General features: G+C 39.2%; 2 protein-coding genes and 3 non-coding genes across 6 annotated transcripts; 4 read left to right on the forward strand and 1 right to left on the reverse strand.

Moving 5' to 3' along the window:
- Positions 1-5,991: 5,991 nt before the first annotated feature.
- Positions 5,992-6,097, forward strand: LOC138431587 (U6 spliceosomal RNA). The gene has a single exon (XR_011253745.1). It is a non-coding gene; the product is annotated as a U6 spliceosomal RNA (small nuclear RNA).
- Positions 6,098-25,379: 19,282 nt separating this feature from the next.
- RPL5 (ribosomal protein L5) lies at positions 25,380-33,583 on the forward strand. Its single transcript, XM_069598107.1, has 8 exons — positions 25,380-25,516; positions 26,693-26,762; positions 26,848-26,963; positions 27,767-27,901; positions 29,083-29,285; positions 30,312-30,489; positions 32,838-32,926; positions 33,421-33,583. Exons 1-8 carry the CDS (start codon positions 25,514-25,516, stop codon positions 33,518-33,520), a joined length of 894 nt encoding a protein of 297 aa, XP_069454208.1. The 5' UTR covers positions 25,380-25,513; the 3' UTR covers positions 33,521-33,583.
- LOC138431598 (small nucleolar RNA SNORD21) lies at positions 30,144-30,239 on the forward strand. The gene has a single exon (XR_011253754.1). It is a non-coding gene; the product is annotated as a small nucleolar RNA SNORD21 (small nucleolar RNA).
- On the forward strand, positions 33,005-33,137 carry LOC138431607 (small nucleolar RNA SNORA66). Its single transcript, XR_011253763.1, has one exon. It is a non-coding gene; the product is annotated as a small nucleolar RNA SNORA66 (small nucleolar RNA).
- DIPK1A (divergent protein kinase domain 1A) lies at positions 33,459-165,483 on the reverse strand. Of its 2 annotated transcripts, none has more exons than XM_069598078.1 (5): positions 165,240-165,483; positions 76,723-76,857; positions 42,272-42,379; positions 37,004-37,180; positions 33,459-35,791 (listed from the first exon to the last, which is right to left on the reverse strand). In XM_069598078.1, exons 2-5 carry the CDS (start codon positions 76,834-76,836, stop codon positions 34,979-34,981), a joined length of 1,212 nt encoding a protein of 403 aa, XP_069454179.1. In that variant the 5' UTR covers positions 76,837-76,857; positions 165,240-165,483; the 3' UTR covers positions 33,459-34,978. The 2 variants fall into 2 exon arrangements, with proteins under 2 accessions (XP_069454179.1, XP_069454170.1); XM_069598069.1 differs by lacking the exon at positions 165,240-165,483 and adding an exon at positions 164,291-164,613.
- Positions 165,484-259,359: the final 93,876 nt, after the last annotated feature.

The following is a 259,359-nucleotide window of genomic DNA, read 5'->3' on the forward strand; positions in this document are numbered from 1 at the left end:
TTCTAGATTTTATCTTCAGTTCAGTTCAGTTCAGTCGCTCAGTCATGTCAGACTCTTCGAGACCCCATGAATCGTAGCACGCCAAGCCTCCCTGTCCATCACCAACTCTTGGAGTTCACTCAGACTCACGTCCATCGAGTCAGTGATGCCATCCAGCCATCTCATCCTCTGCCGTCCCCTTTTCCTCCTGCCCCCAATCCCTCCCAGCATCAGAGTCTTTTCCAATGAGTCAACTCTTCTCATGAGATGGCCAAAGTACTGGAGTTTCAGCTTTAGCATCATTCCTTCCAAAGAAATCCCAGGACTGATCTCCTTCAGAATGGACTGGTTGGATCTCCTTGCAGTCCAAGGGACTCTCAAGAGTCTTCTCCAACACCACAGTTCAAAAGCATCAATTCTTCGGCGCTCAGCCCAAATATATACCACAAGGAAAACTCCTATCTAAAGCTGAAAAAACTGTAATAAAACAGAATAGTGTCAAAAGAAAATATCTCAGTGGCAGTAAGAGAGAAATAGCAACTAGGTAAACAAAAAATTTAAGAGCGAATAATTTAGAAGATAGAGAAATGATGTCATTAAAAATGTTAAGAGAAAATAGCTGCTAATGAAGAATTGGGCACCCCTTCAAGCAGAATGGTAAAATTAAGATCTTTTTGGATAAATAGGAACTGAGAATGTTTGCCACTAGAAATTTGCACAGGCCAGAATTCTGAAAGGGAATACTTTGGGGCAATGCTTCTTAGACTTCAATATGTATACCTTTAAAGTGTATACATATCACCCAGGGATTATATTAAATACAGATACTGTTTCAGTAGAGCTTGAGGAAGAGCCCATGAGTCTGCATTTCTCATAATTGCCCATGTGATGCCAATGTTGTTGATCTCAGACCAGAAGCAGGAAAAGAAAGAAGAAAAATAATTCTAGCTAAAAGGTGGGAAATGAACTACTAAGCAAAGATGCAAGTAAGCAGGTAGTCAAATCTAAACAAATATATATATATAACAATAAATATTGCTCATTTGGAAGTTTTTTTTTAAGATAAAACAAAAGAATTGGAAACTTATTTATTTATTTATTTGCAAATTCTGTGTTTTATTTATCATTGAAAAAAAAACACAGCAGCAAGTTTTGTGTTGGCTTCAATAAGACCAAATAGTTCATCTTTAACATAGCTACTACATTCTAAAATTGAAGTCAACACGGTCATTACTACAAATTACTTATTGAAAGAATCTATTCTGAAGAGAAAGGAAATTAGGAAAAAGAATTTAAACAATTCCTCCAAACCACACATTTATAAATATTGTCATATTTAAAATGCTTGAAAGCCATGAATTCTCCATAAATGGGAAAGCAGTTTGCTATTGGCAACAGAAAAAACTCAGCCACAGTTTACCAAATGCTTTAAAATTTAAAAGCTATATCTGAAAAAACTGGAAATTTAGGTTGGGAAGGTGGCAAGTGGAATCTTCCCAGGAATCGTACCAGTATTTGAACGCATGCGCCACAAATACTGAGCCCACTTTCTAGAGCCCATGCTCCAAAACAAGACAAGCTGCTGCAATGAGAAGCCTGCACCCTGCCCCCTGCCTGTCCCCCGCCCCCCCCAATCCCCCCCGCCCCCCCCACCAAACACACACACTCACTGCAACGAGATAAAGCCCTCGCTCAGCAACAAAGATCTAGTGCAGGCTAAAAATTAAAAAAAAAAAAAAAAGTTGATTGGATGAAAAAATAAATAAAACCCAACTATTTACAAGAGACATACCTAAAATATAAGAATATGGAAAGGTTTAAAGAAGTAGAAAAAAGGCCAGTCATCAGTGTCAGTAGACGTGGTGATATGCCATAATTTTGCAAAATCTTAGCCTTGGGAGAAACTGGGCAAAGTATATGAAAGATTTCCCTGTAGTATTTCTTACAACTGTGTATAAATGTACTATTACCTTAATAGAATTTCAGTTAGAAAAAGATAAGCCAGGCAAACACCAACAAAAATATAGCTGTGATAAAATGTCAGACTTTAGTGTACATAAGAATCACCTGGAGAGTATGTAAAAACAGATCGCTGGGTCCATCCCAGTTTCTAAATCAGTAGGTCAAGGTTGGGACTCATTTCTAGTAGGTCCCCAGGTAGTGTTGCTGCTGCTAGTTGGAAAACCTCACTTCAAGGGTCCCTGGTTTGATGTAATGAACCTCTAAGTACTGACGCGTTTTGGCAATCTTTTTTTTATTTTGGCTGCCCTATGTGGCTTGCCAGAGCCACAGCAGTGAAAGTGCTGGGTCTTAATCACTAGGTTGCCAGGGAATTCCCCATTTTGGCAACCTTATTTAAGGCTGGGTTCTCCAACCTCCAGGGTCTAATGCCTGATGATCTGAGGTGGAGCTGATATAATAATAATAGATATAAAAGTGAGTGAAAGTGAAGTCGCTCAGTCGTGTCCGACTCTTTGTGACCCCATGGACTGTAGCCTACCAGGCTCCTCTGTCCATGGGATTTTCCAGGCAATAGTACTGGAGTGGATTGCCATTCCCTTCTCCAGGGGATCTTCCCGACCCGGGGATCGAACCCAGGTTTCCCACATTGTAGACAGGCGCTTTACCGGCTGAGCCACCATCATCCCCAAACTATCCCCTACCCCCACCCACCCACCACAAGCCCCGGCCAACCCCACCCCCACCCCACTCCCCTGGCCCCGTCTGTGGAAAAATCGTCTTCTGTGAAACTGGTCATTAGTGTCAAAAATTTGACTGCTGGTTTAAAATATTTCTGCAATTTTTTTTTTTTTTTCTGAGTGATTTAGAAGAACTGGAGTAGTAGTAGTGCTCTATTGCTCAGTCATTGCTCAGTCATTGCTCAGTCCACCTCATGGACTGTAGCCTGCCAGGCTCCTCTGGGATTTCCCAGGCAAGAATACTGGAGTGGGTTTCCATTTACTCCTCCAGGGGATCTTCCAGATCCAGGGATTAGAACCCACATCTCCTGCATTGCAGGCAGAGTATTCCCGCTGAGCCTTGGGGAAAGCCCAAGAGGAACTGGAGTATTTTAAAGCAAATTCTTATATCGTAAACATTGTTTTAAAAGTTTTTTAAAAAATAATTAACAACCTTGAATTTTTTATGGAAAAATAGGAACCAGTTTCCAACAATTTGAGAATACTTATTTGTCTAAAGCATACACTGGACATTTCTAAACATTAACCACTTTTCAGACAATAAAGCAAGTCTCAACAAATTTTAAATAACTGGCGTTATATGGAATACTTTCTCTGACCAAAACGCAATGAAATAAGAAGTCAACAGAAAAATTTTATCTATTTACATTTCTCTCTTTAAGGTAAAAAGATAGATAAATCAATTTTAATCCCCAGAGGTCTCAATATTTGAAAATATGCTCTTTTTTTTTTTTCTTCTTTTTTGGTGTTCTGGGTCTTTGTTCTTGTGTGCAGGCTTTTCTCTAGCTGTGCTGTGCGGTCTTCTCATTGCAGTGACCTCTCTTGTTGGGGAGGCACGGGCTCTAGGGCACTTGAATTTCAGTGGCACAAGGGCTTAGTTGCACCTTGGCATGTGGAATCTTCCTGGACCAGGAATTGAATCCATGTCCTCTGCATCGGCAGGCAGATTCTTAACCACTGGACCACCAAGGGGGTCCCGAAAATATACTTCTAAATAACTTCTGCTTTCCAGCAATAACTCTATGCTATGAAAGTGAATGAACAGCACACCATTCGTGCTATATAGGTGTACTGAATTGTAGAGTAAAATTTACTTATTACTTGCGTTGCAGTGGGAAACAAGCATGGAAACTATTGGCCTAGAAAAACTCTTACACACGTTTATTTCAAGAAAGTTCATAACAGCATTATTAGTAGTAGAAAAAAAAAACAAAACCAAATATCCATTGACAGGTGAATGTACATGGAATATTAACACAATGGATATTATATAACAGGGCAAACGAATGAACTACAGCTCTACACAAAATGTAGATGAAACCTAGAAACATAGTGATGGTAGTGGTTTAGTAGCTAAGTCATGTCCGACTGTGACCTCATGGACTGTAGCCCATCAGGCTCCTCTGTACATGGGATTTCCCAAGCAAGAATACTGGAGTGGGTTGCCATTTCCCCCTCCAGGGGATCTTTCCAACCCAGGGATCAATCCTGTATCTCCTGCACTGCAAGGAGATTCTTTACCACTGAGCCACCAGGGAAGCCGTAGAAACATAATATTGAGTTGCAAAAGAAATTTGCAGAAAGCCTCATAAGATAGGACACTATTTTTAAGAAGTTCTAAAAGGAACTAAATAATACATTGTTTAAGAAAGTATACATAATGTACTCAACAAAACTGTTAAAATAGATATGAAAATGCTAACATTAGTGTTTTTTTTCCTCTGGGGAGACAGGCAAGCCCATAGGATAGGAAAGGAGTGGTCCAGGTACATGCAAATGTATTGGTGAGGTATTGGGACCAGGCAAAGTTTGGGGTTAAGGCCATCTATTTTATTATTGAATTTCATTACATACAGATACTCTCTCTCTCTTTTTTTTTTTTTGAGCAAATATTACATGCCAAAAAATTTTTTAAGAGGAAAATTCTGATTTAGGAAACAAGAAGTACTACTACTAAAATTCAATTATTAGGGAATGAAAATATTCAGTGAATTTTTATTCTACATCAAAGAAAATTGTGGAGCCTAAGGACTCATGGGCTGGGATCCTCAAGCCTTCAGACTTTCCCATTGTTCTTCCTCAGGAGAATGACCCTCAATCTCAGTCATTCAGAGCCTGGGAAATATAAACAGGTCCCATCCTGGACAATGCAAGCAAATTGGCATAGTTTTTGTTGACCAAGTCTTCTTTTTTCCCACCAGTGAAGTATTGCTTCAAATCTGCATGTCTCTCATTATTTCCAAAGCTTCTGATTCTTAGAGTGGGAAAAGAAAGTTTTAGAGTTTATTAGGTAAATTTCTCTGCATCCCTCCAGCCATGTATACTTCTTTTAAAAAAAAAATCAGATTATAGAAACATTACCTGTTAATTGTATGTAATCACAAGGATTAAAATCGTTTATAATCTCATCACCGAATGATAATCACCATTGACATTTTTGGTCTCTTCTTTCTTTTTCATTTCTGAGTAAATGAATACCTATAGTTTGTTTATTTATAAAAATGGGATCATACTTACTGACGCACATAAAGCCATGAAACTGAGCTGAGTGAGTATAGATGAAGAAAAGAACAGGCTTAAAGACTGAGTCTTAGCTAGAGCACAACTAGAGAGGCTGGAGAGAGGAGGAACTAACAAAAGAGACTGAGAAAGAGCAATCAAGTGAAATGAATGGGAACCAGGAGACTGTGTAGAGTCTGGGCAGCCAAGAGAAGAAAAAAAGTATTTCAAGAATACTGAGTTAATTGCTATTGATGAGTAAAGAATGACCACTGGATTTAGCAAAATGGACATTATTGCTGCTGTTTCCACTGAACAGTGTAGGCAAAAGACTGACTGGAGTGGGTCCAAGGAAAAATAAGAGGAAAGAACGTGGAATCATAGACAGATGTTTGCGATAGTTCCGCTGTAACGGAAAGGTGAAAAGTGGAGGATGGTTGTGAAAAGGTGTTTTTTGTTCGTTTGTTTTTTAAAGTGAGATAAATAACATCTTGTTTGGATGCTAATTGAGAAGATCTGTTAGAAGAAGGAAACTGAGGATGCAGGAGAGAAGGAAGCGAATCACTGGAGAGACATCACAGAACAAGGTGCTGGTGTGGAAGAGTTAGCCTCAGATGGAATCATGGGCAATTCATCCACTGTTACAAGAGGAAAGGCAAGGTGTCTATACACGAAAGTGTTTAGCGGGATAGAGATGGTGGGAATTTGTAGACATTCTTTTCTGATTGTGCTTATAATTTCTCAGTGAAACAAGAAGAAACGCCATCGGAGAGTGAGGATGTAGACAGTACTGACGATTTCAGAAGCTAAAAGAATGCTTGTTTTGGCAGCACATATACTAAAATGGGAACAATAGAGAGAGAATTAGCATAACCCCTGAACAAGGGAATATGAAAATTTGTGAAGTGTTCATGAAGATGAAGAAAAAGCCAAGAGGAATATACGGCATAATTGTCTGGGACAGTGAAACAAATTCAATAGAGAAATACAATATGATGGATTGCCAGGCATCATCAACGGCCCACTTAAAGTTCATAGTCAAAAATTTAAAGAGAGAGCAGTCAGCATGGTTGTGCTTTTACCCCAAACACACTGGATGTAGACCCAGAGTCAGCAGAGATACAAATGAGATCAAAACTCAGATTCTGGTAAAACGAACAACTTTTCTTCTATGATTTTACAGCTTCATTCTTCCTCAGATTATTTCTTTCATGGAAAATAGGACGAAACATATTTCTACCAATTCAAAGTTTTTTCAGTATCTACTCAATACTTGCCTTCTCATTCTGGTCTTTCAGTTTCATGGTCGTCAGTATCACTATCTGCCCAGTCATCTTGACCCTTGATTCCTCAGTTACTCGCCCAAATTTTATCAATATTTTTCACACGTTGCTGCATTTCTCCTTCCCTAATACCTCCTTTTTGGCTATTTTGGCTTGATGAATTCTTGGATATCCTAGGATCCCTACTGAATCTTGTCCACAAACCCATTTTCCCTACCCTTGGGTAGAATCGAGGAAACATATGAACACTTGATGGGACATAATTAGTTCCTTATTCAGCTCAAATTTTTTCAGGGGTAATTTGTCCAAACAATGATATAAATTCCAGTAAGTATCCGCTGATATTATAATGATCTTGATTTATCTTTGGAAACACTTTTTACTTGGGTAGAAAGATTTATAGGGTTTTAATTTAAAAATATAAATAGATACTACTGTTTTAGGTACTCAGATTTAATCAGAGGAAGCTCATTATTAATTTGATCTGATAAAACTGGAATTTCAGAAAGGTGAAACTTAACAGAAGTATGGAGAATAGACAGAGGTAGAAAATGCTGATTGGAAAGTCACCCATGGTGCAAGAAACTTAAGTGAGACAAAAAGGTGTGTTTGATTAGCAATGTTTAATCATCTAGGCATTTAATATTTGTAATACAAAACAAAGTTTTTCACTAAGACTATCCATACAGGTATTACTCCTGTTAGGTTTTCCTTTTATTGATATAATCTTCAAAGCATAGTAATACCTTGATTTTTAAGTAATTTTAAGTAGTGTGTGAAGTGAGTGGTTTTTAAGTCATTTGACAAGTTTAATTTTAAAATCTGAATCTGAATATTATCTAAACAAATTTTGCTTAATTAACTGCTTTATTGTCTAGATGCAGTGTTTAGTTTCTCTGAGCTTTAATTAAGAGCTGGGTGCCCTCTGGGACTCTAAAAGAGCAACTTCCAACCCTGATTCCAATCACCATGTTGTATCTATAGTATTTTGGGGAATGTGTACCAGTCAGTAAGTGACACAAAGCAGGAAATAGCCCATCCTTGAAATCCTCAGGGGTTGGAGGAGATTTTTGTTCCCATTTGACTTTTCTCCAGACCCTCTAAGGAGTAGGAGGCTGAGAGGGCCAGTTTGTACACTGATGGGGGTACAGCATCTTTCAGTCCTCAGTCTGAGTCAGGAGGAAAGAAGCGCCTCTAACCCATGGTCCCATGAATCCCAGAGGACCACAGAGAAGTGGTGTGGTCAAGCAGGCAACTCACAGGAGAAGATCCTCAGTGATAGGGAGCAAAAATTCCTCTGAGGGAACCAGGCCCACTTTTGTGTAGCCATTTTGGGTAGCCCACCAGTTGAGGGACTCCCACTTCCTATAGAAATTCTAACTGGGTCTCAGTTCAGTTCAGTTCAGTCGCTCAGTCGTGTCTGACTCTTTGTGATTCCATGAATCGCAGCACGCCAGGCCTCCCTGTCCATCACCAACTCCCGGAGTTCACTCAAACTCACGTCCATTGAGTTGGTGATGCCATCCAGCCATCTCATCCTCTGTCGTCCCCTTCTCCTTCTGCTCCCAATCCCTCGCAGCATCAGGGTCTTTTCCAATGAGTCAACTCTTCTCATCAGGTGGCCAGAGTACTCGAGTTTCAGCTTCAGCATCATTCCTTCCAAAGTACACCCAGGACCGATCTCCTTTAGAATGGACTGGTTGGATCTCCTTGCAGTCCAAGGGACTCTCAAGGGTCTTCTCCAACACCACAGTTCAAAAGCATCAACTCTTCGGCACTCAGCTTTCTTCACAATCCAACTCTCACATCCATGCATGACCACTGGAAAAACCATAGCCTTGACTAGATGGGCCTTTGTTGGCAAAGTAATGTCTCTGCTTTTCAATATGCTGTCTAGGTTGGTCACAACTTTCCTTCCAAGGAGTAAGCGTCTCTTAATTTCATGGCTGCAGTCACCATCTGCAGTGATTTTGGAGTCCCAAAAAATAAAGTCTGACACTGTTTCCCCATAATATTTCCCACGAAGTGATGGGACCAGATGCCATGATCTTCATTTTCTGAATGTTGAGCTTTAAGCCAACGTTTTCACTCTCCTCTTTCACTTTCATCAAGAGGCTTTTTAGTTCCTCTTCACTTTCTGCCATAAGGGTGGTGTCATCTGCATATCTGAGGTGATTGATATTTCTCCCGGCAATCTTGAGATTCCAGCTTGTGCTTCTTCCAGCCCAGCATTTCTCATGATGTACTCTGCATAGAAGTTAAATAAGCAGGGTGACAATATACAGCCTTGACGTACTCCTTTCCCTATTTGGAACCAGTCTGTTGTTCCATGTCCAGTTCTAACTGTTGCTTCCTGACCTGCATACAGATTTCTCAAGAGGCAGGTCAGGTGGTCTGGTATTCCCATCTCTTGAAGAATTTTCCACAGTTTATTGTGATCCAATTGGGTCTAGTGAGCTGTTTAAAGGATCCTATTTTTTTTCCTAAAACCTCTCTTGCCCCTTCTCCCTCTTTCCACAGTCTCAATTGGATTTTCTGAACCTGTTGTACCAATGTATACCCAAAGTGTAATCCATATATCAGTCAGTGTTCTCCAGAGAAACAGAAACCATAGAATACGCACACGCATACACAGACACACACACACAGTTCCTTTATTTTAAGGCATTGGCTCATGGTGATGGTGGGGATTGGTTAATCTGAAATCTTGCAGGGCAAACTGGCAGGCTGGAAACTCAGGCAGGAGCTGACGGTCCAGTCCTGAGTCCAAAATTTGTCAGGCAGGCCAGCAGACTAAAAACTCAAGCATGATTTTATGCTGCATACTTGAGAAAGAATTTCTTCTCCAACAAATCTGTTTTTGTTCTTAATTTCTTCAACTGATTAGATGAGGCCTACTCACATTATCAAGGTCATCTCTTTCACTTAAAGCCAACTGGTTATAGATGTTAACCACATCTATAAAATACCACTGCAGCAATACCTACATTCATTTTTAAATATATATATTAAATTAATTTATTTACTGAACACATGAGCTCAGTAGTTATAGCACATGGACTTAGTTTCTCCATGGCCTGTGGGATCTTAGTTCCTTGACCAAGGATCAAACACACGTCCCCTGAATTGCAAGACGGATTCTTAACCACTGAACCACCAGGGCCGTCCCTACATTAATGTCTGATTGAATAAGTAGGTACCATAGCCTAGCCAAGTTGACACATAAGACAAACCATCAAACCTCCATATAAAAAAAAACACACACACTGTACTTTGTTGGGCAGTTACTATGTACTAGATATAATGCTAGGTACTTCACATGAACTGTATTATTTACTACAACCTCATGAGGTATAATTAATTTTGTTTTACAGATGATGAAACTAACGTTTAGAGTAGTTAGGTAATTTGCTTCAAGTGAAACAATGAGGAAGCCATTGAGTCAGGGTGCAGACCTAAGCTTGTCTGACTCCTGACGAGTCCATGTTCTAGAGAATCTTTCTGGTCTTGAAGAGATCTCCTGTGCATGCTTTGTCCACGAGTCTCTGGTGACATCACAGGAACTGTCTCAGTCATGCATTGGAGAGGGAAATGGCAACCTACTCCAGTATCCTTGCCTAGAGAATCCCAGGGATGGGGGAGCCTGGTGGGCTGCCGTCTATGGGGTCGCACAGTCAGACACGACTGGAGCGACTTAGCAGCAGCCTCAGTCCAAGTCTGAGTGTGGCCAGTGCACTCACTGTGATCCTCAGTTCTAGCTCTCAGTTTCCAGGACCACATGAATTTCCAGAGAAATCAGCCCACATAAATTTCAGCAGTGTGGTTAAGCAAGTTAAGAGTGAGAGACAGGAAGGCAAACCTAACTTCTCACTCTGGTTTGAAAGACAATACCCTTAGACTGAAATCTCCACTCTCTGAGTTGCCTTGTCTAACATCGTCCACATTGATAATCTGCTACAGTATCAGGATATTGCAAACAGATTCTCTTAACTACCAACATTTTTATCACTAAATCCTTCCTTTGTCTTTGAGACACATCTCTTCTCAATTTTCTAATTTTTTCTCTCTTTTTAGGATTATCAGAAGTCTGTTCATTGCCCCCTTATTTTCTCCTTCATTAGCTCATTTGAAACCTCTTCTTAGGAAAGGAATGTTTAAAATTATTCACTCCATAATTATCTTTACCAACATTATGTGTATTTACATTTGAATAAAATGTTTACTTAAATGGCTAGATTTCTGATTCATGGAATGTTAGTCAACAGCTGAGAAGTCATGTGATAGCTATAGAGGCTTCAGGTTGTGGTTCTGGATAATCCCTTGTTATCATTTGCTTGCCTTGTTTATGTCTAGCCCTACTCAGGAGAAATTCCTTTTGTGTTCAGGTTCATTGACACTTTCCTGTATCCATTTCAAGAGATAAACCTGAAAACTAAGAAGATTAAAAAACACCAGCATAGAAATTGGGTTTATATGCATTTCCATTAATATTTTCATCAGTATTACTAGTAAGAATAAACATTGAGTATTTAATTCTCAAAGTAACCTGAAAGGGAGGTACTATTATTATTGCCATTTCTCAGGTAAAGAATTTAGGGCTCAGAGAGATGATAAGTGGCAGAGCCATGTGGAAACCTAGAAGACACTCACCCTAACCCCAGGCTTTTTTCACAGGTAGAATTTAACATTCATCCCAGAGAGACAGGTGCAGAGGAATAGAGCATGAAAGCAACGTAAGTCAGTTCTGGGGACATTTATCAAAGTTGATACTAGGGTTATCAGAACTCCAGTCTGAAATCCCAGTTCACTACTGAAAACTGAGACATGTTTCTGAAAATTTCAGAGTTTGAAGAAGGAGTTTTAAAAAACATAATCAGTAGACTCTTCACTGCAGTACAAAAAGGCCAATCCTTATGATATGGGTTTAAATTTCCAAATGATGAAGTTAGGCAGTAATTACCCTCCCTTTTTAACACAAACTGTCAGGCTTGACAATTGGTGTTAGGCAGTCCTCTCTCTTCTGCAGAAAATTCTCTCTGAAGATTATTTCAGGTTCAGCTGGCAGAGAACTCAACCTCTCAGTTTCTGAGATCTATAAAATCCAGTGTCCTAATCCAGGTTTCTACTCATTCACAGCAGCTTCTGATTTCATGACCATCTCTGCCTGTGGCTCATATTCAGGGCTCGTTGTTTTTGTTCCTCTTTCATTAATGCCTTCCCAGAACTCAGCCCTTCATGAGTTTTCACAAGAAATTCACTTCCACCACCATTCTGTGAATTTTAGTAGACTTTGCTGAAGATATGTGGGATCATGGAGAAAGGTCAATTCATAGATTCACTCTTCTCTCTTTGCTTTCCCTTCTCTCTCATCCACCTTAATCCTTTCCAGAAGCAACGTAAATTCTTCACTTGGCTTTCTGCGTAGCAATTTAGCAAGCGTGGTGCTTGAGCATGTCGGGGTCTCATCCTTCGTACTAGCACCTTATCTAAGTATTTTCTCCAACAAATATTGCGCTCTCCTTGAGAAGAAATCTGGTAGAAAAAAACAGTCATCTACCCTATTATAGAGTGAGTGAAGCAGCTCAGTCGTGTCCATCTCTTTGTGACCCCCATGGACTGTAGCCTACCAGGCTTCTCCGTCCATGAGATTTTCCAGGCAAGAGTACTGGAGTGGGTTGCCATTTCCTTTTCCAGGGGATCTTCCCGAACCAGGGATCAAACCTGGGTCGCCTGCATTGTAGGCAGACACTTTACCCTCTGAGCCACCAGGGAAGCCCTCTCCCTATTACAGAGATAAAACTTACTTGGTTCTGGGAAAAAGGACTGGTGAGTCATTAATAAATGTGTTAAGTAATGATAACAAAATTTTCAAATTCTCCTATCTAGAAGGTCATGTTAATTTTATACTTTTGTCAAATGAAAATTATTCTTTTATGTGTGGTTTTAAGGCAAAGAGTCATCTTATACATCTGAAACTAACACAATATTATTAATCAACTACACTCTAATATAAAAATTAAAAAAATCAAAGCAAGCCTTTTTTTTTTTGACAGGGCCTTTTACTTAACCGGTGATTAGATGACACCATGTTTAAATGATTACTTCCAGGATTAAGTGGCCAAAGTTCACACAGTGAACTAAAAGCAAAGAAGTTAAAACTACACCTAAAGTACCCAAACTAATGCCAATCAAAACTGTTATTCCAATGTAAATATTATAACTACATTGGTTATATGAGACAAAGTTGGGCAAAGTTCAAAGACTCAAAAACTGAAGATAAGACTGTAATCATCAAGCCAAGTCAGGAAACCAAATGTTGTGGGTGACAGCAGATAAGGAACTAGTGATGGTTTCAGGCTACCTTAATAGCAGGGGTCTGGGACAGGCAGCTTTCTAGATGGGAAGGTAGGGTAAGGGATCAGGTCTTGAAGCTGCAGTTATATAGCACTTCACAGAAACTGAGAAAACGTTGTCTGTATCAATGACTATGGTGCTAATGAGATTGTGCAGATACTAAAGCCCATTCTCTGTCTTTGACACCACCCTGGCCCTGGAGTCCACAATGGTCTGAAGTCTTTCTGGTTTGTTGGTTTCAAATTTGAAGTCATCCCGGAATTGATTCAGTCACTTAAGGTCTTTAGAATATATGAAGTCACTGCTACTGAACTTCAGGTGCTCTTGAAAAGGCGTCCCGCCCTGAGCTGGTCTTTGTCTCAACTGAAGACTGGCAGCAGATATTAGGGAGTTAAGGAAAGGGGGCAAAAATTAGAAGACAATGAGCCCAGGCGATGCATTCAATCCCACGATGAAGGCACAATGTCCGTCAGCGTATTTTAGTAGATTGAGATACAAAGGGCAGTTGTGGTGCACATACAGGCCGTCTCATATTTTAGGACCAAACACAGAAGTGTGCATGAATATGAGCTGCATAATGTCCGCGAGGCCCTGCGCTTACTTCCTGCGCTTACTTCCGGTTTCTCGTTTGTTTTGTGAAGTCATGTACTGACGCCTATTGACTCTGCCATTGCCAGTCTTCTCTTTCTGAGGATTCCTCCCTACCCCCTCTCTGCGCCTGAAACACAAGCACACTTACACTGACCTGCTGCTGCCCCTCCGTTAGTGGGAGAAGAAGAAGCTTTAAAAGCTCCCCCCAGCTTTTCACTTGCATCCTCCTTCCCTGCTTCCCACATGTCAGGACAGCAGCCAAGAGCCGTGCCCTTCCTCAGGGACGCTTGGATGGAGAAGAGCAGGTCATTTGTTCATTTCCCTATTTGCCTTTTGTCTCTTGAAACACAGCTCTATCTGGCAGCCTTCTGAGTGCAGTCCTTCTGGTGCACCGAGGCACTGCAAGCAGTGTCAAACTACCCATTGGGGGTGTGTGTGCACGTGTGTGCGTGTGCACACTCAATCAGTTGTGTCCAACTCTTTGAGACCGCATGGACTATAGCCCACCAGGCTCCTCTGTCTATGGGATTCTACAGGCAAGAAAACTGGAGCAGGTTGCCAAAACTACCCATAATTAACTGTAAATTTATACACTTCGAAAAATACCTCACGGGACACGTCTGACCTGAGGCCTGAGGGACGTGACCCGGGGCCACAGTGACCTCTGGGCAAAGAGCAAGAGCAGTGGCCCAGAGGCGGGAATATGCTCAGTGTGTCAGAGGCAGGGGGAGGCCCCCGATGTGAGGGGAGAGACAGCCTGGGGGGTGTTCAGAGGCTGCTGTTCCACGGGGCCACAGCCTCAGTTTCCTCGCCTGCAAGGACCACTGCCCTGGTTGCTCTCAGAAGCCTCTTCCGGCTCTAACCCCCAATTACTGAGAAGGTTCTGGGGTATACTCCACTTGAAACTCTCTTTCTAGAAGAAAATGAGGTTCGAACAAGGCCTGACACCTCCAGCATTTATGTTGAGTCTGTCCTGACAGGGGAAAGTGCTATCAGAATTGTCTGTGACTCAGTTAACAAGCCCTTGTGCAGCGTTCTCTGCGTGCCAGGTCCTGCTCTAAGGTGCGGCCCTGTACTGGCTCAGTCCATCCTCCTGATACGCCTCTAGCTGACAGATGCTCTGACTGCCCGCATGTTACTCCTGGGAGGCACAGAGACATTGACTAACTCACCCATGCCAGCAGAGCCAGTCTGCTCTTCACCACATCACTGGAGAAGAAAAACATGGCTTCCTCTCACAATAAAGAGGGTGTGTATTGGTAATATAATAATCATGAATTTTGACACTCTTTAAGAAACAAAAATTCGGAGTTAACTCTAGCACTGCAACTCGTTTCATTTAACAAAATAATATGAAGAACTTGTGAGGAGCAGTCCTGTGATCGTGAGAATGTAACACCAGGTTTCAGAAACTTTCCTGCTAAAAAACCTTCCGAAGCTCATGGTTAGACACCAGAGGGAAGCCAGACGCAGTAGTCTGAGCTTTCTCCCTGTCCAGATCCTGCCCAGCTTCCCACATTTCTTCCCACTACTCCTGGGAAGTGTGGAAGACCTGTGCCCCACCGGGTCCTTCACTCCACCTGTGCCCAAGTCTACCCCAACCGCCACCTTCACATTGATCCCTGCATTCCACCTTTAAAACAACTGTTTATTTATTTCTGGCTGTGCTGGGTTTTCATCCCTGAGTGGGCTTTTCCTGTAGCTGCAGTGAGCAGCAGGGTGTCCTCTAGTGGTGGTGCCCGGGGTTCTCAGTGTGGTGGCTTCCCTTGCTGCAGAGCGTGGCTTCTAGGGTGCGTGGCTTCCGTAGTTGCAGCATGTGGACCATTAGTTGCGGCTCCCAGGCTCTGGAGCACAGCCTTAATAGCTGTGGTGCGTGGGCTTAGTTGCTCCGTGGCATGTTGGATATTCCCAGACCACGGATCAAACCCATGTCTCCTGCATTAGTAGGCAGATTCTTTATACCACTGAGCTACCAGGGAAGCCCCAGCATTCCACCTTTGTTCATCAGCAGCCTGCACCCAGCACCCTCCCCCACCTATCCAATTCCCTCTTTTTGCACAAAGTATTCCAGGGCTCTAGAGTTGCTCTCTGCTAGGTGCTCTAGGGTGCCACACTTCCTAACTTGTGTGTTCTGTGACACTTAATAACACACTGTCCCCCTTGCATTGTTACTCACTTTCTGTACTGTTACTTTTAGTGAGTTTGTGGCGTGTGTCTTGTCTCACTGACTCTTATTACTGCAGACCTTGAGTTGTAGCCTGTCTCACTCACCCTCAGTGCACAGCCACCTCAGAAAATCAGGCTGCTTCATCCATCTGACTGGACTGCCAGGCACTACTTTCAACTCTGTCCTTGGCTGTGGATACTCTGTCCATTTTGACAAGACCAAACAGTACTTCAAATTGCATGGGAAAAAATGTACTCTACAGAGAGACTTCCCCGGTGGCTCAGCAGGTAGAGAATCTGCCTGCAATGCGGGAGATGCAGGTTCAGTCCCTGGGTTGGGAAGATCCCCTGGAGGAGGAAATGGCAATGCACTCCAGTATACTTGCCTGGGAAATCCCATGGACAGAGGAGCCTGGTGGGCTACAGTCCATGGAGCTCCAAAGAGTCGAACATGACTGAGCATGCACCAGCACAGAGAAGAAACAAATATTCTTATTTTGGCCAAGCTTTCAGAGGAAATATAAGATATGTTCATTAAAATATGGCCCTGCTAGTAATCAGTACAGGAAATTCAAAAGGCATTACCTTGAATAAATGATATTTTTCATGTTTCTTGTTCTCTTCTTTATAGAAAATATAAATACTGTGGAGTAACTAAGTCATATTATGATAACTTTTTGCTACTCAGTATTCTGAGATGAATGAAATGTTCTATTTGATCAAATATCCTCGGCTCTGAGGCAGGAATATAACTGTTCCTAATTCCTACTTCAACATCACAGTACCAGGCAAGTAGTAGGTATTTCATATGCTTTTCAAGCCATGGAGCTGAACTGAGGTCCACTTGATAAAGAAATCCAAATTTATCATATGATGATATAACTTATATGTAGAATCTAAAATATGACACAAATAACTTATCTACAAAACAGAAATAGTCACAGACATAGAGAACAGACTTGGATAGAGAGGATGTGAAGGGAAGGATTGGGAGTTTGGGGTTAGCAGATGCAAACTATTATATATATAAAATGGATAAACAACAAGGTCCCAAGAGCATGGGGAACTATATTCAATATCCTGTGATAAACCATAATGAAAAAGAATAAGAAAAAGAAGGTATATATGTATACTTGAATTGCTTTGCTAAATAGCAGAAATTAACATAATATTGTAAATCAACTATACTTCCATAAAATTAGTTTTAAAAAACCGAACATAAAATTCAAAGATGAATAATCATGCATATCCAACTCCATGAAAGAAAGAATATTTGAAAATGAAGATAGCTAAGAGAACATTTGAGATGTGTGGTTAGAATATGTGTATTGACTTTTTAATTGATATTTAATTTTTTTCTATAATTTTTTAATAGTAGAAGAAAAGAAAAGATCAAGAATTCAGTTCTCGTTGAAACCCCTTTTAAAGGGGTGGTTATAGGACTTCCTTGGTGGAACGGTGGATAAGGACCCCCCTGCCAATGCAGGGTACATGAGTTTGATTCCCGGTCCAGGAAGATTCTGCAAAGCTCATGTGCTGTAGCTACTGAGCCTGACCACCTAGAGCCTGTGCTCCATGACTAGCGAAGCCACCACAGTGAGAAGCCCATGCACCACAATGAAGGGTAGCCCCCACCTGCTGCAACTAGAGAAAACCCTCACTCAGCAATGAAGATCCCGGGCAACCAAAAATAAAACAAATAAATAAAAGAAGAGGTAGTTACAGAAGCCAGAAACAAGCCACTGGAAGTAGGACTGGAGACAATGTCCAGAAAGAATTGAATATATTTTCTTCTGAGATACTTTAAGCATAACTTTTTAACATGAGCTCAAAAAAAGTACAGTTATTACATAGCACATTTCCATACGAATCAATATATTTGTTGTTATAATGATTTTACACAATCAAAAATTGGTTTAATTAGCATAAGAGATTTTTTTTGAGGGGGTCACATGGCTTCCCCAACCAAGGACTGAATCCATGCAGTACAAGCATGGAGTTCTAACCACCAGATCACCAGGCAATTCCCTAGAAGACTTCATATATATATATATATATATATATATATATATATATATATGTATTTTTTGGGGGCCTGCTCAATGCTAGCATGCAGAATGCTAACTCCCCAGCCAGGGATCAAACCCATGTTCTCTACAGTGGATAGTCAGAGTCTTAACCTCTGGACTACCAAGGAATCCCTAGAATACTGTGTTTGTTTTCTTTTTTTTTTTTTTAAGCTGTCTGTAACAATCTCTCCTATTCTACATGTGTTTCTAGAACCATGCCACTCCCCCTGTAAGAGGTGAAGTCCATGCCTCTCCTCCAGGTGGGCCTTTGTGACTGCCTTGTCCCATGGAGTACTATAGAAGTCACACTCTGCCATGCACTTCTCCCCTGTTCTCTTGGAACTCTCGGTCTGGGAGTCTGGTCATCATTCAGAGAGGCCCACATGGAGAGGAACCAAGCTAGCCAACAGCAACCCCAAACTATCAGCCTTGTGAATGGGCCATTTAGAATATGGGTCCTTCTGGCTCCAGCTGAGCCGCTTTAGTTGATGCCAAATGGAGCAGAGCTAAGCCATCTAAACTGAGTCCTACCCAAACTACTGATTCACAGCAAAACGAATGAATGACAGTATCATTTTAAGCTTCTGTGTTTTGAGGTAGATTGTTACATAACAGTTGATAAATGGGATGATCAGAATACATGATTAGAGATTACAGTGTGCCTATCATGATATTATTTTCATTTCATTTATCATTCAGTTAACTTCATACCAAGCTCTGTTTCATGCTGGTGCTGCAGCAGTGATTGCAACAGATAATGTTCCTCCCTTTCTTAAGGGAGTGTTTGTAGCATGGAGGGCAGACGATTTAAAAATTAACAAATAAATTGACAATTGCTGGGTGGTAATAAATGCTTTGGAGGAAAAGCAGACTATGAGGAATAGAGTGATGGAGAATTCTATATCAGATGGAGTGGCTAAGGAAGGCCTTTCTGAAAGGAAGATGACCGAATAGAGATTTGAAAGAAGTAAGGCAGCACATCCCATGGATACCTGGGGGATGGGTGATAAAGACAGACGGAATATTTAGTGCAAATGCTAAAACTCAAGAGGAGTGGCTTCAGGGCCAGCTGGGACAGAATGAGGAAGGGATGGGAAGAGAGGAGATGAAGTTAGAAGAACATAGGGGCAGGAACAGACCGTGCAGGGCTTCATAGGCCCTGGAAGGAACTCTGGGCACTGGAGGGTTTTGAGGACAGAAGTGACATATATTTTTGAAAGATCGGTCTGACTGTGTGGAGAATAGATTGTAGAAGTGCAAGGTTTGAAACAGAGAGACCTGTAAGTTAATGCAATGATCTGGGTAGCAGATGATGGTAGCTTAGATCAGGGCATGAGAGATAAGAGTGGTCAGGTATTACATATACATATTAAAAGTGCAGCTACCACGGGAGTTCCTTGGGGGCCTAGTGGTTAGGGTTCAGGTCTTTCACTGCCATGGCCTGGGTTCAATCCCTGGTCTCGTAACCGAGATTCCACAAGCTGTATGGCACGGCCAAAGAAAAAAAACAAGTACATACAGCCACCAGGATATGCACGTGGAACTTGATTAGAAGACAGGTATCAGGTATGACTAGAAGGCTTTTGGTGTTATTGCTGTATCGCAAGTATATTTCACGTACTTGTCCTGCCCTCCATTGCTATTATACTAGAGTCGTTCTGTGTATTGACTCATCTAATAGCCATGATGCCTGAGTTAAATGCCATTCAAGACACTGTGCCTTTAAGCACAGACTCTCCAAGATGCTGACCCCACATAGAAATGCAGGGATGACTCAGAACATCATGACCATAACTTTGAAGTTGTCTGTAACAGATCTAATTACACCTTTTTTGTTTGCTTGCAACATTTCCTTGAAGAAGTTGACTCAGGAAACAGGGAGACTCTAGAAGCCGGTTTTATCGTCGTGGGCTAAGTGGCGAATCAACCACAGTAATTTATGTTGTTTCTCCCAAAGAACTTGGTGGGCTTTCTTGTGTGTATCTTGGGTCCTCCCTACATTCCCAAAGTAACTGAAGAGGGAGACAGATATTATTGGTGTCATTTAACAAGTACAATCTCAAAAAGATTTATGGAGTTTGTTATGAGTCATATATTTTAAGCCTTGAAGAACTGGTAAGATAAGACTATCTTATCTTGGATGATTCCAGGAAAAATGAAGACATACTTTTAACTCCCAGGTGAGTTCCTTACCACCTAACACAGGCCTAGCCAGCTGCTTCTTTCCTCTCATTTCAATTTTTTTGTTTTGCTTTTTTTGGCCACACAGTAAGGTTTGCAGGACTTTAGCTCCCCAACCAGGGATCATACCTGTGCTTCCCACCTCAATAGTGGAAGCACATAGTCCTAACCACTGGACAGATAGGGATTTCCCCTTATTTCATATCCCCATGGATTTTGTGGCAATAATAGATTTTTAACTTGAGCATAATAGATGATAATTGCCCTGAAGACAGCACTGACCTTTAAAGTTTAGCAATCTCTAGACTTTCAAACTTTTTCTTAAGGACTTGCTATAAATTTAGTCTCCAGGAAAACTCCTAAATATTACTGAATCATTTAAGCTTTCTGACTTTCATATATTAACTGACCATCTAATAAAATGGATGGACTTCCCAGATTTGTCCTGGGACTGCCTTCTTTAGCTTCAAGGGCTTCTCTCCTGCTTCTAATACTATGGGTTTCATCTAGTCAACAAGCTATGTCTCTTAGTTCGGACTGATCGGAGTTTTGTTAAGTCTTCACTCTCTGGAAGTTTGTAAAACTTTAGTTTCATTTTGATGACTTAGAAGATGACAAGCAGTTCACTAGCTACAGTCTCACCTTAATTTATTTGTTGACCACATGGCTTGCAGGATCTTAGTTTCCTAACCAGGGACCAAACCCATGCTCCCTGCAGAAGCAGCACAGAGTCCTGGCCACTGGACAGCCAGGGAATTCCTTCTTTATTTTCAAACAAAGTTAGAATTAGTTACACTTTCAAACTAATTGTAGTTAGTCTAAGCCAACCAATGTTTCAGCTGCTGGTGGCTCAGACAGTAAAGAATCTTTAATTTATTTCTTTATTGAAAGATAATTGCTTTACAGAGTTTTGTTGTTTTCTGTCAAACCTCAACATGAATCAGCCATAGGTATACATATATCCCACTCTAGTATTCTTGCCTGGAGAATTCCATAGACAGAGGAGCCTGGCAGGCTACAGTCTATGGGACTGCAAAAAGTCGGGCACAATTGAGAGACCAACACTTTCACACAAACAATGTTAACATCTTAGTCAAACAAAAATACATCATGGAATATACTCCAAAGTCAAATACACACATTAATGAACTTTTTATAGTACAAGGTCCTTCCTTTAGTACAGTTTTAAGACAGGCTCAGATTTGAAAAGTCCTTCTGTGTTCCACAGTGATTGGCTGTGGCATGCTTTTCTTCATCTGTAAAGTGAGGATAATGAACTATTGCTGGATCAGTTTTGAGATTAAAATGAGATAATGTAATAAATACTCAGCATAGACTTTGGCACACAGTAAGTTCTCAGTAGATGTCTGTTATTTCTGATCCACGTGTAGAAATCCTGCCACCCCCTCTCTGTTCCCCACTCACTATCCCCCCTAACCAAGTCTGAGTCATTGAGATTAGTCTGGAAGAACAGCCCAGCAGGGAGGAGTACAAACATTTCAAGTCAGATGATCTTCAGGGGTTGTGATGCTTCTAGAAAATACCTTCCCAAGACCCAGGCAAGAGGGGCCCTTGCCAGGTCCCTTACCCTAGGTCTGTACTTTATAAAGCCTCACATCTCTCAAACGCACAGAAAAGTAGATTTATTATGGAATGCACAGCCATGGCTGCCTCTGTCACTTGGGACTCGGCATTCAGCTCTTACCAGAAACTCTAAGCCTCTGCCCTGGCAATGAACACCTTCAGGCCCCAGAGAAATGCTGTTTCACATTTCTTGTGCTGTGTCCTCAACACAAAAGGCATCTGTGCCTGAATGTCATGAGGTTTTAGGTTGTGCTGCTGTTTGAAACAGATAACTGCTTTGGAGTGCAAAAGAATTTGAGTAATGGAAATTTTTTATTAGGAAAGTAAAAAAGAACTAACTCATCAAATCCTTTCTTTGTGATAAAAGGAACACAAAAGATTCTAGAATAATGAAGTTTTATGACTGAGTAAAGCCAAGCCTCCAATTTCCTGCTTATCTTTATGTTCCAGTTTTAGGTTTAGAGGTATTCATCCTGCTAAAAGTTAGATTTGATTTAAACAAGATATGAGATGCTGTGGAAGAGTCAAGTGAAACAGGGAAAGGTGCTCAAACAGAGAGCAAATCAGTCTTTGGCAAAACAAATAAAAATTTTTTTTGAATTTGTGCTATTTTTAAAATATTACTTGCTTTTAATAATATACAAGTGTTCAAACATCTAATTTTTTAAAACATAAAAATTGTAGATACATTTTTTCTATGTTGAATGAAATTGCATGAGAGATATTCAACAAATTGACATTAGAATGAAATATAAGGAAATTGGAACAAGGAAATGGAAAAGTTTGCATGGCTGTGAAGAAGTAAACTCAAGCACAAATAAACCTAAAACTAATTTCTATAGAGATTATTTTCTGACCCTGAAAGGTCAGTGTGGATAGTCTGATGGAAAAGACATTTGAACAAATCAAGCAACATGCTACTATTTTGTTTTCCTTTATCATACCCCATCATTGAAATACTGTAAGAAGAATAATAAAACCTGGGTAATTGTGGATACTATTCCGAGACAAAGAAATCTGGGGAAAAAAATGCAGTGGTTTATATGATGATATAAAAATATCTGGTAATAGTTTCTGTGGTATTCTATTGAAAGTAATAATTGATCATATATTACACCATTTGTTTGACTGTGATATGGGAAATATCAAGGTTCATATCCAAGTCTAAGTATTGCTTTATGAACTTTATTTAAAATTCATTTCTCTTGCTTCAGCACAACAAAATTTCTCCTAACTGAAATTAATAAAAATTATTTAAGAACCACAATGACTCAAGAAAATTTGTTCAATTTGGCCTTACTATCTGTAGATCACAAATGATGTGCTATCTTGGTGATAGCAACACAGAAATTTTGTTGAAATGAAGAGATAAAAAAGGAAGTTTTATGGAATAAATTTATCATAATTTATGAATTTTTTATGTCTTTATCTTATTAGTCTTTCAATGTATAAGTAACCTACCAGCAGAACACCCAGACATACTCAATCATAACTAAGTTTCATTGTCCTTGATGTTTTCCAGACTTTCAGTCCCACAAAATCATGGCTTTACACATTTTCCTTTTAAGAAATAAAGTGTATTCTTTCATTGAAGACTAATTATTTTTTCCTACATAAAAGGACAGTTTTAAAAGGTTTCTAATATGTTGATATAAAAAAAAAAGGATCCAACCTTTTTTTGTTTTTTTGTTTCTTCAGTGTACAACCATAAAATCACATAAGGTAAAAACCAATTACAAACGGGAAAAAACATTGTGAGATAATTAGATGTTTTTTGATCATCAGTTCAGTTCAGTTCAGTTCAGTCGCTCAGTCGTGTCCGACTCTTTGCAATCCCATGAATCGCAGCACGCCAGGCCTCCCTGTCCATCACCAACTCCCCGAGTTCACTCAGACTCAAGTCCATCGAGTCAGTGATGCCATCCAGCCATCTCATCCTCTGTCATCCCCTTCTCCTCCTGCCCCCAATCCCTCCCAGCATCAGAGTCTTTTCCAATGAGTCAACTCTTCGCATGAGGTGGCCAAAGTACTGGAGTTTCAGCTTTAGCATCATTCTTTCCAAAGAAATCCCAGGGCTGATCTCCTTGCAGTCCAAGGGACTCTCAAGAGTCTTCTCCAACACCACAGTTTAAAAGCATCAATTCTTCGGCATTACCAGAACTAAAAATTGCTGATTTATTTTCTATTTGTTTTAAATATTTGACATATTTGATAAAACTGAGTTTGTTTTCACTTCAAATAATAAGAGAAATATCTCCTATTTTAAGAGGAATCAATGTTTTATTTTTAATTATTTTTCCTTTGACCACATTGAGCTGCTTATGGGGTCTCAATTCCTCAACCAGGGATTTCCTAACCACTGATCTGGCAGGGAATTCCTAATGTCTCTCTCTCTCTTTTTTTTATTTTTTGGCTCCTCCAGGTCTTAGTTGCAGCAAGCAGGATTTTCAATCCCCGTTGTTGCATTTGAGATTTTTTATTAATAGTTTCAGCATGGAGAAGGCAATGGCATCCCACTCCAGTACTCTTGCCTGGAAAATCCCAAGGATGGAGGAGCCTGGTGGGCTATAGTCCATGGGGTCGCTAAAAGTCGGACATGACTGAGTGACTTCACTTTCACTTTTCACTTTCATGCACTGGAGAAGGAAATGGCAGCCCACTCCAGTGTTCTTGCCTGGAGATTCCCAGAGATGGGGGAGCCTGGTGGGCTGCCGTCTATGGGGTCGCACAGAGTCGGACACGACTGAAGCGACTTAGCAGCAGCAGCAGCAGCATGAGGAATTTTTAGTTGAGGCATGTAGGATCTAATTCTTTGACCAGGGGTTGAATCCCGGCCCGCTGCATTGGGGACAGTCTTAGCCACTGGACCACCAGGAAAGTCCTCACCATGTTTTATTTTTCATTCTGAAATAATTTCAAAATCACGAATTGGTTGTAAGAACAGTAGTACAAAAAATTTCCATATATCCTTCTTCCAGGTTCCCTATTGTTAACATTTTAATACATTTGCTTTTTCATTTTCCTTCTCTTTACATGTATATGTGTACACACGCAAATGTAATTATTTTTTGTAATTTTTTGAGAGTAAAATTGTGTAATAATGCCTATTTTGAACTCCAAAATAGTTCAAAGTATATTTCCTGAAAAACAAGAACATTCTCATACACAACCATAGTGTGGTTATCAGAATGAAATTGACATTGATCTATTACCACCATCTAATCCACAGATTTCATTCAAATTTCACTGAGTATTCTGAGAATATTCTTCGTAGAAAGGCAAAAAAATAAAAGCCCTTCCTTTTTCTTTTTTTTTGCTTTATTGTCCAGGATGAAGCCTAGAATCGCACACTGCATGTAGTTGTCTGTTTCAATCCGGAATAGCTCTTTAGTTTTTCCTTAACGGTCATGATTTTGTCATTTTTGAAGAATACATGCCAGTTACTTTGTAGAATGTCTCTCAATTTGGGTTTGTTTGCAGTTTCATCAAGTATCAGACAGATTAGACTAAGTGCTAGAGAAGCAAAGTAATTTAACAGCAGGGCCTACTACCCTCAGGGAGTTTACAATCTAGGGTAGGCTAGGCAGATACAAAGGTGCTGTGGGAGGCCCCTAACCCAGGCCTGGAGCACTGAGGCAAAGCTTCGTGAGGGGCATACGCTCTGGACTCGGAAGCGTAGTCAAGGAGCAGGCAAAAGTGCTCTACAGCAAATTCATTCTACTTAATTAAATTTGTTTTTCTTGCTTACAAAAGTAATACAGGTTTGTTATGAAGCAACTTGCTAGCATTGGAAAGTGAATGCCGTTAATAATCTTCCATGCTAGTGCTCACAGTCGCTCCCTGTCGGATTACCAGTGTGGAGCTGTGGGACTCTGCGGCTCTGAGGATTTGTCGGGGGAAGGTGAAGGTCAGCTCCGGTCTTCCCACCAGCAGGGGGAGGCACACTGCACTCCGGCCGACCGGCTGGTCTCTCTTCCACACGTCGCTGGCGTGATCGTCGGCGCTACATACTGCGCCTGCGCGCGCGCCGCGGCCTTTTTCCCCCCCGGAGCCGTGCTGGTTCTGCAGCTCTGTGGCAAGCCGCGGAGTTGGGGTTCTGTTCCTCAGCATGGTGAGTGGGCATCCCGCTGCTGGGGCTACAGATGCATGGGGCCTCCCTCTCCTTGTCCTAAAGCCCGCCTAGAGTCTGTTTAGCGCGGCGCAGGAGTCGGATGGCGTTAGATTGCCGGCTCCGCTGTGGTCGGGCTGCAGCTCCCAGCGTGGCCTTAATGGCTGCCACGGCGCTCAAGCTTAGTTGGGGGAGGGGTTGAAGAAGATGGGAGCTGGGACGGGATTGAGGAGGAGGTGAGTGTAGTAGACAAACGGTGTGGATAGTTCTGGCTTGGCAGAGGGGAGCTCCGGCAGGCGGCCCGGAAGGGAAGATTGCATGGAGTCGGTCTCAGACTACTGGACTGAGTGGAGACGGGCTGTGGCTTCTTGGACATGAGCTCCGCTCATGACTGGTGGCTTTTCCGAGGGAGCGTCGGGGTCGGCAAGTTGTTTCGAAAACCTGTGTTACTGGGCCGAAGAAGTGGCTTTTAACCCAAAACCGTCAGTAGAGCCTGGAGGCTGTGGTGTCTTTGGGCCCCGAAAGCAAGCCCATTTACTTTGATGTGCCTCTCCTGCCTTTTTCTCCAAATTGTCGCTGGTACCAGATTTTAGTGGGTTTTCTGGTGGTGTGGTGCTGTAGTTTGTGGGGGACTGTTGTTTTAATCGGAAGTAATTGCTGAATGTGTGCTTGGCCGGTTGTGTTTCGTGACAAGAAATTTAGGCTTTTGAAAAAAGTTCGTGGAAAGGGAAAATATCAGGTTCACGAAATGGGACAGCATTAAGAACAGACTGACGTTTGCAAAATAGTTGTCTTAAGCAAAAGTTGGACACAAGGATTGTTGGTCCAAGAGGGAATGAAAGTGGAGAGTGTTTGAAACTTTAATAGTGTTCGTTTTATATCTGGTTACTATAATAAATTGGCCTGCATTTCGTATGTTTGCTTTTTCATTCCTGTTTTGGCGCTGATTCATTTTTATTTTGTTTTATAGAACTGTCAGTCTTGATAGATGGGAAATAGAAGAAAAATGATTTGATTTCTCAGATTTGAGAAAGTGATGGTTTTCTGGATTCACTTTTGAAGTTTAGGTTGTTACTTTGTTACAAAGTTAAGTTGTTACTTTGTTACAAAGTTAAATGTCAAAGGTATCAAGCTAAAACGTTTATCAAAGTTTTAATAACTTATTCTTTTATCTTAAAGGGGTTTGTTAAAGTTGTCAAGAACAAGGCCTACTTCAAGAGATACCAAGTGAAATTCAGAAGAAGGCGAGGTATGGTCAGGTTTTCACATTCTCAGTAGGAAAAGGTTCTGCTTTGTAGCAGAGTGGACTTTTTAAATTTACTTTTTTCTTTCAGAGGGCAAAACTGACTACTATGCTCGGAAACGATTGGTAATCCAAGATAAAAATAAGTACAACACTCCTAAATACAGAATGATAGTTCGTGTAACGAACAGAGATATCATTTGTCAGGTAAGTTGTATTTTAGACTTAAATAATAGTTGGTAACCTCCACCCCACTTCTTCCCTCACTGTGCTAGAGACATACCTGGGAAGCAGAACAAATGTATGGATTAGGTCTGTCTAGTTTGGTGCCTCGCACTCCAAAAAACGTTCATTGAGTAGTTTTAGTAGGTCTGAAGGTGGAGCCTGGAAAATTGGTAGTGTTAGAAAAAAAATACTCAGAAGATTTTAATCCATTCACTTTAGGGGGGTGGATTAGAGAAATTTATGGTTCTATGCTGTTTTGTGGGGGATGGGAGGATAAATTTAAGACCTAGTAGAAGGTTCTTGCCCATTATAATTCCAGTAGGATAATAGAATTTGTTGTGGACTAAGTCAATCCACTGCTTTGAAGAGGTAGGTGGGTGTGAATATTAAAACTCTTAAGAGTGTTCTTATTCCTGTATATTGTTTGAAGTAGTTTTAGTAAATATGTATGAAGGTGTCTCCCGTGCAAAAGATTTTCAGAAAGCAGCAGTTTGCTCAGCCATGTCCAACTCTTTGCGACCCAGTGGACTGCAGCACACTGGGCTTCCCTGTCCATTACCAGCTGTGTAATTTGAGACATGTATTGTGGCATTTGACTCAAACCTACCTGCTGTAGATGAGGAAGCCAGATCTGTAGTTGAAACAGTGAGTGGGTTTAATTAACAAAGACAAGTCTTAAGTGATGCAGGTGTGTATCTAGCTTTTCGTTACGTCCTTTGACAAAGATACTTGGGACAAGTAATCAGTGAAAACAGAGTACTAACCTCATTTTTCTTTTATTGTAGATTGCTTATGCCCGTATAGAAGGAGATATGATAGTTTGTGCAGCTTATGCTCACGAACTCCCAAAATATGGTGTGAAGGTTGGCCTGACAAATTATGCTGCGGCATATTGTACTGGCCTGCTGCTGGCCCGCAGGGTATGTACAAGATTATTTCAATTGGCATATTTTGGAATTAGCTCACTGGAGTTGTCTGTAACATAGATGGTTCATACATGGATCAGATACCTTCAACCATGGGGACAGAGGAGTGCCCTTGTTGCCCTGTGGTTTACAAGGGCACCACTGCAGAAGATAATTTTATAAATGCATTGTTTCTAACAGATACACTTTCTAATCTGGGGAAGCCTTTTTTTCCTCTCCAGTTTTCCTTCCTGTTTGTTGGGTGTATCTAGGCCAGTAGAATTTTCTGCAGTGATGGATATCTGTAATCTATGCTGTCTGATGTGGTAACCACTAGCCACATATATTGAGTGCTTGAGATGTTTTTAGTGCTACTCGTAACTGAGTTTTTAACTTAAATATGAATAACTGGCTGTGGCTGGTTGGTGGCTACTTGTTGGACAGATCTACTCAGAAGTGTAGATCTTGTGAGTATCAGCGTACGTTAAAAACGCAGATTGTTCTCCACACCTTCAGAAATTATGTTTTGATAGATGTCCACGTGATTTATATACATGCTAAGTTTTGAGAAGCAGTGCCTTAAGCTTTTGGGGTGGGGGTAGGCATTGGTGGGGGTATTCAGTTTTGTTTTAATAATCTTTGCCTCTGGGTGGCAGCATTTCGTATAATACAGAAAGGAAATGAAAGTGTACTTTTTGCCTTGTTTTTGTTTTCTTGGTTACTGACCTTGTTTTGCGTTGGAGTTGTTAAGCATGTGTTATTGTTGGGGACCCACATCTTCACCGGTTATAAACATATTTGGTTGCGGAACACCGTCTTTTATATGAGAGCATTTTAGTGCAAAGGCACTACTTGTGAAACCATAGCCACCTGACGTGTACTAGCAGAGTAGTGGCTTAATTAACATAATGTAGTGCCTTGGTAGAGATAGAAAGATGTTCTTTTAAGTACTGTGTCCTAATTGATTGCTACAAAAATCAAGTATGGACAGTATAGCCGATTCAGAAACTATTAAACAGTTATACTTGTGATTAAAATTGGATGTCTGAAATGTCTTCAAAAGTAGGTTGGGATAAAGAGAAAAGTGAATTGGAAAGAATTTGTTTGTTTGGCTATTAAAGTTGTGAATTTTGAGATATTTTAGAGTTGTTTGAATATATTCTGATAAGCATTTAGACTGGCTTCTTTGTTAATAGCTTCTTAATAGGTTTGGTATGGACAAAATTTATGAAGGCCAAGTCGAGGTGACTGGTGATGAATACAATGTGGAAAGCATTGATGGTCAACCTGGTGCCTTCACCTGTTACTTGGATGCAGGACTTGCCAGAACTACTACCGGGAATAAAGTTTTTGGGGCCCTAAAGGGAGCTGTCGATGGAGGCTTGTCTATCCCTCACAGGTAATAGTATTCAAGACCACGTTTCTTGGACTCCAAAACTGCACTATTTCTAAGCAGTTGGGCTTTGGAGAAAACTGAACCAGTGAAAGTAATAGTAGTATCATTGTGTACTTGCCATGTGCTGGGTACTGTGTAAAAGGAACTTGGTGGGGTAGGAAGGGATTGTAACATGGATTATAAGTGAAGAGACTGGGCTTCAGAGGTAAAATGAATTGTCCAAGGTTTTAGAGCCGGTAAGTAGAGAAGCCAGTGTTGAAACAACTACCTTTTGTGTGTGGCTAAGTTTTGGTTGAAGTAAAGTGAAAGTCGCTCAGGCATGTCTGACTCTTTGCCACACCATGGACTATACAGTCCATGGAATTCTCCAGGCCAGAATACTGGAGTGGGTAGCCCTTCCTTTCTCCCAGGGAATCTTCCCAACCCAGGGATCGAACCCAGGTCTCCTGCATTGCAGGGGGATTCTTTACGAGCTGGGCCACAAGGTAAATTTTGGTTAGAAATGAGCAACTCTATTCCACCAATACTTCCCCTCCCCCTCACTTGCCTGTTTTGGCAGGGGAGTGGTAAACAGTAAAATATAACCTAACTGGCACTTATTTCTATAATGTAGGGGGTTTGCAGGGAGGGGGTTGTGTCTTGCCAGTTCTCTTGCAAGGCACCTGTTAAATGTAATCTGGAACAAATCCCTTTTAGCATGTACCCTGAGGCACCACTAAGTAATTGTAGGTTTTCAGGAAAGTAGTTTTGAGATGTGTCTATGAAATATGGAGAACTAACTTTATAGTGGCCTTGGTTCATTTAATAGTTTTTAAACGTGCTTGTGGCATGATTTTCTGTCCAGGAATTCAGAAATTAGCTGCTGAATGATGATATCCCACTAACTGAGCAGTCCGTAGTTGGTCCTGTGGTTGCATATGATGCAATTAATTGTTTCAAGACGGGACTGATGGCAGCTACTGAAATGAATTCCTGGTAGTAAACTGATTTCAACCAGTATATCCTAAAATATGGAAAACTTTATTTCAGTACCAAACGGTTCCCTGGTTATGATTCAGAAAGCAAAGAATTCAGTGCTGAGGTCCACCGAAAGCACATCATGGGGCAAAACGTGGCAGATTACATGCGTTACCTGATTGAAGAAGATGAAGATGCTTACAAGAAACAGTTCTCTCAGTACATAAAGAACAACGTAACTCCAGACATGGTAAAAAATTTTTAAATGCCTGTATTGGTAAATTTATAGAACCGAGTTTTCTATCTGTTTTGGGTAGGTACATTAATACAGTTTTATCTCAGGTTAACAGTTAAAATTAAATAAGGGCATGTTTGTAGGTATAGACCTTAAAAAGTAGTTTTTGGCTTAAAATGAAATTGGAATATTGGGCCCAGGACAAGTTAAAAAGTCAGAAAAGATATTAGGAGCTAGGCTTGTCAGCATGCTTCTAGGAATCTTTTAGTTGCTTAAAGATGGCAAGCTTCAAGCATCCAAATCTAAAGCATTTGGTGGCTCTTATGCATTTGGCTGTTCTATAGTTAAAAAATTCATTCATGTGGTTCTACTCTGATATGAGGTGCTATTTACTAAATTTCCCTTTTTTTGAGATAATAGGGGAAAGGTTCATTCTTCATTATAGCCAGTAAGTGCCATGTTGGTTTTCTGTCTCAGGCATGCACATAAAAGGAGAGGGACAGGTCTATCACTAGTTGTGTGTGATGTTGCAAAAGTGAAAGGGCCCGTGTTTTCTCAAGTTTAATGTTGTGAAGTTTATCACACCTAAAGTTCAGTCTCAGGGTTATCTCTTAACACATTGAAGTAATTGAATATGATAGTGCTAGTTTTGATAATGAGGGCATAGAACACCAAAATCACAGATTATAAAATCTACAAATATAGAATTTTATGTAAATTGATGGTTTATATGTCAAGTAATTATTATTAGGTTCTTTCTGTTGGTGCATAGTTTGTATTTTGGTATACCTATGTCTAAAAGTTATATTTAAAATAGAATTATAATTGGGTGGTAGATTACTTAATGTCACTTGTGTGCTTAGTAAACAGTCTTTTAAGACTGAATAAACACTGTAGTTCTGAGTTTCTGAGCTAGGAAATGGGTAGTTTTATATTAGTAATGTAGAGGCATGTTAACTTTCACATGAGTATATTTCTTTGTTACTGTTGACATCACCCTAGTATTAAAAATACCTTTTAGTTTTGACTGATTCTGCTTCCTAAGCTACAACATGTGTTTTCAGATGTCTGCTTCCTGTTACTTTCTTAATGCATGGTATACTTCAGCCAGACCATTCTTTGGCTAATCCTTTTACAGTAAGCTCATTCATTTTATCTGTAGAGGCCTCTGCTTATGTGTGCCTCCTGAAATCTTCTGCACACATCTGGTATGTCTCCAACAGAAAGTGGTCCTTTTATAAACTAAACTCATGGTATTATCTACATACATGGTTGTATTTCCTATGGAATTGACCTTGTGGAAGAAGTGAACTGGGTTGGTTAGATTTGTTAAATGGCTGCATTTGAAGTCATTAAATTTGTTAAATACAGTAGAGAGCTGTAATAGCTAAGAGAAGTAGAGAAACTTTAAAAGGGATTTAGGTATTTGAGGTCTCAAGTGCTGTTTTAAGTTTTTGCATTATTTTCCTTGGCTAATGAGCTTTATACAAATGCATGTAGTAATTGCATTTTATCCACGTTGAACCTGTAGAGATCTGGATTAACTTGACTCATTCTTACGAAGGTAACTGTTCCTGCGTTTCAGGCATTTTCCTTTCTTCATGACTTGGTCTTCCATGTGTTTGGTAGTCATTTGCTTGGGTTAGGGAGTATTGAAACAATTCAGAGAGTTGCAACATGGTTTTTTGTTAAATTTTAGAACAAAATTCTCAGTAATGTTTCTTAATAGCCTTTCAGGATTTTCTACAGAAATTCAGACCTCTTTCTGATTCCACTAAGGCCTGATACTGCCAGATATGGTGATTTGTGCTAATAGATCAGGAGGTTCCTGGTATGGGATCCTGGGAATAACTTTTGTAAAGACCTATCAGAAATCAGTGGAAAATAGAAATAATGGGGAATGTGGGAGGACAGAGATGTATTTGGCATTTGTTTGTTGGCCCACGTATTCCTCGTTGTAACCTCTTAAATGCTGGCCTGTATCTGTACTTGAATGAAAGAATTTAGGTCAGATGGTTTTAAGTGAGCATAGTATGTGTTTCTATAGAAACAATTTACTCTGAACTTGACTCAAGAAGTATAGCTGAACAGTTCAGAAATTTTTGTGAATTTTTTTTCTTTTTTTTTTTGAGGAAGATTAAGTTACGTTTTGTGAATAGTGTCAGTTCACATTGCCTGTGGTAAAAACTGGGACTTCGGAACATGTGGTTTTCATACAGATACCAACATGGACTTAGTGTAACTCCTTTTGAGAATCTGTCTTAGAAGGACAAAATAGAGCAAGCAGTAGAATACAGTGTGTCACATTATCGTTTAGGGCACATGAAATGAAACCAAGTACTGTTTGCTTTGCTTTGTTTCAGATGGAGGAGATGTATAAGAAAGCTCATGCTGCAATACGAGAGAATCCAGTGTATGAGAAGAAGCCTAAGAAAGAAGTTAAAAAGAAGAGGTGTGTATCTTTCTTCTTTTGGAAAGAAAGGTTGGGAGGGGTTCTTGCCTTGTTGCATCTCACTCAGACTCTGAAATTGTGCAAACTCGATCACTAGCTCTGCATGATGTTGCAGAGGTGAGGGGAACCAGGTTTGCTAAAGTGATTGTGGTGATAGAAATGTATTAGCCTCGGATGCTACCGAGGTGGCTCATTCTATCCCAGTACATTGTAACTACTGCTGCTTTTTTGGCTGTGCTGCATGGCACATGGGATTTTAATAATGAGTCTAAGCATTATACTTAAATCTTTACTTGATTTTTGGTCCTGTGATATAATAGGGCAATATCACAGAAATTGGAATTTGGGAAAGTTAGACTAAGATCATAAATGGGTACATGTGTTGAGAATTAGATTATTTGACTTTTAAAGTCTGTCTTTTTCAAAGCTAAATATTCTCTATGCTCTTTAGTTATGGTTTTTAAAAGTTACATCCCTTTCTTTTCGTTTACTAGGTGGAACCGTCCCAAAATGTCACTTGCCCAGAAGAAAGATCGGGTAGCTCAGAAGAAGGCAAGCTTCCTTAGAGCTCAGGAACGAGCTGCTGAGAGTTAAACCAAACCACAATTTTCTATCAAGATTTTTCAGATAATACAATAATAAACTTATTGAACAGCAGCTGTTTGTGTTAAGCTCTTGTTAATGGAATTTTGGAAAGCACCTGCCATAGCCAGTATTTTCCTTCCAGAAACAAGTATAGCTTTTCCCAGAGCTTACATATTGCCTAAAGGTTCATATCTGCTTCTTGGGCATCAGTTCCTCCTGACAGGAGTTAATTCAAGTCTGGTAAGCAACAGACAAACCTTCCACTAGAAGTATTTCTTCAGTTCATTTATTGTAACCACATGATAAGTGGGAAGAAAAAGTACCTTCGAAGTTTACAATTTTAAAGTAAGAAAAACTGATACTAATTCCCGGCTTTAATTTTTCAGAGGAAACTGTCCCATGAAGGTCATATAATTTTAACATGTTCATTTTAACCAGGTGAAGCTTTGAGCAGAAAATACTGGGTCTTTCTCACATGAGCTGTTTCATTTTATAGAGTTGAAAGGCACATGCCAGATCTGAATAAACAAGAGAGGAGCAAATATCAACCCCTGTATGTCAAATTTACATGACAAAGCATTAGGTGGGTAAATTTACATGCCTCTTAAGAAACAGCCCTTTGGCCAATAGGGAATAATGTTTGAAATCAGTTATTAATAGGAAGTTGTATGATTTCAGAGTTCCACTCTGAATAGCTCAAATTCAAGATATGTGGAACTGTTGGGTCTGTGGCCTAAAGATGTGCCTTTTGAAGGACCAGCGGCTGGTTACTAAGATACAGATGCTTTAAATCTAGGATGATGAAAGCTCATCCATATTCAGCCTCTGAAATTGGCAGTTCCATACTGCCAGAAAGAATCTTCCTGATGGGTTTCAAGTGGGGAAGGGCCACTCAACATTCTGAAGCCATGTAAAATTTCATACATAAATGGATTTTAGTGTATAATATAAGAAACCATGCTATTAACCCAACACCTGTTTATAAAGGAGTAATTTTAATTTACCTGCTTTGCAGTCTTAATTCCTGTTAATGTGCAAACTTTACCATGCTAAGACATTAGTAAATTTATAAATTTTCTTTTTTAAATAGCAGCTTCAATGCAGACACAATTTCCAGCACTGATATTTGGCTAACAAATCTACAAAATACTCTTCACCGTTGATGTTTATGGAATGAGGCTTTTCACAGCATTATTTTTTAAGTCATTAGTCAAAATAGTTACATGGTAGATGTACTAGGAAGTTTACCAAGAGTTTCTAAAAGGACAGGAATAAATTTTTGGACCTTTTGATCCTGTAACTCCTGCCTTCAGCAGTCAACATGTATTTTAAGATGATGGCTTCCTTAGGACCAGGGGAAAGGAGTTTGTTAACGCAAGGGTTTGAATCAAGCCATGTAGAAAAAATGATGAATAGTTTTCTTTTGAAGTGCTAAGTTTCTTAAAATGGTCACAATGTCCAAATGAACTAAGAGTCATTTGTGTAGGAAATTTTCTTCCACAGTAATGTTTTTAGGTTATTTAGTATCAAAGAATGTTCCATTTCCATTTGATTTGCTGTGACTTTGAGAGCAATACAAGAATACAGCTGCTTTTCTAATTCCTCGCGAATTTCACTTGGAGCACCACGCAGTAGGTAGTCTTTGAGTAACTGACAGGCTTTTGCCAAGTTTGGTTGTATCACTTCTGAAGTACATTTCATTGTACTCTGGTCACAGCTAGTTCGACAATCCGTGCCATAGACACAGTCCAAATCAGACTCACAGTGACGATCCTTTATAAGTTCTTTCAGGTTTGTCTCTGGCACAATTTTTCTCATGTCCACCATTTTCAAGTCATATTTATCATTATATCCTAGGTTTTTGGCACTAGTATCACACATGAGGAAGTTTCCATATGGGCCATGGAAAACATCTTCCACAAATTCTAGAAGTCCTATGGCTATTTTAGCCTTTCTAGGCCATGATGGTGTGAACAACTGATCCATGCTTCTTCTGAACCCAGATGGTATAAAAAGTTCAATGACCCAGGGAAGGCTTATTCCATAAAGAGAGGTATATTCGACGCTTTCCATCACATAGAGATCACCACAGAATCCCATTAATTTTGGGGTATGTTCTTTATCTTGAAGTATCACCATGAGAAGAAATTCATTTAATTGAAGAAGTGCCCATGCTGACTTCGCTTCCCCCAAGGAAACCTGGCCATCTTTGTCTCCATCAGCTACTGTCAAGATGAGGTTAACCAGCTCAGAGAGGTTCCCTTGGTCACCCAACTTTGCCTGTAGAGATAAGAACTTGGCTTACACAGAAGGTATGAAAAATGAGTATCCCATGTGTAACATACATACTAACTTCCTTTGTGGGAATGATTACCCTGCTAAGTAATAACCTTCCTACTGGAATACCCATAGGAGATTTAATACATTCCCAGATATTTATTAAAGAAGGCAATGGCACCCCACTCCAGTACTCTTGCCTGGAAAATCCCATGGACGGAGGATCCTGGTAGGCTGTAGTCCATGGGGTCGCTAAGAGTCGGGCATGACTGAGTGACTTCACTTTTGCTCTTCACTTTAATGCTTTGGAGAAGGAAATGGCAACCCACTCCAATGTTCTTGCCTAGAGAATCCCAGGGATGGGGGAGCCTGGTGGGCTGCCGTCTATGGGGTCGCACAGAGTCAGACATGACTGAAGCGACTTAGCAGCAGTAGCAGCAGCAGCAGATATTTATATTTGTCAAGTCAAAACTATGCTTTAGGTACTTGCAGTAAAACCCACTTTGCTAAGTATACTTATCTGTTAAGAAATGACCACCCTAACTCCCATAATCTCCTTAAACCCTGTAGATAGTTAACCAAACCATTAATTAATTCTTTGCCTTATCCATACACTTGCAAAACTGCAGTATAATTTGCCCATATCCAAAGCTGTAAAGGTCAACTACAAATTACTATCTCTTATTTTGTAATTGTTTTTACATTTCATTCAAGTATATTGTTCCAATAGTAAAGGCTAAAAAGTGATTTCCCTATGAATGTTCCCTGGCACAAAACAGTCTAAAAGTATCAACTGTCCAAAGAAAAGAAAGATTTTGAGTGAAAATATGAGTGCGATGAAAATGAGAAAAATATTCTTTCCAGAAGTGTTATTTTCATCTTTTAATATTTCTATTTAATTCTTTAAAAAAAACGGGTCTACTAATTTTATTTCACCTTTTTAAAAATGGTGTACTGGTTATAATGTGAAGCTACAGAGCAGCCCATCTACTTAATGAACTCTCCTTTCACATTGGGACGTTTTTAGCTATAATAAGTAATGTTAAAGTAAACACCCCCCTTTTTTTTTTTTCCTTTTCTTTGAATTATTTCCTCAAGATAGAGTCCTTGATATAGGTCAAAGAATAGCAACATTTTTATGGCTTACAATGAAATCCTGCCAGCTTCTAGAAGAGAACCACGTCATACCAGCAACATGTGAATGCATATACTTACCTTAAAGAGACTGTAGACCATCTCTTTGAATTTCTGGACAGTAGTTCCCCTAGTTGGCTTATCAAATAGCACTATTTCTTTTCTTGGTTCCAATTCTGTACCAAAATCAAGATGAAGTGCTTGTTCCATTTGACACTTCACAACACCCGGTAGATTATCCCAAATCCCTAAATACATCTGGGAAAAGAATGACAAATTATGCTATAGGCAGAGTAGAAGACCCTCATCTAATCTACATGATATTTTTAGTGTCCTCTTCCTCTGAAAAAGGGTTTTCCTGGTGGCTTAGCAGTAAAGGATTCACTTGCAATGCAAGACACTGCCTCCAATGCAGGAGACACGGGTTTGATCCCTGAGACAGGAAGATCCCCTGAAGAAAGAAATGCAATCCACTCCAGTATTCTTGCCAGGATAATCCCATGGACAGAGGAGCCTGGTGGGCCACAGTCCATGGGGCCACAAGATTCAGACACGACTTAGGGACTAAACCAATACCTCTTAAAAAAACAAATGAGCAACAAAACATTGACACTGAGCTGACTTTCTTTCTGAATTGCAAATCTGAAATCATACTTTGAAGCTTTTTTCTCTCAATTTTCCTAATTAAAAAATATTATATACCTAAATATATATATATGTGTATTTTTACCATGATCAGTTTTACTGTTTTCCAGTTTTTAAATCATGCTAAAATATGAAAAATAGAACATTTGATCATCTTAACCATGTTTAACATCCAGTTCCGTGGTATTAGATTTCATGAACTTGTGCTATAATCACCATCATCTGTCTCCAGAACTCTTCATTTTCTAAAATTGAAACTATCTGTTAAACAATAACTCCGTTTGCCCCCTTCCTCAGCCCTGCCATCCACCAGTCTACTGTCTCTGATTTCAACTACTCACTTTGAGTATCTTATGTAAGTGTCCTTTTCTAACAAGCTTATAATGTCCTCAAGGTTTACCAAATTGTAGCAAGTGTCAGAATTTCCATCTTTTTTAAGGCTGAATAATACTATATTGTAGGAATATCCCACATTTTGCATTTCCATTCATACATCAATGGACACTTGAGTTGCTTCCGTTTTAGCTAGTGTGAATAATTATGAATATGGATCTACAAATATATCTTTGAGATCCTGATTTCAATTCTTTTACATATATACCCAGAAGTGGAATTGCTGAATCATAAGGTCACATTACTTCTAATGTTTTCAGGAACTGCCAACCTGTTTTCTTCAGTGGCTATACTATTTTAAATTCCCACCAATAGTGGGTTCTAGTTTTTTTTAAATTATTGCCAACACCTGTTTTGTTTTTTTTAAACAGTAGCCATTCTGATGGGTGTGACGTGGTATCTTTTTCTTTTTGGCCATTCCACGTGGCATGTGGGATCTTAGTTCCCCAATCAGGGATTGACCCAGGCCCCGGCAGTGACAGCATGGAGTCCTAACCACTAGACGGCTAGGGAATTTCCCTCAGTGTGGGTTTGATTTGCATTTCCCTATAATCAGTGATGTTGAGCATCTTTTCATGTACTCATTGGATATATGTATACCATTTTTTGAGAAATGTCTATTCAAATTCTTTGACCTTTTTTTTTTTTTTTTAATTTTGGCTGCTCTGGGTCTTCCTAGCAGCACGTGGGTGGGCTTTCTCCAGTTCTGGCACATGGCTCTCTAGCTGTGGTGCATGGGCTTATTTGCTCCGAGACCTGTGGGATCTTAGTTCCTTGAACGGGGATCAAAGCCACGTCCCCTGCATGAAGGAGGATTCTTAACCAATGGACCAGGGAAGTCCCTGCCGATTTTTATTTTTATTTTTTTTTTTCCCTGCTGATTTTTAAATACAGCTGGGTTTCTAATTGTTGTGGAGTTTCAGGAGCCCTCTATATATTCTGGATATTAATCCCCTATCAGATATGTGATTTGCAAATACTTTCTCCCATTCTGTTTCTTTTTCACTCTACTGATATAGACCTTTGATGCACAAAGTTTAAAAATTCTTATGAAGTACAATTTGTTTATTTTTTTCTTTTGTTGCCTGTGGAAGAAATCACTGCCAAACCCAATGTCACAAAGCTTTTACCTAATGTTTTCATGTAAGAGTTTCATAGTTTTAATTCATATCTTTCGATCTTTGATCTATTTTGACTTGAATTTTGTGTATGGTGTTAGGTAAGGGTCCAACTTCATTCTTTTGCATGTATATATCCAGATTTCCCAGTACTATTTGTTAAAAAAAGAGTTCTTTCCCTATTGAATGGTCTTAGCACGCTTGTCAAAAATTATATGACTGTATATGTGAGGGTTTATTCCTGGGCTATTATATTCCTTTAGTCTATATATCTATCCTCATTGTTACTGTATAGAAATGCAACAGATTTTTGTGGGTTGACTTTGAATTCATTTATTAGCTCTAATAATCTTGTGAAATTTTTAGGGTTTTCTACAAATAAGATCATATCATCTATTAAGAGATAATTTTACTTTTTACTTTTGAATTTATATGCCTTTTATCTCTTTAATTGATCTTGCCAAAATTTCCAGTACTATATTAAATAGAACTGGTGAAACTAGGCATCCTTGCCTTCTTCTTGATCTTAGGTGAAAAGTTTTCAGTCTTTCACCACCGAGCATGATGTTAGCTGTAGGTTTTTTCACACAAGGGTTTTTACTGTGTTGAAGTAGTTGCCTTTTATTCCTAGTTTGTTGAGTGTTTTTATCGTGAGTTTTGTCAAATGCTTTTTCTGCATTAATTGTGGTGTTCCTTTTTCCCCTTTGTTATGTTAATGTTATGTATTACCATTGATCAATTTCCACTGTTGAGCCATCAAAAGGTAAGAAGGATTGGTGTTAGTTTTTTAAATGTTTATTAGAATTCATGAGAGAAACCCATACGTCCAGGGCCTTTCTTGATGGGGGACTTGATTACTGATTTGATCTCCCTGTTAGTCTATGCAGATTTTCTATTTCTTAGCAGGTTTTGTATTTCTAGGAAGAATCTGCCCATTTCATCTAGATTATCCAACTTGTTGCTGTACAACTGTTCATTGTATTCTCACATAATCCTTTTTATCTATGTAGAACTGATTAGTAATGTCTCTGCTTCATTTCTGATTTTCATAATTTGAGTCTTCTCTCATTGTTTCTTAGTCCATCTAACTAAAAGTTTGTCAAATTTGTTGACCTTTTCAAATGATCAACTTTTGTTTTCATTGATTTTATTGTTTTTCTATTTTCTATTTCCTTGATCTCTCCTGTAATCTGTATTATTTCCTTCCTTCAGCAAGGTTTAGATCTAGTGTATTCTATAATTCCTTACAATGTAAAGTTCAATTGTTTATTTGAGATCTTATCTCTTAATATAAGTGTTTATAGCTACAGATATAATCTTTTTTAAAGTCAGATTACACAGAAAGATGAAAAGTTCAACATCCATTTCCCCAATTCCCAGAATTAGTCATTATTAACTATCTAGCTGTTTAACAATCTATGGTGCTTCACGTTATGCTATGATCTGTTAGTTTATTTGATTATCTTACTCCCTATAACAACGCTATGCAGTAGACACTATCATTACCCTGACCTCACTGACAGATGAACTGACGCAGAGGGCAGTGAAGCAGTATGCTGAAGGGAATACAGTGGTGGCAAAGCTACAGCATGTGAACCCAGGCAGCCTACTGTTGCTTACACTGTTGTTGTTTATTTGTAAGAAACAAATATGACTGTATTAATTAGTAATACGATTACTCACTCCTCTGCTTCAAACCCTCTAATTCAATAAATTCCAAACCCGTTTTCATTGTCTGCTAGGCTTTTATGAGCTGGCCTGCTTCTCCAACCTGATCTTTACCACCTACTGCCTCAGTCTCTATCTCCCCTCTATGCTGGTCTTCTCTCTGTTCTTTGAACCTATCACCATCATTCCTGTTTCATGACCTCCTTCACTTGCTACTGGTTTTGCCTGGAATGTACTCTCAGTGATCTTCATACAGTTCATTCCTTCACATCATTCAAGACTCAGCCAAGAAGTCCCCTTAGGCTGACCTTCCCTAATTTCCTACCTACAGTAGATCCCTCTTCCCTCACAGGTTACCCTCTAAGCCATGACCTCATTTCATTTTCTTCATAGCCCTTTCACCGTCTGAAATGATCTTATTTTTTTAATGTTCTATTGCATTTATCTATTGGTTGTGCTGGGTCCTCGCTGACGTGCATGGGCCTTCTCTAGTTGCACTGAGTGGGGCTTCTCTTTATTGTGGTGCACGGGCTGTTCCGGCGGCCTCTTGTGTTGCACAGCACGTGCTCTAGGTGCACAAGCTGCAGCAGTTACTGCATAAGCTGCAGCAGTTGCAGCATGCGGGCTCAGCAGTTTAGGCTCAAGGGCTCAGCTGCTGTGCCGCGTGGGCTTCGTTGCTCCATGGCACGTGGAATCTGCCTGGACCAGAGACTGAACCCGTGTCCTGCACTGGCGGGCGGATTCTTATCTACTGTACCACCAGGGAATCCATGAAATGACCTGATTTCTTTATTGACTCTATCACCTGTCTTCTTTCACATGAAGCATGAGGCATATGAGGCCAGAGGTTTCGTCTGTCTTGTTCCCCATGGTCTTTTCCAATGCCTTAAGCAGTACTTAGTACTTAGCAAACAGCAGATACTCAAATATTGGACTTTATTTTAGAAAACTTCTTAAGCATGGCTAGTATTATAGACTTGAAATCTACTTTAAATTTCTATAAATATTTAGAAATTAAATATATACACAGGGTGAGTCTATTTCATCAACTCACCCTGTGTATATCCTATATAAAACACACCACATTCTGTAATTACTTTACTTATTTACTTATCTGTCAACTGTTTATGTTCCTTATCCCTCTGGGATAATGTGAGACCCATAGGGAAATAATCTTATCTGTCTACTCACCCCTGTCTTCCTAACGTCTAAAATAGTGTATGGAATATGCTGGGACTAGGGGATTAATAAATACCTGTTGGATGGATGAGTCTATACAATTGAATTATTTTAATAATTTAATTAATAAGACAATTGAATTATTTTCTTCATAGCCCTTATCACTGTCTGAAATGATCTTATTTTTTAATGTTCTATTTTATTTATACAATTGAGTTATTTAAAATATACAATTGAATTATTTAAAATTTCCTAAAGTTCCAGTTCAACAGTTCTTTTAATAAGTAGTTTAAGGTAAAATCAGATAGCACCATAAATCTGGAATGTTAATTCATAATGTCCATACCTGATTGTTGGGCTTGGTGGATAAGCATTTTCCAAAGTAAAGAGTTTCTGTAACACAAAGGCTATTACATGCAGGCCCATCAATAACTCCAGTCTTGTATTTGTCACACTAAAAACCAGGAAATAAAAAAGTAGTTAATGGAAAAATGTTCACAGGAGAAACAAATTAAAATATTTTCAAATGAAGCAATCAACAAAGGATTAATCTCCAAAATATACAAACAGCTCATGCAGCTTTATGTCAAAAACAACCCAATGAAAAAATGGGCAGAAGATCACAATAGATGTTTCTTCAAAGAACACATACAGATGGCCGAAAGCACATGAAAAGATGCTCAACATCACTAATTATCAGAGAAATGCAAATCAAAACTGCAAAGAGGTATCACCTCACACCACTGAGAATGGCCATCATCCGAGAGTAACAAACAATAAATACTGGAAAGAGTGTGGAGAAAAGAAAACCCTCCCACACTGTTGGTGGGAATGTAAACTGGTATAATCACAACAGAGAACAGTATGGAGGTTCTTTAAAAAACTGACATAGAGCTACCGTATGATCCAGCAATCCCACTCCTGGGCACATATAAAGAGAAAACCGTAATCCAAGAAGATAGGTACACCCCAGTGTTCACTGCAGCACTATTCACAGCAGCCGAGACATGAAAGCAACCTAAATGTCTATTGATAAGGAAAGGATAAAGCAGGCATGGCACACATACAGTGGAGTATTACTCAGCCATAAAAACAATGAACTAATGCCATTTGCAGCAACATGGATGGACCCAGAGACTATCATACTAAGTGCATTAAGTCAGAGAAAGACAAGTACTATACGGTATAATTTACATGTGGAATCAAAAAGAAGTGATACAAGTGAACTTGCTTACAAAGCAGAAACAGTCTTACAGATATCAAAAACAAACTTATGGTTACCAAAGGGGAAATGAGAGGGAGAGATAAATCAGAACGAAGAAGTGAACATGCCCACACTACTATATATGATAGATAACCAACAAGGAACACTATAGCACAGTGAACTCTATTCAGTATTCTGTGATACCCTCTAAGAGAAAAGAATCTAAAAGAATGAATATATGTATATGTAGAACTGAATCAACACAATATTGTAAACCAACTATGTGCCAATAAATTTAAAATTAAAAAAGAAGAAACATTAAAGACACCATAAAGAAATATTAACATTCTTTAAGAGAAAGTTCTATGATAAAAATAATTCAGGCTTTGGATATGGACAGACTTGGATTTGAATCCAAGCTCTGCTCCTTACTAGTTATATAACTATGAGAGATCTTATTGTGATTAGGGTGTGCACAGAACTTTGAAGTCATTTTTTCCCACTTAGCATGGCCTGAGGTGGTATGGTACCTACTGCCTATGAGAAGATGGGCAGTCTATTTTTTTTAAATGGCTCTATTTTAAAATGAATTAAAAGCTTAAAATACCAAAATATTTTTAAAATAACAAGGCACTTCTGTCATCGTGTCTCCTTGATATTGCCCCAAGACAAGGGAAAAAAAAAGGATGGGAATGCCCTGGTCATCCAGTGGTTAGGACTCTGCTCTCACTGTCAAAGGCCTGGGTTCAATCCCTGGTCAAAGAACTAAGATTCTACAAGCTGTGTGTTGTGACAAAAGAAAGAAAGAAAGAAAGAAACCAAATCCTTTGACAAGATAAGGTACCAATGTAACCCTGCTGCTGCTGCTGCTAAGTCGCTTCAGTCGTGTCCGACTCTGTGTGACCCCATGGACGGAAGCCCACCAGGCTCCCCTGTCCCTGGGATTCTCCAGGCAAGAACACTGGAGTGGGTTGCCATTTCCTTCTCCAATGCATGAAAGTGAAAAGTCAAAGTGAAGTCGCTCAGTTGTGTCCGACTCCTAGCGACCCCATGGACTGCAGCCCACCAGGCTCCTCCGTCCATGGGACTTTCCAGGCAAGAGTACTGGAGTGGGGTGCCATTGCCTTCTCCGAATGTAACCTTAAGGCACAATAAATGAGGATGGCCTGCCAAATACAGTAAAAATTACACCAGAGTACAGAAGGATGCTGAGATTAAATACCTGCTGTGACCTCACTTCTCAAAGCTGGGAGAGCACTGACTACATGGTATACGTGAGGGACAGACCCATCTCTCTGGTTTGCAATGAAAGTTTAGGGGGCACAAGCTGTGAGAACTTCCCAGGACTCTATTTGGCATCATGAAGTAGCAGGGGAAGGCAGTGTGTGTGTGTGCTCAGTCATGCCCTACTCTTTGCAACCCTGCAGCCTTCCAGGCTCCTCTGTCCATGGAATTTCCCAGGCAAGAATACTGGAGTGGGTTGCCATTTACTTCTCCAGGGGATCTTCCTGATCCAGAGATCAAACCTATGTCTCCTGCATTGGCAGGCAAATTCTTTACCACTGAGCCACCAGGGCAAGGCAGCACTGATTAATAAAATCCTTAAAAATCTTATCTATGTTGGAGGCAGTCTGTAAATAAAATAAGGGTTGGGAGAGACTATATTATGAGCATCTCTGTAGTTGCTGAGGAGAGAGATAGGCTAAAGCAATCTGTGTATCTCCGTCTCTCTGTCTCATCTTTTCTTTATCTCTTAACACACACACACAAATTCTGGGCCACAGGAGTTTCACCACTCGCTCATTTCACTGCCCCAGTTGCTTCCTACAAATAGCTGGTTAAAGAACTTTCATTCAGTAATGAGTAATACTCAAAACAAGCTGGAGATCTATACAGCAAATCTATAAGGAAAAGGAAGAAAGGAATAGGAAGAGGACATCTCAAACAAAAATTTTTTTCCAGAAGAATATTGCCATGAAGCACAGCAAACATACTGCTATGAATTCAAAAGACTTAATGAAACAGTTTAAGACTTCAAAGCAGGAGACATAATGATGAGACAAAAGAACTGAATTTAAATGAAGCAAACAGAACTCAGAAAGGAAGAAAAAGAAAAAAAATCACAGAAATTAAAGACATAGTATGAATGGGTAAAAGCATGGGAAGACAAAAATAACAACATAGAAAGACTTATGAGGGCTAGGTTGAGAAAAGTGAGCAAAGTAAGATGGAAATTTAAAAAGAACTAAAAAGAATTTGAGCTAAAATTATAGATATAGAAGACAAAGGATACCCAGCATATCCATATATGGAAGAACAGAATACATGGAAAAGAAAAAAATAATCAAGGTAGAATTCAACAGAACTTCATATAAGTGAAAGAAGTCTTTAATGTACAGATTGAGAGGACTCACAGTGTCCCAAGGAAACTGACACAGAATGATCCCTGTGACAGATCCCATTGAATTTTACTGGACTTGAAAAAGTAATCCTTTGAGCAAACAGGCAAAAGATCAAGAAATATTTAAGGGAAAATAAATCAGATTGGACTTGGATTTCTCAACAGCCATCTTCAAAGGTACTGCAGTGCCAGCAAAGTTCGAGAAAGAAGTGTGACTTGCTTGTGTCCTAATTTCCTTTTCTGTAAAAGGAGATGTAAATACTGCTTGACTTATAGCACTATTATAAGCTATAATCATTTAATGAGGAGGGATCACCTGTGATTTTAATAAGTGCTCAATAATAGCTCTTCTTATTTTCCATAGCCAAACTCTTTCAAGTAAAAGGCATCAAATGTTTTTGAATATGTTAAGGATCAGGAGATATAATTCCCATTCGCATCTCTTGAAGAACGATTAGAGAATGAATTTGAGGCAACCAAGAGATGAACACAGAAACTGCGCGTGGAAGCCAGCTGAAATGTAGGACTGGGATGAAAACAACCCTGAGAATCTATTTCATAATAACTGGTAAAACAGTATGACGTAGTTCCTAGATGCTTACCATGTATCAGGCACTGTTCCAGTGCCACACTTTTATTATGACAACAGCCCTGTGAGGTAGAACCTATTGGTATCACCACTGTAAAAATAAGGAAACAGAAACAGCACTTGCTCAAGCTACAAAATGATAAAGCCAAGATTTCAACCTAAGCAGTCTGGTTCCAGAGCTCCTTCTCTTAATCACTACTCTATATCATTCAGAATGTTAATATAAACTATACCAGTAAAAGTAATACGATTAACAAAACCAAGAAGGGGAGATGTAAGAAGATGAGAGGTGGCAAAAAGGATGTTGATTTCCTTATCTTTAATATCCAAGGTCAAAAGACATTATTTATTTCTTATAAATCAAATAATAGAGACAGAGTATATTCAAAAGTATAGAGATGATGTTTTGAAGAACTAGTAATAATGTATTCATTAAAATGAGGTAGAATAAAGGAGATGGGATGGATAGAAGTATAATAGTTTTGTCACTGCTTGTAATGGGGAATAAATAGATGTGGCCTAAAGCAATAGAGAATAAAATATATTTTTAAAAGTTATAGTATAAGGCTAACCAATAAAGAGCTAAAACCAGAATACAAACCGTCCTAAATTATCAAAAGGAACAAAAGCATAAAACAAATATATAACCTCTAGAGAAAGATACAAACCAACCCTTAAAAACAAAAAGTAGGTCATAAAATGTGATATAGAACTAAGACATTACTATAAATGTCAATGGGATAAGCTTACCTATTGCAAGAAAAATATCTTTAGAAAATAGACAGTATCAAAAAAGTCAAAAAATAAAATATGGTACAGGTACACCAGCCAAACACAAAGAAAAAAGTTAAGCTACAATCTTATACCAGATGAGGTTGAATCCCCCTCTTTAGGTGAGGGAGCATTAAATAGGGCAAAAAAGAAAATGTTAGAGTTTTTCGAATGTTAAAACATATAATCCACAATGATGATATTACAATACTAACACTTTAATTGGAGTATAAAACTGATTTACAATGTTGTTAGTCTCTGCTGTAGTGAAGTGAATCAGCTCTATGTATGCGACATACACCCTCTCCCTCACAGTCCTCCCCCTTCCTGAATTGCTATAAAGTAAATCAAGTAACGTTAAAATTATTTACATGAAATCTATAAGAAATAGAAAAAGAAATAAAGAGAAAACCATTATAAGTAGGAGACCCTATTTCACTTTTCTTAGTCCGTGACAGATGAAAAAAGTTTACAAAAAAAGACACAGAAGAACTCAATAATCTGGCTAATAAGGTACATCTAATTGCCCTGAGAACAGACTTTTTCAAATGCCCATGGAACATCTACAAGATTAGATCAAAAGCTCTACACATTCCACTAAATAGACATAGCAGAAAGCAGTATTCTCCAGTCACAATATGATAAGAAATTTGAAATTAACAAAAAAATCTACCTGGAAAATTTGAAATATTCTTTTAATTCTTGACTCAAAGAGAAAGCCTAAATTGAAATTTTAAGCATCTGGGAAATAATAATAATACATTTTTTAAAATATCAGAAACTATAGCCAAAACCAATGATAAAATTGAAAAAATGATTCAGAGAAGAATACAGTCTTCAGTTCAGTCAGTTCAGTCACTCAGTTGTGTCTGACTCTTTGCGACCCTATGGACTACAGCACGCCAGGCCTCCCTGTCCATTACCAACTCCCGGCGTTTACAAAAACTCACGTCCATTGAGTCGGTGATGCCATCCAACCATTTCATCCTCTGTCATCCCCTTCTCCTCCCACTTTCAATCTTTCCGAGCATCAGGGCATTTTCAAATGAGTCAGTTCTTTGCATCAGGTGGCCAAAGTATTGGAGTTTCAGCTTCAACATCAGTCCTTCCAATGAATATTCAGCACTGATTTCCTTTAAGGTGGACTGGTTGGATCTCCTTGCAGTCCAAGGACTCTCAAGAGTCTTCTCCAGCACCACAGTTCAAAAGCATCAATTCTTCGGCGCTCAGCTTTCTTTATAGTCCAGCTGTCACATCCATACATGACACTGGAAAAACCATAGCCATGACTAGACAGACCTTTGTTGGCAAAGTAATGTCTCTGCTTTTGAATATGCTGTCTAGGTTAGTCATAGATTTTCTTCCAAGGAGCAAGTGTCTTTTAATTTCATGACTGCAGTCACCATCTGCAGTGATTTTGGAGCCCAGAAAAATAAAGTCTGCCACTGTTTCCATTGTTTCCCCATCTATTTGCCATGAAGTGATGGGACCAGATGCCATGATCTTAGTTTTCCAAATGTTGAGCTTTAAGCCAACTTTTTCACTCTCCTCTTTCACTTTCATCAAGAGGCTCTTTAGTTCTTCTTTGTTTTCTGCCTTAAGTCTGGTCATTCGCATATCTGAGGTTATTGATATTTTTCCTGGCAATCTTGATTCCAGCTTGTGCTTCTTCCAGCCCAGCATTTCCCATGATGTACCCTGCATATAACTTAAATAAGCAGGGTGACAATATACAGCCTTGACATACTCTTTTCCCGATTTCAAACCAGTTTGTTGTTCCATGTCCAGTTCTAACTGTTGCTTCTTGACCTGCACACAGATTTCTCAGGAGGCACATCAGGTGGTCTGGTATTGAAGAATTTTCCACAGTTTGTTGTGATCCACACAGTCAAAGGCTTTGGCATAGTCAATAAAGCAGAAGTAGATGTTTTTCTGGAACTCTCTTGCTTTTTCAATGATCCAACAGATGTTGACAATTTGATCTCTGGTTCCTCTGCGTTTTCTAAATCCAGCTTGAACATTTGGAAGTTCATGGTTCACGTACTGTTGAAGCCTGACGTGGAGAATTTTGAGCATTACTTTGCTAGCGTGTGAGATGAGTGCAATTGTGCGGTAGTTTGAGCATTCTTTGGCATTGCCTTTCTTAGGGATTGGAATGAAAACTGACCTTTTCTAGTCCTGTGGCCACTGCTGAGTTTTCCAAATTTGCTGGTATACTGAGTGCAGCACTTTCACAGTATCATCTTTTAGGATTTGAAATAGCTCAACTGGAATTCCATCACCTCCCCTAGCTTTGTTTGTAGTGATATTCCACCATCGTGGATACAATCACACCACTGTGATTATCTGGGTCATGTAGATCTTTTTTGTACAGTTCCTCTGTGTATTCTTGCCACCTCTTCTTAATATCTTCGGCTTCTGTTAGGTCCATTACCATTTCTGTCCTTTATTGTGCCCATCTTTGCGTGAAGAGTTCCCTTGGTATCTAATTTTCTTGTAGAGATCTCTAGTCTTTCTCATTCTATTGTTTTCCTCTATGTCTTTGCACTGATCACTGAGGAAGGCTTTCTTATCTCTCCTTGCAATTCTTTGGAACTCTGCATTCAAATGGGTATATCTTTCCTTTTCTTCTTTGCCTTTCGCTTCTCTTTTTTTCATAGCTATTTGTATGGCCTCCTCAGACAACCATTTTGCCTTTTCGCTTTTCTTTCTCTTGGGAATGGTCTTGATCACTGCCTCCTGTACAATGTCATGAACCTCCGTCCATAGTTCTTCAGGCACTGTCTATCAGATCTAATCCTTTGAATCTATTTGTCACTTGCATCATATAATCGTAAGTGATTTGATTTAGGTCAAATGGTCTAGTGGTTTCCCTACCTTCTTCAATTTATGTCTGAATTTGGCAATAAGGAGTTCATGGTCTGAGCCACAGTCAGTTCCCGGTCTTGTTTTTGCAGACTGTATAGAGCTTCTCCATCTTTGGCTGCAAAGAATATAATCAATCTGATTTTGGTGTTGAACATCTAGTGATGTCCATGTGTAGAGTCTTCTCTTGTGTTGTTGGAAGAGAGTGTTTGCTATGACCAGTGCATTCTCTTGGCAAAACTCTGCTGCTGCTGCTGCTAAGTTGCTTCAGTCATGTCCGACTCTGTGGGACCCCACAGATGGCAGCCCACCAGGCTCCCCCGTCCCTGGGATTTTCCAGGCAAGAGTACTGGAGTGGGGTGCCATCGCCTTCTCCGTGGCAAACTCTATGCAGTTTTAATTACATTAATAAATAACACAGAACAAATGAATTAAAAAATCTAAAGAATGCATTAACCAATATAAAATAAAGACAAGACTATGGCTGAAAGTGAAAGTGAAGTCGCTCAGTTGTGTCCGACTCTTTGTGACCGCATGGACTGTAGCCTATCAGGCTCCTCCGTCCATGGGATTTTCCAGGTAAGAGTGCTGGAGTGGATTGCCCAGGGGATCTTCCTGACCCAGGAATCAAACCCAGGTCTCCTGCATTGCAGGCAGACACTACTGTCTGAGCCACCAGGGAAGTACATTCCTATAACTGAGATAATTCCTCTGATCTTTATCTCCTAATGCCTACTTTAGATCTTCTTGCTCTTTCCTGGTTTCTGCAATTACCTTTTGTTTGCTCCTTCCCAGAATTTCCCGTCTGTCTGGTTCTCTTAGTCTGATGACATTATGCTGCTCACAGATCAGTCTTGCCCACTTCTAGCTCTTGGGATAAGGCAACCTATTAGAGGTTTGCAGTGACTGGGTTTCCTCTTGTATGGGATTGGGGCTGAGGATGATTTCTTGAACCTTTCATTCTGGAGACATAAATCTTTTTTTACCATGGTGCTCAGCATGTACGGTCTAGTTCCCAACCAGGGATTGAACCGGTGCCCCTGCATTGGAAGCATGAGAACTCTTAACCACTGGACCCCCAGGGAAGTCCCTGGGGACATAAATTTTTCATGATCCCAAAGAAATAGCCAAAGCATAGTGGGTTTTAGTAATTACTCAATACTTGGAAAGGCCAGCACAGGCTCAGCAGACCTATTTGCTTTGAGAGTAAGGATAGCCCTAATAGAGATGAGAGCAGAGTTAAATGCAAACACCTAGAATCTGTTGCTCTTTAGCTATCACTAGCAGAAGCTCTAGGGTGAGCCCTTCACCATGCCTCCTTTCTCCTTTAGACCAGGTTGTAACCAAGAATATTAGGTTTCATCTTCATAGGAGAAGCAGTCTCAATACTTTCTCGTCCAGGTCAGCCTCTGGGGATTTTGAGGAAATGCAGAACCATCTGTTTGGTATCACATGGCCAGGAATTTCGTTGGCATGCTTTTTTCACTGAGGGAAAGGTGGTGGGAGTTACTGGGTGTGACTCAGGAGTGAAACCTGCTGCAGGTATAGTTTACGGTTTCTGAGGATTTTAGATCACAGAGACTATAGAGCTTATCTCTAAATGTGCAACTACTGAACCTCTTGCACTCTAGAGCCTGGGCTCCACAAGAGAAAGTTAGTCACTCAGTCGTGTCCAACTCTTTGCAACCCCATGGACTATAGCCCACCAGGCTCCTCTGTCCATGAGATCCTCCAGGCAAGAATACTGGAGTGGGCTGCCATTCTCTTCTCCAGGGGATCTGCCCAACCCAGGGATTGAACCCAGGTCTCCCGCACTGCGGGCAGATTCTTTACTGTCTGAGCCACAACTGGGCCTGCCATAACAAGATAAGCCAATCTCAATTAGAAGCCTGCACACTGCAACAAAGACACAGCACAACCAAAAATAAATGAATAAATAAAATTTTAAAGATCTCTAAAAAAATAGGGCTTCCCTGATGGCTCAGTGGTAAAGAATCCACCTGCCAATGCAGGAGACATGGGTTCCATCCCTGGTCCCAGGAAGATCCCACATGCTGTGGAACAGCTAAGCCCGTGCACCACAACAGCTGAGCCTGTGCTCTAGAGCCCGGGAGTTGCAACTACGGAGCCTGAGGGCCCTGGAGCCCGTGCTCCGCCACAAGAGAAGCCACCGCAGTGGGCAGCCGTGCACCGCAACTAGAGAGAAGGCCCTGCCACAACCGGAGAAACGCGCACGCAGCAACGAAGACCCAGCGCAGCCACACGTAGTTAGACGCCATTATTTTAAAATCTATACAAATGAAGCGACTATGGCAAAGGGTTAAGGTCTGCTGTCTAGGTAGGAAGTGCACAGGTGTTTGTTGTTTTGTTTTCTATAGGTCAACATTGTTCTAAGAACTTTTCATGTTATATTTCTCTTCGATCCTCACAACCACCCTATGAAAGAGGTATTATCATTATTTCCATTTTACTGGTAAAGAAACTGAAGCAAGAGAGGTCACAAGAAGGTTAAGAAACTTGCAGAAATAAATCTGATGAAGAAAAAGAAGGCGTTAAGAAAATACCAGGCATGAAAGAGGGGATATCACCACATATTCTGCAGACATTAAAAACAGAGACTATTACAAATTTTATACCAAAAAAATGATGATTTTGTTTGAATATATACATTTTTAGAAAATGACAAAAGAAAAAAAAGAAACTTGCAGAGCACATTAGTGGTGGTGCTGGTCCAAACCCAGACAGTCTGCCTCCAGAGCCTGTGCTTTTAACCACCCAAGTAAAAGAACCAGAATTACTTATCCTGGAGGGCAACATTTAGAGCATGTTTAATAGTGATGGAGTTGCATGTCCATCCCCAGTGCTCCTGATAAATGCTCATGCCTTTTACACAGCAACTCAAAGCAAGGACACAACTTTCATATTTGTTTCCTTGGAACTTTGTGTATAATCAAATGCATATAAAAAGTTCTTACTGGAAGATGAATGGATTAAGAGTATTCTGGGTTTTATCTAGAAACAGGGCATTCTGCTATGAACAACTCCTGGAACAGGCCTAGGAGAGCTCCCTGCTTAACTAATCTTTGGCTCCTGCATCCTGAGGCACACTTTATCTGCAACTCCACCCCAGGTCAGGATTCAAAGTGGTTATTTCTACCACACCTGTCTTCCAGGGAACAATCCCAAGGCTGTATTATTTCCTTCCTGAGCTTATATTCCTGTTCTTTCTCTCCCTGTATTCCCAAGCCTAACTTCGTTTACGTGCACATTATCTTCCCTAATACAATGTGAGATGATTTGAAAGCACAGACAAGACAAGGTGGTCCTTGCCATCTCTGAACTTCCTTTTCCCTCTAGCACATAGCACAGAGGTGGGAATTGCTTAAGTGTCTAATAAATGCTTATTAAATAACCAGCATAAAAACATAGAGCTTTTGATTTTAAAACCTCATTGAGGATAAAATGCATGCTTTCTCATAATATTTAAAACACTAAAGAAAAAAAAAAAAGAAACAAACCAGTATCTTATTAGTCAACTGTAAAACAGTGAAGACATTCAGCGGGCATTCAGCTACAAGAATCACATTCTTGTTTTAAGCAAAGGCACCAAGCCAAGCCTGCATCAAAGAGGTAGTCACAAAGAACAGGCTCTTCAACTTGTGGCTTCCATCACAAACTAAAAGCAAATTTCCCACATGCTTTTATGAAAAGGATGGCCAGCCACATATTGTTCTGTTTTTCGTTTTGTCTTGTTTTCAGGCTCAGCCATACACACAAACTAGAATCACTGTCAGTAATCTGATCTTCTAACTAAAAAGACACAGAGACTACAGAGAATGTTCAACTTTATACGATACTTAACAGAAAACATCAAAGGCTTTATTTAACTATGAGGATTTTACTATTCACCCCTTTTGCTTGCACATACCTCATGATACCAGAAGATGGCACTCTTCACCTAAATTTGATGAAACCCATTTGTGCTGACAATAACTTCACTATGGAAACTGTACCACAAGAGGCGGTAACAATGAACAGCTGTATAGTACTAAGTTTCAAATGATTTTCTAAGATCCACATTCTAAAAATGTATTTCAGACAATTATCAATTTCTCCTTACTTAGGAAGAAGCACAATAGTTGGGTTCTTAATTCCTGAAAATTCTCTTGAGTCTCTAGTCAGCGCCCTTGCCCATTGCCTACATCAGCTATTTTAAAGCAACTTCACCATTCTCTGCATTCTCACCGTATCGTCAACCTCTCACTCTTTCTCCTGACTTCTCTCAGACATTAACAGTGCTCATCACTCTTTCTCTCTCCTTTCACACACTCACACACACGCACGCATCCTCTCCACTCTTCCCTTCCCTTCTGCTATCATGTACTTCACCTGCAGCATACAGTGTGCTATGTGCGCCTGTTTATGGTCCAGGCGCCTCTAATACCCCAGTCAGGAACGCACAGGTGCTTGACTGGTGCTCTAATAAGGCAGCAAGGAAGCCCATGCTCCAGAGGCTGTGAGGGCTTCTGTTTTCTGGATCTTGATAAAGATTGGTCCATCTCTGCTGCTGCTGCTGCGATATGGTTAATTAGCAAATTAGGGTTTTACAAGTGAAACTTGTGGCGTGTGAAGGTAGAAATGAGCTATCGCTGGTGAAATTGAGAGATGTGCGTTGGCTAAAATATAAGATATTCCTACTCTTTCATAGAGAGGGAATGTTATAAGAACCAGTAGAAGTCATACCGTTGTCTTTAGGGAGGCACCTAGAGCTAAGTTCTCAACCTGTAGGGACCTTGAGCTCACCTGGAGATCTTGTTAGAACAGACAGCTGGAGTGCACTCTCAGAGTTTCTGAATCATTAGGTTTTAGGTGGGGCTGCAGTTTTACATTTGTAGCAAGTCTCCAGGTGATACTAATGCCGCTGCTAATCAAAGAGACCACGTTTTGAGAATCACTGGTTCAGAATTTCTAGTTTCTTAAGGCTAATTATAAGCATAACAGGAGCCTGCCTCTGAAATCTTTCATGAAAGTTCACTGAGCAATTAAAAGGCCAGAGTTAGAACTTTAATGGGTTTGTTGTTGTTACTGTTTGGTCGGTAAGTTTTGTCCAACTCTTTGGCAACCCCACAGACTGCAGCCCACCAGGCTCTGCTGTCTATGGGATTCTCCAGGCAAGAATACTGGAGTGGGTTGCCCTTTCCTTCTCTTGGGTATCTTCCTAGGCCAGGGATTGAACCTGTGTCTCCAGCTTGGCAGGAAGATTACTTTATCACTGAGCCACCTGATATAGACTGATTATATGAAATGTTTTATGACTGCTTATAAATAAATATGTGCTGAATAAATGCCTGTGTATATAGTAGAAATCATTTTCATGATAACCTAGTAAAAAGGTTGTGTGGCAATAGTTCATACTTACCTATATCAAAATTTTCTGTGGCTACCATTATCTTTCAAAATAGAATCTAAGGAAGTGTGCATGCCCAACCTGGGGTAGGTGAGTTTAAGTCAATTTCCCGGCCAAAAGGTGGAGGCAGCCCAAGAATCCACGGGTGGGTGGATGGATGAATGGATAAACAAAATGTGTTATATACATAGAATGGAATATTATTCAGCCTTAAAAAGGAAGCAGATTATAACATATGCTACAACATGGATGAACCTTCAAGATATTATGCTAAGTGAAAGAAGCCAGTCACAAAAAGACGAACACAGCTGATCCTTGAACAATACGGGGGTTAAGGGCACTGATCCCCTCCCCAGTACAAAATCTGGGTATAACTTTACAGTCAGCTGTCTGTATCCATGGTCCTTAATCCACAGATTCAACCAACTGCAAGTCATATAATACTGTAGTATGTATTTAGTGAAAAGAATCCACCATAAGTCAACCCATGCAGTTCAAATCCATGCGGTTCAAGTGTAACTATACTGTGCTATTCCACTTACATGAGATCTTTAAAGCAGTCAAACTCACAGAAACAGAAGGTAGAATGGTGGTTGCTAAGGGCTTGAAAGTGAAAGCAGTTCAGTTGCATCAGACTTTTGTGACCCCATGGGCTGTAGCCCACCAGGCTCCTCTGTTCATGGAATTCTCCAGGCAAGAATACTGGGCGTGGGTTGCCATTCCCTTCTCCAGGGGACATTCCTGACCCAGAGATCAAACCCAGGTCTCTCTCATTGTACGCGGATTCTTTACTATCTAAGCCAGCAGGGAAGCCCAAGAATATTGGAGTGGGGAGCCTATCCCTTCTCCAGGGGAACTTCCCAACCCAGGGATCGAACCATGGTCTTCTGCACTGCAGGTAGATTCTTTACTAGCTGAGCCACCAAGGCCTTGGGAGGAGGGAAAAATGGAAAGTTGCCGTTTAAGGGGTATGGAGTTTCAGTTTTGCAAGATGAAAAAGTTACGGAGACTGGATGCAAAACAATGTGAATAAACCTAACACTACTGAACTGTACATTTAAAACAGTGAACGTGTGCTAGGGAAAATAGCAGGCTAGCTCCTCAAGAGATTAAAGCCAGAACTAGCAGGTGATCCAGCAATATCAAATCTGGGTATACATCCAAAGGAAACAGAATCATTATTTCAAAGAGACAGCTACACTTCCACATTCACTGCAGTCTTATTCACAGTAGCCAAGGTTATAGGAATGACTTAAGAGTCCATGGACAGAGGAATGGATTAAGAAAATGCGGTATATGGGTACAATGAAATATTATTCAGCCTGTCATTTGCAATAACATGAACGAACCTGCAGGATATTATGCTACAAGAAATAAGCCACAGAGGGAAACACAAATACTGGATGGTATCACTCCTGAGTGAAATATGAAAACAAATAAAATAAAAGATCATAGAAGCAAGAGAGTGGGGAAGTGGTTGCCAAAGGCTGAGAGGGTGGGGAAATAAGAAGAGGACAGTAAAGGGTAAAGACTTGCAGTTATAAAATGAAGACCGTCTAAGGATCTAACATAACATGGTGACTACAGGTCCAACTGTAACACTGTGTTGTATAATTCAGATCTGCTAAGAGAGTAGAACTTAACTGTTCTCACATACACCAAAAGAGTAAATATGTTAGGTAATGAATGTGATAACTAACTCGAGGGGGGATCTTTTCATAGTGTATATGTATGTCAAATCACCAGGTACTTGATTTTCTTTTACCACATACTTTTTAACTATCTTACAATTTTATTTGTCAATTATACCTCAATAAAGTGAAGACAAAAAGTAATAACAAACTAAAAAGCAAACATGGTTAACACAGTAAATGTTATGTGGATTTTATCATAATTTAAAAAAACTAAAACCAAAGCAAACTCAAACCAACAAATTCCCAGCACAGTTTCTAGAAACAGTAGTATTTAAACTTGGTATCGACACTTCTTTCCTCCCATTCAAATTTGATCCAATGTATTTTGGCTTTGAAGCCCTTGGATCCTATTAGACTTTGAAAATACTTATAACACATTTGACTATGAATTCTGAATTATAACCTTCAGTCCTTTCTCATCATCATAAATATTGTTGTTTTTCCAGGGTTTTGTTCTACTTTCTTTGGGTTCTCTGTACGTTATCATGGTAACATTTATTCCCATGCCTCTAACAAATCTCTGTCCTTACACAGGTCTTTCTCCTGAATTAAATATCTAAGTGCTTTTTGGACATCTCCAATCTCCATTTGGGTCACTTACATGTACTTTATATTTAACCTTCACAAAACCGAATTCACCATCTCGTGCCTTCTTCTCCCTGAGGGTCATTCTCCTTTATTCCCTACCTCATTGAAAGGTGCCATCATCCACTCAGGCATCCAAGAGGGGGAACAAAGAGTTGGCCTAACCGCCTCCTTCTTCCTAATCCTCCCATGTTCAGCTCATCACCACGTGCTGGCGGTCAAATTATTTCCTTGATGTACTTTGAAGCAATTTCTTCCCCTCCACTCCCACTGACAAGGCTGCGGGTTAAACTCTCACTGCTCTGGGCCTGCACAACAACCATAAAACTGGTCTCCCTGTGTGTGACAGTCTCCTACCCGACCCAATCTCTGCCACAAACAGTGACACTCATCTGACACATAAATCTAATCACTCACTTCCCTGTCTAAAACCTTCTATTGATTCTCTGCTACCCTTAACACAACACGCATAGTTCTCTGAATTTGACTCTGCTAACTTGACCTCTATAAACTGCTCCCCATGTGCTCTGCTCTAGCCAGGCTGTTTCTGGAATGCAGCATTCATTCATATCTTTGTAGCTTTGCACAAGCCTTTTTCTGCCTGCACTGCTCAATCTTCAAAATTCAGTCCAGATATAACCTCTTCTAGAAAGTCTTCTGGAACCTTCTCAGGACTACTCAATGAAAAAATATATTGCATGGGACATATACTAAAAAATTATTAGTTATTCACTGGTAATATTGGGGACATACACTAAAAACACATTCTTTTGAAGTCAAATTTAACTGGGTATACTGTTTTCTTTTTCCTGTTTTGTTTCATAAATCTAGCAACCCTTCTTCCAGTCTCAATTACGTTGTTGTTGTGTTGTTGTTTAATTGCTAAATTGTGTCTGACTCTTTTGTGACCCCATGAACTGTAGCCTGCCAGGCTCCTCTGTCCATGGGATTTCCCAGGCAAGAATACTGGAGTGGGTTGCCATTTCCTTCTCCAGGGGATCTTCCTGACCCAGGGATCAAACCCATGTCTCTTGTGTCTCCTGCTTGGCAGGCAGATTTTTTACCACTGAACCACATGGGAAGCTCTTCTGGGGCTTATGTCTGTTAAGATTTGAAATAAACTTGTTTAGTAAATATTTTCCTGTAAGTTTGCAAATAGATTGGGAACCTAACTCAAGTGGCATAAAGGAAAGCCACACTTTTAAAAGGAAAAAATTAAGCTTGTACTTTAAAAGCAGTATGTTCCAAGTGAATTGGTTCTAAAAAATATAGGATAAGAGCACAAAGTGAACCTCTAGAACCAAACAATAATTGATCCTGAGCAAATGAAAGCTCAATGAAACCATTAGTTATGTACCGCTATCTTACTGAAAACATGGTTCTAAATATCTTGAATTTAGTATATGTTAAGCAATACTTGAACCATGAACTTCCAGATGTTCAGGCTGGTTTTAGAAAAGGCAGAGGAACTGGAGATCAAATGGCCAACATCCGCTGGATCATCGAAAAAGCAAAAGAGTTCCAGAAAAACATCTATTTCTGCTTTATTGACTATGCCAAAGCCTTTGACTATGTGGATCACAACAAACTGTGCAAAATTCTGAAAAAGATGAGAACACCAGACCACTTGACCTGCCTCTTGAGAAACCTGTATGCAGGTCAGGAAGCAACAGTTAGAACTGGGCATGGAACAACAGACTGGTTCCAAATAGGAAAAGGAGTACGTCAAGGCTGTATATTGTCACCTTGCTTATTTAACTTCTATGCAGAGTACATCATGAGAAACGCTGGGCTGGAGGAAGCACAAGCTGGAATCAAGATTGCCGGGAGAAATATCAATAACCTCAGATATGCAGATGACACCACTCTTATGGCAGAAAGTGAAGAAGAACTAAAGAGCCTCTTGATGAAAGAGGAGAGTGAAAAAGTTGGCTTAAAGCCCAACATTCAGAAAACAAAGATCATGGCATCCAGTCCCATCACTTCATGGCAAATGGAGAAACAGTGGAAACAGTGGTTGACTTTATTTTTCTGGGCTCCAAAATCACCACAGAGGGTGACTGCAGCCATGAAATTAAAGATGCTTACTCCTTGGAAGGAAAGTTATGACCAACCTAGACAGCACATTAAAAAGCAGAGACATTACTTTGTCAACAAAGGTATGTCTAGTCAAGGCTATGGTTCTTCCAGTGGTCATGTATGGCTGTGTGAGTTGGACTATAAAGAAAGCTGAGCGCTGAAGAATTGATGCTTTTGAACTGAGGGTTGGAGAAGACTCTTGCAAGTACCTTGGACTGCAAGGAGATCCAACCAGTCCATCCTAAAGGAGATCAGTCCTGGATGTTCATTGGAAGGATTGATGTTGAAGCTGAAACTCCAGTACTTTAGACACCTGATGTGAAGAGCTGACTCATTTGAAAAGACCCTGATGCTGGGAAAGATTGAAGGCAGGAGGAGAAGGGGACGACAGAGGATGAGATGGTTGGATGCCATCACCGACTCGATGGACATGGATTCGGGTGGACTCCGGGAGTTGGTGATGGACAGGGAGGCCAGGTGTGCTGTGGTTCATGGGGTCACAAAGAGTCGGACACGACTGAGCAACTGAACTGAACTGAACTGAACCTAGTGGTTTTAAGCAACAAACCATTATCTTTAGAAATTAAATCTTAAGAGACTGTAATAAAATCTACAGGCTCTTTCATCTTTTAATGCTTACATTTTAAAGCATTTGCTCATATAATAGTCACAAAGGTTCACCAGAATATGTCACAGGGAATGATTCCTCATTATTTGCTGAGGTAGAGCCTTAGAACAAACACTCTTGATCATGGAGGAACATGCCAGAAATTTCAATATTAAAGTTGTTCTGAAAAACCTATAGAAGGAAAATTTCTCTCTCTCCTCTATCATTCTTTTTTCTTTTCTAGAGAACCCAGCAAACCAGAGTCAAACTGTATAAACATTCTTTATGGTTAGGCACAAAGTAGGATTTTGCTGAAATAAAAAGTGAATTAGTGATAGCTACAATAAGAGAAATCTGTATGCAGGTCAGGAAGCAACAGTTCGAACTGGACATGGAACAACAGATTGGTTCCAAATAGGAAAAGGAGTATGTCAAGGCTGTATATTGTCACCCTGCTTATTTAACTTATATGCAGAGTACATCATGAGAAACACTGGACTGGAAGGAACACAAGCTGGAATCAAGATTGCCGGGAGAAATATCAATAACCTCAGATATGCAGATGACACCACCCTTATGGCAGAAAGCGAAGAGGAACTAAAAAGCCTCTTGATGAAAGTGAAAGAGGAGAGTGAAAAAGTTGGCTTAAAGCTCAACATTCAGAAAACGAAGATCATGGCATCCGGTCCCATCACTTCATGGGAAATAGATGGGGAAACAGTGGAAACAGTGTCAGACTTTATTTTGGGGGGCTCCAAAATCACTGCAGATGGTGACTGCAGCCATGAAATTAAAAGACGCTTACTCCTTGGAAGAAAAGTTATGACCAACCGAGACAGCATATTCAAAAGCAGAGACATTACTTTGCCGACTAAGGTCCGTCTAGTCAAGGCTATGGTTTTTCCAGTAGTCACGTATGGATGTGAGAGTTGGACTGTGAAGAAGGCTGAGTGCCGAAGAACTGATGCTTTTAACTGTGGTGTTGGAGAAGACTCTTGAGAGTCCCTTGGACTGCAAGGAAATCCAACCAGTCCATTCTGAAGGAGATCAGCCCTGGGATTTCTTTGGAAGGAGTGATGCTAAAGCTGAAACTCCAGTACTTTGGCCACCTCACGCGAAGAGTTGACTCATTGGAAAAGACTCTGATGCTGGGAGGGATTGGGGGCAGGAGGAGAAGGGGACGACAGAGGATGAGATGGCTGGATGGCATCACTGACTCGATGGACGTGAGTCTGAGTGAACTCCGGGAGTTGGTGATGGACAGGGAGGCCTGGCGTGCTGCAATTCATGGGGTCGCAAAGAGTCAGACACCACTGAGCGAATGAACTGAACTGAACTGAACTGAACGATCAGAGAAAATGTATAACATATTATAACTAGCTTGGTGGAAAAAAGAAAAAGCATAACTGGGAAAAAAATGGATCCTTCCGAGCACATCTAATTAGGGTTAGTTACTGGTTGCCCTTAGTTTTAGTGAGAGCTGCCTTTAAACAAAGAAGAACAGAACACAGGTCTTATTTCTTTACAATATCTTTTGACAAAAATTATCCATTGGTTAGTGAAGAACATCTCAGGGCAGTAATACTAACATTCTCCAGTGATTTTCAATATTGAATTTATATGAAATGTTTAATGACTAAATTAGACTAATTCACGTATAGTACATAATACATATGAAATACATAGCTGATTTGTTCAAAATTGTTTTTGAAATTTATTATAGAAAGAGGAAAATGTAATAATTTACAGGTAGCCAAAAGGCCCAATGACCAAGGCTGTGATTCACTGGCTACAGTATTATGAACTATACTCACCATCAAGTACATTATGTCCTCATGACTTATTTATTTTATAACTGGAAGTTTGGTACTTTTGATCCACTTCAGCAATTTCGCCCACCTTACACCCCCTCCTCTGTCAAAGACTAATATGTTCTCTGCATCTATGAGCTGGATTTTGTTGTTGTTATATTTTAGATTCCACATAAAAACATGATCATGTGGTATTTGTCTTTCTCATATCACCTAGCATAATGTCCCTGAGGTCCACCCATGTTAATCATAAATAATATTAATAAGTTTATATTAATAAAATTTAAAACAATAATCCCTTAATATGCATTTTTATTGGCTCTGATTCTCTGCTTGCACCTTGATTGATACAACTGATCATATAATGTCATGTACATACACCTGTTCGTGTATGTCTTATCTTCCTACTACTACTACTACTACTACTAAGTCGCGTCAGTCGTGTCCGACTCTGTGCGACCCCATAGATGGCAGCCCACCAGGCTCTGCCGTCCCTGGGATTCTCCAGGCAAGAATACTGGAGTGGGTTGCCATTTCCTTCTCCAATGCATGAAAGTGAAAAGTCAAAGTGAAGTCACTCAGTCATCTCCGACTCTTAGTGACCCCATGGACTGTAGCCCACCAGGCTCCTCCATCCACGGGATTTTCCAGGCAAGAGTACTGGAGTGGGTTGCCATTTCCTTCTCCAATGCATGAAAGTGAAAAGTCAAAGTGAAGTCGCTCAGTCATCTCCGACTCTTAGTGACCCCATGGACTGTAGCCCACCAGGCTCCTCCATCCATGGGATTTTCCAGGCAAGAGTACTGGAGTGGGGTGCCATTGCCTTCTCCATCTTATCTTCCTAGTTATATTCAAAGGTATAAATGAGATACCTTTGTGTGTCAAGTGTTAAGTATTGTATTAAGCCTTTTAATACATGAACTCATTTTATCCTCACAACCACCTGATGAGACATGTAGTATTATTAATCCCCATTTTATAGAGGCCAAATAATTTGCCTAACTTTTACAGCTAAGGAATGGCAAAGCTGGAACTCAAACTTGAATTTCATTTATTCCAAAGCTGATGCACTTTACTAGAATAAATAGGAACCATTACACACAAATGGAAGGAAAGGGGAAAAGACAGAGATAGAGATACACAGAGAAAAAGAAAGCTATGTAAACTGAGACAGATCAGGATTCTTAAACGTAAGTAAACTGCTTATAACACTGTGTCAAGCACCTGTTGTTCCCATCCTAGACAATATGCTCACCTTGGAGGCAATGCTCTAAGGAAGAGAGTCAGAGCAATCTTCTAAGGAAATTCTGAAGTACAAATTGTTACAGGGACAAACACTAGGGTACTTGCCCCAGGCCAAAGGAAATCAAGTTCTCTGTATTCAATAGATATGTCAAGATACTTCAGCTGCCCCAAAAATGTCTTTGTTTTTCATACTGTGGGATAAAATAAACATTTATTTTCAAACAAAACAAAAAATAGATACGTCAGAATATCGTTCAGCTTAATTGGTTAGATTCTACTTTATCCTCACAAAATCTGTGATGCAGGTAGGGCAGAAATATTTTCTGAGGCTTCCCTGGTAGCTCAGTGTTAAAGAATCTGCCTGCCAATGCAGGAAACACAGGTTTGATCCCTGGTCTGGGAAGATCCCACCTGCCGGAGCAACTAATCTCATGTGCCACAACTATTAATATTCAGCCTACGCTCTGAGTTCTCGAGAACTGCAACTACTGAGCCCACGGGCCACAACTACTGACGTCCAAGAGCCGTAGAGCTCATTCTCCACAACAAGAGAAGCCACCCAAGTGGGAAGCCTGCACACGGCAACAGAGAGAAGTTTCCGCTCGCTGTAACTACAAAAAGCCCACACTGTAACAAAAGCCAAAAATAAAATTTGCACCCAGCACAGCCAAAAATAATTTTTTAAAAAGAAATATTTTTCTCACCTATACAATGGAATTAATAGCTAGTCAATAAAATGAAGTCATTTATTCAAAGTCATGCATCACAGGAAAGGGTAAGACTAGTTCTTTGAGTCCAGGCTAGTGTTTTCTCCAATAGACTAACATGTTATGGTTGAGCTACTTATACTTATAGTAAAGAAGCTCCTCATACTTTGTGTATTGTACCATTAGTATCCAAGGTTTGAAGATATACCAATATGACTAAAGTAATGAGACATTTTCACAAGTCACAGATGAAACCAGTCCTATTTTCCAAACTTGCTCTGTTCTTTGGACATTTGTACCCTGGTGGCTCAGACGGTAAAGCGTCTGCCTGCAATGCAGGAGACCTGGGTTTGATTCCTGGGTTGGAAAGATCCCCTGGAGAAGGAAATGGCAATCCACTCCAGCACTCTTGCCTGGAAAATCCCATGGACGGAGGAGCCTGATAGGCTACAGTCCATGGGGTCGCAAAGAGTCGGACATGACTGAGCGACTTCACTTTCTTTGACTTACTTCCTTTCTCATTTTAAATGCTTTTTGCCCCGATACACAGCTATTTCCTTCTCGTCAGGTTTCAATTTAAAATGCCCTCTTCTCAGGAAACCCTGTCCCAACCACTCTGGTCAAGATAGGATCCTTTGCCATTCTCTACTAAATACTGCTATTATATGCTTTCTCACTGCCCTTCTTAATATATGAAGTCAGTTATTTGTTTTTTGTTTTTATTATTCATATTCCACTTTAAGAATATAAGCTTCTTAAGACATGGACTCTGGTTATGACTGTATCAACAATACTCAGAATAATGACTAACATACATATTAAATATGTATGTTTGAAAATACATATTAAATTATGAAAAATAAGAAAAAAACTAGAAAAAAGTTAAAAGCTAAACTGTCAACTTTCAAAGAAAGAAAAGAACCCTCATTATTAAACTTTAGCAAACAGTATTTATAGGGCTGCTTTTGGATCTTCTGTGTCTCTTTTTAATCTTCCTTAGTTCACTAAGACGAAACTGACTGAGGATTTTAAAGGAAATCTGTTCAGAGTTTATACACAAGACACTGCAATCCTTTGCCAAGCATGTTTTCACTAAATGTGGTTTTGAGATAATGCAGTTTTATGTATGTATATCCCAAACTGAAAACCAGCCATCTTATTATATGCTCCGTTTCAGTTCATTCCACTTAAGAGAACAGTCTATGCCATAATACAAAGGGAGAGAGATAATCAGTTTAGACTCCACATTTCAAAACAGGAATTACTAAGACCAGACCAAGTATGTGCGGATAGTGCCATAATTTAGGAGAAGACCAGACAATTACTTAGGCAGCTATTGTAAACCTATAACCCGGGGGAAGCAAATTTAAAAGGAATTTCATTTCAAGCCAGTAAGAGTTAATTCAAACATTAAAAATAAGTATAGTCTGTGCAATATTAAACTTACATGAATATACATAGCCATGGTTTTTCCTCTAAACGTTCCTCCTTTTAGAGTCTGCATATTGCATGAATGTTTTCCTATTCTTTTACTTTCAATCTATCTGCATCTTTATATTTTAGATGTGTATCTTATATAATTGCTTTTAAATTTTAACACAGTCTGACGATCTTTGTCTTTTAACTGAAGCATTTGGTCCCTTTATATTTAATTTAATTACCAACGTTTAGGTTTAGATATACTACAGTCAGTGCCGTGCTAAGCCACTCATATTTGCTTTAGAAATGGAGTATTCATTCCCTCAGCTGCTGAGTACATAGGGAGTCAACAGGTCTCAGCTGAATCCTTCTTTGGGACTTGCCCTCAGCTGGAATACAGCCTTATCCAAGGTCATATCCGCTTTAAGGAAGTTGGGAGAGGATGGAGAATGGTATCCAATGATTAGTCAGGGAGAGGGGTATAAATGCCTGCATCTTTGCAAGGCCATCCCAGTTCCAGGTTCCCTGTAGAATCAACTGAGGCTTTTATTACCACTGCATTGCAGTTTAAATTTCTTCAGGTCTATCTTGCTTCTTCACTCCCTCACAGATGTTAATCTCAAAAGACCATCGCAACAAACTTCCTTTGGGCAAATCTTAGTCTCTGAGTCTGTTTCCCAGGGAATTTAATTTGTGATATCTATCATCTTATTATGTGTTTTCTACTTCTGCCTGTTATGTTTCTTTTTCTTGACCTTCTTGCTGTTTTTGGGACTGAGTATTATTTATCCCAATTTTCCTACATTAGTTTGGAAATGATGTGCTCTTTTTCTATTCTAGAGGGTATCCTAGAAACAGTAAAATACATAATTGAATTAGCAAGTCTAAAGTTAATTAATACTTTTCCCCTACTCTGCAATATGATAAGGATTTTAAACATTTTAACTCTGTTTACCCTTTTCGCTATTTATGTGTAATTGTTTCTTTGTCTTTCTTTTTTATGTTTTAAATTATGAAAGTATGAAAACACATTTATAGGAGACTGGGAACTTACAAAACAAGGTTACATATAGTTCCACTATGTATTACAATTATTTTTTTAAGCAGACAAATTAAGAGTTTTAGTTGGAGTTTCAATATCAAACTCTTAAAAATTAACAGAATGGATATACAGAGAAGTAGAATATAGTAAACCTGAAAAGCACTATGAACCAACTCAACATAATTAAGATTTATACAAATTTCACACAACGGTAGGATACAAAGTCTATTCAAGTTCCCACGTTATAAACCAGGAGACACTGGAACATATCCAGGGACATAAAACAAGGCGCAAAAATTTCATGGTCTAAAGGTACTGAAATCATACAGAGTCTGTTCTCTTATCATTGTGAAATTATGTTAGAAATCAGTGTCAAAAGATATTTGAAAATAATCCATATCTTTTCAAGTGGAATGTGACATTTACCGAGAGAGTTCTTTGACTTAGCCACTGAAAGCCTCAATATTAGAAGACTGAAAAAAACAGAGTTATTGCAGAGAAGAAAGCATTTAAATGAGAAATTAATATAAAAGATATTTTAAAAATCCCATGCTTTTGGAAATTAAATGTCCACTTTTAAATGACAGATGTTTCTAAGAAGCCATAACAAGGAAAACTAGAAAATATTTGCAAAGAATAAAAATGAAAAGAGAATTTACCAGAATTTGTTGCATGCAGCTGAAGCTGTTCAATGCAATTAAACATAATATGGGGTCTTGAATAAGGTATGAAACAAATAATGGACACTAGCATAAAATTTTGTGAAATGTGAACAAAATCTGTACTTTAGTTAATAATACTGGATCACATTAATTTCTTCTCTTTTTTATCTTCTTTTTACAACATAGTATTTCTTTATAGGCTCAGAACTGGATTAAAGGTTTCAGTTCAGTTCAGTCAATCAGTCCTGTCCGACTCTTTGCAACTCCATGGATTGCAGCGTGCCAGACTTCCCTGTCCGTCGCCAAATCCCGGAGCTTGCTCAAACTCATGTCCATCGAATCAGTGATGCCATCTAACCATCTCATCCTCTGTCATCCCCTTCTCCTCCTGCCTTCATGCTTTCCCAGCAGCAGGGTCTTTTCCAATGAGTCAGCTCTTTGCATCAGATGGCCAAAGTATTGGAGCTTCAGCTTCAACATCAATCCTTCCAGTGAATATTCAGGACTGATCTCCTTTAGAATGGACTGGTTGGATCTCCTTGCAGTCCAAGGGACTCTCAAGAGTCTTCTCCAACACCACAGTTCAAAAGCATCAATTCTTCAGCACTCAGCTTTCTTTATAGTCCAACTCTCACATCCATACATGACTACTAGAAAAACCAGGGCTTTGACTAGACGGATATTTGTCAGAAAAGTAATGTCTCTGCTTTTTAATATGCTGTCTTATGTTGGTGACAGCGGAGGCATGGTTGGAGGTTGCCTGCTGCAGGGTTGGGGTCACTGAGTGTAGCAGTACATCCATGGGATCTTTTGAAGGAGGTCACCATTGTCTTCATTACCTCCACCATAGTTGGGCCCCAGGTAAATAGCAGGGAAGGAACACAGCTCCATCCATCAATAGAAAATTGGATTAAAGATTTACTGAGCATGGCCCCGCCCATCAGAACAAGACCCAGTTTTCCCCTCAGTCAGTCCCTCCCATCAGGAAGCTTCCATAAGCCTCTTATCCTTCTACATCAGAGGGCAGACAGACTGGAAACCGCAATCACAGAAAACTAACCAATCTAATCACATGGACCACAGCCTTGTCTAACTCAATTAAACTATGAACCATGCCGGGTAGGGCAACCCAAGACAGATAGGTCATGGTGGAGAGTTCTGACAGAATGTGGTCCACTGGAGAAGGGAATGGCAAACCACTTCAGTATTCTTGCCTTGAGAACTGCATGAACAGTATGAAAAGGAAAAAAGATAGGACACTGGAAGATGAATTCCCCAGGTCGGTAGGTGCCCAATATGCTACTGGAGATCAGTGGAGAAATAACTCCAGAAAGAATGAAGAGATGGAGCCAACGCAAAAACAGCACCCAGTTGCAGATGTGACTGGTGATGGAAGCAAGGTCCGATGCTGTAAAGAGCAATATTGCATAGGAACCTGGAATGTTAGGACCATGAATCAAAGCAAATTGGAAGCGGTCAAACAGGATATGGCAAGAGTGAACATCAACATTTTAGCAATCAGCGAAATAAAATGGACTAGAATGGGTGAATTTAACTCAGTTGACCATTATATCTACTACTGTGGGAAGGAATCCCTTAGAAGAAATGGAGTAGCCATTGTGGTCAACAAGAATTTGAAATGCAGTACTTGGATGCCATCTCAAAAACAACAGAATGATCTCTGTTCATTTCCAAGGTAAACCATTCAATATAACGGTAATCCAAGCCTATGCCCCAACCAGTAATGCTGAAGAAGCTGAAGTTGAATGGTTCTATGAAGACCTACAAGACCTTTTAGAACTAACACCCAAAAAGATGTTCTTTTTAATATAGGGGACTGGAATGCAAAAGTAGGAAGTTAAGAAACACCTGGAGTAATAGGCAAATTTGGTCTTGGAGTACAGAGTAAAGCAGGGAAAAGGCTAATAGAGTTTTGCCAAGAGAATGCACTGGTCATAGCAAAACCCTCTTCCAACAACACAAGAGAAGACTCTACACATGGACATCACCAGATGGTCAATACCAAAATCAGATTGATTATATTCTTTGCAGCCAAAGATGGAGAAGCTCTATACAGTCAGCAAAAACAAGACTGGGAGCTGACTGTGGCTCAGATCATGAACTACTTATGGCCAAATTCAGACTTAAATTGAACTAAGTAGGGAAAACCACTAGACCATTCAGGTATGACCTAAATCAAATCCCTTATAATTATACAGTGGAAGTGAGAAATAGATTTAAGGGACTAGATCTGATAGAGTGAGGCTCATGACATTTTACAGGAGATAGGAATCAAGACCATTCCCGAGAGAAAGAAATGCAAAAAAGTAAATGGCTGTCTGAGGAGGCCTTACAAATAGCTCTGAAAAGAAGAGAAGCCAAAAGCAAAGCAGAAAAGGAAAGATATACTTATTTGAATGCAGAGTTCCAAAGAATAGCAAGGAGAGATAAGAAAGCCTTCCTCAGTGATCAGTGCAAAGAAATAGAGGAAAACAACAGAATGGGAAAGACTAGAGATCTCTTCAAGAAAATTAGAGATACCAAGGGAACATTTCATGCAAAGATGGGCTCGATAAAGGACAGTAATGGTATGGACCTAACAGAAGCAGAAGATATTAAGAAGAGCTGGCAAGAATACACGGAAGAACTGTACAAAAAAGATCTTCACAACCAAGATAATCATGATGGTGTGATCACTCATCTAGAGCCAGACATCCTGGAATGTGAAGTCAAGTGGGCGATGGGAAGCATCACTATAAACAAAGCTACTGGAGGTGATGGAATTCCAGTTGAGCTGTTTCAAATCCTTAAAGATGATGCTGTGAAAGTGCTGCACTCAATATGCCAGCAAATTTGGAAAACTCAGCAGTGGCCACAAGACTGGAAAAGGTCAGTTTTCATTCCAATCCCAAAGAAAGGCAATGCCAAAGAATGCTCAAACTACCACACAATTGCACTCATCTCACACACTAGTAAAGTAATGCTCAAAATTCTCTAAGCCAGGCTTTAGCAATACATGAACAGTGAACTTCCAGATGTTCAAGCTGGTTTCGGAAAGGCAGAGGAACCAGAGATCAAATTGCCAACATCTGCCGGATCATCGAAAAAACAAGAGAGTTCCAGAAAAACATCTATTCCTGCTTTATTGACTATGCCAAAGCCTTTGACTGTGTAGATCATAATAAACTGTGGAAAATTCTGAAAGAGATGGGCATACCAGACCACCTGACCTGCCTCTTGAGAAATCTGTATGCAGGTCAGGAAGCAACAGTTAGAACTGAACATGGAACAACAGACTGGTTCCAAATAGGAAAAGGAATACGTCAAGGCTGTATATTGTCACCCTGCTTATTTAACTTATACATGGAGTACATCATGAGAAATGCTGGACTGGATGAAGCACAAGCTGGAATCAAGGTTGCTGGGAGAAATACCAATAACCTCAGATATGCAAATGACACCACACTTATGGCAGAAAGCAAAGAAGAACTAAAAAGCCTCTTGATGAAAGTGAAAGAGGACAGTGAAATAGTTGGCTTAATGCTCAATGTTCAGAAAACGAAAATCATGGCATCCAGTCCCATCATTTCATGGCAAATAGATGGGAAAACAGTGGAAACAGTGCTGACTTTATTTTGGGGGGCTCCAAAATCACTGCAGATGGTGACTGCAGCCATGAAATTAAAAGACACTTGCTCCTTGGAATAAAATCTATGACCAACCTAGACAGCACATTAAAAAGCAGAGTCAACACTTTGCCAATAAAGGTCTATGTAGTCAAGGCCATGGTTTTTCCAGTAGTCATGTATGGATGTGAGAGTTGGATTATAAAGAAAGCTGAGCACCAAAGAATTGATGCTTTTGAACTGTGGTGCGGGAGAAGACTCTTGAGAGTCCCTTGGACTGCAAGGAGATCCAACCAGACCATCTTAAAGGAGATCAGTCCTGAGAGTTCATTGGAAGGACTGATGTTGAAGCTGAAACTCCAATACTTTGGCCATCTGACGTGAAGAGCTGGCTCATTTGAAAAGACCCTGATGCTGGGAAAGATTGAAGGTGGGAGGAGATGGGGACGACAGAATATGAGACAGTTGGACGGCATCACCAACTCAATGGACATGAGTTTGGGTAAACTCTGGGAATTGGTGATGGACAGGGATGCCTGGCGTGCTGCAGTCCATGGGGTTTCAAAGAGTCAAACACGACTGAGGTACTGAACTGAACTGAGCTAGGTTAGTCATAGCATTTCTTCCAAGTAGCAAGCATCTTTTAATTTCATGGCTACAGGTACCATCTGCAGCAATTTTGGAGCCCCCCCAAAATAAAGTCTGTCACTGTTTCCATTGTTTCCCCATTTATTTGCCATGAAGTGATGGGACCAGATGCCATGAGCTTAATTTTCTGAATGTTAAGTTTTAAGCCAACTTTTTCACTCTCCTCTTTCACTTCATCAAGAGGCTCTTTAGTTCTTTTTTGCTTTCTGCCATAAGTGTGGTTTCATCTGCATATCTGAGGTTATTGATATTTCTCCTGGCAATCTTGATTCCAGCTGTGCTTCTTCCAGCCCAGCGTTTCTCATGATGTACTCTGCATATAAGTTAAATAAGCAGGGTGACAATATACAGCCTTGACGTACTCCTTTCCCTATTTGGAACCAGTCTGTTGTTCCATGTCCAGTTCTAACTGCTGCTTCTTAACCTGTATACAGATTTCTCAGGAAGGAGGTAAGGTGGTCTGGTATTCCCATCTCTTGAAGAATTTTCCACAGTTTGTTGTGATCCATAGAGTCAAAGGCTTCGGCATAGTCAATAAAGCAGAAGTACTTGATTTTGCATCCCAGGATGTCTGGCTCTAGATGAGTGATCACACCATCGTGATTATCTGGGTCATGAAGATCTTTTTTGTATAGTTCTGTGTATTCTTGCCACCTCTTCTTAATGTCTTCTGCTTCTTTTAGGTCCATACCATTTCTGTCCAAAAGTTCAAGCTTCACCCAAGTGTTTTTAAATCACTAAAATAATAAATTTTCTAGACTTTTAGTAGTAATACTAGATGTGAAAATACATGGAACCAAATATTGAAGTCTTGGGTTACTATAAATCAGAAATCAAGCATTCTATTCATACTAAGTCAAACAAGTGGAGTCAAACCAATTTTTGTAACGATTTTGTGTAATCATTATTCTAGGTATCTCATATAGGTGGATCACACATTTGTCCTTTTGCATTTGGCTTATATCACTTAGCATTGTGTCTTCAAAGTTACTCCACATTGCACGTTCGTCAGAATTTCATTCTTTTTAAAGGTTGATTAATATTCCTTTGTATGGCTTTGTCACATTTTGTTTATGCTAATGGACATTAGAGAGTTTCGACCTTTTTGGCTACTGTGAATAATGCTGCTATTAACATTGGTGTGCAAGTATATGAGTCCCTGCTTTCAATTCTTTTGGGTATATACCTAAAAGTAGAATTGGTGGTAATTCATATGGTAATTCTATATTTAACTTTGAGGAATTTCTATATTGTCTTCCTGATTCTCTCAAATACATTTTAATTCTCTGTTGAAATTACCCATTTTTTAAAATTTATATTCTCTACCTTTGCTTTTTTCCTATATATTTGAACATGTACATAGCTATTTAAAAATCTTTTTTGGCTGACAGCAATATCTAGATTATCTATGGATCTGCTTCTATTTCTTGGGTTTCGGTCATGTCATCTTGTCTTTTGGTATGCCCCGTAATTTTGTACATAATGCCTCCAGAGAGGATTTCCCTTTCCTCTAGAAGGCAGATATACTGGTAATTGATCACCTTAAACCAATCAGGAGGCTGTGCTGAGCGCAGGCTTAACGGCATCTCCAGTGAAGGTCAAGCTACTTTGGGTTCATCTCCATTCCAAGAGCATAGCCCTCCAGGATTTTTAACTGAGACCCTGGGAATTCACTGAGATTTCTCCCTCTGGCAGGTTTATAACTCTAGTCTGTATCTTGTGAGACTGCCAAAATGTCTGCTTTTCAAAGGCTTTCCAATGAGATTTTTTTTTAGCCTTCCATTCTGTAAAGCCCAGGATTTGGCAAACATCCCAACAGGATAACTGCCTGTATGCTTGAGGTTCCCTTAGTTTTCTATAAAAGCTTGCTGGTTTCTTGTCCCCAGAGCAAAGGTCTCCTGGTATACAGTCTTGGTTCTCAGACACCTGCTCATGCCTAGTATCAGCAAATTCCTCAAGGGAAAAAGAAGCTACAAAAGTTAGCTCACTTTTCTTGAGATTCTTTTAGCTCACTTTCACTCTTGGGGTTCAGCCCTTTGGGATCTCAGCCCAAAGCATGGTGTACCAAGGTCCCACTCTTGGTAGAAACTGTACTATATTTTTATCTTCCTAGCCTCATAAGGGAGGAGGCAATGGCACCCCACTCCAGCACTCTTGCCTGGAAAATCCCATGGATGGAGGAGCCTGGTGGGCTGCAGTCCATGGGGTCGCTAAGAGTCGGACACGACTGAGCAACTTCACTTTCACTTTTCACTTTCATGCATTGGAAAAGGAAATGGCAACCCACTCCAGTGTTCTTGCCTGGAGAATCCCAGGGATGGGGGAGCCTCATGGGCTGCCGTCTATGGGGTCGCACAGAGCCGGACACAACTGAAGCGGCTTAGCAGCAGCAGTAGCAGCCTCATAAAACTATATTTTAGGTCATATAGCTCCAGGCAAACACAGTTACAAAATCAAGGCTCATGTCTCTTAAGTCTTATCCTTTCTCAGATCTGTTTTTTATTAATATTTACTTATTTAATTTATCTATGCTGAATCTTACTGGCAGCACTAGTTTCTTTGATCTTTGATCTCCAGTTGTGGCATTCGAATTCTGAAGTTGTGGCACATGGGATCTAGTTCCTTGACCAGGGACTGAACCGAGGCCCCCTGCACTAGGATCACAGAATCTTAGCCATTGGACCACCAGGGAAGTCCCCCTTTTCTCAGATCTTAATCAAGTAATTCCTCACTACCTTGTTAGCTCTTTGAAGCTCTAACATATACTTTAAAAATATTTTCTCTGCCTGTTTTCTTTCTCTTTTAAGAAAAATAATTTTATTGTTGGCTGTGCTGGGTCTTTGCTGTTGCTTAGGCTTTTTCTCTAGTTGCAGCGAGCAGGGTCTACTCTCTAGTTGTGGTGCACAGACTTCTCATTGCCATGGCTTCTCTTGTTGCAGAGCACAGGGTCTAGGTATGTGAGCTCAGTAGTTGCAGCTCCCTGGATCTAGAGCACAGGCTCAGTAGCTGTGAGGCACAGGCTTAGTTGCTCCATAGCATGTGGGATCTTTATGGAAGATTGAACCCGTGTCCCCTGCATTGACAGGCAGATGCTTTGTCAGTGAGTCACCAGGGAAGCCCCATTGCTTTCTTTTCTAATCACACAATTCCTATGCCATATCAGTACTATTTAGTATTACTGGTCTTAAAGTATTACCAGTTTGGGTAAGTTTAAGAACATAATTCCCAAATGCAGAGAAACTACAATTTTTTTTTTAAAAGACAGTCTTAGGAAAAAGATATATTTTAGGCTTAGAAAGCTTGTTTATTATTTTCAAGTTTTAGAAAGATAACCATTAAATTATACTAGAATTATGTTTTGCTTTCATTTCTTACCCATTAAAATGAAAAATGAGGTACTTAAACTATAATTTCACTCATAACAGAATATATACCAACATATGCCTTACATTTTAAAGGCTACTACATTAAAAACAAGATAAAACCACATCTATTTCCAATCTCTTAGAACAGTGTTTCTAACATAGCCAGATGATGTTAATAGGTCTTCCTGGGAGGGTTACAGTGGGGATGGATTTTTCTCCTAATCAAATATATTTCCTTTCTTTGGAGATGCAGAACACACACTACTATATTAAAGATCCTAAGAAGTCCTCAGTAAAGTCAACTCTTTATATTTGTTTAACTTTCTGTTTTCAAGTATATCTGACTCATGGACTACCTTTTAAGGTGCCTCAAGAAACCCAGTTTGACAAAGGTGACGTTAAAAAAGGAAAATAAATATTTCAAATAGTTTTGGTTATTTACGTGTTATTATAGTTGATTATATAACTTCTTTCTTCTTCACTGAAGCTGAGCTGGTGAGTTCTGTGGCGGGGGGGGGGGGTTGTTAGCTTTATTAATCTGTAACTTCCTTTATCAGCCTTTTCTGACTCTGCGTAGCAGAAAGAGCGTGAGCTTTCTATAGAGACAGAGCTGGGATCACACTCTGGCTCCACCAGGAAAGGCAAATTCTTCTCTCTTGTTAGTCATATTTCTTTATTAGTAAAGTGGGTTTGGGGGGGCTTTCACAGGATTATTTTCAGTACTAATGATGATATGAAGTACCCAGTACGCTGCCTGGCCCCAAAGTTTCCTTCTATTCTAAAAGTCCTCAAGGATCTGGAATGCACATGGAACGAGCATGAGACTGACATCTTTGACCCTTCCCTGATTTGGAACTCTTCCTTGCTAATTAATTCCCTGGCTTCTTACATTAGTATTTCTCTTCTGACTACTAAGAGGATGTCATTCTCCTGGGGAATAATTTATTTTTATTCTAACTGACAGAATGTCTAGAGTTAACCTAATTTTTATTCTCTTAGAACTTTGGAAAGCTTCAGGTATCCCTGTCTTATGACCCTATATCATTTATTACTGTAATAATTATAATAATTATCTTCCCTTACTGTAATTATTCATTTTCTTCCCTACTAGACTCTAAGTTCATGAGGTCAGGATACCTTCCTCCCTGCTAAATGTACACACCTAGCACCACTGGCCTGTTTAAAAAGTAACCATTCAATAATTAGAATCATTAATAAGTTATAATAATTGGGATCTCAATAATTATTATATAAAAATATAATTCTTAGATGTTTTTAATATTATTTATATAGAAGATATTAGCAGAAAACAAGGAGTTAAATATTATCCTCAAACACTTAAAATATAAGTGCTATGGAACCAATATTTACTACTAGAAATCTTATTCTGTTAGAGTGATTTTCCTAAGATATATCCAGTAGGATAGAAATTAAATAATAAATACACATATATACTTTTTACATATATTTTCAGCATTCGAGAATGACTCCATTTATTCAAAAGATATGTTATAGAAAGGATGGATGCAAATAACACTTTCATACTATAAATATTTAAAAATCCATCTGATTAGAGTAAACTAAACTTCAAGTATATTTGAAAAGCAAGAATCCCTCTTTGTAATAAGTATGCTCTCATACTAGTCTGGCTTACTCAGATTTCTGAATACAGAGTTTTTCAAAGTGGGGAACAGTCCTACTAATTAGGTCATATCAAAATGTTAAGAAATTCGACACAACTCAAAATCAAATTAACTTTTACTTTTTGAAAATAATTTTTAGTCTATGTATAAGTAATAAACATAATGTGTTATTAATATAGTTTTTTAATGTGTTATTACACTTAGAATGGATAAACAACAAGGTCCTACCATATAGGACAGGAAACTATACCCAGCCTCCTGGGATCAACCATAATGGAAAATAATATATATATGTATATATATATAAGAATGTGTATATGTGTATAACTGAGTCACGCTGCACAGCAGAGATTGGTACATTTTAAATCAACTCTACTTCAATTAGAGAATAAGTTTTTTCATAAACTAGAAAATAAAAAATACTTACTATTATTTTCTTACAGTCCTTTCCTCTGCATAGTTCTGTATAGGTAGAGTATTGCACATATATAATCCAGCTTCCAACAAAAACCGCCAACCAGGAAAAGAAAAGATATTTCATTCGCACATATGAGAAGCGAGCCTGTAAGTAAAAGAGCACATAACAGTCAATCATTCAGCACCCAGTCAGCATTCACTGTCCTAGAACATGACTTTTCCCCCTTTCTTGGAAGACTCAATATATATTCTAGGCTTTCATATGGCAATTCTCCTAGAACAATGTGTACTTTCACTGAGTCTAAAAAGCATTGGTCTTAGAAAAGGAAGCTCCTTGGTCTTGCCAAGAAAAAGAGAACAAAATACCCTTTAAAATGTATAGTCTTTCAAATACCACCAGCATCCAAAGTTACTCATTAAGCACAAGCACGTGCACCATGCTACCCTGGACACACAGTAAGGTCAGGTGAAGAGAGACACAATCCCCTCTTATGACAAGCTTACAGAAGACTGGTTCAAATAAGAATCTTAAAGTTCTTTATGAATAAGTATGGCAAAAATAATTGTGTTTTAAAGAAATAAAAACAGAGAATTTGGCTACTAGTCTAATGTCTCACAGTGAGGTACAACCAGAGTAAGAAATGAAACTTCACATTCATTCCTATTTCCCTGCTGTATTCACCAATGCTTTATGTTCCTTTTATTCAATCAATCAAATGCTTCACCTAACAGATATTCTGGAAATTTGAGGAAAAAGTTACAGCTATTAAAGAAGAAGAAAGATTAATATATATAAAGAATAAATGGCTCCCCGCATGTCAGTTTGTAAAGCTGTACAATAGGATCCTCTTCGCCTTGCTTTGCAACTAGTGCTCTGGTATCTAATTGCGACTCCGGTCAGTTGGTGGTTTTTCTCCATCAACTACATATCAAACAGTTTCATCTCCAAAACTGTCAGCTGGCCAAGATAATTTGACATTTATGTTTTGAGTCTGGAACTCCAATGGTCTGATTTTATAAATAACTGAATTTAGGACCAAGGGGAGAATTGAGCAAATATAAAAAGACATGTAAACAAACAATGAAAAGCTAGTTTTGCTTTTACAATCCCAAGTCAGTTTCTCACACTGGACAACAGAGGGATACTGTGAGCGCTGTGGACATGCAAAGAAAGCCGAAAGAGATGAAAGAGACGAAAGTGCATCTGCAGAGACAATGAGTGCAGAGGAAAAAGGGACTCAGAAATACTGAAGCATTTTGGCTTTATTTGTGGTTTAGATATCAGACTTTGTGAAGTGAATCCCAGCACCAAAAAGCTTGAGTACAACAAATTCACAGTTAAATGATAGGTCTCTGAGTTTTATTATTAAAACATTTTTTTAAATGGCTTAAATGCAAGTTATTTTTGTACAGCTCTAAATGAATCCAATAAAGAGAAAGTCCAGATAGATTTCCAAATAAAATCACATAAATGACCATGAACATACACCAAGGGGTTTGTTTGAAAGACATTTAAGATTACTTGGCCCTAATAAGAGGTCTAGTCATCAGACAGAAATTGATATGTACCAGTATTATAAAGCTTAAATATTATTGAGTGACATAATGCCTATAGAACATAAGCACTTTGCTAGGCACACAGAAAATACTCAACAAATGTTAGCAAAATCAATTTGCAAGGCCCTGAACAAAATGCCAGTAATGCTGTCATTATGATAGGCCACTGCCTTCTTTTTGGGCTTGCCAAAAAGAAAACCGAATCTGAATCTGATTAAGCCTTTAGCTCCAGCTACCAGTTTACAGGAAATACAGGAGACAGAGGCATATAAGTAACACTTAAGTAAATGACAGTATTAGGATACAATCAGCAAACTCTAGGCTGTGGGAAATGCGGCAATACAAATAACCTAGTTCTTCAACAAATAAATTATCAGGGAGAAAAGAGAGAAGACGAGAAAACCAAAGATCAAAAAATACTTAAGAAATATTGTATATTAAATAATCACATTTCATGGATCTTTTTTGAGTCCTGATTCAAATGAAAAACTGTAAAAAAAAAAAATGACATTTATGAGACAATTGAAAACTTGAAGGCTGACAGGATACCTGATGCTGTAAAGGCATTATTTTAGTTTTTTAGGCATAATAATGTGATGTTTAAAGAAAAATGACTTAATCTTTTTGAGATAGACACTGAAACATTTATGAATAAAATAGTACCTGGAATTTGCTTCTAAACAATATAGGAAGGGAAAGGTAGGTGGGAAAAACAAGCTGGGTGATGGTTACATGCCTTCTTTTGTACATGTTTCTCTCTACTGCTTTAACATTTTTTTATGTTGTAAGATAAGAAATACTTTCATACCAAGATACCCACTTCCCACACATTCATTCAGCAACTATCTATTGCCTACTACGTGCCTGGCGCCACCTTAGGCACTTTCAGAACGTTTGCATATACAGTGACAAACAAATCCTAAATACCAGATAAGTACCCTTAACACAGTTCAGAGGGTTTCCTGGACAACAGTAGCATGGCATGATTCTACTTTTATAAGTCCAATCTTTTGTGTGTATGTGGCCATTAGAGAAAGATTATTTAATAAAAGATGATAAGACAACTGTTAATCATTTGGAAATAGCATATTTTAAAACCTAAAACACATCTTACATCAAAATAAATTCCGCAGGAAACTGATACACATGTAAAAAATGACATAATATAATACAAATGTAGGGATTTTTCAAAAATATTTTTTGAGATGACAAAAATTCCAACTACCACAGAATCTCTAAAGGAAGACATTGACTATATAAAAACTTTAAAGTTGTGACAAAAATCACTGTAAACAAAGCTGAAAGATAAAATGGGATGTGATAGGAGTCTTCATCATTAGAGTAAGAGAGAGTAGCTAGAGGGCTCAGGACAAGAACTGAAGTCAGTAGGAGATTTGTGCTCACTCCTATGATGGTGGCAGAGTATGCTGTCACGGCATTTCTGAAAGAGCAGTTAGCCATATACATCAAACACTCTAAAAATTTTACCTAGCAAATTCCACATTTAGGGATGTATCACAAGTGAAGAATTAAGTCTATACTATACACATACCCGGAGAAGGCAATGGCACCCCACTCCAGTACTCTTGCCTGGAAAATCCCATGGATGGAGGAGCCTGGTGGGCTGCAGTCCATGGGGTTGCTAAGAGTCGGACACAATTGAGCGACTTCACTTTCACTTTTCACTTTCATGCATTGGAGAAGGAAATGGCAACCTACTCCAGCGTTCTTGCCTGGAGAATCCCAGGGACGGGGGAGCCTGGTGGGCTGCTGTCTATAGGGTCGCACAGAGTAAGACACGACTGAAGTGACTTAGCAGTAGCATACACATACCCACACACACATCCCCCGACCCACCCCCATGTAATACATATGACATCTTTTACACCTATTATTATAACAGTGCATTATCAGAGGCAACCAAGTTTCATCAATCAAGAAGTTACTAAATACAATTATTGAAACCATTTTATTTTAGAAAAGCTACTTACAAGCTATTTATGGGCAACAACTTTATACTCCTAGATATCGTTAAACCATGTACAGTTAGAGACAGCACTGCAGAAGAGCAGACAGCAGAATTAAACAGAGCAGACTTAAGGAAACATCAATCGTCATTATTTTGCCCATTTTTCATTTTGTGTACAAAGAGGCATGAATGCAGTTTGAAATCTTTTAGTGGCCATAAAGTTACAATCAACCACTCTGTGAGAAGTTCAATCTTAAATTGATATTGAGATGGGGTTTAAAAACAAGATTAATCTCAATTTGTTTAGTAAAAAATCAAGGAAGACCTTACACTGTAAAATAATATTTTCTTTTTTCCTTTTTTTGCTTTGCTCTGCAGCAGGTAGAAGTCACAGAGTAAAGGAAACCACGCAGACATGGTGAGTCGGTTCTCTGCTAGTTCAGAACTTGGTTCTGTCTTACCTTCTCCCTGACACCCACCTCAAGGAGTCTCGTAATGTCAACTACCTTTGGAGTCTCCATCAATAATTTCTATTAGCTATCAAATGCATATTGAGCCTAGTAAATGTTGGCAGCAAAGACCTGTATATTTCCCCCTTCTGCACAGCCAATTTAATAAAATTTGAAGTCATTTTGTTTTTCTCTCAAAGAGCTAAATTAATTTTTTTTCCCCTCTGGCATATGTTTAAATGGAAAAAATACCCTGCAAACTGGCTTGCCCACTGTGTGTTCGTCATGATACAGAATGCCAAAATTTTTGGAGAGGAAGTTGGATTGATGATGTTCCCAGCAGGGCAGTGGGCATCACCTGTTATATATAAATGACAAAAGGAGTGAAACACATTTTTATTCTAGTATGTCACTGAAATTACCGTGATTTGAGGGTAACACAAACTAGTATAAGGGCTTTCATGTGTCCTTTAATTTCTGCAGATCCTGTTGCCTCACATTTTAAAATAAAGATTGAAGAAAAACAGCCATAAATGACATCTGTACCTACTGACTAATTTTATTTCCCTGTGTGGCACTCACTAAAATGTTCCCAGTGGTCTGTTCTATACCAATTACCTAGACAATCTAGACTTTGATGAAAAAATATAGTTACTGTTTATGATCTTTTTACTGATGCTGAACTATCCAAAATACTGCCCAGAAGCAAAATTTGTTCTGCTGATTTTGGGCCTAGCTACTTCCCTGGTGGCTTAGCCAGTAAAGAATCCGCCTGCCTCCAATGCGGGAGACCTGGTTTGATCCCTGGGTTGGGGAAGATTCCCTTGAGAAGGGAATGGCTACCCACTCTAGTATTCTGGCCTAGAGAATTCCATGGACTGTATAGTCCACGGGGTCACAAAGAGTTGGACACGACTGAGTGACTTTCCCTTTCACTTTTCACTAGTGGTACACTGCTTTATTCCAAACTATGCTCCTGAAAGTCATGATAAGAATTTTAGAGAATGCACTATGGCATGATTCTCAACTAGAGTCAGGTTTGCCTCCTGGGGATACCTGGTAGGGTCTAGAATCACAAAGTGTGATTGGGCTTTTGTCTATTGAGGCCAGAAATGTTGCTAAACATCCTTCAAAGCACAGGAGGGCTCCCCACATCTAAGAATTATCTACCCAAACGTCCATAGTGCTAAGACTGAGAAAACTTGTATTATGGTTACAAAATAAAATGAAAGCAAAGATTATGGGGTAGAAAGAATCAAATTTGTATGACACTATCATTTTATTTTAAATTAGTCTTTAAAGCATAAACTACTACTTAATTAGAAAAATATAACATCTGTCTGGAAATAACAGAAATAATTCTTAATGACTAAATGATTGGCAATATCTTATTATAAATAAAGAAAAATCACTGGAGATGGAAAATATATAAATGATGAAACAAACTTTCTCTACCAATTCTACTGTAAAGAACAGTGATACTTTTTTTAGATTGTTTTATTTCACTGTGATGATTTTATTTCATGACAAATCTGAAAACCTATGAACTTATTCAAATAGTTTTACATTAAGTTTTTGAATTAGGCATAAAGAGGCAACACATCAAAATTTGGCTACATAAGACTACTTCTATATTACTTACCTATTTTTCACATTCAGCATCATTTATAAGGTTGGTGCAAACATAACTATAGTTTTGACCCGTGAATTTTTGTTTGCTTTTTCTTTTTCATTAATTTTCTTATTGAAGGATAATTGCTTTACAGAATTTTGTTGTTTTTTGTCAAACCTCAACATGAATCAGCCATAGGTATACATATATCCCCTCTTTTTGAACCTCCCTCCCATCTCCCTCCCAATCCTACCCCTCTAGGTTGATACAAAGCCCCTGTTTGGGTTTCCTGAGCCATACAGCAAACTCCCTTTGGCTATCTATATTACATATGGTAACGTAAGTTTCCATATTACTCTTTCCATACATCTCACCCTCTCCTTCCCTCTCCCCATGTCCATAAGTATATTCTCTATGTCTGTTTCTCCACTGCTGCCCTGTAAATGAGTTCTTCAGTACCATTCTTCTAGATGCCGTATATATGTGTTAGAATACAATATTTATCTTTCTCTTTCTGACTTACTTCACTCTGCATAATAGGTTCTAGGTTCATTCACCTCATCAGAACTGACTCAAATGCATTTCTTTTTATGGCTGAGTAATGTTCCATTGTGTATATGTACCACAACTTCTTTATCCATTCATCTGTCCATGGACATCTAGGTTGCTTCCATGTTCTAGCTATTGTAAATAGTGCTGCAGTGAACAATGGGATACATGTGTCTCGTTCAATTTTGGTTTCCTCAGGGTATATGCCTAGGAGCGGGATTGCTGGGTCAGGTCTATATGGTGGTTTTATTCCTAGTTTTTTAAGGACTCTCCATACCTCCTCCATAGTGGCTGCATCAATTTACATTCCCACCAACAGTGCAAGAGCGTTCCCTTTTCTCCACACCCTCTCCAGCATTTATGGTTTGTAGGCTTTTTGATGAGGGCCATTCTGACCTGTATGAGGTGATATCCCACTGTGGTTTTGATTTGCATTTCTTTAACAATGAGCGATGTTGAGCATCTTTTCATGTGTTAGCCATCTGTATGTCTTCTTTGCTCTTTTTCCCACTTTTGGAATGGGTTGATTGTTTTTCTGGCATCAAGCTGTATGAGCTGCTTGTACATTTTGGAAATTAATCCTTTGTCAGTTGTTTCATTTACTATTATTTTCTCCCATTCTGAGGGTTGTCTTTTCATCTTGCTTATAGTTTCTTTTGCTGTGCAAAAGCTTTTAAGTTTAATCAGGTCCCACTTGTTTACTTTTGTTTTTATTTCTGTTACACTAGAAGGTGGGTCATAGAGCATCTTGCTTTGATTTATGTCACTAAGTGTTCTGCTTATGTTTTCCTCTAAGAATATTATAGTTTCTGGTCTTAAATGTAGGTCTTTAATCCATTTTGAGTTTATCTTTGTGTATGGTGTTAGGAAGTGTTCTAATTTCATTCTTTTAAATGTAGCTGTCCAGTTTTCCCAGCACCATTTATTGAAGAGGCTGTCTTTGCCCCATTGTATATTCTTGACTCCTTTATCAAAAATAAGGTATTCATAGGTGCATGGGTTTATTTCTGGGTTTTCTATCTTGTTCCACTGGTCTTTAGGGCTTCCCTGGTGGCTCAGAGGGTAAAGCATCTACCTGCAATGAAGGAAACCTGGGTTCGATTCCTGGGTTGGGAAGATCCCCTGGAGAAGGAAACAGCAACTCATTTCAGTACCCTTGCCAAATCCCATGGACGGAGAAGCATGGTAGGCTACAGTCCATGGAGTCACAAAGAGTCAGACATGACTGAGCGACTTCACTTTCTTTCTTTACCACTGGTCTTTATTTCTGTTTTTGTGCCAGTACCATACTGTCTTGATGACTGGAGCTTTGTAGTATAATCTGAAGTCAGGAAGGTTGATTCCTTCAGCTCCATTCTTCTTTCTCAAGACTGGTTTGGCTATCTGGGGTCTTGTGTTTCCATATGAATTGTGAGATTTTTTGTTCTAGTTCTGTGAAAAATGCCATTGGTAATTTGATAGGGATTGCATTGAATCTGTAATTGTGTTTGTATAGTCATTTTCACAATATTGATTCTTCAACCTGTGAATTTTAAATCATTATAACTAGGCTCAAACACATCTTTATTCATCAACATAGGTGCCATTACAATCAACACATTTTTGCCAATGAGAAATAACTTTGCTTATTCCTGTAGTATAAAAATCTGTGATTGGGATTCAATGAACTCTTGGAAAGCATTTCCTGCATCCTTTCGGTTGTGGAACCATTCTCCCTGCAAAAAGTTATTGAGATGCTTGAAGAAGTGGTAGTCAGTTGGTGAGACATCAGGTGAATATGGTGGATGAGACAAAACTTCCTAGCCTAATTCATTCAACTTTTGAAGCATGGGTTATGTGATGTGTGGTGAGGCATGGTTGTGGAGAAGAATTGGGCCCTTTCTGTTGACCAATGCTGGCTGCAGGCATTGCAGTTTTCAGTGTATCTCACTGATTTGCTGAGCTTACTTCTCAGATGTAATGGTTTCACTAGGATTCAGAAAGCTATAATGGATCAGACTGGCAGCAGACCACCAAACAGTGACCATGCCTTTTTATGGTGCAAGTTTGGGCCTTGGGAAGTGCTTTGGGGCTTCTTTTCAATCCAACCACTGAGCTGGTTGTCACCAGTTGTCATATCAAATCCACTTTCATCACAATCTGATTGAGAAATGGGTTCATTGTTGTCACGTAGAATAAGAAGACACTTCAAAATGACTATTTTTTTGATTTTTGGTTAGCTCATGAGGCACACACTTATAGTTTTTTCACCTTTCCAATTTACTTCAGATGTTGAATGACCATAGAATGGCCAATGGTGACTTCTTGTGTAGTAGTACGAGGGTCAGCTTCAATGACTGCCCTCAGTTGGTTGCTGTCACCTGCCAATGGCCAGCCACTATGCTCATCTTCAAGGCTCATGTCACCTTTGCAAAACGTCTTGAACCATCACTGCACCATACATTTGTTAGCAATTTCTAGGCCCAAGGTGTTGTTGATGTTGTGAGTTGTCTCCAATGCTTTATGACCCATTTTGAACTCAAATAAGAAAATTGCTCAAATTTGCTTTTTGTCTAACATCGTGTCCCTAATCTAAAATAAAACAGCAAGTAGTAAGTCAACAGCAAAAAAAAACATAAAATGAGAAATATGCATTAAAATTATGTATAGCATAACCACATTTGTTTAGGAATGCATTCCAATATCAAAGGCAAATTTATAATGCAAAAAACTGCAATTACTTTTGCACCAACCTAATACAAACATATAAAGCACAAAGCCCATCTGCTTTATCCCCAAGTACTCCCCATACAGATGTTCTTAATTGTGAAAAGTAAGGAAGAAAAATCTCTCTCACACTTTGCTTAATATATGTAGTAGACTTGAACACTCAGAAAATCTAACAAACTGATAAGGTTATCACTTGTAAAAACTCAAATACAATGATTTCATCATTTCATAGGAAAAGCTAGGAAGAGCTTGCTATTTTTTGAGACTTACAACATTTATATAAGTTTCATGTGTACAATGTATTTTTATTCAAGTTTTTCAGTAACCACTTACTCTTAAATAAACTTCAAATATCTTTTTTTCCCCTTATTGTTATATTAACAATACTAACAATACTGTAGCTAGCTAACTTTCACTGCTAATTTAGGAGCAATGTGGCTGGAAAAAACTAAAGTTAAAATTATTGACATATCCTTAAATATAACTGCATCCTTTTTTTTAAAATGAACTCTAGATGTTTATGATAATACTTGAGCATGAAAAACATGCTGACTGTAAAAAATAGAAATACAAAGAAACCATTTAATAAGGTAAATATTGTATACCACAACACCTCCAGATCAACCTTGTTTGGAATGGATCCTATACCTTTATTAAAGGTTGTCTCACTGCTTAGTTAGAGGGTTGTGGGAAAACCATTAAGAAAATTATCTAAATGTATCTTAACTCTCTTAGTGCTAATGTTCATAAACATCAAGAAACAGTTATGATGTTTAACCAAGAAACACACACAAAAAAAATTTCATGTCATTCCACACAAGGAAGATCTTGAGTTTTTAATAAATTAAAAATAGTGAAAAAAAAAGTCCTAAAAATATCTACACTTCCCAGCTTGTTCTGAGCATGAAAATACTTTTTTATGACAAAACTTTAGAGAAGAATTCCTTGTCAAAGGGCATTATTAGCCTAGTGATCAGAGTTTTAACATTCTTTATCTAAGAGCTGAGTTTTCACTTTTACAGGGAGAACTGTCATTATTCTCTGATCTAAATTCTAAAGGCTTTATTTGCATGAGCATATTCTCTTTTCTGATTTTATTAAAACTCTAGAAATAAAATTCTAACAAGTAGCAGATAATTTTCACATTTTCTCTGTATGCTGGTTCATAGTTTTTACAGCTTAGGGGGCTGACAGCATCAAAAATGCAGAACATTTTTCCTTGGGGAACTAATTGCACGGGGTGATCCTGAAGCCTGTGGCTGATTTCAATAGCAAATTAATATCTCAAAGTGTCAAAGTATGAGGAAATGTTCATGATACGGTAAGAGAAAAAAATCAACTTTCAAAACAGCATATATGATATGTTTCCAATTTTGCTCCAAAAAAAAGAAAGAAAAGTCACCAACAGACTGTAGAAACTGCAAGGAATACATCAAAATGTCAAGGGTGGTTATTTCAAAATGTCAGAAGTGGTGGGATTATGAATGATTTTTAGTTTTCTCTGTATTATACAGATTTTCTACAATGACTATATATTACATGTAGATGGAAATACATAGTTTTTTTTTCATATAAGTGCTTTAGCATATCTATTTAAAAACATATCTCTAGGATCTAGAAGTCTCTTGAGTGCTTTTTAAAAATTTCTTTTTTAAAACTTGGAAATAAATCCTTCATATAGAATTGTTTAAAATACATTAGTGCCAGACTTCCCTGGTGGTACTGTGGTTAGGAATCTGCCTGCCAATGTAGGGGACATGGGTACAATCCCTGGTCTGGGAACATTCCATATGTCACGGTACAACTCAGCCTGCGTGCACAACTACTGAGCCCACAGGCCTAGAGCCTGTGTTCCTCAACAAGAGAAGCCACTGAAATGAGAAGCTCGTGTACCGCAACCTAGAGCAGCCCACCTTCTCCGCAACTACAGAAAGCAACAAAGATCCAGTGCAGCCACAGATAAGTTAAAAAATACACAGTTCAGTTCAGTTCAGTTGCTCAGTCGTATCCGACTCTTTGGAACCCCATGAATTGCAGCACGCCAGGTCTCCCTGTCCATCACCAACTCCCGGAGTTCACTCAGACTCATGTCCATAGAGTCAGTGATGCCATCCAGCCATCTCATCCTCTGCCGGCCCCTTCTCCTCCTGCCCCCAGTTCCTCCCAGCATCAGGGTCTTTTCCAATGAGTCAACTCTTTGCATGAGGTGGCCAAAGTATTGGAGTTTTAGCTTTAGCATCAGTCCTTCCAAAAGAACACCCAGAATTCATCTCCTTTAGGATGGACTGGTTGGATCTCCCTGCAGTCCAAGGGACTCTCAAGAGTCTTCTCCAACACAACAGTTCAAAAGCATCAATTCTTCGGTGCTCAGCCTTATTCACAGTCCAACTCTCACATCCATACACGACTACTGGAAAAACCATAGCCTTGACTAGACGGACCTTTGTTGGCAAAGTGATGCCTCTGCTTTTCAATATGCTATCTAGGTTGGTCGTAACTTTTCTTCCAAGGAGTAAGCGTCTTTTAATTTCATGGCTGCAGTCACCATCTGCAGTGATTTTGGAGCCCCCAAAAATAAGGTCTGACACTGTTTCCACTGTTTCCCCATCTATTTCCCATGAAGTGATGGGACCAGATGCCATGATCTTACTTTTCTGAATGTTGAGCTTTAAGCCTACTTTTTCACTCTCCTCTTTCACTTTCATCAAGAGGCTTTTGAGTTCCTCTTCACTTTCTGCCATAAGGGTGGTGTCATCTGCATATCTGAGGTTATTGATATTTCTCCTGGCAATCTTGATTCCAGTTTGTGCTTCTTCCAGCCCAGCAATTCTCATGATGTACTCTGCATAGAAGTTAAATAAGCAGGGTGACAATATACAGCCTTGACGGACTCCTTCTCCTATTTGGAACCAGTCTGTTGTTCCATGTCCAGTTCTAACTGTTGCTTCCTGACCTGCATATAGGTTTCTCAAGAGGCATGTCAGGTGGTCACTGGTGTAACTTAAATTATAATTAGAAAGCAAATACCCATGTAACTACCACTTGGGTTAAGAAACAGTTTCTCTAGTGCCTTCACTGACCTCCATGTGACTTCTTCAATAAAGGGTTAATTAACATGCACCTGACTTCAATGATAATCATATATGTGCTTTCCTATGTAGTTTAACCATTGACCATGTATACCTAAAATGCAGAATTTGATGTTCATTACTCTTGAACTTTATAGATATAGAAGCAAATACCATGTACTGTGACTTGCATTTTTCTCTAATGCATTTTCCCCTTCCCCTCCTGTGTTCGCACATTTGTTCTCTGTCTGTGTCTCTATTTCTGTTTTGGAAATAATATCATCCATACCAGTTTTCTAGATTCCATATATGCACTGATATACAATATTTTTCTCTTTCTGACTTCACTGACAGTTTCTAGGTTTATCCAAATAAACCTAGAAATGACCCATACAATGGAGTAATATTCCATTGCATATATGTACTACACCTTCTTTATAATTAAATTTTATTTATGACTCACTATTTAATTTTGGTTGCACTGGGTCTTCACTGCTGCATTCGGGCTTTCTCTAGTTGAGAACAGGGGCTACCCTCAGGCTGCTCATTGCGGTGCTTCTCTTGTTGCGCAGCACGGACTCTAGGTGCTTGGAATTCAGCAGATGTAGCACACAGGCTTGAGCGATTGCCGCTCGAGGGCGCTAGAGAGCGGGCTCAGTAGCTGTGGCGCACGGGCTTAGCTGCTCCATGGCACAGTGGAATCCTCTCCAACCAGGGACTGAACCATGTCCCCTGCGCTGGCATGGCAGGCAGACTCTCAACCACAGGATCACCAGGGAAGTCCCTACCATATCTTCTTTATCCATTTCTCTGTTGATGGGCATTTAGGTTGCTTTCCATATTCTGGCTATTGTAAATAGTGCTGCAATGAACAATGGGGTACATGTGTCTTTTTTGATTATGGTTTCCTCTGGGTATATTTCCAGTAATGGGACTGCTGGGTCACATGGTAGTTCTATTTTCAGTTTTTTAAAGAACCTCCATACTCTTCTTCTTAGTGGCTGTATCAACTTACATTCCCACCAACAGTGCAGGAGGGTTCCTTTTACTAATCAATATACAGAAATCTCTTGCATTCCTATACACCAAGAACAAATGGTCAGAAAGAGAAATTTAGGAAACAATTCCATTTACCACTGTAACAAAAAGAATAAAATACCTAGGAATAAACCTAAGGAGGCAAAAGACCTGTGTACACAGAAAACTATAAGATACTGATGAAAGAAGTCAAACACAACATAGACATATGGAGAGATATACCATGAATTGGATGAATCAATATTGTGAAAATGATTATACTACCCAAAGTGATCTACAGATTCAATGCAATCCCTATCAAATTACCAACGGTATTTTTCACAGAACTAGAACAGAAAATTTTACAATTTGTATGGAAAAACAAAAGACCCCAAATAGCCAAAGCAATCTTGAGAAAGAAAAATGAAGCTGGGGAAATCAGGCTCTCTGACCTTAAGACTATTTGAGACACAGATGTATAGAACAGTCTTTTGGACTCTGTGGGAGAAGGCGAGGGCGGGATGATCTGAGAGAATAGCATTGAAACATGTATATTACCATATGTGAAACAGATCGCCAGTCCAGGGTCAATGCATGAGACAGGGTGCTCAGGGCTGGTGCACTGGGATGACCCTGAGAGATGGGATAGAGAGGGAAGAGGAAGGGGCGTTCAGGATGGGGAATACATGTACACCCATGGCTGATTCATGCCAATGTATGGCAAAAACCACTATAATATTGTAAGTAATTAGCCTCCAATTAAAATAAATTAATTAATTTTTTAAAAAAAGACTATTTGACAAAGCTACAGTAATCAAGAAAGTGTTGTACTGAATTATGGTAATCCCACAGTCCCAAGATCCTTGTCAGTTACTGCTTTAGGGAATTTTTTTTAAAAAGAAAAAAAAAGCAAGAAAGAGAGAAAGAGTATGGTACTGACACAAAAAGAAACAAAACAGAAATGTAGACCAAAGGAACAGGATAGAACACCCAGAGGTAAACCCACACACCTATCGTCACCTAATCTGTAACAAAGGAGGCTGTGGTTGGTGCTGGGAAAACTGGACAGCTATGTGTAAAACAATAAAATTACAACCTAACACCATACACAGAAATAAACTCAAAATGAATTAGAGACCTGAATGTGAGGCCAGACACTATAAAACTCTTGGAGGAAAACAGGCAGAACATTCTCTGACATAAATCGCAGCAGGATCTTTTTTGACTCACCTCCTAGAGTAATAAAAATAAACTAATGGGGTCTAATTAAACTTAAAACTTTTCCACAGCAAACAAGATGAAAAGACAACCCTCAGAATGGGAGAAAATATTTGCAAACGAAACAACTGACAAAGGATTAATCTCCAAAATACACAAATGGTTCATGTAGCTCAATATTAAAAAAAACAATCAATCCAATCAAAAAATTGGCAGAAGACCTAAACAGACATTTCTTCAAAGAAGACATACAGATGGCCAACAGACACATGAAAAGATGCTCAGCATCACTGATTATTAGGGAAATGAAAATCAAAACTACAGTGAGGGGTCACCTCATGTCGGACAGAATGCTCATCATCAAAAAAATCTACAAACCGTACATTCTGGAGAGGGTGCTGCTGCTTTAGGGACCACAAGCCAGGCACATGTTTAAAAGAGCGTAAGACCAGAAAAACAAAGCGAAGCCATCCCTAAGAAGGCACACAGAAGGCTTTTAAAATAACCCGCATTTTATGCAGCAAATGCAAGGGAGATGCAGTCCCTATAAGCACTCTACATAAAAGGAATATTAGGATTTTGAAGAGCAAAGGAACTCAGTCACGGAGTTCTTCAACATACCAATACAAAAGATAGGGGTCAAGAAAGCTAAGTGTTCCCATTTTCTATTGTTATATAATAAACTATCCCCAAACCCAGAGGCTTACAAAAATAATTCATGTCTCTCGTGGTTCTAGTTGATTGGACTGAGCTGATCAGTCGAGTTTTCCATGAATTCATGATTAGGGCTGAAGACATGTGACAAAGGGCTGACTGGGCTGGATACATTTGTGGCTATTTCACTCCCATGCCCAGTCCCTTGGCTGGAGTAGCTGGAACAGCTACACATGGCAAGCTGGCCTCCTGAGCACGGTGCTCAGGGTAGTTAGGCTTCTTACATGATGACTGGGTTACCCCAGGACAATGGTTCCCAGAGACCAAGGAGGAAGCTGCACGTTTCTGCCCTACGCTCGTGGCTACACAGGGCCAGATTACAGGGACTGTAGGGGGCACTCCTTAAGGGCATGCATACCAGGAGGCAGGGCTACTGCAGGGTCATCTTTGGAGATTAGCTGCCATTCCCAGATAGGATCAGCAAAGCAGGGTCTAAGAGTGCAGAGAAAAACAAGCGGAAGTCCTAGCCAGAACAGACGATTTTCTTGGCCATTCAGGTTAAGGGTTCTTCCTTCGTCCTTAATGGAGCATAACTGGAAATTTCTATTAGAATCTACTCATAGTATCTGTAGTTGTATATATGTTTAAGCTTATTAAATATAGTTTTCATTCCATATCATGAGCTCAGTAACTATTAACAAATCTTTATTTATTTATTTTGGGGGGCCACACCCTACATCATGCAGGATCTTAGTTCTCTGACCAGGGATTCAACTTGTGCCCTCTGCAATGGAAGGATGGAATTTTAACCACTGGACTGTCAGGGAAGTCCCAACAAATCTTTAGCTTATAAACATGAAGTTCCAAGTTAAAGAACTGCTTGAGATAAGTCCTCAAATAGGATTCATGTTGCCTTAGCAACATTTGGGGACTTAGAATGGGCAAATCAGGTGTTCATTTTCCCTTTTTAGTAGGCTTGAGCACTATACTGGGTCTCAGTTCAGTTCAGTCACTCAGTCGTGTCCGACTCTGCGACCCCATGAACCACAGCACACCAGGCCTCCCTGTCCATCACCAACTCCCAGAGTCCACCCAAACCCATGTCCATCGAGTCAGTGATGCCATCCAACCATCTCATCCTCTGTCGTCCCCTTCTCCTCCTGCCCTCAATCTTTCCCAGTGTCAGGGTCTTTTCAAATGAGTCAGCTCTTCACATCAGGTGGCCAAAGTATTGGAGTTTCAGCTTCAACATCAGTCCTTCCAATGAATACTCAGGACTGATCTCCTTTAGGATGGACTGGTTGGATCTCCTTGCAGTCCAAGGGACTCTCAAGAGTCTTCTCCAACAGCACAGTTCAAAAGCATCAGATCTTTGGCTCTCAGCTTTCTTTATAGTCTAGAACTTAGTAAACATACAACATCCACAGGCAAATCTTACATGGGAACCCCAGTGGGCACTAAATCCACTAACAATTCACTCACTAAAAATAAAGTTTAGCTACATTTTACCTAAACTCAAAGGTTAAAAAGCATGGTCCCTTAAACTTCAGACTCTGAAGTAATAAATTTTAGGGGAAAATTTACTTGGGATAATTACCTCTAGGTTGTACAATCTGATTAAGATAATCTGCAACAGAGTTTAGAATCTTGGTGTACCCAGAGGCTGATTAGAATTAGATGAAACCTGACTACTCTAAAGGGTCTTAAAAAGGAAATTAATGTCAGTTAATATTCTGTGAGACTGATGAAGATGACGGCTGGGTCCAGAAACTTCCTTTCCCAGGATTCATCTCTGACTTCCAGACACAGTGGCAATTAAATATTGAAACCCAACCTCTCTCTGATACATGAGAAAAGCAGATGTGTATGTTCAAATACTGGGGTGGTCAGAGCAGGGGTGGGGGAGGTTGTTCACCTCTGAGCAACAACATTCTGCCTCTGTATCACTAAAAGGATTGTGGCTGCTCAGGAACTGTGGTCAGAAAGGAGCTACTGTTTCTTCAGCCTGAAAGGCATGTGGGGATTCTATTCACATTGGTTGGTACCCTACCACATATTTCCAGGAGCCCTGGAGCAGAACAATTTTCCTTTAAAAACACAGTGGTTGGAAAGTGTCTATCTAGTCCATTCTAATCAGACATCTCTGAAGGGAAACTCCCAGTTTGTCAAGCAATTGAAACAGAAGTGACCATATAAATGGTAACTACATCAGTTAGAATAGTCCTCAGTAGACCTGGATTCTAGTTTTTTTTCCTCATCAAAGTACTTTCAACCAGGAAACAGGACACACATAATATAGAAAAAATGGACAACAAAGAATTATGTACTGTCAGCTAAACGATACATCAGTCCTGGGGTGCAGTGTATAGCATAGTGACCAGGGACTGTAGCCTGCCAGGCTCCTCTGTCCATGGGATTCTCCAGGCAAGAATAGTGGAGTGGGTTGCCATTCCCTTCTCCAGGGGATCTTCCCGACCCAGGGATGGAACCAAGGTCTCCTGCATTGCAGGCAGACTCTTTACCATCTGAGCCCATCAGGGAAGCTCATAGTTGACAATACTGTATTGTATATTTGAAAGTTGCTAAGAGAGGAGATCTTAAAAGTTCTCACCACAAGAAAAAACTGTAACTATGTGAGGAGATGGATGTTAACTAATCTATGTGGTGATCACTTTGCAGTATATACACACATCAGATCATTCTGTTGTACACCTAAAATTAATACATGATATGTTAATTATAACTTAATAAAAAATAATACTTATGTTAAAAAAGTATATAAACAATCCAGTTTTGGTGTATTTATTTCATAGCTGTTATATAATGTACTTATATAATCTACATTATCTTGTAAGAAAAATGAAATTGGGGTCAAATGATAAATGTCATTTATCACTTTTTTCACTTAACATGATATTAAAACACATTGTTAGGCCATGACATAGTCTTGAAATTTTAAAAATATGATATTTAAATGGGTATGCCATATATTATGGGTATTTAACCCTATTTCTATCATTGAACATTTTGTTATTTCCAATATTGTGGTCTATTAATAGTAAAAACATTATTAATGAGACCCAATATTTACTAGTGTTGCACTGTACCAGGAACTGTTATCTTCATAAAAAGTCTGATATGGTGTGGTATATTGGCCAGGGGTAAAAAAAACTATGGCCCATGAGCCAGATCCTGTCTGCTACCTGGTTTTGCAAGTCATCTTATTGGAATACAGCCAGCCCCCGTGGTGATTTACTATCTAAAGCTGCTTTAATGCTATAAATGGCAGAGATGAGTGGTTGCAACAGAGACCATATGACCAGCAAAGCCCCAAATCTTTACTATCTGGCTCCTTTACTATCTGGCTCCTTATAGTCTGTCAACTCTTGAATTGTAAATATTCATTCCTTCCCCCTCCCCTACTTTCCCTGCCTCATTGATGTTGGGCTTGGCCATGTGACTTGCTTTGGTCAATGTTTGTTAGTAGATGAGACGCAAAGCAAAAGGTACAATAAGACTTGCCTCTTTATGCTTCAGGCTTTGCCAAAAGAAGAACAGGTCCTGGCAGTCAACACATTCCAGGAGAGTAAGTGACACCATAGCCCACCTGAACCAAACCCATAGCCTGGAGCCAATCTCAGCCTATAAAAGTTGAACTCCAGCTGATCTGTTGGAAGTACAAGTAAGAAATAAATGCTCATTATGTGTCACTGAGTTTTGGGGGCAATTTGTTATGCAGCATTGCTGTGGTAGCTAACAGATACTGGACTCTTCTTTACTCTTAAATCTCCTTGTAAGAACTCTATGAGTGGGGACTATTCTTTGTTTTACAGATGGAGAAACTGAGAAACGTATGGAGAGTAAAGCAAGGCTATATGAGTGGATCACAAAAAAATGTGGAAAATTCTTAAAGAGATGGGAACACCAGACCACTTTTCCTGCCTCCTGAGAAATCTGTATGCAGGTTAAGAAACAACAGTTAGAACTGGACATGGAACAACACATGGTTCCAAATTGGGAAAGGGGTACATCAAGGCTGTATACTGTCACTCTGCTTATTTAACTCCTTTTCAGAGTACATCATGAGAAATGCTGGGCTGGCTAAAGCACAAGCTGGAATCAAGATTGCCGGGAGAAATATCAGTAACCTCAGATATGCAGATGACACCACCCTTAGGACAGAAAACGAAGAGGAACAAAAGAACCTCTTGATGAAAGTGAAAGAGGAGAGTGAAAAAGTTGGCTTAAAACTCAACATTCAAAAAACGAAGATCATGGCATCTGGTCCCATTACTTCATGGCAAATAGATGGGGAAACAATGGAAACAGTGACAGATTTTATTTTCTTGGGCTCTAAAATTACTGCAGATGGTGATTGTAGCCATGAAATTAAAAGATGCTTGCTCTTTGGAAGCTATGACCAACCTAGACAACATATTAAAAAAGCAGAGACATTACTTTGATGACAAAGATCTATCTAGTCAAAGCTATATTTTCTCCAGTAATCATGTATGGATGTGAGAGTTGGGCCATAAAGAAAGCTGAGCACCAAAGAATTGACACTTTTGAACTGTGGTGTTGGAGAAGACTCTTGAGAGTCCCTTGGACTGCAAGGAGATCCAACCAGTCCATCCTAAAGGAAATCAGTCCTGAATATTCATTGGAAGGACTGATGCTGAAGCTGAAACTCCAATACTTTGGCCACCTGATGCAAAGAACTGACTCACTAGAAAAGACCCTGATACTGGGAAAGCTTGAAGGCAGGAGGAGAAGGGGACAACAGAGGATGAGATGGTTGGATGGCATCACTGACTCGATGGACATGAGTTTGAGTAAGCTTCAAGAGTTGGTGATGGACAGGGAGGCTCGGCGTACTGCAGTCCATGGGGTCAGAAAGAGGATATGACTGAGTGACTGAACTGAACTGAAATTAACTAATACGAGTAGTAAATAGGAGAACAAAGATTTGAATTGAGGAAACTTAGCTTCAAAGTCTGTACTTTCTCTATTCTACTGCCTATTATATTAAATACATAAATACTTGCTTAAGTATTTATTTTTTTCAGTAAAGATTTTAGCAAGAAAATTTCTAGGTCAAAGGTTACATGGTTTTAAAAAGTTAATGATATATATTGTTACACCACTTTCCAAAAAGCTTGCAACAATTAACACTCACTGGTTTTTCAAATGCACTTTTTTCACCTACTGCAGCATCAAATTCTATAGGCAATCACAGTTTTAGTTTTGTTTACAGTTAGTTTCAGAACAGTAGCCTTGAGTTTTTTTAATATGCTCTCTGAATCTTTAGCACTAGATCTGACAAAAGCTCAGGTACACATAGATCAGTAGGGCACTGAATAAGAGCTGGTGAATGATAATCTCAGGCTTTATAAAATGCAGAATTTCAGGGAAATATCCAGGAAATTTATTTCAAAGTTATAATAGAAGGCAAGAGAGCTAGTCAAATTTTAAAGTACCCATGAGGTAGGGATGACCTTGGTCAAATTCAGACATGTTAAGAGCTACTGTGGTTGACTACCTAAGGCCTGATTTAAGTACCTTATTCTAAAGAATAATTAGAAGCATGGAAGAATTGAAGATGGGCCTTCAATGTATATGAGCCTGGAATAAGGAGAAATGTGGCCTTCCACTGCCCATAGCTGTCTCACAGAGGACAGCGAGGTCACAGAAGCTTTCTTTTTTGGAGTGAACATCACCAACATCGGATGATCCTCTTTTCAGTTCAACAGTAAAATGTTGATAGCTGTAGCAGTTTTAAAATTAAGTATTATTTTAGAATAATACTTAAAAATCTATTTAGAACAATAAGACCTTTTTTCAAAAATATTACACATTATGCAAACCAGATGGCGATCTCTAATTTTGAAATTTCTCAGACAGGTGTTAATCTAAAACTGCCTTCCCACTTCTCTCCTAAATTCCAAAGAAAGCTAAAAACAAAACAAAACAAAATCTATAGAAAATGCTTCAGAGACAGACGACAGCTATTTTGATCATAGTGATTTTCACACAGAAGAAAAGGAACTGACTTATAAAGAAAATGCACTGGGACAGTTTCCAAATGAAAATGTTTTTGCCTGCACTGTGGATAGCTCTGCACCTACTTGAGGCATGGGTTTGTTTGTATTTTTTTAAGCTAAGAGAACTAGCACGTTTTAATATATTAACAGGAAGTCAGTAGAAAGAGATAACCTGAAGAGATAAGGTGTTGGCAGATTAATAGTACAAAGTTTCTGAGGTGAGAAGAGAGGAGACCCAGAACAGAGATGAAAAGAGCGACTCCACTGTGCCCAAAGGAAAGAAGGAAAGGAGTGTGCACGTGTGTGTGTGTGTGTGTGTGTGTGTGTGTGTGTGTGTGTGTGGCTCTGAGTGGTCAGCTGCGATCATTTCTATCAGATGACTTAAGTTTTCTCTGTCTTCGAGAATAAAGGAAGAGAGCAACTTGAAACAGAGAAATTACTGTAACCTAGATTCATTCTTGCAACTGATTTGAACTTATAAACATTTCAAACATACAGAAAAATTGTCTGTACAGAAAAACAGAAAGGAGGGAGAGATTAACTGGGAAACTGGGACTGACATGTACACATAACTATATATAAAACAGTTATAGTTATATTTTATATAGGACCTACTGTATAGCACAGGAAACTCTACCCAATACTCTGTAATGACCTATATGGGGAAAGAATCTAAAAAAGAGTAGATATATGTATAACTGACTCACTTTGCTGTACAGTAGAAACTAACACAACATTCTAAATCAACTGTACTCAATAAAAAATTTTTAAAGAGGAAAACAGAGAAAAATGACATAAAAGGTAGCTCCGTATCACTAAATGTAAACAGATGTCAATAGTTTGCCATATTAATTTAAAACTCTCTTTTAAGAAGAAATACAATGTTATGACCAAACCTAACTCTCTCCCCTTATATTCATTATCTTAACTTTCATCCTCAGAGGAAATCATTAATCTGTCTTTCCCATGTATATTTTTGCATTTTGCTACATGAAGTACCAAGTTATATATGATACATGGTGCTATATGCTTTATACTGTGAAGCACACAAAAATATAATAAAAGCTGCATATCAAAATGAGGTGTCCAGGAAACCACATGTGTTAAAAGTCAAAAGGGCCAGGGCTGGTTCTCTGACATCAATCCCCAGTAAGATGGGGTTACTAGAGAGGGAGGATTTGCAAGAGGTTTCTTTGAAGAGTTGTATTGCTCTCCTATACTCTTTTTTGTTTGTTTGTTTGTTTGTTTTTCTAATGACTTTTATTTTATTTTATTTTTTTAATTTTAAAATCTTTAATTCTTACATGCGTTCCCAAACATGACCCCCCCTCCCACCTCCCTCCCCACAACAACTCTCTGGGTCATCCCCATGCACCAGCCCCAAGCATGCTGCACCCTATGTCAGACATGGACTGGCGATTCAATTCTTACATGATAGTTTACATGTTAGAATTCCCATTCTCCCAAATCATCCCACCCTCTCCCTCTCCCTCTGAGTCCAAAAGTCCGTTATACACATCTGTGTCTTTTTTGCTGTCTTGCATACAGGGTCGTCATTGCCATCTTCCTAAATTCCATATATATGTGTTAGTATACTGTATTGGTGTTTTTCTTTCTGGCTTACTTCACTCTGTATAATTGGCTCCAGTTTCATCCATCTCATCAGAACTGATTCAAATGAATTCTTTTTAACGGCTGAGTAATACTCCATTGTGTATATGTACCACAGCTTTCTTATCCATTCATCTGCTGATGGACATCTAGGTTGTTTCCATGTCCTGGCTATTATAAACAGTGCTGCGATGAACATTGGGGTACATGTGTCTCTTTCAATTCTGGTTTCCTCGGTGTGTATGCCCAGAAGTGGGATTGCTGGGTCATAAGGTAGTTCTATTTGCAATTTTTTAAGGAATCTCCACACTGTTCTCCATAGTGGCTGTACTAGTTTGCATTCCCACCAACAGTGTAGGAGGGTTCCCTTTTCTCCACACCCTCTCCAGCATTTATTGCTTGCAGATTTTTGGATCGCAGCCATTCTGACTGGTGTGAAGTGGTACCTCATTGTGGTTTTGATTTGCATTTCTCTAATGAGTGATGTTGAGCATCTTTTCATGTGTTTGTTAGCCATCCGTATGTCTTCTTTGGAGAAATGTCTATTTAGTTCTTTGGCCCATTTTTTGATTGGGTCGTTTATTTTTCTGGAATTGAGCTGCATAAGTTGCTTGTATATTTTTGAGATTAGTTGTTTGTCAGTTGCTTCATTTGCTATTATTTTCTCCCATTCAGAAGGCTGTCTTTTCACCTTGCTTATATTTTCCTTTGTTGTGCAGAAGCTTTTAATTTTAATTAGATCCCATTTGTTTATTTTTGCTTTTATTTCCAGAATTCTGGGAGGTGGATCATAGAGGATCCTGCTGTGATTTATTTCTGAGAGTGTTTTGCCTATATTCTCCTCTAGGAGTTTTATAGTTTCTGATCTTACATTTAGATCTTTAATCCATTTTGAGTTTATTTTTGTGTACGGTGTTAGAAAGTGATCTAGTTTCATTCTTTTACAAGTGGTTGACCAGTTTTCCCAGCACCACTTGTTAAAGAGATTGTCTTTACTCTATTGTATATTCTTGCCTCCTTTGTCAAAGATAAGGTGTCCATATGTGTGTGGATTTATCTCTGGGCTTTCTATTTTGTTCCATTGATCTATGTGTCTGTCTTTGTGCCAGTACCATACTGTCTTGATGACTGTGGCTTTGTAGTAGAGCCTGAAGTCAGGCAAGTTGATTCCTCCAGTTCCATTCTTCTTTCTCAAGACTGCTTTGGCTATTCGAGGTTTTTTGTATTTCCATACAAATCTTGAAATTATTTGTTCTAGTTCTGTGAAAAATGTGGCTGGTAGCTTGACAGGGATTGCATTGAATTTGTAAATTGCTTTGGGTAGTATACTCATTTTCACTATATTGATTCTTCCGATCCATGAACATGGTATATTTCTCCATCTATTAGTGTCCTCTTTGATTTCTTTCATCAGTGTTTTATAGTTTTCTATATATAGGTCTTTAGTTTCTTTAGGTAGATATATTCCTAAGTATTTTATTCTTTTCGTTGCAATGGTGAATGGAATTGTTTCCTTAATTTCTTTTTCTACTTTCTCATTATTCGTGTATAGGAATGCAAGGGATTTCTGTGTGTTGATTTTATATCCTGCAACTTTACTATATTCATTGATGAGCTCTAGTAATTTTCTGGTGGAGTCTTTAGGGTTTTCCATGTAGAGGATCATGTCATCTGCAAACAGTGAGAGTTTTACTTCTTCTTTTCCAATTTGGATTCCTTTTATTTCTTTTTCTGTTCTGATTGCTGTGGCCAAAACTTCCAGAACTATGTTGAATAGTAGCGGTGAAAGTGGACACCCTTGTCTTGTTCCTGACTTTAGGGGAAATGCTTTCAATTTTTCACCATTGAGGATAATGTTTGCTGCGGGTTTGTCATATATAGCTTTTATTATGTTGAGGTATGTTCCTTCTATTCCTGCTTTCTGGAGAGTTTTTATCATAAATGGATGTTGAATTTTGTCAAAGGCCTTCTCTGCATCTATTGAGATAATCATATGGTTTTTATTTTTCAATTTGTTAATGTGGTGAATTACATTGATTGATTTGCAGATATTGAAGAATCCTTGCATCCCTGGGATAAAGCCCACTTGGTCATGGTGTATGATCTTTTTAATGTGTTGTTGGATTCTGATTGCTAGAATTTTGTTGAGGATTTTTGCATCTATGTTCATCAGTGATATTGGCCTGTAGTTTTCTTTTTTTGTGACATCTTTGTCAGGTTTGGGTGTTAGGGTGATGGTGGCCTCATAGAATGAGTTTGGAAGTTTACCTTCCTCTGCAATTTTCTGGAAGAGTTTGAGGAGGATAGGTGTTAGCTCTTCTCGAAATTTTTGGTAGAATTCAGCTGTGAAGCCGTCTGGACCTGGGCTTTTGTTTGCTGGAAGATTTCTGATTACCGTTTCAATTTCCGTGCTTGTGATGGGTCTGTTAAGATTTTCTATTTCTTCCTGGTTCAGTTTTGGAAAATTGTACTTTTCTAAGAATTTGTCCATTTCTTCCACGTGTCCATTTTATTGGCATACAACTGCTGATAGTAGTCTCTTATGATCCTTTGTATTTCTGTGTTGTCTGTTGTGATCTCTCCATTTTCATTTCTAATTTTATTGATTTGATTTTTCTCTCTTTGCTTCTTGATGAGTCTGGCTAATGGTTTGTCAATTTTATTTATCCTTTCAAAGAACCAGCTTTTGGCTTTGTTGATTTTTGCTATGGTCTCTTTTGTTTCTTTTGCATTTATTTCTGCCCTAATTTTTAAGATTTCTTTCCTTCTACTAACTTTGGGGTTCTCCAACTCTTCCTTTTCTAGTTGCTTTAGTTGTAGAGTTAGGTTATTTATTTGACTTTTTTCTTGTTTCTTGAGGTATGCCTGTATTGCTATGAACTTTCCTCTTAGCACTGCTTTTATAGTGTCCCACAGGTTTTGGGTTGTTGTGTTTTCATTTTCATTAGTTTCTATGCATATTTTGATTTCTTTTTTGATTTCTTCTGTGATTTGTTGGTCATTCAGAAGTGTGTTGTTCAACCTCCATATGTTGGAATTTTTAATAGTTTTTCTCCTGTAATTGAGATCTAATCTTAATGCATTATGGTCAGAAAAGATGCTTGGAATGATTTCAATTTTTTTGAATTTATCAAGTTTAGATTTATGGCCCAGGATGTGATCTATCCTGGAGAAGGTTCCATGAGCACTTGAAAAAAAGGTGAAATTCATTGTTTTGGGGTGAAATGTCCTGTAGATATCAATTAGGTCTAACTGATCTAATGTATCGTTTAAAGTTTGCGTTTCTTTGTTAATTTTCTGTTTAGTTGATCTGTCCATAGGTGTGAGTGGGGTATTAAAGTCTCCCACTATTATTGTGTTATTGTTGATTTCCCCTTTCATACTTGTTAGCATTTGTCTTACGTATTGCGGTGCTCCTATATTGGGTGCATATATATTTATAATTGTTATATCTTCTTCTTGGATTGTTCCTTTGATCATTATGTAGTGGCCTTCTTTGTCTCTTTTCACAGCCTTTGTTTTAAAGTCTATTTTATCGGATATGAGTATTGCCACTCCTGCTTTCTTTTGGTCTCTATTTGCGTGGTATATCTTTTTCCAGCCCTTCACTTTCAGTCTGTATGTGTCCCTTGTTTTGAGGTGGGTCTCTTGTAAGCAGCATATAGAGGGGTCTTGCTTTTGTATCCATTCGGTCAGTCTTTGTCTTTTGGTTGGGGCGTTCAACCCATTTACGTTTAAGGTAATTATTGATAAGTATGATCCCGTTACCATTTACTTTATTGTTTTGGGTTCGGGTTGATACACCCTTTTCGTGTTTCCTGTCTAGAGAATATCCTTTAGAATTTGTTGGAGAGCTGGTTTGGTGGTGCTGAATTCTCTCAGCTTTTGCTTGTCTGTAAAGCTTTTGATTTCTCCTTCGTATTTGAATGAGATCCTTGCTGGGTACAGTAATCTGGGCTGTAGGTTATTGTCTTTCATCACTTTAAGTATGTCTTGCCATTCTCTCCTGGCCTGAAGAGTTTCTATTGAAAGATCAGCTGTTATCCTTATGGGAATCCCCTTGTGTGTTATTTGTTGTTTTTCCCTTGCTGCTTTTAATATTTGTTCTTTGTGTTTGATCTTTGTTAATCTGATTAATATGTGTCTTGGGGTGTTTCGCCTTGGGTTTATCCTATTTGGAACTCTCTGTGTTTCTTGGACTTGGGTGATTATTTCCTTCCCCATTTTAGGGAAGTTTTCAACTATTATCTCCTCAAGGATTTTCTCATGATCTTTCTTTCTGTCTTCTTCTTCTGGGACTCCTATAATTCGAATGTTGGAGCGTTTCATATTGTCCTGGAGGTCTCTGAGATTGTCCTCATTTCTTTTAATTCGTTTTTCTTGTTTCCTCTCTGATTCATTTATTTCTACCATTCTATCTTCTATTTCACTAATCCTATCTTCTGCCTCCGTTATTCTACTAATTGTTGCCTCCAGAGTGTTTCTGATCTCATTTATTGCGTTATTCATTATATTTTGACTCTTTTTTATTTCTTCTAGGTCCTTGTTAAACCTTTCTTGCATCTTCTCAATCTTTGTCTCTAGCCTATTTATCTGTGATTCCATTTTGATTTCAAGATTTTGGATCATTTTCACTATCAATATTCGGAATTCCTTCTCCGGTAGATTCCCTACTTCTTCCTCTTTTGTTTGGTTTGGTGGGCAACTCTCCTGTTCCTTTACCTGCTGTGTATTCCTCTGTCTCTTCATCTTGGTTATATTGCTGCGTTTGGGGTGGCCTTTTTATATTCTGGTAATTTGTGGAGTTCTCTTTAATATGGAGCTTCCTCACTTTGGGTGGGGTTCTATCAGTGGCTTGTCAAGGTTTCCTGGTTAGGGAGGCTTGTGTTGGAGTTTTGGTGGGTGGAGCTGGGTTTCTTCTCTCTGCAGTGCAGTGGAGTAACCCGTAATGGGTTACAAGACATCAAAGGTTTTGGGATAATTTTGAGCTGCCTGTATATTGAAGCTCAGGGGAGTGTTCCTGTGTTGCTGGAGAATTTGTGTGGTATGTCTTGTTTTGGAACTTGTTGGCCCTTGGGTGGAGCTTGGTTTCGGTGTAGGTATGAAGGCATTAGATGGGCTCCTATTGCTTAATGTTCCCTGAATTCAAGAGTTCTCTAATGTTTTCAGGCTTTGGATTTAAGCCTCCTGCTTCTGGTTTTCAGTTTTATTTTTACAGTAGCCTCTAGACTTCTCCATCTATACAGCACCGATGATAAAACATCTAGGTTAAAGATGAAAAGTTTCTCCACATTGAGGGACACTCAGAGAGGTTCACTGGGTTATAAGGAGAAGAGAAGATGGAGGAGGTAGTTAGAGGTAACTGGAATGAGATGCTGTGAGATCAAAAGAGAAGAGAGCAAGCTAGCCAGTAGTCACTTCCTTATGTGCGCTCTATAGTCTGGACCGCTCAGAGGTATTTACAGAGTTATACGGGGAACAGGAGAGGGAGGAAGTAGACAGAGGTGACCAGGAGGATCAGAGAGAGGAATGAGTAGGAGAGAGACAAATCCTGCCAGTATCCTGTTCCTTAGGTGTTCCCCACCGTCTGGAACACACAGAGATTCACAGAGTTGGATAGAGGAGAGCTGGGGGGGAAAAGAGACAGAGGCCACCTGGTGGAGAAAAAGGAGAGTCCAGAGGAGGAGAGAGTGGTCAAGCCAGTAATCTCGCTCTCAGGTAAACTGGGGTAGTGAAGTTTGGGTTTTTAAATGTACAAAATTGGCAATAAACACCTAAGAGCAAAGATTAAAAATCTGTTTTTGAAGACAATGGTCTGCTTTTCTGGTTGCCTGATGTCCTCTGCCAGCCTACAGAAGTTGTTTTGTGAAGTTTGCTCAGCGTTGAAATGTTCTTTTGAGGAATTTGTGAGGGAGAAAGTAGTCTTCCCGTCCTATTCCTCCACCATCTTTCCCTCCCCTCCTCTCCTATACTCTTGAAAGGAAGGGTAGAGTTGATCCTTCCTTGCCCCAAGCCTAGAGAGAGGGGCTTCCACAGGACAACTCACTAGCTCAAAGCATACACTCAGGAGCTGGACTGGACTCGACTCTAAGCCTGAAGAATTCTCAAGTGAATATGTTTTAATTGTTTGAGGAGGCAAAGCAGAGGGAGACCCATCAGATTTCAACAAGCAAACTGAGCACCCCCCAAAATTAGAATAGGATGATTTCTTTGCATCTGCTTTTCAACTACAGTCACTTAAAGTGACTACAGTCTAGGGGGAAAAGGATAAGGATGAGTCAATTACTTTAGATGGAACTTCATTTACAAAAAATAAGGAATCAATGAGTACATTATTTTCAGAGTTTATAAATCATTCACCCTAGCAGAGCATTCCCTTCATACAGTCTATGAAACTAAAACAGAAGTCTTTGACTTTTCTATAGCAAGTAAATCATGAGTGGTTTCAGGCAAGTCAAGCAGTTTAGAGATTGGCAGGATTCTTTCAACATGAATAAGAACTAAAGGCAAGTTCCTTTTTGCTCAAAGCTCTTGTTGATTCAGAGTAAATACATATTCAATTTAATCAAACATTTTCAACATGTGAGTGTTTGAAAAATTTTATCAGTAGTTTGCTCTTAAAATTCTCACCTAATCACAAATCCTCATGCCACAAAGCAACTGAAAGTGTTCTTATTGATTCATCATAAAAATTATAATTCAATGTTTCTCAAAGCATAATCCACTGTTCTTTTGAATCAAAATCAGCTGATTTTTTTTTTAAATGCAGGTTGCCAGAACTTACCCCCAGATCTGGGGCTTCCCTGGTAGCCCTATGGAAGACTCTGCCTGCAAGGCAGGAGATCCAGGTTCGATCCCTGGGTCTGGAAGATTCCCCTGGAGAAGAAAATGGCTACCTACCCCAGTATTCTTAGCTGGAGAATTCCATGGACAGAGGAGCTTAGCGGGCTACAGTCCATGGTGTCACAAAGAGTTGGGACATGACTGAGCAACTAACACTCACCCACTCCACCACACACTCCCAGATCTACTCAATCAGAATCCTTACAGATGAAGCTTGGGAATATGCATTTTAAAAGTTCCCCAAATTATTCATGTTAAATCTGGGGGGAAAGAGTTGTAGATACAAGCTAAATAAATAGTAACCTCTCAGGAAACCCCTGTCTAGTTTATTAAAATGGACTTACATTGAACAACTATTTAACTGGCAATAGTGCCAGAACTAGAATGCATCATTCAAGCTCCCTTCCATCCCAAGATTTCATTAAACCATAAATGATTATTATAAGTTGTAGTAGTTATTATTAATAAAACAAATATACTACAGCTCTTAAAATTAGAACCAATAATTTATTTAAAATTGGATTTCAATGTTGTATGCTTTTTATTCTGAGATAATTATAGACTCATATGCAGCTGTAAAAATTAATACAGAGATCCCTTTGCCCAGTTTTCCCAATAGTAACATTTTGCAAAATTATAATATCACAATATGATAATGATAGAATCTACTGATTTTTGGATCTATTTTACTTGTATTCATTTCTATGTGTGTCAATGTATTTAGTTCCATTTAGTTTTATTACACGTAGTTTTGTGTATCCACTACTATAGTCAAGCACACACCAATTCCATCACTACAAAGATCTCCATGCTGCACTTTTATAACCACATTTACTTTTATGCCCTCCTCTGATTCCTTGGCAGCCATGAAGTATGTATGTATCACAGTTTCTTTAATCATTTACCTAATGAAGGATATCTGGACTGATTCCAGCTTTAGAGTATTACAAAATGAAGGTGCTGTGAGCATTCATTGACATGTTTTTGTATGCGAAGAAGTTTCCATTTCTCTGGAATAAATGATCCAAAACGTATTGCTGGGCTGTATGGCAGTTACATGTTTAGATTTTTAATGGATCTGCCAGCCTGTTTTCTAGAGTGGCTGCACCATTTTACATTTCCACCGCAATGTATGAGGATCCAGTTCCTCTGCATTCCTATCAACACCTGGTGTCATCACTGACCGATTTCAATTTGTTTTCATGACACCACTGCACACATTTTAATAATGAGGAATGATATGTATCAAGATACTTATTAGAAATAGCAATGGATTTAGGATGAAACTGTTTGGGTTCCTGCCCCATTCCCATCACTTACTAACATGACCAATAGATTTGTGGATGTTAATTTTTTTAATTATGATTTAAAACTTACAAATGATATATATGTATATATTAAAAAATATATCAATATTTACATGTATGTCAAACATTCATGGACTTTTTAAAATAAGACAATACACATCTCATACCTCTAAAGAATTCCCTTTGTTGTAAAGGGAAAAAGGCAGAGAAAAAAGTTTTCTATGAAAATATAGATGTAATTTTCAAAATACTATAGGATATTAGATATCTGTAAAAATGTTTCACCTGCTTGAACCTTCAAGCTCTAAAACCTCTTTCTCCAAGACTTGATGAGTTCAGAGGTCTGGAACTTACAGTTCAATTCCCTCAAATTTTCTCCAAAACCCAAGTGATCATGGAAATCTAAAAATCTGAGACCAGCTTTTATAATCTAAAATATGCACTAATTGTTTTTTGCTGTAGACATACATTATATTACTAGACACAACATCAAATGTACATGTATATAGGAAGCCATAGAGTTAATCAGGCCATTATTTCCAGCCACCTTGCTCATGCTAAAACACTCTACATCTCTCAGTAAAGGGTAAAATTCAACACCAACCCACCATAATCCTGTGGCTTACACAGTTTGTTTCCAAGTTCCTCAACTGGTGTAAGAGATAGAGTTACAGGTAGGTTAAAATACTAATGGCCTCAACCTCAGGTCAGTCACCTCTAGTTGACAGTAGCCCTGTCTGTTTGCCATAGTGCTTTACAAATGTTCATTCTTTTTTATGCCACAATATGACCAAAAAAAAAAAAAAAATAGAGAGAGGAAATACCAGTCCATTCATTTGTCTTCTTAGTTGAAGAACATTTCTGTTTTGAGACTACTACAAAGATAGATTCTGAGTTAGTAAATAAAAAGTAGCAAAAATATCCAATTTATTATCCCATTTCTATCAATTAGGGTGAAAATAGGATACCCTGCATGTTCCATGACTTATTTTTGTAAATGAATTAAATAATCTCTAAAATTTCTTCTGGCACCATGAAAACTAAACTACTTTACTGAAATGACACAAAAGGGCAACATAATGTAATAATATTACATATAAGATACTATGTATTTGGAGGCCTCAACTACTCTGATTCGTAACCCCCATTCTGGCCGAGAATTTGGTTTTGCTCCTTTCTGCCCATCTTCTCTGATTTATATTTTTCTTACTCCTCCTGCCAGGACCTCCTTCCTATTTTGCCAGACTCAGAAAATAAAGAACAAATCAACAACGCCATTCCGGAAAGAGGCAGAAAACTGGTAAGAAGTCTTCAAACCCAAGGTACACACAAATAGGATGTCCTCTCACACACCATTGAGGTGTTTGGGGAAAACATACAATTTGTTTGGAATCAAAGAAAATCAGTGAAATGATTACTAGAATACGAAGAGAATATAATACACATAGATACGACATCCTATAATTTCTCTCTCTCATTTGTCTCTCTGACTTCCAATTTGGGAAATGTAAAGGGAAAGAAAAAGGTAGGAGCAGAAGGCAATGGATGGAGAAGGATAAAAACGGGTACCTGAAACAGTGCCTGGCACATCTGAGGTGAGCAATAAATACGTAGTGAGTGACTTGAATTACGGGAATGAAAGAAGAAAACATTTTTCAAATGTGGCAATGAGGAAAAATCATAAAAGGTGCTAAACCATGACTTGACCTAAATCTTTGTATTGTCAACACCTTTTTTTTCTTGGCCGCACCCCCGTGGCTTGTGGGATCCAACTTCCCCAGCACGGCCCCCTGTCGTGGGACCGGGGAGGCCTAAGCCCTGGACTGCTAGAGGGACGTCCCAGCACTTCAGGAACAGGACACATTAGGGAGCAGCAGGGCAGTGAGGCAGCAGGGACATGGCAAAGGTGGTACGGACAGGAGAGAGGTCTCACTGAAGACTCCCACACACCCTGCAGCGCTGCTAACCGTGGCGATCCCAGTGCTCACAGCCCAGGCCTCTACTGCTCCTCCCCTTCCTTTACTCTCGCAGCCTGCTGCTACGCCACAGCGGCAGATGTGCCTCCACCACCCATACTCAGGGCAGCAGCACTGGGGACCCTGGAGGCATGCCCATGCCCTACATATGAGTACATGCATTTATTTAATACTTACAGACTTCAGAACTATGTCAAAGGAGTTTATCAAACGAAATGGAAAAAGTTCACACACACATTTATAATCTCTCTCTGGAAAATTAAAGGAAGAAAATATCATTACCAATTACTGAGAGTTTAAAAAAAAAAGCCAAAATATAGCCTACTGAGGAAAATATCACAATGACTTCATTTTACTTAGAGACAATGGACACAAGGCAATTTCCAGTTTTCTCTGACATCATCATCAGTAAGAGTAACTAGCATCTATTCAATGTTTACCACACTTCAAGCACTGCATTAAGAGCTGGAAGGGATGTCAAAAGATCATCATGGAACTCATTTATTGCTGGTGAGAGTGTAAAATGGTGTGGCCACTTGGAAAAGAGATCCTCAAAAAGTTAAAACATAGACTTGTGATAAGACCCAGCAATTCCATACCTATGTGTATAACCAAAAAAACCTGAGAACAAATGTCCAGACAAAAATTTTTACACAAATGTTCAAAGCAGCATTACTCACAACAGTTTCACACACACAATGGAAACAATCCAAATGTGTATCAGCTGGTGAATGGATAAACAAAATGTGGTATACTATACAATGGAACATTAATATTCAACTATAATAAGGAACGAAGCACTGATATGGGCTATAACATGGATGAACCTTGAAATCCACTATGCTAAATGAAAGAAGACAGACACGAATCAGACATATTTATATTAAATGTTTAGAATAGGCAAATCTATAAAAACAGAAAATAGACTAATGGTTGCCAGGCGCTGGCAGGAGGGAAGAAGGGGGTGCGGCTGCTTAGTGGGTACTTTTAAAAATGTTTTTAAAATAGGTAATAGTGATTGATGGTTGTGCAAATCTGTAAATATACTAACAACTACTGATTGTGTGCTTAAAAAGGCTGAGTTTTATGTGAATTTTATCTCAGTAAAGAGGTTACTGGATTTGATCCATCTTTAGTAATCAAACCATAACTACTTTCTTGAAGATTTCTAAGAATGGATCTACAGACTTCTGCAGAAGGTCATTCCGGTATCATATGCCCTGAGAATGTTCCTTTTTATAACTTTTCTAAGAAAGTAGATGTTGCCTTCTTTTCCTAGGGGGTAATTCTCTTGGTTAGTGAAATAGAGAGGGAAGAGGCTCAGATCTTGGAGTCTTTGCTGCAAAAGTCCCAGAACAATAATAATCTGAATTAACTGACAATTTGAAACTCTCAAAATTTCCAATCTTATCTCCTGAAAAAACATTCAATAAAAATTTAAAATTCACCCTTAGTTCCACTGAACTACAACAGCTGTTTTCATTTGTCCATTTCCTTCTAGCTACCCACATGTAATTCATCTTATACACAGCTATAATCAGTGTATATATAATTTTGTATTCTTTTTCTCATTATACTATAAACATGCTATGTTGTTAATATCATTTTTTATAATAATCATTTTCAGTGTTGCAATAATATGCCATGATGTATTATCATTTTCCTAACTTTCCCCTAATGTTGATATTAAAGTCTTCTTTCCCCAATTTTTCTGTGTGTAGACAGGCTTTGTGTAGATTTTTATATTTTCCTTCTTTTGAATTGTTTCCTTAGGCTGCTTCTCAACAGTAGAGCTTCTGGGTTGTACAATAGGAACATTTTTATGGCTCTTGCTTTCTAAACTAGTATGAGGCTTTTAATATTATTTTGCACTATGGAGTGTGTGTGTCTGTGTGTGTAGATATAGATAGGATAATAGACCTGAACTGGTACTGAAGGCTCTACTACTGAATTTAGTTTTTCAAATTGGGTCATCTTTACTTTTTATTATGAAAATAGTAAATTTATAAAGTATACAAATTGAAAGTGAAAGGTTCCCCTATCCTTTTGGAGGATTGACTATAATACATCACCTTGTAAATCTGAGTTTGCCTAAGTGTGACAATTAAGGAAACAATTGCTTCTTGGAGGGAAACCTTGAAGGGAAACCTTCTTGGAGACAAACCTAGACAGTGTATTAAAAAGCAGAGATATTACTTTGCCAACAAAGATCCATCTAGTCAAAGCTATGGTTTTTCTAGTAGTCATGTACAGATATGAGAGCTGGACCATAAAGAAGGCAGAGTGCTGAAGAATTGATGCTTTTGAACTGTGGTGTTGGGGAAGACTCTTGAGAGTCCCTTGGACTGCAGGGAGATCCAACCAGTCAATCCTAAAGGAAATCAACACTGAATATTTTATTGGAAGGACTGATGCTGAAGCTCCAATACTTTGACCACCTGATGCAAAGAGCTGACTTGTTGGAAAAGACCCTGATGCCGGGAAAGATTGAGGGCATGAGGAGAAGGGGGTGACAGAGGATGAGACAGTTGAATGGCATCATCAATTCAATGGACATGAACTTGGGCAAACTCTGGGACATGATGAGGGACAGGGAAGCCTGGAATGCTGCAGTCCATGGGGTTGCAAAGAATGGGACATGACTTGGCAACTGAACAACAACAAAAAGTGTGAAATGTGATTTAATGATCAAAGGCTCCACGATGCTTCACATACAGACCCTAGGAGCTGACAAAAGTTCACATGAGCTCTACGAAAGGAAAGAATTTCTGAGTAGAGGGAGAGGGCTATGGGGATATGAGCCCTAGTGAAACAAGGAAAAGAGTGAATGCATTCCACCAGGAAAAAGGCAGAAGCATGGTACATTTCTGAAAGTAGAGAATCTAAGCTAATCCCTGTGTAGTCTGGACAAAGAGTAACTTGTCAGAAACACAGGGACTCATTTCATACAAATAATAAACAATCTCTAAGGCAAACTGAATACCTAAAAGTATAAAAATAAAATTAGTGGAAAACAAAAACTTAACACAGCCTCATGTCACCAGTAGAGAATAAGATAACAAATTTATTAAAAAGAAAAAATAAATTTGTCTCCTGCTTATACTATAAAGCTCAAAGATGATTATTTGTTGGTCTAACTAGAAGATCATTTCTTGACTGTAAGACTATAGAATATTAGAGGTTTTTAACTTACAAATACATTCCTCAATTTTGCATATTCTATGCTCAGCTAGCTTTGATGGAAATTGTTTTTAAACCCCAAATCAGGTTGTCTCTTTATAACTCACACTTTCCTAATCATTTCTATAACTCATCTAGAGTGTGCTTATTCAGACATAGAAAACAAACTTATAGTTACCAAAGGGTAAAGGGGGTGGGGGTGGGATAAGTTAGGAGTTTGGGGTTAGATAAACAATTACTATATATAAAACAGATAAACAAGGTCCCACTGTACAGCACAGGGAACTACATTCAGTATCTTGTAATAAACCATAATGAAAAAGAATATGTATATATATGTATAACTGAATCACTTTGCTGTACACCAGAAACCAACACAACATTGTAAATCAACTACTGTTGATGTTGAATCACTGTCTTTGCAACCCCATGGACTGTAGCTCACCAGACTCCCCTGTCCATGGGATTTCCTAGGCAAGAATACTGGAGTGGGTTGCCATTTCGTTCTCCAAGGGATCTTCCTGACCCAGGGATTGAACCCATATCTCTTGCATTGGCAGGCAGGTTCTTTACCACTGAGTCACCAGGAAAGCCAAACTATAATTTAATTTTAAAAAGCAAAAATATTGTGCTTATATACTATCTTTATAATTTAAGTCTGTACTAGTTTGTAGACTGCTTGGTAAGGACTCTCAACTGTCTGTGTGGGTACATTCTTTATCCTCAATAGGAACATCAAATCTAGGGAGCACATTCTTTTCATTCTTATTCATCCCTACAATGAATACTAAACTACAGCTAGATGATCACAGAACCCCACTTAATTCTGTGATGGAAATGGATGGAAATTTGCCATGTAATGACTTCACACTTGGATTATTAATACCACCAGCCATACTGGAGATGACCATTCTCTTCACTAAAAAGTGTGCCAAACATAAAAGACCTTAGCACTCAAAACATTGCCTATTACCCTAGTTCCATCTCACCCCATCCCCATTCTACTAAACTTTATGTTGCAGAGATAGATACCCAAGTAGTACTGTTTCTGGAACACATGATGCTTCTTCATATCTCAAGGCCTTTGTATATGCTCGCTCTTTGTTTGGCTTCCCAGGTGGCGCTAGTGGTAAAGAACCCATCTGCCAAAGCAGGAGACAAGAGACGTGAGTGTGAGTTCAATCCCTGGATTGAACAGATCCCCTGGAGAAGGAAATGGCAACCCACTCCAATCTTCTTGCCTGGAGAATCCCATGGACCGGGGAGCCTGGCAGGCTACAGCCCATGGGGTCACAAAGAGTCCAACACAACTGAAGTGACTCAGCATGCATGCATCTTTCATCCACCTGAGCATCTGTTGTGTCTTTTTATCCCTTGCTGCTGCTGCTGCTAAGTCGCTTCAGTCGTGTCCGACTCTGTGTGACCCCATAGTTGGCAGCCCACTAGGCTCCCCCGTCCCTGGGATTTGCCAGGCAAGAACACTGGAGTGGGTTTCCATTTCCTTCTCCAATGCATGAAAGTAAAAAGTGAAAGTGACATGACTCAGTCGTGTCCAACTCTTAGCGACCCCATGGAGTGAAGACCACCAGGCTCCTCCATCCCTTAAAACTCACTTAAAAGTCACCTCCTGCAAGATCTGCCAAGTCCACCCTAAGAATTCTATGATGTTTCCTTCTGTGCTATTTCTATATCTGTAATAAAATTTTACTGTTGCATTAAGTAGAATTTACTGAAAAAAAAAATCTCTTTGCATACATTTACTCCATTAGACATAATTTCAGACACAATAAAAATTTATCCAGAAAAGGAATGGGAGGAAAGAATGGAGAAATGGAGGGAGGGAAACCCAAAGAAGCTTCTAGATCTCTGCTGTGCAGGAACCAAGTCTTATTCATCTCCATATCTCCACGGGGCTGGGCATTACTAGGACATACAGGGCTTCATTCAATGTTTGATTAATTAATTCGACATAAATCTTAAAGCAAAAAACAATGAATCACCTTGGCAAGAAAGTCTTATCAAAGGAAGAACTTCCATTAATTCAAACAAGGTATTATTCAAATCAAATCAATTGTGGAACATACAAGCACACTGGGGGCCCAGCCTGACATACTATGGAATCTTAGCGCCAAGAACAAAGCAAGATGCTCAAATGCATGAGACATGATTCTTTCCCTGAAAGGGCCCATAGTTTAGATGGAGAATTAGGTTCATAAAAAGATAATTACCATATAACATAATAAGAACTATATCTAGGACATATTCAGAGTACCATGGTACAGAGAAGAGATGTATACTATCTATATGGAGGTAATGGTGGGAGCAGGCATGACTCAGGAAAGACTTCCTGGAGGAGATAGTCCCAGGCTCAATCCTACACAATCACAACATGTCTTAATATGTTTGGGTGGGTTGGTCCATGAAGGGGTTACTTGTTCCATGGTTCATTCTCCTAAGAATGAACTCCTCGTGAGAGAAAGTGAATCCTAGAACATAAGGCAGGGTAAGATCAAAGGGTTAGTGCTGGTGAGGCAGGCAATACTGTCTCAAATTGAACCAGACAAAGAATGAGAAATAAGAAATAGGGGACTTCCCCAGGTGGCCTAGAGGCTAAGACTCTGAGCTCCCAATGCAAAGGGTCTGTGTTTGATCCCTGGTCAGGAACTAGATCCCACATGCTGCAAATAAGAATTTGCATGCTACAAATAAGTGTTTGTATGCTGCAACTAAGATCCGGCACAGTCAAAGAAATAATATTAAAGAAGAAGATCTAGGCCCCAGAGATGCTGTACATCAGAGCATGGGGTGGCAGAATATTTTACCACAGCAGCCAGAGTGTAAAAGGAAGAAAGTGGGTGTGGGAGGTGGTGGTAGATAGGAAAACATTCACAGAACACAAGCTGGGGGAAATGGCTACACACAAAGCAGCCTAAAGAACTTTACTCCAGAGCAGATTGAACTGTCCCTGGGGACTCTCTGAACTAGTTGGGAAAGAATCTGAAGGAAGCCACAGTTTCCACATTGGGAGGCTAATGCACAGCCAAAGAAATATTTACTTGCTGCTGTTATGGGCACTTTATTGTTTTAAATACCAGGATCCTTTGCCCTATGTTGCATAAGAAACATGAGACACGATTCCAGCCCGCAAGGAGTTTACAATTGTGTTGAGAAAGCAATTATGTGTGTTAGTTTTTAAGTGCTATAGAAACACTCAGGATGGAAAAATTGTGAAAGACTTCCCAGAAAAAGAGGGAATGACACTAGAATGCAAAGGTAACAGTATGGACCAAGTCCTGAAGATAGTTACAGAAAATATATGCGTAAAAAAATGTGAAGTAAAATAAGGTAGCATAAACAGGCTTGAGTTGTTTTTTTTTTTTAATAAGCACTTTTTAATTTTCTGAGTGCCCTTGCAGATGGTAGGAAAGTGGGAACCCAGGGAATATAGACTCAGCTGCCGAGTCTTGGGTAGAAAGTCTCAGGAGTAAAAACACAGTTTAGAGAAAAACCAGATCCTCAGGGTTGGGTGGTAGGTAAGAAGCTGATCTAAAGTGAAGGAGCTACAAGAATCTGATGGACAAGTAGGTGAGGGAAGGTGTATGGAAGCATTTCCTGACTCAGGAGTAGCACTTACAGAGAACTTTCCAAGGAATCCTCAAGCAAGAGGTAAGCTGTTATCTGTTGGTTCCCAGACCCCAACGAGGGCACCTGAACTCAGTCACCTGTGCTGCCTGGTCTTGGCACATGGAACTGTCTAGAGATGGCAAGGCAGTAGGCTTCTGATTCTCTCTTCAGATATCTGAGAAGGGGGGGGGTGAGCTTCTTTTCTTTTCTTTTAATTCAGCTTTTCTTCTTTTTAAAATAATTTTATTCATTTATTTATGGCTGTGCTGGGTCGCCATTGCTGCTTGGACTTTTCTCTAGTTTTGGTGAACAGGGGCTGCTCTCTATTTGTGGTGCGTGGACTTCTCGTTGCAGAAGCCTCTCTTGTTATGGAGCACAGGCTCTAGGGCACAAGGGCTTCAGCAGTTGTGGCCCCTGGGCTCTGGAGCACAGGTTCAATAGTCGTGGCACACAGGTGTAGTTGCATATGGGATATTCCTAGATCAGAGATGGAACCCATGCTTCCTACATTAGCAGGTGGATTCTTTACCATTGAGCTACCAGGGAAGCTCTTGGATGAGATGAGGCCTATTAGATGTGGGCGTAACTAAAAGTTTGATTCTACAGTCAAGGATCAAACTAGGAAAGTCACTAAGAAGTACATGCAAGCCTGGTACAAAAGGTACAATGCAGGAGTCTGTCCTCAGCCCCTCGGCTCTCCAGCTACCATCACGCTGGAAGGTCATCAGAGTGTGGTCTCACTGTTCACCTCAGGTTAGAGGACACTGCACAAGGGTATTAAGACCTCTCATTTGTCTTCTGATCTACCTTTAAAATCTAAGAATTTTAAAGGGGAAACTAAGGAATAAATAACCCATTCCAGAGAAAAAAGAAAAGACAGGCATAGCGAGTCTGTAACATTTTTAGCACCCAATGACCTCCTTGATCCAAAGATAAGGATTTACAACTAAGGTTCCATTTATGATTACACTTGATAGGGTATGAACCATATAGAACTACTGTTCTATTACTGGAAGACTGTAGTTGTACTTAGGATATGCGTATTCTGGCAGCATGTACTATCTTTGGATTATATATTTCCCCTCTCTATCCTCTGGTTTTATTGTTTGTTGTTTGCTTTTGTTTATTTGTTGTGATGTTCATAAACTGATATATCTGAAAAACTGTAAAGCCACTATTAAAATGTCATTACTTAAATAAAATTTAAGAATTTTGAAATCGAAAAAAGGTGAAGGTTTCCAATGTTCCCTTTTACATTGTTTTAGCTAATGATATACTTTGAATAATATATGTATTCTCTGCTTTAACTGTATAATGAAATCTTGTTTTTGGCTCTCTCTTGTTTGACTATTTCGTATTTTTTTTTCTTAGTAACAGCATTCTCATCAATTTTTCTTTCTTTTTTTAATTGAAAAACAATAGGTGCTCATTTCAAAAGCTAAAAAAATATAAAAGTCAAAGATTAAAAATCATAGTTTTGTAGTAATCATTTAGCTTTTTAAAAGTGGAATATACTTGATTTACAATGTTGTGCTAATTTAATTTTGAAGTATTTCCTTTCAGTCTTTTTTTCTGAGAAGTTATGCTTTTCTTCTTTTTGAAAACATTATTGTACTTTACTTCTATTTGAGCTTCTGAATCTTGTAAACAGCGCCTGAGGGAGACAGTTTCCAGATGAATCGTTTGTGCCAATTACACAGTTTTGTCCCGGAGGAATAACAACTCATAAAGAAACTGCTTTTAAGATCAGTCCAGATAGCACACAATACCCATTCCTGCACAGCTTCATCAGTGTGCTCAGTCCTATCACAGCGATTTTGGGAAGATGAGTATTCAACCAAGAACTTGTGATGGCCTTCCGTTTACTGGTAGTCCTTTAGGAAGTATGCCAGGACTTCCATAATATATATTCTGTTCTTAAGTTCTTCATTTTGATTTGTTTTTCAGTCAACTAAATGTTTTGCTTTGTTTTTCAAGAAGGTTATGTAAACTGTTGGCACAGCTTTGAACTCTGGCACACATGAATGTCTGTTACTCTCATGAATGAAACAAAATGCAGCTGGATACAAGACTCCCTAGTCACAGCCTTTCCCCTGAAAACTTTGGCTCACCTTCTGACATTTGATGTCATCCATAGTTACCATCTCTCCCACAATTTTCAAACTCTTTTATTTCTCCCTCTGAGTTCCCAAGACACTGTCAAATGTGTTTTCCACAGTCATTGCTTCACCTCAGTGTGAATCCTACTTTTTTCACCATCTCCAATTTGTATTTTAATTTTGCTACTGTATCGTGTTTACCTACATCTATCCAACTTTTAGCTGAAACTCTAGTACTTTGGCCACCTCATGCAAAGAGTTGACTCATTGGAAAAGACTTTTACACTGGGAGGGATTGGGGGCAGGAGAAGAAGCGGACGACAGAGGATGAGATGGCTGGATGGCATCACGGACTCGATGGACGTGAGTCTGAGTGAACTCTGGGAGTTGGTGATGGATAGGGAGGCCTGGTGTGCTGCGATTCATGGGGTCGCAAAGAGTCGGACACGACTGAGCGACTGAACTGAACTGAACTGATCCAACTTTTGTCCTGTTTTCATCTTAACCTATTGTTCCTTTTGCTTTTATGCTTCAGTTCTACAGGAACCTTATCTTCTTACATCAACAAAGGATACAGAAAAGTTTTTACATTTCTTATAATTCTTGTAAAAAATAATTTTCAGTTGCTCTTCCTTTAAATCTTCATGACGATGTTCCCTTTCCCTTGTTCTAAAACTTTTCTAAGTCCCATATTATTATGTGACTTCTCATTTGAGGATGAGAAAGATACCTAGACCTGGTGTTTGACAACAAACAGAATGCGTGGACTGACACTGGTCCCATTCTGTCAATGTATGCACCAGTGGACGCCCCTGCTCCAGTCTACAGCTGTATGGTTGATGAGCACAGCTTCTTGTCTAATTCCTAGTGTCTAACAGGTTTCCATCGGCTAAACTTAGATAAGATCCAACTACTAGGTTTATTGTCACGCAGAAATGATAGAATTTAAAAAAAAAAAAAAGACTACTACAATCTCCAGTGTATTACTTGAGATGTTTTTGACTATGAGTAACAGAAAATCCACCTCTAGTTGGTTTTGACAGAAATAAAATTTATGGGCTCAAATAGCTGGGAAGTTCTGTACCATGGTGGGCATCTGGTATTTAAAATTTTTTTTTAATTATGGAAAACTTCAAATCTGTACAAAGTACACAAAATGGTAAAATGAACCCCTATGTACTCATCACCCAACTTCAACACTTTAAGATTCTGCTATTCTTATATCATGGATGCTTCCACCTTCTCCCTACCCCTACGTGACTGTTATTTTGGTAATGAAAGTTCTCAGGTAACATTTACATAAACAGAAGTGCACAAATCTTAACTAAAATTTTAACAAATGGCCACATCTGAATAACCCACATCAAATTTAGATGAACTTCTATTTGCTCAGAAAGTTTTATTCTGTATCTTTCTAGTCAACTTATAGCTCCCCACCACTAGCCCTAGGCTACCTCTGTTCCAATAGTTTTCCTCTGGAGATTAGTTTTACCTCTTTCACAATTTTATATAAATGAAATCATTCAACATAAGCTTTTCAATGGCTGGTTTCTCTCACACAGCATTATGTCTATGAGATTCATCCATTTGTTGCATGGATCAATACTACACTCCTTTTTGTGGTGAGCAGTAGGCTACTATATGCATATAACCACGTTGTTTATTCTCCTATTTATGGATATGTGGGCTATTAGTTTTACACATGGAATAAAGATCCGATGAACACTCTTGCACAAGCCTTTTTGTGAAATGTTTCTATTACTCCTGTACGGATATGCAGAAGTGGAATTACTAATTGAAGGGGTAGGTTTTTCTACGTTTTTAAGTTATTTACTTATTTTTGGCTGTGCTAGGTCTTTACTGCTGTGCATGGGTTTTCTCTAGCTGCGGTGAGTGGGGGCTACTCTTCACTGCAGTGAGCAGGCTTCTCATTGTGGTGGCTTCTGTTGCAGAGCACAGGCCCCACGACCATGGGCTTCAGTGGCAGCAGCACACAGGCTCATTAGTCGTGGCTCATGGGCCCTAGAGTAGTGATGATGCATGGGCTTTAGTTGACAGAGGCATGTGGAGTTTTTGCAGACCAGGAATCTAACCAGTGTCCCCTGCAGGCAGATTCTTATCTACTGTACCATCAGGGAAGTCCCATGTTTAACTTTCTAAAGTGAAATCACTCAGTCACGTCTGACTCTTTGAGACCCCATGGACTGTAGCCTACCAGGCTCCTCTGTCCATTGGATTTTCCAGGCAAGAGTACTAGAGTGGGTTGCCATTTCCTTCTCCAATTAACTTTCTAAGAAATCGCCAAAAAAAATTTCCATTCACAGTGTATGAACATTCCAGTAATCCACATTTTTTTGCCAACATTTGGTATTTTCAGACTTAATATTGCAGGTAATCTAGGGAATAGGAAGTATCTCATTGCAGTTTTCTGGGGGCAGCTGCTGCTCTGGGTCTTTGTTCCTGAGCATGGGCTTTCTCTAGCTATGGCAAGCCGGGGCTACTCTTCACTGCGATACGTGGGACTCTCATTGCTGTGGCTTCTCTTGTTGCGGAGCACGGGCTCTCAGCTGTGGGCTTCAGTAGTGGCCATGAGTGGGCTCAGGAGTTGCGGGTCACGGGCTTAACTGCTTCATAGCTTGTAGGATCTTCCCAGACCAGGGATCAAACTATGTCCCCTGCATTGGCAGGCGGGCCCTTAGCCATTGGACCACCAGAGAAGCCCTCTCATTGTCTTTTAATTTGCATTTCCTTGCAGATTAATGGTATTTTGTATTTTTATGTTTATTAGCCATTTACAGAATATCTTCTATTGTGAAATATTTGTTTAGGTCTTTTAAATATTTGGGGGAAGGTGTCATTTACTGAGTTGTGGCAGTAATTTATTTCATATTCTTGATACAAGTTTTCTGTCAGATATATGTTTGGTGACTCCCTGCCAACTCTGTCTGTGGGGTCCAAGTTCATTTCCTTAACTGCATCTTTTTTTTTTAATTTAAATTTATTTATTTTAATTGGAGGCTAATTACTTGACAATATTGTATTGGTTTTGCCATACATCAACATGAATCTGCCACGGGTGTACACGTGTTCCCCATCCTGAACCCCCCTCCCACCTCCCTCCTTGTACCATCCCTCTGGGTCATCCCAGTGCACCAGCCCCAAGCATCCTGTTTTATTTACAAAACAAACAAGCTGGGATTATAATTGGCATTGCATTGCATCTATAGAATTATTTGCAAGAAGTGATATATCAATAATATTATGGCTTCCAATTCATGAAAATTACATATCTTCATGTAGTTATAGCTTTAATTCCTTGAGCCATATTTTGCACTTTTCAGTGTAGAGCTGTGCATGTTAAATTTAAGTATTTTATTGTTAATGCTATTAAAATATCATTGGTTTTAAAATCTCATATATATTTTGTTCATTGTTCAGTTGCTAAATTGTGTCCAACTCTTTGCAACCCCATGGATTGCAGCACGCCAGCTTCCCTGTCCTTCACCGTCTCCTGGAATTTGCTCAAACTCATGTCCATTGAGTCAGTGATGCTATTCAACCATCTTATCCTCCGTTACCCCTTTCTTCTCTGCCTTCAATCTTTCCCAGCATCAGGGTCTTTTCCAATGAGTTTTCTCTTTACTTCAAGTGGCCAAAGTACTGGAGCTTCAGCTTCAGTCTTTCCAATGAATGTTCAGGGTTGATTTCCTTCAGGATTGACTGGTTTGATCGCATTGCTGTCCAAGGGACTTACAAGTCTTCTCCAGCACTGCAATTCAAAAGCATCAGTTCTTTGGTGCTCAGCTTTCCTTATGGTCCAACTCTCACATTCATACATGACTACTGGAAAAACTATAACTCTGACTATACAGACCTTTGTCGGCAAAGTGATGTCTCTGATTTTTAATACACTGTCTAGGTTTGTCATAGCTTTTCTTCTAAGGAGCAGGCATCTTTTAATATATAAAAATACAATTAGTATTTCTATTGGCCTTATATCTTAAGATTATGTTGTTAAATTCACTTATTGATGATAATGATTTTTTGATGATTAATTTTCTACATAAAAATTATCTGTGTAGAGGAACAGTTTTTACTTCTGCCTTTTCAATATTGACTTCTTTGACTTTTCCTTACCTTACTGCATTAGCAAAGACAGGAGAATGAGTAGAAATTGTGAGAGTGGCACCTTTGTCTTCTTCTCAGTCTTAAATGGAAAATGTTCAATGGTTTATCATTTATTTTTAAAATTTGTCAACTTATTTAACTTTTTTTTTTGGTCCATGCAGCACAGCTTGCAGGATCTTAGTTCCCTGACCAGGGATTTCAAGGCAGAGAAAATGCCACGTCCTAACCACTGGATTCCTGAGGAATTTCCAGGAACTTAACCATTTTGAATGATGTTAGCTGAAGATTATTTTGTAGATCTGTATTTATCAGACTGAGGAAATTCCCTTCTAATTCCAGATCCACGTGTCAAGTATGGGTGATGAATTTTGTCAAATGTTTTTTTCCTGCATCTATGGAGATGATCGTATATATATATTTTCCTTATTCTGTTAATATGGTAAGTATGCTTATTTTCAAATACAAAATCAGTTTACATTCCTGGGATTAAACCCACTTGGTCATGATGTATTAATTCTCATACACATTCCTGGGTTCAATATTTTCTTAGGGAGTTTTATGTCTCTGTTATAAGAGATATTTTAATTATATAAATATCTTTACTATGTTTTAGTCTCAGGATTATACTAGCCTCATAAAATTAATTAAAAAAGGTTTCTTCGGGGACTTCCCTGGTGGTCCAGTGACTAATACTCAACATTTCCAATACAGGGGTCTTGAGTTCAATACCTGGTCAGGGAACTGAATCCCACATGCTATAATTAAGCCCAGCACAGCCAAACAAATGAATATTTTTTAAAAAGAAAGGCTTCTTCTTTTATTTTCTGAAAGAGTTTGTCAGGCTGTTATGGTTTCTTTCATAATGTTTGATATAATTTACCAGTGATATTCTCTAGGACTGGAGTTTTCTTTGGGAAGATGTTTTCTTTTAATTACAAATTCAATTTCTTTCCACAAAGTCTGACAGGCCTATTCAGATTTTTAATTTCATCTTGTGTCAATTTGGGCAAGTTGTATTTTTCCAGGAAATTTTTCTGTTTCACTAAATTAAATTTACTGGCAAAAGTTTTCTTTGAATTCCCTCATTATTCTTTAAAGTTTATGGATCTGTGATGATACTCCCTCTTTCTTTTCCAATATTGGTAACTTGTGGGTTTTTTAATTTTGCTGATCATTTGAAAAAATCCATTTGGCTTTGTTAATTTACTTTGTTGTCCATTTTCTATTTAACTGATACCTTCTATTTTCTTAATTTACTTCTTCTTGGGTTTACTTTGTTTATGTTCTTCTAGCTTCTGGAAATATACAAAATAAATTTTAATCATTTCTTCTTTCAAATGCAGGCATATCTTATTTTATTACACTTCACAGATACTTTTTTTTTTTTCCTTTACAGATCGAAGGTTTGTGGTAACCTTGTGTCAAGCAATTCTATCGGCACCATTTTTCCAGTAGCACTCACTGGCTTACTTTGTGTCTTTGTGGTAATTCTCACGATATTTCAAACTTTTTCATTATTATTATATTTGTGATGGTGACCAGTGATTTCTGATATTACTACATACTACTCACTGAAGGTGAGATGGTTAACATTTTTTGGCAATAAAGTCTTTCTAAAATAAGGTATGTATTTATCTTTTATATATAATATTATTGCACAGGTAATAGTCAAAGTATAGTATAAACATAACTTACATGTACTGGTAAATCCAAAAATTCCTGTGATTCAATTTATTGCCAATATTTTCCTTATTGCAATCATTTGGAACTGAACCCATAACATCTCCGAGGTATGCCTGTATGAACCATTAAAGCTGTGCACTTTCCTCTAAGCAACGCTTTCACTACACCTCACAAATGCTCACGTTTGTTTTTCATTATCATTCACATGAAAGTATTTTCCAGTTTCTCTTTGATATTCTTTTGCCCCATGTGTTATTTGGAAGTATTTATTTAATTTAAATCTTTGGGAATTTTCCAGATATCTTTATGTTACCGATTTCTAATGAAATTCAATTGTGATCAGAGAATATACTCTTATAGATTTCAGACTTCAGACTTGTTTCATGGACCTATAAGTGGCCTATTTTGGTAAAAGTTCCAGGCTACCTGAAAAAATTCTGTATTCTGTAATTGTTGGGTGTTGGATTCTATAAATATTAATTAGGTCAAGATGGTTAACAGTGCTATTCAGATCTTCTATATGTATATCCACAGATTTTTGACCTAGTTGTTATATTAATTACTCTAAAGCAGGGGCTCCAACCTCTGGACTCCAGACTAGGACCTCCTGTCAGATCAGTGGTGGCATCAGATTAGAAATAAAGTGCACAATAAATGTAATACATTTGAATCCATCCCCTACTTTCTGGTCCATGGAAAAACTGTCTTCCACAAAACCAGTCCCTGGTGCCAAAAAGGTTTGGGGCTGCTGCCCTAAAGGGGTGTGAAAATCTCCAGCTACAACTGTGGATTTGAATCTTTCCCCTTTAGTTTTGCCAGTTTTGTGTGTCATCTATTTTAAAGCTACATTACTAGGTGCATATACATTTGTAATTATGTCTTCTTGTTATACTGGGGTTTTTACAATTATAAAAAGTCCCTATTTATTTCTGATAATACTCCCTGTTTTGAAGTTTATATTTTTGTCCACTATTGAAATATTAATTCTGAGTTTTGAATGATTCATGTCTGCATGGCAAAATTTTCCATCTTTTCCCATACTTTTATTATCAATCCTGTGTCTTTGTGTTAAAAGTACATGCCACATAGACAACTTATAGTTGGGTCATGCTTTTTATCCAATTTGACAATCTCTGCCTTTTAACTACAGAGTTTAGTCCAACATTTACATTTGATTTGGCTGAGTTTAGATTTGCCATTTTGCTACCTGTTTTCTATTTGTGCCATCTGTTCACTTGTTTGCTTGTTTCTCCTTTGGGGTTATCTGAGAAAAAGGCCTTGGTACTGCATTTTGATTTCTCCCTTGGCTTTTTTAAAAAAGCTCTATTGAAATATAATTCATATAGGATACAATTCACCCATTTAAATTACAATTCAATGTTTTGTTTTGTTTTTTTTTTAAAGTACACTCATAGGGTGTATAAGACCATTACCAAAATCTAATATTAGAATATTTTCATCCCCTAAAAAGAAACCTCATATCTATTATCTGTCTTTCCTCATTTCCCCTCAACTACTAATCAACTTTCCATCTCTATAAATTTGCCTATTCTGGCCCTTTCATATAAATACAGTCAAACAATATATGGTCATCTTTGACTGGATCTGTTCATCTTTTCATAACATTTTCAAGGTTCATCCATGTTGTAGCATGTGTCAGTCATCACTACATTTCTTTTTCTTACTGAACAGTACTCTACTGAATACTCACCAACAGCCAGATATCCTGGAATGGGAAGCCAAATGGGCCTTAAGAAGCATTACCATGAGCAAAGCTAGTCGAGATGATAGAATTACAGCTGAGCTATTTCAAATCCTAAAAGATGATGCTGTTAAAGTGTTGCACTCAATATGCCAGCAAATTTGGAAAACTTGGTAGTAGCCATATGACTGGAAAGGTTCATTTTTATTCCAATCTCAAAGAAAGGCAATGCTACCACACAACTGCATTCATTTCACATGCTAGCAAGGTAATGCTCAAAATTCTTAAGCTAGGCTTCAACAGTATGCAAATTGTGAACTTTCAAATGTACAAGCTGGGTTTAGAAAAGATAGAGGAACCCGAGATCAAATTGCCAACATTTGTTGGACTGTAGAGAAAACAATGGTATTCAGAAAAACCTCTACTTTGGCTTCACTGACCATGCTAAAGCCTTTGACTGTGCAGATCACAACAAACTGAAAAATTCTTAAAGAGATGGAAATTTCTTAAAGAAAATTCTTACCTGTCTCCTGAGAAATCTGTATGCAGGACAAGAAGCAACAGTTAAAATCTTACATGGAACAACAGACTAATTCAAAATTGAGAAAGGAATACATTAAGGCTGTATATTGTCACTCTGTTTATTTAACTTATATGCAGAGTACATCATGCAAAATGCCGGGCTAGATGACTCATATCGGGAATCAAGATTGTTGGGAGAAATATCAACAACCTCAGATATGCAGATGATACCACTCTAACGGCAGAAATGAAGAGGAACTAAAGAGTTTCTTGAAGAGGGTTGAAAGAGAGTGAAAAATTTGCCTTAAAACTCAACATTCAAAAGACAAAGACCATGGCATCCAGTCCCATCTTTTCATGGCAAACAGATGGGAAAAAAAGTGGAAACAGTGGCAGATTTTATTATCTTGAGCTCCAAAATCACTGCAGGTGGTGACTGCAGCCACGAAATTAAAAGACACTTGCTCCTTGGAAGAGAAGCTAGACAGCATAGTAAAAAGCAGAGACATCATTTTGCCAACAAAGGTCCATATAATCAAAGTATGGTTTTTCCAGCAGTCATCTATGGATGTGAGAGTTGGACCATAAAGAAGGCTGAGAGTCAAAGAATTGATGCTTTCAAATTCTGGTGCTGGAGAACTCTTGAGAGTTTCTTGGACAGCAAGAAGATCAAGCCAGCCAATCCTAAAGGAAATCAACCCTGAATACTCATTGGAAGGACTAAATGGTGAAGCTGAAGTTCCAGTACTTTGGCCACCTGATACAAAGAGCTGACTCACTGGAAAAGACCCTTATGCTGGGAAAGACAGAGGGCAGGAGGAGAAGGGGAACAGAGGATGAGATTGTCGGATTATATCACTGATCAGTGGACATGAGTGTGAGGAAACTCCAGGGGACAGTGAAGGATGGAAGCCTGGCATGCTGTAGTTCGTGGGGTCGCAAAGAGTCGGACATGCCTGAGTCACTGAACAATAACAGAAACTTTCTTTCAGTTACTTGTGCATTTATATTGATCACACAAAATGTATTTCTTATTATAGGCTATGGTTGAAAAAGTTAGAAAGTCATGGTCTAGAAAATCTACTAAGAGATGGAAGGACATAGCCCTTCAGTTCAGTTCACTTGCTCAGTCATTAGATGCCTCTAATAGCTACCATGTTCAGTAAATGTTTTCAGAGTCATGTATCTAAAATGCAAATCTGATATCACTGTTCTGCATAAAACCCTTCATCATTCTGAAAGCAATGGAAAGTAAAATGTAGTCATGTAAGAATAAATGCAGCAAGACCACTTAGAAGACTACTGTAACAAAGTCGGCAAACTATAACAAAGATCTAAAATGAGGCAGTGGGCTTTGGGCTTCCCCGGTGGCTCAGAGGCTAAAGCGTCTGCCTCCAATGCGGGAGACCTGGGTTCAATCCCTGGGTTGGGAAGATCCCCTGGAGAAGGAAATGGCAACCCATCCTAGTATTCTTGCCTGAAGAATCCCATGGGTGGAGAAGCCTGGTAGGCTACAGTCCACAGGGTTGCAAAGAGTTGGACACGACTGAGCGACTTCACCTCACCTCACCTTGGGAAAAGAAAGGAGGTGGCTCTACCAGTAGATGATGATATACTGGGAAATGAATGGCAGCGATATTCACCAATCCAGAGAACACAGTTAGTAGACCAGTTTTAGAACAGAAGAAGGTATGTATGGCTTTGGATATGAGGAATCTGGGGAAGCAATAGCATTTCCAAGTGGTGGAGTCCAGGAAGAATATATAGGTTTGGAGTTTAGCAAGTAAATAGTAGTAGAAATTATAAGTATGAATAAAGTCACCAAGGATAAGTACACAGAGTAAGAAAAATAAAAGGCAAATAATGAGATCCTGGGGAACTCTAGCATTTAAATGGAGAACAGAGAGTGACACCCCCAACCACAGACACAGAAAACTAAAAACTCAGAAGGGTATGAAGAGAACCAAGACAGTAACATTACACAAACTAAGGAAGACAAAACAAAGCAACATAAACTCAAACAGATGAGTAACACATGAAATATGAATGAGCAAAATGCTCCTTTAAAAACAAAGCTTATTAGGCTATCAAAAGACAAAGATTCTCAGACTAGATAAAAATGAAACAGAAAAAATTCAAAAGACTCATGTCTAATTTAAGAATACAAAAAGGATGAAAGTGAAAGAGTAGAAAAAGTTATACTGAGCAAATACAAACTGAAAGCTGGTGCAGCTATAACTGGCACCGTAGCTGATGTTATAGCTATATCAGTACCAGCCAAAGAGACTTCAAGGGACACTTCCTAATGAAAAGAATGTGAAATCATCATGGAGATACAGCACTTTTAGGCTGACAGGCTCCTAATCATACAACCTCAAGATGCATAAAGCAAAGATGACAGAACTACAAGGAGAAACAGACAAATTCACAATAATTATGTGAGATTTTAATACTTCTCTCAATAACTGATAGGATAAGTAAACCAAAAAATAATCAGTAAGGTTGGAAAAGATCTGAACACCACAACATGACTAGGAACTTGACCTAATACAGAGTGTTTCATTCAACATCGCTAACTACATATTATTTTCAAGCACATATGAAACTAATTTTTTAGTGCTGAGGTATAAAGAAAGTCTAAACAACATTTGAACAGTTCAAATCATACAAACAGCTAAACGACTAAAGCTCTCACAGGGTAATCCACAGCTATAAAGGCACAGGTAAAGAAAAGAAGTTTGAAAATTATAGAGTCAAAAGATATGATAAATAAACATATGAGAGATACTCTACATCACACGCCATTCAGTTCAGTTCAGTTCAGTCGCTCAGTCGTGTCCGACTCTTTGCGACCCCGTGAATCACAGCACGCCAGGCCTCCCTGTCCATCACCAACTCCCGGAGTTTACTCAGACTCACATCCATCGAGTCCGTGATGCCATCCAGCCATCTCATCCTCAGTCGTCCCCTTCTCCTCCTGCCCCCAATCCCTCCCACCATCAGAGTCTTTTCCAATGAGTCAACTCTTCACATGAGGTGGCCAAAGTACTGGAGCTTCAGCTTTAGCATCATTCCTTCCAAGGAAATCCCAGGGCTGATCTCCTTCAGAATGAACTGGTTGGATCTCTTTGCAGTCCAAGGGACTCTCAAGAAGTCTTCTCCAACACCACAGTTCAAAAGCATCAATTCTTTGGTGCTCAGCTTTCTTCACAGTCCAACTCTCACATCCATACATGACTACTGGAAAAACCATAGTCTTGACTAGACAGACCTTTGTTGGCAAAGTAATGTCTCTGCTTTTGAATATGCTATCTAGGTTGGTCACAACGTTTCTTCCAAGGAGTAAGCGTCTTTTAATTTTATGGCTGCAGTCACCATCTGCAGTGATTTTGGAGCCCCCAAAAAACATGCCATTAGAAAATTGCAAATCAGAACAGCGATAAGATACCACTATGCACTTATCAGAACGGCTAAAATTCAAAACACTGATAATACCAAATACTGGTGAGGATATGAAACAACAAAAATTCTGTTATTGGTGGTGGGAATGTAAAATGATATAGCCACTTTGGGAGACAGTTTGGCAGTTTCTTATAAAATAAAGCATACTCTTACCATACAATCCAGCAATCATGCTCCTTAGTATTTACTCAAGTTAACTGAAAAAAAAAAAGTCCACACAAAAGCCCGCATACAGATGTTTACAGCCGCTTTAATCATAGTTGCCAAAACATGGAAGCAACTAAGATGTCCTTCGGTAGCGGGATGAATAACTACACTGTGGCATCTCCAAAGGAATATTATTCAGTCTTGACATGGCTTGACCAATCAAGCCATGAAAAGTCATGGAGGAACCTCAAATGCCTATCACTGAGTGAAAGAAGACAATCGGGAAAGGTTACATAGTGTATGATTTAAACTGTATGGCACTCTGGAAAATGCAAAAAAATGGAGACAGTAAAAAGAACAGTGGTTGCCAAGGATTAGGGCACAGGGAGAGATGAACAGGTGGAACACACAGGATATGGGGGTGGTGAAACTACTCTGTATGATACTACAATGATGAATACTTCTCATTACATATTTCTCCAAACCCATAGAACATTCAACACCAAGAATGAAGGCTAATGTAAACTATAGACTTTGGGTGGTAATACTGTGTCAGTGTAGGTTAATCAATTTTTTAACAAATGTACTACTCTGGTGGGTGATGTTGATAGTGGGGGAGGCTATATATGTGGGGGACATTGGAACTCTGTATTTTCTGATCAATTATGCTGTGAATCTAAAACTGCTATTAAAAATAGTCTATTTTGGGGAATTCCCTGGTGGTCCAGTATTAGGACTCTTTGCTCTCACCACCAAGGGCCTGGATTTGATACCTGATCAGGGAACTAAAATTCCACAAGCCACACAGTGTGGTCAAATAAATAAACCATATAGTCTATTTTTAGCAAATGGACCTAATTAAACTTAAAAGCTTTTTACATCAAAGGAAACCATAAACAAAATGAAAAGACAACCTATAGCATGGGAAAAAGTATTTGCAAATGATGTGACCAACAAGGGCTTAATTTCCAAAATATACTAACAGCAAATACAACTCAATAACACAAACCAAACAATCTAATAAAAAGTAGACAGAAGACCTTACTTAGGTCTACTTGATTCTTCTCCAAAGAAAACATACAGATGGCTAACAGGCACATGAAAAGATGCTCAACATGGATAATTATTAGAGAAATACAAATCTACAATGAGGTACCACCTCCTGCCAGTCAGAATATCCACTATTAAAAAGTCTACAAATAACAAGTGCTGGAGAGAGTGTGGAGAAAACGGAACCATCCTATACTGTTGGTGGGAATATAAATTGGTGCACCCACTTGGAGAACAGTATGCAGGTTCCTTAAAAAAACAAAAATAGAATTGCCACATGATCCAGCAATCCCACTCTTGGGCATACATTAAGACAAAACTATAATTAGAAAAGATACATGCACCTCAATGTTCTAAGTAGCACTATTTACAATAGCCAAGACATGGAAGCAACCTAAATTTGACAGATGAACAGATAAAGATGTGGGGTGTGTGTGTGTGTGTGTACACACACACACACACACACACATATACACACAATGGAATATTACTCAGTCGTGAAAAAGAATGACATAATGCCATTTGTAGCAATATGGATGGACCCAGAGATTATCGTACTAAGTAAAATAAGTCAGAAAGAGAAAGACAAATACCATATGATATCACACATATGTGGAACCTAAAATATGACACAAATGAACTATCTATGAAACAGAAACACATTCACAGATATAGAGAGAACAGATTTGTGTTTGCCAAGGGGAAGGAGGTGTGGGGGAAGGATGGATTGGGAATTTGGAACCAGATAATGCAAACTATTATACACAGAATGGATAAACAAGGTCCCTTCTACTATATGGAACAGGGAACTATATTCAATATTTGTAATAAATCATAATGTAAAATAATATGAAAAAGAATATATATAAGTATAACTGAATCACTTTGCTGTATACCAGAAACTAATACAACACTGTAAACTGACTATACTTCAATAAAAATTTTAAAGTTAAACATGCATCTCAAGAAGTTGGAAAAGAATAGGAAATCAAACTGAAGAACTCAACCAGAAAAAAACAAACAAACAGGGAAGTAGCAGGAAAGGAGGAATAAATATAGAAATTAATAAAATAGAAAATTACCCAAAATAAAGATCAACAAAATGAAAACTATGTTCCTTAAAAAAAATTCCAAGAAGAAATAGAAAATGTGATTCTATACCTAGACACTGAGGGAGGAAAATGTGTCAACAAAGCAGGCATGGTCAACAGCACCCAGTGCCATGTAAAGCACAATTAGGACTGAAAACTGCCTGATGAATCTGCCAATAAGGAGCTCACTGATAACCTTAGCAAGAACAATCTAAGTATGTTTCTAAACAGAAAAAATCCTGGATGTGTTAACACTAAATGCTGATATTATATAGCTGCAAGAAGCTATATTTATTTTTACCTTTATACAGTGTCTTGCACACAGATGCTCAAAACCGTATTTGCTGAATAAATTCAGTTGGATGGAAAAGAAAGGACCACATACAGATGGATATAAAGGCTTGACAGCACTGAGAACTGAATTACAAGGTTTTAAGATTTTAAACAGATATATAACCTGGTAAAATTGATGTTTAAAGATTAATATGGATTTTAGTCGGACAGTTTGAAAGAGAATGAATACCAAGGTCAGGGAGACTACTCAGAAAGCTGCTGCAGCAACCTAAGTTCAGCCTGGATTAGGATTGGGCCAACACAATAAAGACGAAAGGTGAAATCTGAGAGACAATATGAAAGTTAAATTATTAGGATCTGTTAATAAATGGATATGGAGGTTAGGATTTTAAAAGCATCAGAAAGACTGAAAGAAGAAAATGAAGGATGGAGATCAGTGGTGACAGTTTAGACAAATACAACTTCAACCGAATTTACTCTTAACAACTTACGAAATTTAGCTATTTCATTTTCAGCACTGAACTTTCAATCACAAAATAAATTTCTTCAAACAAATGAATTTTAAATCCAGCTGTTAACTGGAATCTTTACAAATAAAAAGCAGTGGAAAATTTATTCAAATTCACATTATTGTTATTACCAAAAGGCAAAATAATGGGAGAGCTTTGAATTATCTGTTAAAAAATGCAAATTTTTCCAATAATGAAGTGCTTTTAAACAATTTATAGATGGAGACTAGTTCAAAACAAAGCAAAATAGCACAAGAATGTATAAAATTATAAACTTGGCAAACAGTTAATACTATATACATATATCTTACGTTTCCAATATATGTAAACATATATAACTCATATCATTCAAATTCATTTCTAGAGTCAGCAGATACTGTGGACAGCTTCTCACCTTCCTCTTTTTATTTCACTTTGGCTTACCTCCACTCAACACATCTTGAAACACAGATAGTTCAAAAACAAATGAACTAGAGCTGTCTCTGAGAGCATTTAAAATGAAATAGCTCAGCATTCCTTTTCTTTTTCACTAAACTATACACTGTGCCACAAAATTAAACAGTGATCTCTAGGGATACAGATTTGCCAAAAGTGTTTCTGGCAAAAATAAAATCTGGCCCTTCTCCAGACATGGACAACAGTGGCTGTTCTACAGATGGAGATTGATGGCTGGTTGGCTGGTCTGTGGTTACTTAGTGTCAAATAAAGAATGTAACGCACAGACCATTTTCATGACCAAAGACTTCTGACAACAAACCTGCTCTGCCTGATTTCTCAAATTCTGCAATGAAGAGAGTTATTTACTAAAGAGACAGTTATAATTCTAGCCTTACTTCCTTATTCCATAGACAAACTGAAGCCTGAAGAAGGTAGGTCATTTGCCCAAAATCACACAGCTACTGGGTGCCTCTAAAAATTGCAGGTCTCAAGACTCTAGGTACAATAACCTTTTGACTGCTCTGTTGAACATGCTACTTTTCTAAATAATCTTAAAATGACCATGCTGCCTGTATTTTAAACTGTTAATCTGAGTCATTTCAAACACTTGAGAGTCACAGGCTCTTTCTCAATCAGTATTTTGCTAGAAATGGCAATATATTTTTATTTTGGACCCCCATATATAACAGTTTTTAAAAGAATTGTGTATTTTAAGTTCCAGAGTCATGAAAGTAAAATGGGATTAAAAGTGGACTGAAAACTATGAAAATATACTTAAGAAATTCTGTATCTTTAAATTTGGGAAGATTCTTCAAAAATTATACTCCTGGAACTATATTCAATATCCTGTGATAAACCATAATGGAAAAGATTATGAAAAATATATATGTATGTATAACTGAGTCACTTTGCTGTACAGCAGAAATTAACACATTGTAAATAAATTCTACTTCAATAAAACAAATTTTCAAAAAATTATGCCCCAATTTATTTAAAGGTATCAGGGCACTGGAATCAGGATCCTAAGACTAGGAATTAAATCTTAGCTCTGCTACTGACTAGCTGTGTGACTTCTGAGGATGTTTCCTCCTTATCTATAAATAAGCAGGTTGGCTTAGGATCATTAAAATTAATTCTACCATTTAAAATATGATTTCAGATAACTTAAGAATAGGATCTTTACCTTATCCTGATTACCTTATAACTTTACTAAAGCAAATAAATAACCACATCAATTGATCCATATTTGATTAACTAAACAAGTTAAAACACAGGAAATATCATCCCTACTACAAAAAAAAGCTCTGCATTTGATTTGACTCTGCAGAGTCAGACAGAACACTATTATCGGAAAATTGTGGTATACACAGTTGAAATTATGGTGATTCAGATCATATATTTATGCATTCATTTAACTAAGCAGTTTCCAAAACCGAAGACTAGTTTTTCTGAAGGGGAACATGAAGCTCGGGGTCGCTGTTTTAGTCTAGTTCTGCCAGAATCATGTGTCTCTACCAGATATGAAGAAACCTGATCTTTGCTTTAATGAATGCTGTTATATGGCTCTGGATAATTTATGTTTGCGCCTTTAAATGAGTAAGTCATGTAGATCTTTTTTTTTTTAAACTATCACTAGTAGAAGCAACTTTTACCTTCACTTTTCTACTTGAGACAATTGTTAGTTCATATAGACTACGGATGTTCATTACATGTGGTTCACAAGTGGTTACTCTAGGGAAAACCAGAATGCATAACACAGTCCCTGTACCTACGAGCTGCCAGGAGGTTACAATTAAATAGGATTATGCAAAATTGGTAACCTCTGAGTTATACATTTAAAATTACATTCTTATCAGTTTCCAAGTACAGTTTAATTGCAGTTAGGTACTGTGTCTCTTTGCTAATGGACATCAAACATAAAGTTTATAAAGTGTTAGAAAAGGGAAGATTGAAGCATCATAAAGAGCTAATTCAGTTGACAGCTGTAAAAAGAAAATAGGAAAATTTGAAATCATCAAACTCTATGACCTGAACTCCTCCAAGCTCCAGCTCATTCTTCAGACGTAAAACATTATATTTTGTTTTGATTAAGTACTGAAACTTTACATCTCTTTGAGAGAATAAATCATATTTTGGGGCTCTCTGCATCTCTGGTTCAATTTGCCTAGAGCAGTCTTGTAAAAATGGTTGGCTCAAAGGAAGAAGACTAGAGGGTTTTCAATTTTATAAAATTATTTATCAAACTGATTAACTGATCTGAATTTTAGGGGTTTTTTCTGTTAAACAAAGACAATATCTGTCTTGAAAACCTTACAATGCTAGTTACTATAAGGATAAAAATAAAACAGTGTAAACAAAAATACTTTGTAAACTGTTGTACAAATGTAAATCGATGTTATTATAAAACTTTTTACTTTTTAAAAAACTTTCATATAAAATCTAAAACTAGATACCATCAGATATACATTTTTCTCTAATCACTTCAAACTTCCTCATAGCACATTAACTGGTGACATCGTGTTGCTGTTGTTCAGTCACTAACCTATGTCTGGCTATTTGCAACCCTGTGGACTGCAGTCCGAGAGGCTTCCCTGTCCTTCACTACCTATAGGAGTTTGCTCAAACTCATGTCCATTGAGTTGGTGATGCTATCTAAGCATCTCATCCTCTGCTGCTCCCTTCTCTTTTTGTCCTCAATCTTTCCCAGCATCAGGGTCTATTCCAATGAGTCAGAGCTTCGCATCAGTTGGCCAAAGTACTGGAGATTCAGCTTCAGCATTAGTCCTTCCAATGAATATTCAGGGTTGATTTCCTTTAGGATTAGATAGTTTGCAGGTGTTATTTCACAGTTACTGCATGTTACACTTTACCTAACTCTAGCAGACATGACTTTTAGCCCATGGGAATCAACAAAAATCCCTACCTGCTTTATTGTGTTTGAGACCAAACAGGAAATCAAGGAAAGAAAAAAAGGTCTTAAAACACTCCTTCAGCCTCCTTTTGGGCTAGAGTTGGAACTCCTTACAGTGAATGACCCATTATTACCAAAGTATTCATGCTACTTTTCAAAAAAAAATCTCAGCAAAGGTCATCTGAATATCCAGTTGGGGAAAAAAAAAGTACCTTAACCTCTAATTTATACCATATACAAAAGCCAATTCCTGATGGACTACAATGCTAAATATTAAAGATAATAAAATTTCAGAGAAAAACATAAAGTATCTTTTTGGTGAAATTATTTTAGTTATCTGTATCCTCTCTTAAATGGGTTTCCCTGGTCACTCAAAGGCAAAGAATCAGCCTGCCAATGCAGGAGACGTGGGCTCAGTCCTGGAGTCAGGAAGATCCCCTGGAGAAGGAAATGGCAATCCACTCCAGTATTCTTGCTGGGAAATCCCATGGACAGAGAAGCCTGGTGGGCTATAGTCCATAGGTCACAAAGAGTCAGACACGACTTAGCAACTAAACAATAGCAACAACATCCTCTTAAACAGGATGCAAAAACTGACCATGAAAGGAAAAAATGATCAATTTGATTATATTTAGTGTTTCTGTTCATCAAGAGACAACATGAGCAAAATGAAAACCCATAAAAGTGGAAGAAGATGTAACAATAATATACCTAGAAAATGACTATTTTACATAGAGAATTCTTATGAATCAGTGAGAAAAATATAGATAACACAACAGAAATGTGAACAAGACTTGAACTTGTGTGACTTCACACAAAAGGCCATTCAAACAGAAAAGAAACCTAAAAAGATGTCCAACTTCATTAGTCATCAGGAAAATACAAATTAAAACCACAATTAAATACCACAGTGTGATATTCTATACACATCAGAACGTATAAAATGGAGAAGACGTATTGGTGAGGACATGAAGCAACTGGAACTATCATACATTGCTGGTGGTATAAACTGGTATAATCCTTTGCAAAATTGAGTATATTTATTTAAACTGAACATAGGCATACTTATGACCCAGCAATTCCAGTCCAAGAGAAATGCTTACACACATTCACCAAAAGACAGGTACCGAAATCTCCACAGCTTTAATATTTGTAACAGCTAAAAAACTAGAAATAACCCAAATATCCAATAACAGTAGAACAGATAAATAAATTGGGGTGTGCTCACACAACAGGACACTATACAGCAGCAAAGATGAATATATATAACCATGTAATAGAGAGGAATAAAGAGGATTCCATATTGGTTCTATTTCTTGTACTTTAACCTTTGTAGTCTATTGTTTTTGCTACAAATTAATCACTTGTAGCAAATGATGTTTTGCTATAGCCTGAAATGCTGTTGTTTATAGCCTGAAATATGCAGGATAACCCATTCTCAAGGCTCTGACCTTTAAAGGTATAACACTTTCTCCTTCATATAGAGAGAAAAAGTAGAATGGAGAATAGCATTTGTCTTGTTGGAGGTTTATAGGAACACTGTGGCGAGACATTCATGGCACAACAAAAGATTCTAGCACCAAGAGTGCAACAATCAATCATATCTCTTCTCCTCTTAGTATAAAAGATGCCTGAATTCTAATTCAGAGAAAATGGTTCTTTGAGACACTAGCCCACCATCTTCTTGGTCTGCTGGCTTTCTGAATAAAGTTGCTTCTCCTTGCCTCAAAACCTCATCTCTCGATTTATTGGACTGTTATGTGGCAAGCAGTCTGTGCTTGGACTCTGTGACAACTACACGTGATACTATGGATGAATCTCATAAATATAATGCTAAGCAAAAGAAGCCAGACCCAAATGACATGACTCCATTTATATAAAAAACAAAATCAGACAAAATATGACCTATTATCTAGTCCATTAAAAGTCAGGATAGTGGTTACCATCACTGGGGATGATAGAAATAGGAAGAGAACATGAAGACAGCTTCTAGAGTGCTGGTATGGTTTTACTTCTCAATCATATATATACTTTTTCATATGCAAGTTATACTTAAGTTCAGTAGTACTTTTTCTTGCTATTTCACGTTAAGGTTCCGGCCTTTCACATTAAAAAACATCCCCTTTTGGATAAATGTCAAAGTATGCTATAAGGGCTAATAATGAAACTGATTTTAAGCTAACTGCAGAGTAACATTTACCAAACAGCTTCACGGAATTAGAGATCTAGTAACAATCTAGTGGAATGAATTTGCTCTTTCTTGATTTTAAAAAAATGTCAAAGGCATTTGAAAAGAGTGGTTTTCTTCCCCCTCCCCTTATCACCGTTTTTATTATGAACTATACACAGAGCAAAGTGTGCTATATATATCATTTCATCTAATTCTAACTCCATGAAATTAAACTTTTTTATTTTCATAATTTTATGCTAAGGAGATTCAGGCTGAGTATATTGTCTGAAGGGAGACAGAACTTACATGGTACAGCCAGAATCTGAATCCTGGAGTGTCTGACTCCCAAGCTGATGCTCTTAATCACTATTTCGCATTACCTCATTGTCATACTGAGAGCTTTAAAAGGTTAAAGTGATTTTATAAAGAAACATAGAGGGCCTAGACCATTAAGGAGTAAAAACTGAGTATTGAGTAAAGATAGAAAGTCCATGCCACCAATTGGCCTACAATAAATATGTTATACAGATTTTAACAGCTGGCTAAATGGGAAAGTGGGTAGAAGTCTCAGCAGACTGATCTCAAATTAGACCAAGCCAGGATGTTTTTATTTAGGCCACAATGTTAGAAGCAGGGATAGACGAAGACATTTTGTCAAAAATGAAGATCAGTGAGAAGGTTCTTGTTCGTGCATCAGCATCTCCATTTCTTTATGTCTTCCTCTAGAGATTGTTATTTTCCAAACTTGTGCTAATGAGCATTGATTAGTTAATATGAATGCTAGTAAACCTTAATAAAGTTTATGGTGGAAGAAAACTATGATTGTCTGGACTGTGGATCTTTACTTTGTTTCTGATCTTTAATCAGACACATCTCTATTTAGAAAAAAATATCACTTTAGCAGATAGTTTCCTAAGTTCACAATATGGTACCTAAGAGAAAACAAGCACTTTTACTTATTCTACTCTGAAAAATTCTAAACTTAAAAAGTAACTGTCAGTTTGTTTCAAAGGTCCATTTCAAGAAAAATCACATCTCGACCTAAGGTTATTTCTATCACCCTTCATTTATAAGAAATTTCAAAGTTTATTTTGAATTATTCAACTCAAAGGTTATTTAAACCTTAAATGTCATTCTTGATAATAGAGGGAAAACACATTTGCCAGTATATAGAGTTATATACTTAATGAGTATGTTAGAGTTTTCCATACAAAGTCATAATCCTCAATTATGAGTTAGGGATACTCCCCACTCCAACTTTTCCCTCCTGTTGGGTAAAGCAACCTCCTGCTGACATACACACAACTTTACACAACTTATCTATGGAGGTAGCCCAGTGTGTGAATCTAAGCCACACCCACTCACTTAGATGAAGGACACAGCATCCAGACTCCTGAAAGTGTTTATATATAGAGAGGGGGAGAAATCACATGTGGCTCTATTTAGTAAACACAGACAGCACTGACCTATATCTCCATTGTGTTATTCTATCTAGGCCCTTTCCGTAAGTAAAAATGTAAACTGTTTACTTATCTAAAGTTCTAAAAAAATATTAGAAGAATATTTTTCATATTAGGTAATATAAATATGTCCCTATTACTGAAAGTGAAACAAAATTCTGTGGAACTCTGTAGTTTGTTAAAGCATTTACCATCAGACATAATAATGAAATTTTCTATATTCAATATGACTAAATGTAAATATAACTGGTGTATGAGTTTCTAGAAATCTTTATGAAATGGATATATTATTATGTCTCAATAAGAAAAAAATACATTGATTTCTCCAATATAATCATAAATACAAACTAAGATAAACAGACAAACTGAAGGAAGAAAGTGGGCATTTCAGTAATCTGACTTCAAAAAAAAATCCTTGAGGGACTTCCCTGGTGGTCCAGTGGCTAAGACTCTGTTTCCAATGTAGGGGGCCTGGATTTGATCCCTGGTGACGGAACTAGATCCTACATGTCGCAACTAAGACCCAGAACAGCCAAATAAATAAATATTTTTTAAAATCCTTGAAATAGGCAAGAGTACAACATAGAAAGCCATAACGTGTTTTCTGAAAATCATTAAAAAATGTATAATTTTGTGTATCATAGCATTTTGTGAGGAAGCTAAAACATTCCTCTTTCAATGCTTAAAATATTGTTAGAGAGGGAAGGAAAAACTGGCCTATCAACCATCATCATCATCTCACTAGTAAATGAAAAAAATAGGGCTAAGAAAAACAAAGGGGCTGAGAAAAGTGAAGTGAAGTGAAAGTCCCTCAGTTGTGTCCGACTCTTTGTGACCCCATGGACCATACAGTCCATGGGATTCTCCAGGCCAGAATACTGGAGTGGGTAGCCAGTCCCTTCTTCAGGGGATCTTCCCAACCCAGGGATCGAACCCAGGTCTCCCACATTGCAGGCGGATTCTTTACCAGCTGAGCCACAAGGGAAGCCCGAGACAAGTCAAATGACATGCTAAAGCATATTATTCATCTTGAAAGCATATAACACTAGAATTATTTCACTTTTCTTTAAATTCAAAATCACTTCATTAAAAGTACTTGCTACATAAGACATTTATACCCCAAGTATCATTTTATATGATTAATTTCTATCATCTTTGGGGAGGGAAGTCTACATAACATAATGACTTTTACATTTATTTGGCAGCTCGAGCTATGGGCCATTTTATAGTAATCTGATTTAATGGGATCTATTTTAGGTTAATTAATCCTCAGAGATATAAATTCCTTAATAAAGCAGTCAGCAGTATTATAAAATATTAACCAAAACATTCATAAATCATGTTAAACAATGCATTAGCAAGACCAAAATACCCCACTTTCTGCTCCTATTTGTAGTTTTCAAAACTTAACTCTCCAATTCCTCACCTTCCCACGTACTCCCTTTGTTGAATGATAAATAATTCTTCACATTCCACTTCTCTATCAACTAGGAAATGCAAACTTACATATATCAAATGACTGAAGTTCATTTATACTATAACTAATGCTTCCCGGGTGGCACTAGTGGTAAAGAACCCACCGGTCAATGCAGGAGACATGAGACATATGTTCAATCACTGGGTTGAGAAGATCCCCTAGAGGAGGGCACGGCCCCCCATTCCAGTATTTTGCCTGGAGAATCTCATGCACAGAGAAGCCTGGTAGACTACAGTCCATGGGTTCGCAAAGAGTCAGACATGACTAAAGTGACTCAGCACAGAATCACCGAAGTACTTGTATATTAAGTCAGCTAATGGTGAAATGGAAGGTTTAATCCTCTTTATGACTGAGACATCATCAAGCCTATAGAGATTTTCTTTTTGTGGGAACAGAAACAGGAAGTCTGTAGTCATGCACTATCTAAGGCTAACAAGATGTATGTAGCCCTTTCAGGGTGACTGCTGGAGGTAGAGGTGAACATCCCTTGTCACTCTGCCCCCCACTAACATAGACTGCTGAAAAACCCAACCCTCTCCTGACGTTCTTTCCTTTTCTTCTCTTGCCTATTTAGAACACAGCACATAAACATACCTGTATCAATTCAAAAAACAGGCCATTTGAAGCCAGTAACATTATCTAAACACAATACAACACTTCATTTTCTTATGTTTTTTTGAGCCATATTTTGTATTCTTATTTATTTAATGGCTTTTGGATACTACAATCCTACCCTTAACCAACAGTTTTCAAGTTCTTTAATATTTCAACTAGGGAGTTCCCTGGTGGTCCAGTGGTTAAGACACCGAGCTTCCACTATGAGACACTGGTTTGATCCCTGGTTAGGGAACTAAGTAGAAGAGGAAATGGCAATCCATGCCAGTATTCTTGCCTGAGAATCCCACAGACAGAGGAGACTGGCAGGCTACAGTCCAAAGAGTTGCACAGAGTGGGACACAACTGAAGTGAATTAGCGTGCACACACGTGGGGAACTAAGATACTACATGCTGTGACAACAACAACAACAACAACAAAAAAAAAACAAAAAAGTTTCAACTACCTCTGGTAATTAAGATTTTGATTTTGTTAAAGTATACTTTTGGAATTTACCCCTTCATCAATGGGAGTGTTATACTACTGAAATCTAGCTCTTCTGTTTGTAGACCCCCAAGATAATTTTAGAAACTATATATTCCTCCTCACACATTTTTAAATTGGTATCTAAAAATTTTCATTATAAGGGAACGTCCCTGGTGGTCCAGTGGTTTGAGACACCATGTTTCCACTGCAGGGGTGCAAGTTCAATCCCTGGTCGGGGAACTAAGATCCCACATGCCATGTAATGTGACCAAAAATAAAATAAAATTTTTAGTATTTTAAAATTTCACCATAAGTTTATATAGTTCAAAGGAGTGATTTCCAATATATTGTAAGTATTGATATTTTAAAATAAAGCTATTATGTTACCTTAAATGTATCAAGTGAAATTTAAACTCTATTGCAATTTGACAGCTGCTATTATCCATTTCAAAAAATGGATGAACCACTGGTTCAGAATGGTCAGAAATTTTCTATATCTTATTCTCCTTCTTGAACTTATTCTCCTCTCTACGTTCACCACAAATTATTTTAACTTTAATTTGAAATATTTATAGATTCACAGGAAGGTGCTAAGATATACAAGGACGTCCATGTACTCTTCCCCCAGCATCCCCCAACACTAACATCTTGAATAACTGGTGACTAACCCATCATGTTGTTGCTGCTCAGTCACTAAGCTAAGTCATATCGAACTCTCTGCAGCCCCAGGGACTGCAGCCCACCAGGCTCCTCTGTCTATGGGATTTCTCAGGCAGGAATACTGGAGTGGGTAGCCATTCCCTTCTCCAGTGGATCTATGGGGGATATTCCCAACCTAGGGATGGAACCCAAGTCTTCAGCATTGCAGATAGATTCTTTATCATCTACTTCAATATAAAATAAAAATCAAATTTTAAAAAGTATCATTTCTATAGAATAGTATTAACCACTTCAAAAAATATACGTATATACTTAATGATTTACTAGTAAACTAGCAAACAACTCAATTAGGTCTTTTAATTTTGCGAAAGCAAAAAATGGGAAACTATTTGAACTGCAAAAGAAACTGTTATCCAGTCATTCCTTGAGATAGTGTTCCTCAGTCATTCATGATCTCAACACAAACATCAATATTTTCAATTGCCCTTTGTTTGGCACCCTGGTGGCTTTCACATCCAGGGACCTTTGTAAGATCCATGATGGATGAGCAATTTGCCTTTCGTTTGTAATAGTGGGAGAAGGGCAACTGCAAAAGGGAAGGTGGGAATGTAGCCCCTGTACCTCCATCAAAGGCACATTCTCAGGCAGAACAATGCTAGGAAAAAGTACTTGGGTAATTTAAGGATCTACAAATTGATCCCCTTAAACTATCCACTCCCCATACTCCTTGAAAAATGCACCCAATGTTAAGATAAAAGTGAATGTGCATCTGCAGTGCATAGACAAGCACCAGGACTATATAAGAAGTGTTCAGTAAATGCTTTTTGATGAGAAAAAGTGCAATAGCAAAATGATAAGTACCAAAATAGCAACACAATATATCAGAGGAAGACTCCACTTGAAAGCCAGGAATCAGACTGAAACAAATTAAGTTGTTGCTTAAAGCATAATAATTAAGGCCTTTATATTCACCAAACCAATCCACTATCACAGACTAAAAAGGCTTGTTTATCCCTTCTCTGCCCTAGGGGAATAAATTATCTTATGAGTCTTTCTATTCCACCAAAGTGCTATTTAAGAGCTGATGAAATGTTCAGGCAATTTATTACATTAATATAAAAACCTTTTTACGGGACAGAGGATGACCAAAACCAAAAGAGGGGTAGATAGCTCTGACTAAGGAAAGGGTATGTCTCTGAAGGTAATGCAAAATTTCCTATTCTTGCCTGGCTGGCTCCTGCTTGTTAGCTAGATCTCAGGTTTTCTAGCCAGTCAGCCAACACAAATGTCCTAACACTCCTTATCCCTAACTTAGTTTAATTATTTGCATTTGCACATAGTTAACTATTGCCATACCTGGAGGAGGGCATGACAACCCACTCCAGGATTCTTGTTTGGAGAATCCCCATGGACAAAGGAGCCTGGCAGGCTACAGTCCATGGGGTCGCAGAGAGTCCGACACAACTGAGCAACTAAGCACAAAGCACCTGATGTTTTCATTGTGTGGTTGTTTTTTAATTTCACTTATTATTTATCCATCAGTACCCGTCCCCCAAACAACATGCAGATTCTATGACAGCACACAGTTATCACAGTCACTGCTACAAACCCAGTGCTTACCTAACACATAGCAGGTAATCTCCTTATTGACTTTAATCTGTAGAAATGAGGCACAATACTGATGCTAATTTTAAGATTCCAATGTAGTTTTTTCTTTTTTTACTAAAATAAACTATTATACAAGATTTTCCAGAAAAAATTCTCTTGCCTTATTTTATTGAAATAATTTATGGACTATGCAATCCTTAGACACCTCATTCATGAAGATGAACAACGTAGGTAAATATCCAGATGATAGATAAAATTCACATCGGGAATTTCAGTTCAAGATGTCCTGACACTCTTGAGATTGTCAAGATCTCAAGATACTGAGGATTTATGTTTACTACTTATAGCTTGCAAAATCACACTTAAAGAAGGCAGGCAAAAGAAACAATGAAACTCTAATATCAAAAGAAAGGAGATATAGGGGGTTCACCAGTGGATGAAACATATAACTAATTTCTAGAATTAAAAAAGCAGGTTGAATTGTTCTGATGGATGAGAGAGGCAAAGAAAGCCACAGCCCAAAATACCCCACAAGGCAACCTAAAGGAGCTGGAAGGCAAAATGCTTATGGAATGCTAGAAGGAATCAAGAGAGCCAATCTGGCCTGGAACAACTGATGGCTCCGGGCTCTGGGCCAGAGGTCTGAGAGAAGGCAGGAGAGAGAAGTAGGGCTGAAGACAGCGGGAATAATTGAAGGTCTGTATCTAGAACTGCACTAGCTGGCACCGCTATCTGCTTCTCCCACGCCCGCACAGATCACAGGCAGCCTGGCATTAACCCTCAGCTGAAAACCCAGATACCTGAAGGAACAAACAACCCGGGGAAAGCCAAGGCCTCTGGTGGTAGTCCAGTCCACCCCAGGTAGAGGACTCCTCCGAAATGGAGCCCCCAGGGCCTGAGCACAGGCTCACCCCAGAGCAAGCAGGCCAGCCAACGCATCCCACCTACACAGAGGGCACAGCCAGCCATCCAGTCAGGTGAAAGGTCTGGAGGAAAAGAGACCAGCTTCTAAAATAGCAGAGGAAATCCACACCAGTGTCTCAGTCCTGCTTTCTACAATATGAGTAGACAACCAAGGCACATGGGGAAGTCCAGCAGCACAAAAAAGAAGAGTTAAGAAAAACATTTAGAAAAAGGAATCCTGAGGGGAACAATTAAGGAACTTACAAAAATAAAATCTATTAAACAAAACAAAACATCTACTATTGGGTTGGCCAGAAAGTTCATTCAAGTTACTCTGTATGTGTGGAAAACCTGGACAAAATTTTTTTGGCCAAGCCAATATAATCAAAAGGATACTGCATGGAATATAAACTAGGAATAGAAAACCACACACAGAGAAAAGGAACAAAGAGCCTCACAGAAGTCTTTTAAATCAAAAAGACAGAATTTAAGGAGTGATTAGAAGAAAAAAATCAACAGATGAGCTGGAAAATAAAATTGAGAAACTCAGAATAGGAGTACATGGATAAAAAGATGGAAATAATAGAGAAAACTGTGAGAGATACAAAGAGCCAATCCAAGAGGTACAACATTTGACTAACTAAACATCCCCTCAAAAGAGAGAACAGAAAAAAAAGAAGGGAGAAGCTATTAAATAGAATTTAGAATAGAATTCCTCAAAAGAGAAGACACAAGTCTTAAGCCTGAAAGGGCTCAGTGAGTGCTCAATATAACCAACCAGTAAAAGACCCACATTTACACATTTCCTCATGAAATTCCAAAACAAATATAAAAAGGAGACCCTGAACAGGAAAAACAGGTCACCCACAGAAGATTGATAACCAAACCGGCTTCTAGTCAGCAACAGAGGATGTCAGCAGACAATAGAACTATGTCTTCACAGTTTCAAAGAAACTTATTTTCAGCCCAGAATTCTACACCCAACCTAATTACAAACAAAGGTATAACAAAGACAGTTTTAGACATGACTCAAAAAGTTTACTTCCCACACATCCTTTCTAAAGAACTTATCTCAGGATATACCTCAGTAAAATTATGGCATAAATCAGCACAGTGGAAGACTAGGACCCTAAGAACCGTGATTACAACATAGAAGAATGGAGGCAAGCCCTTGGAAGACAGCTGTGCAGCAGCCTAGAGAGTCATTTGGTCATAAACGGGATTCCAAACAATTGAAAAATAACAGAATATGGGAAAAGTGAGGCTATAGCAAAGACATATTGGGCCAAAAAAAAAAGGGCAATTAGAAACTTCTTGAAAACTAAAAAGCAAGAAAGAAAAGACAAATGCCACAAAAAAAGCTACATTTCAAATAAGAAGCATGCTTATATGTACCCTAATTATAAGAAATTGGAATATGAGAAAATATGTAGTCATTATTGATCTTACAGTCTTGAGAGACAAGGGGGTCATGACCCTGGCCCTGGAGAGAAGAAAATGTAATCCTGGCACACAAATTGGCTCTGTACTAAATATAGACTGATATTTTAGGGAGTACTAAAAATAGAGAGGCCCTTCATCTTAGGCAAGAATTCACTTTGATATGGTTGGTCTCAAGACATAAATTTCAGGAGGCTATGAGAAAGACTGGCCAAAAGTGCTTTACTCTCCTCCTATTTTCTATAACTGTGGCATAAAATGATAGCCAGTTCCTCCCTGCTATCAAGGGCTTCCCTTGTGGCTCAGCTGGTAAAGAATCTGCCGGCAATGTACCTAGGTTCGATCCCTGGGTTGGGAAGATCCCCTGGAAAAAGCAAAGGCTACCCACTCTACCATTCTGGCCTGGAGAGTTCCATGGACTACAGTCTGCGGGGTCACAAAGAGTCGGACACTACTGAGTGACTTTCACTTTCAGTTCCTACCTACAGTGCTCTCCCTGAAGATGAAAATTGTTTTCATTATTCAAATGGTCTAGAACTCCAAAACTAGCTCAGTTCACTTGGATTTGAGGGGCAGATAACAGAATTGATGTCTGCTCCCTAGAGCTGAGCATAACCAGGTACCCATTTCAAAAATGACAGTATATTGACTGCTTAGGGCAGACACTGTGACTCACAGTCATCTCCAATCATAACTCTGTTATTTCACTACAGATTCCAAAGGCTAGGCTTTAAGTCATTATTCTTTAGTAAGAATATTAAAAGGTAAGCAAGCATGATTTCTAAGAAGAAGAAACTTTTCACAGGAAAAGTGTAAATATCACACATTCTCTTCCCTACTGGCAGAAATATGGCTTAGCTTGTGGAAAGGGGAAAATCCTTGCAAAACTCTGCTCAATAACAAGAGGCATCTGTCCCAGTCTGTTAATTCTACCCACTTTCCTGATAAGGGGAAGGAACTTCATGTTGTAGTCAAAGGATCTCAGCTTTGTAAGGGAGATTTATAAAAAAATTTTTCAATTTAGTTTTTTTTTAACACTGAAAACATTTTGTATTGGAGTATATCCGATTAACAATGTTGTGATCCTTTCGGGTGAACAGTGAAGAGACTCAGCCATATATATAGGGAGAATTTTTCTTTATGGAAGAATTAACAAATCATAATAATCATTTAGGTTTTCTGAAATATGTCCGGAAAAACCCGAACGAAGCTTTTTGCCAACTGAATATAATACTACTTATAGTTTTCATCTTTTAGATTCAACTTATTTGGAGATTTGGTTACTGTCATAGGACAAAATATAAGTTATCAACTTTTGACAATGTAAAAGTGTTGCTGACAGAAATTGAGAAAAACACATGAAAAATGAAACAGGTTCTAATCCCCATCTTAAAAAGGGGGAGAGTAGACAGACTGTCAAAAGTGGATGAAATGAGGAAGAGCTGTCATTATCTGAAGTTACTAAATTAAGCAACAGAAGAAGCAAAATTAAAAATCAAATGCTGGCAGAGAATGAGAACTGTAGTGTAAGAAAGCTAAATAGCCCTTCTTAAAAGTAGAAAGTCAATAGATATTATCTAAATAAGGCAAGAAACAGAGGTAAAAAGCAGCCCCCAAACTTTTTTTTATTGTAGAATGCTCTCAGGAAAATGTATTAGGGAAAAAAATCCCTAACATTTGTATACTTATTTATATTCTATAAAAATCATGGTCATATTAATCTATGACATGTATATTTTAACTTACAATAAGAGATAAGAAGAGGAGAGATAAGAAAGCCTTCCACAGTGATCAGTGCAAAGTAGAGGAAAACAATAGAATGGGAAAGACTACAGATCTCTTCAAGAACATTAGAGATACCAAGGGAACATTTCATGCAAAGATGGGCTCGATCAAGGACAGAAATGGTATGGACTAACAGAAGCAGAAGATATGAAGAAGAGGTGGCAAGAACACAGAAGAACTATACAAAAAAGATCTTCACCACCAGATAATCACGATGCTATGAGCACTCACCTAGAGCCAGACATCCTGGAATGCGAAGTCAAGTGGGCCTTAGGAAGCATCACTACAAACAAAGCTGGTGGAGGTGATGGAATTCCAGTTGACCTATTTCAACTTCTAAAAGATGATGCTGTGAAAGTGCTGTACTCAATATGCCAGCAAATTTGGAAAACTCAGCAGTGGCCACAGGACTGGAAAAGGTCAATTTTCATTCTAATCCCTAAGAAAGACAATGCCAAAGAATGCTCATCTCACACGCTAGTAAAGTAATGCTCAAAATTCTCCAAGTCAGGTTTCAACAGTATGTGAAGCGTGAACTTACAGATGTTCAAGCTGGATTCAGAAAAGGCAGAGAAACCAGATTCAAATTGCCAACATCCGTTGGATCACTGAAAAAGCAAGAGAGTTCCAGAAAAATAGCTACTCTGCTTTATTGACTACGCCAAAGACTTTGACTGTGTGGATCGCAACAAACTGCAGAAAATTCTTAAACAGGAATACCAGACCACCTGACCTGCCTCTTGAGAAATCAATAGTTAGAACTGGACATGGAACAACAAACTGGTTCCAAATCAGAAAGGAGTACATCAAGGCTGTATATTGTCACCCTGCTTATTTAATTTATATGCAGAGTACATCATGAGAAACACAGGGTTGGATGAAACACAAGCTGGACTCAAGATAGCTGGGAGGAATATCAATAACCTCAGATATGCAGATAACACCACCCTTATGGCAGAAAGTGAAGAAGAACTAAAGAGCCTCTTGATGAAAGTGAAAGAGGAGAGTGAAAAAGTTGGGTTAAAACTCAACATTGAAGAAACTAAGATCATGACATCTGGTCCTATCACTTCACGGCAAATAGAGGGGAAACAGTGGAAACAGTGACAGACCTTTTCTTGGGTTCCAAAATCACTGTAGATGGTTACTGCAGCCATGAAATTAAGAGATGCTTACTCCCTGGAAGACAAGTTATGACCAACCTAGACAGCATACTAAAAAGCAGAGACATTACTTTGCCAACAAAGGTTCATCTAGTCAAAGCTATGGTTTTTCCAGTAGTCAGGTATAGATGTGAGAGCTGGACTATAAGCAAAACTGAGCACTGAAGAATTGATGCTTTTGAACTGTGGTGTTGGAGAAGACTCTTGGAGTCCCTTGGACTGCAAGTAGATCCAACCAGTCCATCCTAAAAGAAATCAGTCCTGAATATTCATTGGAAGGACTGATGCTGAAGCTGAAACTCCAATACTTTGGCCACCTGATGCAAAGAACTAACTCATTTGAAAAGACCCTAATGCTGAGAAAGATTTAAGTGGGGAAGGGAAGGGGACGACAGAGAATGAGATTGTTGAATGGCATTACCGACTCGATGGACATGAGTTTGTATAAACTCCAGGAGCTGGTGACAGACAGGGAGGCCTGGCGTGCTGCAGTCCACAGGGTCACAGAGTCGGACATGACTGAGCGACTGAACTGAACTGAAGAATAATTTTGAATTAGCTTTTACTGGGGGGAAATGCTTATTATAATAATAAACCAAAAACAGGAAATCATCAGCTATTCTGTCAAAAATATTTTAAGATACAAAAAGCATATAAGAATAAACACAATTTCAAGTAATTTCTTCCAGGACACAAATTCAGCATTATAAGTACCTCCCAGGTGTGGGGTGTGTGCAGTTCCCTTTAGACACACTGCTCTAGAAGTTAGAAGTGTAGTCACCAGGAAATCCGAAAAGATAAGTGATTCAAAGAGGCTACCTTCTGAGAGTAGAGCTGGGGGTAAGAAGTGGAAGAGGAAATATGACTTACATCATAAGCTCTCCAATACTTATACATATTTGTGTGGATTCAGTCATTCAACAAACATTTACTGAACATCTGCTTTGGGCTAGGCACAAAAGATAGAAGAGAGGAAACTGACATCTCCATCAGCTGTCAGGGAGATCACAGTCTGGGGTTCAGAAGAAAGAAATAAAAGCCACTGATGACAAGTCAATATCATAACTTCTGTAAGAGAAGTGTGTGCCAGATATCAGGTACTCACATTGTGGGGCACAAAAAAGGTTGCCATGTGAGGTTTAGGGAGAAATTTCTGAAAGGTCACTTCCTCTCTGAGTTGAAACCTAAAGGACAAGTAGAAAACTGAGACTAAACCCGGTAAAGAGGGATGCAGGGAAATGGGGGAAGGGCATTCTAGGGCAAAGAGGAGGAAATGGTGGGGTAGACAGGTGACACGTGGAGGAGAGCAAGGTGTGTTGGGAAACGGGAAGGTTTTCAGGATTGCTAGCGTAAACAGTTCACGAGATGGTTGCGGCCAGAATGAAATGGCAAGCCAGGAAGGGACCAGCAAAAAAGGGCTCAGAGCTCTGCTTAGTTCACTGAAAGTGAAAGTCGCTCGGTAGTGTCTGACTCTTTGCAACCCCATGGACTATACAGTCCATGGAATTCTCTAGTCCAGAATACTGGAGTGGGTAGCCTATCCCTTCTCCAGGGGATCTTCCCGACCCAGGAATTGAACTGGGGTCTCCTGCATTGCAGGTGGATTCTTTACCAACTGAGTTATCAGGGAAGCCACTGAAGGTAATGGTCCACTGAAGTCAATCACAGAAGGACTTCACTGGTAGGAGGAGGATTAGATCAGATTGGCATTTTGGAGAAGACTGATCTGGAAGGAAAGTAGGGGGTGGATCCAATAGGGGTAAAGGTGGCAGGAAGGCCCTTCTGGAGGCTACTATAGTGGGCCTAATGCTGCGATTCATGGGGTTGCAAAGAGTCAGACAAGACTGAGCGACTAAACTGAACTGAACTGAATGAGACAAAAGGAGAGAATCAGGGTACCAACAGGAAACAAATGGCCAACAGATACATGCAAAGGTACCATCACTATCATCAGAGAAATGCAAATCAAAATCACAAAGAACTATCACTTCATACCCGTTGGAATGGCTATCATCAGACAAGAGACAACTATGTTTGTGAGGATGTAGAGAAAAAGGAACCCTTGTGCACTGTTGGTGGGAATGTAAACTGGTTTAATCACTATGGAAAATATGGAGGTTCCGCAAAAAACTAAAAAACAGAACTAGCAGCATTCCTACTTCTGGGTATATAGCCAAAGGAAATGAAAATAGGATCTCAAAGAGATAGCTGCACTCCTGTGTTCAGTGCAGCGTTACTCATAATAGCCATGACATGGAAATAACCTCAGTGTCCAAGTGTTCACTGGAGGATAAACAGATAAGAAAACGTGGCAAACATGCAAACATACACATACACACTGGAAAATTATTCAGCCATGAGAAAGAAATACTGCCATTTTGCAACAAAACAGATGAACCCTGAGGGCATTATTCTAAATGAAGTAAGCCAGACAGAAAGATAAATACTGCATAGTATCATTTATATTTAGAATCTAAAATAAATTTTTTTAAGTCAAATTCATAGAAACAGAGAGTAGAAAAACGGCTACCAGAGGCTGAGAGGTGGGGAAAATAGAAAGAGATCAGTAAAAGGCCAGTAAAAACCTTACAACTGCACAATGAATAAAGTCTGAGGATCTAAGGTAAAACATAGTGACTACAGTTGATAAGACTGTATATTTAAAAAAAGAAAGATGATACAATCAAAAGCTATTTAGGAGATTCACTAGTGGAACTGTTGAGGGATTAAACATGAGGATAAGGAGATGGAGAGTCTAGAAGGACGTGAGTATATTTATCTCTTGAGTAACTGGAGAGTATCACTAACTGAAATGAGTAAAGAAGCAATTTGGGGCCAGGGCTTTAGCTTTGGACATGTTGAACATGAAGTGCTAACTAGAGGTAGATATCAAATAAGCAGTGGGATGCAAATCTGAAGTTTGAGGTGGGGACATTTGGGCTGATGATACACTAATACTAATACTAAATACTAATGGGTTGAGACCCATTAGCATTTGGGTTGTCATGGAAGCCACGTAAAGAGACACAAGGCGGCTACAAAGTGAGAAGCAGAGAAGGTTGGAGTCCTGAGGACAAGAGAGGCTAAAGAAAAGATGAGACTGAAAGGAAAGGGAGAGTATCAGGACAAGAAGAAAGGAAAGTAAGAGAAGCAAAGAGGTAGTGAGTGGGCAAAGAGCAGCGGCTGGCATGACGGAACACCTGATCCTGACTGAACTGGGAAAGGAGGGAAGCCAGAGGAGGTTGGCAGATTGGAAGAAGGGGGGGTGGCAACAGCCTCAGTTATAACGACAATGGTGAAGATGATGCGATGGAGGTGGTAGTCAGAGTGAACAGTAAGAATGTGAAAGAGCAGTGTGTGCTTGGTGTGAGCTATTGCAGTTCAATATCTGAGTGATTACAGAATGTTTTCCAATATGTGTACTGCACTGTATCATTTTGCACATCCTGAGTACTATATGCTCAGGATAAAGGACAAGACTGGAGTAATAAGTAGGCTCTGCCTTCACTGGGTATGAATTTAGTTATACAGGATCAGATGTGACTGAAAATCTTATAAGCTGACATAACAAAACAAGCATTTTTTTCTTTAAGGAGTAAAGAACAACTGTTAGGTAATAAATAGAAAGACATAGGTTACATTTTTTAAATTTTATTTTTAATTGGAGGATAATTGCTTTACAATATTGTACTGGCCTCTGCTATGCAACAACGTGAATCAACCATAAGTATACATATGTCCCCTCCCCCTTGTACCTCTCCCCACCTCACCCACCCCTCTAGGCTGTCACAGAATATTGCATTGAGCTCCCAGTGTTATATAGCCACTTTCTATTAGCTATCTATTCTACATATGGTAATGTATTAGGTTACATTTTAAAGAACCTTTTCTTAGAGTTCATAAAGTGATATTTTTCCACTTTTTAGTTTGTACAAGGCTACAAAAGATTTAAGAATAGTATCTATTGTAAAAATAAGTATTGCCTCATGTGGTTTTTCAGTAGCTATTTTTACTTTCCTTCCTTTAATAAGTATCCAAGATTCCTCTCATAGTAATTGCTGGAATGATAAATACAATGGTAACTCATAAAATTTCTTATGGCAACATCTTAAAACCTAATAGTAATGGAAGGAAAACAAAATACTTTAGGAAATGATTAATTTTTTTTTAACTGTCAGAATTTTCAGTTGAATTTTCTATGTTAGAATTCTAAGTCTCCCACGGTTTCCACCCCCTGATTATTTAATCAGCACTAATTTAGATACTGCTGTAAAGAGACTTAAAAGTAGAGATAGTATCTTGAATTTTCCAGGTGAACCCAATGTAATCATATGAACCCTTAAAGGCAGCAGTCAGAGATATGAGGCAGAGAAAGCCAGAAAAAGGCTGAGGCAGAAGAGGAAGTCAGAGAGATTGAAAACACACAAAGGCCTCCACCCACCGTTGCTGGTTTTCAAGATGGAGAAAAGAAGCCATGAGCTGATTAATGTAGGCAGCCTCTAGAAACCGAGAACAACCCCCAGCCAACAGCCAGCAAGGAAATGGAGGCCTCAGTCCTACCACAGCATGGAACTGAATTCTGAAAACAATCTGTAAGAGCCTAGAAGTCAATTCATTCTCAGAGCTCCAGAAAGAAACTCAACTCTGTGTGTGTGTGTGTTAGTCCTTTAGTCGTGTCTGACCCCATGGACTGTAATGTACCTGGCCAGGCTCCTCTGTCCATGGAATTCTCCAGGCAGGAATACTGGAGTGGATTACCATTCCCTTCTCCAGGGGATCTTCCCCCCACCCCCAACCCCCCAGGGATCAAACCCAGGTCTCCTGTATGGCAAGCAAATTCTTTACCATCTGAGGTACCAGGGAAGCCCTAGTGAGGGCTTGATTTTCAGCCTGGAGCAGAGAACCAGCTGGGTCACACCGTGCTGTGGCATCTAACCTTCAGAAGTGTGAGATGCAAGTACTAATAAATGTGTGTTGTTTTAAGATGCTAAATATGTGGCAATTTGTTACTGGACCACTGGAAAACTAACATGCTTTCTTCAATCAACTGACTTCAAACATGCTCTATCAAATCTCATTTTCTTAACCCTTAATGTAACTTTAGATAGAGTTCATTCATTTCTAGTCAGACACAATTATTATGAAGTCCAGTCTAATTTATTTTCTCCCAAGCTTTTATTTTGTGTGTGTGTGTGTTAGTGCTCAGTCATGTCTGACTCTTTGAGACCCTATGTCCTGTAGCCCACCAGGCTCCTCTGTCCATGGAATTTTCCAGGCAAGAATACTGGAATGGGTTGCAATTACCTACTCCAAGGGATCTTCCTGACCCAGAGATCAAACTCATCTCTCTTTTTATTTTGGAAATGTAACCTTTTATTTTGGAAATGCTTAAATCTTCAGAAAATTTAGGAGAAAAGTGCAAAGAATACCCTTATACCTATGCCTCTACTAATCAATTGCTAACAGTGTCCAATAATTGTTTGCTTTCTCACTCTCTCTAAACATTTAAACACCACTCCCTCTTTCTCCTTCTCCTTCTTAGGAAAGGAAGGGTAGTACTGCTTACATTAACATAACCCTGATGAATAAACATCATTCTGAAACAATAAATCAAAAAGAAACTTTTTCAGGACTTCCCTGGTGGTACAGTGATTAAGAATCCGCCTTGCAATGCAGGAGATGAAGGTTCCACCCCTAGTTGGGGAACTAAGATACCACATGCTATGGGGCAACTAAACCCAAGCACCGTAACTACTGAGCCTGCTTGCCTCAACTAGAGTCTGTGCACTGCAACCAAGATCTTGCATGCCAAAACTATTAAATCTGATGCAGCCAAATAACTTAATTAAATTAAATAAAGCCTTTTAAAAAAAAGAAGAAACCTTTTTAAACAAGACAGGCAAATGGTTAAGAAGTACATGAAAAGATTCTCAACATCATTAATCAGGGAAATGCAAATCCAAACCACAATGAGACATTACTTCAAACCCGTTAGGATGGCTGGCCCAGTAAGCAAACAAACAAAAAACAAAATAACAAATGCTGACAAGGATGTGGAAAAATTGGAGTCCTTGTGCATTGTTGATGGGAATATAAAATGATATAGCCACTACACAAAATAGTACAGACGTTCCTCAAAAATTTAAAATCAGAGGTACCCAGTGACGTGGCAATCCCACTTCTGGATAAATATATAAAATAACCAAAAGAATATCTCAAAGAGATATTATATTAGCACTCCCATGCTCCATGTGAATGTGGCATTATTCACAACAGCCAAGAAGCGGAAGTAACCCAAATGTCCATCAGCTGAGGAGTGGATAAAAAAGGTGGTATACACATACAGTGGAATATTATTCAACCTTTGAAAACCAAGATATCCTATCATACACTACCAGATGAATAAATCTTGAGGATATTCAAGTAAAATAAGCCGGTCACATACACAAAAAAATTACTGCATGATTCTACTTACACAAGTTATCTAAAGAAGTCAAACACATAGAAAAAGAAAGTAGAGTGTGGTTACCAGGATGGTGTGGAGGGGAAAAAAAGGGAGCTCTTATTCAATAGGTACAGAGTTTCAGTTTTACAAGATTGCAAGTTCTACAGATTTGTCGCCGGAAAATGTGCATGTGTTAACAGTACTGTACTATAATCTTAAAAATGGTTGAGATGGTAAACTTCATGCTGTGTGTTTTTGACCACAATAAAAAAACAAAAGAAAAAAAAATCCACAACACCATGATCACTCCTAAAACAGATATTATTTAATTTCATTAAATAATCATCAAAAAAATCCCCTACTATTTCTAAAGAAATATTCATTGACTAATATTTTGGGTCTTTTAAACATGTTCATTTTGCAGTATTCTGGTTTTTCTAAAGCCATATGCATTGTAGATTAAAGGGTTTTAAAGAAAAATTATTCACAAAATATTTAAATGTCTAAACTAAATATGTTAAAAATGTGAGACATTTATCTTTCCAATCAGTGTCAAAAGATGGTATTTAACAGAATAGTACAGTATTATTTTTCAAAGCAAATTTAAGGAATGAAAACATTAAAATGAAAACTGTAAAAAAAGAAAACTATAAAGAATACATAACATTAAGATGAAAAGCTGAGGTACTGGGAAGATAACAATGAAGAAACCCTTTTACTGCATGCTATAGCCTCAAAGTGTGTAAGTATGAAATCTGCCTGAGAATTCACCATTTCTTTAAGTTTATTATAGTGACTAATAATAGTATCAAAAGGCTGCATTATAAATCTGTGCTTGATATTAAGACATCATGGGATGCATATGCTCCCTGTATATTCACTAGTTTCAGAAAGCTAATTAGAGTTATGGAGATTCAGTTTCAGGCGAAGGCAAAAGTTTAACCTCGTACAGCAGGTATAAAAGAGCTGATGAACCACACCACCTACAGCCCTTCTCCCTTTGGAGAATAGGAAACAATACTTGCTTTTATTACCCTTAGATTTAAAATAATCCAGGGAGTTGAAAATGAACAAGAAGCCATATTATTCTTACTACAGTATTTGTCAACATTGTCACTATTATCAACTAAACCATATCAGTAACCCTACAAGACACTAAATCCTGCAAAAATATACACACGAAGTAAAAAAGAACCAAACCATCTATAGCAGTCACGTTTGAAGACTAGTACCAATGTAAATCAAAGAGCCAGGTAGGTGTCAGAACTGTTACAGTGCTGACAACCTCATTAGAACATGCCATTTATCCATCCATTCATAACAGCCCTACTGAACACATGAAACTGTTAGTTATTTTTAAGAGGCTACCTTAAGAAATTTAAAACTTTCGCAATTTAAAAGACTTGAAAAACCCTCAGAAGTACCCAAGTATCTCAGACTTCAAATGCCATTAGCATTCCAGCAGGCTTTTATATGTAACAGGGCACGTAGGCAGAATGACTGGAATGGAAAATGTGTCTAATCTAAGTATAGAGAATTAGCTTAAATTGTCTTAACTTTCATTCTTCCAGGACTTAATGACAGTGAGAAGAAGAAAGGTATTATAAAGTAAAACCAATGAATTATAGGGCTGTTGTGTTATCAGTCCCACTCAGGCTATGAGCAAACTCTAAACAAAGTGGATCCTAATTTGTTGAAAACGCGCTGCTAAAAAGAGACAAACACAGGTGTCAACTTGGGTCACCACACAGGCCCCAAAGAGTACCATCACAATGGTGTGCGGAAGAAAAACACTGCCTAAAAATGGTCCAAACAGGAACACACCTACAGATCCTGTTCTCAGAGGCAGGATTCTACTCTGTTCAATGTGCCACAACATATAGCTAGTCCAGGAAAATACTAATTCCCAGGTAAGATTTCAACAAAATAGCCAGGAAGGATAGAACTTAAAGTTAATGTGCTCTGAGAATGTCGCCTTGCCCTGAGCCGTTGTTTGCTCAGGTAAATGCTGCTGGGCTGTATCTACTTCAAGCAGATCACAAGCCCTCTTGGTTCACAGAGAGGCCACACAGGCAAACAGTGTGCCTGCACCGGTCCTCTGGACAAAGTACTCTCTACACCAAAAAGCTGGCATGGGTGGAATTTATGACAAGAAGCAGTGAGAAGGACTGCGTCAACGGGATAAACTAGATTTCTTTTTTTACAGCTTTATTGAGATGTAATTCACATACCATACAATGTATTCATTTAAAGTATACAATTCAGTGGATCTTAGTATATGCACAGAGTTGTGCACAGCATCAATTTTAGAATATTTCCTTTATCCCAAAAGAAACCTCATACCCATTTCCCCACAACCCTCCCAGTCCTATGCAAGAACTAATCTATCTTCTGTCTTTATAGATTTGCCTTTGCTGGCTACTTCATATAAATGAAACCCCAGAATATGTGATCTTTTATGAATGGCTTCTTTCATATATTAATGGTTTCAAGGTTCATCCATGTTATAGCATTTATCAATTCTTCATTTCTCTTTATTGTTGAACAATATTCTACTACATGTATATATACCATTATCAGTTTTTCTCTTCACAAGCAGAAGAATCTCCTTTGCTACATAAACAAAACTGTAAAAAGTAATTAGGTCCCCACATTAGTCTATAAATGCCTATTTAAGCCATATTATAGCTGAAAACTTTTCATTAATTGCATACTACTACAGTTTCTAGAAAGTGTTAGTTGCTCAGTCATGTCCGACTCTGCAACCCCATGGACTGTAGGCTCCTCTGTCCATGGGATTCTCCAGGCAAGAATACTGGAGTCGGTTGCCATCTCCTACTCCAGAGGATCTTCCCAACCCAGGCGTTGAACCCGCGTCTCCTGCTTTGCAGGTGGACTCTACCATTTGAGCCACCAGTGAAGTCCACTGTTCCTAGAAACATTCTACAGTTTCTAGAAACATTATCAATTATCACAGTGACATTTGGATTAAAGAAAATACTGAGAATGAAGCTCCTTTTTAGGTAATTGCTTTCATTTTTTTCCTGTAAACTGCAGTAGGAAGGGAAACTTGCAAGTCCTAAGGCCTGAACACCTCAGAACAGAACTACTTTTGGACTCCACCCACTTTAAGACAGAACAGCAAAACTGCAAGCATACACAGCTGGTCTCTGAAACCTTCCTCTCTTCTGGCTGGGCCCTTCACCTCTTCCCCCATCTTTGAAATTTCATTCCTTCAGTGCTCTTCACCCCTAACCCTATCTCCAAACAAAACAAAATCTTTTATATATCTGTTGACTAATTACAGCTTTACTTTAAACTAAAATATTACATTTACATGAAAATGTTACTTACACCAGACATTTTCTAAGACTTTCTCCCAAAACCTGAAATGAGAATTAAGTTTTCCTTCAAAGAACTTCTGGCAGGAATCAGCTGGTAAGGGGAGAGTTTTTCGTTTTGTTTTTACCAAGAGACCCTCTCATATCACAGTAAATCCATCCCATAGCAAATCAAATCTAGTCATTCTCTCAGAATAATGCATATGTAGGAGAATGAGAGAAAGTAAGAAACTGCTGTTAATTTCGTTAAGGCATGATAATGGTATTATGATTATGTCAAAAATATCATTATCTGTTAGAAATTCATACTGAGGCATTTAAATGAAATTATGTGATACATGGGATCTGCTTCAAAATATTTTAGTTGGAAAAAGGACACAGGGGAAGGGACATGAAACAAAATACTGATAATTGTAGAGGGCAAGTAATAGGTACCTGAGAGTACATTATTCTTTTCTGCTTTATGTATGTATAAAAATTTCTATAGTAAAATACTTTTATAAAAGAGAGAAACTGTTCTCTTCCTCTCAGGCACTCTTTTGTCCCTTCACTTTTTCTTCATAGCACTTTTATTTCTAAGGTTATTTGATTAATGTTTGTCTCCTTGACTAGACTTTAAGCTCCATGAGGATCACAAGGGTGTTTGTTTAGAATTCTGTAGAATCCCAACCCCCTCACAGAGTTTCTGGCATGTGAAAGGCATAGACAAATATTTACTAAATAAATGATGAAGTCAGTAAAATTAAGTCATATCATGTCCCTAGATCAATAAAGACTCAACAAATAAAAGGGGATGATAGAAAGTCAGGGACCTTTGGTTGAAGGAATTGAACATATTTACCTACATGTAAATTTATCATTTAAGTTCACATGCTTTTCTATTAAAAATGCAGTTAAGATGCCAGAAAATAGATTTAACTTCATCTAGCTGAGTTCCAGAAAAACATCTACTTCTGCTTTATTGACTATGCCAAAGCCTTTGACTGTGCGGATCACAACAAACTGTGGAAAACTAAGAGATGGGAATATCAGACCATCTTACCTGCCTCCTGAGAAATCTGTATGCAGGTCAAGAAGCAACAGTTAGAACTGGACATGGAACAACAGACTGGTTCCAAATAGGAAAAGGAGTCCGTCAAGGCTGTATATTGTCACCCTGCTTATTTAACTTATATGCAGAATACATCACATGAAATGCCAGGCTGGATGAAGCACAAGCTGGAATCAAGATTGCCAGGAGAAATATCATTAACCTCAGATACGCAGATGACACCACCCTTATGGCAGAAAGCAAAGAAAAACTAAAGAGCCTCTTGATGAAAGTGAAACAGGAGAGTGAAAAAGTTGGGTTAAACTCAATATTCAGAAAACTAAGCTCATGGCATCCAGTCCCATCACTTCATGCCAAATAGATGGGGAAACAATGGAAACGGTGACAGACTTTTATTTTGGGGGGTTCTAAAAATCACTGAAGATGGTGATTGCAGCCATGAAATTAAAAGACACTTACTCCTTGGAAGGAAAGTTATGATCAACCTAGACAGCATATTAAAAAGCAGAGACATTACTTTGCCAACAAAGGTCCATCTAGTCAAGGCTATAGTTTTTCCAGTGGTCATGCATGGATGTGAGAGTTGGACTGTGAAGAAAGCTGAGTGCCGAAGAATTGATCCTTTTGAACTGTAGTGTTGGAGAAGACTCTCGAGAGTCCCTTGGACTACAAGGAGATCCAACCAGTCCATTCTAGGGGAGATCAGTCCTGGGTTTATTGGAAGGACTGATACCAAAGCTGAAACTCCAATACTTTGGCCACCTCATGCAAAGAGCTGACTCATTGGAAAAGACCCTGATGCTGGGAGGGATTGGGGGCAGGAGGAGAAGGGGCCAACAGAGGATGAGATGGCTGGATGGCATCACCAACTCGATGGACATGAGTTTGAGTGAACTCCGGGGGTTGGTGATGGACAGGAAGGCCTGGTATGCTGCAATTCACGGAGTCACAAAGAGTCGGACATGACTGAGCGACTGAACTGAAACTGAACTTATCCTTACTACATTCACATGATTACACAGCTAAGAACTACAATTTCTACTTATGATAAGGAAACTATGGAACGAGAAAGTTACGAAATTTTTTCAAGGTCATAATGAACCAGAGGTACAAATGAATAAAACTCAGCTCTGTCCTCATGCGTCACGCTGTTCCCAAAGGAACATGATTTTAAAGAAAATCAGGGGCTTCCCTGGCTGTCCAGTGTTTAAGACTCCATGCTAACAATCCTCAAAGCCCGGTCAGGGAACTAAGATCCTGCAAGCCACATGGCACTGCCAAAAAACAACAAAGATAAATAAAATAAAACTTAAAAGATCATCAAGATAAAAAATGAAAGGAGTATTTTATATGTTAATTCAACTTTCAGTGACTGAGAAACTGAATAGATAGCTCTACAATAGTCTTAGATGAAAATATTTTTCTTTGACTTCATCCAAAACAATTTACAGCTGAAGCACCTAGTGGAAATAAAAAAATGAAAGTGAGACCTAGCCAGGCTCCTCTGCCCATAGAATTCTCTAAGCAAGAATACTGGAGTGGGTAGCCATTCCCTTCTCCAGGGAATCTTCCCAATTCAGGGATCAAACCCAGGTTTCCCACACTGCAGGCATTCTTTACCATCTGAGCCACCAGGGAAGCCCCAAACGGTAGAAGTAGTATTAAAAACAGAAGGTGAAGCATTTAAGCAATAGAGAACAGAAGAAGGCATGACACTGAGTAATGTGAAGGCCTTTTTATTCAGCGGGTTAAACTGAAAAGGTATGGTGAAGACAACTAACAAGAAAATTCCTAAATACTAACAAATAATAAATACTAATACCAAGACAATGTTTAAAACACCAGTACTCCAGGTTCCCAAGTTCTAAAATTTATCACAAATATAATACTATAATCAACAAAGTTTTCTATTTAATCATTATTTTATATAGAAAAAGCCTACTAATATATAACTATGCCCCAAATCCTTTTGAAATGCTGAAGACCTGAGTTTACCTTAGTTTGGTAATGGATAATGATGCACACATTCTGGAAGGCAGAATTACTAAATGTTTGCCATTAACAGAAGCCTAACTATTTGTAAAACTAACCTTAACTCAGTCAATCTGAAAGTTCTTATGCTATGGTGCCAAAAAAAATGTCACAACCACATGTGTGGAGAAGGTTGAGAACCAAATGAATCAAAGTCTAAAAGTGTGCCGCAAAATCTAAAAAAAAAAAAGCTAGACAGTTTTAGTTAAGAAAAAAGATTTTAAACATCTCAAACTAATTTTGAGAATAGAGTCTGGAAAGTGGTTTGTTTTCCTTTTTTCTCTTTTTTTCCTCTTCACATAAAGGGTTACAAAGAGGTATCTGGCCTGGATTGAATTCTACACTGGGTTGCTCTACTGTTACTCGTGGCACAATTACTACTGGTGGAGTTGCTACAAAGGCTCAGAACGATCAGTTTTACTCCTATATTCTTCATTTCATGAGCTGTCAGTCAAGGTTCCAACTTGAAGTACATCACTCATTGCATGGTAGTGATTCACACACGCAATTTCCAAACAAAAATGAAAGATTTACTTGCCCCATGATGGTTTCTTCTCAACTTTTAAAATAATTGATAAAAGCACCACCTAATGAATTCCCATCCCCAAATAATCTATCGATACTCTTAAGCATTTTAATGTAAGGGGTAAAGGAATACTGTTCTCTGAATGCAGACACAACTGCTGACCCACGTGAAGAACTGATTTGTAGTTGTTTTCCCACTTGGGTGATGGATTTGCGCTCAGCTACTCATGGTGTCTACTAGGTCCCCCTGGTGACTAACAGTACATGAAAGCTGTAGTAGGGTTCGAAGACACAGACTGGCAGAGGAATAGAGGGTGGAACGGGAAATTATGAAAAATTAACACGCGAATAGTATACATGACATAACAGAATTACATTTGCATTGTTGGCGTATTCGTGATCCGCACAAGACATTGTCCCTTCCTTTTAAAACGCAAACATCCACCAGCCTCGCTTGAGCCCTTGCTCCCGTTTAAATCACGGGTGTGATGGAGATCGAACCAAGTGGTTCAGCCCGAGGCACATGCCGCTTCACCAGGATTTGAAGAAAACACTGATGTGACAATTTGTCATAATTTTCTAAAATATGGAGGAATGACACACCACCTTTCCTACCACCTACTGAGGACTCCGGACTGAGCCGAGAACAGCCTCCCTGCGGGGCCCACCAGGGAGGGGGGAGCAGAGCAATGGACCAGGGAGAAGACCGCGGCACGTCCCGAGCCCAGACTGTGGAGCCCCAAACGCGAGGGGCGTGGGGCCGCACCCGGGTCACGTCCCGGGGCTCTCGGGATGCGAGGCGCCGAGGACGAGCCCGGACCGGTCGGGACGCTGGGGGGCGGCGGGACAGCGCCGCGGTGGAGGCTGCGGCGCCCGGTCAGCGAGGGAGGGCGCGCCGCCAGGTGCCGGACGGCAGGGGGCAGCGGGGTTCGGGCGGGCGCCGACCCAGGGAGGGAGGAGGAAGGCGGGCAAGTCCCGCGCAGAGAGCGGGCGCGCGGCGGGCTCGCCGCCGGCCTACCTGGAGGTAACAGGGCTTCCTTAGCCAGGCCCCCGGACAGAGACTCCTCGCCATGGTAATCACACATCGCCCCACCGCGCCGCAGTCAGAGGCGGACCCGAGCGCCGGCGACCCGGCTCCCCGCCTTTCCCCGCCTCCCCGCCCCCAGTCCGGCCGGGCCCGCCCACTCCTCCGCCCCCGTCGCGGCGCGCGCCGCGCTCCCCCCGGCCCCTCTGCGGCGACGGCGGCCGGCGGCCCGAGGCCCGGCCTTCTGCTCTGCTCGCCCGTCTACCGCGGCTGTCAGAGCCGCCGCTGCCGGCTCCGCCATAAAGGGGAGTCGCGCCTCGCTCGGCCGACACAAATCCAACTGCGCCTCGCGCTTAAAGGGGAGGCGTGCGGAGGAAGGAGGGGGCGCCGCGGAAGCCGGGGTGTAGCGTGTTCGGCGCCTGGAGGGGAGGGCCGGGGAGCCCAGCTCTCCGAACGAGCCGACCTAAGTGGCTGCTCCCGGCTACCCACTCCCCTGGCCGCGCTTCTCGCCACCCCGCCCGGCATGTCTGACGCTCCGTTTGGACTCTGCTCCTTCAGCCCGGACGTGTCTGGGCGGGTTGCGTGGAAATTCAAGGGAAGCTTGGGGCTCCTTCCCTGAGGACCGGCTTTTTCCTCCCTCGCGTGCCGTGGCCCGTGCGGCAGCGGGAGCAACAGACTGGCGCGTCCACTGAGCCAACGCAGACGGGGCTCTCCTCTACTGAATATAACCTGCCCCCACATCCAGCCTTAAACTCTTACAGCCTTAAACTTGTTTTTCCTGAGTACTTTTTAAAGTCTGACCTTTCTGGTTTGAATTGCTTTAAAACAGCTTTAGAGTTTTCCTGGCCCTACCCACGAACCTTGAGTCAAAAGAGAAAAAGACAAACATTACTAAATTAAATACAGTTCTGAAGTCAGGAGGCCCGGGACGTGGCACACTTACTCAGTTAAGGCTGCATAACACAGGGTGTGGTGTCTTTCTTTTGACGGTGAAGTCCAAATAAGGGAAAAAACAGCCATCCTAGCGGGAGAACAGCTGTTGATCCTAGTGACTTGTAAGAAGATACATTTTTGCTTCTTTTTATCCCATAGGTTGCCACTTAGAACTCGAGCCTCTTCCTCTGACAAGAAGTTTCCGTAGGAGCAAAACTTGACTCTCACTGTGGTTTTTACTTAAGCTTTGTTCCAGTGCTTTCCGTTTCTGAAGAATTGCATTCTTGCCTGCCCCTCGCCCAACCCAAGCACAAACAGGCTTAAAACCTGTGTGGTATTTTATTGCTGCAAATAAACCCGTTTTTCATTGATCTTTCAGCTTGGGTTAAAAGATTTCAGTAATTCCTGAGTATGATAAGTACTAGTTTAATTAGTTCTTTCGTTCATTCAATAAACAAATATTAATTGAGCCCCTGGACATTGTTCTAGTTGATTGGGTTATATACCTGAGCAAAATACAAAACCCTCAGCCCTTGTGGATATTACATTCTGGAAGTAGGGGCAGCAGGCAATAAGTAATACATAAGAAAATCAAATAGGATAATAAAGCAGATAGGGGGTATGTTAAAAAAAAAAAGGAAAACAAACGGGTGAAGATGAGAAAGACTACAGGTAGAGTTGGTTAGGGAAGAAAGATAAGGAATTCAAGTACTGGACTTTTTTACATTCAAGATATCTATTGGAAATTCAAGTGGAGATCTTAAGTAGGCAGCTGTACATGGGAGTGCAGTGTTAAGAAGGGTGGTCCAAGCTACCATATGCAGCATAAAAGATATCAGCTTTTTTTTTTTTTAAGATGAAAGTTATGTCTTATTCTGTGACCTTACTGAGGACTACAGCCCAGGTTATAGGAGTTTTTGCCAGCTCAGTAGTATGATCTAAAAGTCATCAGAAACTTAGATTTGTCAAAAAGTAGAGATATTAAATGATATTTAAAGTCACAAGGAAGTGAATATAAATAGAAGAGAACCAAAGATGAAACCTTGTAACTTCAAGGCAGGAGAGTGGATGAGCCAGCAAAGGAGACTGAAAAGGAAAAGCCAGTGAAGTTGGTGAGCTGAGAGTGAGGTGCCTGGAAGTCAAGTGAATATTATCAAGGAGGTGAGTGAGGAAGTGAGGACTGAGAAATAACCACTGGATTTAGTACCATGGAGGCTATGGGAAACGGGAAAAAGAACTTGAATGGGTTTAAGAGAAAATTGAAGGAGAAAAATTGGAGATACTAATATTATGCTGCTGCTGCTGCTAAGTCGCTTCAGTCTTGTCCGACTCTGTGCGACCCCATAGACGGCAGCTCACCAGGCTCCCCCGTCCCTGGGATTCTCCAGGCAAGAATACTGGAGTGGGTTGCCATTTCCTTCTCCAATGCATGAACGTGAAAAGTGAAAGTGAAGTCGCTCAGTCGTGTCCGACTCTTAGCGACGCCATGGACTGCAGCCTACCAGGCTCCTCCGTCTATGGGATTTTCCAGGCAAGAGTACTGGAGTGAGGTGCCATTGCCCTCTCCAACTAATATTATAGGCAATTCTGTTTAGCAGTACTCCTGCAGAAGGGAGCCCAAAAATGATGGTGGGGAGCCTACCACCACAGTTAACTGGTGGTGGAAGTGGAGTCAAAAGTAGGTTGGCCAAAAAATTGAAATATTTGTTTCGATGAGAATGATCTAGAAGAGGAGGAAATTTTTATGAAGGAGCAAGAAGAGAGAATTGCTAGAGTGGTGCCTTTGAAAGGGGAAAAGTTTATGATCTAGCACAAGAATGAAAGGATTATCTATAGACAGGAGTACAGACTGTTCATCTATGAAAACTGGAGGGAAGGTCATAGGAGCGGTGGTGAGAATCTGTGGAAGTTCTCTTCTGATTGTTTTTTTCATAGACATATGACATAAAGTCATCAGGGAAGAGAAGGTGATGAGGAGAGAAGCGAAGATGTGAAATATTCATCCAGGAGAATGGAAAGATGAAGATACTAGGAAAGCAAATATATCATAGGCTTGCTGAGTGTCATTAAGGGCCCACTTGAGTTAGTTATGTATGGATGTGAGAGTTGGACTGTGAAGAAAGCTGAATGCCAAAGAATTGATGCTTTTGAACTGTGGTGTTGGGGAAGACTCTTGAGAGTCTCCTGGACTGCAAGGAGATCCAACCGGTCCATCCTAGAGGAGATCGGTCCTGGGTGTTCATTGGAAGGACTGATGCTAAAGCTGAAACTCCAATACTTTGGCCACCTCATGTGAAGAGTTGACTCATTGGAAGAGACCCTGATGCTGGGAGGGATTGGGGGCAGGAGGAGAAGGGGCCGACAGGGGATGAGATGGCTGGATGGCATCACCAACTCGATGGACATGAGTTTGGGTGGACTCCAAGAGTTGGTGATGGACAGGGAGGCCTGGCATGCTGCGGTTCATGGGGTCGCAAAGGGTCAGACATGACTGATCAACTGAACTGAACTGAGTTCATGGTCATAAATTTAAGTGGGATAAGTCAGTGTGTTTGTCCTTTCTTCCTCCAGCAGTAATTGACTGAGCCAGGATGCAGGCTCAAAGTAAGCTTAGAATTCTACAAAATTAGCTTTTACCAAGGAAATAAGAGCAAGAACAGAGGCACAAGGAACTCAAAGATGTAAAGGAGTATGATTCACCATGGAGTTTTAAGATGAGGGAATAGTAGATATGGAGAGACTAAGGCCAGAAAAAATGTGGTTGGATCAGTGAATTGCAGGTCCTTTCAGGGTTGAGGGACTGTAGGAGTCCAACAACAAGAGGGAATGATCTGAAAATATAGGTGTAACATAAAGGGTCTGGCTCCATTTTTGATATTTGATGACAGCTTTCAAGCCCCACCACTTCTTTGCTCCCTGTGTCCCACATCTGGGAAAGTTGATCAGAAAGCCCAGCTGCTCACTCCTTTGGTGCCCATGGGAAGTTCAAAGTATACAAGAGCCTGTCCATGCAAGGGACGCTTGACCCTGCCCCCACACACCCATCCCAAACACCATAAACCCTAAGAAAGTCTCCTCTCTCTGCTCCCTCAAGTCATATTCAGACCAGCTTGGAGACTGGCCTGCTCTCCTCAGAAAACTTCTCTACATGTGTAATAAAATCTTTCATACTCTGAAAAAGTTAATACATATGTAGCATCATCAGTCTTGACATCCCAAACCAAATACAGGTGGAGGAATCTATCTCAAGTCTGCAGAATGACCATAACAATGTGGCAGTTTGAGTGGGATGCATGCAATAAAGATTATGGAGAAGTGATGAATTGAATTTGACAATGCCAATGAATGACTAAAGAGTCTAGGATACAGTGTCATTGGAAGTGAGTCAAAGAGGGAGTATCATGAGGATTATATGTATACATATTAAAAACAGCAAGATTTAGGACAAGGGAGATACTGGACAGGACATGTGTGCTAAACCTCTTCAGTCATGTCTGACTCTGTGCAACCTATGGACTGCAGCCTGCCAGGCTCCTCTGTCCATGAGATTCTCCAGGAATACTGGAGTGGGTTGCTGTGCACTCCTCCAGGGGATCTTCCCTACCCAGGGATCAAACCTGCATTTCTTATATCTTCCTGCATTAGCAGGCTGGTTCTTTACCACTAGCGCCACCTGGGAAGCCCCCTGGATAGGATGCCAGTAGCCAAAAGTTAAAGTCCTTGAGAAATAATTCAGAGTGATCTATGAGTGAGTAGGGGACTACCACAATGAGGAGAGTGATATGAGTGATATGTCCTCTCATCAGAGGTCATGAGTTTAAGAAACAAATACTTTAGGGGGAGGAATTAGATAGGAGATGAGGAGAATAGCCTGAGAGAAGCAATGAAGAGTAAAGAGGCTCTCTCTCCCACCTCCAAGTCTTCCAAGGGTTCTGGGAAGGTTGCAGGGACAACAGCATCCACAGAGGGTAAGCCAGGTGTGCTTTAGAACAAGAAGGTGAAGAAATAGAGAAGAGATAGAAGATACAAAGGTTTTCGCTGAAGATGAACTGTGAATTCCAGAGGACATAGTGGAAAGAGTCTCAGAAATTGGGGAGTGTGGTAAAGGGGTTCAAAATAGGTGATGTGAAGAGCCCTGAGTGATTTAGTGGGTGGAAGATGAAGGGTGATCTGGGAGTCTAGGATTTCTTATGGTAAAGGATATAATCAGAAATAATAGGGACAAAGTTTCAACCAAATGAGAAGTGATTGTCAATTTCCATTTAGAATCAACAAAGAATCAATGTAGGGTTTCCCTGGTGGCTCAGCGGTGAAGAATCCACCTGCAGTACAGGTTCCATGCCTGGGTCAGGAAGATACCCTGGAGAAGGCAATGGCAGCCCACTCCAGTGTTCTTGCCTGGGAAATGCCAAGCAAGGAGGAAACTGGCAGGCTTCATACAGTTCTTGGGTTCACAAAAGAGTTGGACATGACTTAGTGACTAAAACAACAAAAAACAACAAAAAGAATCAATGTAGTTAACATTTTCTTATTCGAAAGGGGGAAATTAGTTTTCTGTTCATTTTCGTTTTCAATTCTCATTTGGGTAGTTTCTCTTGTCATCCCATGTAGAGCAGCAAGCAGCTACCCTAGGGTCCATCCTGGGACCCTCCTAGGTGGGTTTGATGAGCTCTCATACCTTTGAACTTACACTTTTTGCTTTAAATCTACATGTGAATCCCAAGATGGATCCAAGAAGGTTGACCTGTGGCCAATTTGGGTAGGAAACATTCTACCTCTTGACCTGGCTCGCCTTCCTACATGGATTACAGTTGCCCTGTGAATTTTTCTGTCATATGGTGGAACTACCTTACAAGCATCTAAATTTACCTGTTTACCTAGCATCCATTCTTGTGAACTTAAAAGACCGTTTTTCTAAGTAAAACCTAGGTAATGCAAAACTAATGGTTGCGTAGCTGATCCATATGGTTGTGTTCAGAAGTATAATTTGTGGCCTCTTAGTCCTCATGTATAACATAACTTTGGACATCCAGAGACAAAAGAGCAACTTCAGTGGTTTCAAATATAGAAAAATCAAGATCAATGGCCTTTAGACTTTTTTTGCTTCAGTTCAGTTCAGTTTAGTCTCTCACTGGTGTCCAATTCTTTGCGACCCCATGAACCACAGCACGCCAGGCCTCCCTGTCCATCACCAACTCCCGGAGTTTACACAAACTCATGTCCATTGAGTCGGTGATGCCATCCAGCCATCTCATCCTCTGTTGTCCCCTTCTACTGCCCTCAATCTTTCCCAGCATCAGGGTCTTTTCCAATGAGTCAGCTCTTCACATCAGCTGGCCAAAGTATTGGAGTTTCAGCTTCAATATCAGTCCTTCCAATGAACAACCAGGACTGATCTCCTTCAGGATGGACCGGTTGGATCTCCTTGCAGTCCAAGGGACTCTCAAGAGTCTTCTCCAACACCACAGTTCAAAAGCATCAGTTCTTCGGCACTCAGCTTTCTTTAAAGTCCAACTCTGACGTCCATACCTGACCACTGGAAAAACCATAGCCTTGACTAGAAGTACCTTTGTTGACAAAGTAATATCTCTGCTTTTTAATATGCTGTCTAGGTTGGTCATAAGCGTCTTTTAATTTCATGGCTCCAATCACCATCTACAGTGATTTTGGAGCCCAGAAAAATAAAGTCAGCCACTGTTTCCACTGTTTCCCCATCTATTTGCCATGAAACGATGGGACTGGATGCCATGATCTTAGTTTTCTGAATGTTGAGCTTTAAGACAACTTTTTCACTCTCCTTTTTCACTTTCATCAAAAGGCTCTTTAATTCTTCACTTTCTGCCATAAGGATGGTATCATCTGCATATCTGAGGTTATTGATATTTCTCCCAGCAATCTTGATTCCAGCTTGTGCTTCATCCAGCCCAGCGTTTCTCATGATGTACTCTGCATATAAGTTAAATAAGCAGGGTGACAATATACAGCCTTGACGTTCTCCTTTTCCTATTTGGAACCAGTCTGTTGTTCCATGTCCAGCTCTAACTGTTACTTCCTGACCTGTAAGAGGCAGGTCAGGTGGTCTGGTATTCCCACTCTTGAAGAATTTTCCACAGTTTGTTGTGATCCAAATAGTCAAAAGCTTTGGCATAGTCAATAAACCAGAAATATATGTTTTTCTGGAACTCTCTTGCTTTTTCAGTGATCCAGCGGACTCCCAAGAGAATTTTAAAAAATTCTTTTATCTTTTCCTCATATTTATATCAACATCCAAATCTTTTTCTCATAAAATCAAACAATTGTAAAGGAAGTTATTTCCAGCATTATGTAGTAAATATTGGCATTTGAAAATAAAATAGTTACACAACTCTTAAGTATGTCCAGTTGAATTTAAACACCATCTCTATTTAATACAATTGAAAGGGTGTCATTCTTTTGATGAATAAATGAAACATTGTTTCTTTAGCTATCAGAAATATAACATCATTTCCTTTTCTTCTTGAACTTTAATAATTGCATTCCCTTATAACATTTTTTCCTGTTACATACTTTTACACATTCTAATCTATTTTTCAACTGACCATACTTCTCTGCAATAGACATTTTAATGCCTTTTACTTTCATTGAAAACTTTAATTTTTGAATATGTATATTCTCACCTAGTTCAAAAATAAAGCCCAAATAAAAATATACATTGAAGTCTTATTCCCACACTCTTGCCTTTCTGCCTTGTCCATACCCACATAGAATTTTTATTGCATTCTTCCAGTGTCAGTGTTCCTTTATAGAAATCAAAATCAAATGTATTTTTAAACTTCAATATAATTTCATCCCCTTTTCTTACATAAAGATGGATTACTTAATTGTATTTTTTAAAACTGCAGCGTGACAATCTACTAATTAGTATTAATGAAAATACACTGATTAAACCAATATCAAATCATACTCTTGATAAGAAGTTTTTCTTCCCCTTTCCTCTTGATAATGGGGTTGGATCGCAGGACTCAACTTGTATTCTTCAAGGATTTTTTGGATGCCTAGGTGCTTTTAGTTCTTTGAACTCAACACCAGTGAGAGCAGAGGTTGCAAATTGCAGCCCTGGGCAGATTGTTTTGTTTGACAGGTCCAACATGAACAGAATAGGACACTTTACATAAAGGTCCAGATTTTTTACTTTTTTAAAAAATCAGGTGATCAACTAGCCAAGTCTTTCATTCACTCAGCAACAATGAGCTGGCACTGAGTACCTCCTCCTTCTTTGAGGGGGTCAAGGCTCTGCAGTTTGCCACAGGTCCCTCATTCCTTATTTCTCCTGCCCTAGCCCCTCACATGTATTTATTTTTCCAGTCTGGTCCTTGTAGGCATTTGACATTATGACCTCTGAGTTAACCTCACTGTGATTTGGGCAAGTAGACCCAATCAGGAGCTTCTTTGAAGCTTCAAAATGGGAAGCAGGAAAGGGAACTACTAAAGAGTACAGAAGGGAGGAGATTAGGCTCTGGACGAATACTGCAATTAAACAAGAACCCACGTTTTACCAGAACTTCCCTAGAGAAAATAATAGGCAAATTATCTATTTACACTCTTTAGCCTGTATATACTAGATGGCTTAGGGTATTGGTTAGCCAAGGTGGAGACTAAATTTGTACTCCAGAAAAAAATGAGTCTGTTGTGTTTTAGGCATGAGATCATAGACTAAAAGGAGAGATAGGGCTCTCTCTTATCTTCTATGAAAAGGCAAATTGGATATTGAAGTAAAAAAAAAATACAGTGGTTCTCTAATTTTCCACTAACACCACTACCTAATATGAACCTTTTATGTCCAAAATGTTATAAAATGATGTTAGGAGTATGGAATACATAAACCCTATATGAAGAAGGGTAAGAATTTTGTGTATCTGGTTTTATATGGAATGCTTCAGAATAGAAAAAAGAGAATAATCAGAATTCTAGTTCATTGTTATGTTTCTAACACCTAGCAAAGTACCTGGCATACATAAGGTAATTCATAAATATTTGCTGAAAGAATAAAACAGAGAATAAAAGAGGCTGTCAGGAGAATTAAAGGTATAAAAATAGAATAGATGTTAAAGATGTTTTTAACTTGAAAGCATCATTCAGAATCTGAAACAGAATCATTTATTCTGTTCCTTAATATTATCAGTACATTCACTGAAGAAATTTTTGGGGAATAGTTCCTCAAGAAAAGGAAAGGCCAATAGTAATTTGATACTAGGATTTTTGTCTGATTTGAGGCATAATACTACAACTCTGGATATTGAAATTCCCCTAATGAAAAGATTGCAATAAAAGACTTGTATGGAGAATTCACAATGGCTGTAACAAGTGTGACAGAGATGATCATATAAAACCTGTCACATGGGAATTATTGAAGGGATTACCTTATTACTGTGAGTTATGGTTTTCAGTAGGATATGGACTTGTCCTGAGACAGAATATTTTCAGTCTCTGGAACAGTCTTAAGGTTTCATGTAGACAAACTGTTAAATTCATAGTGTTCAAACAGCATTCCACAATTCAGTTTAACTATCCTCTTAATTTTGTTTATTCTTTGGCATTGCCTTTCTTTGGGGTTGCAAGGAGTCTGACACGACTGAGCGACTGAACTGAACTGAATTTTGTTTATAGTGGCTCAGATGGTAAAGAATCACCTGCAATGCAGGAGATTTTGATCCCTGGGTCAGAAAGATTCCCTGGAATAGGAAATGGCAACTGACTCCAGTATTCTTGTCTGGAGAATCCCATGGACAGAGGAGCCTAGTAGGCTAGAGTCCATGGAGTCACAAAGAATCGAACAAGTCTGAGTGACTCAGCACATAATTTGGTTTATAAGGTATGCCATGCTGTTTATCAAAGAGGAAAATTGAGTAGAGACAAGAATAAGCAAGAGATGACCTGGTATCACTGCCAGAGCACTATTCATTGGGTGATTTGTAGTATGTCTTTTCTTCTGAAGGCCAGTCCTCAATTCTCTTGAACACAAGAATAACCATCTTAATCCAGGAAACAGCTGATTCGCTCAGATGATTGTGGAGGACCCATCTGTTTCCTTGCTGATTACCCCAAGTAAAATCCAATTACAAGAACCAATTCAGGAAATGTCTTAAGAGGTCCAAATGTCGGGTGGAGGATAATCCTTATCTTTTCCTGAGACTCCCCTCCCCCCTTATTCTTTATCTCTCTCTTTCTTTCTCTCTCTCCTTTTCTTGATTGTTTCTTGTTCCCATGTAATGATTAGGAACTATCTGGAGAGAGTTCAGTTGTTTGTCTGGTTCTGCCACTTAAAAGCAGAGAGATTTTAAGTAACTTGCCTGGAGTCACATAGCTAGAGAGCAACAGAACCCGACAAACAATTGAACTCTCTCCAGTTCGGTTGAGTTCAGTCTCTCGGTCGAGTCCGACTCTTTGCAACCCCATAAACTGTAGCACGCCAGGCCTCCCTGTCCATCATCAACTCCCAGAGTCCACCCAAACCCATGTCCATTGAGTCGGTGATGCCATCCAGCCATCTCATCCTCTATTGTCCCCTTCTCCTCCTGCCCTCAATTTTTCCCAGCATCAGGGTCTTTTCAAATGAGTCAGCTCGTCACATCAGGTGGCCAAAGTATTGGACTTTCAGCTTCAACATCAGTCCTTCCAGTGAACACCCAGGACTGATCTCCTTTAGGATGGACTGGTTGGATCTGCTTGCTGTCCAAGGGACTCTCAAGAGTCTTCTCCAACACAACAGTTCAAAAGCATCAATTCTTCGGTGCTCAGCTTTCTTTATAGTCCAACTCTCACATCCATACATGACTACTGGAAAAACCATAGCCTTGACCAGATGTACCTTTGTTGACAAAGTAATGTCTCTGCTTTTTAATATGCTGTCTAGGTTGGTCATAGCTTTCCTTACAAGGAGTAAGCGTCTTTTAATTTCATGGCTCCAATCACCATCTACAGTGATTTTGGAGCCCAGAAAAATAAAGTCAGCCACTGTTTCCACTGTTTCCCTATCTATTTCCCATGAAGTGATGGGACCAGATGCCATGATCTTAGTTTTCTGAATGTTGAGCTATAAGCCAACTTTTTCAACTTTCCTCTTTCACTTTCATCAAGAGGCTTTTTAGTTCTTCTTCACTTTCTGCCATAAGAGTGGTGTCATCTGCATATCTGAGGTTATTGATATTTCTCCCGGTAACCTTGATTCCAGCTTATGCTTCTTCCAGCCCAGCATTTCCCATGATGTACTCTGCATAGAAGTTAAATAAGCAGGGTGACAATATACAGCCTTGACGTACTCCTTTTCCTATTTGGAACCAGTCTGTTCCTCCATGTCCAGTTCTAACTGTTGCTTCCTGACCTGCATACGGGTTTCTCAAGAGGCAGGTCAGGTGGTCTGGTATTCCCATCTCTTGAAGAATTTTCCACAGTTTGTTGTGATCCACACAGTCAAAGGCTTTGGCGTAGTCAATAAAGCAGAAACAGATGTTTTTCTGGAACTCTCTTGCTTTTTCAATGATCTAGCAGATGTTGGCAATTTGATCTCTGGTTCCTCTGCCTTTTCTAAAACCAGCTTGAACATCTGGAAGTTCATCGTTCACGTATTGCTGAAGCCTGGCTTGGAGAATTTTGAGCATTACTTTAGTAGCATGTGAGATGCGTGCAATTATGCAGTAGTTTGAGCATTCTTTGACATTGCCTTTCTTTGGGAACTCTCTCCAGATAGCTCCTAATCATTACATGGGAACAAGAAACACTGAAAAGGAAAAAAGAGAGAGAGAGAAAGAAAGGGGAGAAAGTTCAGGAAAAGATAAGAATACTCTCGACATGAAGTACAGAAAATGTCATAAGGGTTCCAAACTTCATGTTATAGAGCTTTTAGCATAATACCTAGCACAGAGTAAGCACTGCACACATAGAGATGTCTAAAATACCATGCTGCTAGAAATTCCAACCATTAGGACTTGGCACTTTCACTGCAGGTTCAATCCCTGGGTGGGGAACTAAGATCCCACAAGGCATGTGGCAAGGCCAAAAATAAATAAAATTCTGGAAAGCCGTTACTATTTTTTTTGGTGAAAAGAAACAATAAAAGGAGGTCTTTTTTTTTTTAATTCAAAGGTGTAACTGAATAGATTTATCATTCTTGTGTAATTTTTTATTGAACAACCTGAGTCAGCATCTTCAACAAACTTTCCCAAAAACCTTTAGGTAAAAATTCATTTTTGAGTTTTAAGGGAATGAACTTTTCCATACAAATTAATTTTATTAGAAAACAAAACTCATCTCTTTAAGTACCATCTCTCATAAAAATTTTGACCATTGTTACATTAATAGAGATTGTTTTGAACTATGTCACCTAAATCCCTGTCTTATTAAACAAATTATAATGGACACAATTTAACAACTTCATGCTGTAGGACTGTGCAATACAGTATCACACATCTGGCATCTTACAAGTAGGCTGGGTATGACCCTGTAATACCAGAGAGGAGAGGAGACCCAGTCTTGAAAATAACCACTGGGAAAGAATTAGAAGCCAGACAGTGTTCAAAATATTTCTCGGCACCAGGCATAGTTCACAAAAGCAGTTGTCAGCGAGAGGCTCAAGGCAGCAGTTGATCGCTGAATCAAGTTGACAGAAAATCAAGCAGCTCAGGGCAAGACAGTACTCTGCAATTCAGAACAGCAGGTTAGAAACGACCTCTCTAAAGCTTGTCAGGGTCTATATCCACCATCTTTGTGAAGGGCAGGGCTCTAAATTTTAGCAACTGTGCAGACAAGAAGCTGGGACATAAATTTTGAAAGAGAGGTCAAGGCAAAGTTTTAACTATTAGGATAGAGACACATGGAGAGATGTAAAGTTTAGAATCTTATCTAGATTAAACCAGTGGCAAGGATGACTTGAGCCCAGGTCATAGACTGTGAAGGTGGAATTGACTTTTTTTTTTTTTTTTAATCTTTCTCAAGTGAAGAAGAATAATCTGCCCTGGTCTTACTGAGAGGCTGCACAGCTGGGATTATATCACAGGCTGTCTGACTCTCTACATATTTCTGCTGTTTTTCTTTATTCCCTTTAAAATAAAACAGAGGAAACCATAGGCAAAACACTCTCCGATATAAATCACAGCAGGATCCTCTAAGACCCACCTCGCAGAGTATTGAAAATAAAAGCAAAAATAAAGAAATGGGACTAATTAAACTTAAAAACTTTTGCACAACAAAGGAAAGTACAAGCAAGGTGAAAAGACAGCCTTCAGAATGGGAGAAAATACTAGCAAATGAAGCAACTGACAAAGAATTAATCTCAAAAATATACAAGCAACTCCTGCAGCTCAATTCCAGAAAAATAAATGACCCAATCAGAAAATGGGCCAAAGAACTAAACAGACATTTCTCCAAAGAAGACATACAGATGGCTAACAAACACATGAAAAGATGCTCAACATCAACATTATCAGAGAAATGCAAATCAAAACCACAATGAGGTACCACTTCATACCAGTCAGAATGGTTGCTATCTGAAGTCTACAAGCAATAAATGCTGGAGAGGGTGTGGAGAAAAGGGAACCCTCTTACACTGTTGGTGGGAATGCAAACTAGTACAGCCACTATGGAGAACAATGTGGAGATTCCTTAAAAAACTGGAAATAGAACTGCCATATGACCCAGCAATCCCACTTCTGGGCATACACACCGAGGAAACCAGAATTGAAAGAGACACGTGTACCCCAGTGTTCATCACAGCACTATTTACAATAACTAGGACATGGATGCAACCTAGATGTCCATCAGCAGACGAATGGATAAAAAAGCTGTGGTACATATACACAATGGAACACTACTCAGCCATTAAAAAGAATACGTTTGAATCAGTTCTAATGAGGTGGATGAAACTAGAGCCTTTTATACAAAGTGAAGTAAGCCAGAAAGAAAAACACCAATACAGTATGCTGTTGCTGCTGCTAAGCCACTTCAGTCGTGTCTGACTCTATGCGACCCTATAGATGGCAGCCCACCAGGCTCCCCCGGCCCTGGGATTCTCCAGGCAAGAACACTAGAGTGGGTTGCCATTTCCTTCTCCAAAGGATGAAAGTGAAAAGTCAAAGTGAAGTCGTTCAGTTGTGTCCAACTCTTCGTGACCCCATGGACTGCAGCCTACCAGGCTCCTTGGTGCATGGGAGTTTCCAGGCAAGAGTACTGGAGTAGGGTGCCATTGCCTTCTCCGCCAATACAGAATACTAACGCATATGTATGGAATCTAGAAAGATGATAATGATAACCCTATATGCAAGACAGCAAAAGAGACACAGATGTAGTGAACAGTCTTTTGGACTCTGTGGGAGAGGGCGAGGGTGGGATGATTTGGGAGAATGGCATTGAAACATGTATATTATCATATGTGAAATGGATCACTAGCCCAGGTTCAATGCATGAGACAGGGTGCTCAGGGCTGGTGCACTGGGATGACCCAGAGGGATGGGATGGAGAGGGAAGTGGGAGGGGGGTTCAGGATGGGGAACACATGTACACCGGTGGCAGATCCATGTCAACGTATGGCAAAACCACTACAATATTGTAAAGTAATTAGCCTCCAATTAAAATAAATAAATTTATATTAAAAATATAAAACAGAGGTTATACAACTCTGGAAAATACAAAAATAACTGGATTTGGCTTTCTGATTCTGTGGAAAATTGCAACTGTACAATTCTAGAGTCAGGTCACTTATAAATTTTGAAGGGACAAGAGTGAATTATATATTTATAAGAAATATGTATTGTTGGTAAGGAATAGCTTGCTATATATGTACCTTAAGAATTAACTCTCATAAATTCCTGCATTCTAAAAGTAAATCTTTCAGTCTTCTTGGTAGCTTAGTGGTAAAGAATCCATCTGACAATGCAGGAGATGTGGGTTCAATCCATGATCTGGGAAGATGCCACATGCTGCAGAGCAGCTAAGGCCCTGCACCACAACTACTGAGCCACTGCTCCAGAGCCCAGGAGCCACAGCTCGTAGAACCTGTGCTCCACAACAGGAGAAGCCACCACAGTGAGAAACCCTGGCACCACAACCAGAGAGTAGCCCTTGCTCACCAACAGCTGGAGAAAAGCCCGCACAGCACTGAAGACCTGGCGCAGCCAAAAAATAAACAAAATTGTTTTCTTAAGAGATTGCTAAAAAAAAGAATAAAAGTAAATCTTTCAAAAGGAGTCAGTGTATCCCTATGAAGATAGCACAATTCAATTTTACCCATTTAAAAGACATCTAAATTCTAAGAATTCTAAGTCTTAATCTAAATTCACATGTGCAAAATTTCATACTAAGCTAAAAGTATATAGTTCAAAGGAACAAAATTTTCTTGACATGAAAATAGAATATTATTAGAATCAATGATCTAAATGGTTCTTACTCTAAATTATTCTTAGATAATTATTATTACATGTATTACCAACAATAAATTACTTTCTATTAGAATTCATTTTGTTTAACTTTATAGTCTCTATTATTGCCTTTTGAGATTCAGATCTAAAGAAGACTGAACAAGAGGTATTTCCTCTTGATTGTTTCACCTCAGGCTATAAAAATGTCAGTTCTGGGGTTGGTGCTTTGCAAAAAAAAAGGTTAAGAAAATCAAACGGGTAAGGAAAGCAGAAAGTGGATGTTTGCTAGGCAGTGGGCCAGCAGGCATGAAAAAATAGTTTAGAAGTACACAAGAACCAAAGGACCAAAAAAATAAAAAATAAAAATCAGTGATCCAGAAATGAAAGGCAGGTGAAATTTAGAGTATGCCGGAAATTAGGCAACCTGATAGCACCTAAGTTGAACAGAAATCCCAAAGGAATGCTTTAGGAGACCAAGAATACCCAAAGCCAGGCCGATGATTAGGAACCCAGTAAGCAAAAAAGAGGCAAGAGTTCTGGATGGCAGAAGTCAAGCAACCAAAGATGTCGACAAAGGAAACTTGATTCTTAGGCCAAACTGGGTCCAGCTTGGGACCGTGGGGAGAAATGGAAACCTAGTTGCCCAGGGAATACGGAATTGGTCCACCAGAGGAGGTCCTCCTTTTTCCCTGTTAACGAAAGATTTGACTCTAGGCCTTTTTTCTGTATCTTTCAACTTTTGGACACTTTTATCCAGATAAGAGTTCACAGCACTTTGTAGCTGTCTTCCAAGGTAATGTGACATTCTTAATCATTTTCCACAGATGCTGCTCTGATTCAACTTGGCAAGAGGCTTATAGTCTCTCAGGACAAGTCAAAAACTGAAAATAGATCCTACCCATTGATTCAGCAGGATTGGAGAGCTTGCTTCTTAATAATCCCACACCAAGTTAGTATTTATTGTGTCTAGGAAATCCTATTCTATCCCAGCATGGGTCTGATTTTGTTCCAAAGGTGGTTTTCTTATTAAAACAGAAGTATCGACAGCTGGTACCATGTTATTTTCTCCCTCTTTACAGAATGCTAACAAAAGTTCTACAGATATGAGTCTGGTGACATTTCCCTTCTCTTTATAGAGCATAGGTCTCACACAACCCACCCCCTGTCGAGGCCATCTGGAGAAATAGAATCTTTTATCTCTATAGGCAGAGGGCTTATCTGTTTCACTTCCTTCTTTTAAGCTGGGGACCATCTCATGTAGTTACATACAGTTGGCCCTCCATATTTGTGGTTTCCGCATCCAGTGATTGAACCAACAGCAGATCAAAAATATTTGAAAAAAATTTCAGAAAGCCCCCAAAAGCAAAACTTAAAGTTATACTTTGCAGACAACTATTTATATAATACTTACATTGTATTATGTATTCTAAATAACCTAGAGATTATTTAAGGTATATGGGAGGATGTGAGTAGCTTGTATGCAAATACTATACAATTTTATATAAGGGACTTGAACTTCTGCGAATTTTGGTATCCTCGGGAGTCCTGGAATCACCCTGGCAGATATCAAGGGTCAACTATCTGTGGATAAATGACTCTCTGCTCCTGCCTTACCTGACTAGGTTGATAGCAGAAGTTATCTTCCTTAGAAGATAAAATTCCCTTTATATTCAGTTCATGGAATGAGGACCATGGATTTAGTTTTCCCTTTCCCCCTCAATTTCAAGGTCACTACAAGTTCTGACAGGGAATTTCACCCACATTCATTCTTCTGGAGACCCCTACTATGATTTTTATTTATATAGATTTGGATTAGATCACCTGAGTTTGAGTCTCAGCTCTATTATTTTCTAGCGACATGACCTTAGGCAAGTTACCTGATTTCTCTGGTGTCTAGTTTTCTCATCACTGTAAGATTAAAAATGATGCTTAAGTCACAGACTTGTGTGAATTAAACGAACTATTCAAAAGTGGAGATAATTCTGTGGAGATTAACATAAGGATTAAGTAACAGCCTTTGTGCCTGAAGGTGAGAGGGCAGACACTGGTCATAGTAGGTTATCCATTCATCCAGACCTATTTACATTTGAGGCTGTTCTTTCATGGTGCATAATTTTATTAAAAAAAAAACAAAAAAACAAAAAAAAACAAAACACAACTCCCCAAAGACTTTTTTCCTATAGACGGCCTTCTTTTTAACTGGATGGAAATTTCCAGGGTGCTGGTCCTGAGAGAAAGTTTAGCTTCAATCCCCTTAGTCACTTTAACAGTGGCTGAATTGGTAACTCAACATTACCATTCTCTTAAGGAGCATTTATCATAGCTCAGTCGTTATTTAAAATGCTTCAGTGGCTTCCCACCTGCCTGCTGGCATAGCTTCAGCTAGCACCGCCATGCCTCAGATGTCTGTGTTTCACCACAGGCCTCCTCTTTCAGTTCCCCTAATGCACTGTGCTTCCTCCTGCCATGTGGCTTTTGCACATACTTTTCCTACTTCCCAAAATGCTTCTTTCCTTTTCTTATCCTCTCCCCAAACTTCTGGGTATATCCTGCAGATCTCAGTTCAAAGAAGTCTTCCCTGACTCCCAAGACAAGTCTGATTACACATCATATGTTCCCAAAGCCTACTTCTTTGTGGGATCATTTGATTATTTGACTTCTAGATTATAAACTCTATGAGAGCACAGGCCATGTCTATTTTTGGTTTACCACTGTTTGTGCAGAACCTGTGTGCCCAGTTCATAGTAAACAAATATTTAAATGAATGAATTAACCTACTGGATCTAGAGTTCAAATCTTATGGCATTTTTCACTAACTCAAAACACAATAGCTTACTCCAGACAGTATTGATTTAATAAGATTCTGAGATTCTCAAGGTCATTCTAGAATTGTGACAATAGGGTCTAATGTTAATATTGAGGACACTGGGATTAATACGGTATAATCAGAACCACTATACAAGACTTTGGAATCTTGGTTTGAATTATGTGAGTTTTAGCAAATTATACACTACAAAAGTAAAGTGAATCCCTTAGTATATTTTATTTTTTGAAAGAAAAAAACAGAAGGATTTGGAGTCATTTATAATAAAATGTAACAATAAAAGTCTACTAACATAAATGAAGACGAGGCAAAGGGAAAGTAAAAAGGTATAAAAATATAATACCTAGAGTTGAAAATATAACATAATATTCAGGCACTAAAAATTCATCCATGAACTTCTACATAGATACCGAGAAAAACACAAATTTGGCTCAGTTTCCTAATGCCCAAGGGAAAGCAAAGCTATTAAAAGATTCACAGTATCCATAAAGAGGAAAGAAGACCAAACGCTCGGGAAAATTTTTTGCTTTTCCTATATACTGTGATGACCAGAAAGTGTTCTTAGTAACAATTCTACAGTATTATACCATGCTGCCTATAATGTGTGTGTCAGCCACTCAGCTGTGTCCGACTCTTTGTGGCTGTTTCTTAAAACAGCTCTCAGTGTAGATTCAAAGCAAAATGCAAAAATGTAGGTCAGAAAGGGCCATGTCATGAGGGAGAGAGGTGTTGAGTCAATGTGGCCCAAGAAATCTCTTCAAGGATTTGTTTCCAGCCTGACAGAATTTAGAAAGACTAGAGAATTTTGGGGTCTGTTCCCATCAGGCTGTTCTCCCTGAATATAATTTTCACAACTAAACTTTTGTTAATAATGCAACACCAGACATTTCAAAGTTGGCTTTTCTGAGAACAGCTAAAAGTGCAGAAGTTCTACGGCATAATCAAGCATAATCAACCTAGAATTGATACCCTTTATGAAAGAAAAGCATCTAACCAGTATGTATACCTAAATTGAGAGTGATTCAAGTTTTTCACGGAGGTGAACAGGAAAATTCAGGACAAGCTTTTCCTCAGATTATTTTTTGGGGGGTCCTGTTTTTTGGGCTGTGGAGTCTTACCCATTGGACTGCCAGGGAAATCCCTTGTGCAGGGTAGGGGGTGGGGAACACACATTTTCACACACACATACACACACACATACACACACACACAGCAGGCATACAGCATGAATTCCTAGCAGGAAAAAAAAGAGTTTGACTACAAAGTAATGAACACTTGGGACTTCCTTGGGGGTTCAGTGGTTAAGACTGAGCTTCCAAGGCAGGGGGTACGGGTTCAGTCCCTTATTGGGGAATAGAGATCCCACATGCTGTGGGGTAGCCAAAAAACAAAGTAATAAACACTTGTGAGAATTCCATGGACAGAGGAGCCTGACAGGCTATAGTCCATGGGATCACAAAGAGTCGGGCACGACTGAGGGACTAACCCCCACAACATATTCAGACCACACAGAAAGCCTTCTTCCTGCTATCTTCTCACTGCCTCTGGCTACTCACTGGAGCTTCCCCAGTGGCTCAGCAGTAGAGAATCTGCCTGCAGTGCAGGAGCTGCCGGAGACATAAGAGACTCGTTTTTGGTCCCTGGATAGCGAAGATCTCCTAGAAGAGGGCATGACAACCCATTCCAGTATTCTTGCCTGGAGAATCCCATGGACAGAGGAGATTGGAGAGCTACAGTCCATAGTTATTACAAAGAGTTGGATATGCTGAAGGTAGCACGCACGCACACTGGGTACCCATTAGGAATGGTTTCTTGTGTTTCCTTCCAGACCTTTATCTACATGCTACCTTAAAGAAATCCCTGAGGATGGGGGTCCTGATGCCCCTAACACTATTATGATTTTCTCTTTCATGGAGAGCAGATGAGATGAACAGGCAGTAATTATAGTCTATTATTCTTAAGCAAGGTACACCAAGACTATGTGATCCTTCCAAATTTGCAATAAAGGAGCATTTATGGAGCATCCATAAGTACCCTGCTTTATAATTCTTAATATAGAAAGTATTATGTGTTTTTTATGTGTTTCTACAAAATACTCAGGAGAAGCCTGTTGGTCTCTCCATGCCTGGAGAAAGGGGTCAAGTTGGCCATCACAATTGGCTCACATTTGTGCTCTGAGGAAAGTACTAGAAGGTATCAGAACATCTTCCTGCTTTGCTCTCCTGGTTGGAAAATGTTTGGCAGAGAAGGACATCCTCTTTGCTGTTGACGTTCGTTGCCTGGTGAGCAGACGCAACTCTGGGGCCCAAGCCCATTCAAATCATTGAGCAAGTTCACCTTCAGGCAGAAGGGCAGGGGTAGTGTGATGGTATTGGGACACGCCTGGCCAGACCGCAGCACAACATACACACACACCTCCCACAATAAAACAAAACAAACCTATTTTACAGCCCTCTCTTGCTATTCTCTGATTTTTGTCTCACTGTAATTCTTTTTTAAAAAATGAAAATAAGGCTCTAGTAAGAGAGATAAGGAATCTCAAATTTTGACACACTCTCTATATATGTATTTTTAAAGTACATGAGATTATACATTATATACACTTGCTCTTTCCATTTAACAATATATCACCTACATGTATGTGTGTGTGCTAAGTCGCTTCAGTTGTTGCAGCTCTTTGCGACCCTATGGATGGACTGTAGCTTCTCTGTCCATGGGAGTCTCCAGGCAAGAATACTGGAGTTGGGTGCCATGCTCTCCTTCAGGGGATCTTCCTGACCAGGGATCAAACGTGCATGTCTTGTGTCTCCTACATTGCCAGGCAGGTTCTTTGCCACTAGCACCACCTGGGAAGTCCATATCACCTACATACTACCACCTAAATGCATCCTACTCTCTACCAATAGTTTTACCTATATACCATAGGGCATAATTGTAAACAGCCTTGTTATAAAATTGTTTAAAAATGTACCATCATATGAATGTACCATAATTTATTGAAACTGTGTTTATTAATAAATGTTTTACTTTGACTCCAACTTCCACCTGTTTAAATAATGCTGCAATGAATATCCTTATGCATAGTTTTCTGGAGTGAAGTTTCCTAAACATAAATTGCTGATCAAAAGATACATTCATTTTAAATCATGGTCAGTATTAAAATTTTCTCAACAAATGTGGTAACAACTTATATTCTCATTATAGTATATTAAAATGTCTATTTCCTCATTAAGAGGAATTGAATATTATCCAGTTTTTGAAACTTTGTCAATCTGCTAAGCAAACAAAAAAGTATTCTTTTTGTTCTGATAATTATTTCCCTAACTAGACGTGAATATTGTGCATTGTTTTATATGTTTACTAGCCATTTATATTTCTTCTTATATGAATTGCTTCAAAGGTAGTGTTAATTCTTTAGTGAAACTGGCACCTTAGGAGGCTGCTCAAGAGAAAAACTTTTCCCTTTGTGTTCTCTTTGGTTAACAATTGAACTGTAGAAGGTATATTATCTTGGGTAACATAAACAAGGGTGAGTAATGTAGCCAACCAAGCCTCAAGTGTAGAGCAGAATTTGAACACCTTCAGGACTGTTCTTTCAGTCTTCACAGCCCTCTGCACATTGACTTTCCTGAGAATGATCCCTTGACTTCCAAGGGCTCCCAAGTTTCCATCTCCCATCTTTATTACTCCCATTAGCCCAGCTTAGGTCATGCACCATCTCTGTGACCAATGAGATATTAAGATGATTGGCAGACCGCCCTTACTAGAACCACATATAATACTTTGTAAGAGAAGAGGACACAAACATAGAGAACAAATGTATGGACACCAAGAAGGGAAAGGAGAATAATGAATTGGGAGACTGGGACTGACATATATACATTATTGATGATATATATAAAATAGATAACTAATGAGAACCTACTGTGTAGCGCAGGGAACTCTACTCAATGCCCTCTTCCTGAATGGGAAGGAAATCTAAAAAAGAGAGGTACATGTATATGTATGGTGGATTCACTTTGCTGTACAGTAGAAATTAACAACATTGTAAAATAATTACACTCCAATAAAAATTAATTTAAATCTTATTTAATTTAAAATTAATTTAAATCTTATTTAAAAAATAAGAGAGAAGGAGTTGTCTTCAAAAAAGAGGAGGATATGGCAAAGACTGATTAAATGTCTCTTAATATCCTTATTCTCCCTTTTCCTCTTTGATCTGTGCACATTGTGGCTCAGAAGTTTCCTAATTCTCCTTGCCTGCATGTGGTCATATGACAAAGTTCTAACCAATAGCAATAATAAGCAGAAGAGTGTATACACAATTTCTAAGAAGTATCCTAATAGGAGGGGCATGCTTCCTTTCTCCTTCCTACTACCTGGAAGAGAAATGTTTTGGCTGGACCTGGAGTAGCTAGGATCAGAAAATGGAAGCTATAGCAACAAATTTAGGAGGAATCTGTGTCCCTGATCATCATGGAGACACACCAGCCCTGAAATGCCTATATTTAGGAAAGAAAAATAAATTTCTAGCTTTTTTAGCTACTAGCTTTTAAAATTTACCATCACTTGCAGCCAAAACTAACCCTAACTGATGCAAAAGGTAATATTATACTAGAAGGAAAAGCTACTGGCTTAAAAAGAAATGAATGTTTACTGCAAATATTTGGTTAATATGTTTTTTTAAAAATCTCTCATTAGTATCCACAAGACTAACTTCCTTCCCTCACGTCTTTGCTAAACTATCATTTTATTACAATTTTAAATGTTTATTAAGGTATAATTTTAAACATTTTGTTTATGTATGCATTTACTCTTGGCTGTGCTTGGTCTTCATCACTCACGTGGGCTTTTCTCTAGTTGCCGTGCACAGGCTTCCTGTTGCGTGGCTTCCCTTGCTGTGGAGCACGAGCTCCAGGGTGCGGCCTCGGCAGTTGCAGCATACAGGCTCAGTAGCCGTAGCACAGGGGCGTAGCTGCTCCACATCATATGGAATCTTTCTGGACCTGGATGGAGCACATGTCCCCTGCATTGGCAAGTGAATTCTTTACCACTGAGCCACTAGGGAAGCCCTGAAGTATAATTGTGTACAGTAAGCTGCATATATTTAAAGCATACCATTTGGTAAGTTTTGATATGTATGTATAAACACACCTGTGAAACAATCGCCATAATCAAGGTAGGAAACATATTCATCACCCTCACAAGTTTTCATGTAACCCCGCACCCTCTCCTTAGTCACTCCCTACCCAGCTAAACACTGAGCCATTTTCTGTCACCATAGATTTGTTTGATTTTCTAGAGTTTTATATAAATGAAACAATACAGTATGCACTTTTATTAGGGGATCTCAATTCTTCCAATCAGCATTATTATGTTGAGATATATTTGTGTTATTGTGTGTATCAATAGTTTATTGACTAAAAGGAATCAAACACAGATATAAAGGACAAATTAGTGGCCGCTAGTGAGGAAAAGGAAGAGGGGATTGGTATGTAGAGGTGGAAGATTAAGAGGTATAAACTATCATGCATAAAATAAGCTACAAGGATATATTGTACAACAGAAGGAAGATAGCCATTATTTTATAACAGTTATAAATGGAACATAACCTTTAAAATTGTGAATCTCTATATCGTACACCTATAACTTATATAATTTTGTTCATCAACTATTCTTCAATAGGAAATTTTTTTAAATACCATTGTTGGAACCCTAAGGACATAGCACTCCTGAAGCAGATCAGAATGCTCCAGGCTGATAAGAAGCCCTTCCGGATTCCAAGCTGCCCCCAAAGGATACAGTGGTTTGCACATTAAAAGGCTCATCTGTAACTCTAAGCCACTCAGGACTATTTGTTAATTACTGCTGGGGTAATTTATGAAAATTGAGATTTGATGACTTGAGCAAATAAAGATATCCACAAATGCCTGATGTACTCTACTTGTGCGTAAAAAAAAAATCATTTTTTTATTCTGAGTAGCATGCTGTTGTATGGCTATATCATAATTTGTTTATCTATTCACCCATCAGTAGACATTTGAGTTGCTTCTAGTTTTGGACTATTACAATTAAATCTGCTATTAACATTCATGTACAAGTATTTGTATAAACATATGCTTACTTTTCTTCTAAGGAAAAGCTAGAATTGATTAGATCATGGGATAGATGTATATTTACCTTTTTAAAAGACTTCCAACCTGACTGATATCATTTTAAATTCTTACCAGCAGTGTATGAAATTTCAATTTCTCCATATCCTTGCCAAAACTTTATATATATATATTTTTTTTCATTGTGAGTAAAATAGGATTGAATTTTTTAAATTTTTTTTTTAGTTTTTTATTTTTTAAATTTTAAAATCTTTAATTCTTACATGCGTTCCCAAACATGAACCCCCCTACCACCTCCCTCCCCATAACATCTCTCTGGGTCATCCCCATGCACCAGCCCCAAGCGTGCTGTATCCTGCGTCAGACATAGACTGGCGATTCAATTCTTACATGATAGTATACATGTTAGAATGCCATTCTCCCAAATCATCCCACCCTCTCCCTCTCCCTCTGAGTCCAAAAGTCCGTTATACACATCTGTGTCTTTTTTCCTGTCTTGCATACAGGGTCGTCATTGCCATCTTCCTAAATTCCATATATATGTGTTAGTATACTGTATTGGTAAAACTTTATATATTATCTGTTTTTTATTATGGTGCCTGCAGAGCAGTGTCTCACTGTGGTCTAACTTTGCATTTCCTTAGGAACTAATCATGAGCATATTTTCATGTGCTTATTTGCCATCCATATATCCTGTTTGGTGAAGATATTCAAACTTTTTGCCAATATCTTGTAATAACCTATAATGAAAAGAACCTGAAAAAGAAAGTACATATATACACACATACACACATATATGTATATATACACTGTGCTTAGTCGCTCAGTTGTGTCCGACTCTTTGCGACCCCATGGACTGTAACCACCCAGACTCCTCTGTCCATGGAGATTCTCCAGGTAAGAATAGAGGAGTGGGTTGCCATGCCCTCCTCCAGGGGATCTTCCCAACCGAGGGTTCAAACCCAGGTCTCCCTCATTCAGGTGGATTCTTTACCAGCTGAGCTACCTGGGAAGCTCGTGTGTGTGTGTGTGTGTGTGTGTGTGTGTGTACACACATATACATATACATATTCATATATATACTCATATATATATATATATTTGAATCACTTTGCTATACACCAGAAACTAACACAACATTGTAAATCAACTATACTTTCATTTTAAAAAAAAGAAAAAGAAAGAGAAATAAAGGCTCACACTTGCTGTCCCTGTGACTATATGCAGGAAGTCAGCCATGGTGGGAGGCAGGAGGTGTTTGAGGTACACAAGCTTTAGGAGTACCCACGGGCCAATTGGAGAGCGATTATCAGATGAATTGTTCGGAGTGGCTCATGGGCAGATTTCCTGATGAAGTCCATAAAGTGGTTAGTAGGATCCATGCTCCTGTGAGGAGTTCTGAGAGATGGTTGTTTTGACCTAAATCAGATTGATTATATTCTATGTAGCCAAAGATGGAGAAGCTCTATACAGTCAACAAAAACAAGACCAGGAGCTGACTGTGGCTCAGATCATGAACTCCTTATTACCAAATTCAGACTTAAATTGAAGAAAGTAGGGAAAACCACTAGACCATTCAGGTATGACCTAAATCACATCCCTTATGATTATACAGTGGAAGTGAGAAATAGATTTAAGGGCCTAGATCTGATAGATAGAGTGCCTGATGAATTATGTAATGAGGTTCATGACATTGTACAGGAGACAGGGATCAAGACCATCCCCATGGAAAAGAAATGCAAAAACAGCAAAATGGCTGTCTGGGGAGGCCTTGCAAATAGCTGTGAAAAGAAGAGAGGTGAAAAGCAAAGGAGAAAAGCAAAGATATAAGCATCTGAATGCAGAGTTCCAAAGAATAGCAAGAAGAGATAAGAAAGTCTTCTTCAGCGATCAATGCAAAGAAATGGAGGAAAACAACAGAATGGGAAAGACTAGAGATCTCTTCAAGAAAATTAGAGATACCAAGGGAACATTTCATGCAAAGATGGGCTCGATAAAGCACAGAAATGGTATGGACCTAACAGAAGCAGAAGATATTAAGAAGAGGTGGCAAGAATACACTGAAGAACTGCACAAAAAAGATCTTCACGACCCAGATAATCATGATGGTGTGATCACTCACCTAGAGCCAGATATCTTGGAAAGTGAAGTCAAGTGGGCCTTAGAAAGCATCACTACGAACAAAGCTAGTGGAGGTGATGGAATTCCAGTGGAGCTATTTCAAATCCTGAAAGATGATGCTGTGAAAGTGCTGCACTCAACATGCCAGCACATTTGGAAAACTCAGCAGTGGCCACAGGACTGGAAAAGATCAGTTTTCATTCCAATCCCAAAGAAAGGCAATGCCAAAGAATGCTCAAACTACCGCACAATTGCATTAATCTCACATGCTAGTAAAGTAATGCTCAAAATTCTCCAAGCCAGGCTTCAGCAATACGTGAACTGTGAACTCCCTGATGTTCAAGCTGGATTTAGAAAAGGCAGAGGAACCAGAGATCAAATTGCCAACATCCGCTGGATCATGGAAAAACCAAGAGAGTTCCAGAAAAACATCTATTTCTGCTTTATTGACTATGCCAAAGCCTTTGACTGTGTGGATGACAATAAACTGTGGAAAATTCTGAAAGAGATGGGAATACCAGACCACCTGACCTGCCTCTTGAGAAACCTGTATGCAGGTCAGGAAGCAACAGTTAGAACTGGACATGGAACAACAGACAGGTTCCAAATAGGAAAAGGACTACGTCAAGGCTGTATATTGTCACCCTGCTTATTTAACTTCTATGCAGAGTACATCATGAGAAGCACTGGGCTGGAAGAAGCACAAGCTGGAATCAAGATTGCCAGGAGAAATATCAATAACCTCAGATATGCAGATGACACCACTCTTATGGCAGAAAGTGAAGAAGAACTAAAAAGCCTCTTGATGAAAGTGAAAGAGGAGAGTGAAAAAGTTGGCTTAAAGCTCAACATTCAGAAAACGAAGATCATGGCATCTGGTCACATCACTTCATGGGAAATAGATGGGGAAACAGTGGAAACAGTGTCAGACTTTATTTTGGGGGGCTTCAAAATCACTGCAGATGGTGACTGCAGCCATGAAATTAAAAGACGCTTACTCCTTGGAAGAAAAGTTATGACCAACCTAGATAGTACATTCAAAAGCAGAGACATTACTTTGCCGACTAAGGTCCATCTAGTCAAGGCTATGGTTTTTCCAGTAGTCATGTATGGATGTGAGAGTTGGACTGTGAAGAAGGCTGAGCGCCGAAGAATTGATGCTTTTGGAAGGAGATCAACCCTGTGATTTCTTTGGAAGGAATGACGCTAAAGCTGAAACTCCAATACTGTGGCCACCTCATGGGAAGAGTTGACTCATTGGAAAAGACTCTGAAGCTGAGAGGGATTGGGGGCAGGAGGAGAAGCGGCCGACAGAGGATGAGTTGGCTGGATGGCGTCACTGACTCGATGGACGTGAGTCTGAGTGAACTCCGGGAGACGGTGATGAACAGGGAGGCCTGGCATGCTGCGATTCATGGGGTCGCAAAGAGTCGGACACGACTGAGCGACTGAACTGAACTTCCCAACCCCTCAGTCATGAAGATCACCTCAGTATTCTGGGTGAGTGAGCAACAAGTTGGCCTCATGGGCATCATTATGCACTATTGGGGAAGCTGTGTGTCCACTCACATTCTCTCATTTTCTCCTGAGCTGTTCATTTTTATAGCTTGTAGTTATCTCACAAAATTTTTCTTACTTTTTATCTCCATGAGCAGGACAACTAGATTTATTTTAGAATCAAAATCTATTAACTCCAATATCGAGCTTCTGTGAGTTTGTTTCTGTTGCTCACTGTTTCACAGGTTTTAGTTATTTTGTCATATATCCCCGTTTGCCCACATATTTTTTAGTGTGTGCCAGAATGCTGTAATGAAAAACTGTTCATTGAAAAATAAAAAGTTTGGCACCTAGGATGATCTTTCTTCGAAGAGAATTTTCCCTTGTTTCTGTCAGATAACTGGGTACAAATGGTCCAGGTTCACTTCAATCCAGTTTAAAAATTGTGTTTTTCTGAGTTGCTTGTATGACACAAAGCTAAGCAAGGAGATCCAACCAGTCCATTCCGAAGGAGATCAACCCTGGAATTTAAGTTCCATATGAGAACTGGTTTACTTTCGGTCCTTCTTCACTTCTAGAGTCCGGGTTCTTAGAATCAACCCAAAGTGTGGACTGATAGCTTCTGGCCCCAAATAGCCATGGAAATAACTGCTCAGCCTCTCAACTACCTTTCTGTATGCACAAATATTTTTAAACAAAAATCCACAGAAGACTGGCTCACTTCTGTTTTCCCCAGAAGTTTGCCTCACCACTGAATTTCTTTTTCTCATTTTGGCCAGATTCTTCATTATCTTGTTAGCTCTTTAATGCCTTCAAGTGGGTTTTTAAAAATATACATTTTGTCTCACAGTTTTTGTTGTCATTAGTCTTTGGGTTTAATTAAATAACCAAATTACGGAAGTGAAACACACAGGTTTCTATATAATAAAAGAGGAGCATCAATGCTCAAAATTTTAAAATGAAATATTATTTTAAAAAAAGGAAATCTTGAATGCATGGATCATTTGATGTTCCATAGTCAAACATTCTGCCTTTACCAAAGTAACTAACCCTCTGTAACTTGCCATGATCTGTTTTTCAAATTATATGTAATTCTCTGTTGTGTGGTATGACCTTTCTCCAGAATCTCAGGGGCCAGCTTTGTGGGATTTTCTTTTTCTGAAATCTCAGTCAAAGTAAAAGTTTATTAACATTTGGAATTTAAAACACTTTTGTTACAAAAATTATGAGAACTTCTGATTCTACTACTCCTTCTGGGATTCTCTATAGGCTCTTTCTATAGGCTTTTTTTTTTTTTTTGCCACCACTGACACGTCCAACACCATAAGTCCTGCTGGATCACATGACCCAAGTGGCTGATTGCTCCACATTTTGCACCTGGGGGAGTATCCTTTCCTGCTCTGAGCCCCCTTGAAGCTGATATCCCTCCATGTTACCCAGTATAGGAGCAGGAGCAATGTTCTTAAGTGCGGAATATGTTGCCCCCAGAACTCAAAGAGACTTCCAGTCTCTGCGGTTTTCTTTATGGTAAGAGTAAAAGATGTTATAATTTGTATCTTACTTCAAAAACTATTTGATTGTGTCAGATCTTAGTTGCAGCATGTGGGATCTTTGTTGCTCATGAGGATCTTGTGTTGTGGTGCAGGGGCTCTCTCGTCATGGTGCACAGGGTCTGGAGCACAAGGCACATAGGATCTTTGTTCCCTAACCAGGGATCGAACCCATCCCCTGCATTGCAAGGCAGATTCTTAATCACTGGGCCACCAGGGAAGTCCCTGTATTTTACTTTAAGGAGATTATTTTGGCAAGCTTCTAACCACTGGACTCCTAAAAACTACACTGAATTGACTGGTCTCTGTGTCTTCATGGAGTTTCTCTCCAAACTCTGGCATGCATGTGTCTTACCAAGGCAACCAGTCACTTCTACCTGACCTCAGAACACCCAATATGCAGTGAGTTGCCCATCTTTACTGGCAGTTGTCTGAGCCACAGAACCTTGAACTTGGTGAGCCAAGCATTCCGTTATCAAGGGGAAATAGCATGTATAAGATCAGATTTAAGCAACTTCCAAGAACCCAAGTAAATTGCATGAACAGGTGTCTCTCATTCACAGTATGCCTACTCTTCTCACACTCATTCCACACCTATATCCTTATGAGAAATTACCTTGATCAATTGATGGAGGAAAAAGAAATTCAAGCCTGGATTACAAATGACTGTCCATAAGCTGATGTTACTAGTCAAAACTAAACTGCTGTGTCAGTTCAACTTAAGTGTATCCTGAAAAGACCATGGAGGAATGGAAATCCTCCCAGGGGGTGGGGGCATAACTTCAACCAGTACATGTTATGGTCCATTTGCCAAGAAAGAAAGATGGACTGAAACGTAGATCTATATAAATACTAGGACAGAGGCTGTGTGTTTGGTCACATGTTCAGAAACTGGGAAGGAGGAACAGAATACCAAGTTGCTATAGGTTTAGGGAAAATATATGTGAATGAATTTTTTGGAAAGATTATCAATGTGAGAATATTTCTGTCCTTTGTGAATGCCCATCAAATAGCTTTTGCAGTAGAAAATGCTCTGAATAGTCAGGTGAACAAAATTACCCACTTTGGAATTCAGATTCTTTCCCCTTAACACTTCAGTACTTGCACAGTAGGCTCATGGGAAGATTAATGGTGTCACAGATAGAGATTACTCATGGATATAATATAGGGTTCTCTTCAACAAAGCTGATCTGGCTACTACCACGTTAAACAACTGCAAGTTTAAACAACTTGTAGTTGTTTAATGTCAACCTGATCTTGAGCCAGCTGTCAATTCCACTTACCTTGAGCCCTCCATTCAGTGCTATATGCAGGTGGCGGGAGAACACTGCCACCTGGTGGCACATTGATTACATTTCCCCCCTCTATTACAGTTCAGGTCAGTTCAGTTCAGTCGCTGAGTCGTATCCGACTCTGCGACCCCATTAACTGCAGCACGGCAGGCCTCCCTGTTCATCACCAACTCCCGGAGTTCACCCAAACTCATGTCCATCGAGTCAGTGATGCCATCCAGCCACTCATCCTCTGTCGGCCCCTTCTCCTCCTGCCCCCAATCCCTCTCAGCTTCAGAGTCTTTTCCAATGAGTCAACTCTTCCCATGAGGTGGCCAAAGTATTGGAGTTTCAGCTTCAGCATCAGTCCTTCCAATGAACACCCAGGTCTGATCTCCTTTAGAATGGACTGGTTGGATCTCCTTGCAGTCCAAGAGACTCTCAAGAGTCTTCTTCAACATCACAGTTCAAAAGCATCAATTCTTCAGCACTCAGCTTTATTCACAGTCCAACTCTCACATCCATACATGACCACAGGAAAAACCATAGCCTTGACTAGATGGACCTTTGTTGGCAAAGTAATGTCTGTGCTGTTTAATATGCTATCTAGGTTGGTCATAACTTTCCCTCCAAGGAGTAAGCGTCTTTTAATTTCATGGCTGCAGTCACCATCTGCAGTGATTTTGGACCCCCGAAAGATAAAGTCTGACACTGTTTCCACTGTTTCCCCATCTATTTCCCATGAAGTGATGGGACCAGATGCCATGATCTTCGTTTTCTGAACATTGAGCTTTAAGCCAACTTTTTCACTCTCCTCTTTCACTTTCATCAAGAGGCTTATTTAGTTCCTCTTCACCTTCTGCCATAAGGGTGGTGTCATCTGCATATCTGAGGTTATTGATATTTCTCCCGGCAATCTTGATTCCAGCTGGTGCTTCATCCAGCCCAGCGTTTCTCATGATGTACTCTGCATAGAAGTTAAGCAGGGTGACAATATGCAGCCTTGACGTACTCCTTTTCCTATTTGGAACCAGTCTGTTGTTCCATGTCCAGTTCGAGCTGTTGCTTCCTGACCTGCATACAGATTTCTCAAGAGGCAGGTCAGGTGGTCTGGTATTCAAGGAATGGTAATTTAGTAATTTGTCATCATTGTAACTGCTATTTATTCTGGATAATCTTTCTTGCCAACTGTATGTGTCCTCCAGTAATATTATCTATGTACTTGACTAATGCTTCATTCACCAGAATGGTATATTATACAACATTGCTTCTGATCAAAGAATTTATTTTACAATTGAAAAAAAAAGAAGGTAAGACTGTGATTATGAGCTTCACTGGTCTTAACATTTATCCCATCCTCAGAAATTCTAAGCAGAGTAGTGTCATTCAAGGTAACCTATCAAAGCTAATGAGGAACACTGAGAACGGGACCCAGCTCTTGGGAAATAAGGTAGTAGGTATGAAGTGGGAAAGCGGAGTCTGGCTTTTAATCCAGGCTCAGAATATAGATGTCTTCTGCAGTGACAATATAAGGACGCAAAAGCCATGAGCCCCAGCAAGAAGAGATGCAGGGTATCTGGCTTCTTTTCACCAGAGGTTTCTTGGGTGAAACCCAAGATTTCAGGATTGCTGTCAGTGGGCAAACACCTAAGCTCGTTTTTAAACCTTGATTCATCCATGAGAAAGAATGATGCAACCTATGAAACCTAGATGTTTGTGAAAACAGGACCTTGCTTTTTCAGGAGGAATGGAGAAGGTGCTCTTAGAGGAGAGAGGTAAGGAGCAAGGGACTTCATAGTTACAGCAACTCTCTTCTCAACTGCCTACAGCTGTGCTTTTCCCTTTAGAATCTCTATAGCTTCACTCTGCCTCACCATTAATATTGCCCCAGAAAGAAGATGACTAGGCAAACAATTCACAGAATAGGCAGGAAAGTAAGTTTCGTTTGTTACTGCCATGATAATGTGATCTTCCCAGCCTTTGGTCTTCAGTATCATGACAAAGCAAATACTTTGGTGGGTGATACCCCAGCAGTAGGTTTTAGGCCAGTCCTAAGGGCACAGGCTCAAACTGAACGATCTGTGTCCTCTGCCATCATCTGGAACAGACCAACTCTCACCCCTTCCTTAACTTTGTAGTATACTGGGAGGTTAGGCTGTCTGCCTAGAGACTTACCCTGTGGTTTAAAATTAGTTCAGGTAGAATGGAAGCTTGAAACAAACCAAAATCCTTGACCCCTGTATGAGTCAATCATAGATAGACACTGACTTTGCATATCTCTTGATTCAACTGTCTCAACAGTTGGCTAGACTCCTGTGTTTTTTCCTTGGTCAGCCACTTTTCATGTCCCAGATCTTGGGCAGGGTAGAGGGTTAAGAAGAGCTCTAGGATTTCTGCGGGAGGCAGGAGGTATATCTTGGCCTAGTTATTCCAAGTCTCACTTTGGAAGGATCTGGGGGAGCACAAGGATACTAGCAAGCTTAGCCAGATTCTGTGCCTGGAATAAAATCTTTGTATAGGAGAGCTAGAGACAAGCCAGGCCCTCAAGGTGCCTATTTTATAGCACACACGTCCCTGTTCTCCCCAGGAGCCCACCATCCAGCAGATCTATCTATATATATCATGGGATAATCTTCCTAGTTTAAATCTTTGAGTGTTTTTCCTGAGTCAGGACTCATTTATGATGGCCAACAATTTTCTTTAATGTCAGTTGTTAATAATTTTTTATTGTGTGTGTGTGTGTGTGTGCATGCATACGTGTGCGTCATGTCTAACTCTTTGTGACCCCATGGACTGCAGGCTTCTCTGTCTATGGAATTTTCCAGGCAAGAATACTGGAGCGAATTGCCATTTCCTCCTCCTGGGGATCTTCCCAACCTAGGGATCGAATCTGTGTTTCTCACGTCACCTGCTTTGGCAGGTGGATTCTTTACCACTGAGCCATCTGAGAAGCCCACAAATCACTTTGATTATTTATTACTAAATCTTTACCTGAGTTTCTCACACTGCCGGGTTTTTACTTTATGAAATAGTTTTTCTTAACCACATTTTTTCTGATTAATTAGTTATGGTTTTTCTGTCATCACCTTTATTGTTCAAAAAAACATTTACTTATTTTGAGGCATGTTATACCAAATCTTCTTTGTGTGACTTTTTAAGAATTCTTTCTTCTTTTATTAAAGAGGATTTTTAGTGGATTGATTTTATCAGGCAGTTTTAATTCTGTTTACCGTTCAGAAGTATGGGAAGTGATTAATGTTCAGAGTTCTCCTTTTCTTATCCACGTTCCTTTCTAAAGATTTGACCAGGATAGTTTGCCAAGAAAAAGAAAAGGTCTACTGCAAAAAAAAATCACTACTGAGATTTGACTGAAATAATCCAAGGGTGTTGAAAAATGCCACTGACTCTCCAGATCCCACTTTTCTTACAACCCTTAATCTTGAAATTGAGACATTATCTGTTGCCAAAAATTATATTGTTCATGAGCCCAGGGAATCCCATTTCTCTTCTTGGTGAGATATAAAAAGAACTAAGTTCTATATTCAATATCTTGTGATAAACCATAATGGAAATGAAAGAATATGAAAAAGAATCTATATGCATATATAACTGAGTCACTTTGTTGTACAGCAGTAACTAACACTACATTGTAATCTAAGTATACTTTAACGAAAAATAAATGAAAAGAACTTCAGACACCCAAACACCATAGTTTCTTCTCTCACTTTTTCCCTTACTGGATGGGTTGGAAAGATAAGAGAATGAAAAGTATCTTATCTGCCACCTATTACACTATTTGTTTTACATATGAAGTCTCAAATAATCCTCACAATGACCTCATTGCCTATATTTGACAAATGAGATAATTTAAACTCAGCATTCAGTTCAGTTCAGTTCAATTCAGTCGCTCAGTCATGTCCAGCTCTTTGCTACCCCATGGACTGTAGCATGCCAGGCCTCCCTGTCTATCACCAATTCCCGGAGTTTACTCAAACTCATGTACATTGAGTTGGTGATGCCATCCAACCATCTCATCCTCTGTCTTCCGCTTCCGCCTTGAATCTTTCCCAGCATCAGGGTCTTTTCAAATCAGTCAGTTCTTTGCATCAGGTGGCCAAAGTATTGGAGTTTCAGCTTTAGCATCAGTCCTTCCAATGAATCCTCAGGACCAATTTCCATTAGGATGGACTGGTTGGATCTCCTTGCAGTCCAAGGGACTCCCAAGAGTCTTCTCCAACACCACAGTTCAAAAACAGTTCTTCGGCGCTCAGCTTATTTTATAGTCTATCTCTTACATCCATACATGACTACTGGAAAAACCATAGCCTTGACAAGACGGACCTTTGTCAACAAAGTAATGTATCTGCTTTTTAATATGCTATCTAGGTTGGTCATAACTTTACTTCCAAGGAGTAAGTGTCTTTTAATTTCATGGCTGCAATCACCATCTGCAGTGATTTTGGAGCCCCCAAAAATAAAGTCAGCACTGTTCCCACTGTTTTCCCATCTATTTGCTATGAAGTGATGGGACCGGATGCCATGATCTTAGTTTTCTGAATGTTGAGCTTTAAGCCAGCTTTTTCACTCTCTTCTTTAACTTTCATCAAGAGGCTCTTTAGTTCTTCTTCACTTTCTGCCATAAGGGTGGTATCATCTGCATATCTGAGGTTATTGATATTTCTCCTGGCAATCTTGATTCCAGCTTGTGCTTCATTCAGCCCGGCGTTTCTCATGATGTACTCTGCATAGAAGTTAAATAAGCAGAGTGACAATATACAGCCTTGATGTACTGCTTTTCCTATTTGGAACCAGTCTGTTGTTCCACGTTCAGTTCTAACTGTTGCTTCCTGACCTGCGTACAGATTTCTCAAGAGGCAGGTCAGGTGGTCATAGTTAACCAAACTTACACAGCTGGTAATTTGGCAGTACAGAATCCAAACTCAGATCTGCCTAATTTTAAGGCCTGGACTATTCTACTAGATCCATTACTCAGAAAGAGACAAGGATCACTTCATAACCTAGGCAATGAGTCAACAATAAACTTTTTATCCAGATGCCTAGAAATTAAAGGCCAGTGAAAATCAGGGAATTATAAATTACAAACTAGGCCAACAGAAGTTAGGGAGATGTAGATTTCAGAGGTTGGGGTAGAGACTGGGCAGGCTCTGGGTATGTGGAGATAGGTTTGGCTAGAGAGGGCTGTGTGGACAGAGAATCAGGTCCTACCAGGATAAACCTGGAGAACATTAAGCTAAATGAAATAAGCCAGACAAAGGAAAACAAAAAGTGCATGATCTCACTTATATGTGGAATCTTAAAAAACTGAACTCATAGGAGCAGAGAAAAGAATGGTGGTTATCAGGGGTTAGGGGGTAGTGAGATGGAAGGGAGATGCAAATGTTCAGTTGTGTAGCATCAAAAAATCTAGAGATCTTATGTACAGGTAGATAGCTAATCTTAATAATCCTCTGTTGAACAGTAGAAATATGCTAAAGAGCATAGATTTCAGGTATTCATCACCCCCCCTAAAAAATGGTAACTGTGTGAGGAGATTACATGTTAACTAGTTTGACTTTGTTATCATTTCCATTGCATAAATGTAGATCAAATCATCATGTTATACCTTAAATTTACAAATTTTTATTAAAAAAAAAACTAAAAAAATTAATCCCCAAATGCTCAAATTTGTTAAAACTGTATGGCATATTTAACAAGTCATAAATTAAAAATTTTAATGGGAAAAATGGTTTTAATATATTAGCACTAACATGAACACATTGAATCTGTACTTCTCAGGAGTTTGACAGTTACTGAGATCATTTCTCTATTTCTTGCTCCACCTCTTCATTCTCCTGTTTTTCTCTATCATCTGCCTTAAAATGATTATACTTTAGAACTGTACTTTAAAATTTTTATTTTTATTAAATTGAATTTTCTGTTCTCTAATCTTTACTTTCAAAGCAAAAAGGCAAAATTAATTTGCCTTTAATGATTAAGGTTTTTAATTGAAACTCTTCTACTGATATTGAACATTGATAGTTAAAGTGTTCAGAAACCAGGCTTTCCCAGGTTCTTCATACAGGCTTCCCTGCCCCATCCTCTCGCTGTTATTCTCTTCTTTCTCAAGGAATGGACTGTTTCTGGTGAGGCCGGGATGGAAGGGACAGAGCAGATGGAGCAGGGAGAGAAGGGACAGACTTCCACCTTCTTTGCATGCAGCTCACAACCTGCTGTTGACTTGTCTGCATTACTGACCTCAGGCTGCAGTTCTGCCCTGACAATATTTGATAACCAACTTTCTAGAGTAGAGAAAAAATACTTCATTTCTTTTAACTTGGAGACAAACATTCTACTTAGGAAAACAGAGCGACATTTATTCTGACTTGAAAATGCTGTGACATTTTTGGGAATTGCTGGGCTCAAATAACTTTCCAAAGTAGGAAACCAAAGAAACTGTCAGATGGCATTTTCACTCAAGGGAGAGAAGGGGTACAGAAGAGAAGATAATTTGGATTCACAGCTGAATGTCTGGCTTAGATGTTAAACCTCCCAGACTAAGAATGTGCTTTCTTGCTCCTATTTTTGGTGTAATGCCAAGGGAACTGTCAGACCACAAATGATCATTGTTAACTTGCAGTGGAAACCAGAGCCATTAAGAAAAATATTGACAGCTTGTTCCAAGATCATATCATTTTAGAGGGCAAAGAAATAAGATACCTGACTAACCTATTTTACTAGGTCATAGATGAAAAATGTGCTGAACAGATGAATTTTAAGCAAGAATGATGATTTTTCCATGATTTGTCACAAATTTTAAAAAGACAGTGTGCTTAGAAAACAAATTTGCTGTAACTTGGGAAACTGGGAAAACAAAGAAAGCCTAGGTAGCTCAGATTCATGATGCAGAGAAATAATTTTGTAATCTGGCCAGATTTGCTGGTTCTGATGCATTTAAGCTCCAAGGAGTTGCCTAGGGTCCAGGAAACAGCCCAAACTTGTGCAGGATGCAAATTCCTTTGAACTTCACAGTAAAAGTCTTCACTTCTCAAAATGTATTTTAGAAGATTTTGCTATCGATTCCCCCAAAGGCAAAAGCTACAGATTCCTGAAGGTTGTTTTTTTGTCAGATTTTACAACTAAATATTCTAAGTAACAGGTAGGAAGAGATGGAGGGACTTCCTCCAACAGTTGAGACAATTTTCCTTCTTCCATTTTTGTTTCTCAGTTAAAGTGTTTGAAATCCTGTTCCAGTGCAGGCTAAGAGGTGAGAAGTTGAACTGTCGATTTAATTGGCTGAACTCCACCATGGACTTCTTTCTGGTTGCCCCTCCAGGTCCACTCTCCACTCTTCATGGAGTTTCCAAGTTCTCCTGGTTTACCAAACCATTACATCATTCATCTCCCTCGATGCCCACTGACATCCTGGTAGTGCAAACCACCTCTGTCTTCCACTGTGTACTTCACAAGCTCACCCACTAATCCTTCACACTTGCTCTGACTCCCTCTGATTCATTTCCCATACTGCAGTCAAAGTCCTCTTTCTAAACTATGAATCTGGTCATGGAGATGATGATCATCTCAGTTCAGTCCAGTTCAGCCGCTCAGTCGTGTCCGACTATTTGCGACCCTATGAATCGCAGCACGCCAGGCCTTCCTGTCCATCACCAACTCCCAGAGTTCACTCAGACTCACGTCCATCAAGTCAATGATGCCATCCAGCCATCTCATCTTCTGTCGTCCCCTTCTCCTCCCACCCCCAATCCTTCCCAGCATCAGAGTCTTTTCCAATGAGTGATATTTAACAAATATATATTAAGTGAGGAAATAAGTAACATTCCCCTTAGGCTTAAAGTCCCTCTATGGCTTCCTAGTATTTTTAGGCTAAAACGTTAACAGTCTTACATGGCATGTAAGGCTTAGAAGATGCTATGATACCTGACTCCTGCTGACCCCACCAACTTCATCTCACACAATGGCTCCTCATGTTGTCTGCTGCAGCCACATGGACCTCCTTTTAGTTCCTGAATTGAGCTGTGCTCTACCTGACCTCAAAGCCTTCCCATCTGCATCCTCTGTTCTAGAAATTTTTCTTCTCTTCTCCCTCTTTGCTCATCCTTCCAGTCCCTGCTTGAAGTCTATTTGCTCAAAGAAACCTCACCTAACTGCTCTTCCATCCACTAGTTGGGTTGCCTCATTCAACTTTTTCATGACACCTGCCTCAATTATGGGTTTCCCTAGTGGCTCAGATGGTAAAGAATCCGCTTGCAATTCAGGAAAACCAGGTTTGACCCCTGGGTCAGGGAAGATCCCCTGGAGGAAGAACTAGCAAGCCACTCCAGGATTCTTGCCTGGAGAATCCCATGGACAGAGGAGCCTGGCCCACTACAGACCACAGGGTCGCAAAGAGTTGGACATGACTGAGTGAGTGAGCACACACCTCAGTTATAATTATTTGTTTAGTCACTTAATGTCTGGTTCCTCCCTTTTCTACTGCCGCCCCGGTCCCCACCATCACCATCACTTGCCTGAACTGCTAAAAGAAACCCCTAGCTGGTTTCCAAACTTCCTCTCTTGCTACTTCTCAATGATCATTCTCCACATAGCTACCAGAGTGATCTATAAATGGGTCATGTCATTCCCACACACTGAAAATAAACGTCTAGATCTGAACCCTGGCCTGCTGTGCCGTCCTGCCGGTCTTCGTGTCCATGCGCTCTCTACCTCACTCATTCTGGCCTCCCTTCTGTTCCTCCAACCTCTCTCTACTCCTCGCCACAATGCCTAACATTTTCTCCTTTCTGATTTTAAGTTTTCTTTCGAAAAGTCTAATGTGATTGAACAGTTTATGATGAGTTCGTGAGACAGCTGTCGGTTTTATTTCCCAACACCCTATCTCCTCCCTTCCTTAGTAGAACCTCTCCCACCTGAGTCCTAATTCTACCCCACTACTCCCCCAGATGTGTGGGACTCTAGTCTGATCAGCTCAGTCTCCCATTTCCTGGTGTTTTATTATGTAGTTGTTAGAAACTCTCACCTGAAGAGAATGTAAACCAAATCTTAAATTAATGTATCTTAAATGCTTCAGAGCCACTTATTTATTCAACAAACATTCACTGAGCACTTTCTATGCTACCTATCTACTGTGGTAGGAACTGGGTAAATACATAGCAATGAACAAAGCAGACATAATCCCTTCCCTGGATAATTCTGTAACTCTGACAACAACAGCCATGCAATTACTAAAATTCCAAGTGCTAGAAAGGGATGCAGAAAATTTACTGGATCCAGCAAAGACCTTTATGATCAAATAAGTCTTCCCACAGGCCTTATGGATTCTAAAACTAATCTATGCTACAAAGCATATTAAAAATGCAAGATATCAATAGAAAGAGACATTAAAATTCTCTCCTTTCACAGAACTGAATCACTCTGCTGGTTAGAGATAATCTGTAACCAGTTCTGAATCTAAAATGATTCTGGGAAGCAGAGACCTAACACAAGGTCACACATCTTTCCTCTCCACAAAATTTCAGAACATCAGCACAGTATTTACAAGAAAATGGTTTTTAAAAAGAGATAAATCCTTGGCCTAGGAGCTGAAAGTGCAAGAATACAAGTTTGGTGTTGCAATAAAAAAAGGTCAAATTACTCCATGGGTTTATTTCAGGAAGAGCTTTCTTAGCAATAGTTTAATTCTTCCATTTTTATGATGAATTCTGTTTTTATATATCTTTTATTTAGTGAGGGTGAGTTGAAAAATAAATAAGAGAATAAAGAGGAAAACAATCAGCCATATTCCAACCATTCAAAATCAATTGCTCTTAATGTCTTGGCCTATTTACTTCCAGGCTTTTGTCATGTTCATAGTTACTCTTAAAAATACTATTTTCTATCTTTCTGTCCCTATCCCTGTATCTCTGTCTCCTTAGCTCTTTCTATCTCTCTCTATTCAAAATATTTAAAAATATTAGAACATTAAAATAATGCTAAAGTTCTTCTGAATGTTATTCTTCTTGGTTCTCAGAGGTAACCACTATTCTGAATTTGATGAATATGTATCTACCTACCTACTCATCTACCTATCTATCTATCAAATGGATCCTCAGGCCATTTACCCAATGTTTATCTGGGATCCTGGTGAGGTGGTTGTAAAATCCACATGCCTAGATCAATGTCTGAATTATAGTTTAGGCCTAGTTGAAAGCCCCACCAAAATTATAAACCTACAGCCATTTTTTTCTGTAAGAAAATTGTTTCTATTCCATAAGATGAAATTAAATACATTATTTTCCCAGCATGACATCATGATTTCCCAGTATTTCACACTGAATGAGTATGAAGATCACTGCTCTATCAAAGGGGCTGACATGAAGCAAAATTTACTTATTATCTGTCACGTGACAGGTGCTGCTCCGGGTGCAGGGGTGCAGCAGTGAGCAAAGTCTTGGCTCTCAGGTAGCCTTAATTCTACTGAGAGACACACAGTGAGCAAAGAGACTAATAGACATCAGGTAGTGATAAATGTGAATGAAGGAAAGTAGAATCAGGTAGAAGAATAGGAATGAAAATATCGGGATGGGTTAGGGAGATCCCTCTGAAGAGGTGACCTTGATGGGAACATAGTGAGGAAAGGAGCCAGAAAATATCAAGGATTCAGCACAAATCAGTGTGATATGATGTTTGATATAATTTGCCACTTCAGGACCCTGTGGTTTATTTTACAACTTAATCTTCAAGGGAAAAAATGCTAACGGACAGAACTGGGTGCATTTCCTCCCCCAACTACCTAAATAGCAGAAGATAGAGGCATCCGGTCCCATCACTTCATGGGAAATAGATGGGGAAACAGTGGAAACAGTGTCAGACTTTATTTTGGGGAGCTCCAAAATCACTGCAGATGGTGATTGCAGCCATAAAATTAAACGATGCTTACTCCTTGGAAGAAAAGTTATGACCAACATGGATAGCATATTCAAAAGCAGAGATATTACTTTGCCGACAGGTCCGTCTAGTCAAGGTTATGGTTTTTCCTGTGGTCATGTATGGATATGAGAGTTGGACTGTGAAGAAGGCTGAGCGCTGAAGAATTGATGCTTTTGAACTGTGGTGTTGGAGAAGACTCTTGAGAGTCCCTTGGACTGCAAGGAGATCCAACCGGTCCATTCTGAAGGAGATCAGCCCTGGGATTTCTTTGGAAGGAATGATGCTAAAGCTGAAACTCCAGTACTTTGGCCACCTCATGCAAAGAGTTGACTCATTGGAAAAGACTCTGATGCTGGGAGGGGTTGGGGGCAGGAGGAGAAGGGGACGACAGAGGATGAGATGGCTGGATGGCATCACGGACTCGATGGGCGTGAGTCTGAGTGAACTCTGGGAGTTGGTGATGGACAGGGAGGCCTGGCGTGCTGCGACTCATGGGGTTGCAAAGAGTTGGACACGACTGAGTGACTGAACTGAACGGAGAGGTCTCTGAGGAATCCAGCTCATTGGGCACGGGGTTTGTTACATTATCGGAAGCATAAGCCGGAGATGACTTGAGGGTGATGTAGGGCTGTTAGGACTTCCAGGGCTTTGAAAAAATTTGCAAGTGATAGGAATTGGTTGTTCTGCCCACGGCCTTGCCAAGCCACCTGGTGTGTTCCCCTAGTGGACAGCTAGCATATGTGTTGATCTACAAGGCTCCTTTCTTCAGAATGGCACCCCTTTTCTTCTGCGGTATATTATTCCCAACTCTTCTGTGACCCCATGTACTGTAGCCCACTGGGCTCCTCTGTCCATGGGATTTCCCAGGCGAGAATACTGGAGTGGGTTGCCATTTTCTACTCCAGGGAATCTTCCCAACCCAGGGATCTAAAGGGTGTCTCCTACTTGGCAGGAGGATTCCCACTACCACCACGCAATTGGAAAGGAACTGCCAAGTTGTTACAAATCCTGCCCTTTGGTTACAATTGATGGGTCTGTGGGTGCAAACATGACCCAAACAGAGCCAACCAGAGTGTTTTATAAACTTGTCAAAGCTAGGTCAAATCACAAACCAAGTTATTTAGCTTGTGATTTGGGGGTTTTTTTGGCTTGGAGCTCGGGGGGGAAAGGTCAGGCACCCAGAGGCAAAGCTGTGAGAGCCCAAGGAGCTATAGGGAGCCAGAAGTCCTCTCCCTGCTGTGAAGCTGTACTGAGAGAATGAAGCCTCCTGCTGAGAGAAGCAAAGAAGTGAGAAACATATAATTATTTTTTAAAATGAATGAGACCAAAGAGCCGTAAGTTGAGTGGATAAAAGATGCATATTGTGAAGTGGTTTTTGAACTTTGAGAATGGGGTGAGGAGGTGGTTATTCCAGGCAAAGGGAAAACTTTCTAATTGTTTCTCTTTTGTCTTATTTTCATTCTAGTGCCTTAAAATGTTGTTTAAATGGAGTACAATCTATACAAATATCTAATCACTATGTTGTACACCTGAAACTAATATAATACTGTATTTCAATTATACTTCAATTTAAAAAAAAATTCAATCTCAAGGTGAAGCCTCCAAGGAAGTTTTTTTTAAAAATAGACTTTGGTTTTTTAGAGCAATTTTAGGTACACAGCAAAATTCAGAAGGTATAGATTTCTCATATATCCCCTGCTCCCGCATAGACGTAGCCTCCTCCATTATCAAGACGGGGAAGCTTTTAAATTGTCCCTATTTCAGTGTGAATTGCTTTCAATACCAAATCAGATTACTTTCTCCTAGCACTTTGGAGAGGAATTTTATTTATGAAGCAGAAGTTGGGATAAGTAAAATTGGGGGATGGGAGGAAGACAGTATGCATACTAACTTGGCTTGTGATTTGACTTGGGTTTGACCAGGTAATAAAATACTCTGGTTGGCTCTGTTTGGGTCATGTTTGCACCCACAGACCCATCAATTGTGACCAAAGAACAGGATTTGTAACAACTTGGCAGTTCCTTTTGAATCACATGGTAGTGGGAATCAGCCTGCCAAGCAGGAGATAAAGGTTTGATCCCTAATTCCCAACACCCATAACACTTTATGTCTCTTCCATGGCATTATTGTAAGCAGATAGAGTCGGGGTTCCCCAGAGAAAGAGAACCAGGCATGGCTTTCTTGACATAAGAGAAGCCATTTTTGGCTTAAGCCATTTTGTGATCTAAGCCTGGCCACAATGCTTGCCCTTGAACAGGTCTCACTAACTAATGATCTTGAGGGAACAAAAGAATGCAGAACAAAATGTTATCAGGCCAGAGAAGTAACAATAGCAAAGATAATATATCTATTATAAAGACTCCAGTTTTGTTTCAGTGGCAAAGATTTCCCTAGAGTGCTCAACCACCAGAGCTACTGGAACCTAAGTGGTGAGCATGTTGACCTTTTTTGACCTTCATGACTTCAGTCAACTAAAGCTTGGACTCTGTTGAACAACAAATGCCCTTCACAAATAGGCATATGCGTGCATGCATACTAAGTTGCTTCAGTTGTGTCTGACTCTTTGCAACCCTGTGGACTGTAGCCCACCAGGCTCCTCTGTCCATGGGATTCTCTAGGCAAGATTACTGGAGTGAGTTGCCATGCTTTCCTCCAGGGAATCTTCCAGACCCAAGGATGAAACCCGCTACTCTTACGTCTCCTGCATTGGCAGGCAGGCCCTTTACCACTAGTGCCACCTGGGAAGCCCTGAAGCAGTTCAAATTCTGCTGTTTGAGGAGACAGTGCTTGTGAAAGATCCCTAGTATTCTTACTTGCAGCAAGTAATATTAAATCCTTCTGTCGCCCAGTCTTTGGCTTGGTTTTGTCTTTTGGCTCAATAGCCACAAAGAGACAAACATAGTTTTCAGGTAATATTATGACTTATAACAATTTATTTGTGTGTATGTGTGCTTTCCCTCTGGAATGAAAGCCTTGTGTGGGCAGGAATCACATAACACCAAGCACTGTGCTTTCTTATAGGCATCCAATTAATATTTTCTTATAATTTATTTACTTATTTATTTTTGGTTGCACTGGGCCTTTGTTGCTGCATGTGGGCTTTCTCTAGCTGCAGTGAGCAGGGGTGGGGAGGACGGGCTACTCTTCGTTGCGGTGCACCGGCTTCTCATTGTGTTGGTTTCTTCTGTGCTCTAGAACGTGGCCTCAACAGTTGTGATGCACGGGCTTTGGTTGCTCTATGGCCTGTGGAATCTTCCCAGACCAGGGATCAAACCCATGTTTCCTGCGTTGCCAAGCAGATTCTTATCCACTGTACCACCAGGGAAATCCTCAGTTAATATTGAGGGCAGTTGGGCAAAAGTCTTTTAAGAAACAAAGTAATTACTGTGATCTAATTAATATGAGAAATAATGTATGTTGCAGGAATATAATTATAATATAAATAGGACTTTGTTTCCACAGTGCTGTCATCCTAGAACCAAAGGGGATAGTCTGTGGTTTAAGTGAGTTGATTTATATACCTAGTGCTTAACAGCCAGAGCAGCTCAATCAACTTGCTCTTCCTCTCTCCCTCAGGCCTTCCCTCCAGCTAATGAGAGTTTTGACTTCCACACTGTAAGAAAAGCTGGCACCTGGAAAAGGCAGCGGTTACTTCAGTTCGACCAGCAAGCCAGCTGCAGCATTGAGAATAGATTTGCCCTCTCTGCCGCTCTGGCATGGGTCTTCTGCACAAGCTCTAGCCTTGGGCATGTGGAGACGGTTCCCACATCAGGATGCGGATGACACACACCAAAGGAGAGGCTGCTTGTCAGGTTAATTTCTCTCCCTAACATTTGGAGAATGGAAGGGAGCTTCTCCATCTGAGACCTTAGGGCCCTAGTATATGCCTGTGTTATATCCCATACTCTTCTTAAGGGCTTGTGAGCATGTCACAGCCTCAGCCTTATACTTAAGCACGAGCATCTTTGTGTTGAGGGAGGAACTCTGAGATATAAGCTATTTAATATGCTGGGAGCAATTTGCAGGGATGCAGCTTAGCCACGAAATCTTCTTAACGATGCTAAACATCAAAGTCTGGATGATTGTCTGTTTCCAAGCTGCTTTCCAGGCTGGCTAAATAGTCCATTTTACCTCTGGCCTGACCTCCAAGAGTAGCTGGAGTTTGGGGTCCAATCTGCACAGTTACAGCCAGCTAAACCAGGGTTTCCACATCTCAGCACTACTGACATTTTGGGCTAGGTAATTCTTCATTATAGGAACTGTGGTGTGCATGGTAAGATTTTTAGCAGCATCCATGGCCTCTATGCACTAGAGACCCCCAGCATCATTCCTCTGCCAGCCAGCTATGGCAACTAAAAATGCCCCCAGGTATTGCCAATGTCCCCTGAGGAGGAAAATTATCCCCTAGGTGAGAAGCTCTGACATAGACCCTGAGGTTCATGCTCACTGTCCTCCAGGCCAGACATAGATAATCCCCAACTCTTCTCCTCTCCAGGACCCCCAACCAAGCGATGTCTTCTTTCAATGAGGCTAGGCTTTGACTATTTCTTCCTTATTTGCCTGACAAGTGCTGGTCTCTTGAATGCTCCCACTCCTCAATCAATCATTTCCCTCTGACCTTGGGATGACCTCACTGTTTTCCTGTTTCAGCCCATGAATTTCTGGATCAACAAAAATAATGTACTCCCCCCAAATTTGCAACATTTATTCAATAAATTTTCAATATTATATATTCTGCACTGATGACATTAACATATGCTAGTGATTTTAAGGTTTAACGGTTAAAATTGTCCTCAGTTGCTAGAGATAGCAGCTTACCTAAATAAGGCAGAAGTTTATCTCACATAGGAGTCCAGATCAGGGACTTTCCTGGTGGGCCAGTGGTTAAGACTCTGCCTGCCAGTGCAGGGGACACAGGTTCCAGCTCTGGTCTGGGAAGATTCTGCATGCCTCAGGGCAGCTAAACCCATGCACCACAACTACTGAGCCCGTGCTCTAGAGCCCGTGAACTACAACTAAGAAGCCCCAAAGGCCCTAGAGCCCATGCTTTGCAACAAGGGAAGCAACTGCATTGAGAAGCCTGTGCACTGCAACTAGGGAATAGCCCCCCTCACTGCAACTAGACAAAGTCTGCATGTAGCAACAAAAACCCAGCACAGCCTAAATTAATTAATAAATTTAAAATTCCAGATCAAAGCAGGCCAGATGGCATGTGATTTTTGCTCCATGAAGTTGCTCTGCCAGGCCTGGCCTCACTTCTTAGATTATTTTATGGTCAAAGCTGCTCCCCTCATGGTTAGCTGCTGTCCCTCTAGCCATCAGATCCACCATCCAGCCAGCAGGATGAAGAGAAGAGTGGGAAAGAAAGTTAAATTAAGGAAGGTTCCTGGAGACTGTTTATACTTATGCTTGCCTATCATTTGTTTGAACTTGGTTACCAGGCCATACCTACTGTTAAGGTAGCCAGAGGAAATGTGGTCTGTATTCTGAGTGACCATGTAACCCACTTAAAAACTGGGGAGTGTAGTGCCATGAATATTGAAGGACATCTGGAAGCCTGTGCTGCATGGAATTTTCAAGAACCTTTGAAACACAGGCACACCCTCAGGATGCTTCAGTCTAGAAGTGGAATTGGCTGCATACACAACGACCCCCAGTCTAACTTGACTAAAATAACTTTCTGTCTAAAGGGAAAGATATGATTACAATATTGATAAAATTATAAGAAATGTAAACTAAATATTAATTAGCCAATTGTGGATAAGGACACATGTTTGTATTTATGCAACCGTGACCTTCTATAAATGCTTGGATCCTGAAATTTTATTCGACAACACTTTTGAGTTTAGTTTTTGGAAACACTTGCATCTTAGGAAGTGAATACAGGAAACTTAATTACCAGTATTTTAAATGTTGGAAATAATAATTATGAGTCACTTGTTAGGCTCCACTTCTGTCATCTAGTAGTGGGTGTCAAATTAACTGCTGTTTTATATTTAGCTATGTACACATTCCCTGAAGGTTTGCAACAGCTGAAATGCGGGAAAGATTTATAGTTTCTATACGGTTACCAAATCTTTGTTAAAGACTATCCCAAACTGGTAATTTGTTTCTTGGTACAAATTGGCCTGTCATCCTCCAGCGCCAAAAGTCATTATTATCAAACAGCATTGAAACTAGTGCAGCTCTTAATCTTTGTTTCCATATCTTTATGGCTTTTTTCCCTAGAGAACTCTATTACAGAACAGTGCTGTTCCGATGGCCAATAGGGGGTGTTGGCCCCATCTCCAGCCTTGCCACATAATATAGAGTCAACATAAGGGAGAAAAGTTCAGTTCTGAACTCGCAGTAGGGAGCAGGCAGTCTAAATATAGATCAGCAGATCAGCTTTGACTTTCGTTAGGAAACTTACATGGAGCAGAGTCAAGAGAACATTGACCTCATTTCACTATTTTGTTAAAAGAAGAGTTTGTTGTCCTCTAATTCTGATCCAAGTTCCTATCATCGCTCATTTCTAGAATTGTTTGGGTATAGCATATTAGAGGCAGAAGAAAGTGAGGTGGTCTTGAGACCTGATCCCTGGGTAAGACAGAGGAGGTAGCCAGTCCCATGGAATACGGCAACTGGTAAAGCAGTGTTTTTCTAAAGTTTGGGGGCCTTGAGATGAGGCGCTGGGGTGAGGAAGGCCTGAAAGTGGTAGTGGCAGCTAGACAGCAAAAGTCAGGCTTTCCTTACACATATCAGACAACGTCTCTTCAGTCACCCCACACAGCTGACTAGCGATCACCTTCAATAGTATCTGTTTCCAACAGGAAGAATGATGGAGTCTTGCCATATCTTTGCATGGATGTGTGTTATACCCACAAGTCCAGTTCTGTGAGGGAAAAACATGCATATAGTGCCCAGCACCGTGCCTGGCATGTGGTAGCAGGTGCTTGAGAAATGAGATCCATTGTTACTGCTATTATCCAAGTGACACCAGAAGGTGCACTGCAAAGCCCCTTCTTCCCACCCTCAGAAAAGTGCACTTGTTATTATCTGGGACCTGAGGCTGTCTCTCTCACCTTCTTGCAATACTTGTTGGCAGGCTCACTTTAACCAGTCATCTTACTGCTCCCTTCTCACCCTCAAATGCCTACTTTTTCTTCAAGGCCCAAGATGAATGCCAGCTTTTCTCTGTACTACACTGCATCACATTCCTGCATATTAATAGATATCCACTTCCTCCTACAGGTGCCTACAGAGCCTCATTCATACATGTAATATAGCTCTTATCAGGCTATAGTTTAAATATGTGGCACCACCTCCCGTGGCAGAAACCTTCTCCAGGATAAGGATGGCTTTTTCATCTCTCCATTTTAAATTATTAAAACATTGCCTGACTGGATAAATTGTACACTCACTCAATGGGATATTATTCATAGGTAAAAAGAAACAAGCTATCAAGCCACAGAAAGACATGGAGGCATTGCAAATGAATATTGCCAAGTGAACTAAGCCAGTCTGAAATGATTACACACTGTGTGACTCCAGTTATATAACATTCTGGGGAAGGCAAGACTGTAGAGACAATAAAAACAGTGGTTTCCAGAGTTTCAGGGTGGAGGGATGGAGAGGTGAAGCACAGGTGACATTTAGGGAGGCAAAATTATTCTGTATAATATGTGATACTTTAATCATGGGTACATGACAGTCTAAAATTATCAAAACCTATAAAACTGTACAACACAAAGAGTGAACCTTAATGTGTTGAGATTAAAATCATTTAGGAGGTCAGAAAATTCCAGAAAGGAAAGCATATCATGTGTGATAGGAGAATCTACATTTTTAAAACATAGATGAAACATCACTGAAGAATGTAGGAGGGAAAGGTGATGAACTTAAGCAAAATTGAGAACAAGTGGAATCTGTAGGACTGAAGGCAAAAGAAATTGCATAGAACTCTAGTTGATACAGTTGATTCACTTGGGGGTGTGTGTTAGCAATTCTGATACTGCTACATGTGTATACTGGAACTAAACATAACTGAGTGAATGGGCAGCAGGTGCAGCTCTTTGTTGACGTGAGAACTTATAGACAAGCAAGCGGAGGGGGGCTAAAATGATCCATGTCATGATGGACTGAGTTGGAGACATAAGAGGTATCAGGAAGAACTCATGTTGAGCTTAATACAGATATATATGGTTACAAATAGAAACATCAATAGATGTGTATGTATCTGCTGCAGCTAAGTCGCTTCAGTCCTGTCCGACTCTGTGTGACCCCATAGACAGCAGCCCACCAGGCTCCCCCATCCCTGGGATTCTCCAGGCAAGAACACTGGAGTGGGTTGCCATTTCCTTCTCCAATGCATGAAAGTGAAAAGTGAAAGTGAAGTCACTCAGTCGTCTCCGACTCTTAGAGACCCCATGGACTGCAGCCTACCGGGCTCCTTGGTCCATGGGATTTCCCAGGCAGGAGTACTGGAGTGGGTTGCCATTGCCTTCTCCGTGTACGTATATACTAATTGTATAAAACATATATTTCTCTGATCTGTTTACTGGTCCTAAAAGAAATGACACCACCTAACACAAATACATGTGGCATTCAGATCTTGGTTTCTACTATTATTTATTCTCCAGTGAAAGGAACTAGGGCTTTTTGGAGAAATGATTCTAGGAGTAGGCCATGAAATATTCAAGATAAGCCTGGAGCATGTTGAAGCGACAGAAGTGAACAGAAAGTAAGGGTGAGATTTCTTTCTTTCTTTTTTTTAAGATATGATATCTTTTAAAATCACATTGATGCAGATATGACAAAGGGCAGAAAAGCCAACTGAAAGAGTTCCCAATGGCCAAAGTTGGAACAATTTGGAAAAAAATAAATTAAATTAAAATTGGATAATAACCCAAAGCATAAAATAATTATCTATGAGTTGATACTCATAAATTATTGAATTTATTCAATAATTATATAAATAATTTAAATTATTGAATAAACTAATAAACAGAGAAGAGACAAATTACCTGTACTGAAGAATTTCAAATACTTTACAAGGATGCTTTGTTCTCAAGAGAGGGAGCATACATCCCTACTCCCTAGGTGTAGGCTGCATGTAATAACTAAAGAGAATGGAAAGAGAGGAAACAGAATAACTGCACTGTGGAGAAACCTACAAAAGCTTACTGTGGGCAAAAACTACATCAGTCAGGTGATAAAGGTCAACATCAACAGTCATAAATCATGATAAAGGACTGGACTTCCCTGGTGGTCCAGTGGTTATACATCTGCCTTGCAATTCAGGGGACAAGGGCTTGATCCCTGCTCAGGGAACTAAGATCCCACAAGCTTCGGGACTAATCCTGTACACCACAACCAGAGAGCCCAAGTGCTTGATGAAAATGGCACCTTGCGTCTGACCTTCCTCCCCGACTCCCATAATCCCAATGTAATCTAATCATGGGAAAAACATCAAATCCCAACTGAAGGACATTCCACAAAATACCTGACCCCTTAAAACTGTCAAGGTCATCAAAAAAAGGAAATTCTCAAAAACTGTCACAGTCAAGGGGAGCCTGTGGAGATAGAAAATCTAAATGGCATTTGGTATCCTGGATGGAATCCTAGAATAGCAAAAGAATAGAAGGTAGATACTAAGAGAATATGAATTAACTGTGAACTTCAGTTAAGAATAAAGTATCAATATTGGTATATAGATTGTAACAAATGTACCATACTAACGTAAGATGGCAATAATAAGAAAAACTCTGTGTGGGTATATGGTAATTCTATGTACTATCTTCTCAACTTTTCTGTATATATAAAACTTCTAAAAAATAAATCACACCTGAACAAAGATACACAGGTGTTCTGATGTTTCACATTATATATCATCAGAGAAATGCAAAGGAAAACAATAGATACAACTACACACCTATTAGAGTGGCCAAAATTCAGAATACTGTCAATAACAAATGTTAGCAAGGATGCGGAATAGGAACTTCTCCTTCCTTGCTAGTGGGAATGCAAAAGGGAAGACAGTGTGATGGCTTCTTACAAATCTAAACATACTCCTCTATGATCCAGCAATCATAGTCCTTATACTTACCCACAGGAGTTAAAGACATATGTCCACACAGAAACATACACACGGATGGTTACAGCAGCTTTATTCAGAATTGATGCGGAAGCAATCACGATGTCCTTCATAAGGTGGATAGATTAATAAACTGAGGTTCATTCTGACAATGGATATTATTCAGTGCTAAGAAAAAGAGCTATTAAGCCGTGAAAAGACGCGGAACAACCTTAAATTCATATTACCAAGTGAAAGAAGGCAATCTAAAGAGGCTACCTACTGTGTAATTCCAACCATATGATATTCTAGAAAAGGCAAAACTAGGGAGGCCATAAGAAGATCAGAGGTTGTCAGGGATTTGGGGGGAGGGAGAGATGAATAGGTGGAACACAGAGGATTTTTAGGGCAGTGAAAATACTCTGTATGATACCATACTGATGGATATGGGTCACTACACATTTGTCCAAACCCACAGAATGTACAACACCAAGAGTGAATTGTAATGTAAACTATGGACCTTGGGTAATAATGGCGTATCAACAGTTTCAATAGTTTTAACAAGTGTTCTATCTGGTGGAGGATGTTGATAGTGGGGGAGGCTATGCATGTTTACTGGTAGGAGGTATATGGGAAAGCTCTGTACATTCCCCTCAATTTTTCTGTAAACCTAGGACTGCTCTAAAAGAGAACTCTTTTTTTCAGGAAGAAAACCAATTTATTTATTTTTAAAAATTTATTTTGTATTGGGCTATAGCTGATTAGGTCTTCCTACCTGGCACTAGCGGTAAAGAACTTGCCTGCCAATGCAAGTTCGACCCCTGTGTTGGAAGGATCCCCTGGAGGAGGAAATGGCAACCCACCCCTGTATTCTTGCCTGGAGAATTGCATGGACAAAGGATTCTGGCAGACTACAGGGTCCCAAAGAGTTGGACACGACTGAAGTGACTTAACACGTGCTTGCACATAGCTGATTAACAATGTTGTGATAGTTTCAGGTGAACAGTGAAAGGACTCAGTAATATATATACCTGTAGCCATTCTTCCCCAAACTCCCTTCTCTTCCAGGCTGCCATCAAAGAGAACTCTTAATAAAGTCTATTTTTTAAAATTTCCTGACATATAATCATTTATTATTAAAGAACCTTAAGCACAGAAAAGTTAAATAATTTTTCCAAGTTTAGAAAAATTAGAAATTATTGTCAGTATAACCTAAATATTGGAGAAGGCAATGGCACCCCACTCCAGTACTCTTGCCTGGAAAACCCCATGGATGGAGGAGCCTGGTAGGCTACAGTCCATGCGGTCACTAAGAGTCAGACACAACTGAGCGACTTCACTTTCTCTTTTCATCTTCATGCATTGGAGAAGGAAATGGCAACCCACTCCAATGTTCTTGCCTGGAGAATCCCAGGGACAGAGGAGCCTGGTGAGCTGCCGTCTATGGGGTCACAGAGTCAGACCCCACTGAAGTGATTTAGCAGCAGCAGCAGCAACCTAAATATAAAAATGAACTTTAGGACTACCTTGGTGGTCCAGTGGTTATGACTCTGCTTGCCACTGTGAGGGTCACAGGTTTGATCCCTGGTCTGGGAAGATCCTACACTTCTTGAGCCAGCTAAGCCTGTGTGCCATAACTACTGAAGCCCGCGTGCTCTAGAGCCTGTGCTCTGCAACACGAGAAGTCACAACAGTGAGAAGCCTGTGTACCCCCACAAGGAGTAGACTCCACTTGCAGCAACTAGAGAAAGTCCATGCACAGCAATGAAGAACTAGCAGAGCCAAAAATAAATAAATAAATAATGTTCCTAAAAGAATCAGTAAATAATAAAATTTTTAAAAGAATGAGATTTGTTGTGATTTTGCTCTAATTTATTAAGCCAATATATATATTATGCTTACTATGTGATAGGAACAATTCTAAATGCTTTAAAAATATTAGCTCAGTTTATTCTTGTAAAAATGTCATGAAGAGGGACTTCCCTTGTAGTCCAGTGGCTAAGACTCCATGCTCCCAATGCAGGGGACCCAGGTTCAATCCCTGGTCAGGGAACTAGATCCCACATGCTGTAACTAAGAGTTCTCGTGCTGCAACTAAGAATCTCACATGCCACAACGAAGATCTAAGATCCTGGGTGCCACAACTAAGACCCGACGCAGCCAAATATATATATATATATATATATATATATATATATATATATATATATATATATATGTCATGAAGAGGATACTATTATTATTCCCATTTTACAGACAGGGAACTGAGACATGGAATGATTAAACATGACTTACCCAGACTCAAACCGCTAGTAAGTGGCAAGGTTGGCGTTTGGACTGAGACAGGCTATCTCTGGAGATTGTGTGTTAGCCGCTACGCTGCTACTACTGCTAAGTCGCTTCAGTCGTGTCCGACTCTGCGCGACCCTATAGACAGCGGTCCACCAGGCTCCGCCGTCCCTGGGATTCTCCAGGCAAGAACACTGGAGTGGGTTGCCATTTCCCTCTCCAATGCATGAAAGGGAAAAGTGAAAGTGAAGAAGCTCAGTCATGTCCGACTCTTAGCGACCCCATGGACTGCAGCCTACCAGGCTCCTCGGTCCATGGGATTTTTCCAGGCAAGAGTACTGGAGTGGGGTGCCATTGCCTTCTCCGAGCCACTATGCTACGTAGCCTCTATTATTCAAAGAAAACTTTGAAAGTAGTTTTAAATCAGTCTTTCCCACTGCTTTTGGCTTCAAAAGTTGTTGCATAACTTCAAGTGTGACGGACATACTATTATAACTGACCACTAGAGGGCGTCAAAACTCTTACAAACCCGCCAAACTATTTTGAAAGGGGGGTAGAGGACTTGGTTTTGCCTTTGCTTTGCTTTCAGCCTGTTTTCATTTGCAAATCCAAGAATAAGCAGAAAATCACACAAGTAAAATTAGTATAGAGATGTTTAAGTCTCACAAAGTTTTTCATGTGTCTTTTTTCTTTATTATTCATGTCCTACAAATTTTCCGCATGGTACAATTTAATGCTTCATTATATACTGTTTTATTTTCAAGTCGTTTCATCTGTTTTGTCTAGTGCCCACAACTAAGATGCACGCTTCTTGTCGATAGGGAACATGACTTATATTGTACTTATTATTTTTAAAAAATTGCATAGTACCTGACGCAGTGTTACGTACAGTTGGCATTCCATATCCTCAGGTTTCACATCTACGGAATCAACCAACCACAGATTGAAAATATTTGGAAAAAAATTCCCCAAAAGCAAAACTTCAATTCACGCAAAGGCAATGATTTTCATATCGTTTACATTGTCTTAGGGCTTTCCGGGTGGAGCTAGCGGTAAGGAATCGCCTGCCAACGCGGGAGACAACAGGTGCGAATTTGATTCCTGGGTCAGACAGATCCTTGGAGGAGGAAATGGCAACCGGTTCCAGTATTTTTGCCTGGGAAATCCTACGGATAGGGGAGCCTAGCGGCCCACAGTCCAAGGGGTTGCAAAAGAGTGGGACATGATTTAGCGACTAAAGGACAACAAAGATGATTTAAAGTATACAGGAGGATGTGCATAGGTTATAGGCAAATACTACATCATTTTATATAAGTGACTTGATTTTGGTGTCGGTGAATACGAAGGGACAACTATACTTTATAAACACCTGCTAATTGGTTTGGATGCATAAATACTTTAATTTATATAATAGATGTGTTCTTGAGGCTAGCATAATCAAACTTTAAAATTCAGTAGGGAAGCTGGATATTTACAACAATCCAATAGAGAATCCTTGTAAATTAAGTCAGAAGCACTCTATTTTCATACGCGGTTTGACTTAAAGCAGAAAGCATCTTGGTATCAGTCGTTGAAGGTAACCCATTTCTGTATCTTGTGCAAGGTTTAAAACAGGTTAACTCCCTTTCTTCTTGCTGCAGTTGACTGCAACAAACTGGGGGACAAGATAGGTTGGGTGGTCAAATGGCCAAAATGTTGCCCATAGAGGCAATTACTCTGGTCTTGCTCTCCATCACTCATTTATCTGGGCAAATCGCTTAAACTTTATGTCTTAACCCATAAAATAATGACATTGAATGAGACAAGCTCTTCCAAAATCAGCGTTCAATTTCCCAGCTAACGGCGGGAGTAGACAGAAAAGCCTTCAGACACTCCCGCCAGCCAACAATACTTACAGCACCTTATTCTTTACCTTTGTTAGATGCCATTGACATGGGACAGTTTGTAATTATACAGTCATTATTCACAGTGTTTTTAATATTTCCTTGATTCTCCCTGGTCATCTTGGACACTGTATGCCTATAAAGGCAGGTATCATCCTTGTGTTCCAATTTCAAAGGGAAAGGATGTTAATGAACTAGTAGGAGATTTGGCAGTCACTGAACCTAAACTCTCCTCTCTAAAATTAATTTAGAAAAAATGCTTAGATGTTATTTTTTCTAATAAATAATTATAAACATTTAAAGAGCATAAGATTATTCAGATATTTCATTTTCCTATCAAGGGACACTATGGTTCATTTACCTTTGAATCTATCATAGGCGAAGAGATTTGAGGGCCATTGGGAGGGGTTTATGAGCTGTAAATTGAGTGCTCTGAGAGCAATTAAGCATTTAAATTAGAGTGATGTGTAAATTTAACAGCTGGTGAGTGTTGTCAGTCTCAAGCTACAGACCACCTGCTTCGCATAATCTGCATACAAACTGAAGAAAATAAATTGAATAGTGGAGAGTAGAATCTGGATTTGGTAATTTGGAGAATAAATTCTGATTACACATACTCCTGGAGTATGTTTAAAATTAATCCAGAAGTACAGCATGTCCTCTAGGAATGTTTGACTGGACAAAGATCTGCTCAGCTATTTAAAATGTGCTTAAATTACAGTTTAATTACTCTCATAGTTAATAGCTTGGGATTGTTTCAAGAGAATCTGACCTTGAAGACTGATGTCTATTTATATTATAATCATTTTTTGGTGTTAAAAAGAATGGTTCTTAACGAAGACCTAGACAGTTCTATTTACACACACGGTATTTATAAAATTTATTGAGACTGGTTCTCACCATCATCCCAGAGTCCTCCCTTAGGGCTTGCCAAGGGGAAAGAAAGGGAGTTTCTGAGACATTGGTCTACCTTTCTATCATTGACCAATTTCTCAATTAAATATGTTTTAAATCCTCTGTAATAAAGCATTGTCAATTGTTGAAGAGAAAAACATCATGGGATTTGAATTTATATGTGGTTTAACCTTCATTCACTACTCCTCCTTTTCATGTACAAATCAACTCACCCTAGATGGATGGCTCTCTGAGCTTTTTTAAGGTGGTAAGTTGGTAATTTCTGGATAAATCAGGAGACATAAATCACAGAAGGAAGCTCTGCTTTTCTATTAATTGAAAAGGGGAAAGTTTTGAAAAGTTTGAAGGGTCTTTAGAGTTGCTGTAGTTTTTTTGGTTCCTTCTTATCTTTATTTTGGAATAGATGAGTTCCTGAAGCACATGCTCAGTCCTTGGTCCTTCATGCATTCATGAGCTTATTCAACAAATATGCCTCACTACCTGCCAGGCACAGTGTCAGAAGTCAAGAATACAAAGGCGAATAAGGCTGTTCCTGGCCCTTTAGGAAACCCCCATATAGGAGAAGACAGAAGTAGGAGAGATAGAAACAGTTATAACCACAACACAATAATATTAATAATATGTCAATAATGAGAGCACTCACTCAATATCAGACACTTTATTAGATGATTTACATAGGATATGTCATTTAATCCTACCATCAACCATAAGAGATAGGGGTATATCTCATTTGCTTATAGAGAGTTACCTTTGCTATTCTCTCACTCTCGTTTGTACATTTAATTCCTCTGCCTGAAACTTTCTACCCACTTTCATTTATTAATGACAGTTCCTGTTTGTCCTTCAGAAAGCCTTCCTTGACCCTGGGAAGTGTCAATGCCCTGCCCAGTGCTCCCTGCATGTATCTCTAGCAGCACACTCGTCTCTCTAAATTTTAATTTACTGTCTGAATCCTCAAGTAGATTGCATTAGGACTGAATTTCTTTCAGGGCGAACACAATTTTGTCATCTTTGTATTCCTGGAACATGGATCAGCATGTTTCATATAATTCATTCTTGTTAAAGCTGCTTGATTGAATGAAACATGGCAGAGTCAGGATTTGAGGCTGTGTCTGCTTAACTCAAAAGCCCTGGCCCCTTTTCACTCTGTTAATTTGCTCCCCAATCTCATGAGATAGGTGCAGTTGTAGAGATATATACAAAATATGGGAGCACAGAGGAGAGAAAGTCACAGTGGGGTTCACAGAGAAGGCAATATCTGAGCTGATAATTTGTCAAGTTGAGAAAGCAACAAAAGCATCCCAGCTGGAGAAACAGTTCATGTGATGGCGTGAGAGAGCAGGGTAAATTTGATTTTGTTTATCAAGAGTGGTGGGTAAATCTGTATTGATAAAGCATAGGCTGAAAGGGGTTGAGTGATAGTAGAGAGGACAGGAAATTGGTCCCTCACACCAGCATGAGAGGGACCTTGTATGCCAGTCTAAGTAAAGACCACCTGGCTACTGATGGTTTTTAGATAGAGCAGGTCCTGGTTGATAAAGGGGCTTCCCTGATGGCTCAGCGGTAAAGAATCTGCTTGCAATGTAAGAGACGCAAGAGACTCAAGTTAGATCCCTGGATCCGGAAGATCCCCTGGAGGGGGAAATGGCAACCCACTCCAGTATTCATGCCCGGGAAACCCCATGGACAAAGGAGTCTGGCGGGTTGCAGTGCATGGGGTCTCAAAGACTGATGCACACATTTGATAGGAGCTGGAATCAGAATACTTAGATTCAGGATCTAATTTTTTCCTTCGCTATGTGATCTTAGGGATTTCCATGTCCTCATTCTCCTAACTGAAAATTATAACACCCTATCAACCACCTCACAGAGTTGTTATGAGATTCGATTAAGATGCATAACCAAAGTGCTTTGCAAACTGTAAAGCTAACCTCTACAGATGTTAGTTTTGGTTTTGGCTGCACTGTGTAGCTTGCAGGATCTTGGTTCCTCTGCAGTGAAAGTGTGGAGTCCTAACCACTGGACCACCAGGGAATTCCCTAAATGCTACTTAGTATTAATTTAGCATATGTACCCGTTTGTTAGGTCTGCCATAATGAATACCACAGACTTCGGAGACTAGAAGTCTCAGATCAAGGAGCTGGCAGGGTTTACTTCATTCTGAGATCTGTCTCTTGGCTTGTAGGTGGCCATCTTCTTCTGTCTTCACAGAGCCTTTTCTCTGTGCATGTCTGTGTCCTAATCTCTTTTCGTAAGGACACCAGTCATTTGGACTAGGGCCACCCTAATGACCTCATTTTACCTTATCTTACACTTTACCTCTTTAAAGGCCCTATCTCCAAATGCAAGTACATTCTAAGGCACTGGGGGGTTAGGACTTCAACGTCTGAATTTTGCAGGTGACACTATTCAGTCCATAACAGCATATAATAGAAACAAAATGTAATAACTACACAATATCTGCTCGGGTAGTGCCAAATGAAAATTGGAAAACCTAAGTTATTTTCTGAACATACCATTCAGATAAGAAATGGAGTCATGGACCCATTCCCACACCTTCTTCCCTATGATGTGGATCCTATGGTCAGACATTGTGTTGAGTGGGATTTCATGCCTGTGGATCAAGCTGCTCATAAGCCCCAGAAAATGGTCCAGGCCGTGGATCTGTGAGCAGGAAAGGGAAACCCACACCTGGAATAGGTATCTATCCTTGTGAAGATGAAACACTGGTTCTTCCATGATAGAAGGGACATTGAAATTGGTTTCTTTGAGGAACGGTTCCATATGAGGACCCCAGTGTTGCTGGACCCATGCTGCTGAAAGTTTGAACATTCAGAGGCAGCAATAGCTAGATTGGCCTTCAGAAGTAGCCTCCCAAGCTGCATTGCCTCCCTCACTTCCACCCTAGCCAGTCTGTTCAGGTGCCTGTCATGCCTTGACAGTGGCAACGGCTGGCTAACATCAACTAGCTGAGACATTTTGTCAACTTTGTTCAGCACTTCTGTGGTGGATGCTTCTGGCAGGCATTAGTGCTTGATACAAAAATCTTCATACTTGGTGCCTACTTTCTATATCCTTCTACAAGCCTGTGCTCCTGGTCTCTGATCTTCTAGTCCTTTTCTTTCCACACCTCTGACCAGATGGTCAGGCTATTGACCACTGCCAGGAGTCTCCACATATTTGTTCCTCAGGTAATTTCTCCTTCCACATCATGGAAGGCAGTGTTAATTAGCTGATACGTAAATTTTAAAGATGGACATGCCTCTTCCTTGTATTTCTTTGGAATTTACCCTTCTAAAAAGAACACACATTCTGGGATGTTGCTCTAGGCTGTGGATTTTTACAGGGATGGGTCTAGTATTGCCCAGTGCTGCCTGTGAGTGTGTGGGTCTGTCTGTCCAATCTTGTTGCTAAACAACATTCTCTGAACTAGCCTGCCTCAGTAATTAAAGTGATTCTTTGATGTCCAGCTGCCTGACTCTTGCATCTTTCTCAGGATTAGTTCCCAGCTCTGGAAATATTACTGATTATGCAACTGAAACCCCAGTGGAAAGGGCGGTGCTTCCCTACTCTAAAATTTCTCCAGAGAGGCAGGCACTTCCCTGGGCCTGGGGAATTATAGGGATATTTGAGGTTATGGTGGACCTAGGAGCTGAAGCAGCTTGAAAGAACATTATCCCTTGATGGAAAGTTAGAGATGACAGTGGGGCCCACATGACACAGAGGCAGGCGCAGTCTTGTCACTTCATCTCCTTGGCATTCTGCAGGGTTGCTTTGTAGGAGGCTGATGTAATGAGACCCAAGGTCAGGGTCCTGCAGCAACCCAAATTGTTTGAACTCATAGATCTTTTGGACTATATCATGGAGACAACTTTGGAAGAATTATAATGAAAATGCTTTTTCTAATTCTCTCTTTTTTAAGATTTTTTTTTACATGGACTGTTTTTTTTATATAGCACTTTTTTTAAAAATTATTTTTAATTGGAGGATAATTGCTTTACAATTTTGGTTTTGGTTTCTGCTGTACAATGTGAATCAGCTGTAAGTACACATATAATACCCTCCCTCTTGAGCCTCCCCACCATGCTACGCCTCTAGGTCATCACAGAGCATGGAGCTGAGCTTCCTGTGTTATACAGCAGGCTCTGTGGACCATTTATAAAGTCTTTAATTGAAGTTTTTAAAGTACTACTTCTGTTTTATGTTTTGGTTTTTTGGCTGCAAGGCATGTGGGATCTTAGCTCCCCAACCAGGAATTAAACCCATATCCCCCACATTGGAAGGTGAAGTCTTAACCATTGGACTGTCAGGGAAATCCCTCTAATTCTCTTTCAAAGACTAAATATTTTTATGTGCATTTTTGTTGATCATTACAGTCTTTCTATACATTCAATTCTATACAAATATTAACTTCTTATTGCATTTGTGGTGTTTACTATTTTGCATATTTGTACATATATATTTATAAATGATATGAGAGGGAAAAAAAGCAGTTGAGCTTCTCACATTTCTTACAAGTATTTCTTTAGTGACTACATGACAATATTAACAACTTTTTCTTTTCAAAACAATGTTAAAATACTTTGCCTCAAGCTAGTGGATTATTAGGAACAAACTTCACATACAAATGTGGAATCTAGAGCACTCAATTTCACCTCAAAATGTTTCTTGGGTTTTTTGTGTAAAAAAACAGAATGCATTTGATGTTTACTCTTTTAATTTTCACAGTACCAACAGTTGCCCCTGCATCTGGCATTTTGGTGGCCACACCTGGGTCATCACAAAACTGAAAACAGATGTGTGGGCTCCTAGAAAGCGGAAGTACCTGTCAGATTCAATCAGAGAAGCAATGGGAACATTATAGGGTGAAGCCTGTGTTTAACCACAAGGTGCCAAATTTGATTGGGGTTGACATAAAGAGAAGCCACAGATGAGTAGCTGGGAAAGGAAGAGAGGCAGAAAGAGAAAAGAGATAAAGATAAGACATGGGAAAGCAGATGTGGATCCATCCAGTGTATGTGTTTGGGGGTTTGGGGTGCTTTGAATGAGCTCAGTACTATTATCATTCATCTCAACTCCCTGCACTGTCCAGCAGTTGGCACCTGTAACATGCACATTTTCACAGAAGGCCAAATAATATGACATTTAAGAGCCTGGGCTTTGGAGTCAGGAAATTTGGTCTCCTGGCCCATTGTTTACCACTGTGTGATCAGTGACTGTGTGATTAACTAAACAGTGACCAGCTCTGATTTTTTATGTCTTTTTCTGTAAAATGGAGTCAATAAGGGATTCTTCCATATGGAAAGGTGTGGTGATGATTATATGAGGTAATATAGAGTTCGTAACACAATGTCTGGCACTTAGGGAATCCCAACAAAAGTTAGCTGGTTTTATTAACCTGGGTCAATAGTACTGAGTTCTGGAAAGACCTAGAGGTGTGTGGACGTCTTTGCTTACTCCCCACTTCACCAAAGTCATACCACTGTTATCTATTTTATATATGTGTCTTCTGTGAAGATTAAACTTGAGTGAAGTTTTGCTTTTTAAGAACCCTTCCAAACCATGATCTAAATCACCAATATAAATCCTGAATTGGCAAGCCCAAGAATGCTGCAGTCTGTGGGGTCACAAAGAGTCAGACACAACTTAGCAACTGAACAACAGCAACAATAAGAACTTACCCAGGAGACTTTACTAGAAAGTTCTCTCCAGACTGTTAGGGAATACCCTTTGGCTTACAATGTCCCATCAACTATGAAGACACTTGTAATGCTTTCATCCTGCCTATATGTCAGCATCTTAAAGGAGACAATGAAAACTTTTTGCTAACTGACCTGCTTTAATCTGGAAACCTTGCAGCCATAGCATTTCCTCAATCTGTCAGTCTGGTTGATTTAAAAAGAAGCAGTATTGTTCCTCTTTGGCTTCACTGTTTCCAGTGCAGCTTCACAGTTCACAGATGATAACTACTGGCAATGATAATTTATAGGTTCTCTGATAAAGAGTTCCCCAGATACAGAGTCCAAAACCACGGGAATTCATTGAAGTCCAATAAAGGGACTGGGAGAGGAGGCATAGGAAAAGCTTTCTATAATTTCATGCCCAGGAACTTTAAATGAGAATGAAGTTTTAAAAATTCCTTTCTGGCATTAGTTATATACTTAGCTTTCTTTAAAAAGTAAACAAAGCTAGATGTATCATCATTTTAAAAAGTTAAGTTGATGCATCTTTTCATGCACTAACTACTCATAACATATTGGGCTGGCCAAGAAATTCATTCAGGGTTTTTTGTAACATTGTATGTTAAAACTCAAGTCAACCCTTTGGCCAGCTCAATAGCAGACCTTCCACGGTGGTCTCTTTGATTGTTCTATGGATGAACAATGCTTTGAAAATTAGTCTGGGATTGTATTTCCCATGGGTCCACCTCCCTTTACCAAAATGAAGCATATCAACCAGCTGCACAGGGATAAAATTTACACTTGTATCATGAAGTGTTTTTTTTTTTTAAATATCATGAAGTTTTTAAGAGTATATTGTTTTAATAGAAGGGCTATGACACAAGAAGGCAACAAAAGTGTACTTTATAACTTTAAAGGGCAAGGGTCAGGAAAATAAATAAATCATTACATTTGATGATAATGAAAACACTTTTTAAAAAAGGCAGAAATATGTTTTTTGCTGCTATAGAGGATTGTAAATCTTACTCTAAAAGCTAAATAAATAAAATCTTTACTATAAGTAAAGTAGAGTACATTTGGTCAGAGAATAGGATATATTGATAATCAAACACTACATGCACACTATAATGTTCTGGAAAAATTGAATGTAATGTCACCATTTAAAATTTTTGAATTACTACATGGGTTCCAGGGTCATACATTTGTTGTTGTTCAGTCACTCAGTCGTGTCCTATTCTTTTCAACCCCTTGGACTGCAGCACTCAAGGCCTTCACCATCTCCTGGAGTTTGCTCAAACTCATGTCCATCAAGTCAGTGATGCCATCCAACCATCTCATCTTCTGTAGTCCCCTTCTCCTCTTGCCTTCAATCTTTCCCAATGTCAGGGTCTTTTCCAATGAGTTGGCCCTACACATCAGGTGGCCAGAGTATTAGAGCTTCAGCTTCAGCATTAGTCCTTCCAGTGAATATTCAGGACTGATATCTTTTAGGACTGACTGGTTTGATCTTCTTGCTGTCCAAGGGACTCTCAAGAGTCTTCTCTAGCACCACAGTTCAAAGGCATCAGTTCTCCGATGTTCAGCCTTTTTTATTGTCCAGTTCTCACACCCATACATGATTAATGGAAAAGCCATAGCTTTGGCTAGGCGGATCTTTGTAGCCTCTGCTTTTTAATACACTAAGTTTGTCATAGCTTTTCTTCCAAGGAGCAAGCGTCTTCTAATTTCATAGATGCAGTCACCATTCTGCAGTGATTTTGGGGCCCCCCAAAATAGTCTGCCACTGTTTCCATTGTTTTTCCATCTATTTGTCATGAAGTGATGGGACCAGATGCCATGATCTCCATGTTTTGAATGTTGAGTTTTTAAGCCAGCTTTTTCACCCTCCTCTTTCACTTTCATCAAGAGGCTCTTCAGTTCTTCTTTGCTTTCTGCCATAAGGATGGTGTCACCTACATATCTGAGGTTGTTGATATTTCTCCCAGCAATCTTGATTCCAGCTTGTGCTTCATCCAGCCCAGCATTTAGCATGATGTATTCTGCATATAATTTAAATAAGCATGGTAACAATATAAAGCCTTGATGTACTCCTTTCCCAATTTTGAACCAGTCCGTTGTTCCATTTCCCAGTATGAAAAGGCAGAGGGTCATACATGAAACCCTGTAATCAATATGTTGTTGTTGTTTAGTTGTTAAGTCGCGTCCAACTCTTTTGCCAACCCGTAGACTGTAGCTTGCCACCTCCTCTGCCCATGGAATTTCCCGAGCAAGAATACTGGAGTGGGTTGCCATTTCCTTCTCCAGAGGAGCTTGCCGACCCAGGGATGGAACCCGAGTGTCCTGCATTGGCAGGCGAATTCTTTACCATTGAGTCATCAGGGAAGCCCTCATAACCATTATGTAGTACTGGGTTAAGGAGAAGTGTCAGCTAACACTGGTGTTTCTCACTAAGAATAAATGATAGTAAAATTCCTGCATTCAACAGCATCTAGTGGCCCATTGCCTCAGCTTAAAAAGTTTTTTGTTTTTAAACTAGATTCTTTCATCAAATTCTACATTCAATAAGGATTTTTGAGCTCATAATATTAGAAGTGTTATGTGCTTTTAGCTACATAAACCCTTACTGAATATTTCTCTTAAACAATCCACTTAGAAGACCTTTATTTATTAAGGCCATAAATTGTGCTTGTGTGCTCAGTCATGTCCCACTCTTAGTGACACCATGGACTGCAGCCTGTCAGTCTCCTCTGTCCATGAAATTTTCCAGGCAAGAATGCTAGAGTGGGTTGCCGTGTCCTACTCCAGGGGATCTTACTGACCCTGGGATTGAACTCTTGTCTCCTGCCTTAGCAGGCAGAATCGTCACCACTGTGCCATCTTGGGAAGCCCAAGGCCATAAATTAGTTGCAAGTAAAAAGCTATTAAAAATTATTATTGAGTACCTACAATTTTAATTTTCAAACCACCTTTCTACTCATTTGCTCTGGGGAGGGCTGGGAGGCTGATAAGCTTTTTCTCAGACCCTTCCTAGCTTATGACCAGATGCATGCCCCAACTAACCACAACCATGCTCCCCACATTATCCAACTGCTCGACCCCTTCCTGTTCCCTCAATCAACCATAGACCCTCTTGGGATTAAAATCTCTTATACAGGGCAATCTGTTCCCCACTTAGACTTATGCTTATATATCCAAGTGATCATGGCATATATTTTCACTGAACTTTTCTTTGAATCTGAAAGAGTTAAGAAAAATGACTCAATAATTAACACTTCTAGTTTTTTAGGTCAGGACAGTATAGGATTAAATGCACCAACAAAAAGAGAAAGACTGAGCAAATGAAACATGGGCATGTATGCACTTCCAGTTACATCATTCTGCTTGACCCCCCAAATTATATGTAATTATTTTATATTACCTGGGTTTGATCCCTGGGTTGGGAAGATCCCCTGGAGAAGGAAATGGCAACCCACTCCAGTATTCATGCCTAGAAAATCCCATGGACCAAGGAGCCTCGTGGGCTATAGTCCATGGGGTTGCAAAGAGTTGGACACGACTGAGCGACTTCACTTCACTAACCATGTTTCCACTATGTTTGCAATTGTAGTTTATTTTTTGTCTGGCTATTGATTGTGAAAATTGATAAGCATCTTTTACTATTGTGATTATGTTACTCAGTATATTATATATCATGATTGGTCAATAGAACAGGACAGTATAATGGAGAGATGAAATCATCCAATTAGATTTTAAGAGCCTTCAGAATAAAACATCATTTGCTCAAAGTCACTCAGTTAGAAAAACATTAAACTTAGAAAAATTTATGCCCTCAGATCCATTGATCCAAAACTATATCTAAAATCATTTAGAAATCAAATGTTTTCACTGTGTTGGTTTCATGAGCATGCAACCTATGCAATTCACACAGGATCCTCATTCAAAAGTGCCTGACACTTGGCCTAATGTTCTACTGTTTTCATCTTGAGATTCTGAATAATTAATCTTTGAACTTAAATATTGTGAGTGAAGTCTGATGGGACAATGTGGCCTGTGCAAGAAAACAAGAGATAAAATTGCTGTGGAAATTGCATGTAACTTTTTAGATTTGCCCCATGAATGCAGAATTCTGGTAGAGATCCACAATGCCTGAGTGTTCAGCAAAATTCATAACAAGTTCAAGGTAAGCATGTCATGTCCAAAACTAAGTGGGGTCCTGACAGCCCCTCGAGGCTGTGCTTTCTGTTGAAACCAGAACTTGCTTTCTGATTTCCTAACACAAATGACTGAAAAACAGTATCATACCCTTTCTTACTTGTGTTGCTTCCCTATATTAACCAACCATTTACACTAAAAATGACACAGAAGGAAAGGGAAAGATAATGACGTGTAGTTCTTCTCTTTCAGTTCTTCCTTACTCATCAGCAAGCTGAAGATAGTGCTTGTAGGACGTATACGTATCAAGAAGTGAAATAAAAACAGTTGAGTTATTTCTGTGCAGCGTTTCCACTGTTCTGATAAGGACAAAATATATTAATATGTGTGTGTATGAGCTACAATATATGAATTCTGTAACTTTGGTAATTCTGAATGAACCGCATGCTTTTATATTTGCGCTTAAAACTGGCATTGCACAATACAAATATGAACATTGAAATTCATGGTAATAATTTAAAATTGTACTTTTCTCTTTATTTAGAATGACATTAAATATCAAATTAAAAACCGCCATTGAGGGACTTCCTGGGTGGTCCAGTGGTTAAGAATCTGCCTTCTAATGCAGAGGACTTAGGTTTGCTCCCTAGTCTGGCAACTAAGATCCCACATGCCACAGGGTAACTAAGCCCATGTGCTGCGACTAAGACCCAATGCCACCAAAAAAAAAAAAAACCAACAAACCCACCTTACAAATCCAGAAACAGACCTCAGAATAAAGAAAAAACTTTATATTTGAGTACCTTTAAAACAAAACAAAACAGCTTTCACTAAGATATAGTTCACAAAAGTGAGAGCTTACCATTTGTGACAACATGGATGATTCTGGAGGATATTATAGTAAAGTGAAATAAGACTGAGAAAGATAAAGAGCAACTTTTTGTGACCACATGGACTGGAGCTTGCCAGGCTCCTCTGTCCACGGAATTTTCCAGGCAAGAATACTGGAGTGGATTGCTATTTCCTTCTCCAACTTGGATTATTAACTTGAAATAAATCATATTTTAAAATGTGCTTAACATCAAAACATTTCAATACATAGAGTACAGTTAGATCTGGACAGGGACTTCTCTATGGAAGTGTGCTCCAATTTCTGGGATCAGCATGGTCAGTTTCATGAGCATACTGACTCCCTGAGGGCTGTTAAACAGACAGCCTTTTCCCTAAATTAAGCAAGCCAAAGCAGACATGCTGATAAGGATAAGGGAAACCCAGCCTCTGAAGCTGCCAGGTGCCTCTGCCCACTGAAGATAGGAGAGAAGGGATTTGATATTTGGTAAAAGCCAGTATAGTTACTTTATTTGATTTTGTTTTCTGTTGTGACTAATGTTTGCCATTAAAATATATCACAGTTGACAGATGAATCATTCAGATGAAAAGAGGGCTAGGACACCAGTCTGAATCAAAAAGTACCTCCATGACTTAAGAGTAGGGACAAGCCAGAAGGTGCCTTTAATACCCCAGAACTGAATAAACTGGGTAGGGACAGAGGAAGGATAATCTTTAGGACACCCTTGAATAAGATTCCTGGGTTCTCTGCCATATAGAAGTGGGAAGGGAGAAAAATCTTATGAGAAAGAAAAATATAATGCAAACATATGAAACAATCCACATTGGGATTTTGTTTTTACTCTTCCATGGGTCAGTCAGTCAGTCAGTTCAGTCGCTCAGTCGTGTCCGACTCTTTGCGACCCCATGAATTGCACCACGCCAGGCCTCCCTGTCCATCACCAACTCCCGGAGTTCACTCAGGCTCATGTCCATCGAGTCAGTGATGCCATCCAGCCATCTCATCCTCGGTCGTCCCCTTCTCCTCCTGCCCCCAATCCCTCCCACCATCAGAGTCTTTTCCAATGAGTCAGCTCTTCGCATGAGGTGGCCAAAGTACTGGAGTTTCAGCTTTAGCATCATTCCTTCCAAAGAAATCCCAGGGCTGATCTCCTTCAGAATGGACTGGTTGGATCTCCTTGCAGTCCAAGGGACTCTCAAGAGTCTTCTCCAACACCACAGTTCAAAAGCGTCAATTCTTCGGCTCTCAGCCTTCTTCACAGTCCAACTCTCACATCCATACATGACCACTGGAAAAACCATAGCCCTGACTAGACGGACCTTAGTCGGCAAAGTAATGTCCCTGCTTTTGAATATGCTATCTAGGTTGGTCATAACTTTTCTTCCAAGGAGTAAGTGTCTTTTAATTTCATGGCTGCAGTCACCATCTGCAGTGATTTTGGAGCCCCCCAAAATAAAGTCTGACACTGTTTCCACTGTTTCCCCATCTATTTCCCATGAAGTGATGGGACCAGATGCCATGATCTTCGTTTTCTCAATGTTGAGCTTTAAGCCAACTATTTCACTCTCCTCTTTCACTTTCATCAAGAGGCTTTTGAGTTCCTCTTCACTTTCTGCCATAAGGGTGGTGTCATCTGCATATCTGAGGTTATTGATATTTCTGCCGGCAATCTTGATTCCAGCTTGTGTTTCTTCCAGTCCAGCGTTTCTCATGATGTACTCTGCATATAAGTTAAATAAGCAGGTTGACAATATACAGCCTTGACTTCTATGGGTATATGTAGACTAATTATTTAGCACAGGCAAAAAAGAAAAAGAAATGCTGTTTTAAAAATGAGAAAAAGGAATGCTGTTCACTAAATTGTTGATTCATCACCTATTTATATTGTGAACCTGCTCCATGGTAGAATATATAGGGAAAATACACAGTTCTTTCTTTCAAAGAGCCCAGACTAAAAGGAGGAAACTTTTAGAAATTATTTAGATATAAGTTAATTATTATAAATTATACAATGAGCAACTGAAACAAAGAAATATGAAATATGGAAGGAGCTTTCAATTCTGGCACTAATGGGACTAATATCTAGAACATCTGAATTGGTCTTTGAAGGATGAAGAGGAGCTCACTATGTAAAAAACGTTAAGTTCCTTCTAGCAGGGCAGAAGAACCAGAGCTCTGGAGCATATTCTGTTTGGGGAATGTGACTGTACTAATGAGCTAGAGAGTGGGGTGTATATCAGGGAGATGCAGAAAAGGAAGTTTCTGACCTCAAGCTGGTCACTCCTGTGGAATTAGGAGTATTTTAAGAACAGGAATGATATGATAAGATGCATATTTTAGATGGACAAATCTAGGCTTCAAGAGAGGAAGAATCTTTGAAGGGAGAAGAAGAAAATGGAGGCTCAGAGACTGGTTAAGAGACAAAAGGAAGAAATGATGTGTGTGTGGTAGCACTAGCAATGGAAGGGGAAAAAAGAAAAGAAAGATCTACAGAGAATTTCAAGGAAGAATAAAAAAAATTAAGGGACCAACTGAATGTTTAAGTCAAACGCAAGCTGAAAGCCTACCCAAAAGTCCTCATCCATAAGAAGTTTACAATCAAGTTGAGAATGCAAGACAATTGCATGCACACACACATGTGACCCCCCCACACACACACACACATATCTACAATTCAGAAACAAACAATAGTCTAAGCAGCAAATGACAAGAGTCATTTGGAATGAATGAGTGAGAAGTATAGTCAATAGTCGCTATGAAAATCAGAGGAGCACAACAGTAGACCATTAGACACAATGTTTATGAGTATAGGCTTTGGAATCAGGCCTTTTAAAAATTTCCATACAACCATTTAGCATAAGGAAAACTTGGGAAAGTTAATTAATCTTTTTAAGCTTCATTTTCCTCATTGGTAAAGTAAGGCATAATCATCACGCGCACAAAGGGTTGATGTGAAAATTAGGTATTGCATATATAGGGCCTAGCACATGGTATATGATCAGTAAACGATAAAGATCACATTTGTGATATCTTGGAGATGGTCCAGGAAGATTTCTCCAAGGAGGTGGAATTGTGTAGAACCTAAACTGAATTGTATGGAAAGGGTAGATTTTACATAGGCAATGAGTGAGCAAGGCAATTGCTACAGTCATGAGAAATGAAATAAGCATTATATGAGTTTCATTCTAAACAAAGCAAAACCACAAACCAGTTCCTTTGTGCTTTTTCTCCATACTCTCATTCTGTACACACAGTGTTTTTAGGTCTGACTCCTTCAACCCTTAAAAGCAAGAAACGTGTCATTTATAACTGTCACTATATTCTCATTACCTAATGTAACGGCTGGTGCACAGTAGGCACTCAAACATGATGTTTAATGAGTGGAGAAATACATAGGTCTCCATGGAGCTGCAAGAGTAACCAGGGATAGATTCTGTGGAACAATGTCACTGATATACATCTTATCTACAGGGTATTCTTTTCTCCTATGCCATAGCTATTTTTATTTGAGTCACAACTGGAGGATGATTTTACAACCTTGGTAGCATAAAGGCAGCAGCTTGCTTCTTTTCTGGCTTAGGATTTTAAAGAATGAAGCACCTTTAAAAGGAAGTTAAAGTCTGTCGGAAAAATATAACTGTACAACTTCCATCACTAGTTATTAATAGATTCTCGAACAAATCTCTAAGCAATTCCTTGTAGTAGCACAATATCCTAAGTTAAAAGCAAGTGCAATTAACCTTCTAACAGTTTCTTTTTATATCTTTTTAAAAACACTTTTTATAAATGAGAAATATTGTTATAATGTATAAGATGATATTTTTCTCTGTGGCCTCACTATTTATCTTGAACACAGTCGATTAAAATTATAGCCTTACTTTTCATGGAAATAACATTTAAGTTGTCCAAAATAAACTTTAAAAAAAGCATTATGGATAACGGAGATACATGCTCCCCTCTGTCTCTTCTTGGCACCCTGTAATAATCAAAATAGCAACTTCCTTTTTCCTTTTGTTTCTATCTTTTTAATTATCCAATCAGTTTTCTGTATAGTACATTGAGCTCTCCTCATTATTATTACAGCTACATAGTATTACATTTATGGATATACCATTGTTTATTTAACCAGTTTTTATAAATCAGTGGTTTTAATCAGGAGAATGGGAAAGATATGTCCCCAGGAGACACATGGCAATGTCTGCAGTCATTTCAGTTTGGAGGGAAGAATGCTACTGGTGTCTAGTGGGTAGAAGGCAGGGATACTGCTAAACATCCTACAGTGCAGAGGACAGTCCCCACAACAAAGAATTTATCTGGTCCAAAAATATCAATTAGTAATGAGGTTGAGAAACCATGATACAGATGGACACTTGGGCTCTTTCCAGTCTTGGCTAGTACAAAATTATTCAACAAACAACTTTGTAAACATCTTCCTTTATATAAATGCAAATATATTTTTAGGGTAAACTTCCAGAAGTGAAATTGTTGGGTCAAAGAATAAATGCAATTGAAATGCCTTCCATGTGCCCTCCATGGGGTCCTGGATTTTATACTCCCAACAGCACTTTATTTCCATAACCTTGTCAGCAAAATGTGTAGTCACCCTTTGCTTTTTAACAGTCTGAAAGGTGAAAGATGTTATTTCAGCTAGTTTTAATTTGCAGTTATGATAGCATCCTTTTATATGTTTAAGAGCCATTTTTTGGTTGTTCATTTGTTTTGGCTGTGCTGCACAGCTTGCAGAATCTTAGCTTTCTAACCAGGGACTGAACCCAGGCCCCAGCAGTGAAAGCGCTGAGTCCTAACCACTGGACTGCTAGAGAATTCCAAGGGTGATTTGAATTTTGTGTTCTGTTGCTTGAGTGTGAGATTCAGACAGTTGTCTATGGGATGGAATTTTCAGAGGAAGGGACTTGGACAATAACTCCCTCTACACTTCAGAGGTAGCGCTAGTGTTAAAGAACCTGCCTGCCAGTGCAGGAGACATAACAGACGTGGGCTCCATCTCTGGGTTGGGGAAGTTCCCCTGGAGAAGGAAATGGCAACCCACTCCAGTATTCTTGTCTGGGAAATCCCACGGACAGAGGAGCCTGGCAGGCTACAGTCCATGAGGCTGCAAGGAGTTAAACATGACTGAGCACATGCACGTCACACCCTCACAATGTCCTGCAAGAAACCACCACAGATGGAGGGTAGAGCCGGAGACCTTTGCTCTCTTATCTGGGCAAGAGTCTAACTTCTATTTTACTTGATCAAGATGGGACAATCACCAAAGACTGATGACTTAGGACACTTCCAGTTGTTGGGTTATTGCATCTAAAGACCTACTCCTTGATAATAGAATTTCTGGAAAGTCAGTTCCATGAGAATGCAAAATTTCATAAAGATGGTGTCTCCAATGTTTTTGTTCATTAATATATCTCCAGAATCTAGAATAGTGCTTAGTGAATAGTTGGCTCAATAAATAGTTGCTGGAATGAATGGATACTCTGCAAATTGTATTATAAGGATATTAGAATGGAAAGAAAAGGCTAAGAAAGAGGCCTTACAAAAAAAGAAATTTGTTGATTGGGACCGGGGTATCAAGGGTAAGGAAGGAGTTAAGAGGACTTAAAGGATTAGCCAGCTGGTGACTTTGGGAATTGCAGCCCCACTGACATATGCAGGCCGTTAGAGGAGTTAGATTGTGGTCATGCTGAGTCAGAGGAAATGATAAGATGTTTGAGTGGAAATACTCAAAAGGCAGAGAAGGGAGAGAGTTAAAGGTATTGATTTGGAAGACATTTGTTAAGAGGGTTGATATTTCAATTGTTCCTGACTTATTTGAAGGACAGAATATTGAAATAAATGTTTTCAAGGAAAAACATTATTTTAAAAACATTTTTGAGAACTAAACTAGTTCTCAATTAGTTTAGGTGATCTAAACTAATCAATAAAATAAGCCCATGCTCTTTCAGCTATCCTTCTTTCCTTGTATTTTCAAGTTCTCTCTCTCAAATGGCAACTTTCTCTAATCAATAAATGTGCTCAAATTTCTAAATATCTCTGGTACTAATAATGTTCTCCCTCACTCCTCTGGTGACCTACCTATCTCCTTTTGAAGCCCACAGGGTCTCACCTTTCTAAAGGGATCAAAGGTTTTCCCAGACAAAGAGGAGTTTAGATGCTATTTAACCTTTTAAGCAAAACTGTAAATATTCACAAATGTAGAATAGAATAAAGAATTCTTGTCACCAGATTAAATAATTACCAACTCACGGGCAATGTTGTTCAATCTGTTAGCCCTCTATTGCCCTCATCAGTTCATAGGAGCAAATCCCAGGCTTCGTATGGCTTAATCTATAAATATCTCAATGTGTATTTCTAAAAATTATGGACACTTTTTTGCTGTCCACCTGAAACTACCACAACACTGTTAATCGGCTATGCTGCTGCTAAGTTGCTTCAGCCGTGTCTGACTCTGTGCGACCCCATAGACAGCAGCCCACCAGGCTCCCCCATCCCTGGGATTCTCCAGGCAAGAACACTGGAGTGGGTTGCCATTTCCTTCTCCCTTGCCTGAAAGTGAAAAGTGAAAGTGAAGTCGCTCAGTCGTGTCTGACTAGTAGCGACCCCGTGGACTATAGCCTACCAACCTCCTCCATCCATGGGATTTTCCAGGCAAGAGTACTGGAGTGGGTTGCCATTGCCTTCTCCGTAATCGGCTATACTCCGATACAAAATAAAAAGTTAAAAAAAAGGTTATGGACTGTAAACAATGTAATCACAAAACTGTTGTCATATCTGAAATATGAACAGTTTCTTAATATCATCAAATATCCAATGTTCAAATACCCTTGATTGTCTCACAAGGTTTGTTTTTTACAGTATTCATTTGAATCAGGATACAAATAATGTCCATACATTATAATTGGTTGTTATGTCTTTTAAATCTTTTTTTAATCTGTAGATTCCCCTGCATGCTGCCCCCCTTAACTTGAAATTTGTTGGAAAAACCATGTTTTTTGTCCTATACTGTTTCCACAGTACAGATATGCTGAATTATCCCCAATGATATTGTTTTAGTATATTTCTCTGTTATTTGTATTTTCTGTAAATTGATAGTTTAGATCTATACAAGATTTGCTTAGATTTTTGCTAGTTTGGGGGTGCAGGACTACTTCATCTGTAGAATCAGACACTTAACAAAAGGCACACAATGTCTGATTATCTTTTTTGAATGTTAGCTAACATAATTAATCAGAGAAGGCAATGGTACCCAACTCCAGTACTCTTGCCTGGAAAACCCCATGGATGGAGGAGCCTGGTAGGCTGCAGTCCATGGGGTCGCTAAGAGTCGGACACAACTGAGTGACTTCACTTTCACTTTTCATTTTCATGCACTGGAAAAGGAAATGGCAACCCACTCCAGTGTTCTTGCCTGGAGAATCCCAGGGATGAGGGAGCCTCGTGGGCTGCCGTCTATGGGGTCGCACAGAGTCGGACACGACTGAAGCAACTTAGCAGTAGCAGCAGCATAATTAATACATGTATTAATTCAGTAGAAGTTGTTAAAAGGAGATATTCTAATTCCATAAGTCCTGCATTTTTAACTAGAATACTTTTATAATGAGAATTTTTTCTCATGAACTATTTGGTTATTCGGTAGAGTTCACATAGGAAAGGTAGAATAAAGATTTGCTTTTTTTTTCCTTTTCTTACTGGTTTTCAAGATACAGTGTTGGTTCCTAGAACCTTCTCAATGTGGCTAATTAGTTTCTCCTAATCACTATGAATTCATGGATTTAAATAAGATTTATGTTTTTAAACCCATTGAAATTATTTTCTCTTTTTAATAACTTAATACTCAAGTTATCCTATCTTAGGTCAGTTGGCTTCTGAGTTCTTTGATTTGCCAATGGTTCTTTGATTTGCCTTCTTGCTTTGAGGTACTACAAAATATTCCAACCTTTTGTCTTATATTTTCTGCCCTAGACAGAGTCAGCCATTTCTCCTAGGATCTTGATTTTATTTTTAGTACAAAATGTTACATACAACCTACAAACTGGGCATCAGGGTTGCTCATTACTTCTGGTTTGTCATTGTTTTTAGACCATTTTTGTGGGCAGAGATAGGAAATGCATACTATATATTTAAAGATAAAAGACACTGTGAGATCATATTGATGTTTTCAGTTTAAATTCAGGTTTTTTCCCCCCGTTATTCTCTTTTGCATTTATATCTCTTTTGTCCCATGGCAAAAATCCAAGTTCTTGATGGTACCAATATTAACTGCTAATTCACTTTATACCATGACACACAGTTATCTCAGGACAGCACCAACACTTCCATCAACAATATGAATACAGCAACTGAAAACAGTTGAATAGTCTTGTTTTTGTTTCCTTTTGTTTTTGCAATTCTTTTTTCCTTAAGGTATATTCCAATAGGAACCTACAGTCAAATTACTGAGTTTTAAAGTCACTTGGAGGACTTCCCTTGTAGTCCAGTGGTTAAGAATCTGTTTGTCAATGCAGGGGACACAAGTTTGATTCCATGGTTAGGAAGATCCTACAAGCCTCGAGGGAGCTTATGCCTGTGTGCTGCAACTACTGAGCCCTTGTTCTAGTGCGTGAGAGCCGCAACTATTGAGCCCATGCACTGCAACTACATAAGCTCGAGTGACCTAGAGCCTGCGCTCCACAATAGGAGAACCCACCACAATGAGAAGCCCGTGCATCACAACTAGAGAGTGGCCCCCACTCTCCTCAACTAGGGAAAACCCTCTTGCAGCAACAAAGACCAATGCGGCCAATAAATAAATTTTAAAAAGCCATTTGGAATAGTCCCTCTCTGTGTAGTTATGCCACCAACTGGATACATGGTTAAGTTGAATTAGTTCTTCGCTTTAAGTGTTTTTAAATTTAATTTTGTTTTATAGCTATATTAAATATTTACATCGTTCCAGAGTCTAAACTAAAAGAAGGTGTAATTAAACACATATGTTTTCTATCCTTATTCCCTCAAGCCTATCCTTCTTTCTCCCATAGGTAACTATTTTTAAAATTGTGTGTTTATCATTCTGCTTAATGATATATATAGGCAAATGTATGTATACATCCAGTTTTCTCTACCTTTGCATAGATAAATGTTAGCATACGAAAACACTTTTGTCTACCTTGCTTTTTCCACTTATCCTGATGATCATGCCATTTTAATACATAAAGATGTCTCTCTCTTTTTTTACAGTTTTATATTTCTATCATGTGTAAATGTATGACAATTTAGTCAATGTTTCTCTTTTTAATGAACTATTGGGTTTTCCCAGTATTTCAATAATACAAAGAATGTAGTTGTGAATAGTCCCATGCAAACTTTTTTCTTACTTGTGCCAGTAAATGTTTGCGATAGATTCTTGGAAGTAGGATCTCTGGGTAAAATGCACATGTAATTTTGCCAGATACTGCCAAATTTTCTGCCATTAGCAGTTGTCATGTTTTGTACTCTCATAAGCATACAGGAAAGGGTACATGTGCCAAACAGCTTCACTAAAAGAGTATTGTCAAACTTTGGAATGTTTGCCAACCTTATAGGTGAGAAATGATATTGTAGTACCGATTTGTATAATTTTTCTTATGAATGAGATTGAAATCTTTTCATATAGTTGACAGACAGCATTACTTTTTTTGTAATATCTCTAATCCACTTGATATATGAGATTTTGGTCTTTTGTATTTTATAAGCTTCTTATATGCCAGATACAGTAATTTTTTCACTATGATAAATATTGAAAAAATTTTCCCAATTAGGAATTTTTCTATTTTCTTCATTGTAATTTTAAAAATGTTTTTATATGTTTACTTTATTTTGCGGCTATGCTGGATCATTGTTGCTGCATGTGAGGTTTTTTCTAGTTGCAGCACATGCAGGCTACCCTATAGATGTCATGCTCCAGCTTCTCATTTTGGTGGCTTCTCTTATCAGAGCAGGGTTGTAGGGTGTGTGGGTTTCAGGGGTTGCCACACATGGGCTTAGCAGCTGTGGTTCCTGGGCTCTGGAGCACTGGCTCAATAGTTGTGGTGCAGGGGCTTAATTTCTTTGCTGCATGAGGGATCTTTTTGCAACAGGGTTCAAATCCATGTCTCTTGCATTAGCAGGCAGATTCTTTACCACTGAGTCACCAGAGAAGCCCTTATTGTAATTTTTATCATGTAATTTAAAATTTGTTGTTGTTCAATCACAGTGACTCTCTGTGACCCCCTGGACTGTAGCCCACTAGGCTTCTCTGTTCATGAGATTTGCCAGGCAAGAGTACTGGAGTGGGTTGCCACCGCCTTCCCCAGGGGATCTCCCTGACCCAGGGATTAAACCAGTGTCTCCTGTATTGGCAGGCAGATTCTTTACCACTGAGCCACCAGAGAAGCCCATTTTGAAATTACTTTGTGAAATATTTATTAATCTTTTTCTTATGTTTCTGAATAGGAAGTTTTCTCTGCTCCCATGAAGAAATTGATTACTTTCCTATTTTTACATTAAAACTGCGATCCCATTAGAGTGTCTCTGGTATACCTTGTATATGGTATGAGGGTTGAGTTCAGTTGTGTCTTTTTCCATATGATTATCTTCTTCTAGTCTAAATTAATAAATATACATGGCTGATTATCAGTGTAACACCTTCAGTTTCATTCACGTGTGTGTAAATGACCAGAAACTTAGAGTATGAGAAAGTCCTGCTCTTGGAAACAATAAAAACAAAAACTAAGCTATGATATCCTTCTTTCATGCTTTTTGTGAATATTTGATGTTTCATGTAAGACTATGCTCTCATGCCAAGTGACATACTCATATTGTGGGAACTTCCCTGGTGATCCAGTGGCTGAGACTCTACACTGCCAAGGCAGGCAGCCCAGGTTTATCCCTGGTCAGGGAACTAGATCCCACATGCTACAACTAAGAGATTGCATGCTGCAACTAAAGATCCTGTAAGCCACATTTAAGACCCAGTGCAACCAAATAAATAAATAAAAATTTTAAAAAAGAAGTACTCATACTGAGTTATCTAGGTACCCTTCCCTTGAAAAGTTCTAGAGAAACACTAAGGAAATTATAGTTACCAACTTTACTTTTTCTGGATTACTTGAGATTCAATTTCTTTTGGTAGTATTTAAAAAATTTTTATTACCAGTCTTTCTTCACTTCAATAGACTTTATTAATTCTTTATTCTATAAATTATTTTTATATTTTAAATTGAATGCTTGTTAATGACAGCATCAATATTACTCTCACCACTAAATGCCTACAAACACTAAATTATAGAATTTAATATTTCAGGAATGTTTCAAGAACCAACCCCATCAAAATTTCCACTTAGTTCAAAAGTTATCTTATGAAAGCAGAGTAATAAGTTAGAGTTTTGCTCAAAGACTGATTATCAGGAATTGAAGTACTTGTTATCTTTTATGCTTATAGTACCATATTTGGCAACAGGGCAATGTAAAATGTAGCAATATATTTTCTACCTCTTGGGATGTCAAAGATTAGTGAAGGAGGTAAGCAAACCATAAAACTAATGACAATATAAATCAGATTGTGTGGGTTTTTTTTCTCTGTTTTAAAGCCCCAATTGTGGTTATTGTTGTTGTTCAGTCCCTCAGTTGTGTCTAACTCTTTGCAACCCCATGGACTGCAGCACGACAGGCTTCCCTGTCCTTTACCATCTCCCAAAGCTTGCTCAAACTCATGTCCATTGAGTTGGCGATACCATCCAACATGGCTTGCTTATATTTGTGGTTGTAAGCATTTGCAAAATTAATATAAAGGTTGAGTCAGGAGTGGTTTCACAAAACTAGTAACATTTGTTCTAGGCATTAAAGGACGAATACAATATAGGAAGATGAGATGGAGGGCAAGGGCATTCCAGGCTGGGGGCACAGGATGCAAAAAGGCAGAGAAATAAGTGTAAACATAGCACAGGTGGAAGTGGGATAGAAAATGGTAGATGTATAGCCAAGAGAGGAACACAGGCATAGCGGATGTTTTTAGTGGAAGATGGGGGGGAAATAAATGATACATAACAAGTGACAGTTGAATATGGAAGTGGATCAACTGGTTTATGAAATGTAGACTAGAGGATAAAAATGCAAAGGACTGAGGAAGAGGCATCATAGTTATTATTTAAGGGCTAAGCAGAAGAATAATTAACAAACATTTAGTTAGAAAATCCATTGGGAAAGAATTGAGTTTTGAAGACTCACATTATTTTAATTTGCTTATTTCTTTAACTTAAAAATTGCTGGACTTCATTTTTGAGTAATTTTAGGTTTACAGAAAAATTGAGAAGCCAGTACAAAGTTTCCACATTCTCCCTTCCCTAATCCTTCAGTTTCCCCTGTTATGTATTAGAATCTTGCATTGGTGGGGTACATAAGTTAAAATTGATGAACCAGTATCAATACATTAATATTTACTAAAGTCCATAGTTTATAATCAGAGAAGGCAATGGCACCCCACTCCAGTACTCTTGCCTGGAAAATCCCATGGACGGAGGAGCCTGGTGGGCTGCAGTCCATGAGGTCGCTAGAGTCAGACATGACTGAGTGACTTCGCTTTCACTTTCACTTTCAGGCAGGGGAGAAGGAAATGGCAACCCACTTCAGTGTTCTTGCCTGGAGAATCCCAGGGACGGGGAAGCCTGGTGGGCTGCCATTTATGGAGTCACAGAGTCATACTGAAGCGACTTAGCAGCAGCAGTAGCATAGTTTATAATAAGGTTCAGTCTTTGTGCGTATTACTCTGTGTTTTTTTTAAAATTTATTTATTTACTTATTTACTTTTTGTGCTGGGTCTTCATTGCTTTGTTCAGCTTCCTCTAGTTGCAGTTAGCAGGGGCTACTCTTTCTCGTGGTGTAGAAGAAATGTGGTGGCTTTCTCAACGTGGTGGCTTCTGTTGTTGGGGAACACAGGCTTCAGGTGCTCAGGTTTCAGTAGCTGCAGTGTGCGGACTCCAGGGTGTGGGCTTCAGTAGCTGTGGCGCATGAACTTTAGTTGCTCAAGGCATATGGAATCTTCCCAGACCGGGGATCAAAACTGTGTCCCCTGCATTGACAGGCAGATTCTTATCCACCATACCGGGGATGTCCTCTGTACTCCTTTTTTACTGTACTCTTGATGTTCTTTTTCACTTTAGACATATATCTTGACAATGAGTTTATTCATCTCTTGCTCTTCCTTATGGTGATATTTTATGTTATATTTTAAAATAAAATTTGAAATTAATATATCTTTTCTTGAGAATGAGAATTACCAATCTGTCTCCTCCGTCTTCACTTCTGGTTTCATGGAGCTATTCATCATTAGTCCTCAGTAGGTATCAGAAAAGGGAATAGTCACAAATATTTCTAATCACACTTCTAGTATTTTCTACTTCCAATTTAAATAAACTATGAGTGTCACGTTTTTTTCTTCCTTTGAAAAGAAGTATTTCATACGGGACACAGACACCAAATGTTAATAATGTTTATTTCCATGTAGATTACGAGTAGTTTTTATTTTATGCTTTAAACTTTTCTGTATTTTTCCAGAAATAACATCAATATTTTATAATTGGAAAAATATGTGTTAGAGATAATTATTGGTTTGTACAAAAATTTTGTTTGCTTTATTAAAAAAATTTTTTTGTGGTAAGAACACTTAACATGAAACCCACTCTAAGATATTTTTGTTTACAATATATTATGTTGACTACAGGTACAATGTTGTACAGTAGAACTGATTCATTTTGTTTAATTGAAAATTTCTGGTCATTCTTTGATTCTTTGAATCTGTTTTAGAAACCTCATATTAAGTGTACTCATGGTAATACTTTTCTTTCTGTGACTGACTTATTTCACTTAGCATAATGCTTTCAAGGTTCATTCATGTCGTCAGACATGAGGCAGTTTGTTCCACAGAAGTTTGTGGCAATAGGTTTGCAGGATATAAGAAACGTATCTGACACAGATCAAAAAAATGTTTTGCTTTTGTGAAAATACAAACAAAAAATCTAATGTTATATTACAATGAAAATACATTATATGTTAACAAAGGAATCTTTTTATGGAAGCCCTTAGAAATAAAAGGAAAATTAAGGCCAAAGCAAAAGTCATGTCATGACTTCAGAGCACTTTACTTCTATAGATACAAAATCTATTAACTTAAACAATGGGACTTCTGTCCATAAGAGTATAAAATATTCTGAATGGATAGAAGACTCCAACTGTAAACTGATGGACTTCTGTGGTCTAAGAGCAGTTGAGAGTTTCTACCCTTAAGAAAAGAGTTATCATGTTACAGCAATTGAGGCTGTGAAAAATGTATAGAACAGATTGTGTTTCACTGTTTTTATGAGTGAAACAGCCTGTATGGTTTGTTGAAGGTGGGTTAATACTGTGGGAATCCTTATTCCATTCACAACCCTGAATATGTACTTATGGTATTTATACATCTAGAGCTTAAGTGTCACCATCTGTACATGGATAATTTTTATCTATGAATTACTGGTTCTTATGTACCGTTTTGACATTATACACTATAATTGACTTAAACAGAAGTAAATACCACAACAGTTGGTGCACCAAAACAAAATTCAGCCCAATAATTTTCATATTATTGTGAAATCTAGTATATTCATCACCCAACTTAGTTTGCTACATAGTCAAAGTAATACCTTGGGAAAGTAAGAATGAAATCTATTTAGACAGTATCATCGCTCTTGACAGAAATCCTAAATAAAATCAATCAATACTCTGGAGTTTAAGAAAGCTATATAGACCTAGAATTCCCAAAATTCATCAAGTATGGTTGCTGGATGATATTTATGACCTCCCTTTGCATTTCTATTCTACTCTTCCTTTTTAATCATGGTACAGTATAACTTGTTTAAAATTTTTTCAAGAACTGAAGATTCAAATTAAAAGCAAAACTTCTTGGGATTGTAAACTCAATCTAAAAAATATAAGCATAAGATATGGGAAATTTTTTATAATTTATAATTTTTTAGACATTTTACTAACAATCAAGACATAATAGGTACCAAACAATCAAATTCCAGCTGCAAAGAACTGTTTGAAAACTCATTTTAAAAGTTTTATAAACAGCTTCTCATAATCATAACACTTTCTACCAGTTAAAAAAAGGAGAGAGGGATATACAAACAGCTCATGCAGCTCAATATCAAAATACAAAATACCCAATCGAAAAATAGGAGGAAGCTCTAAATAGACATTTCTCCAAAGAAGATACACAGATGGCCAAAAAGTACATTAAAATGATCAACATCACTAATTATTAGAGAAACGCAAATCAAAATTACAATGAGGTATCACTTCATACCGGTCAGAAGGGCCATCATAAAAAAAAATCTACAAACAATAGATGGATGATGAAGAGGGTGTGGAGAACAGGGAACCTTCATACACTTGGTTGGAGTGTAAGTTTGCGTAGCTATTATGGAGTACATATGGAGGTTCCTTAAAAAATTAAAAATAGAACAACCATGTGACCCAGCAGTCTTACTCCTAGGCAAATACCTGGAGAAAACCATAATTCAAAAAGATACAAGCATCCCAGTGTTCACTGCAACACTATTTACAATAGCCAGGACATGGAAGCAGGAATGGATAAAGACGATGTGGTACCTATATACACTAGAATATCACTCAACCTTAAAAGAGAGCAAAATAATGCCATTCGCAGCAACAAGGATAGACCTAGAGATTGTCATACTGAGTGAAGTTAAGTCAGATGCAGAAAGACAAATATCATATGATATCTCTTACATATTGCATCCAAAAAAAGAGTACAAAAGAACCTACTTACAAAACAGAAGTAGAATCACTGATGTAGAACACAAATTTATGGCTACCAAGGGATAAGGGAGGGGATAATGAAAAAGAGAGATAAATTGGGAGATTGAAACTGACATATACACATTACTATATATAAAATAGATAACCAATAAGAACTTACTGTATAGCACAAGGAACTCTACTCGGTACTCTGTAATTCTCTAAATGGGAAGAGAATCTTAAAAAGAGTGGATATGTGTATTTATTGTTGTTGCTTAGTCACTAAATCATGTCTGACTTTTGCAACCCCATGGACTGTAGCCGGCCAGGTTCCTCTGTCCATGGGATTTCTCAAGCAAAAATACTGGAATGGGCTGCCATTTCCTACTCCAGAGGATCTTCCCGACCTAGAGACCAAACCTGCATCTCCTGCTTGTGAGGTGGATTCTTTACTGCTGAGCTACCTGGGGAGCCCCAGATATATGTCTATGTATATGTATAACTGATTCACTTTGTTACACACCTGAAACAAACACAACATTGTTTATATTCCAATAAAAATTTTTTTAAAAAAACAACTTTTACCCAGTAGTGGAGAGAAAGCAGGTTAGAGTTTGTTTGTAGCACTTGTTCTCAAAAGGCAAATGCAAGGAGTTGATAGTTGTTCAGTGCCAGAATGAGATGAACATTTGAGGTTCTCTCAGTTTTTATTTTCTGGTCAAGGTGAGGGTCAAGAATTTTGACTTAATAGAATACATCTTCTGTTATCTCTGGATGGTTTATTTCCCCATGGAGGAGTCTGATCTTTTATGCTGAGAGTTTCTCTTTTTCATCTTCCCTCCTGCCTCCCTGCAATTGTGCGTTAGGATATGCAGCTCCACCTCTTTATAATATTATGAAAGTCATTAAAATATGATGAAAGTGAAAAAAGGGGTGAGGGAAAGCACATGCATTATATGAGAGGATTATTTTTAGACCTAATTGATGTTTATTTACAAGTTCAGTTTATATTTCTAAATATCAGTATAATTGAGTCTGGAGACTGGTTGTCTCAACTCCATGCGTGGATATACCTAGTGTGGAGATGCCAAGGATGCTGCTGAACTTCCTATAATGCACAGGACAGCCTCCCACAGCAAAGAATTACCACCTCAAAATGTCAATAGTGCCGTGGTTGAGAAACATTGCTATCTTTTCTTCACCAAATAGCCAGGGACCTTTTTCAATTATAGTCTTGTCAACACTCAGCTGAAAATCTTTGAAGGTCTTCCTACTGATTTTAGGTTAAGAATGTAAATCTTTTTTTCTGGCCCATAGGGTTCTCTGTAGGGTCACCCCTACCAACCTCTATCTTTAGCCTGTGCACTCACCTCTTTGCTTTCTGTGCTCTAGCCACATGGGCCTTCCTTCTGTGCTGTACATTCTGTGTCTCACTATGGGACCTCACCCTCCCTCTGTCAGAATGCTCTCCTTTCCTAACAACCCTCACCCTGACCCTAATTCTAACAGAAGAACAAGTGTAAGTGTTGGGGGGAGGTGGCAGCTGGGAGAGACCCAGAGGCTCCATATTGACGATTCTGGAGTACTGAGTGAGGCCACTAAATATACCTGTCTGCTCTCCATTCATTATACAGAATCTTTAAAAAAAAAAAAAGCATGATGGGACCCAGTAGGGAGAGGTACAGCTGAATGGAGCAATGAGGTCAGAGCCTGGCTTTGCTGCCCTGAGAGATGCACTGACCACTGAAGGCCCTGGGGTCTCCCAGGCTTCTGGGGCTCCCTGCATGGGAAAATAGTGATCTTGTCAGAAGCAGATTCCTGGGATCTTTGTTAACATTACCTGGCCTCCAACCCTAGGCCTGGCTGCCTAAAGAGGAAGAGTATAACCCTTAACTGGGTTGCTGAGGACTTTACCTCAGAGGTGGTGAGAGATGCGCCAGTAGAGGCAGTGGCTGTCTGAATCCTCCTGGCTGTAGTAAGCTTGAGTGGCACCTGCTGCTTGGTGCAGTTGGTGGGCATGTTCATGTTCTGAGTCCTGTTTGGTGATAGGGTCCTGATATCTTTAATGTGATCATCAAAACAGCCTGCAAGCAGGGACTTGTCCAGCAATCCAGTGGTTAAGACTGTGCTTCCTCAGCAGAGGACACGGGTTCAATTCCTGGTTAGGGAACTAAGACCCCACGTGTTGTGTAGTGTGGCCAAACAAAAACAAAAACAGCCTGCGACAAAGAGAGAGGTCCGTGTTGTCACATGTGGCTGTGTTTTGTGGCTCCTTTTCAGGAGATATTTTCATTTAAAAAAAAGTGGGGGTATGACAGGGCTGGGGAGGGCCAGCCAGCATGCCTAGTGACTCCCCAAACGTGTCACTAAAGAAGTCAGACCCCAAACATCAAAAATAATGCAGCAAGTAAAGGGGTGTTGACCAGTTTCTTCAGTAGTCTGTTGAGTAAAAAAAAAACAAAACAGGCTGTCCTGGAAATCCTTGGTGCTGGTGGGGTGCAGAGCACAGCCAAGAAGTCAGAACAAAAGACTGTGTTGACAAATATTCAGGAAGAACTGGATAGAATGACTCAAAAGCCAGATTCCATGGTAACAAACTCTTCAACAGAAAATGAAGCTTAATTCTTCTTAAGAAGTGCATATGTAAAATGACCAAATAACTATGTACACTAATCTTCTCTGAGACCAGAACTTTTCTAAGAAAATAAATAAAAAGGATAAACCCCTGTACTGTAAACAAAAACAAATAAAATCACAAATCTAATTAACTCTTATTAATCCATTTAAAAATTTTTATTTATTCATCTATTTATTTGGCTGTGCTGTGTCTTAGCTGTGGCACATGGGATCTTTGATTTTTGTTGTGGCATGAGAGATCTTTCTAGTTGTGGCAGGTAAACTCTTAGTTGCAATGTGTGGGATCTATTTCCCTGACCAAGGATCAAACCCAGGGCACCTGCATTTGGAGTGCTGAATCTTAGCCACTGCACCATCAGGGAAGTCCCTCTTATTCATCTTTGAGATCTTAGTTCTAACATCTCTTCCTTAGAGAAGACTTCCCTAGACCTCCAGACTAGGTAAAAAGTTCTCATATTCCTATGAAACTTTTATTCATAGCAGTGTGTAAGTACATGCTAGTGTCAATATTTCAATAATATCTGTCTTCTTATACCCAACATGCCACATTGAAATGCCAAGAAGGTCAATAATCCCAGTTTCTAGTACAATGGCTGACATATAGTAGACATTAGATAATACTTTTAATAATGGACTTCAATTTTTAGAAGTTTTAGGTTTACAAAAAAAAAATGAGCAGATAGTACAGAGTTACCCTTTCCGCTGGGCATCCCAGGTGTCACAGTGGTAGAGAATCTGCCTGCCAGTGCAGGAGACGTGAGAGGTGTAGGTTCAATCCCTGTGTCAGGAAGATTCCCAGGAGGAGGAATGGCAACCTGTTCCAGCATTCTTGTCTGGACAATTCCCTGGACAGAGGAGCCTGGTGGGCTACAATCCATGGGGTCACAAAGAGTCAGATATGACTGAGCAACTGAGTGTACATACACACACACGTATGTACACACACACACTCCCTTATCCCAATTTCCCATATTATGTCTTTAGTGTGGTACATTTGTTATAATTAATGAAACAATATTGAACCATTGACTGAACTCCATAGGTGACATGAAGGTTTATTCTTTGTGTTGTATAATTCTATGAGTTTTGACAACTACACAATGTCATGATCCACCATTATAGTATAATACATTGTACTTTCATGACACTAAAGATCCTCTGTGCTCTTCCTATTCATTCCTCTCTCTCTTGCCTCCCTAACCTCTGGCAACTACTGATCTTTTTACTATCTCTATAGTTTTGCCTCTTCCAGAATATCATAGTGTTGAACTCATACTCATAATTTTCAGACTGACTTCTTTCACTTAGCAATATGCATTTATCCTCCATATCCTTTCTGGCTTCCTAGCTCATTTCTTTTCATCACTGAATAATATTCCATTGTATAGATGCACCATAGTTTGTTCATTCACCAGTTGAAGGAATGTTGGTTAATTATAGTTTTGCAACAAACATCTGTAAACATTCATGTGCAAGTTTTTGTGTGGACATATTTATATTTCTTTGGGTAAATACCTAAGGTTGTGACTCCTAGATCATATGGTAAGACTATATCTAGTTTTGTAAGAAACTGCCAAACTGTCTTCTGAAGTGCCTTTATCATTCTCCAGCAATGAAAAGAGTTCCTGTTGCTCTATATATTCATCAGCATTCAATGTTGAATCTATTCAATACTATCAATTATTTTATCAATACTATTCTGATAGTGGTATCTCATTATTTTAATTCACAATTCCCTAGTGCCATATGACACTGAGCATCTTTTCATATGCTTTATTTGTCATCTGTATATTTTCTTTGGTAAGTTGTCTGTTTACGTGTTTTGTCCATTTTTAATTAGGTTCTTTGTATTTTTTGGATGTGTTTTTTACTGGATATGCGTTTTGCAAATATATTCTCCCAATCCTTAATTTCCTTTTTATTCTCTTAAAGGGTGTCTTTTGCAGAGTGAAACTAATTTTCATAAAGTTAAACTTTTCAATTTTTAAATTCATGGATTATGGTTTTGGTGTCAAACCACATAGATTTTCTCCTGTATTATCTTCTTGAAGTTTTATAATTTTGCATTTTACATTTCTGTTACAGTCAAGAGTATTGTTAGACAAATTAAGAAAGGTTAATGGCAACCTAAATGGAAGAGATGAGTTTGTGTGGGAAGAAAGTTACTGGTTTTAGTCTATGTCTGATGCAGGATACAGCATGCTTGGGGCTGGTGCATGGGGATGACCCAGAGGGATGTTGTGGGGAGGGAGGTGGGAGGGGGGTTCATGTTTGGGATCGCATGTACACCCGTGGTGGATTCATGTCAATGTATGGCAAAACCAATACAGTATTGTAAAGTAAAATAAAGTAAAAATAAAAATTAAAAAAAAAAAGAAAGTTACTGGTTTTATAGATTCTGGAGGCATCAGCAAGAAATTAACAGCTAAAACCTGTTGGAAACTGATTCAGAGAACTAAGTTGCCAGTTAAGACATAGTTGAGACAGCCAGTTGATCAGAGAGTAGGATTCAGGGTAGAGCAATGACAAGTAAGTCAGAAGAGACAGAAAGATCTGGCTCACTGATCAGAATTTCAAGGGAGGCAGTCCAGTACCCTGGAGAGCTCCCCAAAGAGCTCCTGTTTTGACAGCCTGGGAGTTTCAAATACTCATAGCTGACTGCATCTACATAGTCTCATGGGTTACAAGACCTGAAACTTATATCACGGCATTGTGTGTGTTTTAAATACACTTTTAGATATTACAAGAGTGGAAAAATTAGGAAATAGAGAGGAACCTAAAGAAGAGAAACAATCTTACTGCAGAGATGATGATTAACTAATAACAATGGTGAAGCAAGATCCACAAATAGACCCTATTTATTCATATTCATGCCTGTTTTCTTTTGTTAGCAACCCTTCAAATACTCCAGTTTAATGTGTACATTTTGTGAAATTAAATTTGAATACCTAAGATTATGTAATTAAATATATTCTAATTCAGTTACTATTTTTGCCAAGCCCTTGTTCCTGTATTAGGAGAGATGGGGAAGAATGCTAGGGAGCAAATTGGATTGGAGTACCAAGGCTTGATTAAGTGTGCACTTTTCCATGTGGTATCAGCCCTCTCCTTTATTGAGCTCCAGATGCACTTCCTGCTGCATACTTGACATCTCACTTTAATATCCCATGGGCACCTTAAACTCAACTTGTTCAGAACTTAATTAGTTTTTCCCTCAAATTATTCCATATCTTTTAGTATCTATCTTTGTTAATTTTAACATCAACACCTTATCCAATCTTCGCAAAAATGAAGATGGGAAAAAGAAAGGGAAGAGGAAACACAAGAAAAAGTCATCCTCTGTCCTCTCACTCAAGCCACAAACCTCAAAGCTTATCATTAAATCAATTCATTCTTTCACCTATTTCTTCCAGTGACTGCCAAGTTTTGTTAGTATTTCTTTCTGTCTCTTCTTTCCTCTCTGTTCAGATCTTCAGCCATCACTCACTTATTCAGTTGCAGTGACCTCTTAATTTGCAGTATTTCCTGCATTGAATCCAATTTCCACACTACTACCAAAGAGATATTTCTACCAAAGAGATATTTAATATCCTCTGATGATCCTCCTATTTCTGTATAGGAGAGTGATGAAACAGATGCAAGAGACTTGGGTTCAATCCCTGGGTGGGGAAGATCCCCTGAAGTAGGAAATGGCAATCCACTCCAACATCCTTGCCTGGAAAATTCCATGGACAGAGGAGCCTGGTGGGCTACAGTCCTTGGGGTTGTAAAGAGTCAGACACAACTGAGCACACACACATACAGACACTCCACCTACAGAGTGTCATACTGAGTGAAGTCAGGCAGAGAAGAAAAATATTGTATGACATCCCGTATATGCGGAATCTAAAAAGAAATGATACAAATGAACTTACTTACAAAACAGAAAGAGACTCACAGAAAATGAACTTACGGCTGCCAGGGGAAAGGGACAGTTAGGAGACATTGGGAAGTTCATGTACACACTGCTATATTTAAAATGGATAACCAACAAGGACTTATAGTATAGCACATGGAACTCTGCTCAATGTTATGTGCCAGCCTGGATGGGAGGGGTTTCTGGGGGAGAATTGATGTATGCATGTATATGGCTGAGTCCCTTTGCTATTTACCTGAAACTACCACAACATTGTTAATTGGCTATACACCAATACAAAATAAAAAAATTAAAGTTTGAAAAAAACAGAAAAAAGTAAAGAGTGGTCTCTGTAGTCAAACAAAACTGGATTCAGGGATTTCCCTGGTGTTTCATTGTGGTGGCCCTGGTTCAATCGCTGGTGTGAGAACTAAGATTCTGCAAATGGTGTGGTGTGGCCACAAAAAAAAAAAAAAAAGATAAGAGAATTCAGATCTTCACTTACTATTATACAACCCCGGACAATTTGCTTATCTTCTCTGTACTTCAGTTGCTTCATCTATAAAATAGGAATTGATAATATCTGCTTCATAGGGTTGTTGAGAATATTAAACAAAATAGCATATGTACTTTTTCACATGTCTTAGCAGAGTGTAAACATTCAATAATTATTATTATTACTATTATTATAATAATGGAAGTTCAAACTCCATTGCATGTTAGTAGATTCAAAATATTTTGATAGCTCAAAATAACAACTTCTCTTTGGGAAAACATCTTATCTCCCAGGCCAATTATCTGCCTCTTGTGATGGCAGCTAATAAGACTCCACTTTTTTGGCTACAGGGATGGGCATTGATCCAATTTATGTTGAATATCTCATCTTTTTGCCTATGACACACCGTTGAGATTGGGCATGTGACCCAAGACTAGTCCAGCAGACTCCTTCCTTGGGATTTTTGTGGCTGGAATTCTAAAGGTGGGGAGTAGGGGTGGGGAAAGGAGGCAGAAGCAGAAAATTCCCTTTTCTTAATTGGTTACTACAGAAAATGTAACCCTCCTAAAAGACCTCTTTCCCACTAAACAGTGAAGGCCAGTTGCAGAAGAAGAAAATGAAACACCATTTAGAGAAGAGAAGAAAGGAGAGAGAGAGATAGCAGGGGTGGGGTGGGGAGATTGAGAGAGATAGTCTGAGAGAGACACTGAGAGAGAGATGGAGGCTCCTTCTATCTTTTTAGTTTCCGTTTCCAGACAATATCAAGGCAAGGGTTTCCACCCTTCCAATTCTGGTTGCAGCTGTGACCCTTGCAATCAAAAAAAGTCTTGACTGATATCACTTGTCATATGAGGTCTCTCACAATAAGACCCAATCATCTTTCAATCTTTCACACGAGGTTTCACTAAATTTGTTCTCATTCCTTTCACACTTCTGTACATTTATATTGTATCTCAATTGCTTATTAATGGCACTACCTCCAGATTCTAAGCCCTCCACCTTTGTAGGTATATATTATCAATGCTTGTACCCTGTCCTGAACACTGTATGGCATAGCTTCTCTATTATTTATTGTTAAATAACCATTTATAATTTTATTTATATAGAGATAGATCTATGGTCCTGATGTATTTCCAGGGATAGGAATATAAAGAATAGTAATGCCTACCTACCCTCAAGAAGCTCGCAGTTGAATCAGGGGAGTCAGACATGTAATAATTGCTGTAAGAGAAAAAATAAAGTACCTTTACACACACTTTCATTTAATCCAAATGATAAAGCTTTAATGCTGATATTCTTATCCTCCCTGCTGAACGTTGTGAGAGTTTAGGTACCTGGCTCAAGATCATTCAGCTAATAAAGTAAGAGGCTAGCCAGTGACTGAGGTCCTTTGTCTTCCAGGGTTCCTGCTTTTGTTCCACCTTTCACGTTATGCTTTCTCTCTTACCTTGTCCGCATTTTTGGTCATTCAGTGGAAAAATAGCAGAGCAAAGTAGATAAAGACAGATAATTCTCTCTCTCTCTCTCTCTCTCTCTCTTATCCTCTTCCTCCTAGCTTTCAGTGATTTCATTTTCAGAAGCTTGTGTCATAACCAAGGTGTGTCACAAGCATGAATTAGAACCTAGTTCTTATGACTCTTCTTTTGGGGGGTGGGGCAGGGTGCTGTGCCATGCAGCATGTATGACCTTAGTTCCTCTAGGAATCCAGTCCATGCCCCCAGCAACAGAAGCGTGGAGTCTGAACCACTGGTCTATCTGTGGTTCCCTTATGACTCTGAATTGAGTGATTTGTTTTGACTGCACACACAGTTTTCACTTACCTTAAATTTTGATTGCCAGGACAGCACAAGTATCACTTTAAAGAAGCACAATAAATTCTTCTGGGATTAGGGTAGGGGAGTGAATGATTGAAAGTTGGTCAGTTGTGTTTGACTCTTTGCGACCCTATGGACTATACAGTATATGGAATCCTCTAGGCCAGAATATTGGAGTGGGTAGCCTTTCTCTTCTCCAGGGGATCTTCCCAACCCAGGGATCGAACCAAGGTCTCCCACATTGCAGGTGGATTCTTTACCAGCTGGGCCACAAGGGAAGCCCAAGAATACTGGAGTGGGTAGCCTATTCCTTCTCCAGTGGCTCATCCTGACCCAGGAATCGAACTGGGGTCTCCTGCATTGCAGGTGGATTCTTTACCAATTGAGCTATAAGGGTAGGGGAAAGGTAATTTGAAAAGCTTGAGGAAGGTGCATGTGCTGTTGGTGAGGGAAAAATATTTAAAGGATCCACATCCATTTTAACAAAGCATGTAATAAAGGGTAAATTTTGAAATGGTAGGCAATAAACTGATAAGGGGCACACTATATTTTAAGATGTGTTATATGAAGGGTCTAAATTTTCTATATATACTGTTACAACAGATAAATGAGTTTAAAAGTAATATTTATATTACATTCGTTATCATTTAAGTGTTAGTTGCTCAGTCCTATCTGACTCTTCGTGATCCCATGGACTATAGCCCATCGGGCTCCTCTGTCCATGGGATTCTCCAGACAAGAATATTGGAGTGAGTTGCCGTGTTTAAGCTTTGGATAAGAAGGAAAGGAATTTTTTTATATGATTATTATGAAAACATTCTCTTTTTATGTATCCAGTATATATAAAGACTTCTTATAACTTAATTAAAGAAGACTAATAGTACAGTTTCAGATTCATTTCACTTTTCAGACCAGTGAAAGCAAACTGTATAAGGGTACTTTTCTTTGACTTCTCTGGTTATATGCATTTCAATCTCTGCACAATGAACAATGCAAAAGGTCTTCTAGCTTTTCCCCACAAAGAGTAATAGCTAATAATCGACAGTTCTTAAGTTTATACATTCCTTGTGATTTTTCAATTATAAATTTTTAGAAAATTTGAGAATTATCTAATATTTTAATTTTTGTATTTTTCATTTTTGGCTTTGAATACAGTAGAGAGCTAAATGCTATTATTGAGTTGTGTTACATATTACGATATCTGGACTGTTTCAGTCAGAGTAAACTAAAATGTCCTGGGTGGCAAACAATTCCAAATTGCAGTGGCTTCCCTGGTGGCTCAGATGGTAAAGCGTCTACCTGCAATGCGGGAAACCTGGGTTCCTGGGTCGGGAAGATCCCCTGGAGAAGGAAGGAAATGGCAATCCACTCCAACACTCTTGCCTGGAAAATCCCGTAGAAGGAGGAGCCTGATAGGCTACAGTCCACGGGGTCCCAAAGAGTTGGACACGACCGAGTGACTTCACTTCACTTAATATAACAATAGTTTATATCTCTAAATATCTACATGCAAAAAGATGAATACAGGCCTATATCTCACAGTGTGCACAAAAATTAACTCAAATGGATCATAGACTTAAATGTAAGAACTAAACCTATAAAATTTTCAGAAGAAAACATAATAGAAAATCTTTGTGATCTTGGGTCAGGCAAAGAGTTCTTAGAGATAACATCAAAAGCATATGGCATGGAATATTACTCATCCATAAAAAGGAATGCATTTGAGTCAGTTTTAATGAGGTGGATGAATCCAGAGCCTATTATACGGAGTGAAGTAAGTCAGAGAGGGAAAGATAAATATCATATACTATGCATATATATGGAATCCAGAAAGATGGTACTAATGAAATTTTCTGCAGGGCAGCAATAGAGACACAAACACAGAGAACAGACTTATGGACATGGGGGTGGGAAGGAGGAAGGAGAAGGTGAGATGTATGGAGAGAATAACATGGAAACTTATATTACCATATGTAAGATAGCCAATGGGAATTTGCTGTATGATTCAGGGAACTCAAACAGAGGCTCTGTAACAGCCTAGATGGGTGGGATGGAGAGGAAGATGGGAGGGAGTTTCAAGATGGGAGGACATATTTATATCTATGGCTGATTTATGTTGATGTTTGGCAGAAACCAACAAAATTCTGTAAAGCAATTATCCTTCAACTAAAAGAATAAATAAAAATTTTAAAGAAAGCATATGGTACTGAAAAAAGGTACACTGGACTTCATCAAAATTAAGAAACTCTAGTGCTTCAAAAGATACCACTAAGAAAATGAAAAGACAAACCATAGACTGGGAAAAAAATTTGCTAATCATGTATCTGATAAAGGATCTGTATCCAGGATATATATAGACTTCTTATAACTTGAAAAAAGACAAACAATACAGTTAAAAAGTGGGTAAAAGATTTGAATACATGCTTCACCAAAAAAGATGTAAGAAGGGCTAATACGCACATGAAAAGATGCTCAACATCATTAGCCATTAGGGAAAATCAGATTGAAATCATGAGGAACTACTTCATTCCCACTGGAAGATTAAAATAAAAAAGATAAGTAATAACAAATACTGGTGAGGATGTGAAGAAATCAGAACCCTCCCACATACTTTTCCTGCTCACATTTTGGAAAATAGTTTGGCAGTATCTTAAAAGGTTTAATATAAACTGACTATACAATGCAGCAATTCCAGGTGTAGGAATCTATCAAAGAAAAACAAAAACAAGTATCTACACAAGAGTTGTACACAAACATTCATAGCAGATTATTCATAGTAGCCCCAAACTGGTGAATGGATAACAAAATAGAATACATTCATACAGTGGAGTACTATTCAACAATAGAAAGGAAAGAACTAGGGACACATGGTACAATGTGGATGAACCTCAAAAATATTGTGGTGAGTGAAAGAGGTCAGACCAAAAGACTACACATTGTATGAGTCCATTCATATGAAATGGCCAGAAAAGGC

Source organism: Ovis canadensis, chromosome 1 (genome assembly GCF_042477335.2).
Source record: "Ovis canadensis isolate MfBH-ARS-UI-01 breed Bighorn chromosome 1, ARS-UI_OviCan_v2, whole genome shotgun sequence".
NCBI classification, from domain to species: domain Eukaryota; kingdom Metazoa; phylum Chordata; class Mammalia; order Artiodactyla; family Bovidae; genus Ovis; species Ovis canadensis.

What these genes read in the sequence shown, in the direction of transcription:
- RPL5 (XM_069598107.1), top strand. An exon ending in GCCTGCTGCTGGCCCGCAGG is followed by an intron (nt 27,902 to 29,082) that starts GTATGTACAAGA and finishes CTTTGTTAATAG; the next exon opens with CTTCTTAATAGGTTTGGTAT. An exon ending in GGCTTGTCTATCCCTCACAG is followed by an intron (nt 29,286 to 30,311) that starts GTAATAGTATTC and finishes ACTTTATTTCAG; the next exon opens with TACCAAACGGTTCCCTGGTT.
- DIPK1A (XM_069598069.1), bottom strand. Translation starts at nt 164,344, where the DNA reads ATGGCGAGGAGTCTCTGTCCGGGGGCCTGGCTAAGGAAGCCCTGTTAC. An exon ending in GGAAGCCCTGTTACCTCCAG is followed by an intron (nt 76,858 to 164,290) that starts GTAGGCCGGCGG and finishes TTTTACTTACAG; the next exon opens with GCTCGCTTCTCATATGTGCG. An exon ending in CCACCAAGCCCAACAATCAG is followed by an intron (nt 37,181 to 42,271) that starts GTATGGACATTA and finishes TTCTTTTCCCAG; the next exon opens with ATGTATTTAGGGATTTGGGA.